We start from the raw sequence: 288358 nt of genomic DNA, 5'->3' as shown, positions 1-288358 counted from the left end.
AGAAAGAAAGAAAGAAAGAAAAAGAAATTGGAGTTCCACTACTATTCCCACATCTAACTGACTTTGCGAAATTGTTTATATTTTCTGAGCGTTAAGTGAATAACTCCATCACTAGGAGGAATTAGACATGTTGCTCTTTCATTATGATATGAAATGATATCTCTCTCTCTCCAATGATATAGTCCAACTGTGACTCAAGGTGAAGGTGACTGGGAAGATAGTGGTAGAGTCATAGGAAGAAGACAAAACAAGTTAAAAGTATTATTTTATATAATATCCTATGCTTATTAGATATCATTTTACATAATATTACATGCTAAGGTGACTTTAGGCTGGAGAAAGAAAACACAAACAGGCTTTTTTTAGAATTGATTCTGTTCCCGGGGCACCTGGGTGGCTCAGTCGTTAGGCGTCTGCCTTCGGCTCAGGTCGTGATCCCAGGGTCCTGGGATGGAGCCCCACATCGGGCTCCCTGCTCCGCAGGAAACCTGCTTCTCCCTCTGCCACTCCCCCTGCTTGTGTTCCCTCTCTGTGTATCTCTCTGTCAAATAAATAAGTAAAATCTTAAAAAAAAAAAAGAATTATTCTGTTCCAGTAGAACAGTGATAATGAAGTAGCCATAATGCCAATGTTTTCTCTTTCACCTTCAGTACTTTTGTATCTTACCCAGGCGTAGCATAGCATCTACATTAGATCATAAAAAGGGGCAGAGTCCTTCACCCCTCCTCGTGTGTATGCTCAGGCTATCCTGCTCCCGCCTTTGTCAGCCCAGCTGGTAGCCCTGGAGGCTACCTATCTCACAGCTGACCACAGACACACAAGTGAGCCCAGTCAAGACCAGGAGAGCCACCCAGATGGGCCCAGACTGCTGACTTACAGAATCATGGGCTACATAAATGGTGGTTGGTTGAAGCCACTAATTTCTGAGATGGTTTGTTATTCAGCAAAAGCCAACTGATACTTACCCCTGCGAATGTTTGAAACCAAATTTCCTTATGTGTCTTTTTTTCCTTCCTCAAATATGAAAAAAATAAGAAGAAAGAAGAAGCTTTTCAGTATATTTCTTCCCAGTAAACTGATATCTGGGCCAGCAAAACAAGAGCAAGGATGAAGGGCTCTTCTGTGTTCACCGTAAGGCCATCAGATTGACTGCATTTTTATTTTATTGTGCTGAAGCAAGTGCCTCAACATCACTGTATTTCTCCTTTCTTTGTAAGTGAGGTTTTATTATTTTTTAATACCCTGATAGGCTTTGCCGTGAGCACCCTCGTCCTAAGTGAACCTTCAGTGCTTTGGGCACCTCGGCTGTGAGGTCTCAGAGTAAATCATTATCCACCACGACCCCCCTGGGAATATGGATTTTCTTCAGCTGTCTCTATCCCCAGCAAGGGGCTTCTGATGTGGGCTCACCCTCAATGCAGGAAAATAGCAGACTTGCTTTTATTTTCAAGCTTTGGAGTTTCTTTTTGAAATATGCTTGTCTTTCCATGAAGTTCTTGAGGTTTTTGTGGGTGAGTGCAGGTATCGGCCAATTAAATAATTTGCTTTCTCATGCCCCACCTCATCACGCATAGAATTGACAGTGGCTGTGGCGGGCTGGTGTTACAAGTAGCCAGATTAGGGGCCCTCTCCAAGATGTAGACTTAATGATGCTGTGAAAACTCCTCTCTCTCAAGTTATCTGTCCCATGCCTGTCACCATGCCTGGATTCACTCCATTAGCTCGTTATTTCTTCTGATCTTCAAGATTTTTTGAAGTTTAAGAGTTCCTCATTAAGTTAAATCTCCCTGCTAGCATCACTTAACACATCAGCGGGAATTAGCTGAGGGCCAGTTAGGAGCAAGACCCCTTCAGAACAAGCTGTGAGCTAGGTCCTGAGAGAAATGGTTAGTGCCATCTCAGGATTCCACCACGTATTTGGGGTACTCCCATTTTAAGCCTTCGGACTTTTCTTTGGAAGGCTCTGCTAATTCCTAACTATTGCCTCCAAGCCTCTTTCATGTTCAGCAGATGACAATTTAATTTTGTTCTTTGAGATGTTAGTGTTCCCTCATTATTACTTTATTTCACTGTTGAATTTGTGTTCCAATCATAGAATTTCATAAGCATTCATAGAGGTTATGTTGTCTGATCCTCCTTCCATCTGAATTTATAATCAACCAGGAAGTGAGGACCAAAGAGCAGGAGTGCCTTCCCTGGGCTCGGAGACTCCCCACCAACTGCTTTGCTTTTCTTACATGCACACTTGCGTGCGCGCACACACACACACACACACACACACACACACACACACACCTCTTAAGAATACTGTGATTTGGAGGAGTCTAGGTTGGGATTTAGAGGGAAAGAAAAGAAAGAAGGGGAAAAGAAGAAGGGAGAGGGACAGAAGGAAAGAAGAAATGGAGAGAAGAAAGCAAAGAAAACCTACAATTCAATGGCGGAAAAGAAACTTTTACGAGTAAAGATGTTTGCCAAATCTTCAGATCCTCAAATCTGGTGGAAGCCCCTGCTCTGGGTAATCACAGCAGCCCACCAAGAGGTCAGGACAGAGTGGGATTTGTACCGCAGCTACAAACTCCTCAGATTATGACAAATGGAGTAACGTTCTCCATTTCCTTTATTTTAGGAATAGGAATCTCAAGGGTCAGGGCTGAAAATTATGGAAGGAATTCTCCACACCAATCCTTACAAGCCACCGACAGTTTTATCTTCCTCTGTCTAAAGAGGACATCATTTTCTTTTAAGTCACGAACACCTTAGACTCCCTTCATTGGCTACTGTGGCAGCTTGACAACCCGTGTGGCAGGTCATGATGAAAATGCTGGAAAGAGGAAACTTAACAGGATATAAAGAAATTGTCTTAGTTTGGGTCTCCTGAAAGCAGGATTTGGTGCAGGTAAGTGTATCTGGAGGTGGTCCTGGCAAAGAGGATTGAGGGAGCTGGAGAATGGGTCAGAGGAATAAGAACCAATGAACAACAGGCTCCTGCCATGACAGAGAGGAGTGGGGGGCTCAACTCTGTCAGGTCCCCAGGAGCATGCAGAAAGCACATCAGAATGTCCCCACCTGAAGGGCCTGAAGCTACCCTACCTACCTCTGGGTTCCCCCAACACACACAGCTAGGCTGCACCTCAGGTCAAGTGAGCCCCAGGGCTTGGGAGAAAGCCTTGAGTTTTGCAGGGAGTGGCTAAGGAGGAAACATCCATCTGCCACGGAGCAGGAGAGGTCAGGCAGGTGAGGCTGGAGAGCTTTTGCCACCCGGATGGGCCCAGGTCTCAGGCAACATTGCTGACCCCCTCTACCAATATGGAAGGTACAGAGAGGCTCTGGGTTGGCATGGTCTGCAAAAGAGAACAATTAGGACTTTGAAAACTTATATATATCAACTTAGAAAATGTCCCAAAAATGTCCTTTGGGTTTAACTATGTTAACAGATGCTGCTTGGAGCCTGGAGTTTAGCCCCAGCCTGGTGCCAGATCTCCGGGGCCACCCTGGCCTCTCCCCACCCCCACCCCCTTCTACCCTGTCCTGGCCCCGGAGGCTGAGCTGCACTCACTGCCCTCCCCAGGCCCGGGGCAGTGTCGGCCGGGGGCCCACGGAATTCTCGCTCCTCCCACCACCTCAACTCGGGGGTCTCTGCTTTCTCACCCTACAAGCCTCTTGTCAAACCAAGTTTTCCCTTCAGAGACAAAACAGTGAAGTTGTTAAATGTACAGGCTTGATGCCAGACTGCCAGCTTCAAATCCTACCTCTGCTGCCCACCAGCCCTAGGGCCTGGCAGCTCACACTGTTTCAGATTCAGCAGCCATAGATGGGATACAGGAGCCCCCACCTTGTGTGGTTGTGTGGCAAGGGTCAGTGAGTCTGTGTGTCTGTAACACAAGAGTTCTGGGCACTCATAGATTCCCTTGTGTTTTCCCGACTTGGTCTTGTCTCCCAGAGTTCCCAGTATTTCCACTTCTGTCTTAGCATTTATCTTGCTATGTTGGGATTATTTGCCGGCCTGTCTCCCTGTTAGATTATGCGCCCCTTGAGAGAAGTCTATCCTTCCTCTTTCTTTTACTCTTCAGAACCTAACATAGTACAGATTTCCCCTGCTATCTGAATGAGGCATGCTGCCTCATGCCATTTTGTTTTTACAAGACACCTACATTTATACCTGCTTTTGTTAATGAAAGACATCCAAAGAGGATTTTTGCTTTTAGAAAGTGGAATTTGTGGGGTGCCTGGGTGGCTCAGTCGGTTAAGCTCCGGTTATAATCCCAGGGTCCTGGGCTCGAGCCCTGCATCGGGCTCCCTGCTTCTCCCTCCCTCTCTGCTTGCCGCTCCCCCTGCTTGTGCTCTCTCTCTCTGTCAAACAAACAAACAAACAAACAAACAAACAAATAAATAAAATCTTTGAAAAAAAAAGGAAGCCGCAACTGCTTCCATGCTTGATGCCCTTTGGATGCCACCGGACTGCTATACTTTCTGATGGGAGGAAAAACCTCTATTTAACACACAGTAGGTCCTCTAAAATATTGTTTGAAGGAATGATCCAATGATTTCACCATAGTTCTAGAATAATTCCCAAATTTCTTAGCATGGGATTCAGGCTCCATCAGAATATGATTGCAATGCCAATCGGCTCTGCTACTTGCTACCGTCACCCCTCACATTCCGTCCCCACTGGTGCCACGTGCCATTTGCTGCCCCACTTTGTGCATGCTGTTCCCACTCTCATATAAAACGTCCTTCCCAGCTGACAGCGCTGGGTGAGGTTTTTTTACTTTTCTAGGGCCTTCCTTGGACATCACCACCTCTGTGAGTTCTCCCAGACTACTCCAACTCCCTAGTCGGAATATATTGCTTTCTTTTGAAGTGTTCTCCTAGTTCTTTGTTCTTTAGCACACTGCTTGTGAAAATAAATTGTGGTTGGTCACATGCACGTCTCTCTTTCTCCCTCCTTTAGTTTGTCAGATCCTCCTAGAATGAGAGCCTCTAGGCTGCCAGATATTCAATAAATATTTGTGGAAGGTTAATGCCTATGACTTCGCTGCTCTGGGTGATGTTTAGATTTCTGTCTGCCACATCTACTCAGGGTTCAGTAGGTTACTTCTTCTGGCCAAGCTAATCAAAGGCATTCAATGATGCTAACTAGGTGGTCTGTGCCTGGTGGAGTCACAGACCATTAAACTTCATCCTCAGTATTCACTGAGCTCTTGAATAAGCCAGGCATTTTCAGGGAGTTCCTTTTGTTGTTCTTCGTGTCTTCTTTGTACTGTCCCCACAAACTTGAGCCAATGGATATGAAATAAACGTACAGGCTTGATATGTGCTGGAAACGAACATGTTGAATATCCTATTTGAAGTTTTCCTTGACTTAGTTCATTTTAGTGATTTATTTATTTCTGGAAAAAATTATAACTCTATCTTCACTAACTTCAAACTGATATTTTTGATCTTATCCCCATTTGAATGCAGATGACAAACCACTCACTGTAACATTAGCAGTGAAGTTACCAAAATAAATCATAGGTATTTTATATCACATTACACATGTGGCAGATATCACTTATGCTGATCACTACCATAAAATTGCAGGAGGTGGTGGTTAGTTGGTCCAAGTTTTTTTTCTACATTGGAGTTTTTCCTCCTTCTTTTTATCCAAGAGGGGATTTTGACATTTAAGAAGCTGTAGGTTCCTGCAGGTAATTCTTTTTTGTTTTATGGATGGATCCTAACACTGTCTTATAAAAATAAGTAGTTCAATAGTCTCAGACTGATATTAATCTGAGAGTTTTTGTCTTTGTTTGGATAGAGGCACTGGTATTTAAAACCAGTTTGGGGGATAGGAAATGAAGAGGAACAACGAATAAATATTCCCTAATGAAGGAACACCCAATGTGACCACTGAACTCCGTTTTCTGCCTATTGTACTCAGTCGTCATGGGTCAGAGACCAGAGCACCCAACAGGTCCTAAAGACTCTGTTTCCGAGCCTGTCTCTCTTGACTTTATATGTCCCCCTCCTCTGTCAAAGCCAAAATTCTACATCAAAGTGTTTTCAAGAGGGATACAATCTTCTTGATTGAGCTTAGTCACATGAAACCAGAGGAGAAACAGGTAATCCTCTTTCACATTCCCTGAGGCCTATCTTCAGACATGTCTCAGATCTAATCACCAAAACTATGTACATCACACATGCACACACAGACACATGTAGAAGAAATTGCTTCAGTAAGATACTGAAGTATAAAAAGTAAGATATTTAATACAAAAATTAAAAATAAGATACTAAAATATAAGCATATGCTTTTGTGCATCATATTCTGAAACTATTTTTTCTAAGTGTTAGAGCTTTGTACTAAGAAGTGTAATATGGATTTAAACGTTTACTTTGCATATATATATATGTTAAATTGAGTTAACAAGTCTTAACTTCAAGTATAAAAATGAGGAACATACTATAATTTAAAATATTCACAACATGAAATAGGGCGATGCAATATTTGTTTTGATGACAACTTCAACTGTGCATAACAAGACCAGAATACTGTCATGCTCCATGTAGGTCCAGAGAGAGGTCCATACTTCCAGTAACCTTCCAGATAACCTTCCAGTGATATCATTAGCATGGAAAACGACAGTTTCTTTTAAATTGTCCCAAGGTAACAGTAGGTTACATTTCTAGAGTGTTGGCTGTCTAGAGAGATAGCTACTATGTGAATGCATTTAAATCCTACCTGAATACCACTGGGGAAATATTATTTTCATATTATAGATAAAGAAACAGAGGTTTAGAGAAATTTTTGGTAATTTGCCCAAGATTCCAAACTCGTAAACAAATTTGAACTCAGATGTGTCTGGTTCCAAAACTCATGCAGGCACAAATATGTTACCATACTATCTCCTCCTATGATTGTTCTTATTCAGCACCTACCTTCCCATTTCCAGACCCCCCGAAAAAAGCTCGACCAGTATATAAAGAGAGATAGCTCAAAGGATATTCAGTTGGGTGTGAACTTAATGAATTAAATGTACTTTATCTTTGATATTATTACTTCAAAAAATCTGAGCGATGACCTTAAATAGGTATATCCAAAATACATTTATTGCCATGACTTATGTTATTAAACCCTTCTATTCTCATATGTGGACTATTACCATAATCTTCTAAGTGATTTCTCTGTCTCAGTCATTTCACCTTTGATCTGTGCTCTTCTCTTCAAAAACCTATGGTTTAAAATTCAAAGTTCAGATCTCTTATCCCTCTGAATAATTAGAATATGTCGTTTATACTACTCATGTAATACTTAACTTATACCATCTTGTGATTCAGCTATACGTACACAATTTGTGTTTCTTTATGAAACACAAGCTTTAAGAGTTGAGCCCTTAATTCTGTAGCCAAAGTAAACACTTTACAAATAATTATCAAATTTGGAATTTTCCACCAAGCAGCAGAAAATGCATTATTTTTGTTCTGTGGCTGACTCTATAAAGGCTCAACTCAGCCATACTGTACATTCCTGAACACCTCAAGAACACATCACCATCCCATCTTGGTCATTTACCCAGATTTCCCTCCCTCCCTTGTTTCAAATCCTTACTCCTTGTGCTCTTCTTTCACGATCCCTTAGCCATTGAATTCTCTCAGGCCTTGCAAGTCCTGATGGCACACTTGATCTCCAAATATGATTTTCCAACTCTGATTCTTGGCATCCTGTCTTGGGACCAGTTATTATCCACGAGTTGTAACTTGTGCCAATAATTACAGGTATTCCCTCTGTTGCAATCTGGCCTGCAGAATTACCACCACCTCGGCCAGCCTACCCATCCCCTGCCAGGGAACATAAATCAAACACTTTGTCCAAAATACTTAGTTAGTATGTGTCATCCACTGAGTATGGGGGAGGGTTAATGGAAAGGAAATCTCTGGGCTTCTTAGACAACAAAGTATGGGTTGATTAGCATGCCTTAGGAAGGCATGCCTTCTTGAGCTCAAAGTGGATACGTGAGAAATGGGATTTACAGTGTAATAGAAAGATCCTCAGCTTTGGAGTCCTGATGCGAAGATTGCATCTCCAGCACCATGGGATGCAGGTGATAGCTGACGTGTGCACCTTGAGGGCTATGGAACGGGTCACATGAGACAGTAAGTGTGAAAGCTATCTGCCAACTGCACATATTATAAGATATAAATAAAGACCTAGACCTTTCTCTGTGACTAGTTCTCATGTGGGCAATGAGGATGTTAGACCAGCGTATCACAGGTCCTTCTAGGGCTAAAAAAGATAAACTTATGTCTCTTGGGGTCTGAGATCTACCAACCCTGTTTGTTCACACAGGGACAGTCTTAAGGTTACTCCTCCTTTTTGGAGTATTCACAGATAAAAATGACTGGGGCACAAAGAGGTTAGCTGACCTGCTCGAAGTCACAGAGCCAAAAGTGAGGGATTGGTAATACCTATTTCCTCCTGTGTCAGACCATGTTTTCACCCCTGCCCTGATCTGCTTGTTCCCAGACTTCCACTGAGGGCCTTGCATGGCTCCCACAGGAGCTCACATTGTTCCCACAGTCCTACAGTGTTGGGGCTGCCCCATCATTGCCCCATCATTACCTCTGACACCAGCGATCCTTCCAGGCACTCCTGGGACACCAGGGCCAGGGAGAGGCATGGTCCCCACTGCACCTGCCATTGTGGGAGCCACCACAGCTCCAGCACATGGGCCTTGCCTGGTGCCAAGGAAGAGCTGGTCTCTGGCAGCTGCTGGAGGGGCTGAGCTCTGTAACTTGGAAGTGCAAGGGAATAAGCCCACACTGGGGCAGTCTAGAGTTCAGGAAAAGCCGATCCATAAAATGTTTGCCTTTTTTTCTTTTTAAGATTTTATTTATTTATTCATGAGAGAGAGAGAAAGGGAGGGAGGCAGAGGCACAGGGAGAATCAGGCTCCCCGCAGAGCAGGGAACCCAACGTGGGGCTCGATCCCAAGGGCTCTGGGATCACTACCTGAGCTGAAGGCAGGTGCTTAACCGACTGAGCCACCCAGGCACCCAACTGTTTGCCTTTCTTATCCCCAGTGGACACAGAGGCTTCAAACCGCATCTTGTCCATGTCCCACGCAACAGAGTGAGCAGCTGTGTTTCTTTGAGAGGCTCTGGCCTGTTCGGTCATATACCACTTTATATTTGCTTTCACTCCCTCCCTTCCTCGAGTTCTTGCTTCCCTGAGATTGCACCCCAAACAGAACATTGGCACAAGAGCTCTGCCTTAGGTTCTGATTTTTAGAGACCTGGGCTGAAACAGATTCCTAGCATGGAAACTTTCATCATGCTGCATTGCCTTTCTGACAGTGGCATTGCAATGTTTCTGAGCATTTTCCTGTAAGAGGAAAAAAAAAACAACTTTATTATCAAAGTACATTTTCTCATTATTATACATGGATTTGCCTTCGAAAAAATACTTGGTGGTAAAACATGAAGTCAGTTAAGAATTTAACCAATAATCACTCAGTTAAAAATAAAAGCTAAGATAGTTTGCATTAAAATGATAGCACTCAAATCAAACTGTCAAATAGGCACATGTTTGGCATGCTTTTTGTAGAGGCAGTTTAATTGAATAAAGGACACAGAAGGAATGTGTTAGGTGGTGTCTAAAAGGTTCCTGCTCTGGTATTTTTCATTTTAGTTACATGCAGTTTAGAACATGCAAACTTTTAGTTATTCACATTTTGTTTCTTGCCACCTTTGAGGGAGTCACTCTGCTTTTGGAAATAAAAAGAGAGAAGATGAGGCAGTATCAGTGGCACCCAGGGTTTCAGGAGCATGGGAACCATGTGCACTCCTGCAGGGGCCACGGACAAATCTCAGCACGCACCAAGCTGCAGATTTCCTGGTTCATGCAGTGGACAGAATTCTAGGGAGGCATGAAAAGCCTGGGTGGGAAATGATTCAGTGGCAAAGTCTCAGGTTGCCAGGCCCAGGGACTATTTCTGGTAGTGGAACTCAGAAAGTATTAGGACCAAGAAGTTTTAAGGGGTTTGGGTTTTGGTGTTTTTTTTTTTTTTTTTAAGATTAACGAGTGTATTATTACTCACTTTTTTACAATAAGTATTTATTACCCTTAAAATATTTTTATTGGTCCTCAAGAGCATGTACATTATCATCATCTGTTCTTACAAAGCCTCTCTCTCTCTCTCTCTTTTGAAAATTAATTTTTTAAATTGAGATCTAATTGACATATAACATTGTATTAGCTTTGTTTTTGTTTTTTTTTTGACATCATAGTTGTTTCAGAGGTACAAAATAATAATTTGATATATGGATATATTGCAAAATGATCACAATACTTTTAGTTAACATCCATCACTACACGTAGCTATAAAATTGTTTTACTTGTGATGAAAACTTTTAAGACCTACTCTCTTGTAGGTCTTAAAATACGCAATTAAAATACTTTCAAATACACAATATAGTATTGCTAGCTACACCCACCATACTACACATGACATCCCCAGGACTTATTTATGTTAAAAACGGAAGTTTGTACCTTTTGACCCCCTTCACCCATTTCCATTACTCCAAAAGTGTCAGGACAATGGAGTTGTAAAGCAGAATCCAGCCTGAAAGTAGAGAATCTACTCTTGGGTAACATGCAGCTCCTGCGAACATTTTGCTGAGAGTAATTTGGTGGAAACATGCAATTAAGGGTGGAATTTGCAGGGGTTTGCCTAATTGCTTGTAGAGTCTTAGATAGCTAAAACTATATGAATAGTTGATGAGGTGGCTGTAGTTCACGTCTGGACCCAGAGGAATCACAACGTGAGAGAGGCAAAGGATCCCCAGCGCTGGTATGCAGGCCCCAGGCACGTGCTTATCAGCAGGGAGAGGGAACCAGGTGGGCCACAGTCATGAACACAGAGGAAAGTCTGGCTAAAAGTCAGAGGCCCAGTTTTCTTTGCCACATTTAATGGACTGTTTCATCAAGAGATAGACAATACCAGACCCATATCACACAACGTCTACAGTGTTTATATGGAAAGTTAAGTGTATATTTAGGTAGGCTATTGTATATTCGAACTGTATACACTTCATTGCTTAGAGTTACTTTAATCATTTTCATTTCTCAATTAGCCCTTTGGTCTAGTTCCCAGAAAAAGATCTCTTTCGTAGGATCTGAATGATGGTCATTTGAGATAGGAGGACACAGCTGGCAATTGTACTCATTCGGCTCTGAGCTGAGGTCCAGGGCAGGCCAAGAATAGAGCCCTTGGCCTAGATGGGCTTTGGGGGAGAGGGGCAAAGAGTATTGGAATAGGGGTGCTATTTTCCTATCCAATAACATCAAGCAGGAGAGCAGTCAGAATAAGGTTGTTTGTAGAAAGACTGCAGCTGCTGATGAAGACAGAAGTGTTCAGCACACACAGATGGGGCAGATGACCAAGGGTACACAGACATGGTGAGCACATTACCCAGATGAGAAATCCATCTCAGGGAGCCAGCCAGGATTAAGCCTTGAGTACTTTCTTGCAAACAGTATAAATCAAAAGAGGCCATGAGAAAGCTGAGATTTGTTTGATCAGGATGGTGGCATCCACAGGGGTGAGGGTGTCCTATTGTACATCATCTGGCAAGGTGATTTCACAACAGTTCCCATTTTTGCATCTTTGTTGATCTTTCTTCATTCTTTTTTTTTTTTTTTAAGATTTTTAAATCTTAAAAAAAAAAATCTGCTGCGCACATGCGTGCTCTGTGGGAATCGCAGAGGGAGAGAATCTTCAAGCAGACTCTGCTGAGTGCAGACACTGACTCAGGGCTCCATCCCATGACCCATGAGATAGTGACCTGAACCGAAACCAAGAGTTGGATGCTTGACCTACTGAGCCACCCAGGCGCCCCATCTTTCTTCATTCTTTAAAGAGCAACTAATGTGGAATCTGACACCCAGTTTTCAGTAACATTCCTTATAGAATGGTGCTCAAGGGGTGCCTGGGTGGCTTAGTCGGTTAGGCATGAGATTCTTGATTTTGGCTCAGGTCATGATCTCAGAGTCATGAGATCAAGCCCACATGGGACTCCATGCTCAGTGCCGAGTCTGTTAGAAATTCTCTCCCCCTCCCTCTGCTCCCCCCACCCACACACATGCGCACTTTCTAAATAAAATCTTTAAAAAAAAAAAAGAATGGTGCTCAAATCAGGCTGTTGAGATTTAAAGTGCCCCTAATTACATGTATCTAATCAGTTTCCTGATTTATCTGTTGCAAAACCACAAGTCTGGCTTTTGGAATTGATGTTATCTTTCAACCCTTACATCCTGAGCTTTGGGATGGGTGAGGTAAAGCTCTATTCTTTCACTTAGGTGGTGCCGTTGATGAGGAACATAGCTTTCCAGGATAGGGCCTCGCTGAAGAGAGCCCAAGCTCACCTCCAGAGCAGGAGTGGGAGGTGCTTACTCAGCTACAGCTCCTAAGCAGACTGCCTATGGGAGCCACCTGACAGGGTTTCATGCATGGTGGGAGGGGGGAAGGAGCTAAAATTCAGGAAGAAGGATTCAGGCACAGGATTCTAATCGGGGAAGGAGGCAGGGCCTGGTCACCACCCTGGAACTCAGGCTGCACTGGGGCATAAGTGAGGGTGACAAGCTTCTCTGGTGCCCTGCTAGTGGGAGGCGAGGTCTGGGTGAGCACACACGGCAGCAGGGACTTTGGCCAGAGTTTGAGCCCAGAGGTTACACTACATACAGGAGCACCCCGGCTCCACTCTGCCCAGCAAGGTATGTCCCAAAGCCATCAGTAGTCCATCTCTGCAGTTTGCTTCCTTACAGAAGTGGTAGTGAATCTCACAGAAAAAAAAAAAAAAAAAAAAAAAACACAAGTCTAGGAAAAGAGAGAGAGAAAAAACAAGCAAGCAGGAAGCAGTGTAAAATTGCCAAACAGAAATGCTTTATTGCCCATTTCACTGGCTTAGAGGTTATTCATTTTTAACCCAAAAGTCAGGAACATTTTGACATATAAATGAATCTTGAACTTTCCCATGAGTTGCTTCTTAGCGGTTGTTAATGAGATTCCTGCTCTGCTCTCCATTATGTAAAATGCAGTGCTTCTCCTTTGCAATGTTTGTTTCCATCTGAGACTGCAGGGATCTGGCAGGGCACAAATGCAGGAACTGCTTTCCTAATAGGTGATCTCAGGGCAGCATTTTTGTCTGCCCTCTTTAGCTGAGCTTGGCAAGAATTTGTATGGGTTTTTCCACATTTCCCTCTCCAAAATAAGATTCCATAGATCTGGTAATTCAAATTAATAAGCACCTCAGCTTTCTGGGAACGATCTCTCCCCAAACGAGCAATTTCTATGATAGGAAGGATTAAACATAGGAAAGTGAAGGGTCAGATTTCTTTTTTTTTTTTAAGATTTTTATTTATTTATTTGACAGAGACACAGCCAGGGAGGGAACACAAGTAGGGGGAGTGGGAGAGGGAGAAGCAGGCTTCCTGCCGAGCAGGGAGCCCAATGCGGGGCTCGATCCCAGGACCCTGGGATCATGACCCGAGCCGAAGGCAGACGCCCAACGACTGAGCCACCCAGGCACCCCAAGGGTCAGATTTCTTAATGTGAGTTTATTTTGCCCTGGTTTGGGCGAAATACCAAAAACACCTGGTGGCAACGATGTAGACTATTTGCCTTATCTGATATTTGGATTTTTTAAAATTTATTTGCAAGAGAGAGAGAACAGAGGGAGAGGGAGAAGCAGACTCCCTGATGAGCAGGGAGCCTGACTTGGGATTCCATTCTAGGACCCTGGGACCATGACCTGAGCTGAAGGCAGACGCTTAACTGACTGAGCCACCCAGGTACCCCACTTTATCTGATTTTTATAGGCTTATTTTTAGAAGGGGATATTTCTTCTGTAACAATGTACATAATTCTTTGAAAACAGATGAGAAATTCAAGAGTATGAAAGAAATATTTTAATCAATTCTTTTTCTATAGTTTGAGGAACCAAAAGGGAAACTGAAACCCAGCATCACAGACTCATAATCCTGGAATGGAATTTAAACATAGTGACCTGTCTAAACTGGAGATTCATTGATGTATGAACAGGTGACCTGCCGTCAAGATGGACTCTATGCTAGAAGAGCATTTTGTAGGAGGTGACCTGCCTGTAGGTCAGCGACTTCTACATCTGTGTCTCCTGAACACCAGATATGCATATTTACCTGCCCACTGGAAACCCTGCCTGAATGTAGCACAGGCTTCTCAAGTTCTGCAAGCAGAACTCACCATGACCCCACCTTTGCACTCTTGACTCTTTCTCCTCCACTCCGTGCATTGCTTTTGGTCACCAAGTTCCATCTACATGGAGCAGTTTATTTCTTTACAAGTACATTTCCAGCCTCAAAAAACCAGAACCATATGTAGGGAAGGCATTGAAGGGATTGGGTTGTATTCTCTGAATCTGGTCTTGACCTGCCCTTCAATTTGTCCATACCTGGTCTCATCTCTCATCTTCCCATTTCCAACCCTCCCCCATCACCTCTTCAAGTAAATGCCCCATTTGTCCTGTCTTTGGCTCTCCATCTTATTTCATTATGTTTGGACTGGGTCCTTCCCCACAGAAAATCTCCATGGATTGGCATACTGATAATCTGATTCACTTTGGTTTGCTCCATAGCATCAACCCCCATCTCGTGTTCTCATGACCCCGTCCATATTTGGGGTCATGACAAGGCACCTGGCCCTAGAGATCTGTTTCACAAATTGTCACTTTTCCTTTTCTCTCTCTCTCAGAACACTGCTCTGAGTTCACTGGGGCACACTGGGTGTTCTCAGTAAGTACTTGATGAATAAATAAATGAATGATCAAATATGCGAATGGAAGATAAGCCAAGAAGAAAAATTTCAATTTTAGATAACAATCCGTTCTTCAATTCATCCTTGCTTTCAGGTAATTGCTTTTGCCTAAAATAACCAGAAAGTCTCTTTTTGCAGACAATAAAAACCTACTTTAAAAAAATTTGAAGCAATGTGTGTGCAGGATACGGGAAAGTCGTAGGCTCTCAAACTCTCATTCACTTATCTACAGACTAACCAGGAAGGCTTCTAGATTGTTCCACATGTACAGTCCGCATGTGCTTGAAGGTTAATCGGTAACTAAGGAGCTGGGAGGATTCAGCTCATCCCAGTCTCTTGGTAAGACCAAAGAGAAGTATGATTCTTAGGATAGCAGAATCTTGGCCTCAAACTCCACCCCAACATCAGCCCACCTGCTGGTGGGAAGCTAGAAAATAAAGGAGGGAAACAATTGTTTGGCATTTTCCTACCTTGCTTTGCTTCTGATCCTTCCTGGTACTGCTTCCTTCCCCCTAAACCTTTTCATATTCAGAACTATGAATGCTGCTCTGAGCCACTGTGTTCATAAGCATCTATATTAAACAACATTTATTTTCTTATGGCTTAAGACTCTTTTGGCGGGGAAACAATATCAAATAGCATGGGCTCAGGGGTTACTGGGTTGAAATTGCAAGGCTGCTACTCTTTATCTGACTGACCTTGGGCTGGTTATTTAACATCTAGATACCTCGTCTGCTCCTTAGCTGTTGTAAATTTTGGTCCAGACACTAAGTCTCAGAATTGTCATTGATATAAAGATGCTAATAATATTGAAACCACAGGGTTGTTGAATGCATTCTATGAAATGCTGTGTGCAGAGTGCTTGGTGCCTGGCTCATAGTAAGCACTCAATGAATAGTAGCCATTTTTATTATTTTTTTATGCCAGGAATATGGGAAACAGATGCTCAGCCCCTAAGAAATCTAAATATGCTTGAAAACAGGTCTTTGAGCCTTTGAACTAAAAAGCTATCATGCCTCTTCCTTTACTATGTCTGGGGAACTGTGTGCTCCCTGACACGTGCCTTATACACACATAAGTCACAGATGACTCTAATGCCACCTGCCACAGAGTTGCCCAAATCCAGTGGGGTTTTGCCAAAGTAAAGTCAAATACTTTGAAATATATAATGTCAGCGAGTCTGTGTTCATTTCTCTAGAGACAGTGTATATTTCAGAAACACTTGGTGTCACATAAATGAGCATCCTTGGGTCATTTAAAATTGTATTTGTCATATTATATCCTAATAAGCAGTCCTTAAAATACCTAACTCTGCTTTAGATACCACACAAGAAAGCAGTGAATATAATCTCAACGTGTATTTCAACAAACTTCTTTCGGTAATCACCAGCATTTCCCCTGTCTGAAGTACCTTCCCTGAGTTGCAATTATGTTATATTGCTTGACAATGTTTTTTTTTTTTTTTTATTGTATTGTATTTAAGGAGATAGTCATGTTCCCCAATGACGCCCACATGAAGTTCCAGATCCAAAGTTTTCTTTTAGAATTTGAGGTCAGTGAAGACTCAGCCTCATTGACTAGGAGCATGACTTCACAATTGCCTCCTCTTTATTCATACCGCGGGAAGCCCAGAGCCAGATTTGGTTCAATTATGGCAGCCATTACAAAGCCATTATACTAACCTTATGGAAAATCTCTTTCTTTCTCCTTGATTATCTATTCCTCTTTTATTAATTTTCTTAGATATGTCTTTGTTTTGATCTTCCTCAGTGTATTCAAAGAGGCTGAGCATACACATTAACATAATTTAACCAAGAGACTTCCTTTGAAGAGCTTGGGGTCTACACTACTCCACGGCATCATGCCCTAGGATGGAATCGGACACTGGGGTTGTCACCCTGCAATGCATTCAGCCTTTATTAGGCTCAAAACTCACCCTGCTTCCAGGGCATAATTCCCCACCATGCATGTCAAGTCTCATTTCGTGAGCTGGAATCACTTAAAGACCAACTTCTCACTTTGGACAAATCCCTGGGAAATAAGATCATTAACGTTAAAAGGTTCTATATTAAATTGCTCTATTACAAACAACCCACAACAGGGACGCCTGGATGACTCAGTCTGTTGAGTGTCTGCCTTCAACTCAGGTCATGATCCCAGGGTTTTGGGATCAAGTCCCGTATGGGGCTCCCTGCTCAGTGGGGAGTCTGTTTCTCCCTCTGCCTGCCGCTGCCCCTGCTTGTGCACACCCCCTTTCTCTCTGACAAATAAATAAACAAATATAATCTTTTAAAAAAACCAAACAAACACAACCCGCAACAAGCAGAGCAAAAAAAATGTCCAATGTAATGAGTTAGTTATGATGCCATCTCTCCCTTATACCTAATTATTTCAACAAATTGCTAAATCCTTAGAAACCCTCACTATAGTTGCCGCCACATGACAGAAAAGGGAAAACTTGTGACTGGAAAATGTATCCCTAGTTGAAGGCTAATGTAAGTCAGAATTTTAAAACTCCTATCATTTCAACAGTACTAAACTAAAAAGTGTTCTAACTTGGAATTGTGTATCCCTCTAGGGGGCCACAGGTTTCAGACACTATTCTAATGCAAAATTAAGTCTCATCATAATATTGTCTCTGCTCCCCTCTTTAGGTATGTGTTACCTGGGAGCCTGGAGGCACATTAACAGTCCCCAAACAGATGGGCCTTGCCTTTATGTGTTCCTCTCCACTTGGGCAGGAAAAACACAGCTGCACGGAATAATTTTGTGTAAAAGATTTCCTAAATCCATCCGCAGCCTTTCATCTGCTCTTCAGCGGGGAGCTGGAACCTGGAAGCAGCAGGCTTCTAGCCCAATAAGGACTAAAGCACCTCTATTTGAATCCTTATCTAGTTGGTGGCATAGATATGCTTATTAGCAATCATTACCATCCAGAACACTTTACACCATCCATTTCCTAGTTGGCTTTCAGGAGCCTTCTGTATGAATCAGTGGCAGGCTAACTATTGTAACGCACATCCCCCAAACCTCAGCATCTCAGTGGAATACAAATGTTTATTTCTCACTCAAGTCACAGGTCAATGTAGAGTGGGATCTGGGGGTGTGATGGGCCGGGGTTGGGGAGGGGATTCCCAGATGCCTTCCAATCTTCTACCTGCTTCTAGGTCCTTGGTGTCCTCTACATTTGGTTGGAGATTGGGGACCAAAAGAAAGCAGGGAAGACTGTGCAGGAAGCTTTTTGGGGTCAAATTTGTAGGTGGCACCCTGTCTTCTGCCCACGTTCTTTGTCATGTGCACATCCATGTGCAGGTGGGGCTGAGATAGGCAGTCTGGCTCAGTGCCCAGAAGGGAGAGGAACTGGGGCTTCGGAAGCACATAGCAGTCTGCCATCTCATCCCTTGATCTGCATTGATCAAGCCCCACGTCGGGCCTCACATTTCTTTGCCCCCAATTTTCCATCTGTGTTATATTAGCATTTTTTTGTGAATAGGCTATTTGCATGGGATTTACCCCAGTAAGTAGCAAGCTGCTCAGATTGGAGCTTTGATTCTATTTTATCCATGTTTCCAAAGTCTCCCTCGATCATTACCATTAGTACCTACCACCGCTTGTGACTCACCTAAGGTTTTATTTGTTTCTCTAAATCAGTTCGCAACCAGACTCAAAGTGTCTCCATCAGAAGAACATCTCCCTTGCCCCTAGGAGCCAGGGAGGTAAGGCAACAGGATGTTGTGGGGTAGATTTAAGAGAAAGTGAATTGTTGAGGAACACTAGGAACAGAGAGCTTGCACCTTGTGTTTCCCAGGAGCTGCACTGCCAATTGCCACCCAGGACTACAGTCTGAGGATTCTAAGAGTTTCTACTTGCTTAAGATACACAGATATCCAGATTTTTAGGTAAAATGTCCTCATTTGTAAACGTTGGCCACTAACTAAACTATCTTTAAACCTCAGGGCAGGCTGTGCAAAATGTATCCGAGGGCCAGACTCAATTAGTAGGCTGCCATTGTGAACCTCTGTTTTAACTTTTCTGCCCTTGCTAGTAAGGATGGGGGTTCAGAAGAAAGCAGAGCAGTGAACCCCAACCCTTTCCCAGAGGAAGGCTTGTTCAAAGGCCTGGTATTAGGAGCTTAAGGGCATTCATCTCTGCTAGGGTCCTTAAGACTCAGAATGCTACATGTTGCTCATCCTTGTTATTACTTTGCAAGTGTTACTAATACCAGATGTATGTGAAAAAGTCAAATTCTTCATGGACAAAAGGAGATGGTGGATCAAAATTTGATCCTAGGGAACTGATATGTATGTATATGTGAGGTGCGTGTGTGTGTGTGTGTGTGTTTGTGTGGTATAGTGTGTGTGTGCAAGCATGTGTGTGTTGTGATGCGTGTGGTGTGGGTGGGTATGGTGTGTGTGGTATGGTAGATGCATGATGTGTGTGTGGTGTGTGTGTGTGGTGTGATGTATATGTAATGTATGTGTATGTGTGTGTTGTGTATGTGGTATACGTGTGGGTGTGTATGTGTGTGTGGTGTGGTGTATGTGTGTGTGGTGTGCGCATATGTGGCATGTGTTCTGTGTGCTCACGTATCAGTGGAAATTGGTCTATACTTAAAGTGGCATACACTTAGACAAATTAGCAAGAGTGCTTTGTAGGAATAATTTTAGTGTTTTGTTTTTAAAGTCTTTTTTAAGGGATGGTGAAAGATGGAAGGGTAGGAAGATGGGGAAGAAAGGAGCATGGTCAACAGTACAGTGAAAACTATGACTTAGGAAGTCACTTGGGAGGCCACAAAAAGGTGAATCAGAGAAGGAATGAAAATGGGGAGGGCAGACATAGAGTGTGAGGACCTCCCAGCAGTGATTTCGGCAGGCCTGCGGCGAATGCAGTTCCCACTCCTCTAGGAAACAAAGCCAAATCCCAACATCCTTCTTCAGGTAAAAATTAAGCCAGGAATCCCACACGAGCAGAGGTTGGAGCAGATGACTTTAATGATCCCTGCACACTGAGATCCTGGAACCACCAGGGTAGAATTTGCAAAGAGTTAACAGCATAAATCAAGTCCCAATTTAAAAGGACATAGGGGTGCCTGGCTGGCAGAGTCAGTGGAGCCTGCCACTCTTGATCTTGGGGTCGTGAGTTCAAGCCCCACGTTGGGGGTAGAGTGTACTTAAAATTAGAAAAATATTTTTAAAAGGACATAGAAAAATATTCGAATAGATACACAGACCCTTAAGAGGAAGGGTGTGAATTGAAAGAGGGATAGCATGTAGGAATTAATAGAAATTTGAGATTAAAGAACCCCAAATGCTGTAATGTCATAAAAGGAAAAGAAAAAAAGGTGTGTGTGTGTTGTGCACATATGTGTGTCAGGGAGGCAGGCTGCTTCTAGAAGCCCGTGCTATATATAGCAAGACTTTTCTGTAGGTCTGACCTTTGTGCACTTCGCAGCCATATCTCCTCTTGCTCAGGAGCCACATCTGTTATCCCTACATATTGTCCAGAGCTCAGGTTTCCAGCCTCAGACACTCTATATGCATTCAGTAACAGATGCAGTATTATTTGAATGACTTTGCTTCAAGTTATTTTGTTTTTATTCTCACTAGCACTTCCTTTAAACATCATTTATCATAAACAAACATTTTGCGCATATATACCGTGGAGAGGTTTTATCCTATAAATTTCTTCCCCACAATATATAGCTCCAATTTTAGGGATCTTTCTTTTTCTTCCTTCCTTATGTTATAATTAACATATAACATTGTATTAGTTTCAGGTGTAAAACAATGAAACTCCTTTTCTGAGGGACTTGTGGGCTCTTGACAATAATACAATAAAACTTTGTGTGTTGGGGGCGCCTGGGTGGCTCGTGGGCTAAGTGTCGGACTCTTGATTTCGGCTCAGGTCATGATCTCAGGGTTGTGAGATCAAGCCCCACGTTGGGCATGGAGTCTGCTTAAGGTTCTCTCTCTCCCTAACCCTCTGCTCCTCCCTAGCAGCTCATGCTTGCACACATGCTCTCCAGCTCTCGCTCTAAAAAAAAAACCCAAAAAACTTTGTATTTTGTAACTAAATCCTTTACAGAGTAAATTTTTGAGAAATTTTGAGAAAGGGTTTTCAATTTATTGAACCTTATTTTTTTTTCTCTATGCTTACTTTTTAAAATGTATTGTGAAACTTAACATATGCCTGGCCCATGGTGATGTGAACCAACAACAATTAAAATGTAAGTCATGGGTTGTGGTTTAATTAATCTGCGTTCAGCAGGGAATGTCAGCTAATCATGTTTAGCCCAATATAATCTGGCAGCTTCAAATGTTGACACTATTTTGGAGTTATGAACTCCAAATAAATAAAGATTTCATATACATTTAAGCAATTATTACAGTAACTATTTTCACTATTATTGCTTAAATTAATATTCAATACCACAATGCCATCGTAATGGCCTTGCAGGGTGCTTATTAGCTTAATTTAGCGAAATGTTGATAAATCCACAATGTCAATTTAATGTATATTTTTGAAATTGTTTGAAACTGAATATAGTTGAGCCTTGAACAACACAGGTTTGAACTGCGTGGGTTCACTTATACATGGGTTTTTTTTTCTTCAATAAATACAGTATAATACTATAAATGCATTTTTTTCCTCATTAGGATTTCCTTAAAAACTTTTTCTTTTTTCCAGCTTACTTTATTGTAAGAATACAGTAGATAATACATATAACATACAAAATAGGTGTTAATCAACTCTTTGTGTTCTCAGTAAGGTTTCCAGGGGACAGTAGGCTATTAGTAGTTAAGTTTGGGGGGAATCAGAAAGGACGTATGGATTTTCTACTGCATGAGGGGTCTGAGCCCCTAACCCCCATGTTATGCAAGGGTAACTGTATTTTAGAATTGGGGCTAAACAGTACTTCTCAGTGTTATGAGCATTTCCAAAGCTCTTACGAATGGACCTCAAACACCAACTCTGTGTTTCTAGGACAGTCTGGTCACTCACCCACATTTAACCAAGTCACACATGTTTAGCCTGGAAAGGTTCTTCTCTTGAGCAGGGTTTCTGCTGGGAAGGAGAAGAGGTACCAGCACCTGGCAGGCCAACCCCGTCCAGGGTTACGGGTGTCACAGGCAGCTCACTCTCATTCTGCTGAGGTGGAAAATGTATGGCTAAGGCACAAAGAAGATGCAAATAGGCATCAAAGAAATTTTGCCTGCAATTTCATTCATTCATTCACTCATCCATCCCTTTATTCCTTCATTCATGAGATGTTTTTTGATGTCTGCTATATGTCCATCATCTGCTCAGTGCTGAAGGCATAATTCTGAAAAGTGAGGTGGAGAAAGAGAAAAAGAAAGGAAGAGGAGGAGGAAGAAAAAGTGGAGAATAATAGGAATAAAGATAAAAGGACAGCAGAGCAATAATATTGAGCATTTACTATATGCTAAGTACTATGCTGAGTATACTACCTACTGACTTCTAGAGGCATTATCTCATTGAATCTTCTCAACTTCTTGAAGCAAATACTGTTATTTATTCTCACTTTTCAGATGAAAATACTGAGGTTCACTCAGGGTAAGAAATTAGTGCAGGTGAAATGACTAGTAAATGGCTGATTTCGTTCTAGAACACAAGACGCTCTGATTCAAGAGGCAACAGAGTCTTGTGGTAAAGAGCATGGTCTCTGGAAACAAAGGCCAGAGTTCAGATTCTGGATCTGCCATTCGCTGGCTGTGTGACGTAGGGAAAGTTAACCTGCCTCTGCCCCATTCTGCTCTAGAGTTGTTATGAAGACTAGATGCTTTAGCGTGTGTAACATGCTCAGACTATCACTTGGCACAAACATGCCCTACAAAGTGTTTTTATTATTCCAGAGCCCATGCTCATAACTATCCCTTTCCTTCCTCATGGAGTTTGGAGTCTAGCAGAGAATCAAGATAGATGAACAGATCATTCTTTTTACAGTGTGTTAAGAGCTCAGACAAGAGAAATGCGGGGTCCTGATGGAACATGCTGGTAGTCTTGAATCTGGACTTGGAGTTTCAGGGAATCCTTCTTAGATCAAGTGGCATCGAAGTGAAAAGACCTGAAGGAGGAGGAGGGCATGAACCAGCTGAGGGCTTCAGGGAGTTGGGACCTGTGCTCAGGGAAGGCTAATCGTAAGTAAAAAAAAAAATTAATTCGGGGAATTATTGCAAATCTTTACTAACATTTTCCTGACTATTTTTTTAAACACTTCTTTTTTCTTTTCTTTCTTTCTTTCTTTATTTTTATTTTTAAATGTTTTATTTATTCATGAGAGTCAGAGAGAGAGAGAGAGAGAGAGGCAGAGGCAGAGGGAGAAGCAGGCTTCCCGCGGAGCAGGGAGCCCGATGTGGGACTCGATCCCAGGACCCTGGGATCACGACCCGAGCCGAAGGCAGACGCTTAACCATCTGAGCCACCCAGGCGCCCCTTCCTGACTATTGAAGCAGGAAATAGCACACTTGACAAATACAGTGTAAATAATATTTACAAAAATATGCTAATTATTGAATCTGGAATCGGTCCTTCAAATATCAAGAATTTTAAAATTACTTTTGGTAACTGGTGATTGATATTAAACACCATTAATATCTGTGTATCGGAAGACACAGAAATGTCAACTTTCTCATTCTTTTCCCGTTGCCCACTCTGTCCTCTCTTCTCCACCACTCACCCCACCTTCCCCCAGTGACAGTAGTCAATGTTATGTTCAAGTGCTTGCAATAAACCGCTTTGCCATCTCCGTGTGTCTAGCAGCCTCAGTGATGCCCCCGTTCGGGAGAAAAGACAAGTTAAGCAGTGGAAAGCAAGAAGAAAGAAGGTACATTCAGGAGAACATATAACTGTTTAGTTTTTCCCTAGCATGTTCTGATGATTTAAGACTTAACACTGCTGTCTGCTCGCAGGAGCGAGGCTGCTCTTTGCATTCATCATTTTTTCTTGCCTTCTATAAAAATGTCTCAATATTCAAAATATAGTAGTCTCATCCAAAGCAAAATTAGTAATATGATTTCAGTCAAGACTATTATGAGCTCCAGGGTGATCCTAGAAGTAAACATGTAGGCATGTGAACCCCATGTTTCTTTACCTCTCAGCAAGAGAGGGCATTGTACTTAATCACTTAATCCAGGGTTATGAAATCCACACAAAAGCAGAGTGAGAAAGATACTGCTTTCGTTAGCACTGGCAATAAATTTCCAACCGCTATAAGGTGAAAAACATAGCATCCCCTTCCCCTGCAGTGGAGAAAGCAAAAGCTAAATATCTCCATTATAAAATTTCAACCCCACCAAAGGAATTAAGTTAAAATTTCACTTTTTTTCAGTTAAAAAAAAAAGACATGTGCTTTTAAAACATCTCTTAAGGAAAGAGTATTCCTTATGAATGCTGCCCTTTTGTAAAGTTTTATTTTACCCGGAGCGCCAGAGGTGCAGCGTCATATTCAAGGGGGTGTTCCTGCTGCCCGTGAGGTCTTCTAGGTGTGCTGGTGGTGGTCCTCATAGTCTTTGTTTCTTTCTGTAATTGCAAAGAAAGAAAGCTTTCTTTGCGAAGTCCAGACAGGGTCCCTGTATCTTTTTTCTTGGATTTTCTATGCTTCTGCTCATTAGAAAACAAATTCATCTGAATTCCCTTTCTTTCAGTGGAAATAGTACATTTGTAAAATCACAGTATACATTTGTATATTTACAAGCTGTGTATGTCCTCTTTGATTGATCTTTTTTCCATAAGAAAACCTAGAAATGTCTCATAATATAAATATGAAAATGCTCCAGGCCATAATGTATCATTGTTTAACCATATGTTCACTTGTAACTTGGTATTTTCTGTTCTTGGTATTTTCATTCTATGAATTCATATAAACGCAGGCAGTGAGGATAAAACCAGAATAACTGAGGAGGGCACAAAATTGGCTGATCCTTCTCTGCTCTGAACACCTTTGGAATTGCTGTCCATATACGGGCATATCACAGCCAATCCGCTGGAGCACTGAGAACCACAGACGGCCCAAATGCAAGAAGCACTGTTGCAGGATGTGTGTTTGGGGAGCAAATAATCAGGATCATTAAGATATCCATTAGTATAGGGGCACCTGGGTGGCTCAGTTGTTTGGGCATCTGCCTTCGGCTTGGGTCATGATCCTGGGGTCCTGGGATTGAGCCCTGCTTCCTGCTCCCTGCTCACCGAGGAGCCTGCTTCTCCCTCTGCCCCTCCCCCTGCTCGTGCTCTCTCTGTTTCTCTCTCTCAAATAAATAAATAAAATCCTAAAAAAAAGATATCCATTATTATGTTTTGCAATCCACACTGCTGCCCTTAGAGTGTATACGGATCCTCCACACAATGGCCCCAGACTTAATTTTCTGATCATGATGCCTATTCTACAGCTTTACAGCTTCCTCTTGGACCATTGTAATGTCAACATCACTACTTTGTACTATTTTCAGCTTGACTTTTAAGAGTCTTTTTGAATTGAGATTTCTAATCTGTTGTAGACTTCTCAGAGAAGGGCTGGTATGCTGAGGATTTGTGGTTTCTATTCTGATGTTCACAAGCTTTTTTTTTTTTTTTTAATTTTTTTCCTGATTGTTGAGGTTTTCAGATAAATGAGGGATTTGCTTTACGAGGTTACAGTGTTTGAAATGGAAACTTTGTGCCTGAGAATAAGCAATTCTGAATGTGAAAAATATGTTTCCTATTAAGATAATCCAGCTGTCCATATTTTAGGCATACCAAGGTTAAAATGAATTCTAATTCTTCTTTGACATGAATTTGACCAAAATCAAATGCTCTTACTATGAAAATACGTCCCATATATAGCTTTCTTTTCACTTGATGCCAAGTGATTATTATTTCTCAAATCTTTTACAGATCTCATGTTACAAGAATATAGCTATGGAAATATGTAGCTCTTTATTTTTCAACACATATGAACCTGATTTGAGCTAAAAGCAAAGCACATATTTCAAGCAAATGAACAAAACATTGAAGCATGTGAATGAAAGAACACTTAAATTATCACGGTTATTCAATCAGTTTGTGATTATGGCAAAACATTTCTAGTATAGAACATTTGTTGAGCACATGCTTGGCAGTCTTCCAAAACAGTTTCATAGAAAAATCAAGAGGGCAAGAACTCAAAGTGCTTTTCTCATTTTTAATACTAACTTTCTGCTAAGGCTACAACATAGAAATAATATAGTTATAAAAATATCAAGTAATAATTAGCTATTTGTCATTTGATCTTTTATATTTAATGCAAATTTTCAAACTTTTGGTAGAAATACCCAAAACAAAATCTGCTGTAAAATATTTCTGGGCAAACTGGAGTACAGGAATGTCTCTGAGACATGTACCTACTCTGCACTGAAAGTGATTCTTTCATTAAATCTCTGGATGTTACTTTCTGGCCAATTTGGTACTATTTAAGCAACATGAAGAACTAAATCAATTAGCCAGATAATGCTTTTCTGAAATAAAGGCAATCTTACTCTTCCCCCGACTCCCCAATTTCATTATAATATATTCTCCTGGAGAAGAATCAAACAATACAAGTTGTCTTCAATGGATTAAAATTTTGGTAAAATCCATATCATAAAACAATCAGCTAATTTTAGCCTTGAGGAAGTTCAAAACAGTATGAAGAAAGTAAACATTACTCCTAATGAGCAATTAATGAGTTTTTAGATTACTTCCAGGATTTATTATTCTAACGAAGAAATATGGTAGTGAACATTCTTATTGCAAATCTGACTATTATCTTATGGAAATGCTCAAAAAATTCCTTTTATGTGTTAAAAACCATTGGACATACCCAAGCAATGATTTTTCTTGTCATGGAAAGTGTAATTGATAGACATTGACCATTGCCTGTGATTTTAAGCAACTATTGCATGGATCTGGGTTACCTTTTCCAGAGTAGAAAACATATTTTTACTACAAGAAACAGAGCATCTAATGTTTCAGATTTCCTTCTGAAAAGCCCATTTTTGTCCATATGGATACGGTTTTCCTCTCATGTATGGTAGTATATTGATCTTGGAGAGAAGAAAAAAGATGCATTTCATCTGACATGGTTCAGCTGAATAATGATGGCTTTGACTGTGTTTTTCTTCTAAGAAAGGACAGTCTTATATTTTAAGGAATTATGTTTGAAGCAGTAATGTTATTGTCAGACCTTTACCGGTAAGCTCACAAAGAAAGGTTATTGGTGGGGAGAGGAGCAGGGGTCTTCTTGTTAATAAAAATAATCAAACATTTGGATTGTTTGCTTTTACTTGCTTTAAAAATAAAGAGTCAACAAAAATGTGGAGAAAACATTTCTAAGATCATTGAGTGGTTAAAGACTAGAATGAAGGCTTTATGCTAAAGGAGTAAGTAGACACAATTATGCTGATTTGTTTTAAGAAGCTCCAAAGGGGAAAGAAAGAGATTACTCTGAGACCGGGGTACAGAAGCCAAGAATCATTTAGAGCTTCCAGAAAACTGGGACAAAATCAATAGGAAAAGGGGTCTTTGTTTATAATGGAGTTTAAAATTCAGAAGTAAAAGTCAGTAAGTCTCTATAGCTCCCTGAAGAATTTCTCAGTGACTGAGTGAGAGAGAGAACTTTGGGGAGACAGGTGAGAAAAGACGGAGGAAAGAACATGTAATAAATATCTGCCAGTTTCAATGAAAGAGGAAGCCATGAGTAATTCTTTCAAATGAGTAGACTTTATTGTGAGAGACATTCATGAATATTATATCAGGATTTTTCAAGTTTTTTTCCCTTTCTTCAAGTCAGCTGAGTATTGACTAATGATTGATGGAAATCCTTGGCCTTCAGTTTTGTTATAGCTCTCTCTTATTACATCAGAGACTTACACAGGAATGTAATCATATTGACCATCACTTTTGAGCTCATTACTGAATGGTAAAATTAAGAGGGACTTCGAAAAGTAACCCAGAACTTCCAATCCTGGAAATGGCCAGCTAGATTATTTAGATCAACCCGCCTGCTAACAACAATGAAAATGAGGGTAGTTTTCATGACTGGGATGTTACACACGAGGCCTCTGGGATTCTGGCAATGTTCTCTCTCTTGATCTCAGGTTTCCTAAGTTATAATGTTATCTCTTGATTTGGGTGATGTTTACTTGTTTTTGCACTGTTCTGTATGTAAGTTATATGTCACAAAAAAAGAATTTTTTAAATTCCCTAATTCACCTTCAACCTTCAGGCAGGTAGATTTTGCACAATGAAGATACATTTTCTTTCTCCATGAATAGAAATGTTTACGATCCAAACAACACTTTCTCAAATCCCACTTCCTAGGAGTCATCTTATATGCCACATTGAAAGCTACAGGACCCAAGATGAAAATATTGAAAAGATTTCCAAGAAAATTTTTGGCGAGAGCATTAAAGTTTATGAGGTGGCCAATTAGAATCAATTAGAATAGAATAGTCTCCAGTGTTTCTACTACAACTATTTTGTTCTAGCAAAGAATTCCTATTCCTCTCATACAAATGCTCTAAACTTCATGTTAGGAAGTTCTACATTCTGAAATTTCCCACAAATCAAAAAGGAATGATGTGGTTTTTAATAATTGCAATTAAAAGTTTGAATCTCTGCATTTAGCCAAAAGACATGTAAAGTAGGAATTCTTTTTTTTAATATTTATTTTTCTAAAGGTTTTATTTCTTTATTTTAGAGAGAGAGAGAGACAGCACGAGTGGGAGGGGCAGAGGGAGAGGGAAAGAGAGAATCTCAAGCAGACTCCATGCTAAGCGTGGAGCCTGATGTGGGACTCCATCCCAGGACCCTGAGATCATGACCGGAGCTGAAACCAAGTGGACATTCAACCAACTGTGCCACTAGGCACCCCTAAAGTAGAAACTCTTAGCCTCATTATGGAAAATCATTGTTATCATCAGAATAATTTCATCAACCATAGCCAAACTTTACTGAACACTTACTATGTACGGATAATATGCTAAGTATTCACAAACATTATTTCATTCATTATCCATTCAAATCCTGTGAGATAAGTAGTGTAATTAGTCAGTTCCATTTTTTAGACTAGAAAACTGAGAGCCATAAATTTAAGTATCTTGCCCAATATAAGAGAGCTATTAAGTAGTAGAGCTGAGATTTAATATCAGGTTATAATCACTGTTCTACACCTCACAGAAGTTGTAAGCAAATTGATATAGAATCATTAGAGAATGTATTAGATCCCTAATAAAGATTTTTGAGGTTTACTTTTCCCCAAAAGATAAAATTGGAGAATAAATTGAAATCAGATGAGCCATTTTCTCTTTTCTGCATTTCTTATATCCTTGCATTCTCTGACTCCATATTTTTCTTGAAGAATTGGTTATTCCTATCATTTTCCTTTCCATAGTTTTGATATTATCTGATTGGACAGCCTTTCCTAGAATAAAAATTAATGTTTCATTTCCAAGTGAAATTGGAAATAACCACTTTAAAGAAATGAGAAGTAGATTATAGTAAAGTTGTCCGATAACTCTATCTTCCTAGCTGATATGAGGATATCATGTCAAATTTGATTCCAATGAGACTAAGTTGCTCAATCTGTCTACTCTTCAATTCGGTGGCACATCAACCTGAATTTAGTCAACAATAATTTATGTGGAGAATATATGGTAGTGATATTTGGCCTATAAAAATTAACCAGTAGTTAGAGGAGGTAAAGTCAACATGGATTAAAATGAAGTTTTGAGGTTATTTACAAAGTTTATTTTGTTTATTCCTGTGCTGACGGGATTCATTTAAACTGCTTGATGTGATGAATTAAATGGAGAAGGGGTTTACTACCTTTATATCTTTAAGGTCTGTAAGCATGGCCTGAATCTCTGCCTTTTCTACAAAAGGTGATACTGTTTTGGATAGGATACATGTGTGTGGTGGTGGTGCATGAAGACTGGGGATTGTTCCAGATGCTTCCATTTAGCCTTCACGACCATGATAGCTCTTACTCCACAAGCTAAGGAATCAACGTGAGGTTCTTATCATCTATCAAGTATGTGTTATCATTATCAAATAATAATATTTATCGAATGCCAAAATTTCAATTAAATAATTGGGGACTGGGGAAATTGCCACTGGTTACAGTGGCTATTGGACTAACCTAATGTGAACTGGACCTTAGCCAGGACTCCATTTGTTGCCTGGTTCTCTTTAAACTCACTTTAACAGAAACTATGGTGAGTCTTCATCTCAGTGTCAGCTCAGACTCTGTGTCCAAGAGTCTGAAATATTTGGCATTCCTCTTTCAAGATGTAAGTTACTTTAGTAAATGGCCATATGTCTTTTGGGGGAAGAGCTGGGAGATGTTGTTTTGTATACTTGTATTGCAAGGTCCTTTCTTCTGGAGCCCTAAGCTTTCTTTAGTCAATGAACTATGGGTATGAAACTGGCTCAGGTCTGGAAACTAGGCAAGCGATTATGACTTCCAATTTGGGTGTCAGCCTTCAGTCTCTTGATCAGACATCTTTGCTTTCTTTGAGTTGTACAGATCAAGACATAATCTTGTTTCATTTTATCTGTCACACCCTGAGAGGTGTCATGTTCTGTTAACCACCTCTACAACCCTGTATATGTCACAACCTTGTTGTTTATGATAATGGTGCCCACTCTCTTCTGACATTGAAGCACCACTACCCAGACTCTTTTATTTCAAGATTCTATCATCCCTGTCCCTATCTGGGGGTGCAGTTCTGAAACAGCACCTTCTGTCATCACCCTTGCCTAGGGAAGATGGCCGCCTCTGAGCTTCTTTGTTATGCTCATTCCTTATCACTTTGGTGTATGGAATGTCCTCTGGGCCCTCCCTTGGGGCATAGCCATATATGGTAGTTTTTCAGTCCTTACATAGCATGTTCTCTCTAGAATGCCCATTTCTCCATGCCTTTTGGTCCCTTCTTCCATAGTCCACTGTGACAGTTTTGGCATTTCTGGTTCACTTTATGTGGGGCATTGCTTTCAAGTGCCACCCTAGGAGTCTGTAAGCAACAATTCCAAATAAACTCCCTTATCTATCTTTGTGTTCTACTTCTCATCAAGCACCCGCAGGACACAGAAGCATTCAAATTCTCTTGGTTCCAATGGTCTTTGTTGGCAACATGCTGCAGTTTCTTTGGAGTACAATCATTTTCCTCTCTTAGCAGATGCAACATTTCCCCAGTGAGGTTATATCGTAATTAGCTCTGCTTAGGTCACTGGTGTTCAGGGAGGAAAATGGGGTTAGATATGGCAGCATGTTCTGTCTTGCAGGATACAGAGGCCTCTTCAGCTGAAAGGAAGGGCACTCGCCTTTAACAGAGAGGGAGAGGCCAAGGATTCAATCTGTTCTGAAGCTCTGATAGTCTTCTAATTAAGGCCTCAAACTAATCCTCAGTTTTTTCTGTCCTCTAGCTGCAGGAAATGAGAATTTCTTTATATGCTGCCAAAGAGTCCTGATGGCTTTCACACTTAACTTTAATTAATGACTAATCACTATGGTGGGCAGAATAATGTGCCTTCTAAGATGTCCATGTTCTAATCCCTGAAGGCTGTTGAAAAAAGACTTTAGAGCTGTTCCTTGGGAACCTGCTTCTCCTTCTGCTTCTCTCTCTCTGTCTCTTATGAATAAATAAATAAAATCTTTAAAAAAAGAAAAAAGACTTTAGAAATGTTGAGATATTGAGGATTTTGAAATGAGAGATAGCCTGGATTATCCAGGTTGGTCCCATGTAATCCCCTGAGTCCTATAAGAGGGAGGCAGGGAGACAGAGTCAGAGAAGGAAAATGGATGAGGAGAGCAGAGGTTGGAGTGGTACTATTTCTATACCAGTTAAAATGTGCAAGTCAAATCAGTGTGAGTCTACTGCATATATGGAAAAGAGATCAGAAAAAAACACTTAAAAAAGAAAAGCTGTTGACTCTGGATACTGAGACTATGGGTAACTTCATTTTCTTTTTTTACATCAATTTTTAGTAATTTCCCAAATTTTCTGTAATAAACATGCATTTTAAAAAAGCACTTTTTCTGACTATAAAAGCAATACATGACCATTGTAGAGAAATTGGAAAATGCAAGTAAGTGTATGGAAAAAAGTAAAGATCATATCACCACCCCATCACCTAGAGAACATAACTATTAACATTTGGGTATATTTCATTTCCATTTTTTTCTGTGCACTCAGATATGAATGTATATATGACTTGATACTTGACTTAATACTGTCTGTTCAGTCATGTATCCTGCTTGCTTGCTTGTTCTTTCTTTCCTTTTCTTCTTTTTGCTTAACATTATATGGTAAGCTTTTTTACTTATCCTCAATTTTTAAAACACCATTTTTTAAAATTTTTATTGTTATGTTAATCACCATATATTACATCATTAGTTTTGGATGTAGTGTTCCATGATTCATTGTTTGTGCATAACACCCAGTGCTCCATGCAGAACGTGCCCTCTTTAATACCCATCACCAGGCTAACCCATCCCCCCACCCCCTCCCCTCTAGAACCCTCAGTTTGTTTTTCAGAGTCCATCGTCTCTCATGGTTGGTCTTCCCCTCTGATTTCCCCCCCTTCATTCTTCCCCTCCTATCTTCTTTTTTTTTTTCTTAACATATATTGCATTATTTGTAAAACACCATTTTTAATGAAGGCGGGATGTTACCATGCATTTCCCTACTAGACTGTAAGATTATCTCCAGTTTTTCGATATTGCAAATAATGATGTGATGAATAAAGTTGTATGTAAAGATTTAGCTACATATCAGATTTTTTCCCAAGAAGTGGGACTGCGTTACTGTGATAATCAGAAAAAACATATGTTACACTAAAATGTATTAAATCATGATCAGGTGAAAAATACCTGGAAATTATTAGGTATTGACAAAAGGTTTTTGGAAGTAAGCCATCTTTCCCTATACCAGACATCTTAGGCCAGGCCCCAGCCTGTCCGTGTTTCATGAAGGAAGCCATCAGGTGACTCGTACAGGTGGCTGTATAAGCCATCTTCCTTTTCCTAAGAGCAGAAGGGTGGTGGGCTGAGAAAATCTTTCTTGGTGGCGTTGAATGGTAATATGTGCAGTGGTTATTTCTAACACGGGTAGATTCCCAGGGGAATACTGCGTTTTTCCTTCTGTTATAGGAGGTATTCTGCTTTCCCCAGAGGGATAGTATGGCACAATAGATAAAGCATCCTTGAAAAAAGAAGCCACTGTACAGATGTAACCTCAAAATGGAGGAGCAGCCGATAGGGTGTGTGAGGCTGAGCGGTTCCAGTCACCCGGCTGATCATAACTGCACACGCCACCCCTACCTCAGCACATTGGAGAAACCACCCATGAGAATAATTTCTTTCTGACTATGATTGATGCTGTGCTCTGCCTCATTCACACCATTTGCTAAATTATGCAGAGAAAATTATTGGCTGGGACTAAGAGAGACCATTACAGTGGGAAATGGTTAGCTAAGACATAGGAATGGTCTAAACCTCTCCCGGGAAGTACCTTGATATATATCTCAAATTTACTTCATTTTCTATATAAGGATACATTTCACATTTGGAAAACAGTTCAAACAGCAGGAAAATAAAAGTTGAGAAAGAAACAGTGATATCTCTTTATTTGGAATAAAAAAAAATCCAAACAATTCTAAGAAATGATTTAGAAAGAGTTCAGATTAGCTTTAAACTTTCTCTCTGCAATAAGAAAGAAAGCTACATGAAAGTATTTTCACTAGTGAAGGGGGAAATAGGACAATTTCTTAAAACCTTTGAAATGAAACAGGAGCAAACCTCTGTGGCAAAGTATTTTCTGTAAATGTATTTATGTTTGGATAATTTTTCTTTAATAAGCAGTTGCAAAAAAATTATACAGAGGCATACCTTGTTTTATTGCACTTCACTTTATAGCACTTTGCAGATAATTGCATTTTTTACAAATTGAGGGTTTATGGCAACCTTGAACAAGTCTATTGGCACCATTTTTCCAACGGCATTTGCTTACTCCACATCTCTGTGTGACATTTTGGTAATTCTCACAATACTTCAAAGTTTTTCATTATTATTATATTTGTTGTGGTGATCTGTGATCAGTGACCTTTGATGTTTCCATTGTAATTGTTTTTGGGGTGCCACAAACCACACCCATGCAAGATGGTGAACATAATCAATAGACAATGTGTGTTTTCTGACTGCTCCACCGACCAACCATTCCCCTTCTCTCTCCCTCTCCTCAGGCCTCCCTATTCCCTGAAACACAACAATATTGAAATTAGGTCAATGAATAACCCTACAATAGCCTCTAAGTGTTCAGATGAAAGGAAGAGTCACACCCTCTCACTTTAAATCGAAAGATAGCGATGATTAAGCTTAGTGAAGGCATGTCAAAAACCAAGAGAGGCTGAAAGCTAGGCCTCTTGCACCAAATAGCCAAGTTGTGAATGCAAAGGAAAAGTTCTTGAAGGAAATTAGAAGTGTGACTCCGGCGAACACACCAACGAATGATAAGAATGTGAAACAGCCTTATTGCTGATATGGTGAAAGTTTTAGTAGTCTAGATTAGAAGATCACACCAGTCACAACATTCCCTTAAGCCAAAGCCTAATCCAGATCAGGGCCCTAATGCTCTTTAATTCTGTGAAGGCTGAGAGAGGTGAGGAAGCTGTGGGAGAACAGTCTGAAGCCAGCAGAGAGTAGTTCGTGAGGTTGAAGGAAAGAAACGATTTATATAACTTAAAAGTACAAGGTGAAGCAGCAAGTACTGATGTAGAAGCTGCAGCAAGTTACTCAGAAGATCTAGCTAGGATCATCACTGAAGGTGGCTACACCAGACAACAGATTTTCATCGTAGATGAAATAGCCTTCTGTTGGAAGAAAATGCCATTTAGGACTTTCATAGCTGGAGAGGAAAAGCCAGTGCCTGGCTGCAAAGTTTCAAAAGATAGACTGACTCATTTGTTAGAAGCTAAGGCAGCTGGTGACTTTAAGTTGAAGCCAATACTCATTTACCATTCTGAAAATCCTAGGGCCCATAAGAATTATGTTAAATCTACACTGCCTGTTCTCTGTAAATGGAACAATAAGGTCTGGATGACAGCGCGTCTGTTTATGACATGGTTTACTAAATATTTTAAGGCCACTATTGAAACCTGCTGCTCACTGACAAGGCACCTGGTCACCCAAGAGCTCTAATGGAGATGTCCAACAAGATTAATGTTGTTTTCATGCCTCTTAACACAATATCCGTTCTGTAGTCCATGGATCAAGGAGTCATTTTGACTTTTGAGTCTTATTATTTAAGAAATATATTTCATAAGGCCATAGATATGGCCGCTATAGATGCTGATTGCTCTGATGGACCTGGGCAGAGTTCACTGAAAACCTTCTGGAAGGGATTCACCATTCTAGATGATTAAGAACATGCATGATTCATGGGAAGAGGTCAAAATATTAACATTAACAGGAGTTTGGAAAAAGTTGATTCCAACCTTCATGGATGACTTTGAGGGGTTCTAGACTTCAGGGGAGGAAGTCACTGCAGATGTGGCAGAAACAGCAAGAGAACCAGAATTAGAAGTGGAGCCTGAAGTTGGGACTGAATTGTGGATATCTCAGGATAACATTTTCATGGATGAGGAGTTGCTTCTTATGGATGAGTAAAGAAAGTGGTTTCTGGAGAGGGAATCTATTACTGATGAAGATGCTGTGAAGATGGTTGAAATGACAACAAAGAATTTAGAATATTCCATAAACTTAGTTGATGAAGCAGCAACAGGGTTTGAGAAGATTGACTCCAATTTTACTCTGAGTAAAATGCTATCAAACAGCATTCACACTACAGATAAATCATTCGTGAAAGGAAGAGTTGATTGATGTGGTAAACTTCATCATTGTCTTCTTTTAAGAAATTGCCACAGCCACCCAACCTTCATCAACCATCACCCTGACGAGTCAGTAGCCATCAACATCGAGGCAAGACCGTCCACCATCAAAAAGATTATGACTTACTGAAAGCTCAGATGATGGGTAGCATTATTTTTTTAGCAATAAAGTATTTTTAAATTAAGGTGTATACATTGTTTTTTTAGACATAATGTTATTGCACACTTAATAGACTCTAATATAGTGTAAATGTAACTTTTATATGCACTGGGAAACCAAAAATTCATTTGACTTGCTTTGCTGTAATACTTACTTTATTGCAGTGGTCTGGAACTGAACCTGCAATATCTCCAAGGTATGCCTATAAAATAAGTGCCTTCTTGTTTAGGCAAACTTCCTTCCCTATGGAACCAGCAACACTAAACTTTAGCATTAGACCACGTTATCAATTATAATAACAGTCATGATAGATCTTGTAAAAAATGGCTTTTCCTTGAGGATAGTGACACACATGCCAAATCTTTGCAGTTTCTCTCTGCACAGCTAAATTAAGAGGCTCTATCATCAATCATGTCGAATTTGTTGAAATGCTTTTTATGTCAAGTTGGTACAGCACTAGCCTATTATAGTTACTGTCAGGCTTCTCATTTTTTTTTTTTAAACCAGATGTTCCCAGAAGAAAGCAGAGGAACATTTGATGTGAAAGGAATGAATTTATCAGGTTGGTTATGATAAATACACCACATTTTAAAGATACAAAAATTGGTACAGGGAGAAGCTAAAAATATCTCCAGAAGGAGGAAAATGAGTTATAAACAGTGAACACCAAAAGAGAAGGAAAATTATTTACATTAATATTCTGTGGCGGAATATTATTTAGTCTTAAAAATGAAGGAAATCCTAAAACATGGATGAACTTTGAGGACATTATACTATTCAATTCAATCCAAAGAATATTTATTAATCTCATAATGAACTTTAGAATTATAGTTCTGTTTCTGTATCTCTTAAACTCATTTCCCCCCTCAAAATGTCTGTAAATTATTATCTCTATATTCTTAACAGAATGTATTAAGCTAGTAGTCAAAATTCTATCCCCTTCATTTATTGGTTGAGGAAGTAGAGTGGTTCAGTGACATGCCTAAAGTCAAATGAGCTAGAAGACAGCCAGGAACTAAGAGCAGTTTAGGTGTTCTGAACTTGCCCTGGGTTCTGTGCATTATGCCCTTGGAAATCCGGGTGGCTAAGGCTGCAAAAATCATGGAAAGCCAACACCTTTTCCCCTCACAGAGTCCAAATAACTCGTCCGTATCTTGGATTTGTATGAGAGTCAGTGTTAGAGTGAAGCCACCTGCAGTCTGTAACACCCATTTGTGACCCCTTCACTTCTGCTTTCTTTACAACAGTAGTCTGTGTTGTGACCGTGTGCCTTTCATGTCTGGCCCATCATGGGGCTGAGATGAGCATAGTTCAATACTTGTACATGGGCTGAGTCTAAAATTTCACTCCTGGGGGCCTTGTCCTGCCACTCCACACCCAAAACCTTCTTGAGCATGTATCGTGTGCCAAGCAGTGTAGTAAGTGCTTTATATGCATCTCCTCATTTAATTTTTTGTAATGTTATTATCACCATCCCCATTAAATAGGCTGAAATTCATTTGCCCAATTTGTGAAGTTGGAATGTGACAAAGCCAAGATCCAAACCCAGGCAGTTTGACTCCTGAGTCCTGTTACTTAACCATTATGCCACTTACCTTAAGTTTCTACCTGGAAGCGATGTGATCTTCACATTTTGTCAATCTCTACATAATAAGAATGCTGTTTTTCCTTCTGGGACACACCTTTCTTGCCAGCTTGAAGCCAGTTTTCTCCTTCTGCATCAATCATTCCTGGATAATGTTTAAGCTAAGAGGCAGAGCCCAGTGACAGTTCTCATTTTTTTTAAGAAACCTCATGGGCTTGGGATTGTATTTCCCTTGTGTAAACTGGTATTGGATCTCAGGCTCCTCAAGGCTCTCTGTCAGCCCCCAATGCCATGCTGACTCCGCAAAGCAGTGAGTAATAAATTGCTTGCTCTTTCGGCTTCTGTGCTTTAAGAACGCAGTCATCCATCTACATCCTACTATTTCTGTGTCATTGTCAATGATATCTGATAATGTTTGTAATCTGGTAAGGTGAAAGAGCCTCCCAGGTGTCAAGATACATATTGTGACACAGCTTTGTAAGTCCCTTATTGCATTCTCAAACACACCAGCATAGACAAAGTTGAACAGGACTGAATGTAACACAGTGTGATTTCACTCAATTTTTGTTGAGTGTTAGTAAACTTTTTTTTAAAGATTTTATTTATTTATTTGAGAGAGAGCACAAACGGGGGGGAGGAGTGAAGGGAGAGAGAGAGAGAAGAGGGGAGCCCGACTTGGGACTCGATCCCAGGACCCCTGGGATCATGCTCTGAACCGCAGGCAGATGCTTAACCAACTGGGGCACCCAGGCGCCCCAAGGATTAGTACACTTTTAAGAGTGGTCAAACTTCTGAAGTTGCCAGGATGCAATTCTAATGATTTCCAAATGCTTTTATGACATCCCAGAATGTACTTTAGAGATTTCTTATGCTATTTTCTTCACATTTCCTGTGCATTAAAATTATGTGTATTTGTAATGTATCTTGATCTTACATACATCAAGCTTTTCATTAGCTGGCCCAGGAGTTTCTAGCCAGGATTTGCATTTTCACTGTGAAGGTTTTCATTTGAAACAGGTAATATTTTGTTTAATGTAAGACACCCAGCATTGATTAGCACTACAAGTGACTGTGAAAGTTCAGTACATGAAAATTGGAATTTCTACCAGGACACTTGCTTCTAAATCTGTATCTCTGATACACACACACAAGCACACACACACACTCTGGAAAGCCAGTAATTGATTGCATTTTAATGCATATACATCAATCCAAAAGTCTTATTTACACAAAAACATTAGACTTATTAGAAGGATCAGAACTATAATTCGTTAATTTGTTAATAGATCTTCTGATTCTAGTGTGGTTTGCTGAGGCTACCCTACTTTGTCATCAAAAGTTCTGTAAAAAAGATAATGGTTATACAATCTACACTGGACATTAGAAAGCCAAGTTGCAAGAAGAAAGCCTTCTTTTCTAATGGGAGGTCCAGATATATATAGAAAATACCTACTGGTGAGTGTCAGGAGTAGGGACAGAGATGCTGATATAGCAGAGTTGTTTGGAGTTTGTGAGACACAGCCCCTTTTGCTTTGAGAGTTATTCAAGTTTTACACTGCCTTTGAAATTCAAATTCACAGAGCGTTCTGCTCTGCCCTGCTCTGACTAGCTCCTTTGAACTTAAGTGTCTTTTCTTGGCCTACTATCAAGTCCTCTCAGTCAAGACCTTCTGGATTCAAGCCCCTTTCCCTAAGAAGGAGGGGGGTTTCATCACTGTTCCAGCTTGGGGCTCGGAATGGAGAGGGGTATAAATCTTAAGCTGGGTCTTTTAACTCCCAGCTACATCGAGGCTGTAGCGACTTTCCGTTTCACACCACCAGTGCCACTGGCATATCCACTGTTCCACCCTTGGTGGTCCAGGGGCTGAGGGAAGTCTCTAGGCGCAGACAGGAATCTTTCCTACTGGATCACACGTTGCTTGCTGCCTCGTCAGGACAGAAGGTGGTGCTCATTCAGATGCTGACAGACAGTGGGCACCAGGTGGCCTCAAGCAATTCCCAGGACTTGCTTGACAGAAGCTGAACTAAGTATTAACACTGATTCTGCTCTTCTACACCAGTTCTCCCTGTACACAATCCTCCTTAGCCTGGGTAGTCTGGCCCTATTCTCTTTCAAACTATTGTTTATATTTATACATGCCATGCTCTGCTCCTTAGAGTATTTGTTTTTAATTCTTAAAATATATTCCCACCCTGTAAACACAGAAACAGAAGTATACTCTTGGTTTTTATCTATCAAAGCTTACCAGTGTTAGAACCCAGTTTGCTAACCCCGCCCCCTTTCAAGGCCGCCCCGCCCCCCCGAGGATGCCCCACCCCCCGCCCTGTAGTCACGTGGAGCGCAGGCATCATGGGAGATCCTATACCATCTCTACTGCGCAGACTCAGAGGTGGCTGAAGCTTTGCTGGTCTTGCATCTGGGGTGTCTGCTTCCTTGTCGTCGTCGTTTTTGCCTCAGCTCATTGACTTGCGACAAGGTTTTGAAGAACTCTGCCCCGTGTTTTCCCGGTCTGGGTGCTTGAAGAGAAGGAAAGGGCCAAGAGAACACGAAACTGCCGAACGCCGCTGGGCCGAATATTCCTTCAAGAGTCCAAGGAAACTGTCCCTGGGGACGGGCGAAGGGCGGGCCGTGGCGTGGTCCCTGCCGTCGCGCACCGGGGCGGATCGTGTGATTCTTGAGACTCAGGACCCAGTGAGTAGGAGGCCCAATCCGGGGTGGGGTTCCCCTCACCGCCAGCCGGGTGAGATGCCCGAGGAGTTTCCCGTCCGTGGGTACTATTCCCGCCACGGACCATTCAGGGCCTCCCAGTGCCCGGGCCTCGTGCGGAGATCCCCGCTGGGCCGCGGCTGGAGCTGTGAGGGCCAGGCCGGGCCCGGGAGAGCGGGGTCTTCGGGCGAGGCCGGGAGTCCGGGACTGAAACCAGGGCAGAGGTTGGGGCGTCTGCGGAGGACATCCCAAGGTTCCAGTACAGGTGGGTCTTTGCTAGCCAGAGGGAGGGAATGGGGAGCCTGCTGTTCTTTGTCCCAGGTTTTGGAACCCTTTTTGTTACCTTTTAGGACAGTGCTCAGATTTTAGTCCCAGGATTTCACAGTTTACTGAGGACCAAAAAGCCTCTGTTCGCATGGCTTTTGTCTGTTAGTATTTATTGTCAGAAATTAAAACAGGGAAAGTTTTAAATTTCAGTTTATTTAAAACTCAGTAATGAACCCCTTACATGTTAACATTTTTATGAAAAATAACTGTTTACAAAACAAAGAATGGCATTGTTTTACGTTTTTGCTAATCTCTTTAATATATTCCATCTCCAACATTCAGTCTGTTGTGATATCCATGTCATGTAGTCTCTGGAAAACTTAACTGCACTCCAGAGAGAATGAGACTGAAAAAGATAAATAACGTCTTGGTATTATGAATAACATATTGGGATTGGTTTGCAGCCTGCATGAAAGGTCTTGGGAACTCTAGGGTCCCCACTTTGAGAACCTCTTGAGGAAGTGCCATCTGACCTCCACAGTGAAACAGATCAGGATGTTTGAATTTGGCTGCTGCGAGCTGACAAATCATCTTTTTGATGATATTGTTATAGGAAGACCAGTTGTATCAAAATTATGTTTTCTTTGAGAGGCATGTCCCTAAATTTTTATCCAGTGCAAGCATTTAGCATGGGATGAGAGGCTTTGGTTTCATAATGCTCTGATAAGCGAGGAGTCATTTATCCCACACAAATTACTATTATTTTCTTATCTGTTCTTTTTATTTGGGGCATTATTAGAGATTCTATAAAGTGAAATTCTGGTTTCCCTCAAACTCCTTAACTGTTCTTTTTCAGTGTTTCCTTTGCGGGCCCCTCCTCTACCTAAATGCACAGAGGGGAGTGGAAAAGAGGGAATTCCATCCATGGTAATATAAATGGGCTGAGTGTTCTCAAAGTACAAACAGGCATCTTTCCTGGTGGATGATGGACAGCTTTCTGGTACAGTGAGGAACATTGGAAAGGCTTCTCAGTACATGAGAACTTGTAGTGTCCAGAGCCCTTTCTCTTTATGCTGTTTCCCTAGATGATTTCTTTTCTTTTTTTTTTTTTAAGATTTTATTTATTTGACAGAGAGAGACAACACAAGCAGGGGCAGTGGGAGAGGGAGAAGCAGGCTCTCCGCTGAGCAGGGAGCCCGATGCGGGGCTTGATCCCAGGACCCCGGGATCATGACCAGAGCCGAAGGCAGTCGCGTAACTGCCTGAGCCACCCAGGCGCCCCTCCCTAGATGATTCCACCTAATCTCATGGCTTTCTGTGTTTTTATTGTCAGAACACATTATCTGCCACTACTGCTTCTAATTTGAGTTCCTGGCTCAAAATTTAGTTGTCTGTATGATGTCTCCACTTTTATGTCTTTTTTTTTTAAAGATTTTATTTATCTATTTGAGAGAGCTAGTGAGAAATTGAGAGAGAGCATGAGCAGCAGGGAGGGGCAGAGGGAGAAATAGACTCCCCGCCAAGCAGGGAGCCCAGTGTGGGGCTCGATGTGAGGGCCCTGGGACCATGACCTGAGCCGAAGGCAGACGCTCAACTGACTGAGCCACCCAGGCGCCCTCCACTTTTATGTCTTGAGGACAACTTGAACTTAACAAAGTGAAACTGTTCTTCTAGTCTTTTCCCCTTGATGTATGCACTCAGCTTGCTCCTTCTTCAGTTTTCCGAAATTGACATTATATTCTTCTAACTTGCTTAAACTGTAAATCTGGAAGTCATTTGGACTTTTTTTTTTTAAGATTTTATCCATTTATTTGAGCGAGAGAGAGAGAGAGAGAGAGAGAGCGCGACATGAGCAGGGGGGAGGGGCAGAGGAAGAGGGAGAAGCAGATACCACCCCACCCCACCCCCGCTGAGCAGGGAGCCCAACATGGGGCTCCATCCCAGGACCCTGAGATGATGACCTGAGCTGAAGGCAGATGCTTAACCAACCAACTGAGCCACCCAGGCGCCCCATCTGTCACCTAGTCTTAATCATTTTAGTTCTAAGTTATAGCTCTAATTATATTAGCTTTTTTTAACTGCTACTACCCTAGTCCAAGTTTACCATCATTTTTTGCCTGGATTGCCCAATAGCATCCTTCTTATTTATTCTCCTTTTATCCACATATATTATTGTCCCTTCTCCAATCCATCTCCAAATCTTACAAAATCAGAAGTATGTATACATTGCTTCCCTGTCAGCAGTTTTTCCGTGGCTTCTCAATGTTTTTAGGATAAAGATCAAAGTTCTTTTTTTTTTGCCCTTTAAATAGTTATTTATTATTTTTTAACTTAATTTAATTAAATTATGTTATGTTAGTCACCATACAGTACATCATTAGTTTTTGATGTGGTGATCCACGATCCATTGTTTTCGTATAACACCCAGTGCTCCATGCAGTACGTGCCCTCCTTAATACCCATCTCCGGGCTAGCCCATCCCCTCACCCGCCTCCCCTCTAAAACCCTGTTAGTTTCTCAGAGTCCATAGTCTCTCATGGTTCATCTCTCCCTATAAAGATCAAAGTTCTTAACAAGGACTCTAAGATACCATGTGATCTGCCACGTCTCCCTCTCCAGCCTCTTCTCCTACCCCTCTTTCTGTCATTCTTTATAGTTCACTCATAGCAGGTTTTATTCATTCAGTGGCCCACATTTATGATTGAGCATATAATTTGTGCCAGATACTGTTGAGGCACTGAGGATACAATGGTGAACAAGGTCAGGGATCCTATTCTCATGGAAATTATATTCTGGAGTAGGGAATTAGGCTACAAGCAACCATACCAATAAATATCAAAGATCATTTCAGAGGGTGTAAGTTCTATAAAGAAACAAAACATAATGTGATAGAAAGAAAGTGATGACAAGCTACCTTGAACTGGGTGGTCAGGGAAGACCTCTCTGTGAAGCTGAGCTCATAATGACAAGAAGCCAGGTCAGCCATGTGAATATATGAGAACAGAACATTCCAAGTGGTGATGACAACAAAGATAAAAGCTCTGAGGGAGAAACAAGTTTGTTTATGAAATAGACCAGTGTGGCTGGTTCATGGTGAGCTAGCATGTTAGTTTTCTGTTACTGCTGCAACAAATTATCGTAGTGGCTTAAAAAACACAAATTTACTGGTTTACAGTTCTGGAAGTCGGAAAGTCTGAATGGATTTCACTGGGCTAAAATCAAGGTGTCAGCAGGACTGCATTCCTTTCTGGAAGTTCTAAGGGAACATATATTTCCTTGCCTTTTCCAGCTTCTAGAGGTTGCTCACACTGCTTGGCTCATGGCCATCACCCTCTACCGTCAAAGCAATGTGGGTTGAGTCTTATATTGTGTCATGTTGATGACCTTGTTTCTGTCATCACATCTCATTCTCTTGACTCTTAGGCCTCCCTGTTCTACTTTTAAGAACACTTCTGATTACATTGGACCACCTAGAGAATTCAGGATAACTTTCCATTTTAAGGTAAGTTGATTAGCAGCCTTAATTTCATCTGCAACCTCAATCCCCCTTAGCTGTATAAAGTAATGTATTCACAAATCCCAGGGATTAGGGTGTGGATATCTTGGGGAGGGAGATATTCCACCTACCACAGGAAGAAGAGTGTAGAAGATGAGACAGAGAGATGAGTTTGGACCGGGTTATAAAAGGCATGTAGGCTAGGTTAAGGAGTTTGGATTTTATTCCAAGAAAGGGAAACCCCTTGGAAAGTTCAAGCAGAGCAATGGAGTGATCAGAATTGCATTTTAAAAGGAACATCTGTTTGTCATGTGGAATTGGGTTTAAAGAGGGAAAAAATGGCAGTAGGGAGACTAGTTGAGGAATATATAAACTTGTCTGCATTTGTTTAGTTGGATTAAGGTGATAGTGATAAAGGTGGAGAGAAGCGAATGATTATAGGATATATTTTGGAGTTAAAAATTTGCAAATATATATGGAGGTAAAGGAAAAAGAAGAATGAGGGATGAGGCTCTCACTAAGTTGGGGAAGGCTAGAAGATCAGCAGATTTGAGGAGATGGGAATCAGGTTTTTTTTTCCATGTTAACTTAAAGAGCTACATTTGGTATTCAAGTGGAGATGTCAAGAAGGCAATTATATGTAAGAGTCTGAATCTCAGTGGAAAATCAGATCTAGAAGTACGGATTTGAGAGTTACCACCTAAGTGGGATTAAGGACATGTGACTGGGTGATACCTTTTAACTGTATAAATACAGAAAAGTAAAGGGCCTAGGATCAAACCCTAGGGCTCCAATATTAAGGGTCAAAAAAAAAGAAGAGCCAGCAAAGAAAACAGAAGGCAAGCCAAGAGATTGTTTTCAGTTTTTTCATGAGGCAAGGGGGATGATTAGCAGTTTGAATACTAGTGAGAGATGAATGAGGTGAAGAGAAGTGCCGGTTGGATTTAAAATATGGTGGTCATTGCTGACCTTAAGAACAGTTTGAGTGGAGTGGTAGAGATGGAAACCTGAATGAAAAGTGTTAAAGAGAGAAACAGGTGAGAAAATAGAGATGGCTCTTGTAGACAGTTCATTTATATTCTAAAATGTGTTATGTGCCATCCCAATTTGAGGCTTTTGCACACTGTTTCCTCTGCCTGGCATCTCTTTCCTCTTTACCATACCACTGGTCCTTGTTAAGTTAATCCACATACTCGAACCTCAGCACTTATATCCCTTCCTCAAAGAGGGCTTTCCTGATTATCCCAGTCTGTCTGCTTAGAAGAGGTCTTCCTGTGATAATCTTTCATAGTGCACCTCACATCTTAAAACTATATAGTTAATGGGCCCACCTCCCCCATACACAAATGCATACACACATATTATGTACATGTCAGCCAGTAAAGTCCGTAAAGATGGGATGATTTCATTTTTGCTCATTATTGTATTCCTAGTATATAACCCATTGTCTAGCACATAGTAGTTTCTCAATATTCAGCTCATTTATTTAACTCATTCATTGAGTCAGTAAATAAATTAATGTTATATTTTAAACCTTGGATGAATGATGCGGTCTTGTGTTTTTTTTCTGTAGTTCATTGTTTACATATGATAGATAACTTGGTAGCCATTCATGAAATCATACAAAGACCTATCAGGAGCACTTTGATTAACAACTAATAAACATTTTGGCCTGAAAAACAATTGAGCATCTTTTGCAACAGACTCTTGATGAAGAGCTTCGTAAGTCATTTTAGCTTTGACATTGAAGAGCTACATGCTATTCCCAAAGGCTAGTATTCCCAAGGGCTGACAAAAAGCTGTTCTGAAGGTATGGAATATTTTTGTGTGTGTGTTTCTTATTAGTTGGGTCACATTGGGAGACCACTTAAACTCTCTGGGCCTCAGTGTTTTTATCTGTAAATTGGAGGTCATTGTCCTTACTTTGCCCACCAAATAAAATATGTGAGAACACTTTGAAAATTCTAAAGCACTATGAAAATCTAAAGTATTATTACCATATGATTCCTTTTCTGTTACCGAAACAGGAAGATGAAAATAACCTCACTTGTTTTCCTCCCTTTTAAACTTGGTATCCTGTGAATGGGACTTACAATAAGAGTAGATGGCATTAAACCTTTTTTTACTGCTTCAGGAGCCAGGTTCTCTAGTATTTTTATTTGAATCCTATTTTGTACTGTAATGCATTATCTCTTCCCTTTGTTCATTTGATAAGGAAAATCTGCGTCCTAAGATGGCCGAATGAGCTGACGAGAGGGTCCCAGTCCTTGCCCCGGGGTTGTTCTCCCTGCCCCGCTTCACCCATGCGCCAAAAGTGCCACGTATGCGGAAGTTAGTGTATAAATTGCCCCCTTTGTTTGTGCTCAGGGCTCAGACCTTTGGAGACCACGCTCCTCTGATCCCACCAGCGTTAAATAAACCTCCCATCCTCCGAGATCACCGAGTGCTGCTTGGTTCTTCTGTCGGGCGATCCAGTCCAGGTTCCGTAACACATTTACTTCTCGGGAACAAAACAAATCATTTTTGGACTTGGAATCTGTAGGCATAAAATGTGCCCTTCTTGCTCTTCAGAAATAAAGACTCTAAAAACATGAAACTTGAAACTTGTTTCAAGGTGCTGTCGGATTTGAGGTGAACAATTTGAGAAAGACCAATATTTCACCTAACAAAAGTCTGAGAATATGAAAATGCCTTTGTGCTACGAGCAGTCTTTCTAATTTGTCTACATAATATGTAAATATAGAATAATTTTCACAAACCATACAGAAGAATCCATTTTATTACTTTACAACTGTCCATTTCTAAATGTGTGTGTATATTAATACCATATTTAGTGCAGTTGATTAGAGTTTCAAGGATAGAAATACATAGACCTTGGTGTAAGTTTCAGCTTCGCTGCCTGCAAACATGTGGTTGTGTGCAATTTATTAACTCCTCTGAATCTTTTTTTTTCATCTTTAGGAAGTTTTTCATAGACTGTTGTGAGAACTAAATGAAATAATATTGAGAAAATAATTTAGTTTATAGTTTTATGAGCTAAATCAGTAAAGATTTATGTTATATATTATCATAACATTTATAATATTAATATATTACACATAATTGTATTGATTAATATACATGTATTATTTTAGTGTTAATTAATAATATAATTAATATAATATTCACATATTGGTATGTATTTTTTGTATTTTCCTATTATGGGTTGAGTTGTATCCCCCTCCCCAATTCATATGTTAAACTCCTAACACTCAGTGCCTCAGAATGTGACCTTATTTGGAGATAACGGTCTTCACAGAGGTAATCAGGTTAAAATGAGGTCATTAGGGTGGGCCCTCATCCAGTATGACTGGTGTCTTTATAAAAAGGGGAAATTTGAAAAATGATATGCACACAGGGAACAAACCATGTGAAGATGAAGGCAGAGATCAGGGTGATGATTCTATAAGCCAAGGAATGACAAGATTGCTAGCAAACCTCCAGAAGCTAGGCATGAGGCATGAACAGGTTCTCCCTCACCACCCTCAGAAGGAACTAGCCCTGCCAGCAACCTTGATCTAAGACTTCTGGCCTCCAGAACCAAGAGAAAATAAATTTCTGTTGTTTAAGCCACTCAGTTTGTGGGTACTGTGTTACAGCAGGCCTAGCAAACTAATACACTTGCCCACTGGAAAGTGAGTGAGGGTAGTCACATAGATTTTAGGATGCAGAACATGGGCAGGGACACCAGGAGCATTCTCCTGTACTTTCTCTCATTGTCCATTACTGAAATCCTACTTATCCTTCCAGATCTAATCCCAGAGCCATTTCCTCCAGAGACTTTCCCAGTCTTCTGGTCAGAAGCAGTTGCTTCTCCTTTGGTGCTCATAACAGAGAAAGGCAAGCATTATTTCCCTAGTTCATCCTTTCCCTCTGTAATTCATTCCTCAAGTGAAGCTAGATCATGTCATGTGAGAATCACCCCTATATTCTAGTTGATTTTTCACCCCTGTCCCCAACCCATTCAACTCTTAAGAGTTTTGAGAGCAAGGGATATATGTCATTCACTTGGGGTGTGTCAGCCCCATCCCCTCTCATCTAGGGTGGAGGACAGTGCTTACATGGAACACAGAGCAGATGCTTAGTAAATATTTCAGGAATTGAACTTTTTTCTCCTCACTTTCCTCATCTTCACTACACTGCCAGAGAACCTTTTAGTGAGGGAGGAACTAAAGTTAGCTGGGTAGGTAAGTACCTAAAATACACTTTTTTGTTTTTGCAGTTTATGGAAAGGGAACTTGGGGCCAAAAAGCAGCTGGGGGATATTAGGAAGTTTAGGGCACAGAGCCAAGTAAACTAAGTTTTCTCAGTTGAGGAGGAGGATGGGATTGGATTGATAGCCTTGAGAGTGGTTCAGGGATGCAAGTCTGAGGTTGGTCAGGTTGGGAATCCTGGTTGTCACTGTGAGAAGGAAGGTACAGTTACAGTGCCAAAACACATTAGGGCGTGGGAGAGGATAAGAGGGAAATGGCAGGGATCACTTTTTGTTCAGCTACTAGTCAGGAAGGAGGACCTGGGACTGCACAAAAATCATAACGTGATAAATACAGATGAATGTATCTGAACAATAATACAGAATATTTGAAACTGGAATGATTCTGGGAAGTGTGTCATGCATGGTTGCTATTGTTAGAGAAATGGTAATGGAAAGATACCTGAAGTGATGGTCTTTCCTTTTTCTAGTTTCTGTTGTTTTTTTCCCCTGGCCTATCTTGAGTATTGAACTGACTTATATTTTCATTGTGTTTTTGTCTTAAGAGCAGGGGAATTGATGAAATTATTGGTTCTCTATAGTCCTTACTGATTTTCCCCCCACTATTTAAAATTTTCCCCCTTTTGCTCTAGGCTCTCCTAAGACAATTTAAATTCCTTTTTATTATTTCCCAAGATCAAGAGAATTTCTACTTTGCTTGGAGATATCCTATATCTGTCTTAATGGCTTAAGGAATTTTGCCTCCTTCCATTGTTCCTATAATGTCTAAATGAATGGGACTTACAAAGACATTTTCTCATTGGATACTGCCTTCGAGCATGAGAATACCTGTATCACTAATCCCTTGAGTTGAAGGGAATTTCAATATATTGTTATTGGTAGGCAGTGCTAGTTTTCAGGGGTAGAGAATGCAGTTGATAGGAGGAGTGTGGTCAGCCACAAAGAAGTGTAAGATACTGTCTTTGTAATTGGGCCATTTTTTTTTCAAAGTTATCTGTAAAACAGACTACCATAAGCATGAATTATATAGTAGTGTAACTTTGTCTCTAACATAATCTGTCTTCAAATGTATAGATTATAGTCATGTTACATTTTACAAAATTTCTGCTATGGCATATTCACTGTCTTTCACATTGTTCCATATGGGCATGTACGGGGAATGGGCCTATGTTTCCACCAAGTACTTCCAAAATTCTGTGTTTGAGTAGCACTCTTCAATCTCCCAGGAGCCAGCTTGTATGCTCTGTTGAGGAGAGGTGAGCTTTTGGCAAATAACATGATACACATGCTCATCATAATGAAAGAAATAAGCCGATAAACCTGCAACTCTTTTAAGTTAATGAGTTTTTGCCATTATAATTTGTAACAGATCCAGAAAATACCCCCCCCACCTTTTTTTAAAGTAAATGAACAGTTAGGGAACCATCTGTGAAACATTGGAAAGAATTGTATATTTAACTCAATGTAGTTAATATTCTTAACTTACCTTTGACCCTTGCTCTGAAGACTCTTTTTTTACGTGGATTATAAGAACATGTTCAAAGATATTTTAAAAACTGCCATATGCTTAAGTTGATTTATATGCTTAAAACATGGCGTTTGGCTATAGAAAAAAAGGGAGCCCATATTGTGAACTGTAGTGTGTATAACTCAAGTGCTAGAGGAGTTGAATAGAGAGGAGGCAGAGTATGGTAGTTAAATAGCCAAGCCTGGGTTCAAATCCCAGCTCTGCCACTTACTAGCTACGTGACTTTGGATAGATAATTTAATCCCTCTCTGCTTAAGTTTCTTCTTTAATGAAACTGTGGGAATGCCTTATAGGTTTTTGTAAGGTTAAATTAGTTAATATTTATGATGTAATGAAAATAGTGACTAGCTGATAGTAGGTGTAAAATAAGTGTTAAGTAAAATTCTTCCCATAATTAGCAATAAAAATATTTTTGATGGAATTTCAGCTGTACATTCCTTTGGGTAAGTATTTAATAACTACATTATCATACGGGGCTTTATTATGAAAAACTTGACCTTGTTTTTGGGCCTGGTCAACTGGAGATTATGAAAATAACTAACCCATTTGGTCTGAAAAGCTCTTTACATTCCCCAGGTCAGGTCAGGCAAGGGCAGAGTGCTGCAGACCCTTGTTGCCTGAGAAGATTCTGAGTATTACTAGGAAAATGAATGAGGGGCGGTAGGGGAACATTTCACCTTGGCTTTTGTGACTTAAAGTGAATCGAGGCATCAAGCAGTACTTCTCCTGAAGTTACATGCTGTTGTTGGTATGTGTGTATAGGGAGATAGATTAAGAAAAACAACTATTTCTGTAAAATAGACACATACCACATGTACTTTGCTGTTTCCAATTAACAATATATGGTGGGGATCTCTCCATAGTATTAATATAGAGATATTGCTCCTTCCTTTTTGTAGCTTCATAGTTTTCTGTGGTCTCACCCAGTCTGCTATCTATGAACACTTGGGTTATTCCCCTCTTTTGCTATTACAAATGATGTAAAGAATAACCTTCTGGGGGCGCCTGGGTGGCTAAGTCATTAAACGTCTGCCTTCGGCTCAGGTCATGGTCCCAGGGTTCTGGGATGGAGCCCCACATTGGGCTCCCTGCTTGGCAGGAAGCCTGCTTCTCCCTCTCCTGCTCCCCCTGCTTGTGTTCCCTTTCTCGCTCTGTCTCTGTCAAATAAATAAATAAAATCTTTAAAAAAAAAAAGAATAACCTTCTGCATATATCTTTTCATACCTTTGCCAGTGTATCTTTGATTAGATGTCAAATTGCTGATTTAGAAGATAAATGCATATGTTGTTCTGCTAGAAGTTGCCAAATTCTCCTCCATTAGTGTATCATTCTGAATTTCCATCAACAGTATACGAATGCCTGTTTCCCCAAGATCTCATCAACAGATTTCAGATGTTTTTATTGTTACCAACCTATTAGGTGAGAAATACCTGACTGTGGTTTAATTTTCATTTCTCTTACTCTGAGTAAGCTTGAGTATCTTCTTATGGAGTTAACTATTTGCATTTATTTATGTTAATACCTTTAGCTCATTTTTCAGTAAAGTGTTGGCTTATTTCTTGTCTATGTTTAAAAGCTATATTCAGAACATTATCCCTTTTTCTATAATAGAAATAGCAAATATTTTTTTCTCAGTTTGTCATTTGTCCTTTTACTTTACTCATGTTGCCTTTCCTATAAAAAATTTTTAAGGTTTTATGGAATCAAATTTATCAGTGTTTTATTCTTTCTGAATTTTGAGTTATAGTTAGGAAAGTTTTTACCATTATCAAATTATAGAGGAATTCATCATGGTTTTTTTCAAGCACAGTTGATCCTTGAATAATGGAGGAGTTAGAGGTAATAGCCAACCCTCCATATAGTGGAAAATCTGCATATGTTTGACTTCCCAAAAACTCAACCACTGATAGCCTACTGTTGACTGGAATCCTTACCAATAACACTGAATGTATTCTGTATTCTTATAATAAAGTAAGCCAGAGAAAAGAAAATGTTACATAGGAAATCAAAAGGAAGAGATAATATTTACATTTATAGTACTGTAGTATGTATATTGAAAAAAATCTGTGTATAACTGAACCCATGCAGTTCAAACCCATGTTATTCAAGGGTCAACTGTACTTGTGTAGTTTAATATTTTACATTTAGTTTCTGATCCTTTTGGAGTTTATCTCACACTATGAACTGGGCACTGTGCTTTGGGTTACCTGGGGAGTGACAGGCATGGATTGGATGGGGACTTAGGGAAAATGAAATACAAAGTTGTATATGATATTGTTTCAGCATCAAAGTGCTATTATTAGAAGAAGAATAGCTCAAAACAGCTCTTCAGAAGAATTGAATAAATGGATACCATGAGTCTGTTTGGTAAGATAATGTAGTAAAGACATCAGTTGTCTCCAGATGAACTTATTGATGTACTTGAGGGCACAAAAGATATTCTTAAAAGAGAATGAGATAAATTCTGATAAATGTGTTTATAGAATAAAATGATACAAAAGAGTTTTATTTCATGGGATAGTCAAGAAAAGAATCTCAAGTGAAATGACACTAGAGTTGAATTTTAAAGGTTGAGTTGGAACTCAGCAAAGTGAAGGTTAAGGAGAGTATTACTAGCAAAGAGCATTTTGTGGCTTGAATGTATTTGCTGTGTTCTTGAAAAAGTGGAAGAGTTCCCTTGACTTGGTCACCCACCACATAGGAGGAAGGGATGAAAGAATTCATTGATCCTGCTAGATCAAAGGTCAGGAAATATTAACCTAAAGGGCCAGATTGTAATTATTTTAGGCTTGCAGACCATATAATCTCTGTCACAGCTATTCAGTTCTCCTGTTGTAGCATGAAAGCTGCCGTAGTAAACAAATGAGCGTGGCTGTATTCTAATAGAATTTTATTTACCAAAAGCAGGTGGCAGTCCAGATTTGGCCCATGTGGCATGGTTTGCCTTCCTCTGGATTGAAAGATTGGGATTGGAGAGCAAGTGAGGATGGGGATGTTGGAAGCACAGCCAAGTCTGGAGAAAAAGTCACAGCAACATCACTGTGTCTTTGTTTTAGCATCCTCAGAGAGCTAAAACTTCTAGTGTTGCTGCTCTCACTATGTAATTTTACAGAAAAATAATGTAAAATTTAGATTGAAATCCTCTTAACCTTGTATATTGAAAAAACATGAGTTGTGGGAACCAGAAAAGAATGATGAGCTCATCTTGCCTTGCCCAAGTGGGGGCTGTAAAAGCTAAATCTTCCCAAAATTTGGGTAATCTTAATCCAGTTATAAGCAGGTATCACTCTGTGCCAGAACTCTCTCAAAGTGGGGAATTTTGACATAGGAAATCAGCCTCTTAGTGCAGTAATTAGCCAGAGGTGTCATTTTGATAGTTAAACTTACAGAAAGCTTAAAAGTTGGTTAAGCATTATATAAAAGTCTGATAAATTAGATCTGAAAGCAAAAGGGAAAACTTCTTGATGAATGGTATGCCTAAATCGGGTCTGAAGGTGGATTAGGTGGATTCTAATATTTCTCAGACTTGCAGATTCTACAAATATAGGCAGCTTAATAATAAAGCCTATGAGAATGTTTGTTTTTGACCAGCTGTCAAATAATGGAGAAGTTCAGTTGTATAAATGCGTCTTCATTTTGGTAACAGTGCAAATAATTATTAATTATGTGTTCCAAATAATCCATCAGTCTGAGTACAAATCATACTAAGTCAGAAGGGTAATGGCTGTTAAAAAGTTCTTATAATATTAAAAATTAAAAAATGGACTCTACATCTCTGAAGGAAAAATATCTAAGCATTATCACAGTGAAAATGGCAACTTTCATCAAGGTGCCAATGATGTTTCCGTAATTATTGATTTACATACATAAGTATGTAAGTCAGTTATTATAGAATTACGTTTTAATTTTTAGAATTTACTAGGGAGAGTGAAGTTAGTTACTGAGCAGGTTAGTGAGAATGTTAGCTAGAAGCACATTACCTTTCATCAAGATGAAGTTTCATGTTACTACTAAGTGAAATTCTCCAGTGTATCTCCGTATATTATGACATATACTTTTTGAAATAGAGATAACCTGGCCATTCACATGATTTCTTTCTTCTTATTTGTTTGTCAAGAAAGAAGCAGGAATGAAATGTGTTTTCTTTTCCAATTATTGCACACGCTGCCTCCTGTGCTCTTCTTTTTCTCTCTTCACTATTTTCAACAAATAAGGCTCTTCCATGCAATAACATATATTTAAGCTCCTCGGTAATCAGTGGTCTGTGACATTGATAAAGGCCTTCAAAGTGATCTCTTGCTTAAACTGTCCATTATTTTTGAAAGTTTGGATTTCATCTCCTGGGCTTCCACCTAGAGACTTATGATGATGGGGGTAGGGTTGGTGGAGGCAAGATGTGAGTAAAGGGTTAGAAAGTGACTGTGGATTAAATATACACCCATGTCCCAGGCACCAAACTCTTTTCATATATAATTTTATTTCAGGAGGTCACAGTTTTGAGGAAACCAGAGTAGTTATATTAACATGTGTCTGATAAAACCATACAGATCGGTTTTTTTCTCTTGTTTTTAACACATTGGCCAGGACATCCTGTAGGATATTGAATCTGTGTTTTATATTTCATTAAAAAATTTTACTAATGAGTTTATAAATATAATAAGTAATCATTTCATACCATTGCCCAGGCCTTCCTCTCCATTCTTCTCCACTCTTCACACTCCCACCACAACCGAATACTTAACAAAATATGCATATTTAAGAATTTCTTTGTATCACTTCAAAGGTAGCATGTGCAAGGAGTTCAGATGAGACTGGACAAGTAAGCAGTGTCAAAGTCATAGTGTTAGGGGAATGTGTCATGCCAGTGAACTTGTTAATAGAAATCAATGGAAGGGCCTTTCTCAGTAAAGTGCCATGATCTGACCTGTGTTTAGATACATATTCTGGCAACAATGTAGGAGATGGATTTTTGGGACCCAAGGCTGGTGGCCAAGTAGAGTGGTGTGAAGACTCTTGAAATGTCCACATAAGGAATGGTGAGGACTGCACTGGTAAAAGGGATGGAGACGGAGAGAGAGATTTGAGAATGATTCAACCACTATTGTGTGTGGGGTGGAGGAAGGAGGGGGAAGGGTCATCAATACCTCTTAGATTTCTACCTTGGATGACTAGGTGGATGATAGTTCCTTTGAGCCAAAGAATACTTCTTGATTTATTAAACAAGAACAATATTTTCAGCTTTCAAAGTTGGACATAGAGATTACTCTTGTATAGAGCAGGACTGTCCAATATAAATATAATGCAAGCCACAAATGTGGGCCAGATATGCAATTTTAACATTTCTAGAAGCAACGTTAAGTAAAAAAACAGGTGAAATTAATTTTAATAATATCTATTTAACCCAATATATTCAAAATATTATAATTTAAACTTAACCAACGTAAACATTAATAAGCATTTCACATTTTATTTTTATGGAAAGTTTTCAAAATCCTGTGTGTGTTTTACACTTACAGTATTTTGCAGTTCACCCTAGTCACACATCAAATGCTCAGTGGCCACATGTGGCAAGTGGCTACCATATTGGACAATATACCTGTACAGCATCCTAGTATGCTTAGATAAAAGCATTCTTTTTCATAAAAGAATCACATAGCTCCTGGAAATTGACTAACTAGTTAAGATAAATAAAAAGCTCAGAAAGAAGCCAGTAGCTTAGTAAGAGAATAGATTATCAGGAGATATGACATCTGTTTTGGTTCTAATACTACAAATTGTGTGATCTTTGGTAAGTCACTTTTTTTGCAGCAGCAGCATGAATCTAAGGTCAGGATTCTTTTTACAGTTTACTTTTAGTATCTGTAAGTGAGTTGACTTCTTTGTGCAGCAGCAATAATTGTGGTAATAGCAGGGGTGATGATAAGGGCAAGCCTTCTGTTGTGTGCCAGGCACTGTTTTAAATACTTTACACACACTAATCTAATTATCACAACAACTCTATGCAGTAGATTCCATTATCATGTTCATTTACAGATGGGGAAACTGAAGTACAGGGAAGTTACCTAAGCAGATAACAGAGTTGGTAGGTTGCAGATCTGGGTTCAAAATGTGGTTCTCAGGGGCGCCTGGGTGGCTCAGTTGCTAAGCATCTGCCTTTGGCTCAGGTCATGATCCAGCCCCGCATCTGGCTCCCTGCTCAGCGGGAAGCCTACTTCTCCCTCTCCCATCCCCTGCTTGTGTTCTCTCTCTCACTGTCTCTCTCTTTGTTAAATAAATAAAATGTTTAAAAAAATAAATAAATAAAATGTGCTTCTCAGAGTACATACTGGTTTCTTAAAAAGTAAAAAAAAAAGTCATTTTCTTACAAACATAAATCTTTTTCAAACTCATAAAAATAATTTCAAAGGCACAACTAATATGTTCTGGGTCAGATTAATTATTAGCACAGATAATGCAAGGTGTACATATAATTGACCCTTGAAAAATGCAGGGGTTAGGGGCGCCACCCCCCCACAGTTGAAAATCTGGTATAACTTTTGACTCCCCCAAAACTTAACTGGTTGACTGTCAATTACTGTTGACTGGAAATCTTACCAGTAACATAAACAGTCAATTATCACATATTTTCGTATGTTATTTGTGTTAAATACTGAATTCTTACAATAAAGTAAGCTAGAGAAAAAAATGTTATTAGGAAAAACAAACATAAGGAAGAAAAAATATGTTTACAGAACTGTGCTATAAAAAATCTGTGTATAAGTGGACCACACAGTTCAAATCTGTGTTGTTCAAGGGTTAACTATATTCACCTTTAAAAGCCACTTTTAATTGTAAAGAAAATAGGCAATTACTGCCACCTTTTCCTTGTAGTAGCACTTAAGCTACTTTGACACTGTAGAAAACAACAAAGGGCCAATAGGCAGAGATCTGAAATTGGGTATTTCTCAATAAAAAGAGATAACTGTCCTAAGAGTAAAAGCAAAACTAACAAAGAAAAATGGATCAGTTCCCCGTTTCCCTATATGAGAGTGGGGCACAGGTGGTAGTTTGCTGATAAATGTTTAACAACTGTCTCTCTGGGAAAAAAATGTATGTGTTCTATACGTATATAAGGTTATCTATTTAGGATGTATAAATGTATATTTAGGATGTATACCACACTATTTACAAATAATAATAAATACACTATACCCTTATTGGAAACTTCCTACAGCCAATTGATTCTCATAAAATACTTTTGATTTATTTTTGCTGAACCCTTCTATCTTTTAGTAACCTATAGTAGCATTAATTAATTAATCTGATTTTAATCAACTAAGTTTTCTTTTCTATAAAGAGCTATTTTAAATTCCTCTATATTTGTGGAGTCCTTGGAAATCCCTTAAGTTTCATTAGATAATGATACAGATTTCTGGTAAATAGATAAGAACCTGATAATGTCAGAGATATTTACCCTAAAACCCTCTGGAGGTGAAAGACAGGTATTTCCACTAATTTGATTTGTTTGAGGCTGAATCCTAGTGACTTTTTTTTTGCCCAGAAGTTCTGTTGCTTTATTCAAGGCACTGGATGAAGTCAAAAAAATCAAAGAGAAACTAAAAATTGAGGTAAATCTTTTAGTTATATGCCAAATTTGGTTAAGGCAAGTGGACTTTTCTGAAAGAAATAGAAAAATACAAAATGCCAAAGAATTGAGTTGAAACAGAGCATTCACTCCCGTGGGCCCATTAACTCAATCAACAAGAGCTGCTAGAAGCTTGGTTCTAGCGGGTTTCTGCCTCTGGCTCTGAATGTCCACGAAGACAATGAAAACAACCTGGGCCCAGACTCTCCTGAAATCTGCGTCCTCCCCTCACACATTTGGATTTCTTTTTAGTTGCCATTTAGGATTAAGACGCCAAAAGAGAAAGCCAGGAAGTACATCTTCCCCCAAATGAAACCACTCTCAACAACCACAAAAAAAAAAAAAAAGAACAGTAGAAGCCTATCAAAAAGAGTGCAACAAAGGGAACTAGCATACAAAGAACTGGCAAAACCCCAGCTGAAAACACACAAGCTGAGCAGACGCCCCCATGTTTTCTCCAGTGTAGACGCTGCTTATGCTCCCCTCTGCACTGGGTTGTACTTCCAACCCACATGGGGAAGCATGAGCACAGGTAAAAAGGCAAAGGAGTCATCCCCATGGATTATGGAATTGAGGCAAGTTTGGTGAATTGACTTGGGAGCAGTAGAAAACACATAGCCGTGACATTTCCCACTTCACAGGAAATTCCTCCTATATTAGAATTCTCCCTAAAATCTAACACTGGGAAAAAAATGTAGAAGTACTTGCCAAGAATGAGAAGACCTGAGATTTTATCATTTTTCTTCACTAAGGTATTTGATTCAGACATGCCTCAGAATAGAGGGTCAGATGATGCTGTTAGGAGGGTCCCAAGCATCTCTGCTTCTCCTTGGCTTCAAGATAGATCACACAAGTTTTGGGGTAGCACGATGGCTACTTGCAGCTTCAGGGGATGCACTATCCTTACAGAGAAAGAAAAAATTCTTGTTACGAAGATCTGGCAGAGGTCCCAGGAAAGTGGCCCAGCTTTGGTAAAATACCCATTCCTGCACCCAGGCCTGAGTTATGTGGCAAGCACTGAGGCAGGGGGCTCTGGGCGTGCTCAATCCAGACCACATGGCCTAAGGATGGCTCCCGTATAAAGACACTCGGGGTGATGCTCTAAAGAAAGGGATCAGGGAAAAATATAAATCGATATTAATATATAGTCTCATGGCTATCAGGTGACAGAGCACAGATCAGAATTGGCCTCTCCCTCAACACAAGTTTTATTACTACAACTATTTTTTCTTTTAGCCTTATACTCCTATTTTTCAGGCCATTCTGACATGGCTGCACTGCACAACTCCAGGGGCACAAGTTACACAGCATGCTGTTCTCTAGTTTTGAGGCCCATTGGCACTGCTGTCTTAGGACTTTCCAGTCCTCCTACTTTTTTTGAGAAAGGCACAGCCAGGTAGCATACCTGTATTTTCATTTTACATATGTAGGTGTAAAAACTGAGGATTAAGTGGAAGAAGGCTCCTTATTCATTACATAGTTGTTTAAGCCTACCTTGTCCCAGAATCATATACTAAGTGTGCTAGCTGCCTTCTGAGAAACCAACCAGAAGTGACTGATCTGGAGTACCAGTGCTATGAGTCAAGACTTCCTCTTGAGTGTCATGCCAGTATTCCGGCCTGTGATGCCAAGGCATTCAGGCTTTCTATGACTTTTTTGAGCTGGATAATAATGAATAATAACTAGGTACATCACTGACTAATGTTTCAAGTGACAAACAAACATGAGTATCCTGCAGTCTACCTGCTCAGTTTCAATTCATGGCTCTGTTAACATAGTCATGACCCTTTCCATAGAAATATTTATAGTCTTTGGAGTATATTGAATTATCTTCTTTGGTTGACTGATAATGGTAGCTGGAATTTATTGAATTTCCCTGAAATCTCAAATAGGTATTGCTAATAAAGTAGAAGGTAGAATAACAATTTCTTGAAAGCATAGAATAATAAAAGGAATATATGTGTATTGAACGTTATGTACACAGCGATTTTCTAAGTTTTCCTTTCTAAATCCTCACCAACAACTGTGTATGGTAGGTATTACCATCTCATTTTACAGATGAGAAAAATCAGATCTCAGAGATTAAGTAGAGGCTCATAGTCCTATAGCACTAAATGGAAGAAACAGTTTATTCATATTCTGTCCTGCTTCAAACATTGCTTTTCTTCCACCATTACCATTTCAACCACCATTTCACAAACTTACTTTAAAATTATACTTTCAATTATATATCTCCAGACCCAGGTGACTCAGGTCAGGTCATGTAAGTCTTATGAATGATGTAATCTGAGCCATATTTGAGAACTGATGAGCAATATGAATTTGAACCCTCCTATTCTCATCACAAAATCACAAGTCCATGGGATTTGTGAACTTTAGGAAATTTTGGGCCACATCTAGGCAAAACTGCAAGGTGGACAAGTGCGTTCTTTCTCTGGGCATTACTTCTTCACTTCACTCTCTATAAGACCCCTTCCCTTCCCAGCTGTTGGATATGTGTACCTGCATGACTTGACTGTGCCTCTTGGCTGGTGCTTTCAGGCCAGATATGCCTCCCTGAGTCTTGAGCAAACCTTGCTGTAGTAGACACTGATTATTTGTTGGTGTCTCAGAATCCACTCCTGCTACCTAAATGCACCCAAATGTCTATTTAGGGACTGTCCTCCGACATGGTTTGTGATCTTGGGGCCTGGCTTGCCATTACAGAAGGAAGGCAAGGGGGTTGCTAAAGGCCACTTCAGCCAGACTTTCATTTAACACCCAGGGACTGTCTAATAGAAGATAAGCATGCAACCTAAGCATAGCCAATCTGATGCAATGTTCTGATATTTTGTATCCTGAGAAGGATGAAGCAAGGATGGGAAGAAAAGTTAAAATTGGTTAATTTTATAGAAAACACCCTGGCAAGACTGTATTCTGGCAAGATTGTGTTCTCATTGCTATCCCAAACCTTGTTCTCCAGCTTTGACCTTCCATCATGTGATAGTCTCACGATCTTTCTAAAACATTGTTTCTTGTTTCAGAATCAGAAATGTTTTTGTGGTTTGCAGCCAGAGACCTCTCATAATAAACCTTCCTCCTTGGTAGCCCTACGTGCCATATTGCTTCCCAAGCATTTCACTGTCCTGTTCACTCCCTCCTCTACTCAGTGGAAACCTGATGTGCTTATTTTATCACTTTCCAAGTCAGGTGGTCTCTACTGCCTGGGGTGACAAATAAACCAGGTAACTGAGAGGAGATTGATAGAGTCCTTTTCTCAGCTTCCTTGCTGAGGCATTAAGCTAAACTTCTTAACAGCTATTTAAAATTCATCTTGGGCTTTTTCTTAGGGTTCTCTTTGGGGCTTAGCATCTGACCATTTACAGCGGGCTTTCTTCTTCCCCAGGCTCCCGTGTACATTCTTCTCTGAAGGAGGTTGTGAAGCACAGGAGATGTAGGTCAGAAGAGCTGAGTGCAGACCAGGTGGTACAGAGCCCAGAGGGACCATCTAAAAGCACAAGAAGATCCCAGTACTACCTCCTTTGAAACCTATAGTGGATTTCCCATCTGAACTTTGGTAAAGTTTAAACTCCTCACATGGCATTCAGATTCCCTGCTCCCTCCCCCAGTGCCTGGCCTCTCTCTCTAGCTTCATCTCTAGCATTTTTTCCTTTACACCTTATTGTCCCACAAAGCTAAACTAAAGGTGCTTCCCTGTATGTGCCACATTGTTTCAGTTTTTTGCCACAATTTTTTCATTTTCCTGTCTCTTTCTGGAATACCCTTCTCATCACACCCAACTGCCCACACCTGAGCTGGCCAATTGTTACTCATCTTTTAAGACTCATCTCTAGCATTACCTCTTCTGGGAGGTTCTTTGACGACTTCCTACTCCAACCGTTACTCCTACTTCTTGCAAAGACTGTGATTTCAAATTCGTGTTTCTTTTTACATTCCTGGTGTTTAGCATTGTAGGTAGGTACTAATGATGATTGTACCTTCTCAGGATGGATGGAGGGATGGATGAATAAATAAAAACCCTTGTATAATTGCAAAGTATAGCACTGCAGAAAGTATTCCATAATGCAAGTCTCTTTAGACAAAAGTTTCATGTCTGTGGCTGATTGGTTTTCTTTCCCTCACTCTGCCTGGGTGTGTTGCTAGTGATTTATTTCCAGTCAATAATGATTCAGTTTATTTGTAGAAATCAGTTAAGTGACTTAAGTGACTCAGTTATGTCTATCATATAAATAACACAAGTCTCAACCTGACTGACAGGTTCTCGTGGTAACATAGTCTGTTATCCCAATTACCAAATTGATCATAGAGCACAGAATAATTACTGAAGAAAAATAGGACCCGATATGTCTTTAAAAAGAGATGCTAAGAAAGCAATAGGAAAATCAGAGTAGTCTAAAATTTCTGTGTCATAATAATAGCTTTCAGATAATAAATTTGTATAATTTAGTTAGTGCTAATAAGTTTTGAGAAATATCTTAGGATAACAATTCAAGATTTATCAGCCGACCCAATGATGGAGGGTTTACACATTACCTTTTTGAATACTTTTAAAATACCTGTTCATTAAAGTATTTCCTCTTTATATAAATGAAATTTTGCATTTATTCCCCCTAATTTGTCCCACTCTTTTTAGAGAATGTTGGGGAAGTTGGGATGCATGTAAGGAGTTTTGACAGAATCAACATGTTCCCCTAGGTAGGAGAGAACTGTGCCTTCATTTCCTGCAAGATAGGACCAGTGACTATGTAACTTCAAGCCCTCTTGCTAAGGGAATGGCAGTCAGCAGCAGCAAAGACTTGGTGCAGCTGCAGCTCTTTTCCTGTTCTGGTCTTAAGTGATTATTCTAGTAGCAGTTTTGCCAGATAAGCAGCCAAGGCCACAAGAGGCACTTTCCTTTTGTCCATGTTGAGGTTTTGCATAAATGGTCTGTTTTCTTGCCTCTCCTGGTAGGATTGAATATGTTGGAATATCACCATACTTCATAATACTTCCTGTAGTGTCACTAACACCCAGGGGCCAGAGTTTTTGAGGCTTTTCCAGGTGAGTCATTATGTGAGTTGACTCTGACTCTTCTTTCAGTAAAGGTTATGAAATGCCTTTGGAATTCCTAAGAACAGGTTGTTTACTCTTGAGCGTTGAATTAAAATGTTGCTTCTAGAAGGGCTGAGGTAGAAGACAGGTGACAGGGAATAGTAAAAAAGAGAGAAGGAAACCAACATCTCTTGCTAAGATTACTTAGCACTATGATGTTTTAAAGGTGCTCTCTCATTTTATCTTCCCATCAACTGTCAGAGGAGATTCCCCACTCTTCAGTTAGGAAATAGAAATGGAGAGAAATTAAGGTAACACAAACAGTAAGTAGCAAATTTGTAATTCAGATTTAACTCTGTCTGACCCTCTTTGGTCTACCATTCTGCCTCCTCGGGTTTCATTGGCAAGTGCAGTCTTTGTGCACCCGGGGTTCACGTATGATAGTATTCTCTAATGCTTTATATTTGTATCAACTGACAAATTTACAAGGCAGAATGAAATACTGAGTTAACCTTCAACATATTCTGAGAGAAATTAATGAATTGTTCTTATGTATAAAGAAATTGTGAACTACCTTACTGTTGTACATGGAAAATATGTGTAATTCTCTCTTCATTTATTACTGTTTTCATCATTATTCTTATATGCTAGTGATATCTATCGTCCCAAATGCTACATAGGTTTATGGAATGCTGCCACAAAGAAAAATAAATCTGTTGACCCATTGTATTACAGTATAAAGGAGGAGTGTATTTTGAACCTCAGCAAACCTTTTATGAAAAAGAAATATAGGGACACCTGGGTGGCTCAGCTGGTTAAGGGCCCAACTCTTGATTTTGGCTCAGGTCATGATCTCAGGGTCATGGGATCGAGCCCCAAGTCGGGCTCCACACTCAGGGAGTCTTCTTGAAATTCTCTCACTCTCCCTCTGCTCCTCCCCCTGCTCCTGTACGCACATGTTCTTGCATGCTCTCTTTCTCTCAAATAAATAAGTCTTTAAAAAAGAAAAAAAGGAAGAAATATAATGCTTAAGTGTTTGGATGCAGGAAGCCAGACAGACTCCTTGGGTTTGAATCCCAGCTTTGCCATGTCCTAGCCAGGGTGACTTTGGACAAGTTAATGCAGTCAGTTTCTTCAACTGTAAAATGAAGATGCTAACAGTAATACTTATCTCAAAAAGCTGCTGTGAGCATTCCATGAATTGAGGTTCTGATGCCTAGAATAGAACCAGGCACATGGTAAGTACTCAGTGAATAAATGTTTTATTTCATCTATGTGTGAAGAAACAGGTCTGCAATTCAGCCATTTGCTCGGGTCCTGCATTCTGTTGGCAGAGTTGGTGCTGACACCCAGGTGTCCTGTTCTCGGTTCAGTGCTGGGTGCTGCAGTGACATCCAGGGCAGTATGCATAGGAAACGAATTTTCCCTCTACCATTGCTTTATTACTCCAAATGCCAGTGCTATTTCTGTGCTCTGAATGTACACTGTCCACTCTAGGAGCAGTTTATCAACCCAATTCCCAGATGGAGAATCTTTCCCAGGGTCCCTGGTTACTCTGCTGCTGAGCCAGCTGTCACAGTCTTGTACTGTGAACCCCTAGCCCAGAGGTTACCAGAATGCCAAAAATGTTAACAGACTCTACCAGGTCCATAATCCCATATCTATAATTCCCAAATCCCCAAAGCTCTCTAATCTGAAAGCTTTTTCATGAATCATATGACTGTAAAACTTGTTCAGACCTGAGCTTATCTAGTGATAAATCACCTGAACTGACAGGAGGCTATTTATCGTTTGTATTTATCCCTCCTGGTATGTGTATTTTTAAAGTTTACTGCAGACATACTAATGTTTTTGCTTATAGGATACTGCCCCAGATCTCAGTGAGGATGCCTATCAGTCAGGGTCTTGGCAGGAAGAGATGGGGGCACTCAGAACAAGTAGATGAGGAGACCTTAGTAAAGGGATTGTCTGTAAGGCTGTGGGTGGGTTGAGGGATGAACAGGTATGGTGCAGGAGGGACAAAGGAGGGATTACTTGGTACACCAGGACTTGTGAATACTCCTAGGTTTAAAGGGCTAGGTAGAGAAAGCATTACTGGAATCCAGAGAGAGCAGCGTGGGAGGGAGGGGGCTGCCATCAGGAGCTAAGGCCTTAGCAGGTGGAAGGAGCCAGCTGGTAGCAAATCGACAGGAGAAGTCTTGGGAAATATATACCCAAGCTGGCTTGTCCCCTTCCCTGTAGATGTCCTGCTGGCAGCTTTCTTTGGTAGCACCCCTCCTGACACCAGAGGCAAGGGAGCTCAGAGATGCAGACCAGAAGGTGAGTCATTGGGGCCCCACGCATTAATGGGGGTGGCAAGGGGATCTGGAGGGCAAAAGGGAAATGCCCTGCACAGCATATTCTGTAGTATCCAATATATGCACTCTACCATCTTTCTGAAACCCCAAAACTCACGAATGCTTAGAGTTGTATTTTATTAAGTCAACAGCATATGCCTACATTCAAAAAATATTAATATATACATGTGAAACGTTTTTTCTTTAGTTTGCAGTTATCGTTTACAGTGCCGTACAGACTTATGAATCATTTATAATAATTCCTAGGCTACCCTGAAAGATTGGAACTACTGAACGAAAGAGTGCTATCTCCTTCACTCATTGATTCATATGTTCATTGATTTTACAGATATTCCTTATTGATTGCCTACTCTGCAAAAACACTGTGGGCTCTGGAGTATAAAGACAAAAATATGACACTAGCCCTTCTAGTAGCTTGCAGTTTAGTAAAAGACACTAATTTGTTGGAAAATAATAATACAGTCCTGGGTTAGCTGATAGTTTCATCTCAAAGCTGCCTTGCTGTTGGAGGCTCTGTTTTGAGAAGGGTTTCTTGACAACATGTGAGCTCAGTGGAAAAAACCACTATGATCTATTAGCTGTGTGTATGATGGGCACAGTAGTGGAGCGTGTACATGGCGCACAGGTTTGGCTTACTGTGCTTTAACTGCGTGGCAGAGTGACATAATTCTTATAACAGAAGCAAGAGGGGGGGCTTTGAATTAGGAACACCTGAGAAGGCTCCATGGGGGAGGTAGAGGGTTTTTAAGGATTTCTAGACAGAAAAATGACAGGAGCAGAGGTAAAGGAAGAAGGCAGGACAGGCTGGTGTGAGAGGGCCACAGGGTCTCAGGAGTAAAAAAGCAGTAGGTGATCAAAGTAGATTAATGAGCACCTATCCTAAGGAGTTTGGACTTTATTTTGTAGCAAGTGGGTTACAACAGGGCTTTTGAGAAGAGGAGGAACTGTGTTTTAGGAGAATCATTCTACCAGCTCTTTGAAGAGGGGAGGATTTAAGAGGAAGGTGGTTGAAAGTCAACTATGTCAAAGAAGGATGGCCATCACCTAGGCAAGAGATGGTGATGTGAGAACAAAGACCGCAGCATGGGGAACAGAAGGAACAGTTGGTGGACATTTTGAGAAAGAGATGATGGATTGTGGTATAAGTGATCAGAGGGAGAAACCACAGTGACTCCAGGGCATCTAAAATGTGGCTGTACAAGAGAGGGGGCCTGGCTGCTGAAGCTGGCATGAGGGAGTACCACTGTAGTTTTGGACATCTTGATGCAGAGTTATGGCTAAAAATATTCACAAGAAGATGCCCTGCAAGTATTTAAAATTCTGAATCTATAGCTCAGGAAAAAAAAATGCTAACGAGATAAATTCCATGCCCAGAAAAAGTTTAACAACTGTAATTCCTTATGGTAATTCCAAAATACACAAAGCTGTAAAAATTACATGTTTAAAAAAGTTTAGTGTCAAAACTTATTTGGTGACAAACCTGATCTGAATAAATTATTTATCCTGTTTAGGGTCAATTGTTTCTGCATAGGAAATAATAAGTTTGAATAAAGGGTGCTGTCCCAAACTACTGGAAGGAGAGTATTCTATATTAAATGGTGCTTATAGCAAATTACCTTTTAAAAATAAAAAAAGATTATAAATTCTGAAACATATCTTGCCCCAAAGTTTTATTTATTTATTTTTAAAGATTTTATTTATTTTAGAGAGAGAGCATGAGCAGGAGAGGCAGAGAGAATCTCAAGCAGACTCCCCACTGAGCATGGAGCCCAACATGGGGCTCGATCCCATGACCCCCAAGTTCAGGACCTGAGCCTGAGCAGAAACCAAGAGTTGGATGCTCAACCAGCTACACCACCCAGGCGCCCCTGGACCTAAAGTTTTAGATAAGGTGTTGTGGATGTGTATCAATAATTACATTATGAATTTATTTCACATTTTAAGAAAATATTCTCTTTTGATGCATTTAGTATAAAACACAGTAGGTAAACAGATAAGTCTTTGTACCTGAAGTTTTTGAAGAATGAAGCATTCTTTGTATGTGCCTTTTTTCATATACTGATGTTTGATAAATTTTTAATTCACAAAATTGGGATACTAATAGGACCTACCTCATAGAGTTGTTTAGTAGAGCTAATGAACAGGATCCAACACATAAAGGGTATTTTAATAAATGTTAGTCATTCTTATTCCAACCCCTTTAATCAACAAAATATTTCCTAAGAAGCATTTTGGATATTTTTTTTCTTTCCCAACCTTTGAAAATGCAGTGAAAATAAATGTCTCTCTTCTTGAAAATGTGAAGGAAGTAGCAGAGAGGACCAACATTTCTTGAGAACCTAGCATGTGTGTGGTGCTTTTAACCCCATGAGAAGAATATTGTTTTCCCCATTTCACAGATGCAGAAACAGATTCTGAGATGTTAAGTAGCATGACCTGGGTCATCCCTCAGTAAGGGGTAAACTAATTTCTCTTTTCCCTTTCACCTAGCTTCCAGGGGAGTGTGAGAGACAACAGGTAAAACACCCTCTCTGGGTGTGAAAGATGAAGTCATTGTGGGCCTCTCTAATATACTTCTGGTTCCCTTTTTAAATGGTTAAAAGAATGTTGTCTTTCCATTTGTGTTGTTAGCTTGATACAGGTAAAGACATATTTCAGACCCCAAATCATTGAAAATCATTTCTGATTATGTCCCTTTTTACCTGCCTCCCTGCCACACATTTTCCCTCTAAATAAAGACCTCGAAAAAACATGCATTGGACCCAGAATAATCAAGTCTAATTTTCAGACAAGCTGAAAGCACTATCTTAATTTGATCAGGATTGGGAGGAGGAAAGGGATGTGGGGTGAGGTAAGAGTCTGGTTGCTGTGGTGGCCTTGAGGGTTAGGGAGGGAGGTTTTCTGCTTGCTGTAAGAGGGAGTTACCTGCCCAAAAGGAAATCAAGTTTATTGTAACTTGACCAGGTACACAGCAATGTAATCCGGTTCTTCAATTTTTGAAGTGGATGCTTTAAATGAGAGAGTGTCACATTTTCTTCCTTTCTTCCCCGGACCACACGTTGTAGACCTGGCCCCTCCCCTTCTCAGTCCAGGCTCCCAAGGCAAGGTTTCTTTCTCTCGTTTCTTGCTGCCAGGCAGGAAATGTTCCTAGCTATGGGATAAGCCTCCCCCATTTGGGGTGGGGGGGAGATGAGAAAAGGAAAAGGAAAAGAAAAAGAAACAAAGCAAGAAAAACTGCTAAAGCAGCTAGCCTGAGCCCTGAAGGATCACAGCGGGTTTCCAGTTTCCTAAAAACAGGGATTCCCCCCTCCCCCCTTCCGCGGTCCCCCCTTTCCCCGGTTTCCCCCCCTCCGCATTCTCCCCCCACCCCGTTCTCCCCGCCCCCACCCCCCACCCCCCACCCCCCACCCCCCACCCCCCACCCCCAGCAGGACTTGTGGGCGTGTCTTTAAGTCCCTGCTAATAGGGCTGCCCCGCGGGCGGGGCTGGCTTCCCGGGGCGCCCCTGACAGCCGTCAGAGCGAGCCCCTAGGAGCTGGACTGGCGGGCCACACCGCCCCGCTGGTGACCGAGTCCCGGTGCGCTGGTCCATGCTGGTCCCCGCCTTTGTTCTCGGGCCGGAGCGGGGACATGCGCGGCTGAGGATGGAAGTGGAAGACTCGGGCGGCGTGGTGCTGACCGCCTACCACTCGTACGCTCGCTCCCAGCCGCCCAGCTCCGAGCCACGCTGCGCGCCCAGGGCCACCGCCAGCCACCCGGGCAGCAGGTACCCAGAGCGGCTCCAAAGGGAGCAGAGGTTTCCCGGGGTTGCGCTTTCATCTCCCAGCTGTGTTTTCTTCCAGGGCATAAGAGCACCATCACTTGATTTTTGTTTCAAGTTTTGGTGGACAGGATGAGTGAGTCTACTGCTCTTTGTATTATCCTTGATTGTAAGTGGGAAGTGCACGAAGTCTCAGCCGGCCGTGGCTAAAGTCCTTGGCTAGCAGAGGTTAGCTGTCGAGCTGTGTTCTTGACACAACTTGATGATAAATAGGCATTTGCCTCATTTCTGCCAAATTCACCCATTGACATATTGGAGAATTAAAAAAAAAAAATCACTGGAAATGAGACAAGCAGAAAAGAAAAAAATCAAAATACATTATCCTAAATTCTCAAATACTATTGAAAGTTTCTTTAGTAACTGCATGCCATCTGAGCTAAAACATAGCTGGAGAGATACTCTAAAAAGTAAATCTGAGTAGACTTTTAAAAATTTTATTTCTAGATTTTAAAAACCATTCAACTGTATAAATACATTGGTATCATTATCTTATTATTGCTAATGTTGACTCAATGTTGTAAATGCTACTATAATTTATTTTTTTGGGTGAAAAGAGGTCTATAACCATCTCACTATGTGTATTTTAGATTTAATATAGCAGGGATCTATGTTAAATTACTCTGTATCAGTGTTCATCTGTTTGCTGCAAAGCCAATGTGACTTACATTAACTAAACAAAAATGTTAGACTCTTAGGAAATTTCCCTGGACAGACAATAATAAGTGAGATGGTTTGATATATGACTCATATTTAGGGGAAGTTTTGCTTGCTTAAAATGTAGCTGTTTATCTACTATGGATCCACAGATGAATGATGGTTGTTGTTGTTTTTTTTAACAAGTGGGAGGTTTGAGAGTTGATGTGCTTTTTTGCATCAAGTTTATTTTTGTTCACTTTTTCTCATACTTTTATCTTCAGTTATGTGATAATGATTACTTCTGTCTCCTAATCTAATTGATTTGTGAGGCTTTCAACAGATTGTGATTTTATTTCAAGGAATATCCTTTTGGCTAGTATCCATGAGAAGAACAAACTACATTGGCATGAGATCTATGTTAGGCTCGGCTAACAAAGACAATATTGTTTCTTCCAAAAAGAGCAGGTTGAGTGAAATCTTATTTTATATAAAGACAGTGAGAAAGTAACATTTTTCTTCCAGCTTTAGTAGCACATTGTTTTAAAGGCTGCTTGAAGATATAAACTTGCATTTGTCTTTAGGGTGCTTTCTTTTCTAAACGTAATCCCTGACTATAATTATTCAGATTATGAGTAACTAAATAGATATAAGTGAGTTCATGAGAAGCAGGGGCCTGGTTTGTGCATTTTTAGATGGTCCTGGTATAGCTGTCCTGTCTCTAACTCCCAGCAGCTGTCTAGGAGTAATAGCTAGATTGTGCCATTTGGGCCTTCGGAAACTACATCCGTTTCCAAAGCAAACTGGAGGAGAAGTTCCATTAACTCAGCATGTGGTCTTGTGGAATGATAATGCATGAGAGCAAGAGTTGTGTGTCATAGTTAGTGTTTTATCATATGGCTGCCAATCAGATTTATGCTGCTCCAAGTTTGCATTTTGGTGACCGTGTACACCCTCTCTATAGGAACCTTTGTCACTCAACTCTCTGATGCAGGAGATAGTTGACCCTGTCCTCTGTAACTAAATCATGAGAGAATAGCTTAATTCCTTGGTTCCCAGTAACAACAATCAAAAAGAGGTTCCTGTACTTAAGGAGCCAGAGGACACCATCAATCATGAGTCTGATAACAGAAATAATCAGGACCCAGTTATTAACCTTTGACTCACTAACTACTGATCAATACTTCCTTTCAAGCCAAGGAGCAAGATCGTATTGTTCTACTTATGAAGAAAGCACTCTCTCTTTCAAGAATACCCTTTCCTTAAAATTGCTTATGTATGTGTAACATATTTGTGGACGAGTGACCAGTATGGCACTAGGAAGCATGGACTTTTGTATCATTGTTCTTTAGGTCTGAGTAGCAAAGTTTCAGTTCAAAGCAAACCCATCTCTCCTTATTTTTCAAGCCTCCACGCCATCTGACTTTATGTGCTTTTGGTTTTTTGAGCCCAGTTTTCCCACTAAAATATAATCTCAGTCTCCTCTGTATCTTTCTCTTCATCATTCTCTTTTGTTCACTGTTGTAATCCCAAGTGCCTAGAGCAGTGTCTGGCACGTCGTGGTAGCTCAGTAAATGCTTGTTGAATAAACTAATGAATTCCTACCAAGGTCATAAAATGGCCAAGATGAAATGGCAGGATTTTTAACAGCAGAAGTCAATATGTTTGTACCTACTATGTGCCAGCCACACATTACATATTGGGGATACAAAGATAAATAAGACAAAGTCCCTGCCTTGAGAACGTGGCCCTTTACCTTTCAGACAAATAGGATTTTTAGAAAAAGCTTAGAATAAGTAGCAACATTTTGAAAGCAAGAAGCTTCAGATATCAATCTGGACTGCCAGCTTCTCAGTAAAAGAAATAATAATAAAAGAATAAAGGATCCAGCAACTCAGGCCTCTGCTGCTGCCTGCCAGCACTGGTTGAAGCTGAGTAATGGCTGCTCCATTACATGCCTCCCCCTCCAACTCTTCAACATTGAAGCTGGGTGGCCACCAGTTTCTTTAGGGACTGCCCGTTTTATTTTATTAAAATAAGTAGCCAGTATAAAGTGTACTTGCCAGTGACTCAAGCTTGGGATCAGGCTCCCAGACCCCACACATCACCTACACTATTTATTACCATGTGGTCTTGGGCAACTTGCTTCAGCTGCTTAGAATAGTGTCCAATATCAATGAAACATCCAATAATTGTTAGATGTATCATTACTGCTATCCTTTTAATTACAGGTGTTGTTGATATAAAGAGGAGAGTAAAACATTTTTGGTACCTATCCCCAAAAGGTATTAATGGAGGAAAAAAACTCAAGTACTAAGTATTTGTTGGGAGGAGAGAAGGTAATTCCTTATTTCACAAACATTCTGTCTTTACATTCTATTTTGTAAAGGATAAAAGAGAATGAAGACTGTAAATTTTCAGTTCTGTTAAGTGGTTGGGACTGTCTTTACAATCATGTAATTTTTAAAGAGGCTGAGCTTCTAGACCCTTAATCAGAATCCAGAGTGGAAAATATTGACATATATACAAAATAATTTCGCTTAAAGAATGAAAGATAGCTGAAGATAAAGCCTAGGTATCTTGTTTTTCAAAGATTTTCTAAGCTATATATAAGAAATATATATAATATTTTTTGGTGAGTGTATAGTGAAAAATGGCCATGAGTATTTCTGGTGTTTATTTCGTTAAACCATAAACTTCCCAAGACAGAACAAAAATAGAAGAGGAAGAGAACCAGCTCTTCCTCAAAAACAAATAAAGAAGCTTACCAAGGTTATCCTAGGAATTTTAATCCTATAGCAATGTTAAAACTTTTGTAAAGGGGATATTGTTTTCTAATATCATTAACTATTCTTAGTAATGGGAATGATTTGATTAAAATGGAATTAATGATGATTAGAAAATAAATATTTTATTTTATGGAAAAAACTAAATTTAGCAACTCTTAGTGCCATATTCTTCTTGGATGGAAATTAAAAAGACATTTATTTCAAGGTGCCAGCTCTCATTCAGTTAAGGACTTACATAGGTCTGTGTGAGCTTCTGAACATATACACAGGTACACTAAAATATGGGGCAGATCCTTTTTTTAAAATACTTTTTTAGAGGATTCAGAAAAAGTTATAGAAATAGAATTCTTATGAGAGGATAAGGTATTTATGGGTCATTTTTAATGTCATGGTTAAAACGAGAATTGGTGTCTCTGGATTCTTTTTACAGTGGGGCCCCTATTGAGCATAGATGCCTCCATATGTGGAGCTGTTGGAAAACATCTGGCACATTTCCTTTGATCATGTCATTTGGCTAAACATTTGGCCAGTTGCTCTGTCCATTTTTAACCTGCTCAGTTCTCCCTGATCATTAATCCTTAATGTATCCACAAAAATTCAGGGAATTAGGGTGATGTAGAATCATGTTCATGAGAATAAAAGTAATACTTTCTTAACTTTTTGAGATAATATTAGACTTCTGGAAAACTTGCAAAAGTACTTCAGAGTGTTTCAACTTTCAAACTTCACCCAGTTTCCCCTGATGTTAACATTGTGCATAACCCTAGTTCCATTAATCAAAACTGAAAACACTGGTGCAGTACAGTTAACTATATAGTCTTTATGACCTGATTTCATCAGCTTTTCTGCTAGCATTAGAATTTTTCTGTTGTAGAATTGAATTTGGGATCCCACATTGTATTTAGTTTTGCCTCCCAAACCTCCAGTCTCTCTGGCAGTTTGTCCTTATCTCTTATGGCACTTTTGGAGTACTGATTGCTTGTTTTGTAGGAAGTTCTTTAATTTGGATTAGTGCAATGTCTTTTCATGGTTAGACTGAAATTATGCATTGTGGGTAAGACTTGCACAGAATGATGTTGGGCCCTTTCAAGTGCATCATATTAGGGGGTACACGATGGTGACCTGTCTCATTAATGCTGATGCTGGCTCTGATCACCTGGTTAAAATGGTGCCTGCTGGGTTTTCAGTACTGGTAAACTATATTTTCCTCTAGGTAATTAATAAGTATCTTGGGGGAGATTTTTTATGATTATGAAATATCTTCTGTTTTCTTCTTGAACTTCCCTCTACTAATTTTTTTCTCAATTCTTCTACATTGATGTCTTTTCCATTCTATAAAGTCCACATTCAGTATTCTGACTTTATTGTTTTTATCTCCTTCATCTTTAAAATAATCAACCAAATATAAAAAATGTTTCAATTTTTTCTGGTCTGAGTTCATGAAATCTATTCCCTAATTTTCAAAGTTTCATGATTTTTTTGGAAGCAAAATTTTATGATAGTCTTCAGAGAAAAATAGAAGGCTACTAAATTAAATTCTGTGTTAAGAGAGGGTAGTTGTTAAATCCCACCTTGCCTGGAGAGTATTACTGTGGCTGTCTGTTTTCTTAGAACTATGTTTATACCTAATGGAAACATTTTTTCCCTTACCAGTGTTCCTGAGATGTTACTTGAACATATGCAGATGTGTCATAACTCAAGTAAATATTTGATTTACATGTAATTAAAATTTCTTCTCATTCTGTCCTTAAACCAAACTATTTCATTTCTGAAGTCATTCCTGTTGTCTGTTTTCTCAGTCTGTGGTCTCTAGATCTCAGTTCCAGAAAGAATAGAAGTAGAGTGTTATGGAGCAGAGCAAAGGAAGGGAATAAAATGTTCTCAGAAGAAAATTTTGGAAATAAAGTTCATCCATTTAATTGATAGATTTTGTTTTAAGCCTCTTTGGATGAAAATATAAGGTCAGGCATACCCTTAACTAGGGCAGAAATGCTCCTTTTCTTAATGACCGTCATCATAAAGGCATATGAGTTATAGTGCTGTAGTAAAAGGCACCTGTTGAGGTGTGTAAGTTTGCTTGCCTTCATAGTAAATAGCCTACATTGGTATATTGGCTTATTTCTTATATAATTTTTAAATATTTATTGTTGTTATTTTCCCCCTTATTTTCAGGCAGCCTTAAAAACCTTAAGCAGTACTTTTGTTCTTTCTAATGTTGTTGTTTTTATAATTTACTTTTTATTAGATAATCAAGGTTGTTAGAACCGTGTAAAGAAAATGCTTATCGAAGGACTAAACTGTATAATCTAACAAAAGATTTTGATAGCATTTATTTCAGTTTCTTTGAGCATTTATTGGTTTGCTTGTTTGCTTTCAGTTTCTTGCTGTGTTCTGGTTACTTGAGTTGGTGAGCTTTGTATAATGTGTCATTTTTCATCACATGCAATTTCATGTGTTCATTTCTTTGTGATTACTAGAGGATGCACTTCAGAACAAAACAGTAATGTATCTAAAAGCTTAAAGTTGCTCTTTTCTAAAATGGGAACTAAAATATTGTTTCAGTGTATATTCATCTTAAATATCTGGGGTTTATGACACAGTCTTTCAGTATCAACTGTGCTATATCACTCTTCAATAAATGAATATTATAAATAAAACTATCTGTTTGACAGGCATTAAGTGTCCAAGGGTGGGAGAACATACACTAAGTATCACTTAGAGAACCAGCTGCTTTGTCTCATGTTACTCTTCAAAAACTAATTAAACCTATGCATTCCTTTTCTGATCCCTTAGATTAGTGGAAGATGACTACATACAGGCACACAGTACAAAGGACAGGAAACCAAAGACAAAGTAATATGGAGCATTTTTAAAATTATCAAGCACTTGAGACTTATTTCTACTATTTTAATAATTCTAAGCAGTGGTGCTGATTATCATATATAAGAGATAAATCTTTAGATCTGTGTTAAATTTTGTGATTAGCAACAAAGTTTACTTTTGTACATCTGTAATATACAGAGAAAAGAATCCTTTTGAGGTTTCCTGCTTAGTATTCATTTATGGAAAATCTATTTAGAAAACACTGGCCAATGCATTTGTCTTTATACAAAGGCCTATCAGTGTATTTATATTTTTAGATCTGTAGAGATATCTGACAGGTAATTAGAAAAAATGTCAAACATAGAAAAATAACATTATAACTAATAATATGACATTTGATCTCTTGACACTTTTCCCTACCCTCATTATCATACCTAAACATTCATACAAGTAACCAAAATTAACAGGTCTGTGGTTGGAACCAAACCCATATTTAAGTAGCTGGAGATGAAGAGCCAAGCAAAGGGAAATAAATATAGTTAGAGACGTGAGGACTAAACTTCTTTCCTGAAAATTTCCTAGATAATAGTAACAGGGAGTTTTCACCTGTCATAAGGATCATTGTCCTATGATGTCATTTCTTTGTTTTTAAAGGACTATTTTTATTGACAACTTACTTAGCTTAACATCCATTATCATTTAATCCTTAAAACAGTCCTGTGACATAGGAAGAAACTAAGGCACAGAGAAGTAGCCCAAGGTCACACCATGAGGTAATAGAGCCAGGCTTCCCACCCAACCCTTCCAAAACTGTTGTTTTGTTTGTTTTAACCTGTTGTTTAAATCTTGAAACATTATTTAATATGGATTTAGTGTTTTTCAGTCTCAATTTGGTCATAGGTTCATTGAGAGCAGGGACAGTATTACTATTGTATCCCCCTTAGCAAACTAGCAACTTTCACATAGTAGATGTTACAGATACTCAGTTTTGATTTAGTCTTTCCTTTTGAAATCATTTTTATTCTGTTTCAATGGAATAAGTATGCAGTGAGTTAAATATGAATGGATATATAAATAGTTTGAGAAATTTTGTTATCAGTCGAAGCAAGTACAATGTTAGGAATTTTTTTCCGTTTAATTTAAAAGCTACATTTCTTGCCCTTCATACAGTCTTAGGTAACAGTATTTTAAAGTAGACAAAATGTGCTGAAGAAGCCATTCAATTTGACTAATAAAGTGTGATCTAAGCAATTAGTAACAGGAAATCTTCCTGTGGTTTTCTTTGGGGGGGGCAGAAGTGGGGAAGGGCAATTGTTATCCTTTAATTTGATGTTCTTAGTAACTAGCTCTTAGAATTTTTCATTTTAGTTTTATTAATTGCTTTCTTTAACTACTAAGATAGATTTCCATGGTTAAAAAGGTATTTTTCACTTCATTCCTTGCAGTATGACTCACAACATAAAAATTCTTTTTTCTTTCTTCTCCCTCAGGGAGAGTGTTAAATTAATTTTTTAATTAAAATATTCTTTTAAAAAAATAAAATATTCTTTTAATTTTAGTACAGTTAACAGACAGTGTTATAGTAGTTTAAGGTGTACAGTATAGTGATTCAGCACTTCCATATATCACCTGGTGCTCATCATGACAAGTGCACTCCTTAGTCCCTATCACCTATGTCACCCATCCCTTCACCCCACTCCCCTTTGATAACCATTTCTCTGGTTTGTTTCTCTATAGTTAGGGTCTGTTTCTTGGTTTGTCTCTCTCTCCCTTTTTTTTTCTTTGCTTTTTTTTGTTTGTTTCTTAAATTCTACATATGAGCGAAATTATATGATATTTTTTTCTCTGACTTATTTTGCTTAGCATTATACTCTTAGCTCCATCCATGTCATTGCAAATGCAAGATTTCATTCTTTCTTATGGCTGAATAGTATTCCATTATTATTATTCTTTGTTCATTCATCTGTCCATGAATACTTGGGCTGCTTTCATAATTTGGTTATTGTAAATAATGCTGCTATAAACATAGGGGTGCATGTATCCCTTAAAATCAGTGTTTTTGCATTTTTTGGGTAAATACCTAGTAGTGCAATTAATAGATGGTAGGGTAGTTGTATTTTGGGGGCATGGGGGAGAGGGAGAAGGAGGGAAAGAATCCCAAGCAGGCTCCACGCTCAGTGCCAAGTCCGACACGGAACTCGATCTCACAACCCTGAGATCATGGCCTGAGCTGAAATCAACAATTGGTGGACACTTAATCCACTGAGTCACCCAGGTGTTCTGGTAGTTGTATTTTTAACTTTTTGAGGAACCTCCATATGTTGTTTTCCATAGTGGCTGCAACAGTTTGCATTCCCAACAGAGGCTTCCTTTTTCTCCACATCTTTGCCAACAGTTGTTTCTTATATTTTTTATTTTAGCCATTCTGACAGGTGTGAGGTGATATTGTAGTTTTGATTTGCTTTCTCTAATGATGAGTGATGTTGAGCATCTTTTCATGTGTCTGTTGGCCATCTGGATGTCTGTTCACGTCTTCTGTCCATTTTTTAATTGGATTATTTGTATTTTGGGTGTTGAGTTGTGTAAGTTCTTTATGTATTCTGGATACTAACCGTTTATCACGTATGTCACTTGCAGATATTTTCTATTCAGTAGGTTGCCTTTTAGTTTTGTTGATTGTTTACTGTGCAGAGGCTTTTTATTTTGATGTAGTCCCAATAGTTTATTTTTGCTTTTATTTCTCTTGTCTCAAGAGACATATCTAGAAAAATGTTGCTATGGCCGATGTGAGAGAAATTACTGCCTGTGCTCTCTTCTAGGAACTGTATGGTTTCTTGTCTCACATTTAGGTCTTTAATCCATTTTGAGTTTATTTTTGTGCATGGTGTAAGAAAGTGGTCTAGTTTCATTCTTCTGCATGTAGCTAACCAGTTTTCTCAATACCATTTGGGAAAGAGACTCTCTCTCATTGTATATTCTTTCCTGCTTTGTCAAAGATTAATTGATCATGTAATTGTAGGTTTATTTCTGGTTTTTCTGTTCTGTTCAATTGATCTATGGGTCTGTTTTTGTGACAGTACCGTACTGTTTTGATTACTACAGGTTTGTAATATAAGGGATGCCTCCAGCTTTGCTTTTCTTTTTCAGGATTACTTTGGCTATTCAGGGTCTTTTGTGGTTCCACCTAAATTGTAGGATTTTTTTTGTTCTAGTTCTGTGAAAAGTGCTACAACAGAAGAATTCTTAATGCAAGTTGAGAAACAACAGTCCATGAGAATTAATGGAGCTTTTCTATTTTCTCTCCCAATAGTCAGCAGTTTTTTGCTTTGTCCTGATTTGAAGTCAAGCTAGGGACCAATCCAGGTCCTGGACCATACTTTTATGAAGATCAGTTTTGTTCTAAATCTTGCTCAAAAATTTAGATACTATGGATAGGTTGTGGCAGTCTAGACCCCTGAGCAATGCCTAGTCTTTTTTTTTTTTAAGATTTTATTTATTTATTTGACAGAGAGAGACACAGTGAGAGAGGGAACACAAGCAGGGGGAGTGGGAGAGGGAGAAGCAGGCTTCCCACTGAGCAGGGAGCCCGATGTGGGGCTCAATCTCAGGACCCCGGGATCATGACCCAAGTCGAAGGCAGATGCTTAACGACTGAGCCACCCAGGTCCCCTTACGCCTAGTCTTAATAGCCCTTATCCATCAATGACCTCGTAGCCATGGGTAATACCAGAATTGAGCTGCAAGGATTCCTATTTAGAAAATTAATCCAGGGCCCATTGTAGTCTGGACTTGAGTCATCTGGAGACATCAGAATCAGAATGGTCTCTAGGCTCTGTGCACTTGTGTTTCTTTTGCATGGTATTCATTTTGATAAACTCCAGTTCTTGGGACACTATGGAGATTGGACAGTCATTTTAGTTATATATAAACAGTGTGGTCCAGACTTCTCTGCCATCTGCTGAGTCTTTAGGAGTCTCTTCTAACTATTCTTAACAGCCAGGGAGTTCAGAGTGTGTTACAAATAGGAATGAAGCATCATGAAAGACTACTCATGAGTAAGGACTGCAAGGGACAATCTCTATGGTACAACAGGGAAGCAAAGTATGGAAGTATCTTGCTGAGAGGCTCATAAGGAATAACAAACTTTTTGAGCCAGACTCGGAATTCATTCTGCTGACCCCTGGTGACCCACTCAGGCCCACAACATGGGTCTGTTGTGTTCTGGGAGCAGTCAGGTTGACAGCAAGGAAATCATGGCAGAAGAGAAAACTGGTGCTCTCACTGGGAGACATTAAGGGTGTAGAAGTATAGAAAAGGTGGCAACAATTATGAGAATGGCATTTCCTTAGCTTCCTTTCAAACACGATTACAGCTACCCTTACATTATCTCACTGAAGTTAACGTGGAGAGTCTTGATGACACACTTGTTGCGGCTTTTCATTGGAATCTTAAAGAAAAACATTTGCTGACCTCATTGGAGTAAGCAATTAAATGGGAAAAGAGCTGACTCTAAGTTTCCGCAGATTTTTGTTTTGAAAAACAGAGGATGCCCGGCCCCTGTGATTTTTAACATACCACAACTTAACTTCTCTCCCCCCTCATTTATAAAGCTCAGTGATTACCAGGTCAACTTGGCAACGGTTTTTGTAAAATCTGAATTGTGCTTAGTCGCAGAAACCTCCACTCTAGAGGACCCCCACGTCTTCTGGTTGCTGGAAGCATGTAATTGGAAAAATTAGGCCATCCTCTGCCTATTTAAAGCTGTGTCATCCTTTGTGGGGCAGTGAGTCAACACCAGCTAAAACAACATGAGTCAGTCACTGCTTAGAAGAAGCCCGAATGATTTCTATTATGTCAATCTTAAACAAACATGAGACTTATCCAGACTTTAAAATAGTTCTTCTTGTGGGAGTTAAGATTAGAACCAATTTTCTTTAGAGTCCATGGAAGGACTTTTTTTATGTGTCTTAAGAGGGAACACTCTTCAGTTAACCAAATTTTAACCTGGTTTATTCTCTGTTCTATTTCTTCCACTCTCTGTCTCCAATGTACTCATTTCCAGTTCAGATCATTCTTACTGTTTTAATCTGGTTTCAGAGCTATTGAATTAAAATCCATAAAGTTCAGTTGTAATCTTGAAACTGTTTGCTTATTCTGTTCCAGGATCCTCCAATCTTATTTTTCTGGAGTGTAAAAGATTGTTTTAAGGAGGACTGTGACTGGGGGTAGAGAAATAATTTAGAAGGCAAATGCCATTGTTCAGGTAAAGATGATAAGGGGTTGTGAGAATACAGAGGAAAGGGAGTAATGGATTCTGGAGGAGAAACAAGCAATGGAGTTCGTATGGTTTGATGATTAAAATTTAATGGTTTCTGTTTTTGGAGTGTTATTAATTGAAATTGAGAATTCTGGTGGATGAGTAGATTGTGGATGGGGTGATGAGTCTAGCAGGTGAAACTTTGAGCTAAGTGTATATGTCCAGCTGGTAGTTAGCTCTACAAGCTGGCAGCTTGGGAGGGAGATCAAGACTGAAAATTCTAAGCTATTTATTCATGGGAGACTTCCGCATTCAGGAGAGAGTTAAAATCAGGACTGCATGCGATTTGGCAGGAATAGAGTATCTGTAGAAACAGCAGTGGAACAAAGACAGAAACCTGGAGAGCAATGCCAAATAGGGAAGGGCAGAGCATTGGGAGACTAAGAGGCTAGGAGCATTCTGGAAGACAGGGCATTAGGTTCAGAATGAGCAGACAATGTATCAGGAGTAGCTAGATGACCAATAATGTCAAGACTGAAAATCACCCCCTGGGTCTGGAGGATGGATAGCAGTGAAGGTCTTGGCTAGAGTGGGTTTAATGAGGTTATGGAGGTGGAGGCCAGTTTGCTGTAGGTTGAAGAATGAGTGTGAGGTGAGGAAGTAGAGGCAGCAAGCAGAACCTATTATAAAAACTTAGCTTATATGGAAAGGTGCCGAGAGAAAAAAGGCAGACTGAAGGCGGGGAGCTTATAAAAACTTAACCCAAGGGGCGCCTGGGTGGCTCAGTCGTTAAGTGTCTGCCTTAGGCTCAGGTCATGATCCCGGGCTCCCTGCTCAGCGGGAAGCCTGCTTCTCCCTCTCCCACTCCCCCTGCTTGTGTTCCCTCTCTCTCTGTGTCTCTCTCTGTCAAATACATAAATAAAATCTTTAAATAAAATAAAATAAAAACTTACCCCAAAAAAGCTGAAGATTCAAAGTCAAGAAAGAAACCTAGATTTTTTTTAGTTTTTTTTTAAGATTTATTTTTTTATTTTTATTTATTTATTTGAGAGAGAGAATGAGAGAGAGCGAGCAGGAGGGGGGAAAGGTCAGAAGGAGAAGCAGACCCCCCACTGAGCAGGGAGCCCGATGCGGGACTCGATCCCAGGACTCCAGGATCATGACCTGAGCTGAAGGCAGTCGCTTAACCAACTGAGCCACCCAGGTGCCCTTTTTTTAGTTTTTTTTTCCTAAATTTAAATTCAATTAATTAACATACAAGATATTATTGATGTCAGAAGTAGAGATCAGGGATTTATCAGTCTTATATAATACTCAGTCCTCATTGCATCACATGTCCTCCTTAATGTCCATCACCTAGTTACCCCATCCCCCTACTCCGTCCCCTCCAGCAATCCTCAGTTTGTTTCCTTTGATTAAGAGAGTCTCTTATGGTTTGCCTCCCTCTCTGATTTCGTCTTGTTTTATTTTTTTCCCCTCTTCTCTTATGAAGAAACCTAGATTTCTAATATATAAGACTTAAACACACTTAAAATCCTTTGATAATAACATTTTTGCATACAGGTTAAAACTTTATCCCTAGCCCCACAACAGTATATAAGCACTGTTAGTACAAGAACGTTCTCTGTTTTCTTCATTGCGGAATCCTTAACTACCTTCCTCCCCCGCCCCCCCCCCCCCACCTTCAGAGGCCTGGCTCTCAGTAGAGTTTTAACAAATGGTTGCTGAGTGAGGGTAATGGAGGCTGAAATGTGGACATGTGACCTGTCCTTGGGTTGCGGAGCTACCAGGGAAGTCTTCCAAAAGCTGAGCATCACTTCTTTTGTGAAGTCTTCTTCCCTGGCTGTCTCCCCCTCAAACCAAGTTGGTCATGTCCACTTTTGTGCCTTTTCTACCTCATTACATTCTTCTAGTATTGCACTTAACCCACTACTTGGTAGCAGTACTTCTATAAAGGCCAGGAGTGTTGATGCCAGGGCCATGTCTTGTTCATCTCAGTATTCCTGGCCTAATACAGTCTTAGGTACTGTATATATGCTTATTGAGTAAATGAACAATTCATTCCCTAAATAGTAATAATCTCAAATATATGGTGATATTTTCAGAATTTGCTATTTTTGAATTAGAAAAAGTATTAGAAATCTTGGATTGGTATTCTGTTAGGAAATAGACTATTCTGACCTTACATGCTACCTGCTTTCTCAGAATCCACTAAATTAGCCTTTATACATGGTTTAACATAAACTGTTGATAATATGCTATGAAGTGAAGAATATAAATAAAAATCAAAACTGGTGACAATTGTAAATGAGTAGTATGCATTGACACATAAAACTGAGAAAACGATAATGGGTTAATATACTCTCCGTTGTTTTAAAGATTGAATTTTGCTTAAGGGTTATTTCACTCATTAAAACATGAAGGATTTAAACTCCCAATTTTCATAATAAAAGTGAAGTCGAACAAACATCTGTTGAGCCTCTGTATGCCATATATTGGGTTTGGGGACTACACAAATGGTTAATAGTCAGTCCTTCAATGAGAATAGATAGACTGGTTAACAGGTTATTTCAGCTGCCTCTGAAGTGCAGCTCCTTTAGGGCAGAAACGCTGCCTCTCCCTCTGTATCCCTAGCATTAGCCCACTGGCCCAGTGTGGACACTCAGTATTTCAATGGTGAGAAGAACAATTGAGGAAAAATGTGTGGCGTGCTCTGGGAGAGCAAAGAAGGTATAACTGCCACTCGGGGTTAGGTTGGTGAGAGTTCAAGGGGTTAAGGAAAGCTTCTGGAGGAGTCGATAACTAAATTAAGTCTCCAAGACAGAGCACAAACTTCCAGTTATAAAATAAATAAGTCTCAGGGGTAAAAAGTCCAGCATAGGAAATATAGTCAATAATACTGTAATAATGTTGTCTCGTGTCAGATGGTGACTACACGTAGGGCGGTGAGCATTTCATAATGTATAAAATTGTTGAATCACTATGTTGTACACCTGGAACCTAATACAACACTGTATGTCAACTAAACTTCAACAACAACAACAACAACAAAGAGAATGTGCACAAGTCATTAGGAGGAATGAGAGCGGGAAGTGTCTTTGGCAGAAGAGCAGGTGGGAGGAGAAGGTGTAGCAGCATGCTGCCGGGTGCTGGAGTCCCCGAGGCTGGCTGAAGTGAGACTAGCCAGGGAAGGAGAGGCCACTGCATGTGCACTTTGGGTGAACCAATGAGGGTCAGGCCAAACTCAGTTCATACCTTTGCTTCATTTGGATAATGAAGGGGTTCTAATGATGAGTTGACCTCCAGGGAATCTTCAAACACTTAAATTCTTTTTTTTCCCTCTCTTATTAAGTTGGAAATGAAAGTAATTAGATAATCCTAGATTTTTAACCAAAACATTGGCTTTAGACCTATAAGAATTGTATAATAACACACATCTCTGTCTCATTTAATTTTGCTTGTTCAGTTGATCTCTCTTTTTGCAGTCTGTGCAGTAAGCATGGATTGTTGTCCAGTGTTAGTGACCTCAATTACTCTAAGTGGAGTTTGGTTTATTTCAACCAAGCTACCCAAGCCAGGGTATCAGTATATCAGTAAGATGTTTGTCTTTCAGCCTTTCTTTGAAAAATCGAGCCTGTCTAGTAAGGAGAACTGATTTTTCAGATGATCATAAGTTAATAGGAATGTTGGATATCATTTAAGAATGCCATAGCACTTTATTATATTTTTTATTAATTCATTAATAACTTTTTGGTAAGATAAATTTTATCAATATTATATATACTAGATTTAATATTTCTAATTGGTACAAAATTAGAACAAATTTAATAAAATTTGAATAAAGTAGAGACTTCCAAGAGGCATGTGATCATGTTGCATATTTTCTGTGGTTTTTAATAATCTAACAAACACACACTTTAAAGGAAAAAAATCTGTTTTACCTGTTTATTCATTTCCTGCTTTTGAGTCTTTTTCTGGAAGACTAAGTCCCCAGACTGAGATATCTGATGACTTATTGCAAGAATGTATTTCTGAAGGAAATGGTCTTAGAGACTGGACAAGAATTCTCTCTCTGTCAGCAACCCCTTTGTCCCCTTTCTCTTCTTTCTCTTGCTACCTCACCCATCTGTCCATTACTCTGGAGAGAAAACAATGTAATGACAGTGATCCTAAAAATCTCCAAGGTTTCTGAAGACATACCCCCAAATTTAAAAAAAATCTTTAATAGCCACTTAAAAAAATGAGGTATATTCAAATACAGAAAAATGCACAGTTAAGTATTCAGTTGGATGACTTTTGACCATAACTACCATCCAAAACAAGATATTGAACGTTTCCATCACCCCCAAAATTCTCCATGCCCCTTCTTCAGTTACCCCCTCTCTGCCAGTTTCTGACTTCTATCACTATAGATTAGTATTGCCTATTCTTGGAAGTTATATAAGCAGAATACTAGACTATATATTATTTTGTGTCTACCTTCCTTTGGTCAGGGTAATGGCTTCTGAGATTCAAACACATCATTCTATCAGAGTCCAAAAGTGGTAATAACATATATAGACACTTTGGTAGTTTTATTTTATTATTTTACATGATTGTCATCTCCCTGGCCTACAGGTGTTGTCTGTTGCATATAAGAGGAACTAGGAAAGAGAGCAGGTTTAGTTAAAACCCATCACAGTATCAGAATCTAAAGACTCATCTTTCTGTGGTAGATCCAGGCAAAATTAGGTTGTAAGCAGATTTATTTTTGGTGCCTGCTCACTTTGGTTTACTGGAGCCTTCCTTTTTCCTTCTAGTGCCCCCAGGTAGGAATCAGATGATTCAGTCAAGTGACAATTTGCTTAACACTTGTGGTGTTTTACCTTTTCAAAGCATATGTAGAGTTTTAAAGAAGGGTAAACTTCCAGGTCTCATTCAGGGAGCAGAGGAACGTTCTTTAGGCAGGAAGTCACACAGCACAGTGTACATCATTTAGACCAGAGATTGGCAAAGTTTTTCTGCAGAATGCCAGTATTTTGTTTTTTTCTGACCATTTGGTCTCTGTTGCAACTCTTTTTTTTTTTTTTTAATTTTATTTATTTATTTGAGAGAGAATGAGAGATAGAGAGCACGAGACGGAAGAGGGTCAGAGGGAGAAGCAGACTCCCTGCTGAGCAGGGAGCCCGATACGGGACTCGATCCCGGGACTCCAGGATCATGACCTGAGCCGAAAGCAGTCGCTTAACCAACTGAGCCACCCAGGCGCCCGCAACTCTTTTGTTGTTAGTATGCAAGCAGCAGTAAATAAATCAATAGATGTGACTGTGCTATAATAAAATTTTGTTTACAAAAACAGGCAGTGACCTGGATGTGGCAGTGGGCCATAGTACTCAGACCCCTGATATAAACAGCTTCTTGTTTTGTGTATTTGTGAAGCTTGCATATCAAGCCCATCATAGCAAAATATAGAGAATTAGTTCTCCTGAATATATAAAGTTGAATGGAACAAGAGGTTGCACCTGTTACAGGTTCTCATTTTTCAGTGAGGACACTGAATCTCAGAATAATAACTTTTCAAGGTCACAAAGAGTCTGTGGAAGAGCCTAGACAATTAAGAATTTTCAAGTCTTTAATATTCTTTGCCCTATTCAGTTTATGATGGATATGAGTCACATTACCTCAAATATACTATTGGATTGACAGTTGGGGAAACTGTCTTAGCTCACATAATTTAAAGGAATAAGAGAGAGAAACAAGAATTCAGGTGGTAGCATTCTGGAAATTGAATTAAGGGTTGGCTGAGAAAGAATGAGACTTATACAGATAGCAAACAGATTAATTAATGGAAAAAAAAGCTAGTATATTGAACACTATATCCAAAGAATTGTTTTAACAATGTAAGTGTGTGAGAAAAATAAATAAAAAATTTAACTGAGAAAATAGAGACCCCTAGATTTTCTTTCATTTAGTTCATTCATGGATTTATTCTTTCTCTTTCAATTCTTTTAAAGCTAGCATTCATTGAATGTCTTCTCTTGAAGGCACTGTGAAGGATCAAAGCTAAAATAAGACAGAGTTCCCATGGTTGAGGGGCTTAAAAGGGAGCTCAAGGCAATTGGGACCCATGTCTCATTTAGCTTTGTAGCCTCTGGAGAGAACACAGGATTTGCTTCATAGAAGAAATGGTGTTTGGATTAGGCATATGGATATATATTGTGTGATGTTGGTATAGTGGTGTATGGATGGGGATGTGGGGTAAAGAGATGGTGTAGGAAGGAGCCAGTAATTCTGCTTGAATGTACTGAGGGTTGGTGAGGGAAGTAGTAGTAGATTCTATACACATATTTGCAGGATTTTATTTGTGAGTTGGGGTTGGCTCAACGAATGAGTTGTTGAAGAGATGCCAATTGTTTATCCAAAGCAATGAAAAAAAATAAAAATACCTCACTTTGGGAGGCTGTCTTCAACTCTTTATAGATACCATATAATTTATTGAAGTAAAGCACTAATTTTGAAAGAATCAAACTCAAACATAAACTTTATTCTAAATTTATATATTTTTAAGATTTTATTTATCAGAGAGAGAGAGAGAGACAGAGGCAGGCAGAGGGAGAAGCAGGCTCCTTGCTGAGCAAGGAGCCCGATGTGGGACTCGATCCCAGGACCCCGGGATCATGACCTGAGCCGAAGGCAGACTCTTATCTGACTGAGCCACCCAGGAGTCCCAAACATAAACTTTATTCTTTTAAAATTCTCAAGGAATTTATGTCATGCCCCACCCCACCCCCCCGCCCTATCAAGTAACTGATAGAAACTAGCTTACACATTGTAAGTAGCTGACTTAATCATAAACATATGCCAGAATCATAGTGGTTCAGTCAAAGTCCCAGTCTTCAGACTTCATATTTAGTAGAACTGTAGACAGCTCTTACCCCCAGTTAACTTGCCTTGCCATTGGATGACATGGGTGGGTATTTTGGATGATAGAGTTTTAGCAGTGTGTGTACAGGAGGGATGCAGGGCAGGTGGAGGGAGAAGATTCAACTCAACAGTAATGAAAACCCAACCCCCGCAGGCATTTTGGTAATTCCATGGAGGCAAGAATGTTACTAAGAACAGATTCTGGAGGTCATCTTGAACTTGGTCAGCTGCAATTAAGCCCATGGCTACTGGTGTAATGGAATGCACCCCTCTTTGTTTTGGGGAAAGTTATAAAGAGATTCAGTTACAGGTTTTTTGCCTTCCTGGAATGATGCTAGCCCTAGAATAGAATTCTCCACATACCCAAGCATGATTGGACCTGAAATTCAACAAGTATTCAGTTAAATGATCCATCAGTACCTAATTTAGGGAACTATTTTCCGTCCAAGCTATCTTTTTTTTTCTTTTTTTCTGGTGTTAGGAGGAATTTACTTAGAGCCAAATTATGAATAGTTTTGTCAAAATTATTATTTGATGAACTATTGAAGCGAGGTAACTTTTCACAAACTGAACATGTACAGCATATACTGTCTTTTAATTTGGAATTACTTTCATTACTCACAGATATTTATTTATTAGAGAGAGAGAGAGAGTGCACGAGAGAGCGTGAGGGGGTGGTGCAGAGGGAGAGAGGTAAGCAGACAGGACAAGGGGTTCAATCCCAGGACCTCGGGATCATGACCTGATTCAAAGGCAGACACTGAACCAACTGAGCCAGCCAGGCACCCCTACTCATAGATACTTAAATGAAAGCAAAAAGTGATATGTTTTGTTTTCTTCTTACTTCTAGCTTGGGGACTTGAGTTGTATTTTTAAAAATAATATTTTTTTTATCATGTAGTTAGCTTTTTCAAGTCGTAGAACTCTTTGAGAATCTAATAAAACGTTTAGGCCCCTGTGAAAAGTACACATATGTATGTTGTACAGATTTGCATGCATTTTTATGTGATTCATGAAGCACAGGTTAAGAAGATGTTGGTCAAATTGTATTTAAAATTAACTTTTTTCCCCTACCTTTACATTTATAGCTCTCATGACCAATTTTATACCCCAAGAGAGCTGTGTTTCCTTAGTACCTAGAGATTAGCTTTGACCAAGTGGAAGACAGATTCACTATAAAAATAGCAATGGCCAACCTAGGGACTGACTAGAATGCCTGCTGTGTGAGAAGCTGCTGTTCATTTCTGTCTGCCTATAATCAGGATACTTCTGGGTGGCATTGGCATGATGGGTAGTGTCTATGGCTCAGGCATTTTGGGCTAATGTGAGAAAGCTGACTGGGTAGAGCCTTGAGTGCCTGGGTTTACGCTTTAATACCTGTATGAATAGGATATTTCTGTTCTCAGGAGTGAAAAATGTTGGCCTCAACATCAATGAGATCATGGCACAAGAAGGTGCTGAGTTTTAGCCACTTCTCAAGGAAGGTGTAGAGGAAGTGGAAGCCTCTCAGTATTTCACACATGAGGAAATTACAGGAATTGTTGTCTAACAGGAAAACAAAATAACCCTTTCGGCCCTCACGCCCACAGTCCAGGGCCTTTTTCCTTACTGGGAGTCTGCAAGGGCTTTTCTTGGATCCCTGTGCAGGTGTGTGCCAAGACACCAGTCTCTAGTCTTGAGTGCCAAGAGAGTCAGAAATGTTTATTTATGCAAATTAAGCATTTCTGAGATTAGGGATAAAGCTTTTAGTGCCTCTTTAGCCAATATAATTATAACAACATGAAGCAAAAATGTTTGCGCTATAAGTCAATCAAAGCAAACAACTGATCTGATCTATTTGCACATTATCTATTCAGTAGGCCGCATTACACTGCAAATAGAGATTGAAGAAAGGTTAGCTGAAGTCTGAGTAGTAAATTAGTAGTGAGTCTTTCTAGGAAAGTTAGAGATAGCCACCCTTTCCTACAAACATTCCTTGGTAGCATTATCTGACAGATTTCTGGACTGGACAGATATTCCTCCTTACTCAGAGTTTTATATGCAGCCTTGATTCTATACATCTTGTTCATCAAGTCATTTATAGGACATTTGAGGTGCCAAGGATCCTTAGGAAACATCTAACCTTACTTTTCCAGTGAGGAAACTTAAGATGTAAGTAACACAAGCCTCTAATATTCTAATATTTCTATACCGTTATTTTATGGGAAGGATTCATTACATTGTCTCATATTGTCCTCTTATCATTCCTTCCCACATACCATGTCTCATCATAACATAACCTTCCTCTATCCACAGACTATCAAATGTTGTGTGTGAAACCAAACGTGGGTTTTTGTGGGAATGCTTGGCATCCATAGATTTAGGAGTGCACTCCTTCTCAGATGTTGGGGTAGAAGGCATATTTAGAGTAGTGGGATCAGCCTGCCCTTTGAAAAGGAGTATTTTAATGCTGGAAGATGTAATTATTTTGTACTGACAGGTTATTCTTAAGTAGCAGTTGAAGTGTACATAGCTTCGAAGATATATCCTCTGTGTACGTTTAAAGGTCAACAGTGACCTCAGGGAGGAAAAAGTGGTATCTTCAAAATGTCATTTTTATTTTTTTAAATAATTCTTGTTTTCCAGCTTTATTGAGACATAATTGACATATAGCATTGTATATATGATTTGACTTACCTATATTGTGAAATAATTGTCACAAGTTTAGTTAACATCCATCATCTCATATAGATAAAAAAGAAAATGAAAAACAGTGTTTTTTCAAGAATGCCTTTTCTGATAAACTTCAGCCCAGTTCTCTTTTCTGGGTTCCTTCTTCTGTCTACTGGACTTTTCTGTTTGGAGAAGGCGACTTAAACTCATCATGCCCTTAAAAGTGCCCTGCCCTCTCTCATATCTGAGTCTGTATACACAATAATAAATGCTAACATTTATTTAGTACTTCCTTTAAAGCTGGCACAGGTCCAGGTGCTTTTATGTGTATTAAAGCCACAAGGATTTTACTCCTAGGATGTAGGTACTATTTTGCTTCTCATTTTACTGATTGGGAAATGAAACAGAGGGTAAGTAATTTGCCCAAGCCAAGTGTAGTGGCCTCACTCCAAAATCTCTGCTGCTGCTTCTTTTTTTGAAAACTGTGGTAAAATATACATAACAGAGCCTGTGCTTCTTAACCACAACATTCTGTCCCCTTTTTACACATCCTGCTTCCCTTGCCTGAAGAAACTCCTCCCCATTCTTCTTTACTCGGTTAAGACTTATCATCCTTGGTCATTGGGTCACAGGTTACATCCTCTAGAAAGCCTGCCCTACTACCTTTAACTTTTCTCTTCCATCTGAGGCCATTTTATCTCCTTTGTGCTCCCTAGAACCCAGGCCAACTGCAGCCCTTGATTTATTATTCCTGAAGTAATTACGATGTTGCTCTGTAGGTGTTCCCTGCCCCCACACTGGACTGCAATCTCCCTAAGAGCTGGAGTCATTATCCTTATGATCTCAGTACTCAGCAACATGTCTTATAAATGTTTATGGAATGGTGGGAAGGGGACGGTGTATGAATTTTCTTCTCCAAAATTGGAAAACGAAATAATTGACTCTGGTTAGAATTGATCACAGAAGACAGTTTCTTATAAAATAAGAACTAGAAAATGAAACCCTGAAGAATCACAGGGAAATGATAAGGTCAGGTTCCATATGGTTAGTTGCTTATGTTTTCACTTTGTCAGATTTTATCTCGTTAAAAAAAAAAGCACAAAAAGCAAAAACACAACAGTCCCAGGCTGTGAATTGTGAATGAGAAAGGAAATGCTTTTGTTTTTCACACTGTAAAACTAAAATTTCCATGACCTCATTGTGAGGCAGTGCCTCTTCTTGGAGATAATATGTCTCCTGTTAAAATACGGCATCTAATTTAGGGCTCAGTAGCTTGGGATGATTTCAGAGGATATCATAGATACACACATACTCTACGGGGGTGTCTGGAGCATCCACTGGTTCTATGTGGGGGTGGTCCACCCTACATGGCACTGCCAGATCTAAAAAGAGCAGCAGCATTATAGATTGATTACAGAATACTAGAGTGCTGTCTCTCTGTAATTGTGTAAATCATACTTTTTGCTGTTTAATTTTCTTTCCTGATTTTAGTTTGATTTTTCTGTCCTTAAAATTCTCTGGGGTTATGAAGTTAATTGTCAATGGCTAAGACAAGAAGCCAGTTTTCCTATTATAAGAAATAGCAAAGTCCCTTCCATTTTAAAAACGTGTCTCCAAAACTTAAAAAAAATTCCAGGCATCTGGCAAATCCAACTTCATAAAATAGTATTTAATTAAAAAGGAAGGAGGGCTACATTTTTAGAACAGACCAATTTGATTATATTTTAGTTATTAGATAGATTAATTTTCAGGATGGTCATTCTTTATTGTAAGCATTTAATTGACATTAAATCATATTAAAAATTTAATTTTAGCTCCCTTTACAAATTGGCTAATGCCCATTCACCCTTGGTAGACTAAGATTTCTACTCAGCCATGCTTTTTATTAATCCTCATTACTACTCTTGGAGGGAAAACATGAGCGGGGCCAAATGGAATTCTTTCCCCTACTGAGCTCAACAACCACTGTTTCTGGAACTGTTTCAAAAGATTATGAGTGTTATCCTAAATTATTGGGTCATCAGACCCAAATTCAAACCAAGGAACAGGACAGACCTTCCTAGCTATTCTGATTGTATCACTGGCATCACACGTCAGTAAAGGACTGGTGCTTAACTTTCAGATTTCCTTCTGAGCTTTGTCTTGATCCTCTTTCTCTAGCTTGCACTTTCACAGTCTTTTTTGTCTACATCCGAGACCATTTGTGTCTTCTGTTAACACAGATCTCATGCAGTGTAACAAAAGTTCTAGGCTCGGCAAAACCCATTGCTAAATCCACTTCAGCTGCTGCACAAAGAGGACCATGTCTAAGCAGAAAGGACTGCTGTGAAATGGGCTCTGGGAGCTTCTCATCGGGTGTGAGGTCAGTACTTATCCTGAGATTGCTGTGTGGTGACCTGCAGGCTTTGCCTCCTATCAGCTGAAGAGCACAGGCAGGTAACAGTGAGGTCGCTTGTTCCTCTCAACACTATTTTATCATCTCTGGTTGCAGTTCAGGGATCCAGAAGTTAGGCTCCTAAGAAATGTAGTCAATAATGTTGCACTAAGTTATAGGTTTATTTTTTTCCTCTTTATGTGCTCTTAATTGTTTTTCTCTTCAACCCACTGACTGATGACTTTTTTTTCTGTTGCTGCTATAAACACTATGCATGAGAGTAAAGATGAGGTAAAAATAGAACCTCAGACCTTTCCTAATAAATCAGTAGCTTTTGTGTCTTACAGAAGTGTCAAGTGATTCTGAGTCTAGGCTATAATTTGAGAAGGAACAGCGAAATAAGGAACTTGTACTGTCTGTGTGCCCAGTGGGTGATAATACCAGTGAGCTTATTTTGTACTTTTTTTTTTCTTTTTGAAGGAATGAGTCTTTGAAAGGGACTGTTAAATATTTCTGCTTATTTTCAGTACAATATTAAAATTGTAAAAGCTAAAGATAAAAAAATTAATTTGACATGAGAATGACTACTCTTGTCTAATTAAAAATAAATTCAAAGTAGCCTTTTAAAAATTTTTTAGGAATTCCTGTGCTATTTAATGCAAAGTGACAGTAAGAACAAGTATGTGTTTTCAGTGAGACAAAATTGAGATCAAACATATATATATTTTTCTCTGTCCCCTACCTGTATATGTGGTTCATGGGGATAACGTAATCTTATGATTTACTTATATAGTAAAATTTCAGCTTATTCTACAATTGCAGACCACAGTTGGAAGAACATAATATGTAAAACCTCACATAGTAAGAGGTTTGATTTGAAATTGACTTTTAAAAATGATTCTTAATAAAATAGGTATTTTAAAATTAAATGAAAAGGTAGTATTTGGAGGAATGGTATTGAACGAGTTGAGACATTTTATTTTTGTTGCTGTTTTTGTGTTCTGATGGTCTTCTCAGAGTGTGGCTACTGCATCTTTCTCACTCTGTGGTCGAGTTTCATCTTGAAACCTTTTACTCAAGCATACTGATTTTTGTCTTAATAGATACTGTTGTTCATAAAAGACAAAGAGGTTGCTGAAATTCTTATGGCAGTCTAATTGTGCAAGGATGACACAAAGAACCATGCTCACTTTTCATGATTAAGATTTGGTCAGATGTGGTCTAAATTTGCTAACTTGTGCTTCTCTTAAGTATCACATCAATGGCTCTAAAACATATGACACAATTGATCCTCTGTTTGCAATGATTTCATCTTTGTTCTTGGGGTCTACTTATCTCAAATGGGACCATTTTCATGAAGGAACAAGGTAACAGATAATTGGGAAGAAATGACTGTTTAAAACATTATTATAGAATGAAATATATAATTTATCTTTGGCCATGTGACTCTGAAACTGTAATTACTTTTCTTATATCTTTATGAACTCCACTTCTTTCTATTAAATGTGATCTTCAGACCTTATTGCCATTTCTTCCAAAAAGGTACCACAGATCCAAACAGCTTTTATAGAGGACTCTTTAATGATATGTCATTATCACAGGGAGAGGAAACCTATATTTGGATAACTGAGACCATTTAGTGAAGCTAAATCATGGTAGAAGTTACATTCTAGGGAAATTAAAGATGAATATAGTTCTGTGTTGGGTATCACAGTCAGGGTAAGCTTAAATACCAAGATCTCAAGAATCTATGCTGGCCAAGAGAGAACATTGTCAGAACTTTCAAATCACTAAGCTGGATACAGTGGTTAGTTGTTTCCCTCATACTAATTCACACTGGCATGGAGTAACTTTCCAGAACCAGTGATGGCTTGTACCCTCCACCCTCTGTAACTATGTGGACTGAGATAAAAGTAAAGTAATGGAATCCAGTGCTTCAGAGCAAGGGCCGGAATTTCCACTCTTCCTTCTGCAGGTCAGTTTCGTAAGGATCTTCATAAGCAATAGTGTAAATGAAACCTGGAGGCCAGGAAACTATTTGCCAGCTGAGTTTCCAAAGAAGACTATACCTCTGAGTGGATAGATGAACCTGATCCCAGGGGAAGGAGGTCAGGGAGTTTGTGTAAGGGGACAAAAAGTAGGTAATTTTTCAGAAAATTAGTAAAGCAATATGGAGAAAGTGTAGGCCTACTAAGGCAACTGCTGAGTCAGAGGCATTATAAGAAGCATAAGGTGAGAGTGAGATTGAATAATGGCTTGTTTCCAAAAAGTGACAGTGGAATCCTTAAAGTTAGAAATGTCATTAGGGGGTTATTATAGACTAGAAAGTATTAGAAGAGAGGCAGTGATTTGACAGAAAGATTAGAGGGAAATGAACTGTTTGAAGGAAGAGGCAGAGAAATGGAAAGAGATACCATTGGGCTCACAATGGTAAAAACAACGGATTTTAGGATAAGAAAATGAAAGAATCAGAGTTATTAAAGCCTAATGCAGCACTTAATCAGCTTTTGTGCAGATATTGAATCTAAGAAGAATAAAAGACCATTTATTTCATTAATGAATTAATTAATTATTTTTAAAAAGTAGGCTCCACACTCAGCGTGGAACTCAATGCAGGGCTTGAACTCAAAACCCTGAGATCAAGACCTGAGCTGAGATCAAGAGTCAGACGCCCAACTGACTGAGCCACCCAGGCACCCCTAAAAGATCATTAAAATTCATGGTCCAGAGTGTGCCTGGGTGGCTCAGTCGGTTAAGCATCTGCCTTTGGCTCGGGTCATGATCCCGAGGTCCTGAGATGAAGCTCTGCATCAGGCTCCCTGCTCAGTGGGGAGTCTTTGCTTCTTCCTCTCCTTTTGCCCCTCCCCCTACCTGTGCTCTCTTGCTCACTCTCTCACTCTCTCGCTCTCTCTCAAATAAATAAAACTTTGAAAATTCATACAGGGGATGTACCAGATCCTGTAAAATGTTATGAAAAGGTTAATAGAACTTTCCCTTTTATGAGCATATATGGTATAAACTAGCATTTACAGAGATAACTTCATGTAGCTTTAGGTTCATAGAAAGTTCTTTATTATTTATATGCTCAGATGGGGAAAGAAGGTGTTTGTTTTATATTAGTTTTGCCTTTTAGAAGTTAATCAGTAGTCCTAGTGAATTTTATAGGTAGGAATAAGTAAGATTCTTGCTGAAGAGAAAGCTTGGGGATGGGACCATGCAACAAGAAAAATATGTACATGAAAATAGAATAAATGTTGGACAGCCATTGGTTGTTGTTGGCATAGACTGTTGGCTTTTGAAGTTGCTGTAAAGAATGGCATGAAAAATAATACAATAAACACTTGTGCCATTTACATTGGTTGTGCATGAATAAGATTATTAATTTTACTGTCCAAATGGGACACTTTTGAAAGCAAAAGGAGATGCTATACAATCAAGCCTGGCCAACAGGTTTAAACTGGGATTTTTCTGAGCAAAGCAGTACATATGGTCACCCTAAGCCTGAGTCCAAACAGTATAAAATGTATCGGGTGCCTGGGTGGCTCAGTCGTTAAGTGTCTGCCTTCGGCTCAGGTCACGATCCCAGGGTTCTGGGATCGAGTCCCGCATCGGGCTCCCTGCTCGGCGGGGAGCCTGCTTCTCCCTCTCCCACTCCCCCTGCTTGTGTCCCCTCTCTCACTGTGTCTCTCTCTCAAATAAATAAAATCTTAAAAAAATGAAATGTATCCCATGTTTTCCCTGGACAGCATTTGAGCAATTTCTTTGTATTATCAATATACACCAAAAATATCAGTTAAATTTGTATGTCTCAACTGTTGTGGTTCATATATTGGTCACAAAAGAATTGGGGCATTTTGGCCATAAGTCACAGCTAATTTCATTTTCAGCCTCACCAATATTGAAATAATCAACTCTTTTAGGTTTGAAAGAAGCAAATCAGTGGTGAAGGGCAGGAGCCAGGCTGCCTGGATTAGAATCCTCGCTCTTCTACTGACTGTGGGACCTTGGGCAAGTTATCTCTCTAGCCTTGAAGTGGCTTAGTTTCCTCACTGAGGATAATTACAGCGTCTATTTCATGGACTTAGTGTGAGAATTAAAAGTACCAATATAAGTCAAGACCTGAGAACGTCAACTGCCACATAATATCTGTGAAAGAATTAACAACTTCTCCTCCTTCCCCCTTCATGAAGCACCATTCATGTTTTGCAGTCCTTTGGATCATTTCCTGCCGTCCTTCCCTTTCCCTTCTTCCTGCTCCACCTTAAAAAAAAAAAAGATTCAAAAAGCGTTCATTTGCAAGTGAAGAATTGAAATCAGTCTTATACAACCATACTTAAAATACATTAGTAACATTACAGTGTATTTTTTCCCTTCTAGGCTACCCTCTTAGAAAAATCAAATGTAATAAATCGAAAGAAAACACCATTTTTTACTATTTATTCAGGATTCATAGTGATCTGACCAAGCATACATTTGTGGCTAACACAGAAATATCCCACTGAACCAGACACCAGACTTCTAAGAAATTCAACTTTCTCAAATCAAAAGAAGAGGCATCTGAGCAACCATTACGATTGTCTAGATAATTGGATGAAAATGTTCTAAAATTGGATTGTAGTTATGGTTGTACAATTTTTAAAATTTACTAAAAACATTGAGTTGTACATTCAAAATGGGTGAATTTTATGATGTACAAATTATACTGTGATAAAGTTAACAATTATAAATGAATGTAAATATATGTATAAATATATATTTATGTATATATATATATATATATATTTGTAATACCTTCTGGGGACACAGGCCCAATGCTTGCATTCCATATAATGACATCACAGCCACAGGGTCATTATCTTATCCTCCTCTTATTTGAGACATTTTGGCCTTGACTGTGTGACACTGAAGTTTACTTGGGGCTGTTGAAATTATTCCTTTTGTTTAAAGAGATGTTACTGAAAAGAGCTTTTCACCCATTTTTTGTTCTCTTTGGTTTATTTTCTAGCACAGTGGAAACATCCCATTGTAACTTTAACTTTTATTTCTTCTTTTTCCTTTTTTTAACTGAAAAATAATTGACAAAAAATATGGATTACTTTCAGGTGTACAACCTAGTGATTCGATATTTATATACATAAGAAGTGTTCACCATGATAAGTCTAGTTACCATCTGTCACCATACAAAGTTGTTACAGTATTATTGACTATATTCCTGACGCTGTATATTATATTCCTGTGTCTTATTTATTTTATAACTAGAAGATTATACCTCTTAATCCCCTTCACCTCTTTCATCCATCCCCCCGTCCCCTCTGGCCAACCACTAGATTATTCTATTTGCGAGTCTGTTTCTGTTTTGGTTTTTTTGTTTGTTTGTTTCATTTTTTAGATTCCACATATAAGTGAAATCATATGGTCTTTGTTTTCCTCTGATTTATTTCATTTAGCATCGTATTCTCCAGGTCCATCATGTTGTCACAAATGTGTTAAAAACCTAAGATGAGTAGTGAAAATAACTCTTACAGAAATACCTAGCATCAAAATACCCTTTCTGACACTTTACAGAGAATATGGCCTGTTTAATAGTTATCAGAAATGGAAAATAGCAGTATTTTTTGGAAGCTTGAAACTGATTAGGGGAATGAGCTGTTCTGTAACATGGTAAAGTTTGGGAAACAGGAGGAAGCCCTGTTATGTATTCTGTGGAGACATATGGGGAAGATGGGGAGCAGAGCAGGATTGAAAGAGGAGGAAACACCTAAAGGAGTAATGGAGTAATGGAGTAATGGAGTAATGGAATAAATGGAGTAAAACCTAAAGAAGTAAAATGTCTCTAGAGAGATGGTTCAGATGCAGACATAATGAGAGCAGAAGCTTGGCCAGCATTGCATATTGGGAAGAGTGTATTTGAATTAGGAATTACAGGGACATATTGATGATTAATACAAAGCTTGGATTTACAGCTTTCAAAGAAAATTCATAAAGATTTAGTAAAGGAACATTTAAGTAGTGGTTGATGTTCTACCTATTTATCCCATTGAAATTAAAAATTAAGCAATGACAAGAGTAAATAATTTTCCCAATTTTGTGATCTCTCTCTTTTGCATTATGTTCTTCTTTCTATCATTACAAAGTTAACGGGACCTGTGACTTCAGAGACACAGGGACAGACTGAATTGCCAGTGCTTTTTAGCAATTTTAGTAAATTTTTAAAAAACTGGTGTTAAGGGTCTTTCCAGAGATCAGTAGAAAAAGGCATTGAACACAGTTGTTCATCCCACACAAACAGGACTAAGATATCAAGCTCTTAACACTGCACTGCTCCAGAAGAAAATTGATGAGCCCTGCCCCTTGGATTACTTTTCATATCAAGAGGCTTTGAGGGCGTTTTTCTCAGACTCAGCCTCAGTAGTTCAATGCCTGAGCTAGAAATTTTTGACTTTGAGGGCCCTTTTCCAAAGTGCTGTTGAGTCCTTTCTTTGTGCTGTGTTAAACAGCTGTTTCCCAAGTTTTGGAGAGGAGGAGTTGGGAAATAAGCTGAAACTTGAGGAACTCTTCTTTTTACATATGTCACTGCGTCGTAGGTTTGCTAGGAATATTGTTTAAAAGATTCAAAGTAAGAAATTCCTGGACAAACATACTGTAATTGTATCAGATGAGAAATGAGAATGAAGGGGCACTTAAAATCCATATATCTTAAGTATGATTGCTCTGTTCTCCTTTGGTATAGGGCATAGAGTTGGCTCTAGAGTCTGTTGCTTGCTTGCTTTTTAATATTATGCCAGAAAGCAGGAAGGGAAAGAAGGGGAAATATAAATTATCTAGTTTTTCTCCTAGTCGGTTGGTCTAGTTAAAGATTTATAGGAGAGGGGCGCCTGGGTGGCTCAGTGGGTGGGGCGTCTGCCTTTGGCTCGGGCCGTGATCCCATGGTCCTAGGATCGAGCCCCACATTGGGCTCCCTGCTCAGCAGGGAGCTTGCTTCTTCCCCTCCCTCTGCCTGCGGCTCCCCCTGCTTGTACTCTATCTCTGCCAAACCTCTCTCTCTCTGTCAAATAAATAAATAAAATATAAAAAAAAAAGATTTATAGGAGAACAGACCTGAAAATGAAATTTTATGGTATTTGTGATTTTTTTTCTTTTGGTATCTGTCCTGTTATTATCTTAGATAAATAAGAGTTGTGGTTTTTAATCAAAGAAGATCAAAGGCAAAATAGGAAATAAAGATTTATTTGTAAGAGTCAGGTAAGGGCATAAGACTGCTTTAGATTTGTTCTAAAATAATATGGAAATTGTTTCTTTATTAAATGGGTTTTTTTTTTAAGCATACTCATTTCACATGTGGCACCGTATAATGTAAGTTTGAGTAAAATGTTGGTTAAAAATCAATTAAAATGTAATACTTAGCAAGCATGGAGTGGGCTTTTTCTTTTCAGTACTTAATTCTCTTTTCGTCTAATCTTTATTTCACCAGTGATGCCTTATATATAGTTTTAAAAGAGGTATTCAGATATCTTGGCAGATGTGGATTTAGTTCTTACTTTAATCCTTTTAGATGCAATTACTTAAGTTTCAGAAATTTTTATAAAGACTTGGTTGGCAAGTTTGGAAAAAATTAGATTTTTCAAAAAGAAATGCTTAGAAATGAATAAGGAAATTCTAGTTCTCATTTAGAACATCCTGTTAGTGATCAATAAAAGCCCCACTTCGGGTAGTCTTTATCATTTTATACCTTTTCTGTACTATGTATAAAGTTGGAATGACTGTCTTCATTTCGGAAATGTAAATATATTTATATATAAGTATATAAATAAATGTAAATATATTTATATATAAAATATTAAAAAATATGAGTATGTGTATATTTAGAGCTTGAGCTCTGCAACAAATTTAAGAATTCTAAATAAGCTGAGATGTTTATGGAGCATCAGTCTTAAATGAGTGAGGGAACTGAAATCTGTAACTCATCTATGACAGGAAATAAATATTGAAATTACAAGAGCAAAAATGAAAAGTAAAAAATAGCTAACATTTGAACATGTTCACAGATTCTTAGTTATCTGACCTTAAAAAAATTAAAGATAATATAGAGAGACTAGGCTTTCACATTCAAGTGCAGAGTTCCTCTGCTAAATTATAATCTGACTTTAAATTTCATACAGAAGTTGCTGCTACCCACTGATTTTAAAGGCAAAATGTCCTGCAGTCAAAATTTTGGTCACAAGTGGTTGATTCTTTCTTCAAAGGAGATTAATTAAGATTGTAATCAGAGCCTTGTTTGGTTCAACAAGAAGGCTGTGCTAATTGTTGGCTCTTTTCTAGGAGGGAAACATCAAAATACAATCAGGAATGTTAGGGGTTTAATAGGAACTTGGGATCAGAAGATTTGCAGGAGGAGTTCACAAAAAATATTCACTATGCTAAAACATGATGTGAATATTCTCTGAAATGGAATCATATCGTAACTATGCATGCCCATGTAAGTTTGATCAAAGAAAATGCTTTGGAGAACTACAATGTATAGGTAAGTTTTTCCCCCTTTACAAATGTTGAACAACTTTAAATGTTGGATAGCAGTAAATTTGCAAATGTGATTGTTTTCATCTTCCAAGTAAAATTTTTAAGTTTTTTATACTGTGATTGAAAGCAAAAATAGTAAAATATGTAAGAGAACTATCAGAGGAAGATCTTATCCTAAAAATAGTGTAATCTCCACCCCACCAAGAAATTCTTAGGTCCAGGTCAGAAACAAACTCAGAATTCAGCAAGCACTGTATAATGAACATACAGTAAAATACTGAAAGTTAAATGTACAACTTCTATGGAATTGTTTTAGAAAAGAATTTTAAAAACGAGTAAAACAGTTTATATTTTACTGACATTTCTATTGTTTTAAAAAAACACTTCAAAACACTTCGTTACTGTGCGTTCCTTAGCAATGTGAAAGATTCCTAATTAGAAAAAGGAATTACTTTGATAAAATAATAATTACAGTTAATTTCAAATTTATTATTGTCCAAACCTTACCTCCATTTACTTTAAGGTACTGCAGTAGAACTTTCCCTTTAAAACTGCTCTCCCCATTGCTATTTGCTTTACGTTCTAATCTTTAATTTGTATGAAGGGATTTGTTACGGTGAGTCTGGGTCAGCGACTGAATGCCTTCAAAAGGATACAACACCGAAATGGGCCTTGTTCTTCCTTGGATTCATTTCACATTACTGATTTTACCTGGCAATCCAAATGCACAGCTACTATACATCCATTTCAGGGATCTAGAATATAGGAAAATGAGTTCATGAGATTATGTTTCTGTCTACAACAATCTTTATTTTTCTCAAGTTAGATTGCAGACTTTATTATTTTTTTTGCTTTAAATTTTTAAAAAATTAACATATAATGTATTATTCTTTTCAGTGGTAGAAGTCATCAGGTCTTATATGGTCTTATATGATACCCAGTGCTCATTACAGTTTGTGCCCTCCTTAATGTCCAGCACACAGTTACCCCATTCCTCCAGCAACCCTTAGTTTGTTTCCTTTGATTAAGAATCTCTTATGGTTTGTCTCCCTCTCCGATTTCATCTTCCTTTGTTTTTTTCCTCTCTTCCCCTATGATCTGCTGTTTTGTTTCTTAAATTCCACATACGACTGAGATCATATAATTGTCTTTCTCTGATTGACTTATTTCACTTAGCATAATACCCTTTGGTTCCATCCACATTGTTGCAGAAGGCAAGATTTCTTTTTTTTTTTGATGGCTGAGTAGTATTCCATTGTGTATATATACTACATCTTTATCTATTTATCTGTCGATGGACATCAAGGCTCTTTCCATAGTTTGGCTATTGTGGACATTGCTGCTATAAACACTGGGGTGCAGGTTCCCCTTTGGATCACTACATTTGTATCTTTGGGGTAAATACCCAGTAGGGCAATTGCTGGATGGTAGGGTACCTCTATTTTCAACTTTTTGAGAAACCTCCATATTGTTTTCCAGAGTGGTTGGTAAGGCACCTCTATATTCAGCTTTTTGAGAAACCTCCATACTGTTTTCCAGAGTGGCATTCCCACCAGCAGTGTAAGAGGGTTCCCCTGTCTCCGAATCCTCACCAATATTTGTTGTTTCCTGACTTGTTAATTTTAACCATTCTAACTGGTGTGAGATAGTATCTCATTGTGGTTTTGATTTATATTTCCCTGCTGCTGAGTGGTGTGGAGCATTTTTTCATGTGTCTGTTGGCCATTTGGATGCCTTTGGAGAAATATCTGTTCATATCTTCTGTCCACTTCTTGACTGGATTATTTGTTTTTTTGGGGTGTTGAGTTTGATAAGTTCTTTATACATTTTGGTTACTAGCCCATTATCTGCTAAGGCATTTGCAAATATCTTTTCCCATTCTGTGGGCTGTTTTGGTTTTGTTGACTGTTTCCTTTGCTGTGTAAAACCTTTTATCTTTTTTTTTAATTCTTTATTGTTATGTTAATCACCATACATTACATTATTAGTTTTGGATGTAGTGTTCCATGATTCATTGTTTGTGCATAACACCCAGTGCTCCACACAGAACGTGCCCTCTTTAATGCCCATCACCAGGCTAACCCATTCCCCCCACCCCCCTCCCCTCTAGAACCCTCAGTTTGTTTTTCAGAGTCCATCGTCTCTCATGGTTGATTTCCCCCTCTGATTCCCCCCCTTCATTCTTCCCCTCCTGCTATCGTGTTCTTCTTTTTTTTTTTTCTTAACATATATTGCATTATTTGTTTCAGAAGTACAGATCTATGATTCATCAGTCTTGTACAATTCACAGCGCTCACCATAGCACATACCCTCCCAATGTCTATCACCCAGCCACCCCATCCTTCCCACCCCCCAGCACTCCAGCAACCCTGTTTGTTTCCTGAGATTAAGAAATCCTCATATCAGTGAGGTCATATGATACACGTCTTTCTCAGATTGACTTATTTCACTCAGGATAACACCCTCCAGTTCCATCCACGTCATTGCAAATGGCAAGATCTCATTCCTTTTGATGGCTGCATAATATTCCATTGTGTGTATATATACACCACATCTTCTTTATCCATTCATCTGTTGATGGACATCTTGACTCTTTCCACAGTTTGGCTATTGTGGACATTGCTGCTATAAACATTGGGGTGCACGTACCCCTTCGAATCCCTATATTTGTCTCTTCGGGGTAAATACCCAGTAGTGCAATTGCTGGATCATATGGTAGCTCTATTTTCAACTGTTTGAGGAACCTCCATACTGTTTTCCAGAGGGGTTGCACCAACTTGCATTTCCACCAACAGTGTAGGAGGGTTCCCCTTTCTCCGCATCCCCGCCAACATCTGTCGTTTCCTGACTTGTTAATTTTAGCCATTCTGACGGGTGTGAGGTGGTATCTCATTGAGGTTTTGATTTGGATTTCCCTGATGCCGAGCGATGTTGAGTGCTTTTTCATGTGCCTGTTGGCCATTTGGATGTCTTCTTTGGAAAAATGTCTGTTCATGTATTCTGCCCATTTCTTGATTGGATTATTTGTTCTTTGTGTGTTGAGTTTGAGAAGTTCTGTATAGATTTTGGATACTAGCCCTTTATCTGATATGTCATTTGCAAATATTTTCTCCCATTCTGTCGGTTGTCTTTTGGTTTTGTGGACTGTTTCTTTTGCTGTGCAAAAGCTTTTTATCTTGATGAAATCCCAATAGTTCATTTTTGCCCTTGCTTCCCTTGCCTTTGGCGATGTTTCTTGGAAGAAGTTGCTGTGGCTGAGGTCAAAGAGGTTGCTGCCCGTGTTCTCCTTTAGGATTTTGATGGACTCCTGTCTCATGTTTAGGTCTTTCAACCATTTGGAGTCTGTTTTTGTGTGTGGTGTAAGGAAATGGTCCAGGTTCATTCTTCTGCATGTGGCTGTCCAATTTTCCCAACACCATTTGTTGAAGAGACTGTCTTTTTGCCATTGGACATTCTTTCCTGCTTTGTCAAAGATGAGTTGACCATAGAGTTGAGGGTCCATTTCTCGGCTCTCTGTTCTGTTCCATTGATCGATGTGTCTGTTTTTGTGCCAGTACCATACTGTCTTGATGATGACAGCTTTGTAATAGAGCTGGAAGTCCGGAATTGTGATGCCGCCATCTTGGCTTTTCTTTTCAACATTCCTCTGGCCATTCGGGGTCTCTTCTGGTTTCATACAAATTTTAGGATTCCTTCTTCCATTTCTTTGAAAAAAGTGGATGGTATTTTGATGGGGATTGCATTGAATGTGTAGATTACTCTAGGTAGCATTGACATCTTCACAATGTTTGTTCTTCCAATCCATGAGCATGGAACGTTTTTCCATTTCTTTGTGTCTTCCTCAATTTCTTTCATGAGTATTTTATAGTTTTCTGAGTACAGATCCTTTGCCTCTTTGGTTAGATTTATTCCTAGGTATCTTATGGTTTTGGGTGCAATTGTAAATGGGATCGACTCCTTAATTTCTCTCTTCTGTCTTGTTGTTGGTGTATAGGAATGCCACTGATTTCTGTGCATTGATTTTATATCCTGCCACTTGACTGAATTCCTGTATGAGTTCTAGCAGTTTTGGGGTGGAGTCTTTTGGGTTTTCCACATAAAGTATCGTATCATCTGCAAAGAGTGAGAGTTTCACCTATTCTTTGCCGATTTGGATGCCTTTGATTTCTTTTTGTTGTCTGATTGCTATGGCTAGGACTTCTAATACTATGTTGAATAGCAGTGGTGATAGTGGACATCCCTGCCTCGTTCCAGATTTTGGGGGAAAGCTCTCAGCTTTTACCCATTGAGAATGATATTCGCTGTAGGTTTTTCATACATGGCTTTTATGATATTGAGGTATGTACCCTCTATCCCTATACTCTTTTTGATCAAGAAAGGATACTGTACTTTGCCAAATGCTTTTTCTGCATCTATTGAGAGGATCATATGATTCTTGTTCTTTCTTTTGTTAATATATCGTATCATGTTGATTGATTTGTGGATGTTGAACCAGCCTTGCAGCCCAGGGATAAATCCCACTTGGTCGCGGTGAATAATCCTTTTAATGTATTGTTGGATCCTATTGGCTAGTATTTTGGTGAGAATTTTTGCATCCGTGTTCATCAAGGATATTGGTCTGTAATTCTCCCTTTTGATGGGGTCTTTGTCTGGTTTTGGGATCAAGGTAATGGTAGCCTCATAAAATGAGTTTGGAAGTTTTCCTTCCATTTCTATTTTTTTGGAACAGTTTCAGAAGAATAGGTATTAATTCTTCTTTAAATGTTTGGTAGAATTTCCCTGGGAAGTTATCTGGCCCTGGGTTTTTGTTTGTTGGGAGATTTTTGATGACTGCTTCAATTTTCTTAGTGGTTATAGGTCTGTTCAGGTTTTCTATTTCTTCCTGGTTCAATTTTGGTAGTTGATACATCTCTAGGAATGCATCCATTTCTTCCAGGTTATCTAATTTGCTGGCATATTGTTGCTCATAATATGTTCTTATAATTCTTTGTATGTCTTTGGTGTTGGTTGTGATTGCTCCTCTTTCATTCATGATTTTGTTGATTTGGGTCATTTCTCTTTTCTTTTTGTTAAGTCTGGCCAGGGGTTTATCCATCTTGTTAATTCTTTCAAAGAACCAGCTCCTAGTTTCGTTGATCTGTTCTACTGTTCTTTTGGTTTCTATTTCATTGATTTCTGCTCTGATCTTTATGATAATTTCTCTTCTCCTGCTGGGTTTAGGCTTTATTTGCTGTTTTTTTCTCTAGCTTCTTTAGGTGTAGGGTTGGGTTGTGTATTTGAGACCTTTCTTGTTTCTTGAGAAAGGCTTGTATTGCTATATACTTTCCTCTCAGGACTGCCTTTGCTGCATCCCAAAGATTTTGAACAGTTGTGTTTTCATTTTCATTGGTTTCCATGAATTTTTTTAATTCTTCTTTAATTTCCTGGTTGACCCATTCATTCTTTAGTAGGATGCTCTTTAGCCTCCATGTATTTGAGTTCTTTCTGACTTTCCTCTTGTGATTGAGTTCTAGTTTCAAAGCACTGTTGTCTGAAAATGTGCAGGGAATAATCCCAATCTTTTGGTACAGGTTGAGACCTGATTTTTGACCTAGGATATGATCTATTCTGGAGAACGTTCCATGGGCACTAGAGAAGAATGTGTATTCCATTGCTTTGGGATGGAATGTTCTGAATATGTCTGTGAAGTCCATTTGGTCCAATGTGTCGTTTAAAGTCTTTATTTCCTTGTTGATCTTTTGTTTAGAGGATCTGTCCATTTCAGTCAGGGGGTTGTTAAAGTTCCCCACTATTTTTGAATTGTTGTCAATGTGTTTCTTTGCTTTTGTTATTAATTGCCTTATATTGGCTGCTCCCATGTTAGGAGCATAGATATTTACAATTGTTAGATCTTCTTGTTGGAAAGACCCTTTAAGTAGGATACAGTTCCTTCCTCATCTCTTATTACAGTCTTTGTTTTAAAATCTTAATTTGTCTGATATAAGAATTGCCACCCCAGCTTTCTTTTGGTGTCCATTAGCATGGTAAATGGTCCCCCCCCACTTTCAATCTGGGGGTGTATTTCGGTCTAAAATCAGTCTCTTGCAGACAGCATATCGATGGGTCTTGTTTTTTAATCCAATCTGATAGCCTGTGTCTTTTGATTGGGGCATTGAGCCCATTTACATTCAGGGTAACTATTGAAAGATATGAATTTAGTGCCATTGTATTGCCTGTAAGGTGAAAGTTATTGTATATTGTCTGTGTTCCTTTCTGGTCTATGCTGCTTTTAGGCTTTCTCTTTGCTTAGAGGACCCCTTTCAATATTTCTTGTAGGGCTGGTTTTGTGTTTGCAAATTCCTTTAGGTTTGTTTGTCCTGGAAGATTTTTATCTCTCTTTCAAGTTTCAAAGACAGCCTAGCTGGATATAGTATTCTTGGCTGCATATTTTTCTCATTTAGTGCTCTGAAGATATTATGCCAGTCCTTTCTGGCCTGCCAGGTCTCTGTGGATAGGTCTGTTGCCAATCTAATGTTTCTACCATTATAGGTTACATATCTCTTCTCCTGAGCTGCTTTCAAGATTTTCTCTTTGTCTCTGAGAGTCGTAAGTTTTACTATTACATGTTGGGGTGTTGACCTGTTTTTATTGATTTTGAGAGGGGTTTTCTGTGCCTCCTGTATTTTGATGCCTGTTTCCTTCCCCACATTAGGGAAGTTCTCTGCTCTAATTTGGTCCAATATACCTTCTGCCCCTCTCTCTCTTCTTCTTCTGGGATCCCCATTATTCTAATGTTGTTTCGTCTTCTCGTATCGCTTATCTCTCCAATTCTGCCCTCGTGATCCTGTAGTTGTTTATCTCTCTTTTTTCAGCTTCTTTATTTTCCATCATTTGGTCTTCTATATCGCTGATTCTCTCTTCTGCCTCATTTATCCTAGCAGTTAGTGCCCCCATTTTTGATTGCACTTCATTAATAGCCTTTTTTATTTCGATTTGGTTAGAATTTAGTTCTTTTATTTCTCCAGGAAGGGTTTCTCTAGTAACTTCCATGGTTTTTTCAAGCCCAGCTAGTATCTTTAAAGTCATGATTCTGAACTCTAGGTCTGACATACTAATGTCCGTATTGAGTAGGTCCCTGGCCAACGGTACTACCTCTTGTTCTTTTTGCTGAGGTGATTTTTTTCGTCTTGTCATTTTGTCCAGAGGAGAATAGATGAATGAGCGAACAAAATGCTAGTAGGTTAACAACGTCTCCAGCAAATATACTCTAAACAAATCAGAAAAGACCTGAAACCAGGGTAAAAGAAAGGGAAAGTAAGAAAAAAGAAAGAGAAAAAAAAAAAGATAAAAACAAACAAAAACAGAACAAAACAAAAAGAAAACAATATGATCAAATATGATCAGGCTAGTGTATAGATCAGTGCCACACACTAGATTTTGGGTGTATTTTGGTCTGTTAGAAGAAAGTGCCTCCTAAAATTTTAAAGAAAGAAAGACTTATATATGTACAAAATAAGGAAGGTTTGATACAATGAAGGGATGGAAGATGAATGTAAAGATGGAAATTATAAAAGATTTTATAAAAGGACTTGATAAGGAGCTGTTTGAAAAAAGAAAGAAGATTAAAAAAAAAAAAGAGAATGTGATCAGGCAGGAGACTAGAACAAAGCCATACACTAGTGATTTAGGGTATATTTTGATCTGTTAGAAGAAACTACCTCAAAATTTTCAAGAGAGAACAACTTAATATATATATATATATTTATGCCAAAAATAAGGGTGTCTTCTATGAAGGGATAGAATATGACTCTAAAAATGAAAAATAAAAAAAATTTTTTTCAAAAAGGGATTGATAAGATGTTTGAAAAAGGGAAAAAGAAAAATTTAAAAAAAAGTTAAAAAAATTAACTTTGAAAAACTGATGAATCATGGTAAAAAAGCCATGAATTCTGTGTGCGGTATTCCCCTAGCGCTGGAGTTCTCCCGTTCTCCTTGATCGGTAAACTTGGTCTTGGCTTGCTGGCTGTTTGTGCTGATCTTCTGGGGGAGGGGCCTGTTGCCGTGGTTCCCAGATGTCTTTGCCTGAGGTGGAATTGCCCCACCCTTGTTGGTCTGGGCTAAGTAATCTGCTTGGGTTTGCTCTCCGGATCTTTTGTTCTCTGCAAGCTTTCCGTAGGGCTTTGGAAGACGAGAGTGAAAATGGCTGCCTCCCAATCTCTGCCTGGAGGAGCCGACAACTTGGGGCCCCACTCCTCAGTGCACCCCCAGAGAAAAGCAGTCAATCACTCCTGTCTCCCTGGTCTCTGTCCGCACTCTGTGCTCACCCGGCCTGTGACCGATCGTTTCTATCTCTGGCACCCGGCCCCGTGTGGAGTCTCCAAACCCAGCAGATCCCTGCGGTGCACTCCCGCGCCGCCTCTCCCAGGGGCGGAAGGGGAGTTTCCCCGGATCTGCCGCTTATTGGGTCCCTGCTGGAGGAGCAGTGGCCAGACTGTGCTGCGGATCACAGTTTATGGCAACCCCGAGCTGAGAGCCCACGCCTCAGCTCCGTCTCTGCAGCTGGCTTCCCCGCTCCGATATCTGGGAGCTCTGCCGCACTCAGGCACCCCAGTCTTTCTGTGACCCCCGAGGGTCCTGAGACCACACTGTCCCACGAGGGTTCCACCCTCCGCTTAGCCACTGGAGCGACGTCCCTCAGCCGAGTCGACTTCTAAAAGTTCCGATTTTGTGCTCCGCGGCTCTGTCACTTGCCAGAAGCGGCTGACGGAGGCCCCCCCTGCCCCCGCTGTCTATCCTCCCGAAAATCGCCTCGGATTCACTTCTCCGCATGTCCTACCTTCCAGTAAGTGGTCACTTTTCTGTTCATAGAGTTGTTCCTATTCTTCTCTTCAATCTCTTGTTGAGTTCGTAGGTGTTCAGAATGGTTTGATCCCTATTCAGCTGAATTCCTGAGACCAGATGAAATCCAGGTCTCCTACTCCTCCGCCATCTTGCTCCGCCCCCAAAGCTTTTTATCTTGATGAAAGTCCCAATAGTTCATTTTTGCCTTTGTTTCCCTTGCCTTTGGAGATGTCTAGCAAGAAGTTTCTGCGGCTGAGGTCACAGAGGTTGCTGCCTATGTTCTCCTCTAGGATTTTTTGGATTTTGATGGATTCCTCTGTCACATTTAGGTCTTTCATCCATTTTGAGTCTATTTTTTTGTATGATGTAAGAAAATGGTCCAATTTCATTCTTCTGCATGTGGCTGTCCAATTTTCCCAACACCATTTGTTGAGGAGATTGTCTTTCCATTGGATATTTTTTCCTGCTTTGTTGAAGATTAGTTGACCATGGTGTTGAGGGTCCATTTCTGGGTTCTTTATTCTGTTCCACTGATCTGTGTGTCTGTTTTTGTGCCAGTACCATACTTTCTTGATGATTACAGCTTTGTAAGAGAATTTGAAGTCCAGCATTGTGATGCCATCAGCTCTGATTTTCTTTTTCATCGTTCCTTTGGCTATTCAGGGTCTTTTCTGGTTCCATACAAATTTTAGGATTATTATTTGTTCCAGCTCTTTGAAAATAAGTTAATGGTATTTTGATAGAGACATTTTAACAATATTTGTTCTTTCAATCCATGAGCATGGAATGTTTTTCCTTCCTGTCTTCCTCAATTTCTTTCATGAGTGTTCTATAGTTTTCTGAGTACAGATCCTTTGCCTCTTTGGTTAGGTTTTTTCCTAGGTATTTTATGATTTCGCGTACAGTTGTAAGTGGGATTGACTCCTTAATTTCTCTTTCTTCTTTTTCATTGTTGGTGTATAGAAATGCAACTGATTTCTGTGCATTGATTTTATATTCTGCCACGTTGCTGAATTCCTGTCTGAGTCCTAGCAATTTTGGGGTGGAGTCTTTTGGGTTTTCCACATAGAGTATCATGTCATCTAGGTTACAGACTTGAAAATGTATGTAGACATACAAAAGAGTGCATACACAGCGATTTTATTTATACACTGTACAAAAATTAGGCAAAACAGGTATCAGAAGTCAAGATAGTGGTGTCCCTGGGGGTACTTGTGGAAGGAATATGGAGCCATGGTTATGTTATAGTATCTCATTAAGGCTCGGCTTCCTGGTCTGTAGAAAGGTGTTTGATAATGTTTATAGAGTTCTTGGTACATTATGTGTTGTACAGTAAGGGTTTAATAAGCATCTGATACTATCAATATCTAATGGTCTCTTGGCAGTCCCATAAAGTTTTGAAATTCAAAATGTCCATTTTGACTTTGTCATCTTCCTTTACCATTATCTACCCATTTGTTGGTAATAATGGAATCATCATCCTTTCTCCTCAGCCCCCCATCCATCACAAAATCCATTGATTAGCTTTCCAGATATTGTATCAGTTTCTTACATCCCCAAGGCATGTTCAAGCCATCAGTCTTTCTCACTTGTCTTACTTCAGATGCCTCCCAGGTGCTCACTCTGCCTCCAAAAAACTCTTTATAATGCAGACAGAATGATTTTTCTAAAATGGAGTTCAGTCAGGCCGCCTATGCACCCTACTTGAAATTCCACAATTGTTTCCCATTCCTCTGAGGATAAACTCCCACTGCTTAATATTTAAACTATCTTGTAACACCCTACATAGCCTGATTTGTTGCTCCTTCCCTCTCTAGCTTCAACTTTTGCTATTCCCCCTTTATAATCTATACTGCAAAAGGGTTTACACTCACTGGGTTTCTTTTCAACATGCTTACACCATTTTCTTTCAGTTCACACATGTTATTAGAAGTAGTAACATTTCTAATAGTAGTATTTATTTAAGAGTAATATTTCTGTTAGAAATAGCCCTCTTCTCTGTGCCTCTCCCTGCCTATCCCACTCTTACGGGCTGAACTGTGCTCCCCCAAAATTCATATGTTGAGGTCCTAACCCAGTACCTCAGAATGTGACTAAATTTGGAGATAGGGCTTATAAAGAGGTAATTCCATTAAAATGGAATTGTTACAGTGGACCCTTACCCAATCTAACTGATCTTGTAAGAAGAGAAAACTAGGATGCCTCCTGGCACAGAGGGAAGAGCACATGAAGACATAGTGAGCAGATGACCTTCTTCAAGCCAAGGAGAGAGGCCTCGGGAGAAACGAGCCTGCTCACACCTTGGTATTAGACTTCTAGCCTCTGCAACTGCGAGAAAATAAATTTCTATGTGTAAGCCACCCAGCCTGTGGAGCATTGTTATGGCAGCCCTAACAAAGTAATATATCTACAGTGAATTCACTCCCATTCTTCAAGACTGAGCTTAGAAGTCCCTTTATCTCAGACACTGCCTGGGTTAGACTGACTGCCCTTCCATAAGACACATCATATCAGAGATGCACTGGTCACCTACTGTGGGTCAGGCCCTGTTCACAGTGCTGTACCTTGTACCAGCCATTTAATTTTTTTTTTTAAAGACTTTATTTATTTATTTGAGAGAGAGAATGAGAGCAAGAGAGTGTGAGCAGGGGGGAAGAACAGAGGGAGAGGGAGAAGCAGGCTCCATGCTGAGATGGGAGCCTGACATGGCGCTTGATCCCAAGACCCTGGGATCATGACCTGAGCAGAAGGCAGATGCTTAACGACCAAGCCACCCAGGCGCCCCCATCCATTTAAATTCTTACAACTACTTTAAGAGGGAGGGAGGTTTATCATCCTACATTTACTGATCAGAAAACTGGGAAAAGAGGAGTTGCACTCATCTACAAATGACCCAATCTTTTTTCCTCAGTTCTTGTCAAGGTAGAATATATTCTTAACACAGGTATCAGAGTTTGACTCCTGTTTACCCTTATTCACCTTATCATAGCATTCATCTAATATTATTGCAAAGACCTGTTTCATTTTCTTCTCTGCTAGTCTTCAAGCTCCAGGAACACAAACTCTGGACTTTTCCGCACCAATCTGTTGGCCAGTGTCCAGCACAGTGTGTGGCCTGCTAATATTTGTGAGATGCTCCCAGCTTCAATGCTGAGGCAAGTTAGCTTCCAAAGAAATCGTGCCTGCCCTGCAGCTGGGGAAGGAAAACAGCAGCAGTTCTCTCAGGAGAGAGGGTGAAGGGGCAGAAGTGTGGTTGAGAGGGCTCAAGTGAGTATCGCATCTCATAGCTTCTCGCTCTTCTTTTCCCATGCTGCTTGCAGTTCTGGTTATTGGGGTCAGGGAAGGGAATTAGGAAAGTAGACATTTATCAAGAAATATTACATATCCAGTCTAGGGACGCCTGGGTGGCTCAGTTGGTTAAGCATCTGCCTTTGGCTTAGGTAATGATCCCAGGGTCCTGGGATAGAGTCAGGCATTGGGCTCCTTGCTCAGCAGGGAGCCTGCTTCTCCCTCTGTCTGCTGCTCCCCCTGCTGGTGCTCGTTCTCTCTCTCTCTCTCTCTCTCTCTCTCTCTCTCTCTCTCTCTCTCTGACAAAAAATAAAAGAAATATTACATATCCAGTCTATATTCCTATATCTGGTTGACCCTCCTTTGGCTCTTTTGTTCTATCAAAACTAAAAACTGAAGAAAGTTTTCCTTTTTCTTTTTTTATATTATGCTAGTCACCATACAGTACATCATTAGTTTTTGTTGTAGTGTTCCATGATTCATTGTTTGCTTATAACACCCAGTGCTCCATGCAATAAGTGCCCTCCTTTATAATCAGCACCGGGCTAACCCATCCCCCCACCTCTCTCCCCTCTAAAACCCTCAGTTTATTTCCCGGAGTCCATGGTCTCTCATGGTTTGTCCCCCATTCTGATCCCATCCCTGCCTTAATTTTTCCTTTCCTTCTCCTAATGTCCTCCATACTATTCCTTACGTTCCACAAATAAGGGAAACCATATGATAAATTTAGGATATGGGTGATAAAATATAATTCTACACAATTTAATTTGGAAATTCCATGGGAAGAGTCCACATAACCATAAAAGAATGACTGAATAATTTCAGTGAAATGAAGGGCAAATAGCTCTATTATTGAATTATTTGTTGTTAGAAAAAAATAATGCAAGTTAGCACTTCCTCTAATTCAGGGTCCATTAACATTGGCAAATGGGCCCATATCCAGATTCTGGGACCCCAGTTAGAGCTGAGTCAGGCTAGATCAAAATTAAAATTTTAAACTCAAAGAAGTTTTTTTTGTGTATTTTTGTTAAGCACTTAGTGTGTGCCAGATATCAGGTATATGAAGATAACATAGTCTTTGCCCTCAGAGGGTTTTCTGTCTAGTGAAAGAGTCAGACATGAGAGCAAATAAATTTAATGAAGGAGACGGGCTGGGATAGAATGTATTCAGGACCTGGGGGCACAAAGGAGGCAGCAGCCATTATTACCTGGGGAAGTAGAAGAGCTTTATAGGGGCAGTGGCCTTAAAAGCTGAGTTCCTTGAGAAGAACCTTTGAAACAACTATAGTTCCACTTAGAGATCAAACTAATCATTACACACAGTTTATTTTGGCACATATAAAACTTCTCTAAGAAAAGGATCATTATATGGGGTGCCTGGGTGGCTCAGTTAGGCATTTGCTTTTGTCTCAGGTCATGATTCCAGGGTCCTGGGATTGAGCCCTGCATCAGGCTCCCTGCTGAGCAGGGAGTCTGCTTCTCCTTCTCCCTCTGCCTCTCGCCCCGCTCATGCTCTCTCTCTTGCTCACACACTCCCAAATAAATGAAATCTTTTTTTTTAAAAAAGGATCATTATCAAAAGTGCCTTACAAAAAATTGATACAACCATAAACGAAGTACACCTACTTTCTAACGCTAGAGTTTATTTTTAATTTATACTGTGTGACTCTGTGACTTGGTTTGTTAACTTCATTTTATTTATTTACTTTGATTCAGTGATTCAATTCAACATTTATTGAACACTTATTTTATTCCATGTGGTGTCCAGGCTCTGGCATACACAGATAAATGTCCTGCCCTCCAGTTCACAGTCTCCTAGGGAGACAAATATGTCAGTAAGTCATGTAGAATACAGGCATTATGGCATCCAAAATTAAGTGTTTAGTGCTCGCTTCAGCAGCACATATACAAAATTAAGTGTTTAACCCAGAATAGTAAGGGAAACCTGGTAAGATATCTTGGAGGTAGTAAAATTTTGGTAGGGTTTTGAAAGATAAATAAGATTTGGAATTTTAAAAAGAAACTGAAAAAATAAAACCTTAGCATTAAGTTTTAAATTCAGTGTTTATGGAAGATTGTCTATATATCATATCAAATTTAATTAAAAAGTGTGTGTACTGACCTATATTTATAGGTACTGCAATGTATGTGACATAGGACATGCATTTTTAGTTCTACTGTATTTGTTAAGAATCTGCAAAAAAGCATAGTTTACTGGTATTATCTGTATTATCTTAGTCTTTTTTATATCCAGATTAATAAAATAATTTAGGAAACAGAAGTAAGATTTTTAAAAAAATTTCCTGAGTGGGTGGGTACCATTTCTGCTTAAAGCATTTTTTTAAAAGATTTATTTATTTATTTTAGTGGGGAGGGGCAGAAGGAGAGAGAAACTTAAGCAGACTCTGCGATGATCTGGGAGTTGGACGTGGGGCTCTATCTCACAACCCTGAGATCATGACCTGTACTGAAACCAAGAGTCGGTCACTTAATGGACTGCACCATCCAGGCACCCCTGCTCAAAGCATTTTTGTATGCTCCTTGCTACAGTGAATTTTGGTGGGACCTGGTGAGGGCACAGAAAATTTGGTGTTCTTCCCTTTAGAAATTTAGGATTAGAAAGCCATGACAGAGGGTCATACTTTTGCTGATTAAAAAATAGAGACTAATTTAACTTAGGTGAAATGCAGAGTCAGCCTGTTTCAGGCAAAGAGAAAGCTTAACAGTATCTACTTACCGTGTGTGCTTGTGAAAAAAAAAAAAAAGACTATCTTTTCATTACCCATAAAATAGATAACTTCCTCTATTATTCATGATTATAGATGCAATACGGGAATTGAAATACCAATTTAACTTACATACAAGTTAGTAGCTTTCTAGAAAAGGAGCATTTATATTTTACTAGTGTCTCATACCCATCTTTACCCAAAGATCAGTCCTTTTGTTATTTTCCTAGCATGCATCATTATGTATTTCTATATTCAGACTCACACAAAGTTGAAATAATGATCTTTAGTAAATTTATGGCTTATATTCATTCACTGCCACACAAGTATGTGTTGTCAGACCCTCTTCTCAGTACTGAGAAGTATACTACTGTATAGTAGTATATAAAACACAACAGACAATAATTTCTGCTCTTAATGAAGCTTACATTCTAGGGGTAGAAAAGAAGTGAAATAAGTAAGTTACTTTTTAGTATGTAGTGTATTGTGACAAATGAGTGCAATGGGGAGAAATAAAGGACGGACTAAGGTATAAGCCAGAGACCTGGATGAAGGGTTGTTGCAATTTAAAATGGGGTGGTGGGAGGGAGAGAGATTTACTAAGAAAAAAGAATTTGAATTTAGATCTGAAGAAGGCCTAATCTGCTGGAGGGAGCAGCAAGTGCAAAGGCCCTGGGGTGTCTTTTTTTTACCAAGAAACAGCAAGAAGGCCAGTGTTACTGGAGTGGAGAGAACAAGGCAGCATGGAGCAGGAGATGATATAGGAGAGAGGTGATGGCAGGTCAGATAACATTGGGCCTAATAAACCATTTTAAGAACTTTTATTTACAATTCTTTGGTCTAGATATTAATCTTTTTATCAGATTAATCAAACTGTATTGAACATCTATTTTATATCAGGGATTATATAAAGCAGTGGTGATACAACAGGTTTGTAATACTGGACTTCACACATAGTACTTGCTTTTCAGTGGTTCATGTTATAACAGTTTCCTTAATAACATAAATAAGAATGTGTATTGAGCATATATGTGCCAGGCATAACCCTAAAGGCTAATGTATATTAACTCCTTTAGCATTCAAAGCAGTACTACAATATAGGTACTATTACCTATGGCTGGGGAAACTGAGGCACACCAAGGTCAAGTGACTTGCCCAAGTTTACATGGCTGGTCAGTCATCAGCAGAACTAGGTTTCAAAGCCAGGGAGTCTCACCCCAGGGTTCAGCCCTTGACCATGATAAAATCTAGTCTTCCAAAAGAAGTAGACCGAGCCTCTTACAAAGATGCTTGTCTGAGGTGGGACAGCCATGCGGGGCAGTGTGGGGTGTGACACTTCAGAGTCTGACAGATCTGAGGTAGAACTCCGACCTCCCCTCAGATTTACTCAGGCAATTTACATAACTTCTTTTACCCTCAGTTCTTCTGATCCTTACAAACAGGGAGAATAACACAAAAACACTATAAATGTACCTTATAGGTACATTGTCAAGATTTAATTAGATGAAATGGGAACCACATAGCATGGTGTTTGGCCCAACCCTGGGAACTTAATAAATATTTGTTTTTTCCCTTCCCTTTCCATAAATCACAAAACATCACCTAGTGATTACATATTCCATGCAGGTCTTCTATTCAAAGACAATACTTGACCAAGTATGATTTTTCTTGTCTTACAGATGGGTTTACAGGACAGGTTCTTAAATAGATGTAGCATCTTTTTCTCTTTCCAAGATGTGGAGGTTAAATTAAGTTTTGTTTTTAGAGCTAAATTGATCTGTTTTTCCTCCGGGTCAGTAAAAGCCAGGCATCTGTGCCAGGCAGAGCTGTACCCTGTTTACCTATCAGTATACCACCTTCCCACATGCTGTTACTATGCTGTTTGCAAACGCCCTTGTAGCCTTGGGAGTGTTACTGTATTATTGAAAAGGCTTTTCATCTCAGCAAGTTGACCTGCTGGCTGAAGGGCTCACAGAACATATTATTGTTTCCTCATGCTATATTTTTCCTGATTCAGAATATTATACCCATAGAGACCAAAAAAAAAAAAATCATTCCCAGAAGTAGAAGGCTTGTAAAAATGTAAATTCCTGCAGTGTGAAAGCAGAGGTAGTAACTGGCACACTGAGGGATTACTCATCTGTTTGTACAGTATCAGAGGCTAGCTGTCTAATTCTGTACCTCGAACATTGTCAGACGCCTAGCTGTGTAATTCTGGGCAAATTATTTAACTGCTCTGTGTCTCATACAACATCAGAAGCCTAGCTGTGCAATCTTGGGCAAATTACTTAACCTCTCTGTGCCTCCCTTTCCTCTTCTATAAAATGATGTTAGTAATAGTGCAACCTCATAAGGTGGTACCAAGGATGAAATTAGTTAGTATATGTGAAGCACTTAACACTAATCAGCACCTAGTAGACATCTAAAATATTTTACCATTACTATCTTTAAGTCTGTCATGGCGTCGTGATTGTACATGTCTCCCTATGAAAGTTTAGACTACAGTTTGACTTTCTAATAGAAGAAACATAAACACTTGAGAAAAAAAATTTCATTTGTTAATGGACACAAATGATCAAAATTAAAGACATAATCTATTAGGTAAGGCAAATAATTCATTTGGTTTGTAAATGGAGAACGGTGCTTGAAGATGTTATTCTTCCCTTGTTGAATATGTATTGGTATTATAATATATTATATATAAATAACAAAGACTTTACCCATAGGCTGCATCATTTGTTTTCCATAGAATTACCAAAGGCTGTTTACAACTGAAGCCTACCTAAGAGCTATGGAAAATGGGCAGTAAAATCAAGCTTTCGTGGAAGTACAGCATAAAAGCAACAATCATCCTGTGACTTAATGCTCTCAGTATGTAGTTGAGTTAATAATCATTGGCACATAACTTCTAATAGTCAAAGCTGGCTGTTCACAGCTTACTGTAAACAAGAACTGTTTGCTCTCCTGGATTCAGAGCACGTTTCCTCTGACAATCATTTTGCTTCTTTTGTTCCCAGTAATCATTTTGGGACCATTTGTGTTGTCAAGGAAGCTATAGTTTCACTTCCAGACTTTTTTTATTCCAAAAAAAGAGATGAGTTGAGATCTTGACATGTATTAAAACTTATTTATTTATTTTTTTTAAGATTTTATTTATTTTTCAACAGAGAGAGAGACAGTGAGAGAGGGAACACAAGCAGGGGGAGTGGGAGAGGGAGAAACAGGCTTCCCGCAGAGCAGGGAGCCCGATGTGGGACTCGATCCCAGGACCCTGAGATCATGACCTGAGCTGAAGGCAGACGCCCAATGACTGAGCCACCTAGGCACCCTATTAAAACTTATTTTAAAGTTTGCTTGTAATTAAGGGTATTAGCTAATAATAATTTTGTACTGATTATGCAAGTACTATTACTTTAGTATTATACATTCACCTTTCACTTCCTTCTCCTACTGTATCTGTTACTGTGAAGTATCTTTTGGGCTTTTTACCTTACTGGCATAAGGACTGAATTGAAGATAAAAATCTGTCAGCATTTATCCCTGAGAGAAGCTAAAGTTATAATGCTGGTGATACTGGTTTTCTTTTGCTCATGAATAAATCACTGCCATATGGAAAGTGCAGTAAAATCATGAGCCAGTATTCAAAATGTTATATAGTATGGACAGATGAGTATGATTCAACTTGGTGCACAGGATGATGAGGCTGGTGTTCAGAACATTACAGACAGGACAAATGAGGCAGGAGGAGTGTGGGGCATCTGAGCAGCTTGAAGAAATGGGAGGTGCACCGGTAGCTAGAAAGGTGGATATGGCCAAGAGATGCTGACCTGGCCATGGAAAGGATTTCAGTTCAGTCCTTATCCTTAAACAAGGATAGAAGGACCATTAATAGAATAGAAGGACCATTACAAGACAGAAAGTACAGAAGCATTAAGTTTTGAGCAATAGCTAAAATTTCCTTTGATCTCTTTGTCTCAGACGTTAAACTTGAAGTGTGTCTAGAAATGGCACTAAAATTATTCTTTTATTTCAAAGTTTGATGAGCAACCAAAATTATACAAATTCATCTTCCAATTGAGGCCTTGTTTAATTAATTAAACCTTGTTTAATACCAAACTTTGCTACCTCTCTCTCCTGCTTCCTCATTCTATCCTCCTTAACCCTATTTCTCATTTCCATGGCACTATCTTCTTAACTACTACATATTTACTTATTTCCTGTCTGTATTATTTTTATCTGTATCACTAGAATTAAACTCTATGAGGGTAAAGGTCTTTATCTTGTTCTTTGGTGAATGTCAAGAATCAGAAGAACCTAAGAATCATGTCTGGCATATAGTAAAGTACTCAATAAATGTTTGTTTGATGAATGAAAATTGTGACTAAGCCTCCCCTTTGCATCGAGTGAAGTTATTTTTACTGTATGTTTAAAGGTCCGTGTTATACATACATACTACATTGGAAGACTCATGGAAATTATTTTTATTAAGATTTCCATGCTTCCTCTTAGTGTACTTGGTACAAAAAAAAATCTTGAGGAGGCAATAATAAAATTCTGCTTAAAATTATCTTTAATGGCTTCCCATTGTTTAAGGATAAGGACTGAACTGAAATCCTTTCCATGGCCAGGTCAGCATCTCTTGGCCATATCCACCTTTCTAGCCACCGGTGCGCCTCCCATTTCTTCAAGGTACTCAGATGCCCCACACTCCTCCTGCCCCGTTTGTCCTGTCTGTAATGTCCTGCCCCGTTTGTCCTGTCTGTAATGTTCTTCTGAACACCAGCCTCATCACCCTGTGCACCAAGTTGCATCATACTCATCTGTCCAGTTGCAGCTCAAGCAGCTCTTCCTCAGAGAAGCCTTCACTCGTGACATTTATCAGCATTTTGTAATTGCAGCCAAAGGATTGACCTCCCTTTCAGACCAGTCTTGACAAGGGCCAAGAATGTCTGTCTTTGCTTCACATTGTATCTATCTCCGACACAGAGCCTGGTACCAGGTACAATCTTAAGGACATTTGATGAATGAAGGAATCCTTTGTTCTATGTCGGCACTAGACCAATCAGAATGAAGCATGCCTTTGCTGGCAGAGATTCTATTCAGGCCTGGGATGAGTTTACTCTCCTTTGTTTCCTTCTCCTTAGCCTCTCTCTCTGCCTCCCTGCCATCCCTGCCCCTGCTGTGGAAAGCTGACTGAAAAATTGTCTTCGTTATCAGTTCTACTGCTATTAATACCACTTAATAGAAATAGAGCAAGAAAATACAGATATCAAATAATTCGGTATTTCTGAAGAAAGGCACTTTATAAAGGCTTATGTTGTTCTGTGTTTATGGGTCATACATAGTCTGATTGGATAAGACAACTACCCTGATAATAAGATAAAAAGCTCTGTGATATGGCAGTTACCTACAAAGATGAAATTCATTGTTGAACTACTACAATCTGGATTGTTGCCACTAAAGGAAGCTTTCTCATTTGCATAAAGACAAATGCTGATGTATAAAAAATAGTGGAATGGTGACTGGTTTTACCTTGATGTTCAGCAGGATCAATAACATTAGTCTCTCAATAGTTTTCTTCTTAAAATACCCATCATGTGAATGGGCATTTATGGACTTAATCCATTTTGTTCTATGAAATGAAGTATTTTTTTTATTTTGCAGGGACCCCATCATTCACACTGCATGCAATGTGTATTGAGGAGTGGTTAATGGGGAGTCACTTAGTTAAGTGTGACTCTATTGACAGGATCTGAATCTCAACATGGCTTTATGTTTTCCTCTGCTTTTTGAGTATGCAGAAACTTTCCTGACTGAGTGTGGAGGATAAAGGTAAAGAGAAAATAAAGATATTCTTAGTCAGAAAGTGAAATTCTTTTTGGTTTATATACACATGATGTAAATAATTCCTCGTTTTATTTATTTATTTTGATTCAGTGATTCAGTTCAACATTTATTGAACACTTATTTTATTCCATGTGGTGTCCAGGCTCTGGCATACACAGATAAATGTCCTGCCCTCCAGTTCACAGTCTCCTAGGGAGACAAATATGTCAGTAAGTCATGTAGAATACAGGCATTATGGCATCCAAAATTAAGTGTTTAGTGCTCGCTTCAGCAGCACATATACAAAATTAAGTGTTTAACCCAGAATAGTAAGGGAAACCTGGTAAGATATCTTGGAGGTAGTAAAATTTTGGTAGGGTTTTGAAAGATAAATAAGATTTGGAATTTTAAAAAGAAACTGAAAAAATAAAACCTTAGCATTAAGTTTTAAATTCAGTGTTTATGGAAGATTGTCTATATATCATATCAAATTTAATTAAAAAGTGTGTGTACTGACCTATATTTATAGGTACTGCAATGTATGTGACATAGGACATGCATTTTTAGTTCTACTGTATTTGTTAAGAATCTGCAAAAAAGCATAGTTTACTGGTATTATCTGTATTATCTTAGTCTTTTTTATATCCAGATTAATAAAATAATTTAGGAAACAGAAGTAAGATTTTTAAAAAAATTTCCTGAGTGGGTGGGTACCATTTCTGCTTAAAGCATTTTTTTAAAAGATTTATTTATTTATTTTAGTGGGGAGGGGCAGAAGGAGAGAGAAACTTCTTTTGGATTACTTAAGTATATTTTTTATTATGACATTTATCTCCAGTCTTGTCTTATAGCTGTTTATCCATTATTTTTAGTGGTCACTGCAGAGTTTATGATGTGCCACTTTAGCTTATCACTTTTCACCTTCAAATAATATATCACTTCATGTGTAATGTAATAACCTTATGACTTTATGCTTTCATTTTCTCTTTCCCATCCTTTGTTATTTTTGTCATGAATGTTAGTACATACATCAAAAACTTTATAATAATACACTGTTAATTATTTTTGTTTTTAAACAATTTTATTTTATTTTATTTTTTTTTTAAAGATTTATTTATTTATTTATTTGACAGAGAGAGAGAGACACAGCGAGAGAGGTAACACAAGCAGAGGGGGTGGAAGAGGGAGAAGCAGGCTTCCCGCCGAGCAGGGAGCCCGATGTGGGACTCGATCCCAGGACCCTGGGATCATGACCTGAGCTGAAGGCAGATGCTTAATGACTGAGCCACCCAGATGCCCCTTAAACAGTCAATTTTATTTTAAAGAAATAAAAAAACAAGGACATACTTTAATTTTACAAGTGCTCACAAATTTACAAATGTCCGCACTTTTAATTCTTTTGTGCAGATCCAGTTTTCCATCTGGTATTATTTTCTTTCATGAAAAACTTGCTCTAACATTTCTTGTAGTGCAGATCTACTGGCCATGAATTCTTTGTACTTGTGTTTGTCTAAGATAGTATTTATTTCGTCTTCGTTTTGAAGCATTTTTCACTGGATATAGGATTTTAGGATGACCTTTCATTTTTCTTTCAGTATTTTATTTATTTTTTTAAAGATTTATTTATTTGGCAGAGAGATAGACAGCGAGAGAGGGAACTCAAGCAGAGGGGGGAGTGGGAGGGAGAAGAAGGCTTTCCGAGGAGCAGGGAGCCCGATGTAGGCCTTGATCCCAGATGCCTAACTACCTGAGCCACCCAGGCGCCCCTCTTTCAAGTACTTTTAAGGTGTCATTCAACGACTCTTTGCTTGTGTTGTTTTAATGAGAAGGTTGCAGTCATTCTTACTGTTCTCCTGTACATTATGTCTGGTTTTTCCATTCTGCCGCTTTTGATGTTTTCCTTTATCTCTGGATTTTAGCAATTGTGTCATGATATTTGCCTGGCTGTGGTTTTATTTGTATTATCTTTCTTGGGGCTCATTGAGTTTTTTGGATTTCTAGTTTGTAGTTTTCATCGAATTTGGAAAAATTTCGGCCATTATTTCTCTGTATCATTTTTATCCTCTGACCCCTATCCTAGGACTCCAGTAACATGTATGTTAGACCACTTGATGTCATCCCACAAGTCACTGAGGCTATTCATTTTTTGCAGCCTCCCCCCCGCCCCCCCGCCCTTTGTGTTTGGCTATTGTCTATATTGTCTTCAAAGATACTGGTCTTTCTGCAGTTAATGTCCTGATAATCCCATCTAGTATATTTTCATTTCAGATAATTTTTCATTTCTATAAAGTCATTTTTAAGTTTTCTATTTGTTTCCTCATATATTTCCTTTAAATCCTTAGGTATGTTGAGCATATTTATAATTGTCCTTGTGTGCTGATTCCTCAACTATGTCATTTTGAATCTGTTTCTCTGTCTTCATTTTCCTGCTTCTTTGCATTTGTAGTATTTTTTTTTTAATTGAATGCTAGATTTGTGATTTGTTTGCTTTTATTCAGTGTAAAGTTTGTTGTCTTTCTCTTAAAAGGTTTGTTTGGGCAGGTCTACAGTAACCTTTAGACATATTATTAAACTGATACTTTAAAGTTATCTTACTACTAAAGACTCTTCTGGGGGTTGGGACCTGAACCCCCCCAGGTGCTCAAGACAGACCTTCTGATCTGGCTATTAAAAACTCAGGTGTCTCCTAGCTCCTTGCGATATTTGTGAATCATTTAAAGATCCTCATTCGTTTTTTGTCTAGCATTATGAAGTTAACCCTGTTTGTGTGTCACTTACCATTTAGCAACAAACTCAAGGAGACCCTTATTTGGATTTCTTGAGCCCTGCATAGCTTCTTCTGGTACTTGTCCTAGAAAATTTCATCTCCCTTAGCCTCTGTGAACTCTGTTCTGTGTCCCCTTAGCTCAGTGAGACCACAATATTCTTGAGTTTCCTCTCACTGTACTTCTCGTCTGGAATGTGCATCCAGAATGAAAGCTGGGATAACTGTAGGATTCACTTCAGTTTTTCCCTTTCTCTCAGGGATCACATCTTTACTTTCTTCTAATATTTATAAGCAGTTTTTCACATATTTTATCCAGTTTTCCAGTTGTATGGCGGGAAGGCTACTCCATTCCCAGTTAGTCCGTCATGACCAGAAACAGAAATTTTAGATTTTATGAATATTCTGGAGGTTTTCTTTTACATATTAAGGTAGCCTTTGAGAACATCTCTGTTGTTGAACAAGAAGCAATTTTTTGAGAGGGGGAGAAGAGACTCCAAGGTCATTTACTATGCCCTGGATTGACACAGGCTGAGATTGGATGTAGGACCATGGTTGGGCATTTCAGAAAGAAGGCGGTATGGGAACTTGGAGATAAGGGGTGGCAGTGGCCCCTCTTCTTTCCAGGTACTCTCTCCCCAATTATAAGTCAAGGACAACGTGTATATTCAGACTATCCCAAGAGAGGAGTTTCCTGGCTAGAAAATTCTGTATCTCTTTTTTATGGATGGAATTGTCTTTTTCCTTTGGATGTCCATGGCAATTAAAGTATTTCTTTTAATCTTTTTCTTTTGTATCAGTGTTATTTATTGAGGACTTCAAAAGCCAGGTGTTCTGTTAAGGATTTGTACTCAAAATTCATTTATTTTTCACCGCTGTCCTAGGAGGTAGGCACTATCATGATCTCTGTTTTATCCATGAGTAAAGCAAAGCGTAGAAGGATTAACTTTGCCCAAGCTCACACAGCGTGCAAGTGGCAAAGCCAGTTAGACCTATGCCCTTCTTTCTTCATGCCCTGCACTCTTTTTTTTTTTTTAAGATTTTATTTATTTATTTGGCAGAGAGAGACACAGCGAGAGAGGGAGCACAAGCAGCGGGAGCTGGAGAGGGAGAAGCAGGCTTCCCGCGGAGCAAGGAGCCCGATATGGGGCTCGATCCCAGGACCCTGGGACCATGACCTGAGCCGAAGGCAGATGCTTAACGACTGAGCCACCCAGGCACCCTATGCCCTGCACTCTTGATATTAAGCTATATTTTCCCTTCTATAGTTACTTCTGTACCTGTCTTACTAGTTCATGAATTGATTGAGAATGGGAACCCTGTGCTTACACATGTTATATCTTCAGAGCCCCTGACCACAGCAAGTTGAGAGGCAGAAAAGAGGGACAAATGTCATCTTCTTTATCTGTCATTTTGGAAAAGAAATAGTCCTAACCTCTTAGAATTAACTTGCTATCAAAATACATCTTTATCAATAAGATTGGTCTTTCAATGTAACTCTGTTTTACTTCTTTTATTCCTCATTAATCATAATTGCTAGAATCAGCTCACAGGAAATCAGCTGTCTTATAAAACAGCAGATGGCAAAAAGGAAATATTCATTATTATTCTGTTGTGCAGCGTACATACCTAGGAATGGCAGACTTTGAGATAATGTGTTCTATGGTATTTGCTCCTTTTAGTCATGTCTATAAATTATCTTCCCTTAAAGATTGATTTTTTATGTTTTTTGTAGCATTAGATAAATGTTTATTAAAAATGAGATATATAGGGGCGCCTGAGTGGCTCAGTTGGTTAAGCATCTGCCTTTGGCTCAGGTCATGATCCCAGGGTCCTGGGATCGAGCCCCACATCGGGCTTCCTGCTCAGTGGGGAGCCTGCTTCTCACTCTCCCTCTGTCTGCCACTCTCTCTCTCTGTCAAATAAATAAATAAAATCTAAAAAAAAAAGATATATACTTGAGACTGTATAATAATAGAAATAGCATAGCAGAACCCTCTAATCAGTATCTTGAAGTTAATCTTCTTTTTGTTTGCTAAACAAACGCACAGTGGTATCTTGATTAAGTCTGTCAGTCACCAGAGCAATAAAGCTGTTCTACAGGAAATAGCTAGTGGTCCATCAGCATCCCTAGGGGAGGATGGCAGAGCTTCCAGGTGGGTACTTCCAAGGGTTCTTCTTACATCAGATGACTGTTGGATGGCAGTTTCGACAATTCGTTCCCCTCCCCCAGGGTCAAATGTACATGTTCCAGGAGGCATTTAAGCCACATCTGATAACCCTTGTAGTTCAACTTACAAGCTCCCTGTAGACTGGTGTTTGTCAGGGCAGAGGCTACATGTAAGGTGAGAAAGCCTTGCTGCTGGAAGCTGTCAAAAAAACTATTTCAAAAGTTCTTAGGGTCTGTAATTAATCAATTAAAAATGCTTTTAGCACTGGGGAAGCTGCATCAGAAAGAAGGAATGGGTTTGTGGCAAACGACATGTCACAATGTCTGAAACTTTGAGCTCAGAAGAAGAGTATAGATACTTGTTAAAGGCAGGAAATTCTGTTTTTATATGACCACCACTCTGTTCTTCAGAGATTCTTTCTTGTTGGCCAAAAGCAATACAACTTTCAGGCTCAGTGGTTATGGAATGCTTCCTCATATTGTGGAATCAAAATGACTTCATTCAGAGTGAGAAACTTTAAATCTTTATTTTCTATTTTTAACACTTCCAAAAAGATCTGTAGTTAGCTCTTATTCTATCTATAAAGTGGGAGCCAAGAGAGAAGGCAGAGAGGAAAGGAAGAGAGACATGGAAGGTCCTATTTCTCAAGCAAAGCAAGAGAAATCCTTAAAGTAAGAGGGAATTATGTTTTACATGATCTTTTAAGATGCAAGATCTTTCCTCTCTAGGTAATTTAATAAAATGGAGAAGTATCCACTAAAGTCACTTTCTTCTTTACTCATGATAAATTAATGAGCAGCCATCAAAGAATTGATTTTTCGTCTCTCGTGGCCTGAACTAGATTGAGGCAGTGATGTGAAGGCTCAAAACTAAATCTGTTGTTACAGATCCCTGAGACTATCCTGTCTTCTGGCATGTTGTTATGTCATATTAAACATTAGTAGTTGGATCATAAGAACCATAAGGGACCACAGGTTTATATCCTCCTTGTCTGGGTAATGCTCTTCAAAAAGAATCAATGAGTCCTTATCAAATCCCACTGCCACACACTAGAACTTGAAGGGCACCAGAGGAAAGGAGTTTCCATTTTTTAACAGAAAGAGGCCTGATGAAGGATTTTAGGTAGATTCTAAACTAAGGTAAACTCTTTCACTGAATTAATTGATACCGAATATTGTAACTCATAACCATGTTGTAAGAAACCTGTACCTTAACCATCTTAATAATGTATTTGAACAGAGTGATCTAACAAAACAAATAGTCATATTTATGTCAAATGTTTTTAAGAGCTCCAACTTGTCTTAAAATTCTATTATATTGCATTTTTTCCTGGGATTTTTTTCTGTAGAAAAAAAGTTGTGGTTCATTCATTAATTCAATGTTACAAGTTTGCTGTGTGTAGAGCGTTTTGCTTGATTTTTCTGAAATTATGTATTTATCTCTTCATTTATTTAACAAGTACTTATTGTATATTAATAAATGCTAAGTACTATTCTTGGTTCTGGGAATATTATTAAGTATTTATTACCAATGGGGAAGTCAGATAACAGACAAGTGAACAAATGCATAGATGAGAGGGGAGGTATTAGCTCTTTGTATCCAGCTACTAATGACTGATACTATGTAACAGCAGCTGGGAAATTGGATGCCAGGATGCAGTGGCAGCATGATCTGACTTTTATATAAAGCAAAATACAGGGTCTTTTACAGTTGTCTTATGCAGTTCTCACAATAGACATGTAAAGTACATGTTATTATTCCCATTTATTCAGACAAAGAAATGAGGCTCAGAAAGATGGAGTGAATTTCTTATGTGAGGCCCAGAGAGATTGGGGGAATTTCTTTACTTAAAGCTAGCAAATCCCAAAGGTTTTTTGAATCAAGCCCTTGCCTTCTGACCATAAGGTACACATTTTTGCTCTGTTGGATTATTTATCTACAAAATCTTTTGTTCCTGCATTTCAGGTTATAATTCTTTCTGGAGTAGAAATACTTATCAAATCATGATAGATACAATGTTTGCTTTTGACTTTGAAAATACTTTTAATAAAGCCTCATATTTGTTTAGTGAGGAAAAGAAGGAAAGGGGAAGACTCTCTAAAACTTGCCCTCTCACACTGCACAGGTTTTCATAAATCTCAGCCTTCTCGAGGCTGATTCCACTTTGCAGTCTTCCTTAGGAAATGGGTGAAAATTAGAGCTGGGACACAAACAGGAAGGCTGGGAGGCAGATCTGTCCCACAGACACTACCTCTTTAAATAGCTACCGTGCAGTGGGAATTCGCTCTCCTCCGGCAAGAAACTCCAGTGCCCTTTGTTTCTTTGCTGCTGGGCTGGAGGCAACCAGCACTGTCCTGTCTCAGAGAGGGAAGCAGTGCTCAGAGGGCGTGCCTTGTGGTGGATGTGCTTCAGAGGATGGCCTCCCCACCTCTGGGCCATGAGGACACATGCTCGCACAGATGTTTTGTACTTCTCCCTTAAGAATATCATCCGTGAAACTTTTAACCTCGTAAAAGGTAAGGTTGAGAGCACTTCCTTGATCAATCACTTGGGCTACAGGCTTCTTTCTTCAGCTGATTCTTTCATTTAAGAGGGGAAAGAAGAGAGTAGATGGTTGCTATAGCTTGTTTTTAATCTGTTTTTAATTGAATGCGTAAGTGGAGCTTATGGTTTTATTTTATTATTAGGTTATAGGTACATAATGTTAAGTAAACTGATTTTTTTTAACCTTTGAGAGAAGATTTTTGTCATAGGGTAGCTGTACGTTTCTAAAGCTCAGATATAGAAGGAGAAGAGTCAATAAGCCCTGTTACTAATTTGGGAAGACTAGTTAAGATGGAATATTAATAGATGCATAAAAATGAATGGCTTAGAGGTCTTTTGATTCCAGTTCCTGCTTTGGAGCAGGAGCCTTTAAAACTCCAATCCAGGGGCGCCTGGGTGGCTCAGTCAGTGAAGTGTCTCATTCTTGGTTTCAGCTCAGGTCAGGATCTCGGGGTCCTGAGATCGAGCCCTGCATGGGGCTCCGTGCTTAGTGCAGAGTCTCGGGATTCTCGCTCCCTCTCCCCCTGCTCCCCTGCGCTCTCTCTCGCAAATAAATCTTTTAAAAAAATAAAACTCTAATCCAGTCTTTCCAGATTAATTTTGGAAACATCTACTGAGGTAGACTCCATTATCCAAGCAAGCACTTTCACTCTTAAGTGGAATTGATGTATTCCTTTGGTCAGGCTACCAAGCCTTTTCTCTGGTTTTCCATGTTGGGACAAAGGGCGCCAAGCAGAAGCAGCTGTGTTTTTGCCCTGGTTCTAGAGAAGACAGGTGGGTGGGGAGGGAGTGCCCATTGCATACCTGCCCTGCAGAAAGTACTGTGCCTGGGATTTTTGTGTGCTGCCTTTGTCCATTTCTTCTCATCTTTTCTTGGCCTCTGCCTACTCCTCCCTTATCCTTCTTCAAGAAATCAGTGCCTGCGTTAAGGGCATACTCTCAAAGCCAGCCTTAGTCTGATTAATAGCAAGCAGAAGGCCTATTTCAAGAAACACAAATGCAGCCCTTCCCAGAAAGGTTTCCACAGTATCTGTTAACCTCCTTTCATTCATGTTTAATTTTTAGAGCACTGTTATCCATACAGCCCTTTTGTCAGTGACTCCTTATATGTCTTGTCTTTCTGTCTTTCTTTCTTTCTTTCTTTCTCTCTCTCTCCCCCCTTCCTTCCTTCCTTCCTTCCTCTCTCTCTCCCTCTTTCTGTTTTTTTTTAAAGATTTTATTCATTTGAGAGAGAGAATGAGATAGAGAGAGAGAGCATGAGAGGGGGGAGGGTCAGAGGGAGAAGCAGACTCCCCACCGAGCAGGGAGCCTGATGTGGCACTCGATCCCGGGACTCCAGGATCATGACCTGAGCCGAAGGCAGCCGCTTAACCAACTGAGCCACCCAGGCGCCCCTCTTTCTTTTTCTTTTTTCTTTCTTTCTTTTTTTCCTTTTCTTTCTTTTCTTTTCTTTTCTTTTCTCTTTTCTCCTTTTTTCTTGTTTTTGTCCTTTGCTTTGTCTTTCACAGGAAGGGGAAGTATTAGGACGGGTGCTTTTGTTGTTTATTTGAATTTCATTTTCTTCAAATTAGAATCATTTGCTTCAGAGTGTTCTGGGTTCTTTTTAAAGGTTACATAGCATCATCTTGATATTTTTGCCAATGCGTTTTTAGATTGTTTTACTGATGTATTTTGTAATCAAAGGTAGAGTCTACTTTAGTCCTATTGAGCCTTTTTTTTTTAGATTAGAGTGTGTTAAGAAAGACCATTTAGATGAAATAGTGCTTTTCTTGTATGGTATGAGTTGGGAGGGGTAAGGATTTTTTTTTTTTTCTTTTTAGTTTTACCTTTAGATTTCAGAGTTTGGTAAGCAAAATCAAGGTCTATGATAGGTGATACATTTCCAGCATAATGTCTAGGATATGCTTGATGTGCTTATTTGTTTGTGAAAATAATTTTATACTGGTGTGCTTTGATTAAATTGGGAGTCTTTATTTTACTTTAAATCTTGTAAGTAAAAGGGATTTACATTATTTTTAGAAATCTTTTTTTTTTTAAGATTTTGTTTATTTGACAGAGAGAGAGTACAAGCAGGGGGAGCAACAGGGAGAGGGAGAAGCAGGCTCCCCACTGAACAGAGAGCCCGACATGGGGCTCGATCCCAGGACCCCTGGGATCATGACCTGAGAGGAAGGCAGACTCCTACTCCTAACCAACTGAGCCATCCAGGCACTCCTAGAAATCATTCTTAAATTTGACATTCTACAGTTTTGTTTTGATAGCCCCCGTAGTTCTGCATATAATAACTGCTCCCTGCCCAACCCCCTTTGTACACATTCTATCTTTTAGGAATTTTGGAAGGCACTTGTTAAACTATAAACTAAGGGATTAATTGAATAGTAACTGTGCTAACCAAAAGCAAGTTTAACAAGGTAAGGCTTGTGTTTAGGTTGGAAAATATAAAAAAGGACTTAATTTTTATGATCCTAAAGCTGAAGGAAAAAAAAATCAGATGGAAAACAGAACAATGCTTAGCTTACTTAAGCAAGCAGAATCTTTACAGAGAAGGAGTTCTGAAGACAATGGGCATAATAATGCAAGGTTCTTTTAGCCAAGGTTCCAGCAGAAATTTTAGAAAAATAAAATCACTTATGAAATGAGCTACAAGGAAATCAGTGCTCCTCTGCAATAAGTAGAATGATAAAGTAACAGATTTACTGGGAGGCCTCCTACTGACCTGAGTTGAGCAGAGTGCAGGAATGTGTTTCAAAGCCTGTTAAAACCCCAGAGGTGGTGTTTTGAATCAGTCTTCCTGACGTAAACACAGACCCTGCCTGGAAATTTTCCAGAAGTGGAGAGTGTGAAGGCAGTTCAGTCAAGATGTACAGTGCTACTATAGTAAAGACATAGGGAAGCAATTCACCACCATCTTGGGAGACAGAGTATAACAGCCTTTCGGCTATCTCTGAAGGTGTAGTGTGACCTGGTGATAAGACCTGAGAGAAGATTGCACTGAGAACAATCACCCCCAAGTGCTTATCTAAACAGAAGGAAGGGGGAGATTGAGCAAAAGGGAATTGTTTCTTAGTGATATAGAAGCCTGTGGACTATTTAAGGGGACAAAAACCATTGAGAGGAGTGTTTGGACAATGTCAGTGCTGATGAGATGGACATTCATTGCTAGGGCACTTTAGTGATGAATAAATGATAGGTTTACAAAGCTCAGGTACCAAGCAAACTCTGTTTGTAAGTGAGCAGGGAAACAGGTCTTCTCTCTGTTAGCTATGAAGATTACATAATACTCCATATGTTAGATGTACTTAATTAAATGAACATGAAGATTTAAACTTTCTAGATTGCTCATATGGATATACATAGTATTAAAATTGGGGTCTGAAATGAAAGGATATTTCCTGCCCAGCTGCACATCACCCTAAAGGAGACTTCCCAAGAATCCAACCTGGTACTTCACAGAAATCACTATTTGGGACATGAAGCATCCATTATTTTGTTTAAAAAGACAGAAAGGCACACTATTTCAGTTATTTGTCTACTAAAGTGGTACATAACTATCTGAAACTTATGGAATAAGTAGGTGCTAAAGGAGATGTTTCTTCCTGTTCCATAACTTACAGAGCTCATTCCAAATAATGTCTCCATAAATTTCAAAAGGAATGCTAGAGACATGGAGGCAATAACCCCACACAGTGCTGCCTGTGATGGCAAGAGTATAGTATAGGAGAGTCTTTGCGCTAGTGTAGGGCATCCAAAGAACTATGTGACTATTCCAGACAGGATGCTTTGAAGCAGTATAGTTAAAATGCAGGCTAACAGACAGTTCACCTACTTGAAAAGATTTCTTTTTAAATAATAGCATATAGTAATTGTCTTTCATTCTTTGCCAACCTCAAATTATTCAATAGGTACAAATCTTCTAGTGTGTTTTAGTTGAAGTATGACAGGAGTTACCACTTGATCCATCCCCAGTCTCTGCAGCTTCTCCTCCTCCCCTCCTTTTTCTAACAAAACAAAACACCCCAAAGTGTAGTCTCTTTTTGAATTAAGGAAGTCTGCAGATATCCCTTACCACTAAGAAGTTGCAGTTCCTTCAAAACTGCTTTCTAATCTATGAAATAGAAGAAATCAGAAGCCCCAATATTAGACAAGCTCATTTTGAGCTTTTTCAAGAAGTCTAATTTCCAGAGTCCCAGAAATGCCTGAGCTATCAGAACAATGCCACTAGCAATCTTTAGGTTTTGGTGGTCATGATGAGTAGAACTACATAATGGGTGCAGACATTTTATGAATACTGTTTCCTTTATCTTCACAAAAACTTCATGCAGGAGTCGTTATCCACAGTTTACAGATAAGGGGACTGGGGCACTATGAGGCCAAGTGTCTTGCCCACATTTTGTATAGCTGATGAGTGTCAGGGCAAGAGTGTGGACCAAAATTTGTTTGACTCTGAGGCCTGGGCATTTTCTCCCACACAATGCTGAGTGAATGACAAAATTTGTTATCTGTGTTTTCCAGTCTGGAGGTAATAGGAAAACTCTTGAGATTTTGGTGGAAGTTGCTGTAGAACCTTGAACAATCAAGGAAGGCTGTTTCTCCTTATTAACAGGGCCCCCATATTCTCTATTCTCTGACCTTTTATGACCTACTCTCTTGAAGGAGAAAGTAGTATCTATTCTTCTACGGTAATATATAAAACTTGGTGCACGTGCGTGTGTTTGTGTGGGGGATACTTTTGAGAGAAGAGAAGGGAAAGGATCACATTACCCCCTATAAACTGCAAAAAATTGAGAAGGAATGTATTAGAGAAAATTATTGTATGTCCTTAAGCCCTAAGTGGACTCAATAAGCATTTTCAGTAATCTGTTTACAATTCTATCTGTTTACTGAAGATTTGACTTTTTGGCAGTTACTTGACCACTTCAGATTGTAAACTGATTCATCTGTCAAAGTCCAGCTCAAATTCCACACCTTCCTTCTCTCTTCTCCCCGTCTCAACACTCCCCTCATGCCGACATTTCCAGATTCCTGAAGACTAGGTTCTCAATATCTTTCCTTTAGTATTTATATACTCCCATACTCAGCAAGGTGAGTTTTCTTTTTAAAAGCATTGTCTTGTCATACCATGGAATATTATGCAGCCATCAAAAGGAATGAAATCTTGCCATTTGCAACGATGTGGATGGAACTGGAGGGTATTATACTGAGTGAAATAAGTCAATCAGAGAAAGACAAGTATCATATGATCTCACTGACATGAGGAATTCTTAACCTCAGGAAACAAACTGACGGTTGCTGGAGTGGTGGGGGTGGGAGGGATGGGGTGGCTGGGTGATAGACATTGGAGAGGGTATGTGCTATGGTGAGCGCTGTGAATTGCATAAGACTGTTGAATCATAGACCTGTACCTCTGAAACAAATAATATATCATATGTTAAAAAAAAAAAGAATAAGATAGCAGGAAGGGAAAAATGAAGGGGGGGATATTGGAGGGGAAGACAAACCATGAGAGACTATGGACTCTGAGAAACAAACTGAGGGTTCTAGAGGGGAGGGGGGTGGGGGGATGGGTTAGCCTGGTGATGGGTATTAAAGAGGGTGCATACTGAATGGAGCACTGGGTATTATACGCAAACAATGAATCATGGAACACTACATCAAAAACTAATGATGTAATGTATGGTGATTAACATAACATAATAAAATAAAAAACTACAAGCATTAAAACAAAAACAAAAACAAAAAACAAAAGAAAGAGAAAAGAAACAAAAAACAAAAGAAACAAAAAAAACTATTTCCATGCAGTACGTACCCCCCTTAATACCCATCACTGGGCTGGAGCACTGGGTGTTATACGAAAACAATGAATTGTAGGTCACTACATCAAAAACTAATGATGAATTGTATGGTGACTAACATCATAAAATAAAATTTAAAAAAAATTTTAAAAAAGTATTACCTTGTCTTTGGCTAGCTTGTGGGCGCCCATTGGACACTGATCGCTTCCTTTACTTTGGTAACATCCTTCCTCCTGTGTAACTCATGGAAACCTGGTCTTTAGTATTAGTTGATTCATTGGTTATATTATCCTCTCGTTGGTTCTGTTTTTGTATTGTGAGTCTAAACAATTGTTCTTCCCAAGACAGTTCTTGAAATGTTTGATGATAGTGATCATGCTTCCTTGGAGGCTTCTAAACTTCTCCAGTGCTTTCAATATTTTCACATGTGGTGCAGCCTCTTGACCGTCTGTCTTCATCCAGCCTGCTCTGAATTCAGTCCTGGCTGTCAACATCCACCCTTAGTGGTGCCCAGAGCTGAATTCCAGTTCTGCTGTATTTAAGATAATCATCTCCTCTTTCTGTGTGATATACTTCTATGCTGCTTAATCTTCCACTTAGTTTTCTTGGCATCCATTTAGTGCTTTTAGCTTGTACTGACCTTGAATTTGGCCAGAATCTCTTCATCTTTTTCAGATGAACTTTACTCTTGCCAGGAAGCAGTCATCCTCAACATGGACAGCTGAAGTTTCTGAACTTCATCCCCTTTCCTATTAAGCTTCATCCTGTTAGTTTCAGTCCCTTAGGCCTCCCAGTGGAGAATTTTTTGAGTTGGATTATTATCCAAAATAGTCTGTTAGACTAAGTAAGGAAAATGATCTTCTGAGAAAAAAGTTCCTGAGCTTTAAAAAAAAAATCTAATCTTCCCAAAGGATGTCTTAACTCATGTTACCTTGTTGAGAAATTTTGCGTAGCCTCTCAGTTAAAGCCCCAGAGTGTCGTCCTGTGGCATCTGAAGGGTTGTCATAGCTATGCTTTCTACTGCATCACTAGCCAAGCTAGACTCCTTGTTTGTCCCACCCTGTTCCCTGCACCTACCTGGCTATGTGACTTTGTTCACCAGGGACTAGAATGCACATTATTCTTGTTCCATCTCTGCCAGTCAGAGTCTTGCACATCCTTCTCCTTGAGGTCTTTCTTGAACTTTAATAGGGAGTAATTTCTCCTTCTTCCCAGTTACCAAAGCATGTGCTGAACTCTACTTTATGAGTGAAGTATGGTATGGTGATTGAGAGCAGAGACTCTGGGAATGGATAAGCTGTGTGCAAATCTGGGCTGTACTCCTTAGTAATGCTATAATCATAGGATAGTGAATTTTTCTCTTAAACCTCACTTTGTCCCGTCTGTAAAATGGAGGTAGCAGTGCCTACCTTATCGGGTTATTATGAAGATCGAACTAGTTAGTATGTGTAAAGTACTTAGAATGGTACCTGGTACATGGTAACTGCTAGTAATTTTGTTGGTGAGGCTCAGAATAATTTATGGACACGATTTTTTGAATCCTCAAAACATGGCTATCAGAGGAAACATTCACAGATTTATGGAGACAGAATATTAGAGAGGAATATTTTCCTAAGGAGGCATTGTGAGGTGGTACCCAACTAGAGGCCAGACTCACAGCCTTTTTCATTTGCAGTCAAATATTAGTCAACATTTTTATAAGCATTGTGCATATTTACTTGTATCAAGTAGTGCAGGTACCATGGAGATATATGGCCTTTGTGTTATAAACTGTGTTCATCAACATTGCAATTAAAAGAATTAATTGCTCAAAGCTTAATTTTAATGTGTGTGCCCATGGGCTTATGCTAATTTGCATTTTGCTTTGTACGGTGTGACAAAAGGAATTGTAAAGCATTTTTTTTTCCTTTTATGAAGTATAATCTTTATTCCTTAGAAGAAAACCATCATGGTTGAGTAACACCAGAAGCTCATGCATTTAACTTTGGGCATTTATCATGAGGATTAGCAATCTGTAGCCTGATAACTCACCCTGACCTCAGTATTTATTGAAGGTCTACCAAGAATCTTGTGTTGGGCCAGGTAATGTTGAGATGTTTCTGTACTGAGGTATATTTGGAGATATAACACAGTAAAAATAATATGAGGCAAATTTTAGTTCTGTACTCAGTGGATTACTAAGTTAGTGGTGTAGAAAACTGGGAGTATAAGAGATTCAGCAGGATAGTTCTTAATTGCTACCAACCTATTTCAGTCCTCTTTTCAAACCATCCCTTCAAGAACCTCTAAAAACTAAAGAATACAAACCTTGAGGACATCATCAATTAACTAACAATAATATATTTGTATAAAGTGTTTCTTCTTTGAAAATTTGCTCTAGATATACCTGATGATGAGGTATTACTGTAATAGCTAACAGATTGCCTTAATTAGTTCTGATAATAACCTTATGTTATTATCCCATGTTTTGAGACAAGGGGAAGTCAGGTCTTAGAGTAGACACATAAGTTACTACATCAGTAAGAGGTAAATCTGTGATTCATTTCACATCAACTCAACTGAAAACCCTTTCTTAACCACTATACTCTCATCCCCGTTGACTCCTATTGACCAGCCTATTTAAGGGATCCATGATTAGATTATTATGGATGAACTTCAGCAAATATGATTGGAGTGGGGGATAGAGATGAGTTAGAAAAGGTAAGCTAAGGCAGGTTGTAAAGAAACATTTATACCAGCTAATGGATTTGGATCATTCTACCAAATAGTTGGGTTAGCCTCATGCACTGATTATTAACAAGAGAATGGCATATAATTTTTGTTTTAGCAACCTTTGCAAGTGTATGTAAAGGATATTAAAATGGCAGGGAGCCAAATATTGAGAGACAAGTTAGGTGTGCAGTAGCCTAGATATATCATAAATTTGTACATTAGATATACAACTGATTCAAAAAAGATGGATTTGAGAGATGTGTCTGAGGTAGATTTGGCCAGATTTGTGGGCCTGTCCAATATGGTGGGCAAAGAAGGGAGAGAAGTGAAAAATGGCAGGGTTGTAGTGAAGCTGTTCCTGAGGCTGGGGGAGAGGAGTGTTTACAGTTGGGAGGGGCTGAGTTTTGGACATGATGAGTCAAACATAGGAAGGTGATTTGACATCCTGAAGAGTCCAAGCTCAAGAGTGATCTGGCCAAAGATTAGAAAATCCTCAGCTAGTAAGTGAGGCCACAACAATGGATAAGGTTATGGGGAGGAGCTCGGGTGCCACAAGTAGACATTGGAAGAGGATGAGGGACAAAACCCAGGAAAGCCACCAATATTGAAAGTATGACCCTCCTCAGTGGTGTTTTAATCTGATAGCTACCCTGTGGACCTCTGTCAGCATGATTCTAAGCTGTTCTTTATGTTGGCTTCCTTCGACAAGGGCTAAACCATTAGGTGTTGTTTGTTACTAGTATCACTACCAGAGGATTGATCAACTCCAAACTTGGGAAATAGTTTGCTCTTTGTAAATTAACTAAGATTGGTATAGTCTAGAGATAATGTATAACTCACTCATAAGTCAGTTGTTAGATGTCCCAGCTTTTTTTAGGATTTTTTTTCCACAAAGTTTGCATATTACATTTCTAGTTTTAAAATAAATTAATGCAGTGATTGAATGCACATCACATGACTGATAAGTCCTTAAATAGCTCCAGGTTTCTTGTGAAATGTCTTGAAAACTTGACTGGTGGCTTCCTAGGTACTAAAAATGTGTGAGTGCTTTGATTCTATTGTGGCGTGCTCTTAGTAGTCAGCAGGAACTTCTCTAAAGACTGGACACATTGCCAATATTCTTAGACAGCTATTTAGCAGTGACCACTGCATGAAAAGTAACAACACTGGGAGTAGCCTAGGGGAAAATACCCAAGGCTCAGGACAGAGAGTTTTGGAAGGCAGCTATGCTCACCACTATACCACCAACGCAGGCAAGACAGAGAGTTTTGAATCTTGAGGTCCTGCTACCTAAGTTTGAATCCTACATCTTACATTCTTACTCTTACCAGCTGTGGGTCCTCAGATGAGTGACAGACTCTCTTTAAGCCTTTGTTTTTTTATCTGTAAAAAGAAATTATAATAGTCCTGATAATTTTTTTCATAGAATTGTTGAGGATATTCAACAGGTATTTTACCCAATGTTGGGCACTAGTAGTGTTTTATATAATTACTGAGTATAAATGCACATTGACTAGGGTTACTTTCTCTCTTTTATTCTGTTTTAAATACCTTTGTAAGTGCTGCACTCTCTGGAAATGTTTTTATCAGACTTTCCTGAGTGTAATATAGTTCCTAGCTAGATGGTACTGTGAATAATAGATTCTCTGATATTAGGGGATATGGGACTATCACAGCAGTTCATTCTAATGCATTAGAGGACTATACTTTTTTAGGGTTCCCTCCCTTTCTCTTACAGAATCACTACTTCACATCTGTCAGCAAAGCACTGGCCTAACTTTGCAGCTTAAGCAGGGGTCAGAACATCTGGATCCATCTGCTGATATGGTATGTTCATTTCCTTTCTCTCCAGCACAAGTCTCAAGGAACGTTTGCCTGACTTTCACAGTAGAAGTTTTTCTTTTACTGTTCCTAATATATAGTCATGCCAACACAGGAGCCCAGGCCTTTTTGTAGGCCATATAAAAATCAAACTTAGTTTGGGCCCAGGTATTATTGAAGGGTGCACTGCATACTGCATATAAAAACAACCCTACATCATGTTATCCAGGAAATTCCCCCAAATTGCATATTAAGATAGATACTGAAGCTCTGCAAGTAAGCAGAGGTATCTTGCATTCAGTTGCTCACCAGTCCTTGTGGAGAGCAGAAATATTTGCCTCACCTTGTGTAGCATTTAAACACCCTCACAACTGGGAAAATGGGTTAGTTAATGGTGAAAATGCATTTGTCAAGACTTGATGCAGACCCCTGACAATTCTTTATTGCTTCAAAATTACTCTGGCCAATGTGCATCTTCCTAACAAATCTCTGGCAGAAATTCAGTCATCTTGCTACAGTAGTAAATCAAAGAGAACCCAAAATGTCACTGACATGGAACCCAGGAGTCCCTAGTTTATATGAGAGATCCTTATGAACTGGAATTGTTTGGGAAACTGTAGAAGAAGTAAGAGGCTGCAGCAAGCTGTGGGATAGGAGAGGTAAGCAGAAGGGGCAGGGCCTCCTGTGAGTGGCAGAGCTGGTGGTATGGTCTCACGTGTGAGTAAGGGTTGATGGTGCCTTCCACCTCTCAGGCAGGACCAATGACCTGCATGGGCCCAGGTGTTTCCAGGCAGGGTGCTGCTTTTTGAGCCTGGGGTGGACCTAGGAAGCCATCCCACCTGTAAATCAGAGCTCAGGTAAGATCCCAGGTCAAGGCCAGATGGCCAGCCAGGATCTGCTTCTTCAGCATTTGCAGAAGTCAGACCTTGGGGCTGCTGCTTCTGGATGGAATTTGACCTTAACTGAATATTCACATATAACATTTGAGCAATGGAAGCTGAGGAAAATCAATCAGTCTTAGTAATGCACATGAATTTCACAGTCACAGAACATAATTTTCTTCATTCCTGGCAACAAAATTTATATTCTAACTCTTAATTCCTCATTTCTGACAGATAGCAGAAAAAGTTAATCTGGTCACAGCCACAGCCAGTCTGCTCCATTCAATTTAGCGCTTTCTAAGTTACTTCCAGTTAAGATTCAGGAATATTCAGGATCTTTTGTCTCCATTCCCCTCCTTCCCCTCCTTATGGGATGTTGCTTTCAGGAGTACTGCTCTAGAGGCAGTCAGGGGACCTGTGTTCTGGATCAGCACCCTCTCCTTCCCCTGACTTCTCAGAGCCCCAAACTGATGCCCTGACCCCGATGGGATTGGATGAGGAGCCTCTGGGATGCTCACATGGTTCTGTGGGCATGGGTGTGCTTCCTGCCTGGCTCCCTGGTATGAGCTACCCACTTTGCAACCCCTGCTATCAGGACCTTTATCTCCAGCCAGATGGAGACTCAATCCATCTCCTCTTTCTGTCAACTAACCTCCGCACCCCTAGGCAAGGCAGGCAACTCCTGACCTCCTCTTCCTTAGCCCACCAAGCTCATCCCTACTCATTCTTCCCTGCCCTTGCCACATGGGATGTCTCTGCATCTGTCTCCCTTAATAATGAAAGAAGGGAGGCAGAAGCAAGCAATCATCTTGCCAGATCCTCCCAAACTTCTGGGAGGAAAACCTGTGATGACCCCAAATCCTACCCTAATAGATTGGGGTTTTATTCTGGGGGGGGGCACAGAATGCATGTTCTCTAATTGCCTATAATGCTCTTTTTCCTCTCCAAATTTTCCCTTCTTCCCAGGGTAGTAAACACACACACACACACACACACACACACACACACACACACACACACACACACACACACACACACACACACACACACACACACACACACACACACACACAATCTGTTCTGCCAGTCCATATCTCTTTTCAAAACAACTTTTGTCTTTTCATTTGAACTAGAACCAAGAATTTAGAATCTTTGCTTTTTTTTCCATTTCTCCTAACAGTTCCCCCTGGGGCTAGTGGTGAACTGACTACCCCATATCTCTTGGAATATGGGCTTCGGGAAGGGGGTAGAAGTGGGGAAGAGGGGCAGAGCCAGTCAACATTATATCATATTTCGGCAAAGGGTACCTTGATCTGACTCATCAGTCAGGGTCCACACTGGGCTGTCACTTCCTTGAGATACCAGGCATTTTTGGCTGACCTCCACACCTGGGAAGGACTGCTGTACAGTCCCCACTGTTTCTGATGAGGAGCATGGCGCATCCCTCAGGGTGGTGAGAAGGCACTGTTTTTTAGGGTAAAAGATAGGAGTTTTTAACATGTTGAAAATCCAAATATGAGGATGTTGCTTTTTCCATTTCTTAATGTTTTCCTAAGAGCCTTGATTGGAGCTCTAATGAAGAATCTAATATGTGTATGTACATGTATATATTCATATACACACACACACGTAATTATAATTGGACTTCTCTACCAGACTTCTGGTTGAGTTTTCCTAGGAACTGACTATCTAGTCATAGTGCTTACTGTGTCTAGTTTTCCTTGGGTCTGCTTTCTTCCCCAAATCTTGGAAATCTACCAGTGGTATTGCATCTAAATTCTAAAAAGGATTTGGAGGATTTTAGGCAGAGTGCTTCTGAAATCAGAGTGAAGGCTGGTCTTCTTGTCTGCCCCTGACCCCAACCTGCCAGTCCTGTTTCTCCAAGATCTGAAGGGGCCACTATATTCTTAACTTCCTGAGCTGGTCTTTTAATGGTTTCCCAGCACTTCCTTTATGCCTCTGCCTCAGGCATTTAGCTTGTTTTTCTTTTATCTTTAAAGCTGCCCCTACTTACCAAACCGTTTGAGGTTATTTCTTTCTAAAGATTGCCTACAGAAGCAACACAGACTTATTGCAGTCTTTTATCCTGTAGGCCCCTTAGATGAAGCCAGACTCAGTTTTAAGGGTATTTACTTTTTTTTTTTACTTTTAACCGTAGGGAATAGTGAATAGCTAAATTGGTCAGAAGTTCCTCTGTGGGATAGCTCCCTGTGCCCTCCAGTCTACTTTCCCTTCCTTCTGTGCTCTGGGGGTCATTTACAACCCCCACCCCCACCCCCACCTTGCCCTCTAGGTCCCAATTGGGTCTGGCCAGTGAGAGGCACAGAAGGGCATCAGAAGGTAGGACAGGAGTGAGACTTTCTCACTCCTTGGGAAGTGTCTGTGTTCTTCTACCCAAGATACCCAAGAACACAGCTCTTTTCATGTCTTAGTATTTATTCTGTTCCAGCTCCAGAGTTCTTTAGTTCTGGTAACCTCTCCCTCCTTTTCCCCCTTTTGGCCTGGGGCTGTGATGGCTCCTCCTCCCAGTTGCTAGCCTTAAGGGCCTTAATGTTTTTCTTGCTGGCATCCCCTAATGCTGCTCAGATCTTAGTAAAATCTCAGTTACTCTGTTTGAATTTGTTATCTGTTTCCTCCCAGGGCCTTGATCAAATCTATGCAGTGACAGATGTTAGAGCACAGGTTCTAGGTGCCTTGATACTTGAGGTGTGACTAAATTGTGGACCAGCTGTATTTGTAACCCCTGGGAAGTTTGTTAGAAATGCAGACTCTTAGGTTCTGCCCCAGACTTCCAGTGTCAGAAGCATTTTAACAAGATTCCCAGGTGATTTCTCTGCACCTTAAAGATTGAGAAGCCCTGCTCTAGCGGTAAGTTTCCTCCTAAAGGAGTAAGTGGCCAGGAGCCCTGTTGGGTTTAAGCTTGCTCCTTAAAGTGTCATCTCTTTCATTTCTGGGGAAAGCCCATAACTCCTCTTGCTTCTCTTGCCCTGCTTTCAACCTTCACCCTATCCTTCCTCCCATAGCAAAGCTCACATCCCGTGTACCCCTCTTACTTGTTCACCCATGCTAAACTCCCAAGGGTGTACTGTCATAGGTGTTAAGGATACAAAGAATAAGGCAACACACGCCTGCCCTCAACTGGATTATTAAAGGAACGAAAACATGTTCATAGTCAATGTCAAGACAGCAGGAGGTACTACATGCTGTAACAGAGAGAGGGACAAAATCAGGTGGAAACAAAGGCCAGAGTTATCAAAATGAAATATGAATATGCTTGGTGAATGTGAGGAAGTCCCTCTGTAAAATCCTATGAAAGCATTGTGTTTTCTGATTCTGGTCACATTTGACAATCTTGAGTAAAGATCTCTGGTTGTAATCCCCTGTCCTCAAACTTCATCCTCATGTCACATTTGTCAAATAGTGTCTCTCCCAGGAACAGCCAGCGCCATTTGTGCTGAGGCAGCTGTGGAGCGGCAAATGCTTACAGGCAGCCAGAGCCCTAAAGGCATGAAGGAGCTGATTTTTTTCCAAAAGGAAATTCATGGAGAAAAAAACCAACTGATTACCTTATAAGCTATCCTTGGAATTAATTTCAGTGATTGTTAAAGAATCTAAATCCCTTTTCGTAAGGGTTCTCATAGGAGTTCCTAATTAGGCCCCCGTCTTTTGTCACCTGTAAGCAACACTCCCATTCAAGTCTCTGCATAATTCATGTAAATGAATTAATACACAATCCAAATTACCCAAGCAAAGTGGGGGACAATTTTTATACCATTATGAATTTTTTTTTAAACAAGATATTGGCTTTATTCAAAACATACTCTTCACCCACAGTTTTGCTACCTGTTCCTGGCACTAGAACTGACTGATAGAGAAAAGATGTCTTCATTGTTCTGGATTCTTGAACTTCAGCACTCTCTTCTTTGGCCCAAATGATGCCTTAGACTAGCATATGTTGCTCCCTGCTCCCTGCTTCCTCTGCTGGTAAGCAGCTGGAATTTGGTTGACTTCTGTCACTACTTACAGTTGATTGTGACTCCATTATTCTTATATCCCTGGTTTGTCATTGTCCTTACCATATGGGAAATAACTGAACCAACCAGTAGCTTCTGAGAATTCCAGAGAAGTGGACAGAGTTGAAAAACTAAGAAAGGGGCATTATTCTGCTCTTAATCTATAAATGAACTTCTGTGTTAATGTGAGCATAGATAAGATGGAGATCTTCAGGTTTTGCTTGGTTTTCCTGTTGCTAGTACTACCCAGTACTACGTTATGGTATCAATTTAATATCAAATATTTAATTTAATATGTTAATGCTGATAACAATTTAATTGTTATGAAAAAATAGAATAGAAAAGGAAATATATCAGAGTACATCACACATAATGAGACTTTGATGAAGTTTATATTTGTTGCATGTATGATGTATGTGTGTGTTGGATAGAGAGATACATATTTTATTTCTGATACAGGTCAAGGTTAAAAATTTTTTGAAAAATACTCCCCTAGGAGATAACACAATGTTTAAAATAAGGAGAAGTCTTATTAGAGGTTGGTGGTGGGGAGAAATCAGGAGTAAGGTGATTGTCTTAAAGTGGAGGGGGAAAAGTCAGTTAAACAGAATAGCATTTTGAGATCAAGTGACCAGGATAATTAATGATTTCTAGAGTTCCTAATTTATACTAGCCTAACTTCACTGTTAGCCACTATTGGTCACATACTTATACTATTATATGCTTATTTTATATATATATATATATATATATGTTTATTATAAATTTTCTGGTTTTTTACCATTTCATTTTCTTTTCCCCCTTTCTCTAGTTTTTAGTTAAGATGTTTTTTCTGAAAAACTATCCTGACCAGATACTCTTAAAGAAAAATTTAAGAAAATTTTCCTAACTATGCCAGCATCTGAAAAGGGGTAAGTGTATGCCCAAGTCAGGGCAGTTGGCTACACTGAGGGTAAAATGTGAGAACTCAGAGGATAACACCCCTCAGGGAGGGAAAGTTGGAACTCTGTTTACCGTCCCAGCCTCACTTCCCAGCCCAGTGTCCCCAACTGTTGTCCCTCTTCTACCCTCCTATCACTGGCCCACCAGAATGCTTTCTTAGGGTGACAGTCGATCAGTGTTCTCTTAATTCTTCAAGACAATTATTCCATTGTTTCTGCTGTTTCAGGTGAATCCCTGAAAAATAATGTAAGATTGCACCATTTAAAATATGATCAAAAGGATTGGAACACATTCTCCCCACAGCAAGAACTGCCATTGAAAACTGTTAAAATTTAGCCAGCCATGGGGGAAAAAAATTCCTGTAATAGCAGATTTTCTTAGAGCTCAGTTTGTTATCAAAAAATTTTTTATTCTCCAAGTTTTTTCTCTGGCCTTAAAATATCGAAAATGATGTTGGAATATGGTATTCCACTGTGATCATTTATGCAGGTTTGAATTTTGTATTGAAACTGCATTTTGAGAATACAGGAAAAAATCAACTAAAATAAAAATGAACTTGACTGAAGAAGTTCTTTAAGCTACGTTGTTGTTATTTACCTTTCTTTGATACCAAGTGTATGTTATTTGCTCTCACCTTTTAGGAATGAGATTAACAATGACAGTAATCATGAAGATAACTCATTTCCTTTTAGGGATGCAGTCTACAGTTGGGAAAATTGTTTTCATGGAGATTAGCGATTCCCAACAGTGGGAGTTTTTAAAAAAATAGTGATATCTGGGCCCCAGTTGATCTGGAATATAGCCCAGGCATTAAATTTTAAAAAGTTGTAATGTCCAAAGAGAAGGTACCTTGAATATTACTCTGGTGTCTCAGCTTCCTGTAGGTGTTCCCATGGCTGTTTTGTTTTACTACTCAAAAACACAGTTAATAAGAGTTTGATTCTTTATGAAAGGTATTAGGCATAGCTCTCAGAGACTTCTGTATTTCAAATACAAAGGCACAAGAGATTTTTTAATGTAACAGTTAACCTGTCTTTTCTAACAATCTCCAATAGTTAATCAGTCACTGCATAACCCATCTGTCATTTCCCCTTCATAACTAACTTGACTAGTTCTGCTTCTTTCAACACACTCTGGTTCCTTCTGCCTTTTGTCTAGTCAGAAACTACAGCCTGGGTATAGTCTCTCCAGGCCAGCTGCTTATCCAAGGTGCTTGCTGATTTTCTTCCTACAGCTTTTGGCTACATTCATTAATTTGGTCATTCATCAAATACTTTCTTAGTGCCAGACTTTGTGTCAGGGCTTGGGATACAATGATGACTAAGATACAGTATTTTCCCACAAAGAGGAATTTCTTCTCTTTGGGCGTTTCTTTCTTATTCGGAGGGATAAGTGCTAAAATAGAGTATCCACAACTGTATTTGGGAGGGGAGTGTAGATGGCTCCTGTCAGCAAAAGCTTCAGAGAGGTAATGGCATTTGAATTGAGTCTTAAAGGATAAATATGTTATTTGACCTGGCAGCAAAGGGGAAAAAGGGACATTCTTGTCAAAGAAAACAGCCTTGCAAAAAATGCCACAGTCCATGGCTTGTTCAAGTAAAGGTGGGAAGGTCTGTGTTGGTGAGGAATTGCAGGGGATGAAGCTGAAAAAACAGACTTGGAGAGAGGTTGTCCGACCTTTGTATGACATGCTTACTCATTTGCCCCTGGACCTTTGAACGGTAGGAAGCCAGCAGAAAGGGAACTCCATGAACAAGTCCACACTTCGAAAAGATTCATTTCATAGTAGCCTGGAGGATGGACTGAAGAGTAAGGAAACAGGAAGCAAGGAAAGTGCATTAGGAGGCTGAACTATGGTATAGGCACAATTGACAAGACTTGAAAAGGACTTAAAGTAATTATAGGAAAAGCATGAGCCTTGTGGGAAATCTGGAATATCACAGAAAAATATTAAGAGGAAAATACAAATAATCTATAATTCTTGCATGAGAGATAGCTGCCATTAGTGATTTGTTCCACTTTTCCCTGCACGTTTTATATGGTTAAGATAATTTTAGATCCCCATTTTTCATTTAAAACTATGAAAAGCATTTCTTGTTATAATAAAGACACTCTTAGCATAATTTTAATGGCTACAGATTCACTTCTGTATGGATGCACAATAAAAAACCAAATCATTTCCTTTTAGTTGTTTCCAAATTTTCATAACTTTATATTTAACATTTTTGTGCATTAAGTTGCCTAAAACTATTACTTCCTTTTTTTTTTTTAAGATTTATTTATTTGAGAGAGAATGTGGGGGAGGGGGAGCAAAGGGAGAGGGAGAGAGAAACTCAATCTGACTCCACCCTGAGGAAGCACGGAGCCTGAAGTGGGCGGGGCTCAATCTCACCATGCTGAGATCAGACCAAGCTGAAACCAAGAGTTGGACACTTTAACCAACACCACCACCCTAAAACTATTATTTCTGTAGGTTTATAACTTAAGTAGAATTGATGTCTTAAATCACACTGATCATTAAGACTTTAATGCTGCTCTATTACATTGTAGAAAAAATATAAAAACTTGTGCTTTAGATTTTAGAAATATTCAAGATACAGGATAATTTTATTGGATTTGGTGAACAGTTGCTTTGGGAGAGTAAAAAATGATGAACCGGTCTAAAATGATCCCAGTTTTCTAATTTGGCAGACTTGGTAAACTGTATCACCACCAGCCAAGAAAAACGAGAATATAGGAGGAACAGACTTTGCAGGGAAGATAATGAGCTCTCTTTGGGGCTAGCTGCATTTGAGAGACTGCACTGGTAGAAAATCCAAGTAGTACACAGTGGGCAACTGAAAATATGGTGTGAAATTCAGCAAAAGGGGTGGAAAACTCACAGTCTCGATTTGTGAGCAGTTTGGCAAATAAGTGTTGGTCAAAGTCTTAGAAGAGGAAGAGAGAAATCAGTAAGAATGGGGGTGGGGGGGCGGTGAAACTCAGAGTAACATTGCCGCTTTTAAGAGCCAGCCACAAGAGGAGCCAGGGAAATAGATGAAGAATGTTCGGGGAAACCAGGATTAGCATTGTTACAGAAGCCAGGAGTGAGAGATTTTCTAGAAAAGAAAAAATGGTCTACAGCCCTGGCTGTCAATCCTATCAGACACATTGTCTCCTTTACCATCCCCAGATGATATTTATAGATAATATACCAATGCACATAATTTAAAAATCAATATAATAGCCCAACTGTAATATAAAGAAAAAAATGGAACTGCATTTTATATAGTATTTTGATATGTCAGTATTGGCATGTGACTAAAGGAGATGACACAAGGAAGGAGTCAAATGGTTGCTCTGATACATAGAAGTACCATGGGTGGGGATACTGCAAGTGGAGACCAGTTCACCTGAGCTGGATTGCTGCACATGATAATAAATTTCTAGAATGGTGGATACTCAAACAAAGTAGTTTTTCATCAACTGACACTATAATTGTGTTGCTGGAAAATTCAGTATATAAAAAAGACTTTCACTGAATGAGGCTCTAGGTTCCAATGATTTATAAACAGGTCTTTCAGCTGTGGTGAATATTTAGCAGGGTATTTGAAAGTCATGTGTGACACGGGACAATTCTTTCTTGGTAAAGGACTATCCACTGCGTTGTAGGACTCCTAGCATTCTTGGTGCTGCTGATTAAATACCAGCAAGAGCCCCAGTCATTGCAATTATCAAAAAGCTCTCCCACAACATTCCAGAACACTCCCTGTGGAGTGACACAGTTCAAGAGAGAAGCATGGGTTCACAGTGGGAAAATGGGGAGGGTGTTTTTCTAACAGCCATGGCTCTTCAGGAAATGGTCTGTTCTCATGATCTGGGGAAGACAGAGGATTTCTCTTATTGAGTCCTGGGCGGGCACACAGCAGCAACCTGTGCCCCACACACATTCATTTGTTCTGGCTCAGGGTCAGCAAACTTCCCGTAAAAGGCCACATGTAAATATTTTCGGCGTTGTGATCCCTAAGATCTCTTTTGTAACTATTCAGTTCTGCCTCTGCAGCACAAGTGACCATAGACTGTACTCAAGCATGTGGGAGTGGCTATATGTCAGTAAAGCTGTCTTTTTAAAAAGGCAAAAGGCAGTCCACATGTGGTTCACTGACCCCTGCTCCTGGTCATGTCCCACCTTTTAATTGGGCTAGCTGGGTGTAGCCCGACCCTTAAGGTGAGAGGAGGCATTTGGGGTGACCAGATATTTATAGGTTGGGCCTCCCTAAGCACTTGTAGGATCCAGACCACTGCCTGGGACATACTAAGGAAAGTTTTAAAACATATAGCCAAGTGACAGTTATACCCTTATATTTCACGTGTAACATTGGAATCTAAATTCAAATTATAGCAGGTGGCAAAGCCAAGCTATCAAATCTAAGGACTATAGGCATTTTCTGTGTTTAGGGACAGTCTGGTAAATGGATGGATAGAAGTGCTTAACAAAATGTTTAGCAGCATGCAAGGACAGTATTCCAGGTATTTAATAACTCTTAGAGAGGTCCAGGTACCAGAGCAACGGACCCTAGGAGTAGACAGCCAGCAAGGCTTTGCTGGCAAGCACTCCCCAGAAAGAAGCTCTTGATAAATGGTAGCACAGTATGCACATGCGCACACCCCGATAGCTGTGTGTAGGTAAAAATATCCTCACACGTATATTCATTTTTTCAGAGAATAGAGAGACCACATGGGGTTACCTTTTCCATTTCAAATCTTCATCTTCCCTCTCTGTATACCTGAGAAAAATAAGACTTCTGCTAAGCTTGAACCTATGCCTTCCTGCCCCTTGGCAGCCTTGCTCAGTCCCCACTGGCCCCTTCCTTACAGATAATTCTTTTTTCTCCTAAAAGCTTCTTGCCCCCCTGTCTTCAAAGATGCTTCCTCTTCTAAATCAATAACTACTTATTTGAATACAACATTTTCTATTTGACCTGTTGATCGTTTTCAGAAAAGATGGGCTAAGAAATTCAGTGGTAACCATTTCAGTACACTTTTTTTTTTTAAAGATTTTACTTATTTATTTGAGAGTGAGAGAGAGTGCACGAGCAGGGGGAGGAGCAGAGGGAGAGGGAGAAGCAGACTCCCCGCTGAGGAGGGGGACTTCTCGCTGAGATCATAACCTGAGCTAAAGGCAGATGCTTAACCTACTGAGCTATCCAGGCACCCCTTCACTGCACTTTTTTAAAAGTTAATCTGTTTTTCTCTTTTTTCCTTTCTAAATTCTATTAAGTTCAGCTTTGTTGTTGCTTTTCAAAAATACCTCATTACAATATCCTATAGGTCTCATAAAGAATGAGATTGACAAGTTAACCTGTTTAATATAGTCCCATCAGACCTTCAGTGAATGAAAGGAGAAATTTCCCACGTCATTCTGAATCTTCCTATTTGTGTTTCTTTCTCCTTTTCATGTATATATACACACGAAATCTTCTGTGATTTTACATTTCATTCAAACTTAATTTAAAAGTTTAAATTTAACAAATAACAAATGGAAAATGAGAAACAGACATTAGCCAAGGTGGCTGCTGGCGGAGAGCTCTGGAAATCGATAATGGCAATAAAATAAGGTTTATCCAGGCAGACTTAAGAGCTCAGCAGAGAGCCCAAATTTATATGCCTATGTCCAGTAAATATTTATTGAAAGTAAATAGACTCTGGGGGCCTAATGAGTACTTGCCTGTTTGTCTGTTAGGGTTCAGGTGTTATGTAAGGTTAACTTTCTGTGTAAGGTGTATCCATTTCAAAATCTGTCCTGTTTTGTGGAAGACAGATGCTTTTTTTTTTTTTTTATCCCTTTTGGCATCAATATGCCCCACCTGAAGCAAGACTTTGGAAATGGAAAAAACCTAGATCACTCTGATGCTTTGTGGAGTTTGTTCTCTGTCACTTTGAGACTGGAAAAGAAAAGATGGCTGTCAAGTCCTAGATCCCTGTCCTCCCGGTGCTCTCAGAGCCAAGGCTTCTGAATGTCGTCTGAGGCCAGAATCATCCTGGCAGTTGTCTCTGGAACATACAACTTAAGAACTCTGGATTTCCATGAAAGTTTATGTGGTATTTCTTCCCCCTCTCCACTTCCCCAGTCTTCTGTTTCCTTTTCTCTTCCATAATAGCATAGCTTTGTTATCTTTTGAGGGCTGGCACTGCCTGGAACTGATTTCTACAATTTGGAGGTCTATGAGAGAGAGGAAATTAGAGAACAGTGATTAACTTCAGATAATGGTTTCTAAAAACAAGTTGTTTTTTTTTTAATGAAACCTTGAGTTTAAAGGAAAAACATTAAACTTGGAAGGAAGAAGAAGTATTTATTTTGTTTAATAAAATTCAGAATTTTCTAGAACACAAAAAATTATAAAATGATTAAACCTATAAAATAATTTTCTGAAACATGTTTCTTTAATACAACTTCCAGTTAAAAAGGAATTCCCCTATATACCTACTATTCATCCATCTTTATACATTTAATATTTACTTGGATGAAGCAGGCATTATGTGAGGACCTATGATATGCTGGAGGATGTCAAGATAAATCTAATGTAATTTCTAATTTCAGGTAGTTTTAAAAACTAGTTTAGGTGAGTCATATCTTCCAAGTCAGTGTAATACACTATGGTAAGTGGCATACGTTGGCAGAAAATTTTCATCTAGTAAGATCAGGGACGGTATCTTAGAGAAAGTGGTACTTACTCCTTGGTTTATACAACATCTCATTTTCTCTCAACAATGTGTTCTTCTTTGGTAAAGTGTTCAAATCATTAGCCCATTATAAAAATTCAGTTGTTTGTTTTATTATTAAATTATAAAAGTTCTTGAATATGCTGAATATAAATATCTAATCAGATATGTGATTTGCAAATATTTTCTTACAGAATATAGCTTATCTTTTTATTCTTTTAATGGTGCCTTTGAAGAGCAGATTTTAAGTCCAGGTTATATAGGTTTTATTTTATAGACCATGCTTTTTATATCTTATTTTTGGAATCTTTACATAACTCAAGGTCACAAAAGTTTTCTCATAGGTTTTCTTTTCTTTTTTTTTTTAAGATTTTATTTATTTATTTGACAGAGAGAGATACAGAGCACAAGCAGGGGGAGCGGCAGGCAGAGGGAGAGGGAGAAGCAGGCTCCCCACTGAGCAGGGAGCCTGATGCGGGGCTTGATCCCAGGACCCTGGGATCATGACCTGAGCCGAAGGCAGACACTTAATGGACTGAGCCACCCACGCACCCCTTGTATGTTTTCTTGGTTTTGGGTTTTATATTTAGGTCTATGACCCATTTTGAGTTAATTTTTGTATATAGTATGAGGTATGGTTGGAAGTACTTTTTATTTCTTCTTTTTTTTAAAATAGATCTTCGGTTGTTTCAGCACTGCTTATTGAAAAGACTCTCCTTGCCCTCACTGAATTGGCCTTGCACCTTTGTTGAAAACCAGTTGACATTTGTGTGAATATGGATTGGGGCTCTGTTCTCTTCCTTTGGATCTTAGTGTGTTTGATCGCAGTACTATATGGCTTTCTCTTGTAGCTTTGTAATAAGTCCTGAATTTAGGTAATATATGTGTTCTGATTTCTTTTTTTTTCATAGTTGTTTGGTTAGTCTATGTTCTTTGTATTTCCATATGAACTTTAGAAATCATGTCGGTACCTACAAAGAAAGCCTGCTGGGATTTTGATAGGGACTGTATTAAATCAACTAATTAAATCAATTTGGGGAGAATTAATATCTTAAAGTAGTGAATCTTCCATGTGCAACTTATATTTCTCCAGTTATTTAAGTCTTCTTCAGTTTCTCTCAGCAGTGTTTATAGTTTTCAGCATACAGGTCTTCCCCATCTTTTGTCAGATTTATTGTCCTAAGTAGTCTACATTTTTAATGCTTCGGAAATTGTATTGTTTTTAAATGTTGATTCTAATTACTCACTGTTGGTATGTAGAAATACAGATGATTTTTGTATTGTATGGTATATATTGTATACAATATTGTATATTGACCTTTATCTTGTTACCTTGCTGAGATAATTAATTTTAGTACCTTTTTTCTGTATTCTGTAGGATTTCCTACCTAGACTGTCATGATATCAGCATTAAAAATAGTTTTAGTTTTTCCTTCCAATCTGGATGTCTTTTCTCTTTTTTTCTTGTTTGATTGTACTGGTTAGAATCTCCAGCACAATCTTGATTAAAAGTGGTAAGAGCAGTCATCCAGGTTTGTTCTTGATCTTAGGGGGGAAGCATTTAGTCTTTTACCATTAAATATGATACTAGTTTTTCCTAGATACCCTTTACAAGCTGAGGTAATTCTGTTCCTAACTTGCAGAGTTTTTGTTTGTTTGTGGGTTCTTTCTTCCTCTTTCTTTCTTTCTTTCTTTCTTTCTTTCTTTCTTTCTTTCTTTCTTAACAGGAATGGATGCTGGATTTTGTCAAATGCTTTTTCTGTATCTCTTGCAATAATCATGTGGTATTCATTGTTTACTCTGTTAATAATTAAATGATAATTAAGTGTGATGAATTAAACAAACTAACAATTTTCAAATGTTAAATCATCCTTTCTCTCCCTGGATGAATCCCAGTTAGTCATGATGTATTATCCTTTTTATATATTCTTGGATTTGATTTGCTAAAATTTTGTTAAAAAGAATGTTTGCATCTATGTACATGGAGGGCTTTAGTTTGTGGTTTTCTTTTCTTGTAGTATCTGTCTTGTTTTGGTATTTGGGTAATGCTGGCCTCATGGAATGAGTTAGTAAATGTTTCCTCCTATTTAGTTTCCTGAAAGAATTTGTGTAGAATTGGTATTATTTCTTTCAGTGTTTCGAATTCTGTGGTAAAGCCATCTGAACCTGGAATTTTCGTTGTGGGAACATGTTTAACTACAAATTCAATTTGCTTAACAGATATAGGGCTACTCAGATTATCTCTGTCTTGAGTGAGCTTTGGTAGGTTGTGTCTTATAAGAAATTTTTTTTTTTTTAATATCTGAGTTGTTGAACTTACTGGCATAAAGTTGTTTATAATGTTTCCATATTATCCTTTTAACATTTGTGAAGTTTGTGGTGATGTCACCTTTTTTCATCTTGTACGTGTTGCTAGTTTGTGTCTTCTTTCTTTTTTCCCTAATATATCTGGATGGAGGTTTATTAATTTTATTGATCTTTAAAGCAACAGGCATTTGGTTTCATTGATTTGCACTATTATTTTTCCTATTTTGTTATTTCTTGTTTTCTGCTTACTTTGGGTTTAATTTACTGTTTTTCTGATTTTCTTCAGGGTAAAGCTGAAATCATTGGTTGGATAGCTTCCTTCTTTTCTAATATAGGTGTTCAGTGCTATAAATTTTCTTCCAGCAAATACTTTAGCTGTATCCCACAACTTTTATAATGCTGTATTTTTAATACTTTCATAGTTTATAATTTCATCTTGTTTTCTTTTTTGACCCATTGGTTATTTAGAAATTTTTGAAAGATATATTCACTGAGTATACAATTGTAGGATGATAGTTTTTCCTTCAAGTATTTAAAAGATGTTGCTCTGCTCTCTTTAGATTGCATTGTTTTTGACATGAAATCTGATACTCTTTTACTTGTTCCTCCTTACATGCTGTTTTTGTATTTTACTCTGATTTTAAGAATTTTTTTCTTTATCATTGATGTAAACAGTTTGATTATGGTGTGCCACCATTGTTTTCTGTGTGTTTCTTATGCTTTGAGTTTATTGAGCTTCTGGAATTGGTGACTTTAGAAAGTTTTCATCAAATTTGGACATTCTTTTTGGGTCTTTTAAAAAATCTTCCCTGTGTTCACTCAACCTATCAGTTTTTCCCCTAGCTTCTTGAACATACAGGATAAAGTTGTAGAAACTGTTTTAGTGTTCTTATCTATTAATTCTATCATCTGTGTCATTTTTAAGTCTGTTTGTATTGATTGAGTTTTCTCCTTTTGGCGGTAGTCTCCTGCTTCTTTACTAGCCTGATAATTTTTTAATTGTAATTAATGTGAATTTTATTTTGTTGGGGCTGGATATTTTTATATTTTTATAAATATTTTTGAATTTTTTCCTGGCACTTGAAAACTGTTTGATCCTATTGTGTCTTGCTTTTAAAATTTGTTGGGTGTGACCAGATTTAAGCATTTAGTCTATGGAAGAGTTCTCCCTACTGTAGAGGTAAAATGCTTCTGAGTACTCTATCCAAGGTCCTGTAAACCATGAGCTTTTTCACTCTATCTGCTGGGAACACAAACTATTCCTGACCTTCTGTGATTACTGGTCCTTTTCTCTGGTGACTTCTAGCCTGGGGTAGTTTCCATATATGAAAACTGAAGACATGAGTGGAATCCTCTTGAGAATCTTGAGAATACCAGGTATTCTCCAGTACCCTTCTCTGTGAGCTTCATAGCTTCCTTGACTTCCAGCTCCATTTCCTAAATTCAAGAGAGACCAGCAGGCTCAGCTGCTTTCCCTGTTATTGAACCATGGCCTGTAAGCTCTCTCTAGGCTATAACCTGGGGTCCTATTGTAGGACTCAGTTTGTTTTCTATTTTTTGTGATCACTGTTTTTTAGTCTCCTGTCACTTAATAATCTTCAGAACGTTTTAATATAGTGTGTGTGTATGTGTTTTATTTCAGGCAAGAGGTAAATCTGGTTCCTGCTACTTCATCTTGGTTGGAAGTCAACACAATTATTAGACCACCTGACATCTTCCTGTTGATCACAGAGGCTGTATTTATTATTTCTCACTCCTTTTTAGCTGTGCACCTCTTTTTATGCTATTTCTATTGATGTGTCTTCAAGTTCACTAATTTTTTTCCAGTATCAAATTTGTTAACTCCACCCAGTGAATGTTTTATTTCACATATTGTATTTTTTATGTATAGAAATTTCATTGTTTGTATCTTCTGTTTCTTTCTGCATTATATTCACAATTTAAGTCCTTAAGTATTTTCATTATAGCTCTTTCGACTTTTTTTCATGCCAATTTCATCATCTCTGTGTCTTTCCAGTGGCTGATTTTATTCTGGTTATGAGTCATTTTTTTCTTCTTTTTTCATATATATATTAATTTTGCTTGGCTAGTTGAACTTGTGAATTTTAGGTTGTGGCTTGATAGATTTTGTTGTATTTCTTTAAAGATTGCACAGATTTATCTTGGCAGACCACTGTTTGTGGATTTGGGGGGAAGTGAGTTCATTCTAGTGTCTAGTCTACTTCTCACTAGGATAGTTTTAATCCTACTAGTAAGACATGAGACTTCTAAGGTTCTTCTGTATGTCCTGTGTTATTCTACCATATCTCTTTACTCTGGCTAATATGAAGTATGATACTTTGTCATGGGTGAAAGCAGAAGTCCACCTGATACATTTCTAATATACACACCAATGTACATGCAGACATTGCTGGCCTTGTTTGAACTCTGGAAAATTTTTGCACTAAAACTTGCTGGTTCTTTTCCCAGGAGTTAATTTTTACCTACTCTTGTGAAGGTTCAACTTCTGTAGCCCTGCTTGGTGTTTAACCAAAGAGTCAAGGGAACCCCCATGCCAATTCCTGGAGCAGTTTCACTTCATAGATCCTGCCATTCTGGTACTCTGACAAGCAAATTCTAGCCGACTCAGCTTTTCTGAGCTTTGATCTGCTCTTTTAACCTCTGTGAGACTGCTGCTTGGTTATCTTCAGGATCTCCTTCTCTGTGAAACTGCCTCCAAGTAGATAGGCATATCCATTGGGAGGTCTCATTGCATCTGTTTGCTTTCTCCTGGCATCACAGTCCTGCATAGCTTGTTGTTAAAGTTGAAAAACAATTGCTTCCTTTCTTTGCCCAGTTTCCTAGTTGTTTACAGTAGGAGGGTAATTCTGAACTGTCTTGGTCTCTCATGATTGGAAATGGAAGCTCACTTTATGAAATTTTTTTTAAAGATTTTATTTAATTATTCTTCAGAGAGAGAGGGAGCACATGCAAGGGGAACAGCAGACAGAGGGAGAAGCCGGCTACCCACTTAGCAAGGAGCCTGACGTGGGACTCGATCCCAGGACCCTAGGATCATGATCAGAGCCAAAGGGAGACACTTAGACTGAGCCACCCAGGCATCCCTCACTTTATGAATTTTTAAATACACATCTGCACACATGACTATATACAGTATTTGTTTGGATTTTATTTGTCCTTATTAGAAATCTCAACGAGTGCTAGGTTTTTTGGTTTATTGTTCTAGTTACAGTATTTGGCACCTTTTTTTTTTTTAAAGATTTTATTAGAGAGAGAGCAAGAGAGAGAATGAGCAGAGGGAGGGGCAGAGAGAGAGGGAGAAGCAGACTCCCCACTGAGCAGGGAGCCCCACCTGGGGATCAATCCCAAGACCCTGGGATCATGACCTGAGCCAAAGGCAGATGCTTAACCGACTGAGCCACCCAGGCTTGCCCTACGGTATTTGGCACCTTGAGCCTCATACCTAGTACTAGTAGGTACTCAATAAATATTTGTTAAATTATTCATCATCATCATCATCATACTGTAGTCATTGTAGTCAGCAATACATTTTTATTCTTTTTACACATGCTTCTTATTTCATTTTCACCTCTAAATCACTCTGAGATTAAATTCTTGGATACTTTGCAGAAATCTTGTATTCTCTTTTCAGCTGCCAAGCCAAAATTTTGGCTGGTTGTTAAGAAAGTTGGAGCTGAGTAGAGGAGGTGTTTGAGTTTAATGGTCTGCATCTTCATATGAATTCTAAGGCATTCACATACAAATTTTATGCCCTTCATGGAATTACCAATAAGTGCATAGATAAAAATATGCTCAGAATTCCATCAGCCCGGATTAAGAGGAACACAGAATGGGTTTGAGAAGTTCTTTCCTTTGGGAGTGGCCACCTAAAGTGGTTCTTAAGTCAGGAGGGGAGGGAAGACTCCAAGCTTAGGGAAAGCATGAGCAGAACCACTTACTCCTTAATCTGTAGGGTGTGTGGTTGAGGATACCATTGTCTTGAAGTCTCATTGCAACATCCAGGTAGAGATGTCCATCAGGCACTTGGATGAATCTGAGAGTAGTCAGGAATGGAGTTAAGGACTGGGAAGATACTAGTATATAGGTTAAAGCTAAACTCTGACATTGGAAAAGGTTTTTTGAAGGGGAAGGGTTCTATATAGATAATAGAGTATGAAGAACCTTGAGAGAGATACTAATATATAAGGATTGGTGGTTAAGAGGATTCAGAAAGTAGGCAAAGAAGTATTGGTTGGAAAGGTTTAATGAGAATCAGGACAGAATGGTCTTGCTAGAAGACAGATTTGTGTTTCTCACAAATAGGTGACTCACAAATAAGTGGCACCAGAATTAGGATAGGCATGGGGGGTGGTATTTGTAAAAATACATATACTCAGGTCTCTCCCCAAATCTGAATTGAAATTTTGTGAGTAGGGCCCAATTATATGCATTTTATAAAGTTCTCTAAAAGATTTTTCACAAAGTAAAATTATAAGCCACTGGACTAAAGTTTCAAGAAGGAAGAATCATCAACTCAATCAAATATAAAAGAAAGTACTAGTCTAATTAGACTGTAAAAGTATCCATGGTGGGCGCCTGGGTGGCTCAGTTGGTTAAGCGACTGCCTTCGGCTGAGGTCATGATCCTGGAGTCCCAGGATCGAGTCCCGCATCAGGCTCCCTGCTCAGCAGGGAGTCTGCTTCTCCTTCTGACCCTCTTCCCTCTCATGCTCTCTATCTCTCATTCTCTCTCTCTCAAATAAATAAATAAAATCTTAAAAAAAAAAGTATCCATGGTGTTTGGCCACTTGAAGAATATTCCTGGATCCTGAACCTTCTTGCTGCTGTAACTACTAGAGTCATATTTTGCCAGATTTCTTCAAAACTTTATTAATATGTTAATAAATATTCATTGAATGTGTGAGTAAATCATTTTAAAATGAAGGATTTTGAATGTTTTTAATAACCATTTTGGTAGATAGAAGGAAAAATTCTAGGGAAGGAGGGAGAGGGGCAGATACCATCTTTGAACCAGCTGTGATTATATGCTTTTTGAATTTGTTGATTATCATGTGGCACTCCTCAAAAGTGGAAATGGTCCTAGCCTCCATTTCTTTGCAAAGTCTATCCCATTCATTCAGTAAATGTTTTCTAAGGGTTTGCTCTGCAGCAGTCCTTTAATAAGTGTCTGTTAAGTACATCTATACTTCCAAGTATACATATATACTTCCAAGTACAACAGAACTTATGTATCCCTGTTTATTATGTTTAGAAGTGCAGAGGTGTAGGAGAGGCTCAGGAGGCTTTCACTTACCGTTGTCCCGGAAGTTTAACACTACAGATCTCTATTTTTTTTTCTATTAAATATATTTTTTTATGCCTTCTTTTGAGAAATACATAGTGCTTCTTTTTTTTCTGTCTAGGATAATAAAACCAATAAAATCTTTTGTGAAAGAGCATATTTCTCAAAAGGTTACTCAGTAGCCATTACTAGTATTCACAACCTTTCCCATAATTATTAATTTTTCCCTAATGAATTAATCTATATCCACATTTACCAAAAATTTAAGAAAGCTGTTCTTTTGTTGTTGTTAAAGATGTGATTTTAAAATTTTGGCTGGAGAGTGGCATTTTCCTAGAATAATTGTATAACAGACATAAATGGGAAACTGTGAGTCATTCAGTAAAATTCAAGGTCAATGAATATAGTTGCACATGTTGTTTATTGAATAAGAATGCCAACGGGTCAGGTGGGGCAGAGATTCAGCTTTTCTCCATTAGGCAAACCATATTTTTTCAGAGAGGATAGACTTTCTTGAACTCATACAACGGTTCTATATAGGCTGGCATGAACCCTAGTAGAATTTTATAATCTACTGAAATACAGATACTCTGTTAAGCAGAATCTGGTACTTTTTGCTTTAAAGAAGGAGCTTTAGCATGGAAAATGAAAGCAAAAATGAAAACTCTTGCCCATTTACCAAAAACCAAAAAGTGTCAGCTTCTTTCTTTAATAAATGAAAGTAAATACAATGAAATGCAAGACCTAAATCCTTTGTGTCATTTGTATTTCTACTTTACACAAGCTCACCAGTTTTGTGCACAACAGAGTCTGAAGGGAATTACTGATTATCGTAATTAATCTCAGCCATCGGTAAAGAAAGAAGATAACATTACTGGAAAGGAGTGGATGAGAAGCCTTAGAAGAGGGAGAACTTCCTGGTTGGGTTATTCTTAGAAAGAAAAAGCCTCCTCTAAATGATAGAAAAGAAATCATTCTGTTTCCCATGGCATAAACTATTGATCAGGGATCAGTTGAACTATTGATCAGTTGTCTGTTTGCTGTCAGAGGTTAGGTACTGAAGTACTAAAGCCATTCATCTTGAGTGTGGTAGAGCTTCAGAGGCATTGGCAACAAGAGCCCCCACCACATGAGGTGTCAGCCATTATGAAATTAGTTATTTGATTCTCTTTTGTGGAACTTACAGCTCTTGTTTTTCCAAAGTTCACATTTAACATGGACATTCAGGTTACTGGTCAGTGCCTTTCCCTGTCATTCTGTGAGTGGGACTTTGAGGACCTTAATTCTGACGTTGTTTTTATGGCATTTTTAGAGTATGTAAAGTGCTCTGACTGCTGGCTCTTAATGGTCTGCTAAAGGAATTTATCTGATGATGAACAATGTTATGACTAAATTGGAGAGGGTGAGGTAGAGAACCGATTGAAATTACCTTTAACTGGATGTTGACAATGATGATTACTAATAGCAACAATAATAAAAATGTGAATATAGCATTTATTATTTTATTTTAACCTGGCTGTGATACTTGGGAAATGTCTCTACATGCCACAAGGAAAATTGAGTAAAATGGAATTCAGCTTCTACTTCTTTGAATGGTTTTAACTAAAAGACGTGAATTACTGATACTATTTTAAGAAATTCTAGTACATTCTAATCTACCAACCAATGGATAAATTAAAAATGTGACTTATTTTTAATAGTGCTAATATATTCCTTGTAGATCAATGTAAACAGCAATGTAATTGTTTTTTTAATGTGTGGTATATGTATTTTATAGCCAGTGTATATGGTCTGTTGCAATTGCCAGTTTTATTAACTGGCAAAATTTCAGATTTTTAGAGAATTTTATGTTAATTTTTTTTTTTTTAATCTTGTGGGGCACTTTTGCATCTAGCTCTCTTTGTTCTTTAGTGAAAATTTTGACTAGTTCAACATATGATAAAAATAGGATCCACTTGATTACCATGTGCATTTTAAGAAATACATTAAGGGAAAAAAGAGAATAGTCTCTAATGTAAAAGTATGAAACTTTGCAGGGGGGTGGTTAGTGAGAGAGTAAAGAATATAAAATATAAATGGATTAGGAGACTGGTGACCAGAAGGAAAGAAACGTGGAAGTAGATATCAGGAGATTAAATTTGTAGTTATAATTCTCAGTAATTAGCATTGTGTGCTCTGTGTGCTCTTGGATGAGTTACTTAATTTCTCTGAGCTTCATTTTTCTCATCTGTAAAATATGATTTATTTGGGCATTTCTCAAATTTCCTCTCAGCTCCCCAATTCTAGGATCCTCTATTTCATTGGAAACACTAGTTATGGCTTTCCAATTTAAAGCTGTTTGTATAGACATTAGGAGCAACCATCTTAAAGTTAACCAATGAAAACAAATGGAACTTAAAATCGTTATTGCCCAAGGAGACCCCATAGAACTAAAACCATCATGGAATAAGTCTGAGTGTGGAAAATGTATTGTGAAAGAAGAGAATCAAGGGATAATTTTTCATCCAAATGGCCAACTCATTCCTGCCAGAATTTAATAAGTTTGGTTTATATTCACCTTAGATTTTTACTGAATAGGTTAAAATTGAGCTGATACTATTGCCCCATGAGGAAAAAGTCCAGAGGAAAACCTTAACAGGATGGACCACAGAACTGTTTAAAACCCATGCACACGAGAATGACCATCCACATGAGAATGACTGTGTGGGGCTCCAAGCACAGCTACTGCCTGATAATCCCTTTGATCTTGTTTGTGATTCTGTCCTGCTGTTGTTGAATTTTTTGAACTGAGGAAGGACAATAGACAAAAGAATTGAAAAATAGTACAAGGATGCAGTAGAACAGTGTGTTCATGTTTTGTGGCTGACCATTTAATGATTAGGTAATAACAGGAATAAATAGAGACCAGAGATGTGGAGGAAAGGAGGTTACATGGTTGCATTCCAGCAAATCGTCACAGCACCGGAGAGGCAGACTTTCAGATGACACGAGATTGGGGGCTCATCTGGTCAGTTGCTTTGAAAGTCATGCATAGTAATACTGGCCACAGCAGGCCCTTCAAAACCACAGAATAAAAATATACACTGAAATTTGGTACTAACCGATTACTGATCAATAGAGAGAATGTGTAACTTAATTTTGAGCTAAAAAGACAATCTTCAAGAAATTTATCTAGATTTCTTGGAGAAGACTGATTTTAGAAGCCCAAAATATATAAATCACCGAGACTTCTAATGACATATATCACTGAATAAAGTGTAGAATTCTATTAAAGAGCAAGGGAAATCTGCTTTTTGCTTACATTCTGTTTTATAGATTTTTTTTTCCTGGATATCTCCTAATTGAATAAAAAATATGAGCCTCTAAGCAATGACTAGGTGTCACCAAACTAGTTTTCCACTAATAATTTTAACATATCTTTGAGGATAACGTGATGAGTCACTTGTGGGATTGACTGAGCTTCACCAAAATCAATATCTGCATCAAACTCATAAACTGTATATTGGTTTTAAAATAGAAAATAAAACATTCATACTTGGTGATTTCCTTTGCCTTAAAAACAGACATTTAACCTGTCACCTGTTTAGAGGATTATTAGTCAAACGAGTAAGACTATTTCCCATCTGTGACTATTATACTTTGCTTAAAACAGCCAGTAGCCTTTCATAGGAGTATCTTTCTATCCATGGCCCTTTTTGAAAATTTGATCTTTTTTTGATTTCTTAAAACTTATTTGAAATCCCAAAGTGTTTCTTTTTTAAAGATTTTTTTTTTTTTAAGAGCAGTTTTAGGTTCAAAGCAAAATTGAGAGGAAGATCCAGAGACTTCCCATATACCTCCTGCACCACACATGCACAGCCTCCCCTAGTATTAACATCCCCTACCAGAGTGGTACATTTGTTACATTGATGACTGTACACTGACCCATTGTAATCAACTGAAAGTCCATAGTTTACAGTAGAGTTCATTATTAGTATTGTGCATTCAATGGGTTTGGACAAATGTGTACATCATTAAAGTATCATACAGAATATTTTCACTGCCCAAATATCCTCTATGCTCCATGTGTTTCATCCCTCCCAACACCCCCTCAACCCTTGACAGCCACTTTCTTTTTACTATCAACATAATTGAGCCTTTTCCAGAATGTCATATTGTTGGAATCATATGGTATGTAGCTTTTTCAGATTGTTTTCTTTCACTTAGGAATATACATTGAAGGTTCCTCTGTGTCTTTTCATGATTTGATAGCTCATTTCTTTTTAGCACTGAGTAATATTCCATTATTTGGATGTACCATGTTTATCCATTCACCTACTAAGAGATATCTTCATTGCTTCCAGATTTTTGCAATTATGAATAAAGTTGCTATAAATATCCGTGTGCAAGTTTTTGTGTAGACATGTTTTCAACTTCTTTGGGTAAACACTGAGGAGAGTGATTGCTATATTGTAGGGTTAAGAGTATGTGTAGTTTTATAAGAAATTGCCAAAATGTCTTCCAAAGCAACTATACTTTTCAGCATTCTCACCAGCAATGAATGAAAATTCTTCTTGCTCCATATCCTCACCAGTGCTTGGTGTTGTCAGCGTCAAATCACTTTTAATTATCAAAATTTTAAAAAGTAATTTTTTCTTGTATTATTTTGTAATTGATGAACAATATAAAATTTACTCTTTTAAAATGTACAGTTAAGAATATAAAGTATACAGTTCTGTGGTTCTAGTACAGCCCACAAAATTGTGATACCATCACTACTAATTCCAGAGCATTTTCATCTTGCCAAAAAGAAACTTTGTACCCATTAGCAATCACTCTCTATTTCCCCCTTCCCTCAACCAACATAGGGGAAATTTAAGAAACATTATATGTTGATTTTGTCATGAGTATGTTTATATATACCCAAATAAGTGATGTATTCTAATTATGTGGATTAGTGCTTTTCTTGGTAAAGCGGTAGACAGAACATGGCATAAATTACTTTCAAAATCAAATATGTGACGTTCACTTTCTTTTATAGCTACAAATACAGAAAAACATGCTGTCCTTCTGCTACCCTCAAAAAAAGATTCTGTCATTCTTTCTTGCAGAAGAGCTTATTGTCTCATTTGAGTCTCCTCCTTTGTAAATTCCTGGGGTTCAGTGTTTAATGGTTGGATGTTGTTCTTTCCAGGTTGCAACTTTTCCCCTTCTTAGTCCAGTGCTTGTACTCACAGGTATACATGCATAAGAATTCAATTGCTGATAGGAATCTCAGTTAGTTAAAAAAAATTCCAGCTTTCAAAACCATTTCAAATATTCCCCAATGAGTGACTGAGATTTGTTTGCTGTTTTAAGCCTCCACCTAATCTACAAACATTTTTCTCTATTTTTTTCTGCCGACAGAGAGGTTCAGGCAGACCTGTTTACCTTTTGATGGAATAGTCATTAGCTTTCTCCTTGTTCCCCAAAGAGGGGTGAGGCAGGCCAAGAGAGGAACAGAAAACCAGGATGGTAGGAGGAGAATGAAGGATGCCAGATGGTATTGAAAGACAGAGTCACTGAGCCTGAGAAAGAGAGCGGGAACCTGCTCTGTGTTCTTGCTTCTATTACTCTGAAACTATAGCTTCCCTTTATCACCCCTGCCTTTCAAGTGCTTTTTGCAAGACATCCAAGTTGAGCTTGTTTATAAGCATGTTAGAATCCAAAGATTTCTGAGAAGCCAGAGCATAAAAACAAGGGATTTGTCTTCTTTCTTACTTTATCTAAATGGCCTCCTGAGGGAGCTAAGAGGGCAAACAGCTGCATTACTGGGACTATGCCTAGGGTCTGTCCCCCAGAGTGAACAGTTTCACTTGCAAGAGCCTTGCTGCAAAGGCTCACTTGAGGTCAGGATCCAAGATAATTTCTCTAGATGACCATGCTGTGCTGCCATTGGCATCATTCAAAGACAGTGACAATGGAAAATTCAATCCTTCTTTCAGAAAGAGGAGGGAGAAATCTTTGATCTTGGTATATTCTTCCTAATACTCTTGGAATATATTTGATTTGAGAACAATGTGACTATATTCCCTGTATATTTAGACAGGGATATCGTCAGCAGGAATGAAGTTTAACTCTATAGTATACTGATCAAGGCCAGACCGAGACATGGGATTAGGGCACATAGTTTGTAGCTCTTTAAATTGAAGATCATTACATTAGACACAACTTCTTTTAGGAGGCAGACAGTGTATTCTTACCTGAATAATTATGTTAGTGGAATGGAGAAGGTGTCTAATCTCACCCTACTCCAAATGAGTTATTGAAATATTGCTTCCAGTTATATCATTTGGGAGTCATTTGGGCTGCAAGTAACAATAACAATAACAAAGATTAGAGTTGTTTTTAAAAGTAGGAGCTTGTCCTCACATTTCTAGAAGTCTAGAGATAGGCAGCATCTGATGTTATTTCTGAGACTCAATAATGGCAAGGCTGATCTCTGCAGTTTTCTTGGCTTTTCTCTCATCATTGCAAGATGGCTATTGAAGCATCAGTCATCTTGTCTACATTCCAAAAAGGGAGGAGAAAGAGAAAATGATAGCACTTATTTCAGGAAAGCAAAAGATCTCTCTGAAACAAGGGAAAGAATTTTTCTGATGTGACTGGCCAGAACTGTGTCAGATGGCCCTTTGTGGCCTAAGGGAGTTGAGGAAACAAGGCTTGGGAATGGAGTTGGGTCAGAGAGGAGTTCTGATAAATGCAATTTCATTTATCTCATTATATTTCTAGTGATATTTTAGTGCCCTGATGATATTTTAGCACCCACTATAGCCTTACTGTAAGTCTAGTTACAGGTGTGCTAAAAAATTAAATTATAGCAGTCAGCACATTGGCTTACTGTGTACCGTGCATTTCACATATATTAACTCAATCCTCATAATAACCCCCAGACATGTATATGACTAATATTCCCATTTTACAGATTAGGCGGTGGAGGAACAGAGGTTCAGTAGCTTGCTCTGAAGGTCATAGATCCAGAAAGCGTCAGAGCCCACATTGAAACCTGCGCCAGCTGCCTTCATAGTTTTTCTTAAACTCACCTCATTATATTTCTTCTATGGTATAAACATATGTATAGCTATACACAGAAACACTAATACCCGAGGGGGCTTTTGAAATTAAGAAAGATTATTGTAGGGAAAGCATTTGGACAGGATTGAAAAGGTTTGAGTTTATATTCTGGCTCTGCTGTCACTAGTCATTCATTTGGCAAATATTTCTGAGTTCTGTTACTGTCCAGATACTGTGTAAATGAGACAGACATGGTTCCTCTATATTCTACTGGGGAAAATCATTCCCAAAAAATGAAATAAGTGAGTAGATGAAGTGTAAGTTGTTGATGGATGGGAAGAAGAAAATGCAGAAAGCTGAGATGATGGATAACTGGAGGAATGCTAATTTAGGATGGCTAGGAAAAGATACCCTGAGGAGGTGACATTTACCTTGGGAGCTGAATGATGAGAAGCATCTTGGCATGGAAATAGTAGGAGAATGTTCCAGGCAGAAAAACCAGTAAGAGAAAATTTCCTGAGGGAAGAAACAGCTTGGCTTTTTAGAGAAACTGAGAAAAGATTAGCATGCCTAGTGCTAATGCTGGGGAGAGTGATATAAGGTGTGACTGCAGAAGCAGTTTGAGGACAGAACGTGCTGGGCCATGAAGTCCTAGAAGAGCATTTGCATTTTATTGTAATTGCAGTGGGAAATTATGTGTCTCCATTTTGCTGTCAGTAACTGTTTTCCTCATTATATAATGAGACATGAATTCTTTCTTTGGCTGCTTTATGGAGTTAATGTAAGGATCAAATGATGTAATGTGTATGGTAGTTAATTGATATATATGAAATTCTTTACAAGAGACAGTAAGGGCCCATAGAATATTTCTTAGCAAGATCTATGTCCTTTTTTTAAAAAAAAAAAAGATTTATTTATTTATTTGAAAGAGAGAGAGAGAGAGAGAGAGCACATGAGAGGGGGGAGGGTCAGAGGGAGAAGCAGACTCCCTGCTGAGCAGGGAGCCCGATGCGGGACTCAATCCTGGGACTCCAGGGTCATGACCTGAGCTGAAGGCAGTCGCTTAACCAACTGAGCCACCCAGGTAAAATATTCTGTGGAATATACTCAGAAAAACTGAACTTGGGTTAGACAGAGCTAGCAGTTCATTAGCAAATACAATGTTAAAAGAAATCTGATACGTTTACAATGTTCTGTGGGAGTTCTACTTTCAGTTAGGGTATAGACTACATGGTGGCTGACTCTTTACCACTGTAACAACTAGAGAACAAAGGATAAATGTAAATGTGATATGTTTTTAAAAACTAGTGGAGAGCTATGGACGCACCATCTAAAGGAGATAAATCTCAGGGAGGGCAGAGCTCTTCCTAGGTGAAAGAGCCCAGTTGTCGTTTCCCTCCCTGGGCATATTTCTTGCCCTGAGTCTTTGCACTTCTGGGCAGATGATCATACCTGCTTGGGTGGAGGGCCTCTGCTGGGGCAAGGAGACACCAGTACAGCTGTTAATGGCTGCCTACACTGGCACAGCAGATTGGAATCTGTTGAAGCCCCAAATGCAGGGACCTCCACACCTGATAATCCTCTCCCTTGAGATGTTTGCTGAGAGCCCAACAACACAGGAGGCTGGGGGTTAGGCTCTAAATCAGAGAGAGGGTTCTTAGTCCCATGGTGTTTAACCTAAAGCCCTCCTTGGTGGTGGGAGGGGGGGCTGTAAACGCACAGGCCATTTTTTAAAATTTTTTATTGTTATGTTAATCACCATACATTACATCATTAGTTTTGGATGTAGTGTTCCATGATTCATTGTTTGTGCATAACACCCAGTGCTCCACGCAGAATGTGCCCTCTTTAATACCCATCACCAGGCTAACCCATCCCCCCACCCCCTCCCCTCTAGAAACCTCAGTTTGTTTTTCAGAGTCCATCGTCTCTCATGGTTCGTCTCCCCCTCCGATTTCCCCCCTTCATTCTTCCCCTCCTGCTACCTTCTTCTTTTTTTTTTTCTTAACATATATTGCATTATTTGTTTCAGAAGTACAGATCTGTGATTCAACAGTCTTGCACAATTCACAGCACTCGCCATAGCACATACCCTCCCCAATGTCTATCCCCCAGCCACCCCATCCCTCCCACCACCCCACCACTCCAGCAACCCTCAGTTTGTTTCCTGAGATTAAGAATTCCTCATATCAGTGAGGTCATATGATACATGTCTTTCTCTGATTGACTTATTTCACTCAGCATAACACCCTCCAGTTCCATCCACGTCATTGCAAATGGCAAGATCTCATTCCTTTTGATGGCTGCATAATATTCCATTGTGTATATATACCACATCTTCTTTATCCATTCATCTGTCGATGGACATCTTGGCTCTTTCCACAGTTTGTCTATTGAACACCCAGGACATTTAAAGCATTCAGATGCAGAGGTAACATAAAACTGATTAAAGTTGCAGTACAGCCCAGACCCAGCTCAACTCCTAATTGGAGTGAAGTGATCTGTGTCTTACTCTAATTTTTAGACAGAAGAAAAGGGAAATTACTCTTAACTCCAGTTTCCTAGAGTTCTTTTAAAAACAATGTCTGCCACACAACAAAAAGTTATGAGTTAGTAAAAGAAAGGGAAAATGTGACCCATACACAGTTGACTGGTATTTGATCACTATAGCAGGCATACTGATGGCACAGACTTTGGCATTAAGAGACAAGAACTTTTAAATAACAATGATAATTGTTAAAGGAATCAAAGGAAAAGTTGCATAAAATGGATAAAAGATGAATAATGTCAACAGAGAAGTAGAATCTCTAAAAAACTAAATTGACATATGTCTTATGAAAAAAACATAGTATCAGAATTGAAGCATTCATTGGATGGACTTAACAGCAGACTAGTTGTGTAGAAGAAAAGAAAAGTGAACTTGAAGACAGGGTAGTAGAAATTCAACTGAAGAACAGAGAAAGAGTGGGGGAAAAAGCAAAGAAGACCATGAGGGACATTTGGGACAATATCAAATGGCTGACATTCATGTTATTGGAGTTCAAAAAGAAGAAGAGAGAGAGAATGGGACAAAAAAAAAAGTTGTTGAAGAAAAAATGGGTAATAGTTCAAAATTGATGAAAGACATTGACCCACAGATTTAATAAATTCCATAAACCTCAAGCAGAATAAAAACAAAACCACAATGTAGGCATTTCATAATTAAACTGCTAAAAACAAAAGAGAAAGAGAAAATTTATGAAAACCATCTAGAAAAGAAAGACATATTTAGAAGAATCTCAGTAAGAATTATAATGGACTTCTCATCAGATTCAAGAGTCCAGAAGACAATGGAATGACATCTATAAAAGGTCTTAAAAAACAATAAAAACTGCTAGCCTAGAATTCTTTGCCCAGTAAACAAATTCAGCAAACTGAAAAGAAAGATGCATTCAGGAAGAAATCTAAAGGAGTTTGTTGGCAGCAGATACACAGTACAACAAATGCTAAGGAAAAAAAGAGGAAATGCCAAATGAAGTTCTCAAAGCTGATTGCAAATGATCTGTTATGGGTACAGGGACATATGGGAAGAAATAAAAGAGCACCATAAAAGATAAATATTAAAGACTACTTTTTTAATTTTTAAAAGATTATTGACTTTTTTAAAAGTCCGTTGACAGGTGGAGAGAGAGTTATACTACTGTAAGATATTTATGTTGTTCTCAAGTTATAAAACACTAATTAAGGGTAGACAATAATAAGTTCTAGAGCTCCAGTAATCATTACTACATAATACAAATTATTTCTAGAAAGATAATGGAAGGGTAAATGGAATAATAAAATCTTTTTTTAATGCTACTTTGAATTTATGGAAATTACCATGCACTTAAAATCTAATTTGAAACCTAATGGTGTTTTCCCAATAAAAGTTGCTGTGTAATACAATTGCATTCTGTTTTTCATGTAATGTTTTCCTGGTATTGTGTTGGAATTAAAAAATACAAACAATTTAAGAAGATTAAGCTCTGTTTATCCTAATATGGTGAGGTATGAAGCTACAGAGTAAGTCTCATCAAAGGGTTGGATGAGCCTGAGGATCACAGTTATGTAATATTTTAAGACTGGAAAGTCATGGCCTCTACTCCGGGTTGAAGGGGAAAATATTTGGATCCCTAACTAAAGAAGTGAGAACTCTTACAAGTGCTTGTCCCAAAAATACTGTCTCACTTCTTTGCCAAAAAAAATAGTTGATTACTGCATTTATAGAATTCTTTGGGTGGATTATCTCAGAATGAACCAGTGTGTCACTCAGATGCTCATGACCTATATTGTGCATCTGTTTTCCTTGCCCCAACAGAAGGTTATGATGATCTCTTCTTTGAGATTCCACCAATGTAACCTTTACATGAATAAGGAACTATGTGCTGTTAACTAAAATTATCATTATTAGCTCTGAATGTTTATGCTCCTCCTGTTCTTTTTTAAGATTTTATTTAATTATTTGACAGAGAAAGAGACAGCGGGAGAGGAAATACGAGCAGGGGGAGTGGGAGAGGGAGAAGGAGGCTTCCTGCTGAGCAGGGAGCCCGATGCGGGGCTCGATCCCAGGACCCTGGGATCATGACCTGAGCCAAAGGCAGACGCTTAACGACTGAGCTACCCAGGCACCCCTGTTCCTCCTGTTCTAAGATTCACTTATTATTTCTCAAATTTCCCATTTCTTCAAACTTTTTCAGTGCTTTTTCAGTGCTTCAGTATAGTATCTGCATGTTTGCTTAATTTCTAAGATAAGTTATGCTATTCCATGCAGTAGTTGAGGTATTTCTCTAGTGGCATGGAAAAAATATCTATGACATGTTTTTGCATGGGGAAAACAAAACAGCTTATAGAAAAGTACTGATGTGATACAGATGGAGGAGAAGACCTTTGATTTCCACTTTATAAATTGTGTATTATTTAAATTTTATGCTTACAATACTGCATTGTAGTTTTTAAAAACTTGATCCATGTATGCTATTAATACTGTAAATTTTTCAAAGTCAAGAATATTCATTTTTGAAAGAAATAAACCTAATAAACATCCAGGACTAGAGAAAGTTTTGGGCATCTATATATTTTTTTCTGAATATGGTATATGAAGGCTGTGTAAGCAGTGGCAGCTGATTGCAGCTTATAAGTAGATGTTTCTATACTACAGTTCTACAGATTCGTTAGTGGCTTTCAGTATTGGTCTTGTTGCAAAAGGGAGGGAGTCTTAAAAGCCTAAAAGTAATAAAGGAAGCAATAACCATCATGATACCTGGGTCTCTTTCATGTGTACTAAAACCACTAGAATCTGTGTTGTCAAACTGAAGAATTCAGTGGAAAACTCTTACCACCCAATTATCAAACAAAGTTGTGTAAAATTATTTTTATCACATGGCACAGCATAAGAAAATAAAAGTGGATAGTTCATATTTTTCCTGAAATGCTTTGAGTTTTAAAAATAAATTAGCTAACTCACTGCCAGTTGATGGTCAAAACTGGTATTACTTATCAACATGGTAGTGTTAGGATCAGTGATAAAATTCCAGAAATTTCTGCTAAAAGTGATTTAGAAATATAGGATTCCTAGAGGTATAGACAATATGAACACACGGAGTTGTTTTCTCATCCCCCTCTCTCTTTGTTTGCTCATGCATATCAGTGTTCTTTTCATATGCTGTAGGGCATGGCTACATTCCATAGCAGTCCACCGCTGCTCTGTATATTAAAATTAAACTGTCCTAAGTGAGTCATAATGCCACAGTTGGACATTGCTATGCCATTGCTTTGGTTGCCTCTTTCCATCTGGGAGTTCTTGTTTGGTGTGTAACAGCTCAGACTGCACATTAGTTAAGAGGTAGTCTCAGCCTTTTGGTTCAACTCTACCTGAACCCAAGGATAAGAAGGTATACTTGAAGTTCTCTGAAAGAAGTTTCACACCCACTCCAAATTGGAAAATTAAAAAGAAAATAACGTAAGAGCAAGAACTGAAGATCATACTGCATAAAGTAGCTCAGTTATTCATGGTTGGGGACCGAAGTGTTCTTGTTAATCAAACATTGTTCCTAGGAAATATGATATTTGTCAATCATGTGTCTTGGAAATCAAACATATTTTGAATTTATTCCAGTTTTATTGAGATATTTGACATATAACATTGGGTTAAATTTAAGATGCATGACATGCTGATTTGATACATGTATATATTGCAAAATGATTACCACAACAATAAGATCCCTTAACACATCACCACCTCACATAAAAATATTTTATTTTTATGCAAATCTTCAAAATTTCTCAGAATTCCAGCATTTTGGCATGTATGTCCCCCATTGTGTCTCTTGTTTTTTAAACTAACATTTGTTGGATATTTTTATGTTCTAAGTGCACACACATGCTAATTTATTTAGTCCTTGCATAAACTCCATGAGAAAGTGCCCCATGAAGCTGCTCCATGCTCTGCTCAGTTTTGTGTCTTCAAGATTGGCAGTGGTCCTTTTGTGGCCCTCCTAGATAACAGGAGCCCGCACTGCCCTCCTTTTTGGTTGTACCCTACCCTTAGTGGTGATCCAAGTCTCCCTGAACTGACTATGGGTCTCTGTGTTCTGGGTCAGTGCCCCCTTCCTCATCCTAATGTAGGGTCTTTCTATTTAATGTCACAGATTACTTCTTCACACTATCTCGTTATTTCAGCAGCCAACTTTTTAAAAATGTATTTTTCAATTTTTTTTTTTTTTTAAGTAGGCTCCATGCCTGGTATGGAGCCCAGTGCAGGACTCAAACTTGAGATCCTGAGATCAAGACCTGAGCTGAGATCAAGAGTCAGCTACTCAACTGATTTGAGCCACCTAGCCCCCCAATTTTCTGTCAATTTTAAAAAATTCAGATAAAATAAATAAAAATCTTAAAAAAATTCTGATAAAATACATGTAAGATAAAATTTACCATCTTAACCACTTTTTAAGCATACAGCTCAGTGGTATTAAGGACATTCAGATTGTTGTAACCATCTCTACTACCTCTCTCCAGAACTCTTTTTCTCTCGTAAAACTAAAACTCTACTTTTTAAACAAAAACTTCCCATTCCCTCATCCCCACGGAAACATGAGTGTAAGGTATCCATCATAGTGATTTGACATTTATATATTTATAACATATACAAAAATGCTCACCATGAAAAGTGTAGTCACTGTATATCTCCGTACGACATTATTACAATATTATTGACTGTATTCCCCATGCTGTACTTTTCATTCCCATGACTTATAACTGGAATTTTGTACCTTTTAATCCCCTTTACCTATTTCACCCATGGCCCTATTCCCCTCCCCTCTGGCAACCACCAGTTCATTCTTTGTATTTAAGAGTCTGGATTTTGTTAGTTGTTCATTTGTTTTGGATTTTAGATTCCACATATAAGTGAAATCATATGGTATTTGTCTTTCTCTGACTTATTTCACTTAGCATAATACACTCTAGGTCCATTCATGTTGTTGAAAAGGCAAGACTATTCTTTTTAAGTCTGAGTAATATTCCATATCACGTGTGTGTGTGTGTGTGTGTGTCTGTGTGTGTGTGTGTCACATTCTTTATCCATTCATCTATCAATGGACAGGTTGCTTCCACATCTTGGCTGTTATAAATAATGCTGCAATAAATATAGGGGTGCACATATCTTTTTAAATTAGTGTTTTAATTTTCTTCAGGTAAATACCCAGAAGTGAAATTATTGGATTGTATGGTATTCTTATTTGTAAATTTTTGAAGAGCCTTCATACTCTTTTTCTGTAGTGGCTTCTCCAATGTATATTCTCACCAACAGTACACAGGGGTTCCTTTTTCTCCACATTCTTGCCAACACTTGTTATTTCTTGTCTTTTTGATACTAACTATTCTGACTGGTGTGAGGTGGTATCTCATTGTGATTTTGTTGCATTTCCCTGATAATTAATGATGTTGAGCATCTTTTTATGTGTCTTTTGGCCACTTTGTATGTCTTTCTTGGAAAAGTATCTGTTTAGGTCCTCTGCCCATTCTTATTTGGACTTTTTTTTTTTTGGCGTTGAGTTTTATGAATTTTTTGTGTATTTTGGATATTAACCTCATGTGTAGCCACACCCCAGCAGACTCTAAGCCAAGGGTGGATGATGGTCTGGCAAGACTGAAGAAATGACCCAGAAACAGGGATCAAGACATAGGTTTATGGGGGGGAACTTACATAGAGGATGTCCAGCAGCAGCCAACTGGACAAAGCATCCACTCCTGGAATCTACTTGCGGTAAGCTTTTATAGTATAGAACAAGCCTGGCAACTATCTGTAGCCCTTCCTTTCCTTACACAGCCAGCGTTGGAAGGAGATCAAGTCCTGCCATCCAGACAGTCTTTGTTACAAGGGAGACACTCTGGGTTGGCCACCCCTGGAGTCCCTAACCTTGAGCACTGAACAACATGTTCTACCCATTCTGTTTGATGGGAATATAGAAGGAGGACAAGATCTCAAGATAGTGATTAACAGGGACATTCAGGTCATGCTTGCATAAACCAGCCTTCCAGTATGTACCATACAGTCCTTATGAGAAATATCATTTGTAAATATCTTTACCCATTTAGTAGGTTGCCTTATTGTTTTGCTGTTTCCTTCACTGTCCAGAGCTTTTTAGTTTGATGGAGTGCCAGTTGTTTATTTTTGTTTTTGTTGCCCTTGCCTGAGGAGCCACATCTGAAAAAATACTACTCAGACTGATGTCTAAGAGGTTACTGCCTATGTTTTCTTTTATGAGTTTTATGGTATCAGGTCTTACATTTAAGTCTTTAATCCATTTTGAGTTTATTTTTGTGTCTTGGTATAGGAAGGTGGTTCACTTTTATTCTTTTACATGCACCTGTCCAGTTTTCCCAACACCATTTAATGAAGAGACTGTCTTTTCTCCATTGTATATTATTGCCTCCTTTGTCATAGATTAATTGACCATATAAGTGTGGGCTTAATTTCTGGGCTTTCTATTCTGTTCCATTAATCTATGCGTCTTGTGGCAGTACCATACTGTTTTGATTACTATAGCTTTGTAATATAGTTTGAAATCTGTGCTTGTGATACCTCCAACTTATCTTTCTCAAGATTGCTTTGTCTTCAGGTTCTTTTGTGGTTCCATAAAACTTTTAGTATTATTTGTTTTAGTTTTGTGAAAAATACTAGTATTTTGATAGGGATTGCATTGAGTTTGTAGATTGCTTGCGTAGTATGGACATTTTAACAATATTAATTCTTCCAATCCATGAGCATGGTGTATGTTTCCATTTATTTGTGTCATCTTTAACTTCTCTCATCAGTGTCTTAAGTTTCAAAGTACAGGTCTTTCACCTCCTTGGTTAAATTTATTTCTAGGTCTTTTATTCCTTTTGATGCAATTGTAAATAGGATTATTTTCTTAATTTCTCTTTCTGCTAGTTCATTATTAGTGTATAGAAACACTACAGGGTGCTCTTTGGCTCAGTCGGTTAAGTGTCTGCCTTCGGCTCAGGTCATGATCTCAGGGTCTTGGGATCAAGCCCCACGCCAGACTACCTGCTCAGGGGGGAGTCTGCTTCTCCCTCTCCCTTGGCCTGTCTGCCCCTACTTGTGCGCTCTCTCTCTCTCTCTCTGAAATAAATAAAATCTTTTAAAAAGAAAAGAAACACTACAGATTTCAGTGTATTTATTTTGTATCTTGCAGTTTTATTGAATTCATGGATTGATTCTAATAGTTTTTGGTGGCATTTTTAAGGGTTTTCTATATGTAGTGTCGTGTCATCTGCAAATATGGACAGTATTACTTCTTCCTTACATGTATGGAAGCCTCATATCTTTTTCTTACCCGATTGCTGTCACTAGGACTTCTAGTACTGTATTGAATAAAAGTGAGAGAATGGACATCCTTATTTTTTCCTGATCTTAGAGGAAAAATTTTCAGCCTTTCACCACTGAGTATGATGTTAGCTGTGGCTTTGTCATATATGGCCTTTATTATGTTGAGATATGTTCCCTCTATACCCATTTTGTTAAGAGGTTTTATCATGAATGGATATTGAATTTTTAAAAATTTTTTTTTCTGCATCTTTTGAGATGATCATATGGTTTGCATCCTTTCTTTTGTTAATGTGATATATCACGTTGATTGATTTGCAGATATGAACCATCCTTGCATCCCTGGAACAAGTCCCACATGGTGGTGGTGGTGAATGATTCTTTTAACATATTGTTGAATTCAGTTTGCTAATAGTTGAGGATTTTTGCATCTGTGTTCATTAGAGATATGGCTTGAACTATATGTTTTGGCTAATACAGGTAACTTCATACTTTATGAGTATGTGAAAATTATAAAAAGTATTTTCATGGTGATTTCTACATAGCCACAAAGTCATTATGAATTTTAGAGAATAAAAAAGAAGGGCCACCACTAAATGGAAATTATTCCCCTAAGCCCTTCTCTGTCACACTTAACTCCATTCTGCATTGATTTTAAACCTAAATTTTATTTTGTGATTTAAAACATAAAAGACTGATTTTTATTAACAGATATTATTCTTTCTGCAGAAAATCTATTTCTCGCTGCCGAAGAATTAACAGGATGCTCTCCAATGAATCTCTACATTCTCCTGCATTTAGCCGCTCCAACTCACAAGCCTCCATAGACAGCACCTCCATGGAGGATTTCTTGCGGGAAATAGAAAGCATTAAAGAGAACAGCATAGGCAGCGTGGGAGGACAGGAAGAGCAGATACCAGCTGAGGTCAAACCTGTGGATGGTAAGGTGCTGGACCTTTTGTCCCATGTGTTTACTGTTTTTCTTTGTATGCTCTCTCTTATTCTGTTTGCAGGTAGACATCATGCCAGTAGTAGTTTAACAAATGAAATCAGTAGAATTTGGCATAGCAGCTACCGTCTCTCACTGATTTATATCTACTCGACTGGCTTCTGTACACAGTGATATGACCTAAGAAGGAGGGTTGTCAAAACCCAAATTGATTCCTTACATATCACTACTCAGGGATGCTGTGCAGATCATTGATTTGATTCATCATTTAGCAGACTGAGTATTCTAATTTTGATGGCTTTTGTATTTGTATACTTGACTATTAATTCCAAAAAAAAAAAAAGAGAGAGAGAAAGAGAGAGGGAAAAAAAAAATGCCAGTACAATTTTGGAGAAAAGAAAATTTGATTTTGAGGCATTTACTAATGTTAATGTACTTAGGGAATAGATTACCTTGTATTTCTCAAAATAAAAACCCTGTCAAATATACTAATTTTCTGTGAAACTGAACAGAAAATTGAGAGCTAAAAGAAAAAAAAAGCTAATTTACTTACTCTTTTTAAAAAGATATACATTACTTTACCTTGGATTAAAATAGGTCATCTCCATTTGCTACTTATCAACAGGTAAATATGTAAGACATCTGAGAAAGACTGAAGGTAGTTTAGTAATAAGTATCTACCTAAGAATGTTTTCATTAGCCAGTGATTAACCTGGCTAGGCTAGACAACTACCAAGATAGACTGAAACTTTAAAAAAGTTTTCATTCTTCATTCCTTATCCAATAAGTCTATCCTTCTTAGGTGTGAAAAAAATAATAATTTGGATACACCACAGTTAGTATATTTCACAAACCATTATAAATAAAAAGTCTCACCACACATTGAATGAGAATCCATTCAAGGGAACCATCTCCATTAGTGAAGTGTATTCTTTTTTTTTTTTTTACTTCCAGAATTTTTATTGAAATTAATTGCATACAGATAATATATTTTAAAACTAAACAGACTTCACATACTCATATTTAACATATGAATTTACTATGCAATATCAGTCATCTTTAGAAATTAAAATAACAATCTGCTTGGAATTAACATTAGAGATATAATCCCCATTTCTGGACAGTTTTTTTTTTTTATTTAAATTCTAAGAGCCAACATATAGTATATCATCAGTATCAGATGTAGAGTTCAGTAATTCATCAGTTGCATATTACACACAGTGCTGAACACATCACCAGCCCTCCTTAATGCCATTTACACAATTACCCCGTCTCTGGGAGACAAATAATCAGAGACTCTTCACTATAGGAAACAAATTGAGGGTTGGTGGAGGGGCAGTGGGTAGTGAAGTGTATTCTCATTCCTTTAACTTACACCCTTACTTTTTGCCTTTTCAGATCCAGAAAGATAGAAAGGTACATGAAGGAAAATGCCTGTTATTCTTCATCCCCTTTTCTTACTTGGTAGCTATCTATCTGTATTAAAAAACAGGAATTCATACCGATAACCTTCCATTCCAATTCACCACAACAAGGTTTGCTGTTGCTGTCTTTCTTTTTTTTTTTTATTTTTGTATTTATAACTCTCTTTAATAATGAGAGACCTGGCTTTTACTATCCTTTGCTTAAGCCTAGAGTACACAGAAAATAGTTTCAGATTTGTAACCTAAACTTCTACAGAAAGCATAGCTACTAACTAGAGTTTAATATTTAATTACAGATTTTTTCCTTTGAACTATACGCACAGAACTTTAAGTGTACAACTCAGTGAGGTTTGACAAATGCTAACTTTGTAACCTCGCAGTAATCAAGAGAGAGAACATTTTAGTCAACTCAGAAAACATAACTCAGAAAACGTTTTCAAGCTTTTTCCCAGTCTTGTTACTCCCATGACTTGCTGTCTGTGGCTGAAAGCAACCATAGTTCTGATGTTCTTGTGTCATAGATTAGTTCTGGGCTTAGCTTCTTTCACTGAACATAGTATTTTTGGGATTCATCTGGTATATCAGTAGTTTCTCTCCTTTTATTATTGTGTAGTTTGTATTAGTTTACTAAGGCTGCTGTAACGAATACCTCAGAATCCAGTGGCTTAAAATAGCAGAAATTTATCACAGTTGAGACTAGAAATCAAGGTGTCAGCAACCTCTCCGAAGATGTAGGGCACAATCTCTTCTGTGCCCTCCTCTTTAGCTTTCTGCTTAGCTTCTGGTTTTCCCCACAATTTTTGCTGTTCCTTGACTTTTAGACAACACACGCCATTCTGTCTCTGTAGTCCCAGAGCCTACTCCCTATATTTTTGTCTTTCTCCTCCTCTTTTTATAAAGACACCCCTTATTGTTGGATTAAGGGCCCACTCTACTCCACTATGACCTCATCTCAGTTTATATCTTAATTACCTCTGCTAAAACCTTGTTTTGAGATAAGGTTACATTCATAGGTATTGGTGGTTAAGACTTCACTCTATATTCTTGGGGGGCCCAATCAACCTGTAATAGCAGAATTCCATCGTGTGAATATGCCACAATTTGTTTATCCATTTAACTGTTAATGGACTTGAAGGTTGTTTGCAGTTTGGGCTATTATGAATAAGGCTTCTGTGAACAATCTTGTGAAAGTCTGGAGATACTTTTTTATTTCTTTCCGATATATATATTTTTTTCATAGAATATGTTAAACTACAGAAGAAACTGCCAGCGTTTTTCCAAAGTAATTGTACCATTTTACACTCCCTCCACCAGTATCTGACAGACAAATCTGTTGTTTCACATACTTGCAATATTTGATGATATTAGACTTGTTGATGTGAATGATTCTAGTGGATGTTTGGAGGTATTTCATAGTGGCTGTCGTTACATTTCACCGATGACTAATGATGAACATTTTTTCCTGCGCTTAACTGTCCATTCATATAACTTGCTTTGTGAAATCTTTTAACTGTTTTTATTTTTTATTATTATTTTAAAAATTTATTTATTTATTTTAGAGAGAGAGAGTGTGAGTTGGAGGAGGGGCAAAGGGAGAGGGAAAGAGAGAAAGAGAATCTCAAGCAGACTTCCTGCTGACCACACAGCCCAACTAACGGCTGGATCTCAGGATCCTGAGATCATGACCTAAGCCAAAATCAGGAGTTGGACACTTAACCACCTGAGCCACGCAGGTGTCCTTGACTATTTTTAAAAATTGTCTTTTAGGGGCGCCTAGGTGGCTTAGTTGGTTAAGTGGCTGTCTTCGTCTTAGGTCATGCTCCTGGAGTCCCGGGATCGAGTCCCACATCGGGCTCCCTGCTCAGCAGGGAGTCTGCTTCTCCCTCTGACCCTCCTCCCTCTCATGCTCTCTGTCTCTCATTCTCTCTCTCTCAAATAAATAAAATCTTAAAAAAAATTTTTTTTAAAAATTGTCTTTTTATTATATACTTATATGAATTCTTAATTGTATACAACTCTTGTCAGATTAATGTACTGATTAATATTTTCTCACTATCTGTGGCTTGTGTATTCATATCCTTAATGGGGTCTTTTAATTGGGTATTTCTCTTGTTCTCATTTTTCAGTTGTTTGCAGCTGTATATGGAAATATGGTTGATTTTTGTCTCATATTTCATTACGTTTCTAAATTCATTTTCTAATATTTGCTAGATTTCTTAGGATTTTCTGCATAAACAAAGAAATTACTTGTGAACAGAGGCAGTTGTACTTTTTTTATTCTGATTTTTATGCTTTTCTTTCTTTATCTTGCCTTATTCTGGTAGGGCCTCAAGTACAAGCTGAATAGACACAGTGACAGCTCATAGCCTTGCTGTATTTGCTTCTGTCCGTGATTTTTGTGTTTAAGTTGCTTGCCTAAGATGGAAACCTAGACCATTGACTTTACATCTTTTATCTTTTTGAATATGAACTGCATGGCTTCACTCCATCCCACAAATTCTGATATGTTGTATTTTCATTATCATTCAGTTTTAAATGTTTTAATGTTTTAAGATTTACAGATGTTTTTGCAGATACATGATTTGTTATTGATTTCTAAAGTAATGGTGTTATGATTAGGTAATAGTTTGTAAGTTTAACTTTTGACATTTATTTAGACTTATTTTGTGGCTCAGCATATGGTCTGACTTGGCCAAAGTTCCATGTACACTTAAAAAGAACATGTTCTATCATTGTTGGGTAGTGTGGTGTTCTGTAAATGCCCACTAGATTTAGGTGGTTGGTACATTTGATCAAATCTATTGTACCCTTATTAATTTTTGCCTAATTATTCTATCAATTACTGAGAGAAGGTTGTTAAAATCTCCAACTTGGATTGTGTATTTGTCTGTTTTCCCCTCTGATTCGGTCATTTTTTTGCCTCATATTTTAAAACTCTGTTATTAGGTGGCATATACATTTATGATTACTGTTCCTCTTTGTTGAATTGGCCCATTTGAACTGACCCTCCTTAATAGATTTCTAATAATACTTCTTGTTTTAAAGTCCTCTTTGTCTAATTATATAGTTACTCTGGGTTTTTTGTTTTTTTTTAAGATTTTATTTACTTGACACAGAGAGAAAGAGAGCACAAGCAGGGGGAGCGGTAGAGGGAGAAGCAGGCTCTCAGTGGAGCAAGGAGCCTGGTGCGGGGCTCAGTCCCAGGACCCTGGGATCGTGACCTGAGCTGAAGGCAGACACTTAACAACTGAGCACCCAGGCACCCCTCTTTTTTTAAAGATTTTATTTATTTATTTGAGAGAGAGAGAGAGAGCACCAGCAGGGGAGGGGGGTGGAGAGGGAGAGGGAGAAGTAGACTTCCTGCTGAGCAGGGAACCCAACTCAGGGTAGATTCCAGGACCCCGGGATTATGACCTGAGTTGAAGGCATATGCTTAACTGACTGAACCACCCAGGTGACCCTCCCTCTGGCTTTCTTAAGGTTACTGTGTGTGTAGTATATCATTTTCCATCCTTTTACTCTGTCTTTATCTCTTTCATGTTTCTTTGTAGTTTCTCTGTATGTACTTTAGCTATATTGCTTTGATTTTTTTTTTTTTTAGTGACTGCTCAGGTATTATAATATTTACCTCTAATTTATCACAGTCTACTTAGAATAAATACTGCACTTCTTCATATAAAATGTAAGGATTTTGCAGCAGTATTATTCCATTTCCCTTCCTGTACAGCACTTTGTAATATTGTCAAATATATAACATCTACACATGTTACACCACTATCAATACAACATTATTTATATGGACTCATATAATTTTTATTGTGAAATAATTTAAAACTTACAGGAAAATTGCAAATACAATTTAAATAACTTTTCAAAATTTGGAACAATTTGATCATTTGAGAGTAATCATTTGCCAACCCCTATTATTCCCAGGATTTCTCCATGTAAAGTTACTCCTTTCATCTTTGTGATCAATACATATTTTTGTGGAAGGTTCTTTGAAACTGTAAATATCCCATTCTATATCAAGCTGTCAAATTATTTCTTTATATCAGAATGGGCTCCTGGTTTATTTAGTGTGTTTTTAGTGGGTTATCTTTCATCATCATTTATTTTGATGTTGAAAGTGTTCCATATTTGATATGGAAAACAGCTAGGGAATATATATGTATATGTGTGCCTATATATAGGTGTACATATGCATATATGTGTGCATGCTCACACATGTACATGTACAACTGTGTATACTTGTATATACAATGTAATGTATATGTACATACATAAACATTTACATCTATATTTCTATAAATAAAGACATTGAAATATATGAGTTCATATTTATATCTTCAATTCCAGTCTAATACCACTAGGTTAATTCCGCTCTTCCCTTTCCATATTTGTGACTCCCTTCTTAGAAGAAAACTGACTTCCATTATCGTAAACATATATATTTATTTGATCAGTCCCTCCATATATTATCAGTTTCCTCTCTTTTTCATGCTTGCCCTGCTCATCCCACTTGGGTTCCAACATCCCAGTCCACCCTGCTCCTCTGCATAAACACCTGCCTTGCTGTGCTCTATGGATTTAGGCTTTAAGACTTAATTTTGGGGGAAGAGGAAGGAGTCATATGTCTTTTAAAGAAGTCAGTATCTGCATTTTTATTTACACTACTTCTTTTTTATATATCCAGTCTCCATTTGATGTCTTTTCCCTTTAGCCTAAAGCGCTTCCTTTAGCATATATTACAGAGCAAGTTTGCTGGCAGTAAACTTGTTAGCTTTAATTCATGTGATAATGACTATTTTACCTTCGTTCTTGAAGGGGATTTTTGCTAGACGTATAATTATTGGTTGACAGGTTTTTATTTTCATTCAGGATGTTCTGAATGTCATCTTACTGTGTTCTGACCTCTGCTGTTTCTAATAAGGAGTCAGTGCTTTCACATTGTTGTTCCCCTGATGTAATCTGTTGTCTTTGACTGCTTTCAAATTTTCTCTCTCTTTGGTTTTCAGCAGGTTGTCTTTAAGGTGCTTAAGTGCAGTTTCTTTTGTATGTGACCTACTTGGTATTAGTTAAGCTAGCTGGTTTTTCAACAAAGTTTGAAAACTTTTGGACATTATTTCTTCAAATACTTTTTTTCTATACCACCGTCTGCCTTCTCTGAAAGTCAAACTATGTATATATTACAATACCTAACATTTCCAATAGGTCACTTGTGGTCTGTTTTAAATATTTTAAAATACTTTTCTCTCTTTCAGATTGGATTTCTATTGATGTAATCTTCAATTTTACCAGCCCTTTCTTTTAAAGTCTCTAATACACTGTTAAGCCCTTCCAGCAAGTTTTTTACTTAATACATTTTAATTTTAGTTCTATAATTTAAGTTTTAGTTCTTTTAGTTTCTTTTTTATATTTTTCATTTCTTTGCTGAAATTCTCTATTCATTCATGAGAATCTTTTCCTAAAAGTCCTTGTCCAACATCAGAGTCATCTGAGTCACTTTCTATTGATGACCTTTTCTCTTGCTAAATTAGTCCATTTTTTTTTGTTTTGCTTACATCCTAGCTATTGAAACATCTTTGATAATGTAATATTATAACACTAATACGTTTCAGAGACTGTATCCCATTATCTTCCTGTAAAGGGAGTTAATTTCAGTTCTAGCAGTTAACTTGGTTATACGCCATCTTTTCTGCTCTATGCAGCTTGGCTATTTATTTTAGCCTTTTGGAGGCTATTTTTCAATAGGATGCCTGGAGTTTCACATACACCTTTTTGATTTAATGTTTTGTCAAGGATTTGATGAGAGTTTATGCACAGATTTTGGAGCTCTCTGTGGTGTGGCTCCCTTCTAACAGGAATATGTTCCTCATTTTTCAGATATCCTAGTAATCCCATTACTCCATCCTCTGACTCTTGAAATAAGTAAGACTATGGTTTTCTGTTTGTGTTCTACACACTCTGTATAGTGTAGGGATTGGAAGATGACCTCAGCTGAAAAGTTGTGTAGATGTAAATCTCACATAGTACATTTTCTTGAATCAAAATTTAATTATTTTTCACTTCCTGCCTACACTTGGTTCTTCTCCATTACCCTCAAATAGTTATTTTATGTACTTAGTTCAGAGTTCATAATTGTTGTACATAGAATTTTTATTTCTATACAAGCTACTCTACCTTTACTGGAAGACTTTATTCCCTTTTTTGTTATCTTTATCTAACAGCTATAAACCTGGTGGATTTTCAGTACAGAATAGTATGTATGATAGCTACAGTCATTTTTGAAAGTTGATGTTTTTCATTCATCATTTTCTGACTTAGAATAATTATATATTTCAACTGAGAATTAATTAATTCACAAATACTTGTACCTACTCTATGTAGGCATTGTAAGATGTTGGTGTTAGAGTTATAAACAAAGGCAGAAATGTTTCCTGCTCTAATGGAGTTTATAATCTAGGAGGAAAGAAAATAATTAATGAAATGATATAACTAGATGTATATTGGGAAAAAAATTATTTGAAGGGAAAACACACACCGCAGGATTAGGATGGGTAATAGTAGGACCTGACCTTGACTGAAGGGTTCAGGAAAAAAAAAGAAGACTTCATTGAGGGAGAAATGAATAAACTAAGATCTGAAAGATTGAATGGCCAATAATTAGGGGACCAAATAGAAGGATTGGCATGTCCAAAGGCCTTATAACAAAATATAGCATGGAGCTTTTGAGGAACAAATGTAAGCCAGTACTGCTAGAGAGAAGAGAGTGAAAAGAGCATGGTGACGAGCTGTGGACGGGAAAGTCAGCAGCTTCATGTCTTGTGGACTGTGTTAAGGGTTTTATTCCTTTTTTTTTAAAGATTTTATTTATTCATTTGAGACACAGAGATAGAGAGAGAGAGAGCATGAGCAGGGAGAGAGGCAGAGGGAGAAGCAGGCTCCCCGCTGAGCCAGGAGCCCGATGTGGGGCTCGATCCCAGGACCCTGGGATCATGACCTGAGCCGAAGGCAGACGCTTAACCATCTGAGCCACCCAGGCACCCCAAGGGTTTTATTCCTAATCCCAAGAGCAAGGAAGAACTGTGGTATTATTTTAGAAAAGAGCTTATACTTGCATTTGGAAAGGTCTAATTTAGTTACAATATGGAGAATGGATTGGAAGGGGAATCCAGTGGGAGGAACAGCTGGGAGGCTCCTGCAGTAGTTCAGGTGAATCATGATGGTACCTTGGACCAGGGTCAGAGCAGAAGAGATAAATAAAGTGGGAAATTTTTGAGAAATAACAAATTAATATCAAAAGGACTTGGTGATACTGGTTTTGATGTGTAAAAGAGGGAGATGTCAATAATGTTTCCTAAGTTTCATTGCTAATTAGATAGATGGATGGTGGGTTTCATTTACTGAAATGTGGAATACTGGAAGAGGTCTAGAGTTGGGAATGAAGAATATGTGTTCAGGTTTGAACATGTTGAGTTTGATATGTGATCAATAAAGTCAAGTAGATGTTGAGTAGGTAGTTGGATATATGGAGCTGAAATCCAAAAGAGTGTTCTATGTGGAAGGTATATATTTGGCAACTGGAGTGATGAACACGGGGTTGCAATTTCCATAATTTAGCAATGCTACAGGAGTAACACTGATTTCTAAGACATTTCTTTCCTATGGAGAATAGATATTCTACAGATTTCTGTAGTCGGAGTGCAAGGATTTAGACCATCCTCACCCCTAGCATATGTTAACTCCAATTACTCCTTCCTTCTTCTCTTTACTGTTTACAGAGGTGGAGGGAGGAAAAATTCCAATTTTTAAGACTTTAATATTAAACTATATTTGTAAATTTTGTCTTAAAAATGAAAATCTTATCTAAGGCTTAAGTAAAGGAAGATTTCAAAGTCACAGCTCACTAATTTAAAAGGTTTATTATTTTCGATTAAGGCTAGTAAGCTTATGTTTACCTTTGCATTTTCTATTAAAGGGGTAGCTTATAAAGGAAATGAATAATAGAAACAAGATGGTAGGGTAAAGATTGCCTAGCTAAGAAATTGAACCTGTAAAGTACATTTAGAAGTCTTTGTTCATATACCAGTGATGCAATAATGTAAGCAGAGTCCAAGAGTCTTAGACTAATGACTTGACAGGCTATTTATAAATCAGTCTAATCTGCTTTTTAAATAAATCACATTCAGGTAATGCCTGTTTAGCATAGTTCCCAGAAATGTATGTGTAGTGAATTTTCTGTTACATGATGTTGTTATTCTGAATTTTTAAAGTTATTTCTGCACATCTAATTTATAATAGCAATTAACCTTTATTATGATGAATTTCAAGTTTTTTAGTTGCCTTCTGAAAAAAAGGGAAGATTACCTAATGTTTAAAATTATAGAGAAAAGTAAGAGAATGAATATCTATTGAATTCATCCTCTGTTCCAGATTCTTTGCCATCTCTCATGAATAAATTGATAAAACAATCCTCATAGTCACCTGATACATCTTATTATTACCTCCATTTTGCTAACAGGACAGAAGCCTAGAGATATCTAAAAACTTTCCAAAGCCATTCACCTAGTAAATGGTTGCATTGGAATTTAAACCAGCATTTGAGTGATTAAAAAACCCTTTCCTGTACCACTAAGCCACTCTTTTTCTATTACAGTTTTAGTTTAAATATTCATATTTTATCATTGTTTGAGATTGGAAGTCCAGATATGGCTTATATTTAACTCTCTGGTGAAGAAAATTACCTTACTAAATTTTCCAATTAACCTTACTCTCCTAGAAAACACTTTAAAATTTGACTTATTTAAAAAATATCATACAGGGCACCTGGGTAGCTCAGTCAGTTAAGCGTGTGACTCTTGATTTTGGCTCAGGTTATGAACTTAGGGTCATGGGATCAAGCCCTGTGTCAGGCTCCGAGTGTGAGTGGAGCCTTCTTCTCTCTCTCTCTCTCTCTCTCTCTCCTTCTCCATCTGCCTCTCCTCCCACTCGCATGTACACGTGTGCTCTCTCTCTCTCAAATAAATAAATAAATCCTTAAAAACATATCATACGAATTTTTCATTCATTCCCATAGGCCTTTCCTACAATTACTCTGGGAAAAAGGATGGTCTCTTTATTTTAAATTCAGGTATAACTGACATATGACATATTAGTTTCAGGTGTACAATGTAATGATTTGATATTTGTATACGTTGCAAAGTGATCATCACAATTAAGTCTAGTTTATATCTATCACCATAATTACAGATTTTTTTCCTTGTGATGACAGTGTTTAAGATTTACTCCTTAGCAACTTTCTAATATTGCAATACAGTATTATTAACTATTATTATCATCATGCTATACAGTATATTCCCATGACTTACTTATTTTATAACTGGAAGCTTGGACTTTTGCTCCCTTCACCTATTTCACCTACCTCCTACCTCTGGCAACCACCTGTCTGTTCTCTGTATCTATGAACTTGTGGTTTTTGTTTTGTTTTAAGACTTCACATAGAAGTGAGATCATATGGTATTTGTCTTTGTCTGTCTGATTTATTTCACTTAACATGCCGTCAGGGTCCAAGATCGCCTTAATATAGTGTTTATTGACACTTCCTATTCACTGATATGCACAGGCCTGTAGATATACACGTCATCTAATCAAATGCAGAATGTTCTAACCTTTTCTTGGTAATGTTATTTTCAGAAGGAGAACTTGAAGCAGAGTGGTTGCAAGACGTGGGTTTATCAACCCTGATCTCGGGTGATGAAGAGGAGGATGGCAAAGCCTTGCTCTCTACGCTGACTCGAACCCAAGCAGCTGCAGTGAAAAAGAGATATAACACTTACACTCAAACCATGAGAAAAAAGAACAAGCAATCTGTTCGGGATGTCAGAGACATCTTTGGAGTCAGCGAATCTCCTGTAAGTAATAATCATGGCTCAAAATTTTGACTTGATTAGGGGCCGGGGGGGAACATGAAGAAAATAATAGAAAAAGCTGGTCATCCTGTCTCTTCTAGAGAAAACTAAAGCAGACAACAGAGTGCAAAATTTTACAAATTTGAAACTTAAGTGGTTATTTCTTATCCCCCCTGTAGCAGTTTCCCTCAACGCTAAATTTATTCCCTTCTTTGTTGAGTTGAGAATAACTTATTTGGTAATGGAGCACATCTCTATGGCTGGGATACACAGAGACTTTACTTAAATCTAGCACTGGGTGGAAATTCTGTGGACAGGCAAAGGACTCCCAGAGAAGTGGGTCCAAAGTATTCTAAGCAAGGGGTAAAAAGTGAAAGGTACCAGCATTAATTAAGTGGGCAAGAGAATGATTCAGAAAACCATAAGGAAGGCATCACATGTTTTCTGAGAAATTGCTGGTTGAAATTCCAGCTCACCCTTAGCAATTCAGTGACCACAATTTTACTTCTGAGGCTCTTAGTCATGTTCTCCTATTGCTCTGTTTTACTACTAGCTCTACTCATTTATTCCTTCACTCATTGCGTCATTGAAATAATTGAAATCAGTAATTGCATCAGTGATGCAACCAATATTACTGGATACATTCTCTGTGCAAGATCCTATATTAGGTTCTATGCAGATAGGATTCTTGGAACTTTAGGGATATATAGAAAAAAAAGAAACTTGATATTCTGTAGTTACAGATACAACTATCTGGGGCAAGTTAGTTAATCACTCTGATTTATATTTCTTATCTGTTTAATGTGATATCAATAATGACATAAATTAAAACTTCAAGGATATTGGGTAGCAGGCTTGGTTGAAGGCACCCTCATATTTGAGTTACTTTAGGTTATCTGTAAGTCATATCTTTTAGATATATTAATCACACAGTTGCCAGAGTAGCTCATATTTCCAAGTTAACCTTTGCGTTTGTGCTAATAATGCCCTAAAATAGCACTGTCCTTTAGAGCTTTCTAGTGATGGAAATGATTTTGTGCTGTCCAAAGGGACAGCTAGTGTGTGTCCAGTATGTAGCTAGTGTGAATAAGGAACTGAATTTTTAATTTTATTTAATCTTAATTGATTTAAATCTAAATTGCCACATATGGCTTGTAGCTAATGTATTGAGCAGTACAGTTCTAGAACCTTCCATTGTACAAAATTATGTACCTGAGGCAGTGCATTTTTAGTTCTGTGCTGTTTCAACTTTCATCCTAGTTGAAACCTGTATCTTTGTGGAGGGCAGGATTTTCTATAGCTGTAATTGAGTAAAAGTGACACCCACAGCTTGAGGCAAGGGCTTCAGCCATGTGAGTCCTGGCCAAGATGCCTGTCAAAGAACAGGTTTACCATGCTGGTTTAAATTCCCTTGGTCGTTTCACATTTATCTCCCAGATCGTTTCAAGAGATTCCTAAGAACTTGGTCTATATGCTTCCTTTCCCATTTCTGTTTCCAGCTACTTTGGACTAAGATTTTTGCTCTTCCCTAGCAAACTGCAAAACAGTAGAGCATCTATAGCTTCCCTGAATCCTGCAGGTACTCAAGAAGATGCGTACAATGCATCTTTAGGTTTCCTAATACTTTGGACTTCTAGTCACATAGAAACAGCATTCCTCCCTCTTTTACTTAGACCCTCAAGTGTCTCAAGGGAAATATAAAGTGGGCACTTTTCATTGGGCCTTTAAGTGTAAAAATAAATGAAGAGTGTCTTACTTTTCCATAACATGCAGGTGTAGGAAACTGGGTTTAACTCCAGCAAAGGCAGAGAGAGGACCACATTTGTGGTAGGCAAGGGGAATGGCCCTGGGCACTCTTTCTCCTGCCCATCTTCCTCTTCTCCCTTCCACTCTTGCTGCTGAAGCCATGTTCCAGAGTGAATAGAGAATGGGTGTGCAGCAGGGAGAGTGGTTGTGGGTGAAGGGAAGTCCATATATTCCAGGGAGTAGAGATCTTGAGCTATACTGAGAAGTGCAGCATCTGGAAGTCAGTGAAAGCCTGGCATTGTATATGCGTGTTCAGAATTCAGATTGTTCTTCATCAAAATATAAAAAGCCACATAAAGCTAGCCTTTAAAAAAAATATGGTAGGGCTTTCTAGGGAAGATGGTGGAAAAGTAGGGGACCCTCGTTTCATCTGGTCCCAGGAATTCAGCTAGATATCTGTCAAATCATTCTGAACCCCTATGAATTCAACCTGATATCTAAGTAAAGAATTCCTGAAATTCTACAAATAGAAAAGCAACCACTTTTTGTAAGGTAGAAAGTGCAAAGACGTGAATCTGAGGGGATATATCAGAAGATAAACCACGGCGGGGAGTTATCCTCTGTAAGCCAGCTACTAGAAAGTGATATAGCTGCAGAGTTCAAAATCAGAACTTTTAGAAGTCTGCTCCAGTGCCTGAAAAGTGCTCAGGTGGTGAAGCAGGGCAGAATCTTAGGTGGGACAGTGTGGTCTCAGGATCCCCAGGATCACAGAAAGAATGGGGGTGCCTGAGTGTGGCAGAGTTCCCCAAGCATTGGAGCCAGGAAGCTGGCTACAATCAGCCAACCTGGGAGTGGGATCTCAAGCTAGGCATTGCCATAAACCAGGAACCACAGCACAGTCCCATGACTGCTCTCTAAACAGGAGTCCAGTAAGTGACAGCCACTCCAACACTCTGCTCCGTCCCCTGGGAGGAGCGGCAGGGGTTCTTGCAGGATCAGGCAACTGCTCCCCAAGCGGGGGCCCAGCGAGCAGGGGGGCCATGATGAGACCACCCCCGCCCCAGGAGGATTTGTTTGGGTATGCACCACAGGAGTCTGCACAGTTTATTGCACACAAAAGGGATTGACTGCTTGTCCCTGAGGGTGCACTGAAAAGTGGGGGCCGTGATCATTCAGCAGATCAGCACACTGCCATTTTTACTTTTTTTTATCCTCTAAAGCAGTGCAAAAAGCCTTCAGGGAACAAAAGTCACATAGAGCAACCCGAAGCAGCTTACACTGAGCTGGCTGCCTGGCAAGGGGTGGTACCACTCCGCCCAGGCAAAGACACCTGAGAATCAGTGCAACAGGCCCTTACCCCAGAAGTCCAGCAGGAATGTCAGGCAAATGCCAAGTTTATGGATCACACAGAACTGAAAAACTCCTGTGATAGGGGAAAATAGTATATAGAATTTGAGGTTTTTTTTCTCATGAGTCTTTTCTATTTCATTGTAAATTTTTCTTTCTTTTTTTCCTTTTCAGCTAGTTTCTTATTTCATCAACTCTGTTTTTAAGGCTTTTTTTAATTTTAATTTTTACATTTATATTATTATATTCTTCATTTTTGGCTTCATTTCACTGTATTCAGTTTTATTTGTGTGTGTGTGTGTTTGTGTGTGTGTGTGTGTATGTGTGTGTATTTATATGTTTTTCTTTACAATTTTGGGATTTAGTGTCTTCTAACCAACAGACCAGAATACACCCAGGATCAAGTGGATTACCCTGTTTTGTCCACCTGTGAGATAATATTCTCTCTTTTTTCCCTTTTTTTTTCTTTTCTTCTTTGGTTTCTGACCTCTGCAGATTTATCTAGTGTGTATTTCACTGGGTCGTGGTTGATATTTTTTATTTTGTTCTCTTGTTCATCTGTTCTTCTCTGGACAAAATGACTCGAAGGAGAAGTTCACAACAAAAGGAGGAACCAGAGGTAATACTCTGCCATAAATCGAATCGATATGGATATAAGAAAATATCAGTCCCAGAATTTAGAATAATAATTATAAAGTTACTAGCTAGGCTTGAAAAAAGCATAAAAGACACTAGAGAATCTCTTAGTGCAGAAATAAAATCTAATCAGGTCAATATTAAAAATGCTTTAACTGAGATGCACTCTGAAATGGATGTTTTAACAGCTAGGGTAACTGAGGCAGCTGAGAGAGTCAGTGACAAAGAAAACAAAATGATGGAAAGGAAGGAAACTGAGGAAAAGAGAGAAAAACAAGTAATGGACCATGAGGGGAGGCTTCAAGAAATTAGTGATGCCATAAAGCGAAACAGTATTAGAATTATTGGGGTCACAGAGGAAGAAGAAAGGGGGGGAACAGAAGGTATATTTGAGCAAATCATAGCTGAGAACTTCCCTAATCTTGGGAAGATTATTCAAGGTATTCAAGTCCAAGAGGCACAGAGAATCCCCCCTCAAAATCAATAAGTATAGGTCAACACCCCGACATATATAATAGTGAAGCTTGCAAATTTCAGAGATAAAGAGAAAATCCTGAAAGCAGCTCAAGACAAGAGGTCCTTAATGTACAAGGGTAGAACATTAGACTGGCAGCAGACCTATCCACAGAGACCAGGCAGGCCAGAAAGGGCTGGCATGATATATTCAGGGTACTAAATTTTAAAAAAACATGCAGGCAAGAATACTTTATCCAGCAAGGATGTCATTAAGAATGGAAGGAAAGATAAAGAGCTTCCAGGACAAACAAACTAAAAAAAGGGCCTCTGGGTGGCTTAGTCAGTGAAGCATCTGCCTTTGGCTAAAGGTCATGATCCCAGGGTCCTGGGATCGAGCCCCGCATCAGGCTCCTTGCTCAGTGGGGAGTCTGCTTCTCCCTCCCCCTCTGCTTGCCACTCCCCCTGCTTGTGCGTGCTCTCTCTCTGTCAAATAAATAAAATCTTAAAAAATACAAAAACCAGCAACTAAAAGAATTGTGAGCACTTAAACCAGCCCTGCAAGAAATATTAAAGGGGATCCTGCAAGCAAAGAGTGAGCCCAAAAGTAACAGACCAAAAGAACCAGAGAGTCTACAGAAACAGGGACTTTACAGGTAATAAAATGGCACTGAACCCATATCTTTCAGTAGTTACTCTGAATGTAAATGGGCTAAATGCACCAATGAAAACCTCTGAAAGGGTATCAGATTGGATAAAAAAGGAAGACCCATCAATATGCTGTCTATAAGAGACTCATTTTAGACCCAAAAGCACCTCCAGATTGAAAGTGAGGGAGTGGAGAACCATTTATCATGCTAATGGACACAAAAGAAAGTTTGGGGGCATCTGGGTGGCTCAGTCAGTTAAGCAGCTGCCTTCAGCTCAGATCATGATCTTAGGGTCCTGAGACTGAGCCCCACATCTGGCTCTCTGCTCAGTGGGGAGCCTGCTTTTCCCTCTTCCTCTGCCTGGTTGTTCCCTCTTTCTCTCTCTCTTTCTGGAAGAAATGGATGCATTCCTAGAAACATTTAAACTACCAAAACTGAAATAGGAAGAAATAGAAAACCTGTGGCAAGTGCCAGACTTCAAGCTCTATTACAAAGCTGTCATCATCAAGACAGTATGGTACTGGCACAAAAACAGACACATCGATCAATGGAACAGAATAGAGAGCCCAGAAATGGACCCTCAACTCTATGGTCAACTAATCTTCAACAAAGCAGGAAAGAATATCCAATGGAAAAAAGTCTCTTCAACAACTGGTCTTGGATAAATTGGACAGCCACATGCAGAAGAATGAAACTGGACCATTTTCTTACACTATACATAAAAATAGACTCAAAATGGATGAAAGACTTAAATGTGAGACAGGAATCCATCAGAATCCTAGAGGAGAACACAGGCAGCTACCTCCTTGACCTTGGCCACAGCAACTTCTTGCAAGACTCATTTCCAAAGGCAAGGGAAACAAAAGCAAAAATGAACTACTGGGACTTCATCAAGATAAAAAGCTTCTGCACAGCAAAGGAAGCAGTTGACAAAACTAAAAGGCAACCTATGGAATGGGAGAAGATGTTTGCAAATGACATATCAGATAAAGGGCTAGTATCCCAAGATCTATAAGGAACTTATCAAAGTCAACACCCAAAGAACAAATAATCCAATCAAGAATTGGGCAGAAGACATGAAAAGACATTTCTCCAAAGAAGACATTCAAATGGCCCACAGACACATGAAAAAATGCTCCACATCACTTGGCATCAGGGAAATACAAATCAAAACCACAATGAATACCACCTGACACCAGTCAGAATGGCTAAAATTAGTAAGTCAGGAAATAACAAATGTTGGCGAGGATGTGGAGAAAGAGGAACCCTCTTACACTATTGGTGGTAATGCAAGCTGGTGCAGCCACTCTGGAAAACAGTATGGAGGTTCCTCAAACAGTTGAAAATAGAGCTACCATATGATCCAGCAATTGCACTCCTGGGTATTTACCCCAAAGATACAAATGTAGGGATCCGAAGGGGTACATGCACCCCAATATTTATAGCAGCAATGTCCACAATAGCCAAACTGTGGAAAGAGCCAAGATGTCCATCGACAGATGAATGGATAAAGAAGATGGGGGATATATACACAATGGAATATTATGCAGCCATCAAAAGGAATGAGATCTTGCCATTTGCAATGACGTGGATGGAACCGGAGGGTGTTATGCTGAGTGAAATAAGTCAGTCAGAGAAAGACATGTATTATATGACCTCGCTGATATGAGGAATTTTTAACCTCAGGAAACAAACTGAGGTTTGCTGGAGTGGTGGGGGATGGGAGGGTTGGGAGGGATGGGGTGGCTGGGTGATAGACATTGGGGAGGGTATGTGCTATGGTGAGCGCTGTGAATTGTGCAAGACTGTTGAATCACAGATCTGTACCTCTGAAACAAATAATGCAATATATGTTAAGAAAAAAAAAAAGAAGAAGAAGATAGCAGGAGGGGAAGAATGAAGGGGAGTAAGTCGGAGGGGGAGACGAACCATGAGAGACGATGGACTCTGAAAAACAAACTGAGGTTTCTAGAGGGGAGGGGGCTGGGGGGATGGGTTAGCCTGGTGATGGGTATTAAAGAGGACACGTTCTGCATGGAGCACTGGGTGTTATGCACAAACAATGAATCATGGAACACTACATCAGAAACTAATGATGTAATGTATGGTGATTAACATAACAATAAAAAAATTTAAAAAAAAAATAAAGCTACCGTATGACTCAGCAATTGCACTACTAGGTATTTACCCCAAATAAATAAGTTTAGTGACCTGAAGGGGCACCTGCACCCCAATGTTTATAACAGCATTGTCCACAATAGCCAAACTGGAAAGAGCCAAGATGTCCATTGACAGATGAATGGATAAAGAAGAAGTGGTATATATATACAATGGACTATTTATTACTCAGCCATCAGACAGGATGAATACTTAACCATTTACATCGACGTGGATGGTGTGCTGAGTGAAAGAAGTCAATCAGAAAGATAATTATATGGTTTCACTCACATGTGGAATATAAGAAACAGCGTAGAGGATCATAGGGGAAGGGTGGGAAAACTGAATGGGAAGTCATCAGAGGGGAAAAAAACACGAGAGCCTCTTAACTATAGGGAACAGACTGAGGGTGGGTGGAGGGGAGGTGGACGGGGAGATGGGGCAACTGGGTGATTGACTTTAAGGAGGGTCATGATGTGATGAGCACTGGGTGTTATATGCAACTGATGTAATATTTAACTCTATATCTGAGACTAATGATATACTATGTTAGTTAATTGAATTTAAATTTAGTAAAATAAATGGTATATATACCATATATCAGGCCTGGTAAACATCTTCACAGATTTTCTTCCTAAAAAATTCAGCATCTGTTTCTGCAAGTGGACTTGGAAGTTTCTTAAAAACATACCTAAACTTTTTAAGTTTCCTGTCTGAATTTGACAGCATAAATACCAATTCCTCTATCCCTCCTTCTCTTGCCCAAGTATCTGTCCTGGTCTGTCTCTTTGTTTGCTTCTGTCCTTCTTCACTTCCTCCTTCCTTCTGTGTGTGTGTGTGTATTTGTGTGTGTTTCACTGTCTTCCCCCATCCTCCATCGTCTCCTACTGTTTCTTTCTTTCTTTGTCATTTACATACAATAATAGAACCATCACGCTAAAGTTTCCCTTTCCCTTTCTTAATGAAGATTTAACATCATGAGTTTCATGAGGTAAGTTTGCATTAATCTTAGACATATGAATCTGATCCAGTATACTTACCTAGTGAAGATATAAATTCAGTAATTTAGAAGACAGAGAGGTAGATTATGCTAGTCTTTTCTTAATTTTTTTGCACATTGAATCCCATGCTTGGAATAATTTTCCTCCAGAATTTTGGAAATACTTGTCCATTGTCTTCTCTTGTGCACTGTTGGCTGTGGGGAAGCACAGTATCTCTACTGACCTCATTCCTTTATATGCCAATGTGGAAGCCTTTTGAACCTTATGTTTATTGTTGGAACCTTGCATTTTTACCAGTTTTACCTTTTTACAACCTCCATCCTAGTCCCTGCTATGTGAGTTCTTTCAGTATGAGCACTCAGTCATTCTTTAGTTCTATATATTGTCTTCTAATATTTAAAAGCAGTACTTACTCCCTTCTTTTTCTTCTTTATCTCCTTCTGGAACTCCTGTTAGATGACTGTTGCATTGTTTGGATTGAACCTCAGTGTCTCTTAAATGTTCTCTTGTTTTCCAAACTTTATTTGTGTGCGTGTTTGTTCTGCATTCTTGCCTATCCCTTTAACTTCTTTTTTTTTTTATAACAATAATTTGGTCATGGTGGTATCGATATTTCAGCCTTTCGTTAATTTTAAGAAAAAATTTTAAAGATTTTATTTATTTATTTGAGAGAGAGAGAGAGAGAGTGAGAGCAGGGAGGAGAGGGAGAAGCAGGCTCCCCGCTGAGCAGGGAGCCCGATGCGGGACTTGATCCTAGGACCCTGGGATCATGATCTGAGCCGAAGGCAGACGCTTAACCAACTGAGCCACCCAGGCGCCCTAATTTTAAGAAATTTAACAGTCACTTTGTTAATTTCCTGAAGCCTCTCCTTCCCCTGACTTCCTCTGTATCTTAGCCATCTGCTCTTTTTTCACACTCTTGAAGGTACTGAATTAAACCTTAAATTCCAAGGTGGTCTTCTTTTCCTTGAATTACTATTTTCTTCAGGGTCCTCTGTTTATTTTTGGCATCACTACATTACTGTTCAGTTCATTTTGATCTTTGGGTGTTGATTCCTATTTATTAATGGAGGACTAGGTTGATTGATTGATTGATTGATGAATATAGGTAAAGACTGCATATTTCCTTTGCAGTTATGTCGACTTAGTTTCTTGCCAAAACTCTCTTAGTGGATGCGGTCTGGGCCTGTGTGAGAGGTAGAGTGTGTCAGTCAGCTGTCACACTTCACTTTAAGACAAACAAATATGGTATCAACTCCAAAGTAATGATAATCCTAAAGAATTGTAATTTATTTGCTTTTCAGGCAAACCTAACTTCCCTTTTTATACTTCTGTCTATATTCTTTTAGAAGGCTCCAACGAAGGACAATTTTCTTTTTTCTTTTCTTTTTTAAAGATTTTATTTATTTAGTTGACACAGAGAGACACAGCGAGAGAGGGAACACAAGTGGGTCGGGGGGGGCTGCTGGTGGGAGAGGGAGAAGCAGGCTTCCTGCTCCGCAGGCCTCGATCTCAGGACCCTGGGACCATGACCTGAGCCAAAGGCAGACGCTTAATGACTAAGCCACCCAGGTGCCCCATGATTTTATTTTCTGTCCAAGGACCACTACACCAGGATAAACCCTTCCTGACCTCAAGGCAGGTGCTCATTTTGTCACCAAGAGGACACTTGATGGGTTTTATTCTGGAATCTCACTGAGCTGCTGCCTGCTGTTCAGTGTTAGAAGGAGGGATGGTTTCCTGGCCTCTTTGTTCAGAAAAACATTCTTAGGTTACTTTGGCCATTGTCTTCTGAATTGGGGATGCCTTACTATTGCTTTTATTCTTGTGCTGGATATGTGCTTTTTCTATTTCAGCATTTATCTTCTACACATTTTTCTTTGTATCTTTTTTCAGAATGAGGTTTTCCTCTGCCCTTATCAAACCATTCTTGCTTGCTTTTTATCCTCCAGGAATATCCAGCAATTTCTGTTCTGTTAATGGAAATGTTTAGTGATTTATAGATCTACTCTTTGTAAAACGTATCTCTTTTGACACTTTGAGTGATTTGCAGAGGGAGGAGAAAGTGGTATGTGCATTTCGCTATCTTGATCCAATTTTCCTATGCTGATTCTTCAGTAGTATTTATTTGTTTCTTCCAAAAACTATGTATTTCCTTATTATTATAAAAATAGTACATAATCTTTAGTAGAAACTTAGAAAATATAGACAAGCAAGGTAAAAAATGACTGCTTCTATAGGCCCAAATAAAATTTTATGATTTAATTAAATATCCAATAAATATAATTTTCAGTGGAATCCTAGCCATAAAGGAATAGATTAGTTAACCCTTGTGTTAGTAGAGCTATTACACTAAATCACAAATACTAAATCAATCTCTGGATACATAATACAAAGTCTACAGTATTATTTATCATGAGCAGAATTTCAGTGACCAAATATATTTGTTTCTAATATTTAGAAGATGTGAATCAAATGTTTCTTTCAGTAACACATTTAATTGAGCAAAATAGGCAATCTAATTTATTTCCAATTTCATAATTGATAAATAACTAGTCAAAGATGGGACCAGCATAACTAACTGCATAAACGTAGTCATGCATCCTGAATTAATTAATTAATTAATTAGAGAATGCACGTGCTTGCACTAGCAGGGGAGGGAGGGGCAGAGAGAGAGGGAGAGAATTTTTTTTTATTAGTTTCATAGGTAAAATTTGGTGATACATCAGTTGCATATAATACCCAATGCTCATTACATCAAGTGCCCTCCTCAATGCCCCTCACCCAATTATCTCTTCTCCCTCCCATCCCCCCACCCCCCACCTCTCTTCCAGCAAGCCGAGAGAGAGAGACAATCTTAAGCAGACTCCAAGCCCAGTGCAGAATCCAACGTGGGGCTTGATCTCATGCCCCTGAGATCATGACCTGAGCCAAAATCAAGAGTTGGTTGCTCAACTGACTGAGCCACCCAGGAGCCCCTCATGTACTTTCTTTTAAAAAACATGATTATAGAGGTGCCTGGGTGGCTCAGTCGTTAAGCGTCTGCCTTCCACTAAGGTCATGATCCTGGGGTCCTGGGATCAAGTCCCACATCGGGTTCCCTGCTCAGCGGGAAGCCTGTTTCTCCCTCTGCTGCTCCCCCTGCTTGCATTCCCTCTCTCGCTGTCTCTCTCTCTGTTAAATTAAAAAAAAAATCTTTAAAAAACATGATTATACACAAACAATCATGGAACACTACATCAAAAACTAATGATGTACTGTATGGTGACTCACATAACATAATAAAAAAATATTAAAAAAAACAGCATGATTATATTACCTATATACACATTTCACTGCATGTAACAGAAAATCCATGAAATCATGAGTTATACAAATAGGGATTTTTTTTCCTCACTCTTTAGGAAGAAGGTGAGGATAGGTGTTCCTTTGCTTCAGCATGGATTCATCTTCCTTTTATCTTTCTATTTTGTCATTCAAATGCAGCCTTCATCCTTTTGCTTATAAGTTGGTTGAGCCATCCCAGCACTATATTCATGTTTGTGGCCATTCCAGGCCATTCCTGAAACTTGTACCAACTTACTCTATTTTTCTCACCTTAGTTTCTTAGAAATCTTACTCTGTAGAGTTCCAGTTACCTTTCATTGTGCAGAAATGTATGTGATCATCCTTAGCTGAAAGAGAGCCTAGGAAATCAGCGTTTTTTTTTTTTTAGTTGGACACAAAAGTCCCTAAGGAAAAAAAAGTTAGGATTCTTTTAAGGAAGACTGGTGATTGGGTTTGGGGTAAACAGTTAACAGTATTCTCCACAGACACCAGTGTCTGTCACCATGCCCTGAATGTAGTGGGCTCTCAGTATTGGCAGATGAATGGCTACATGGCAGTGATTGGTGCACAGCAGTCAGATCTATGGATCTCTCCACAAATCTGTGTCAATGTACACGTATGTGCAGAACAGATAATTGAATGCACAATTACTGTGCAGAGAATATGCCTTGAATAAACATGCACTTTCATTTTTCTCAATAGCCAGATGATTTTTATTGTATCCCAGCTCCTCTTTTGGATGTGACCCTGGATGAAGAAGGGATATCAGCCATTCCTTGCAGAAATGGTCAACTGGTAAGATAAAGCAAGGGGACTTAAGAGTAAGGAGGCTAGGAAAAGTAATTTTAAGGCAGTCAGGAAAAACTTGAGCAAAATGCCTACTTGCCTTGTAAGAAAGAAGGAAACAGACTCTTAAACTCAGGAATGAATAATTAAATAGTTAAGTCCACAAGTAATTACATGGCTTGTCTGCACTTACAGCAACAAAACCACAGCTGCAGTTACAGCCCAGCCAGAAGTCAAGATGTTGGGGACGTCATCAGCTAAACTTTTGTTCTTTCTGCTGAATGTGTAATGGAAAGTCTTATGCTACTCTCCATGTATCTTTCAATATTGATTTAATTCTCAATATAAGAAATACTTTGACATTTCAGTTTTTTTCTCTATGTAAATATTTTATGGGAGGCAGCACTGTAGCATCTTAAATGTGTAACAGTAAGTGGGGAAAAGTGCACTATCTAGCGCAGGAGGTAAACACATTTCATTAGAGCCCACCTTGTCTATTTTAGTTCAAAGATTCAAAGAGTGCTAATCTGAATTCATAACTGCCAATGACATGATCTCAGTGGAAGGTTTTTTTTGTGTGTGAGATGAATCTCATGCTATGATCTATACCATTTGGCATAAGGCCTGGGTCCTCTTACTGAAGTGATGTACCTGGAGTAGAGACATGGAAGGACATGGGTTTACTGACATCTGCCTCCACTTGGACTCATGGCAGCAGAAAATTTACCGTGAGAGACTTTCCTCTGTTAAGACTCATATGTTACCTTCTCTTGAGCTTTACTTTTTTTCTGCCTAGCAGAGGAAAAGGGATTCTTTAGGTGTGTTAAGAATAACCCTTGTACCATCCTTGATCTGATCAATACTGATGATGATCTTTAGTTTCTATACAGCTTATTTTCATCTTACACATATTTTATGTGGGACATTCTATCTGGATCTTAAAAAATTGTCCCAATACAGGCTAGCCATTGGTTCCTTCCAAAGTCTGCTTAAGGATTTGGATGTGTCCAGTTTGTGTTCTGTTGCCTGAGGGTATGTCAAGTTTTGGAGGTGGAGTGTGGTCAGCTGGGGCTGTGAGCAATCCTATTTTGCAGATTTTGTCACTAGTTTTTGTTTTTTTTTTTCCTAATTTCATTATTTTCTCATAAGAGTATTAATTCCATTTAGTTAGAAGTCTTTACTTTTTCTGTTGAGTTGCCAGGAAGGGTCCTCAAGTTTTAGATTGTTCCTGCATCGTAGGGAGTCTTACACACCTTACTTCCAACCAGTACTCGATCCAGGTTGTGATTCCTCTCTGTCTGCACTTTATTCCTTCAGACCAGCCAGAGGAGGCACATGCAGAGTAGATACCAGTGTTTTCAAATAGTGGATTTCTTTCAGCTTTTATCCTAGCTGACTCTGTCTACAATTTTGATCGCTTCCTCTTCATCCTGTGGGTGAGGGAGGGATTCCCACCCTAGGGTTACAGGGGTGACTTGACACTCAGCAACAGGCAGACAAGAGCAACAGCAATTTATTATCACATGGTCTCACAGCCTGGGGGAGGAGGACACCACACAGAGCCACATGTAGGGTGCACTTGGGAACAGAGTGAATAACCAGGGGTGGTAGGAGGCGGGCTTTGTGTAGTATCAAGAGAGTGAGGTGCCCCTTGGTTCCCATGGGAGGATGTGATTGGCTTGTTTGAATAAGTCCATCGGCTGACAAGGAACTGAAACCCATTTACTCAAGGATAAGCGGGAAATGTGTCTGGTCCCCTGGATAAGGAGCATTGTCTGTCTAGGGGACCTTATAGGAGGGACCAGAGTACGCGGGGAGCTTGTAGTTAGAGCGCTTATGGTCCTTCTGCTTTTACCAGATGTCAAGGCAGCACGGAAGAATGAACTTTTTTGAAGTCTTATATACCACACCCAACACACCCACCCTGGCCATGGACTCTCATGATTAGCCTAGGTATCTTTTGTTTCTTTTCCCTTTTATCACTTTCATGTATTTCAATTCCTTGAAGGTCTTATCACCTTTTAAAGGTGAATTAAAGGGGCAAGTGTGGGCCAAACATGTGAAGAAATCTTACAGTGAGATGGAAGAGGACATAAAGTTTTGTTCCAGTCCTACCCCAGAACTACTGACTAGTTTCTAGAATGAGAAAGCGAGTACCTTTTTTCTCCCAGGAAGATGGTGAAGGCTAACATAGCAGAGTAACTACAGAGAATAGTACAAAAATTAATTTGCATAATCATATGTATTACAAAATGTTACATCTTCTTAGCAGATTGCACCTTTTATCCTTTGAGCAAATCTGGCAAGAAGTATCTGTGGATACTAAATTTTCATATCCAAAAAGCATAAATCCTAAATTGGTGAGTATCAAAGTGATAGGCCCTATATTAATTTTTTACAGAAATTTGTAAATATTAATCTGTTTGCTTTTTCATATAGTGATAATGTTGAGAAGTCTGATGTCTCTCTAAATCTTATTCCTTTGTTTCCTTCTCTCATTTTTGTATTTCTGGAAGCCTTTTACATTTATCTTTAGTGTAGGAGACCTGAACTGTCATCAGGATATGACATCTTTTTTTTTTAATTTATTTTTTTATTTTTTATTTTTTTTTTAAAGATTTTATTTATTTATTTGAGAGAGAGAGATAGAGAGCACGAGAGGGAAGAGGGCCAGAGGGAGAAGCAGACCCCCCTGCTGAGCAGGGAGCCCGATGTGGGACTCGATCCCGGGACTCCGGGATCATGACCTGAGCCGAAGGCAGTCGCTTAACCAACTGAGCCACCCAGGCGCCCTTTAATTTATTTTTTTAAAAGATTTCTTTGTTTGAGAGAGAGAGAGCTCATGTCCATGTGTTTGGCGGGCGGGTTGTGGGGGGTTGTCAAAGCGAGAGAGAAACCTAAGCAGACTCTGGGCTGAGCCCGGAGCCTCATGCAGGGCTCAATCTCATGACCCTGAGATCATGACCCGAGCAGAAATCAAGAGTTGGATGCTCAACTGACGGCACCACCCAGGTGCCCCTCACATCTTTTTTAAAAATCATGATCAACACTTAGCTTTTTGTTGCTGAAAAATGTTCCTTTTCTTTCAGTTCTGGCCATTCTCTTTCCATTATTTCTTTAATTATTTTATTTTTCCATTTTCCTGTTCTTCATTTCATTGCCTGCGTGTTAAACTCACATAGTTCTTAAATTGTATATTTCCTTATCTTTTTTTCCTGTTTGTTCTGTATGCTAGTAGAGTTTGTCTGTATCATTTTGGAGATTCCTAATTCTCATTTTTGCCATGAGTGGTTATAATTTAGCCTCTACTGATTTTTTAATTCAGTAGTCATACTGTTAATTGACAGGAACTCCTTCTTTTTCACTGACTTCCACTTTATTGTGATAGTCCTGATTTATGGTTATAAAATCTTCTCAAATCTCTCTGAAATCAAGTTATTTTAAGCCTTTTTCCTTCCCTCAATTCTTTTTCCCAGAATGTTTATCACTGTACTTTTTTAGAATGTTGATTTTTTGCCATGAATGACTTATTCATTACATTAATTTTCTCCAGTGTCTCATGGTCCTTGGTGATTGATTTATATTTATTAATGGATCAGATTGACCAATTAGTGACTTAGGGTGTGTTATTGCTGATAATTTCCCAAAGGATTCTTTATGGAATGAGGGGGCTGATTTTGGATACTGTGTAAGTCAGTAAGGTATGTGAATGGAAGTTAGTTTAACTGTGCATATGGGTGAGTATCCACACTCATGTGCACACGTGTGTGCACACACATGCACACAGCAAAGGGAGAGTGGTGAATGGCTTCGTTTCTTGCTATCCAAGACAAAAACTGATGTTTTCCTTTTATTCTCCCTTCCATGACTTTCATGAAGGTCCAGAGTTACCTGATACTGAGATGTGTTTTGTTCCCAACCCTGGGCAACGTCCCAAGGCAGGTGGTTCACTTCAGCCAGAGTGCTTTTCTTGGGTCCATATGTAGCTTCTGCCTGCTGTTCGGTGTAAAGGGAGCCTCTGGTAGGTCTGTCTGGCCCTTTAATTGAGGATACACTTCATGATAAATTATTGTGGCCATTGAGCTAAGGCCCCTTCCTGCCCTTTGTAATTTTCACACTGTGCTTACTTGATTGTTTGTATGTTTGCTTTTTGTAGATTTATCCTTTCCTTGCCAGCAAAGTTGTTTTATGCTGTTCTTAACCTAAGTTCTGTACAATTATGAAATACATTGTTTACATTTTATTTCCCAGAAATTTCTAACAATTTCTCATCTGTTATTAGGACACCTTGTTGGTTTCCAGTGCCATTTGGAGCTCTTCTTATAACAATACATACCTTTCTCAAATTCTGAGTGATTGTGAGTGGTGTGCTCTCAGTCCTCTGTCCTGACCTGGTTTCTTGTACTGCCTCTTTAGCATTGTTTCCACTTCAAAACAGATGTCTGTTTTTCTTAATATAATGCATACACATTGGGGGAAAGTTAGAAAATATGGAAAAGCAAGATGAAATACAACAGTTTCTGAAGTCTCACGTAGCAGTTTATGGTTTCATTAATATCCAGTATGTTTAATTTGGCAAAATGTTGCTTCAGTCATGGAATAGAATAATTGCATCTTATTTTGGGGAATGCCATTTTATCATTAATGCTGCTAAAAATCTTAGAGCATATGCACAAGACCTACAGTGCCATCTATCACAATCAGAATAGTCTCCAAACACACTTGCTGCATAATGAAAATCAGAGCTTTTACAATATTCAGTGAATGGGAATGAAATTTTGGGTTCAGTCTTATGTGTTTGTGAGTTAGTCAATCTAATGTATTTCTAGTTTCTTGATTGAAAATAACTGACCACTCTTGCTGATTTATAAATCATTACAAAAAGTTATGAAGTCTGATTTTAAAGTGGCATAGTTTGTTTAATCAGTAAGCTTCATGACTTAGATGATTAGAGATATTGTCCTTATAAAATAAGAAGTCTGAGGCTGGTGTGGCTGATATCCCTAGGATGGATCTACCAACTTTTTCATCTTTCCAGTCTGCTCCACTTAGCCTGTGGGCTAATATTTAATGCTTATCAAGTATCTGGGCATCACAGACACTCTGTCCATGTGAAGAAGCAGCAGCATCAGCCAGCGGATTTTATCCACTTTAACAAGAAAACATTAGCCTTCCTGGATGCTCTAGCAAGTAGGAGTCTACTTGTATCTCATTGGTCATAGCCATCACATGATCACACTTTAGTCTTTTTTAGTTTAGACATAGCATCTTTGGAGCAGATCATGATATTCATAAGTTGAAGAAGAAAAGAAAAGTGGATTCTGGCAGGCAATTAACAGTGGATTTTGAGAACAACTTATGCTGTAATGCACGGCATGTATGAGGATCAGTATTAATTGTGGATGAATTGGTGAATGCCATTACCATTGCACAGGTAGTCGTTAACTCCGTTTATCACCACGTGGCTATACATTTGAAGAGTCTTATATAATGTATAATGGAATAAACAGTCATGTTGGGACGGATATGCCTGGATAAAAATGACTTTATTTCTCTCATTAGCCAGGTGATACCTGTGACAACCATCCTGCTCAGTTGGATGGAACCCAGGAGGAAAAAGAGCTGCCAGGAGTTATCAAAACAAGTGGTTCCTTGGTAAGTTACAGCAGGATAACCTGGGGTAGGGATGAACGAAGAAGTCATTTTTTTCGGGGCGCCTGGGTGGCTCAGATGGTTAAGCATCTGCCTTCGGCTCAGGTCATGATCCCGTGGTCCTGGGATCGAGCCCCGCATCCGGCTTCCTGCAGAGCAGGAAGGCTTCTCCCTCTTCTGCTCCCCCTGCTTGTGTTCTCTCTCTGGCTGTCTCTCTCTCTGTCAAATAAATAAAATCTTAAAAAAAAAAAAAAGAAGTCATTTTTTCACGATAATCAGGCAGAACTTCAGACCAGTGCACCCTAATTAAGACGGCTGGATAGCTACAGCTCTCAACATACCGATCCACCTTTACTCAATTTGCAGGAAAACATTCAGCAGTAAATAAAGCCAAGTTTAATAGTTAAACCCACAAATAACTGCATGCTCTTAAAAACAGATAAATACCCAGAGAACCTATGACTGTAGGCCTTTTCTGGGGCAGATTTATTTCCTTTACATTTTTTCTTTTGTTTTAAAAAATTCTCATAAGAGTGTTCATTCTATCGATCCATAGGTCCATCTCTTGGAGGAGAAGCAGGTGTCCTCAGGTTTCTATTGTTTGTCCAGTGCAAGGTGACGATCAGGCGCCTTTCTTTTGACCACACGTGTAACCCCAGGTATCCAGTGCTCCCTCCCTCCCTCCCCCGTCTCCCTGCTTGCCCCATCCCCACTTCTCCTCCCGGGTGACCCAGAGGAGGGCACAGTCAGGCAAGCCTGAGGAGGAGGATGGAGCTGATTATCTATTTCCAACTAGGAAAGGTGACTTCATTTATGGTTTAGCTCAGAGCATTTTCTCACAGGTTTCTATGTGCACTCCTACTTTAAGTTATCTTTTCTCTCGTTTGGTGGAAGTTATGTAGTCTCTTTTCTTTTTTTATTTTTCTGTCCTCATAATCCCTCTCCTAACTTCCTCCCGGATAAAAAAAAAGGCAGAATGGTGAATCCCATAGGTTCCCTCCTCCCTGTTGAGATGGTGTTGGGGAGAGTCTTTGTTTGAATGTGCATATGGTGAACCCAGGTGTGGTTACTCACACTTTTTGTTGTCTTTCCTCATAATTTGGACATGATGGTTGTCTTTTTAAAAATTTTCTCCATTTGCTTTCTTCATTAGTGCTGTTTTGATGGGGAGGGGGGTTGGATTATAGAAAAGAATTTATGTTATTCCTGGAATATCTCTCTCTCCAGTCACCACTCATGTGAATGTTGCTGGGAATCTTTTTTCCTATTTTTAAGTTATGTTTTGTTCACCGTATTAGGTTTTAGGAAAGAGAGGTTTGATCATCTGACTTAACTTTCCCATTTAATCCCAGAATATAACCCCAATTGTTTATAGAAATAATATAAAGGTTTTTTTGATATTAAAAATTATCCCCAATCTGCTCCCTGCTGGTATTTAACCTTTAGTTCCCTTAACTTAAGTGCACAAATCCTTTACTTCTGAAAACAAATCAACTTTCTCTTTCAAGAATATACCTTGAGCTTTCCAGTGGTAGAAGATTGTTTCTTTTTCTCATCTTTTAAAATGGGAAAAAGATTTGAATAGACACATCACCCAAAAAGATGTGGATGGCAAATAAACTCATGAAGGGTGCTCAGTATCACTAGTGATTATGGAAATACAAATAAAGCCACAGTGAGATATTTCCACATAACCTGTGGAATGACTAAAATTAAAAAGACTGCTAAGGGTGCAGAACAGCTGATGCTCTCCTGCATTGCTGGTGGGAATGTAAAATGGTCCATCCACTTTGGAAAATAATGTGGCAGTTTCTTAAAATGTTATGCATATACCTACCACAGACCCAGCTGTTCTACTCATACATAATACAAATTCATACAAAGACTGAGTCACAAATGTTTCTAGCACAATAGCCCAAAACTGGGAACAGTTTTTACTTACAGATAAATGGATGAACAAATTCTGGCATATCCATACAACAAAATATTACTCAGCGATAAAAAGCAATGAACCATTGATATGTACAACAGGGATGGATCCCAAAGTGGTTATGCCATGTGAAAGAAGCCAGACCAAAAAGATTCAATTTATGTAAAATTATGGAAAATGTAACTAACCTATAGTGAGGGAAAGAAGATTGTGATTGCCCGGGGACCTGGGGATGGATGAGGAGAGGAGGGAAGGAGAGGTTAACAAAGGGATATAAGAACATTTTTGTGGTGCTGGTTTTGTTCATTATCTTGACTATGGTGATGGTTTCACAGGCCTACATATTTGTTAGAACAACAACAAACTGTAGACTTTACTCTTTAAATATCTGCAGTTAATTGTATGTCATAGCTCAATAAACCCTTAAAAGAGTCCACATGACATCTTATGATTTAATTAATATCCAAAGTGTTTATTTTGCAATAAGCTACTTAAAATAAATAGTCTATTTATTTAGGTATTATATGCAGTTGACTCTTGACTCTAAATCACAAATGCCACTGAATTTGGCATTTACAAAAGTCTTACAATGCAGTCTAACATCGTAACAAACCTCTACAAATCACTTCTTGTATAGGTAAGATGTGCAGTCCACCAAAATGAATTAGTCATTCGAGGTGTTAGTCTATTAAAAAAGCAAAGTAGTTGATCTAGTTTATTTCCAGTGTCTTAGGTGAAAATCAAGTGGCTGCACTTGCTATTGATTCCTAATTCACTGCAGAATACAATCATAGCATCTGTTAAAAACAATGTCAGTTACATCTCTGTTTTGTGGAAAAGAAAATCTAAAGAACTTTGATTTAAAGAAGTAGGAGTTTGTTTTAATCACAAAACAAGTAACTGCTGGTGGGTAGACCATTGCTGGTACAACTGCAATACAACGCAATGCCAGTCTTAGCATGAACTTCTACCTTTTTACTTTTATGCTGCCACCATGGCATGCGGATTTAATCCTTATGCTTACAAGATGGTTAGCAAACTCTGGATACTATGTTGATGTTCCCGATAGGAACATGTGTCACCTGACTAACCGTTACTAATAGAAAACCTTAGCTGTCCTGGAAAACCTTTATGGTAGAATTTCTCTTATTGCTAATTGACTGACTTTTGCACTCTTAACATCGTTTGTTTTTCTTTTCTTATTTTAGTTGCCTGAATCTCATTCCTTCATAAATGAGGTTTTTTTTGTTGTTGTTTACCCTACCAATTTTTGAATTTTTATTTTATTTCGAATCTATTCCTGGAGTTCTGAACTCTCATGAGGATCTGCCGTTTGTTTTATTCATTTTGGTCTCTGCTCGGCAAGTTCTTTCCACCTGAGAACTGTTTTCTTCCCCTCTAGTTTCTGGACAGTGTCTTCTGTTATGTCTTAAGTCATTTTTTTCTCCCTATTTTCTGTGTCCCCCGCCCACCCCCCCCCCCCCCCCCCCCCCCCCCCCCCCCCGCCCTCTAGAGCACATATTAGATGGTTGTTGCCATGCTTGAATTGAATTTCGGTATCTTCTTCTTTCTTATTTTTTTTAGAGATGGGGGAGGAGGGAGAGGAAAGGGCAGAGGGAAGGAGAGAGAGAGAATCTTATCCACTCCCAGTGTGGACCCTCATGCAGGGCTCCATCTCACGACCCTGAGAGCATGACCTGAGCCAAAATCAAGAGTCAGACGCTTAACCAACTGAGCCACCCAGGCGCCCCTGAATTTCAGTATCTTCTAAATTTCCTCTCGTGTTAGTCTGTTTGCTCTGTTTCTTCATCTTTATTTTCCAGATTAGTGGGTTTTTGTCTTGGTCATGAATGTAGTTTTTTACCTTGTCTCACTCTTTTTCTAAATTTCAGTAAACAAATTCTTATTTCTCAAGAACATCTTTTTCCCCATTATTGCAGCTGTGGGTTCTTGGTTCATAGCAGCAATAGCCCCTTAAATCACACTGAAGAGAAGAATTAAATTTTTTAAAGGAATCACATTATTTTTATGTTTTTTACTGAGGTATAATTTACAAACTGTAAGTGCATGTTTTTAGGTGTGTAATTCAATTAGTTCCAACATATGTTTTTACCCATATAACCAAGTCCATCAAAACAGAACATTTCCATCGCAACAGAAATCTCTCTGAGGCCCTTTCCAGCCAATTGTCCTCCTGCTGCTACCCAGGCAAGCCCTGTGGTGATTTCTAACACCTTAGGTTGGTTTTAACTCTCACATAAATAGAACTATAAATACAAAATGCACTCTTGTATCTGCCTTTTTTTCACTTACAGTAACCTTTAGATTCATACATTTGCTGCATGTGATAGAAGTTTGGTTCTTTTATTCCTACTAGTAATCCATTACATAAATATACTACTATTGGTGTATCTGTTCACCTGATGATGGACATTTGGATTGTTTCCAGTTTTGAGCAGTTATGCCTAATGCCACCATGAACATTGATTTCACGTAAAGGATGTGTATTGTCATTTCTCTTGAGTAAGGATGCAATGTAATTCAGATTTTTGGCAAACAAGCCACCCACAGGTCATCACCCATAGCTCATAAACTCAGCAAGGAATAATTTAGTAGGTAAATAAAAAATAACTAAATTCTAAAAGCATCTATAGGGAGAAACAACAACAAAAACTAATTTTTTTTTTAAAGATTTTATTTATTTATTTGGCAGAGAGATACAGAGAGAGGACAAGTAGGCAGAGAGGCAGGCAGAGGGAGAGGGAGAAGCAGGCTCCCCGCCGAGCAGGGAGCCCGATGCGGGGCTCGATCCCAGGACCCCGGGATGATGACCTGAGCCGAAGGCAGCCGCTTAACCGACTGAGCCACGCAGGCGCCCAACAAAAACTAATTTTTGTGTATGTATTCCAAGTAGAGGATGTTGTCAACTAAAGCTTGGTCCTCAGGGGTGAGCTCATACATAAAAATAATAGACTACCATATAAATTTTTTTCAATATTTTCAGTATCAACTTAGATATAAATATTTAGGTTTTTTCCCAGTTATTTTTCAAATATAAACATCTTGTGTGGAGAAGTGTCAGCTTTTGGAATGTGTAATAATAAGTGACGCAAACAGTGAAGTGTCTCCCCGAGTGTGAGAACCATCTGTCTGGTCAGGAAAGTGCCCATCTCCCGTTGAGTGACAGTAAGTGTTTCAGGTTTTAGGTTTTGCCTCCAGTGCAGAGAGAGCTTCTGACCAGGACTATGGATCCAGGGCATTTTTCCCTTTCCAGCTCCTTAGTCCCTCCCTTGTACTCATGTCCCTTGAGAATACTGTCAACAGCAAGAGGGTGAGATGATCCACCAGACGCTCCATCCAAGGAAGCATAGGGTAGAAAGTGTTCTACAAGGCGGAAGGTACCAGCACACTCTCAGGTGGAATTATACAGCTCTGTGGGCTCCTAAAGTTCTCTGCAGAATCATGGCACAGACTTTATTAATTTTTAATTGATGAGAAAATTGCTGTATATTTCCTCTGCACTTGAGTAGATCAGTTTCCCCAAAGGCTAAAATTATTGATTGTGTGTTCTTGGAAGTGGGGTGTACTTAACTTTGAAGTGTGTAGAGGAGGCGGGTAGGTTAGTAAACATTATCCACAGATGCCAAACCAATGACAGGGAACTTTCCAGGCAAAACTGATTTCCAGGCAAAACTGATTTCCTTTCAGTCTCCCCTCCATGTCTTTTGTTAGGCCTCCTGATTTCCTTTTCTCTTAGACCCGTATACTCATGCTAGGATCCCGGCCCCCAAGGCAGTTAGTTCATTTTATTTAGACTACATATTGGGGGATTTTCCTGCATTATATTTAGGGGTTGTCTATATATTTAAGAGGTTGGTTTTCTTGGCTTCTATTTTGCAAACACTTTTAACTATTTACCCGGGACCCTTTCGTAGTCCTTGTACAATTCTGTTATTTGTTTGTTTTTTCCTCCCTCTCTAGAAATTTTCTTTTATGCTACTCTTACGTAGAGGTTTTTATTTTACCAAACCAATTCTATCTGCTTTTCATCTAGAAATTTCGGAGTTGGTCCGCTGTGGTTTCCAGTGCTATCAAAATGACCTCCTTTAAAAAAAAATTATATATATATATGTTATATAAAACATATATAAATATATAAATATAAACATATGTTATATGTATATAAACATATATATATGTTTTATATATGTTTTCTGCCATTTTTAGTGATGAGGGTGGGAGGGAAGGTAGGTAATTGTCAGTCCACCATCTTATACTAGTTCTCATGTTTTATTTGTCCCTTTAAATAAAGGTTCTTGGGCGCCTGGGTGGCTCAGGCAGTTAAGTGGCCGACTCTTGATTTCAGGTCAGGTCATGTCTCAGGATCATGAAATCAAGCCCAGCTTCGGACTCCATGCTGTGTGTGCAGCCTGCTTAAGACCCTTTCTCTCCCTCTCCCACTGCCCCTCCCCGCACCCGAGTGCACATGTTCTCTCTCTTTCTCTCTCTCAAAAACTTCTTTGTTCATTTTATAAAGTAATGCCTGCTATCTATAAGAAATGTGGACGATGTGGTCAAGCAAGGTGAGTGACAGGTTTTTTGTTTTGTTTTGTTTTTAGAGAAGGAGAGAGAGAGAGGTGACAAGGAGGAACAGAGGGAGAGGGAAAGAGAATCTCAGGCTCCATGCCCAGTGCAGAGCCCAACACGGGGCTCAGTCTCACAACCCCGAGATCATGACCTGAGCCGAAATCAAGAGTCAGACACTTAACCAACTGAGCCACTCAGGTGCCCTGACAGTTTTTAAAAAATGAAACACTGTATATTTTCATAAGTATCAAATACATTCTGTTTTGCAATAAGCTTCCTTCAGTAAAGAAAAGAATATTTATGTCTTAAATTTTAGTGAAGCCATTGTCCACTACATCAAAAATCTCTTATTTCTAGCTCTATGAATGAAAAACATAACCTGGTACTGTTGCTACTGAATTCTAGTTACTGCAAGAGATAATCATAGGGTGTGTTTCAACACTAAGATTCGACATGTTTAGCCATATGTCATGGAAGGGTTGGAGTTATTTCGCTTCACATGGAAATTTGGTGGTCCAAGTCTGATGGGGCATTACATGATGTCTTAGCACAAACCCAGGTGGGCTTGATCTTCCACCTCTGCTGTCCATTGCCATGGCCATCGTCCTTATTCGAACAAGATACCTGGCAACTCTAGGCTGTCATCTACGGTGCTGTCATGAGTGTACATGAGCTGACCCTCTTCCTTTTGCTGAGGAAGGCCTTAGCTGTTCTAGAAGCAGTCTTACTAAAATTACACTTACCTCTCATTGACCACACTTGTCACATGATCACTCAGCTGCAAAGAAGCCTGGAAATGAAGTTCTTTGGTTTAACTCCCTGGAATCGAACCAAGACATTGTTAAGGGAAAAGGAGTCTGTGGCAGGCAATAACAGTGTCAGCTACAAGGGCCAGTGTCTGTCAAAGGGCCTGGCATTTAGGTACTCATAGTGATGTTCCCTGAAGGACTGGATGCAGCTGTCCCTGCCCAGGCAGTCACAACTTCGTAGAGTGTCACACACGTCTAAACAGATACACATGGTGTAATACACACGTTAGAAGTGTTTGCCTGAATAAAAATGGTACTTTTATTTCTCCATTTAGCCAGATGATGCTTCCCTCAACAGTACCACCCTGTCAGATGGTTCCCAAGATGAAGAAGGGAGTTTTGCAGTTCCTAGGAGTGGCCCTGTGGTAAGTCATCACATGCCAAAACAATTGCGCATCAGGGCAAAGTTACAAGTTCAAGGCAAGAAGAAGCAGTTTCTTTAAAACAGATAAGGAAAACTTGAACTGAGATTGTGAAGAAACCACAGCTGCCAGGAGACCCACCAACATTTTAACAGTTAGGAAGTAGGAGACTCAAGACTGAGGCATGACTAAATCTCAGTTTGAAAGAGGACTCCATAAATTAATACCACTGTGGTCTGAAACCAAAGGATGTTCTTTTTGTGTATCAAGCCCAGAGGAATCTGTTACCTTTGATCCTCTTGGCTGAGTTCACATCAGTAATCTGGCCTAATTCTGCCATTTAACCCGGAAGTCCTTTTTCCCTGTGGGATAAATTAAAAAGCCCTCATCCTGATATTGAAGGCACTATTGCCTTAGATCTCAGGACTTACCCATATACATCCTCCACTTCTGACACATTCACTCCTTGGCCTTGAGTAACAGAACTTGTACTTTTTTTGATCAGAAAGTCTTATCATTTCCTCCCCCCTCCCCAGAACCACTGGACATCCCCACTTGGTGTCTCTGTGCAGGTGCTCTGGCAGGGGGTGATACAGTGGACCAGAAGTAGTGAGAGACCCTGTTCAATGAGGTTGTGGTTGTTCAATAGCGAGTTGATGGCAGGCAAGAGCACATCAGTCAGGCAGATAGATGGAGTGGGCATATTCACATGGACCTCTGAGCAGTAGTTTCTCATCTGTCATCCAGTTGGAGACAAAGGACGGTTGATGTTCACGTTGTTCACATGCATAGCACACTCTCAGTAGATCCCTGTTAGCCCTAGGTGAGGGAGCTTTTCTGTTGTGTTCTTAGATTTTTGGTTTTGAGGTTGCTTTGTTACACAGTGATCATATAAGAAGCACAGAAGAATGTGAGTGACATTTGTCAATGAGTAACTTATCAGTAGCCCTATAGGTTATGGCAGAGGTGGACTAGGTCTTACCCACAATGGCTGACCTACTGGCTCTACATTCGGCTGCTACTTTCCTATTTAAGATTGTGCATTGGAATGCAAATGAGTGAGGATGTCTGTTTTAGAGATACTTTCCAGTGCACCCTACTTACTGATGGGTGAAAAAGTAAGTCACTCACAAACTCTGATAACTACTGAAGTGTGGAGTTACCTATGAGAGACCTTTCACAGTTGTGCTGTGCCTCTCTGCCTGAAGACTCCTGCTCTAAGGCTTTTGCACAGGATCTTGTATATTGTGTCTCAGCTGGTGGTACTGTGTGCCCAGGGCACCATCCCTAGCATTCGCCTCAACTCTACCTACGTGCTCCCCTCCCCTCTATGTGCCCATCTCTGAGAACTATGGATTTTGTCTTGTAAATAGTTATAGAATATTTCTACTCCCCTCTTTTCCTGTAACTACTTCCTTAGTACAGAAACAAATCATCTTCCTGTGTTACTGAAGTAGCCCCAAAAGTGATCTCCCTGACTTTAGCGTATACCCCTTAAACTCATCCTTCCCACAGCTGCAAGTCATTGATCTAAACATACAAGCCTTGTTTTAACGCCTGCTGCAGTCCCCCCACATCTTCTAGTTGACATAAAAGCTCCTGACACAGTCTGACCCCTTCTGTCTCTAGCTGACTTTTCTGCCCCAGGCATTTTATATGAGCCAGCAAAGGACTGCATGTGGTTCCATGCACGCACCAAGTAACACCTGAAGCAGAATAGTTGCAGAATTAAGTTGCTGAGGAGGATTTGGGGTTGGCCTTATTTTCTAGGCTTCATTGATCCATTCATTTATTCACCAAGTCCTTACTAGATACAGATTGTCTGCAAATAAGATTCTTGAAAGTTTGAGAGTGTAAGAGAAAGACGGTGATCTTATGTAGCAGTTATAGATAGCGTCTCCTGGAGTATGTTAATCATTCAGATTTTGTTTTTCTGAAAACTGATTGAATGCTGATTATGATATAAATAAAAGTTTCAGCGGTATTGAGACTCAAAAAAATCTTACTGGTACCAGTCTCCATTTTGACTTACTTTGGATTGCTTGTTACTCAGAATATCTTTACTTAGAAATGTTAAACAAATTAGTTAGTTGCTAGAGTAGCCAGCCGACAGATGAGAACTCAACCCTTACTGCATCTGTACTAAAAATCATTCTAGAACTTCTTACCATGAGGGAAATACATTTTGACTTCCCTGCTTCTTGGTTATAAGGAGCCATTGGCACCCCAGTTTGGTTCCTAAGTTTCTTCTAGATGATAGCATTTCTAGTAATTCAATGAAGTGTTAGCAAGGGCTTCAAGGCTCTGGCCATGACTCTTGTAAAGTAAATCTCACCTGGCAGTATAAATTCCCAGGGACATTTTATTGTCATCTTCAAGACTTCAGAGGGTCCTAGCCACTTTCCCTTTGGAGTTGGGTGTTGTGGAATGTTTTAAAGTTGGCAACCTAACTTTATTAAAAGGGTAACTGTGGCTTGACAAATACTGTTTCTTTTTTTGTTCAATCTTTCGTCTTTTCTATACATTTGAAATGTCAATTTTATGATAAATTAACCTGTATATGGGGTCTATCATAATTACTATGACTCTGCGGTTTGTTTTTGAAATCTGTTGGGATGTGTTCACCCTCATTGTTCTGGATCAAAATTTTCTTTCCTCTTCTCAGGAATTTTTACTTCCAGATGAACTTAGGATAATGCTATAACCACCCATTAAGTAAATCTTGGTAGGACTTCACTAAGAATTTCACTGAATTTAAAGATTAATGTTGGGGAGAGAATTCACATCTTAAAATATTGACTCATGCCACTGAGAAATAATAATTGTGTTTTTCCATTTATTTATGTCTTCTGTCCTTCCCGTAAAAGTTCATAATCTTTCTTACATTTTTTTCCATATATGTTTTTCATTGATTAATTACTTAGGAACTTAATAGTTTTCATTGACATTTTAAAATGGTAGGTTTTTTCATCTTCTGGTTTGTTTTTGCAGAGATGTAAGGAAAGTAAATTATTTGGTTTCTCACAAAAACTATTATAGCTTTCTTTCTGAAAATTATTACTGCTTCTTTAAGAACTTTTCATTTGACTTTATAATTTGTACAGATAATCACCTGAAATAGTGAAAGTTTTCATTACTCATTCTTTAAAATTGTCATTTTATTTCTTCTCCCTGTCTTATTGGACTGGCCATAATCACTTGTTACATTGAATAATAATTATGGGGATCTTTTGATAAGTTCTTGATTTGCTCATGAAGTCTTCCAAGTTTCATTATTAAGTAGAATACTAGTTCTAGGTTTCTGAGCCTTGTAATTATTTTTATCAGGAATGGAGGTTGAATTATATAAAGTAATTGTTCATCATCTATTAAAATGAATATATTTATCTTTGTTAAGCAATTACCTTAGGAAATTCTGTTGATAGGTCTTTCTAATATTGAACTATAATTTTGTTGCTAAATAAAACCTACTTGTATTATATTATTCTTTATTACATTATGGAATATCAGTTTGTACTATTTTAGCATTTTTAACAACTGTTCTATTAGTAGGATTCTAATAGTGGGGTTAGCATATATATAATTTCTTTTTGTTGTTACAGAGTTATACTAATCTTGGTACAAATATGTTAAGAACTTTGAACCTTTTTTCCATGTTTTAGAACCATATACTAAAATTTGGTGTAAATATATAATCTATAAAATCCATTATATTTAAGTTTGTATTGTAATTTGTTTATGAAACCACTAAGACCTGGCATCAGTGTAGACATAGTGTTTTGATTACTTTTTCAATGGATATGGTTTTAGAGTTATATTCCTTTATATCCCAAATGGTATGAGTTTTAGTAATGTATATTTGTTGTTGCAAAACATTCAGTTTATTTTTTTAAGATTTTTTTTTTTTTTAATTCATTTGAGACAGAGAGAGAGAGAGCATGAGCAGGGTAGAGGCAGAGGGAGAGGGAGAAGCAGGCCAGACGTGGGGCTGGATCCCAGGGATCATGACCCGAGCCAAAGGCAGACGCCCAACCATCTGAGCCACCCAGTTGCCCCAAAACATTCAGTTTATTTAACATTTTCAATATATGTTGTTTGTGTATACACTCATATATTCAAATATACACACACTTATTTAGGTGTATAATTTTAAAGTTTTCTGTTAGGTAGCTATTTCTCCTTTTATTTTCCTAATATTTATGTCTTTTATCCCATTTAGAACTGTAAATAGTTGCCTGTATCAGCAATATTTTTTAGGAAGTCACTTCCTCTAATTAATGAAGCCTACTTTTTCTATTGTATTAATTTATTTAATCCTTATTAATTTTTCATTCCTTCTTGGTTCTACTTGTATAATGTTTTTAAGTCTCTTGGATTATAAACATATTTATTTTTAATCTTTCTTATTTGCATTTAAGGCTAAGAGTTAATCTCTGAATAATAGTTTAGCTTTTATCATGGATTTTTGGAATTTAATGCTCTTATTGTCTAACATTTAGCTTATAATTTCACATGTGATTTAATTTTTAATCCAGGATATTATTGGAATGACTTTAAATTCAATTTGGATAGATTTTGTAATTGTTACTATGTTTTATTTCAAAGTTGATTGCATATTTGCCAGTGAATGTTACTTATTTAAGTTTATCTCTGGAGTATTGGGTATCTACCCAAAGGAAAAAAAATACTAATTCAGAAAGTTATATGCACCCCTGTGTTTGCAGAATTATTTGCAATAGCAAAGATATGGAGGCAACCCAAGTGTCCATTAATAGATGAATGGATAAAGATTGTGGTGTACATGTATACAATGGAATGTTACTCAGCCATAAAAAAGAATAACATCTTGCCATTTGCAACAGCATGGGTGGGCCTACAGGGTGTAATGCTAAGTGAAGTAAGTCAGACAGACAAAGACAAATACCATATGATTTCACTCATATGTGGAATTTTAGAAACCAAACAAATGAACAAAATAAAAAGAGACAAAAAACAGACTTTTAAGTACAGAGAACAAAGTGGCATTGCAGAGGGGAGGTGGGTGGAAGGATGAGTGAAATAGATAAAGGGGATGAGGAGTACACTTATCTCGATAAAGACTGAAAAATGGATAGATATGTTGAATCATTATATCGGACACCTGAAACTAATATGACACTGTATGTTAATTATACTTCAATTTAAAAATAAACATTTATCTCTGGGGAATTTGGCAAGATGTAGATTTATCAGTTCTGATCTCAGGTATAGAAAAGGAACCTTATTATCTGTATTAACTCAAGGCAGCTTTTATACACAGAGTTATAACACACTGACTCAAACCTTGAGAAAAAAAGAAGTAGCTAGCCAGGAAGGTCAGAAACATCTTTTGAGTTAGTGAACTTTTCCTATAAGTAATGAACATGAAAAATGTTAGGCATGGTGTTTCTTTCATGTGAAGAAAATATCATACAAAGTCTACTTTTGAGAGAACTCAGGCAGGTAGTGCCAACCTTCTATAGATTGGAATTCAAAATAATCATCCCCCATATATTCTACTCTCCAATCCCAGTGCTGTGTGATTTGGGTGGCAGAGCAAGCATCACTGGCTGGAAAACCTTGACTTTCCCACCAATTGAAGCCCCAGCCTGTTGTGGATGGGCACATAGGGAAATGGTAGGATCTGTTATGGACAAGCAAAGGAAGTGTGTTTTAAATGGGAGTGGCATTAATATTTCAAATATATTAAAATAACTAGTAAAAATTTTAAAATGATGCTAGTGTTAATATGTTGAACGGGTAAGTGGATGTTTTAAAACTATAAATACCAAGCACCTAGCCTTTTCACTCAACCTACTTAAGAACTCAAAGTCCATTTAATGGCAGTATTCTCCTTTTTCATTTTTTCATTTTTACCACATCGTTCCCCTACTTTAACACATGAATGTTCCTTTGTTTGTTTTGTTCTCTTTTGTTTTAACCCTTATGAGTGTCTCTTCTTCTCTACCTGGCTTTCCGAGCCTTCCGTGATTTGAGCTGACCATCCTGACCAATTTATTTTTCATATTTTTCTAATACCTTGCCTCAACTCTTGGCATGCCGGTGTCTCCACAATTCCTTGTAGCAGAAATGTTTCAGATATTTCCATACCTGAAATTTATACCTCCATTTTGGGCTCGAATGTTTTTGTCAGCTGCCTCTGTGTTTGTAAGTCCTCTCCATCATGCTTTGAGCTCCAGCTCAAGTTCACCCACCTCTGGGTGAAACCCTTCCAGGTTGCACCTCTTTCTTCTCCATTATCGTCCAATAAACACATAGTTGTGTTGTAGAAATTAGCTCTTAACAGTGGGTTGATTGCTTTTTAATAATGTTCCATAAATGTTACTCTGTAACTCCTCATTATAAATAATAGCTCAAGAGCAGGAATCACAATTTAAATTTCTGCCTCCCCCAAGATAGCCGCAGAATAATTTACATTACAAAGGGCAGGCACTCCATCAGTCCAGTAGGGCTGGCTAGAGGCCAGTAAATCAACTCAGCAAATTGGACACTTCTCCACTTCACAGATCAAGAAACTGACATTCGTAGGCTTAAGCATCCCAAACCATCAGTTGCAGCCTTTAAATAAATGTCTCTCAGTTTTCAAGAGTGTTGTCTCCCATAGGTGAGTTATTTCAAAGTTTGAGAAAGCATTTCTTTTTGGAAAACTTCAGAAGACCACTGAAAAGTGGTCCATATCATTTTAAGGATTTTAGTGTACCAGTAATCTTTATTCTGTAGTTTCATTTTTAGAGCTACCAAAAATCTGATGGACAATGACTTGTATGGCTCTAGACCTTTTTATGTCTTTTCATTCTTCTACCAATTATAGTAATTGGGAATCTATGTTTTAATAACTGCCCATGTATTTACATGATTTTTACACAATTACAAGTGTGTCTTCTCCTTTGAAATAAAATAGGAAAAAGAGAACACAAGGCTCAGAATTCGAGACTCCCTTTTGTAATTTGTAAAGAGTCTTTCATGAAACATGTGTTCAGTTATTGCTAAATAAATATGAGAATAAAAGAAACAACATCAGGCTCTGGGGAAAAAAATGAACAGACTTTATATTGAATAGTACATAAAAGATTGCTGATTGAATACCAGATTTTCATCATCACACACATTCATAGATAATAACTACCACATTAAAATTTATATTGGCAGAAATGGTAGGATTGGTGTATAAATTTTTTTTTTTTTTTTTACTAATACCCATCCAGACTTGAGCAGTTGACTTGCTTCATGGGGCTTTACAAAGATACTCAACTTCTGGGGCACCTGGGTGGCTCAGTCGGTCAAGCATCTGCCTTTGGCCCTGCATCAGGCTTCCTGCTCAGCAGGGAGTCTGCTTCTCCTTCTCCTGCTAACCACCGCCCCCCATGCTCTCTGCCTCTCTCAAATAAATAAAATCTTTTTTAAAAAAGAAAAGATACTCAACTTCTGATAATATTGCAGGGGAAGACAATGCTTTGGCGGGATCTTGGTAAAGAAAGTAGCAAATTAGAAACTGAACTAGAAAACATACTTAAGTTTTTGGTAGTTATTATCACTCTGTATTTTGTCATGGAGGAATTAATATGTTAATTACTAACAGTAGCCAACCCTCATATTGTGCTCAGTGTGTATCCAATATTGTTTGATGTGATTACAGAACAAGTCATTTAAAATTCATAGTACCTCTTTGAATATGTTTTATTATCATCATTTTACAGATTAGGAGATTAAGTGATAGAGAACTCAGGTGACTTGCTCAAAGTCACACAGTAAGTGGGAGAGCCTATATTAGAATCCCAGCAGTCTGGCCTCAGGGTCCTTTCCATTAGCCATCTGGCTATGTCATCACCTGAAATTTAAGACCAATACGTGTGACTACCACATCAAGAATAACAAATACTGTATTTATCAAACTATGTGACATCACGCATTGTCATTTTTACATCTTAGGAAGAGTATGAGCAACAAGTTCTCAAGAGCTAAGAAGACACAGTTATTTTGACCTAGACACAGTTATTTTGACCTTGACACAGTTCTCTGTTGAGAAACCCTTGTGAGCTGTACAGGTCTGGACTGAACATAGAAACAGGAAATCAGGTGCAAGCCCTGTATGAAATCAAGAATTGCTTTGTGTGGAAAGAACTTCTGTAAACTGCAGAACATAAATCAGATGTGGGGTAGCCTGTATTTTTATGGTAAAATGTCTTGTATTCATCTTTCCTTGTTTCACAGTCTATACTTGAGACTATTCCAGCTCTACCAGTTCATTCCAACGGATCTCCAGACCCTGGACAGTCAGTTCAGAGTGCAATGAGTGGTGAGTGACACATCCTTCTACACTGAACTTAAGCTGTGTCTTCTCGCTTTTGTTCTGGCACTCAGTACAGTTAGCAGTGACTTTGTCAAGGCAAAATGTGTGGGTTTTTGTTTTTGTTTTCCCCATTTTGATTCTATCACTCCAGCACTCACTCCCTGCCAGCTCCAAACACCCCATTCTGTCACACCAGATAAAATTAATTGAGCCAAATTGGAAGCAGAATCTTTTTCTCCTTCACTACCATCACATCATTTAGAAACTACTCACTTGGGTAGTATCTTTGATTTGAGGTCTCTTTCACAAGTAATCTGGATCTGCTTAATAGTGGCGAATGGGCTGGGAAGTAGGACGCTTCCAAAAATCTCTCCTTATGCTCCAGTGTATACAGCACCAGAGCAGCTCTAACATACAAGGCTACAGGGTTGGCTTTTAACTGGGCCTCTTCCACTTGAGTATTGTATTTTTGTTTAGTATTTCTGTTTAAAATTTTAAAATCTGTTGATTTGCAAATTTCTCCCATTTTAACTTTTAATGTAAGATTAATTAGGTCTTCTGTTTCTCGTTGTTGTTGTTGTCGTTGTTCTTTTTGTCCTATTTGGTTGTCCTGTAGTCACTGTCTATAGAGGAGGGTAAAAGAGATGAGTTCTCTTTTTTATAATCAAATTGTTTTTTCACTGCATATGAACAGTTTTTCCAGCAAGCCAAATCTTAGTCAGAAATCAGAGTTTAGGATTACTCAAATGATTTCTGGATTCACTTGTTTTTGGTCAAGGAATCTGTTGTCTTAATTTCAACCTACCTCGCGGAGAATGTGGGACATTTCTTGTCACCCATTTGGCTGTTTCTTAGTAAACAGCATATGAGGTCAGGTAACCAAATCAAATCACAAGAATTTGGATCAATTTACATGAGCTAACCTAGCAGTGTAGTCCAAATTGAATTTGAACACATCCAAAGTGACAAACATCCCATAATTTGGGAGAAACAACAAGAGAAGTGAATTTAGGCAGGAATTCTTGTGGGGTCTTCGCCTGTTCTCCTTCTGCCTTAAGCTTCTGCTTCTCCAGGAGCAGCAACGTTGGGTTTAGATGGACTTAACTGTTATATCATATAGAAGAAAGACCTCATTTGTGGGCTTTCCTGTAGTAATCCTCCAGTGCCTTTTATGAGATATAAAAATCTAAGATTAAAAACATCAGATGAAATAGAAAGTTTGTTTGGATAATAATTATAGAAATTCAGGGCGCCTGGGTGGCTCAGTTGGTTAAGCGACTGCCTTCAGCTCAGGTCATGGTCCTGGAGTCCCGGGATTGAGTCCCACATCGGGCTCCCTGCTCAGCAGGGAGTGTGCTTCTCCCTCTGACCCTCTTCCCTCTCGTGCTCTCTATCTCTCATTCTCTCTCTCTCAAATAAATAAATAAAATCTTAAAAAAATAATTATAGAAATTCATTCATATGGAAGTCCGATGACCCCACATTATTGTTTAACTGAAATCCTCTAGGTGAGTCTGATTCTGTTCCTTGGATGTAAGCATTCTGATGTGCTTATAGGTTAACTTAGAAATACTTTGTGCTTATTTTACAGTACATGATATTGATTGATTAAATGGCATATAAAAATTATACATCCTTTTTTTTAGATGATGATTATGTGAAAAAAAATATTCCACCAGAAACTGAAGAGCTGTCCTTTGAAGTATCTTATTCAGAAATGGTTACAGAGGCTCCAAAAAGAAGTAAATTTAAGAAGTCAAATTTTAAGAAAGAGGACTATGCTTTAACTGTATGTAAAACCTTTCATGATTATTCCAATAACTTCCTGTGATTTTTCCATGGGACAAACTAGGATTTTTTTTCTTTTTTAAATGTGTGTGTGTGGAGGGAGAGGGCAGGCATCAGTGTTGCGTAATACCAGGGCACCATCTGTTGTGCAGTGCACAGCCTGCTTGGCTGTACCTGGCAGCACTGGTACAGCCACAACTGAGGAAGAGTTGTGAGGGTGTATGCTTGAATACTGTTTTACAGAGGAAATAGGATTTCCTGATGTGTGTGATTTCATGCAGTTTATATCCTTAATTATAGGTTAATGCAGATTCTAACTATATACCTAGTTGTGCCTCTAGAAGCCACATATCAGAGGGGGTTACTACAAAAAGTCACAGTCATTACAACAAGAAGTGAGGACTTGCAGAAAAGGCACTAAAAATTCATCAAAAATAGACTCAAGAATTTATAACATTATTACAGAATAGGCAAGTAGAGCTATCTACTTCATAATCCTGAAAGCCTCAGAGTATATATATATATACTTATATCTATATATCTAAATCTATATCTGTATCCAGGATATTATATCCTGAAAGCCTACTACAAGAACTATGTTACATTGATCTATTGGCTACTCAGTAAATGCATTTGTGAAGAGTTCATGATGTAGAGCGATAAATATTCTGTGCTGATCAGAGCTGGAGGCACGATGAGCAGCAGGGCTCAGGCAGTTTCAGGGCTAAAGGAATGATCATATAAAAACTGGCAGAGTCTTTGCCTAGGCAGACTGGACCATTCCCAGACAACAACCCCAGGATGGGGGGAGCAAGAGGGCAGGGCAAGACCTGTAAGACTCACTGAGTGTCTTCCACCACCCTGGTGCTGCACTAGGTATCCGCGTTGGAATCACCCCATACCACTCCCATTTTACAGCTAAAACACTGAAGCCCAAAGAAGCGAAGTTATATATCCAAAGCCCCACAGTGAGTAGGAGGCTGAAACAGGATTTAAACCTACATATGTCAAACTCTAAAACTTCTCCTGGTCCCTAAGCAGCCTCTATGTTGGAGGGCACAGGGGTGTTCTAGGGCAAAATAGGGAATCCAGTGGGACTCTGGTTTCAGAGACATCCCTCCCAATCTTTAGAGAGAGTCATCCAAGAGAGGATGCTGGCCCCCAGTTCCTTCATCCAGGCTGTGCCCTCCTGAGATTTGGGTCACCTGGGGTGCAGGTCAGTCTCCCATGAAGAACTTTGCATGGGATTTAGCAAGTGGTAATTACCTAATGAATGATTGCAGTTCTTGTCATGCGGGGCCTTGGTCTCAGAAAGAAGGTAAAACAACTAAGTTTTTAATAGGACAAGGTGTGCCCCAAACCACATTCTACATTTTGTTGTTTTACTTTTTAGAATACTTGAGGTTCTAAGGAGCAATTGTTGACTAAATGAACAAATGAATGAATAAATGGATGGTTTAAAAACCTCAAGAAAGCTCTAACTGAGGGAGCCCCTATAGAGAATATATTTGTAATTGAAATAACTGGGATTTTTCTACTTTAGCAAATTTTTTTCCATACCAGGTTTTTTGAGAGCAAAGCAAACTTGTGGGTATTATATAAGATCTTTCTTAAAAGGTCTTACTATAGTCATCACAGTATTTCTAAATTGTTGAAGAATTTTTTTGGTTGTCATTTTACTGTATTTTGTTTCCTATTGTGGAAATGGGGAATATAGCAAATTCATTGTCTCAAAATGATAATGGGATTATTTGGTACTTTCTGTGTATTTTTCTTTTTAAGAAATATTTGGACTTGTAATATCTGAATTTGAGGTGTAAGGTAGAATAACTACTGTCTCAGCAGGCTTGTGCATCACATTCAATGGGGAGATTAGTTAGTCTCATCCTGATTAAAAGACTGATGGTCCCCCAACCCAAAAAGATACGTCAGAAGCTCTTCTGGGAGCACTTAGGTATTGGGCTTTGTGTGCACATGTCACATGTACCCCTGGTAGGTATATTCCATGTGGTGCCTGGGACATCAGTGGACAACACAGGATGTTTCTTAGGAGAAAGATGTTTTCATGGTTGTGATGACAATGTTATAGTACACTTTAGCACAAGAGTGTTCTGTAAATGTTCTAAAAATTATTCATAATCTTTCTATGACACAGCTTGCTTCTCAGAGATTTTTTTACAAGCGGCATGTTTTGCTATACAGATTGAGAATGTCCAGGTGGCATTTGAATGAGGGGTAATAATTTTCCTTTGCCATAGGAAATAAATATCTTCAATATGTATTTTAGAAATTTATTGTCCAGAAAACCAGATTTGGCCTAACCGAAGCAGGAGATCTGTCTGCTGAAGACATGAAGAAAATCCGCCATCTCTCTCTCATTGAACTGACTGCCTTTTTTGATGCCTTTGGAATCCAGTTGAAAAGAAACAAAACTGAGAAAGTAAAAGGACGAGGTAGTTAAGACCGGTTTCTTCTGATTTTAACACTTTGACGCACTGGAATAAGATAATGCTTTCCTGATTCTTCTTTCTTTCTTTCTTGCCCATTTTACAATGAAGACAATGGTATTTTTGGCGTTCCACTTACAGTCCTATTGGACAGTGACCGAAAGAAAGACCCTGGAGTGAAGGTCCCCCTGGTGTTACAAAAAGTGAGTGGAATGTAAATGACTGGGGAAATAATAGAGCCTCCTGCTTGCAGTTTGGCGTTGCAAACCTGCTAATGAATTTTCTTGTCTATTTAAAGACACTAAAGCCCTCCTAGGACTCAGGCCTTTGGTGATTTTCACATTTCTTCATGCATCCCACAGCACTTGTAACCAGTTTGCCTTGCTGCAGACTTTTGGAGCTTGTTGCACTGTCTGACCATAAAGCATCAGGTGATGGACACAGATGCTCTGTCACATGGCTTCCTTCTGTTATATTTTTTTCCATTATTTTCTAAAGGTTACTTGTGTGTGTTATATGTTTGTGTGTGTATTTGAATATTCTCTGCAGAATACAAGATGACCATTAATTATCACCTGTACATTTACTGATTATTTAAGTATTTGCTGAGCTATATCACAGGTTGGGTGTTTTTAAAATATGTATGTGTGATGATTTAAATGAATTTGCCAAACAAAGCTTAAGAAAGCCTAAAATGTACTTTTCTGGTGGTTTTTCAGGTATGACTATGAAGATAGGATATATTTAGATAAAGGGGAAGGGCGTTTTGAAAAATATTACCATAACTATCATCTGCCAGTATCTCAGTGACCATCATTGCTCAATAGCTGATTTGATTTTAAGTCATGTTTTTTATAGCCAACAATTTACACTGGTTTACTTAAGTATGCATTTATTCAACAGTGACATCCAGTGGCACATTTAAAATCCCAAGCCCTAAGCAAAATCTTACTGCATTTTAAATTGAGTTTTTAAGTAATGTAGAAAAATATTGACTGAGAAAACATAAACTTACCATATTCACAGTAACAATGCCATGGCTCTTTGCTGTGTGCTCTTAAACTTTGCTGCCAGTGCCTCAGACTAAGCGACTTCTCAAGTCAGGTGACTGCTGCTCATAGAGGCAGAGGCCGGCGATGAGAGAGCCGGAGGGTGCTCGAGATGTGCCAGCATGCACAGGGGCATCTGAGGGTGTGTTCCCTGAGCAGGTGCCATCCATATGCAAGCATGGGTAGTCAGCACTCAGCAGCCCGAGGAGGTTGTGTTATCATCTCCCTTCTTACTAATGAGGCCACTGAGGCAGAGGAGGGTGAGATACCTTACCCTTGAACGTAGAGCGAGCCAGGAGGAAGGGTGAAAGGGAGCGCAGCGTATGTCCACGGCCAAAATCCATGGTGACACGAAGATTTTCTTTCCTTCTTTGAATTAGAACTAGAATGATGACCTCTGTCCTCTGTGTAAAGGACAGAGTTTGAAGACAGTGCATAAAAATCTAATTCCAAGGAGATTGAACACATGAATTTATATTATTATGTAGCTACAAAAATGTAGCATGGAACTTAGCAAATGGAAGGTGCACAGTAAATGCTAGTTCAGCTAAATCTGGATGTATATCAGCAACTCAATACATGTTAGCTATTATTATTCCTGATATCAAGTATTCCTCTTTGAAGACAGCTTAAGGTATTATTCTTCCACTCCTATGGGAGAGTCTTTTTTAATGGATATATTTCCTTGGCCTAAATATCCATTTCTCTCCCTACCTGTAAGAACTCCCTAATTTCAGGCACCACCATTTCTTGAAAGGAAAATAGCAGAGACTCTGGATCCTCCTCTTCCGGTGTAAACACGGGCAAGTCACTTACCCTCTCTGTGCCTCAGTCTTCTCGGCAGTTGGATGGGGATGCGATTAGCACCTGCTTGGTAGGATTAGTGTGAGGATTAAATGAGTTAATAGATGGCAAAGTGCTGAGAAAGGGGCATTTGACACAGTAAGTGCACAGTAAATGTTAGGTTATGTTATTACTACGTTAACAACGTCATCATCATCATCACCATGGGAACTCAGGAGAGGTATAAGCCTTTACGGTTTCTGCCTTCTTGGTCATACTTCTAGAATTCCTATTGTCTCTCAGCTAAAGTGGTTGCACCCAATAATAGTAAATTTGAAATCTTTTCCTATTGGTCCATCTGCAGAAAGAGATATACAGTAATCAGATCTTAAATTGGCCAAGTGGCGGTGTATTCTAGTGGTCAAGAGCAGGAGCTTGAGAGACAGTGCCATTTTTGAGGGCGATCCTGGGAAAGTGATAGGCCAATTCTCAGTCTCCATTGCATTTGCAAATTGGTAACTACTGTTGACCTTAGAGGCAGTTGTGAACATTTCACAAAGCATTCAAATACCAGGCACAGGACTTATATATGCATGGTAATTTATTTATTGTTGTCACCATCATTGTTATTTCAGATGTTTATAATTGCATGGAGGTATTCATTTTTATGATGTATCATTGCTTTTTAGTTTTTTGAGAAAGTTGAGGAATCGGGCCTGGAATCTGAAGGAATTTTTCGACTTTCAGGATGCACTGCCAAAGTCAAGGTACTGAACATTTTCTCTCTTTTTAGTGGGAGACCTAAGCTAGCGAGACCCAGTTCACAAGGCCCCAGGTATCAAGTCCTTTGTTGTTGTTGCTGTTGATAGGACCACTTGACCCTATCTAGTGTTCCTGGATACCTATGATTAAATGTTGTTCCATGATCCTGAGTTGTGTATCCTTTTATTTTTTAGAACAACAACAGTAAAAAACCAGCAACAGCAAAACAACATACCAATTTGCCATGAAAAACGGTTGCTTACCTTTAGTTTGGAAAAGTTGAAATGTCCCATCACTGTTTTCTGGGTTAAACATTTTAGTTTGCTTTGTTCTTCTCGGTCATGGAATTCACCAAGCCAATATTACATGAGCCCTTATTTCCATTATCAGTTACTTTGTTTATTTTTTTATGTACTTTTTTTTTAGGGGGGGAGAAGGACAGAAGGAGAGGGAGGGAGAGAATCTTAAGCAGGCTCCATGCCCAGCACAGAGCTGGATGTGGGGCTTGATCTTACGACCCTGAGATCATGACCTGAGCTTAAATCAAGAGTCAGACACTTAACTGACTGAACCACCCAGGTGCCCCCCATTATCAGTTGCTTTAAGCTTAGAAATATTCTTTGGCTGTCTTTTTAATGAAAGTTCTTATAAGAATATGTAGGAATGGAGCACTGGGTGTTATACACAAACAGTGAATCATGGAACACTACATCAAAAACTAATGATGTAATGTTATGGTGATTAACATAACATAATTTAAAAAAAAAGAGTATGTAGGAATGGCTGTCACCACTGGAATAATCACTCAGCAGTTCTAAAGCCTAGTTTTATTGAAGGTAATTTTAATTTCTATATATAAAACCACCTGAGTAATGTGATTCCTTTTGCTTTGCTTTCTTACTTCTAGTAAGAAAGTGGCAAACTCCACTCCTTTCATAAAGGAAAGAACCACTAAAAAGAAAAACTTTTCTCATAAATTTCCAGTAAGATATCCCACTTTGTCTGCTGGGGGCCTCACAGTGAGGAGTTCTACTCTGCCCTGGAATCACTCCCTGTCTGGTAGACATGAGAACCTGAGCAGTTTTAAATAATCGGTCCTTGAGAAAAAAGTCTCAAGATGAGGGAAAAATTAACTCGGTAGCAATGTGTAGAGGTGGAAGAGCATCTCTTCATTAATTCATTTTGGTACATGTTTTGGGAAATTCTATTTGTATCAGAAATCTCAGTTTTTATTTAGAAGTGTGATGCAATATTTTTGTTAAGTAGAAACTGAGAATAAATAGGCTGTGTCTGTTGGAAGCTCCAGAAGGCAGATTCTGAAATGGAGTCAGGAGTAGAAGAGGCATAGTGCTTCTGAAGGGTGCAGGGGAGGAAGTCTGTGCCTCAGACCAGAAGCAGGGCTCATGCTTCCCTGCCTTTCGGAGTAGCCCCTCACCAGGCAGAGGGGCCCGGCACCAGCTTCCACACCCCAGTCACTGCTCTGGCTTCTGGCTTCCTGTGAGGAAGGGGATGAGGCAGATGAGCAGGTGCTAACTGCTGGCGGAGTCAGCTGTCAGGAGTCACCTGCATTATTTTATGCAGATAATTCATTTTGTAAGGGAGGTCTGAGCAGTGCACCACTTTACCAGTGGCAAAAGGGGTTGGGGCATTTGGAGAGTTGTCATTTCCCTGGGAATGGAGATTGCTAGATGCTGGCAGAAGGTCATTTGAAAGGCAAGAAAATTCCTAATGGCTCCTAAAGGTTTATTCTTTCTAAGTTGAGTCTGCTTTTTGCCTTAGATTCTCATACGTATGGTTGTTATATGTACCCTGAATCAGAGGATGAAAGTTGTCATATTTATTGAGTCAGAGAACCAAAATGAAGTCAGAGAAACAAATTTCCTAGACACAATTAGACTTCATTCCTCTAAATCTCCCTCTATGATTGGGAAATAGTATTTACACAGATTCTTCCTGGCTCCTGTGTGTGTGTGTGTGTGTGTGTGTGTGTCTGTGTGTCTGTGTATGTATGTATGTATGTATGTAAAACATAATAGAGATGATTTAAGACTCTATTTTTCAAAATAATCAAAAGGAGACATTACACAACCTTTGTTGTGTGCACGAAGTTTAACACCATAGCAGAAGTTACTTTTCTTTAGCTAATCTTTGAAAAATGCTTACCAAAGGCTAATAATTCCTTCAGAGTGTTCTTATAGGCACATGCATTCCTGAACCATATTTAGGGAAAAGTCCCTTTTCTCCCCTAATCGGTTTTATGTAGTTTCAGCCTATTTGTTCCATCTCTTATTAGTCTGAAAATGTAATCCAGATGTTTTCATGGTTTGAGCTCCAGGAAAACCAAGTGAGAGAAATCTGGGCCAGCAAACAGAAATGGGGGAATATCATAGTTAGAAAGACATTGTAACTTGATCTATTAAAGGGGTCTTTATTTCTCTTCTTTGTTCAAACTTTAAACTACTTGTATAAATTCTTCTGTTAGACTAGTTTTTCTAGGAATGTGCTTAGGGAAAGATTGTTAAAAAAAAAACTCCATTGTAATTATCCTCTAATTGTGCCAAGTGGATGATGCTAACACTAATGTGTCATTATGAACAATCTTGTGCTTTCAAGGCCTGGTGAAACTAACAGGGGCACAGCCCTGGGGGGAAGCTGCTAGCTTTGGCCGCACAGGGAACACAGCAGTGGAGCCCATTCCTGTATTCGAGGCCTCAGATCATTTGGAACCAATTTAATGCTTTGGTGTTTTCAATGATTTTCTTTTCCAAAAATGATAGAAATTTGAGCCAAACACTGGGGAATACATTTTATGGAAGAAGGCAAGCTGTTTGACATGCGAGGTTTTCTTTTTTTCTTGACTCATTTCAATTATTCTGAGGCTGCTCTAAATGTATCGTAATTATGTTACCTGGTCTGCTGGTTTCCCTTCCTGAACTGGTTTTTGAAGCTGAAGGTGGGTCATTTGCATTTTTATACACCTGCCTCTGACATGGAAGCAGGTTGTATATTTGCTCAGAGCAGATTAAAGGACGTGGTATCTGACCCCGGCCTAGTGTTCTCATTAACAGTGGACAGAAAACATGACTTCTTTAACCTCCAGATGCTTCCTTTCCTGTCTTTGGCAAGCTGAATTCAACACCTGGTTTATGGTTTTTTTTTTTTTTTTTTTATTTCTCATGTCTCTTTAATCTCCTTTAATCTGAAAATTGTCCTCAGCCTTGTATTTTATTACATTAAAACAAACAAAAAGCATATTTCTCATTTTGGTTTTGTCTGATGTTTCTTCGTGATTAGATTCGGGTTTTGCGTTTTTAACTAGGATACTACCTAAATGGTGTATGGACACTCAGTTTTTTTTTTTTTTTTTTTTTTTTTTAATTTTTTATTGTTATGTTAATCACCATATATTACATCATTAGTTTATGGTGCAGTGTTCCATGATTCATTGTTTGTTCATAACACCCAGTGCTCCATGCAGAACGTGCCCTCCTCAATACCCATCACCAGGCTAACCCATCCCCCCACCCCCCTCCCCTCTAGAACCCTCAGTTTGTTTTTCAGAGTCCATCATCTCTCATGGTTCGTCTCCCCCTCTGACATACTCCCCTTTTCTTCCTCTCCTGTTATCTTCTTCTTTTTCTTTTTTCTTAAAATATGTTGCATTATTTGTTTCAGAAGTACAGATCTGTGGTTTATGGTTTCATGTTTAGGACTACCGTGGAAATGTCAGCTCTGCTCCTATGTCCCTCAGTTTTTTCTGTTCAAAAGGAAGAGAGGACATTCTTTCTCTCAGTTTTGTTTTATTCTGTCCATCCAGACAGAGGAAGAGATACTGTTACCAAATAACTACATATGCATGGGTTTCCCATAGTAATAATACTAAAGGTTATTACAGACCAAGAGGAGGGGGATGTTAGGAGCAGCCAGCATTTATTGAAAGCTTGCTGTGTGGCGGGCCCTCCCCACTGAGCTTTACATATTATTATCTGATTGAATCTCTGCGAAGTCATTTTATTTATTTATTTATTTATTTAGATTGTATTTATTTATTTGACAGAGACACAGCGAGAGAGGGAACACAAGCAGGGGGAGTGGGAGAGGGGGAAGCAGGCTTCCCACTGAGCCGGGAGCCCGATGTGGGGCTCGATCCCAGGACCATGAGATCATGACCTGAGCCGAAGGCAGACGCTTAACCAACTGAGCCACCCATGCGCCCCTGAAGTCATTTTAATATTCCTGTTACACAGTGAGGAACTTGAGGCCTAGGCCTTAGAACTAGTCAGTTGTGGAGCTGGGATCAGAACCTAAAGAATCTGGTCGTAGAGCCCGCTTGTGGTGCCGGAGCTGTGCTGCCTGTTAAGCAACAGGGAACCGCTGGCAGGTTAGAACGGTGGTCACATTGTGTTTCAGTCAGCTTCGTACAGCAGAGGGATGTGGGAGATGAATTTGAATTATTCTGCCCTCGCTGGTGCTTCTTGCCTCCTTGAAAACAGTTTCCCCTTTGCTTTGTAGCACTGGGCAATGGATGGAAGACATTTGCTGCTTTCCCTGTACTTGCCGTTAACACCTCCATCTACCTATGACCCCAGCTAGCAGTCAGAGTCATTTTGGATGGTTATGTCACCTTCTAAATAATCCATCACTGATTTGTGAGAATTTTCTCAGGCAGTCCGTCAGTGCCTCCTCTCCTTTCTGTCTTACAGCTGCTTATCCAGATTAGTCCTCCATTTTCCAGAAATGGTGCCATGACCCAGTAGCTAGTCTCCTTGCCTCTAGTCTGTTCCCCAATCAGCACCCAAGCTCTATTCTCCTCCAAATCGCTTTCCCATCTGGCTGCCAGAAAAGATAAATCTCACCTTGTTCTCCTGCTTGGACGTGTTCCATGTTACCTCGTGACCCATGGAATAAGTTCAGCCCCCTGAGGGCTGGCTCTGGTCTGCACCCCAGCAACACTGAACTAATTGGGAGTTCCCCAGATCCAGTGGGTCTCCTTGCATGTGTACCACTGCTGGAGCACTTTCTGCTGTCTGGAGTACCCTTCTATTTCCTCTTCCTCTGACAAGCGCCTCACAGATTCAAGACTTGGCCTGAGAAGAGTTGGATTCTCCTCTTTCCTGGCTGCATAGCATCCAATATGTGACCTGAGTTAGCATCATGAATTCATAAGATAGTACCATTCACAGAACTGCCTAAAGGCAAAGAATGGATCCCGTGCATCCTTCTCTTACCAGAGCCCAGTCTGTACTCTCCTTCTTTTATTCTAGGAAGCACTTTTTATGTATGCTTCAGTGCTTTACCAAGTGTATTTATCAGCAAAGGATTTGCTTGATTTGCTCTTTTATTCCTATTAGACTGAGAGCTTCTCAAGGACAAGAAGAATATTTCCTTTTGCTGTCATTAGTAAGGGCTAGAGGGTGGCTTGGAATCCTGTCTGTCTCTGTAAGGCACATGTACTACCAGGGTGTCCCCCGTGTCGTAGGCTCAGGGAGCATTAAAGTCTGGGCTGGGTAGTGAGCTGCAATGTGGTAGGGAAAGGTCAGATGTGCAGACCGACTGGCTGTGCATGACTCAAGGCTGGAAGGCCTCAAAAATGCTGAGGGTTTTCAGAGTTCTCTTTTTGGAGTAGTTAGTGTCAGTTGGGGAACTACTACAACTACCTGCTATTAATAGGTGAACTCTGTATGCAATTCAAGGGGACAGTAGAAAATGAGTTTGAAAAAGAAACATGGAGAATGGTGGCACCGAAAATCAGATTAATCGATAATGTGAACTGTATAACCCAACTAAAACTTATGGAGGCTTAGTGATTTTCTTAAAGTATTTACACAGTGTTCCAAACCTTATGAAGGATTGGGCAAGCATGCAAACATGTGGAAGACATGTGTACCTCTTGGCATGACACTTTGCTGTAACTGCTCCAGGAAGATGTCATTGGTCTGCATGTTGCTGTGAGGTCAGAGTTCCTTTATTGGGATATTTTTCATTCTGTATGAGAACTAGCTGAGAGGCATACATTCTTGGTCTAATTTAGAAGTAGATGACAGGATGGCAGAAGGAAGGGATCATGAAAAAAAAAAAAAGGGAAGTGGAGGCTTTTGTCAAATCAGTACATTTGTCCTGTGGGGATACGTGGTATTCCGCCAAAACCACAGAAACGAAATTATGATCTGAGTAAAGCATTTTATAGTTCTGTAGAATTGGCAGATAATTTCAAGATTAACATTATTCTTAAAAGATTTTAGAAAAATTCATTCAGAAATAGCTATTTCAGTTCTTTAATTATGTTGAAAAAGTTAGGGTTGGTAGTTACTGGCTTTTCAATCTATTTACAAAAATAGTTTATGTAATGACAGTTTTTAAAAGGGAAAGGGGGATCAGGTGGTAAAAACACTTTGAATATTGACTCTTTTTCTTGATTTTCAGCAATACCGTGAAGAACTGGATGCCAAGTTTAATGCTGATAAATTTAAATGGGACAGAATGTGCCATAGAGAAGCTGCAGTAATGTTGAAGGCATTTTTCAGAGAACTACCCACCTCTCTTTTCCCTGTGGAATATATACCTGCCTTCATCACTCTCATGGAAAGTAGGTGGAAGAAGTTAAGTGTGAATGGACTAAGATGTAAGGTCAATAAAGTCACACAGCAAAAGAAAGATGCATAATCAAATGTGATCATAAATGTACAGATTTCCTGTTTCCTGGGAGTGCTTGGTGAAATATTGAATTTGATGGTAAACAGTCCTCTCTTCTCATTATTGGTAGATACAATTTAGCGGGTTTTATGATCGTTAAAAGAGAGGGTTGCAGAAAGACCAGGCTCTTGAGATTTGAATTCCTGCTCAACCATCTGTTAGCCATGTAATCAACCTTTTTGAGCTTCATTGCTGCACCTATAAATTACAGAAAATAATTGCTTGTCAGGGTTGATGTGGTTATTGAATGAAGACATCTAGAATAGTACCTGGTGTGTAATAGTCCTTTCAAAAATAGAAGGTCTCTCCCTTCTTTAAATCCAAGGTCCTGGGTTTAATGATGTTTAACACACAGTAAATGTTACACAGAAGGTGTTTTGTCTCTGAAAACTACAAAGTTACATAGATTAGGCCTTAAGTGAGGAACTTGGATAAAAGCATGGAAACTGGAAAGTGTGTGTTGTATTTGGCAATGAGGGAATAATTTGGCATGGTTTTAGTTTTTAGCTTCAGGGTTGAATATTGTGGAGATGTGACAAGAAAGAAATTTAGAAAAGTAGAATGGGTTTACATGATGGGGGCTTTGACTACTAACCAGAGGAATTCAAGGGTCACAGGGCTAACTCTGTACAAAGCTGTTAAATAAATGGTAATTCTACATGGACAGAAAAGGCCCATGGACAAACTAAAAGGACACATCCCTTATAAAAAGGTTGACCACTGCTCAGCTCTAGATAATGGTTACCATGTGGGAATGAGAGCCAAAATCCACACTTCAATAGGAAAACTGTAAATTTGAAAATATCAGCCACAAATTCAAATTTGAAAACACTCTGTGAGCCTAACAAATGATATCTCTAGCTGCCAGTTTACAACTTCCCGCAGGTTGACCAGAACTATAAAATCCTTAAAACCACAATGAAGGAAAAGAATAGGTCCTGAGTTTTATGACAAAATTTGTCCTAAAAAATAGTAGGTTCTAAATCTTTAAAAATTTTAACTAAATCAGATTCATAAAATAATCCTTTGTGTCTTCAGAGAAGAGAATGTGATAAGCAAGGCAGTTTTTTTCCTAAGCTTTAATTCACATGCTATCTATGACTAGTATCTCTTTTCTTTGTAAGATGTAGTGTTTTGTTTTATGAGAGAAGCTTGCAAAGAAAGAGAGAAGAGCTAGTTCTCTTTATTCCTTTTTATTTCAGATATTGTGTTTTGTCAGTTCTAGAATTTCCAGTTGGTGCTTTTTTTTAATAAAATATAATTAACACACGTGTTGTATTAGTTTTAGGTGTACGATATGATGATTCAATAATTTGATACATTTTTCAGTGCTCATCATGGTGAGTGTACTCTTAATCCCCTTTATTGTTTTCCCCCACCCCCTCCCCACCTCCCCTCTGGCAACCACCAGTTTGTTCTCTATATATTTAAGAGTCTGGTTTTTTGTCTCTTTTTTTTGTTTGTTTGTTCCTTTGTTTCTTAAATTGCACATGAGTAAAAAATCATATGGCATTTTTCTTTCTCTGACTTCTTTCACTTAGCATTATACCCTCTAGATCCATCCATGTTGTTGCAAATGGCAAGATTTTGGTTTTTTATGGCTGAGTGATATTCCATTATATGTATATGTGTGTGTGTGTGTGTGTGTGTGTGTACATTGTATGTATATATACACACACATACACACCCCACATCTTCTTTATTTTTTTTCACACCATATTTTCTTTATCCATTCATCTGTTTGATACTGGGGTTGCTTCCATATCTTTGGCTATTGTAAATAATGTTGCAGTAAACATAGGCTTGCATATATCTTTTTGAATTAGTGTTTTTGTTTTCTTTTGATAAATGCCCAGCAGTGGAATTACTGGATCACATGGTAATGATATTTTTAATTTTTTGAAGAACTTCCATAGGATTTTCCGCAGTGGCTGCACCAATTTGCATTCCCACCAACTATGCATAAGTGTTCCTTTTTCTCCACATCCTCACCAACACTTGTTACTTCTTGTGTTTTTTATTTTGGTCATTCTGACAGGTGTAAGGTAACATCTCATTGTGGTTTTGATTTGCATTTTTTCATGTCTGTTGTTCGTCTCTATCTTCTTAGGGAAAATGTCTACATTAGGGAAAATGTCCTACACCCGTTTTTTAATCAGATTATTTGGGGTTTTTTTGTGTTAAGTTTATACATTTTGAATATTAACCCCTTATCAGGTATATCATTTGTAAATATCTTCTCCCATTCAATAGGTTGCCTTTTTGTTTTGTTGATGATTTCCTTCACTGTGCAGAAGCATTTTATTTTGGGGTAGTCCCAGTAGTTTAATTTTGCTTGTTTCCCTTGCCTGAGGAGCTGGATCTAGAAAATCTAACTATGGCTGATGTCAAAGAGGTTACTGCTTATGTTTTCTTCTAGAAGTTTTATGGTTTTAGGTCTCACATTTAGGTCTTTAATCCATTTTGAGTTCATTTTTTTATATTTTGGGTTTATTTTTGCATGTAGTATAAGACAACAGTCTAGTTCCATTCTTTTGCATGTGGCTATCCAGTTTTCCCAATACCATTTGTTGAAGAGACTGTCTTTTCCCCATTGTATATTCTTGTTTCCCTTGTCATATTCTTGCCTCCTTTTAAGGATTTTCTATTATTTGCTGAGATAGCCTATCTTCTCATTCATTATAAGCATATTTTTCTTAACATCATTAATCCTTGTCTGCTAGTGCCAACATCTGGGTCACCTCTGGGTTGGTCTCTGTTGATTGTCTTTTCCCTTGAGAATGCATCACTCTTGTATGTCAAGTAAATTTAATACTATATCCTGAACGTTGTAAATGCTGTGTTTTGGAGACACTGCATTCTATAATATTTCTCCAAAGAGTGAGGTTGGAGTCTTGTTTTGCTTTTTGTTGTTTGTATTTGGGCCAACAATTTACTTGAACTCAAATTGTCAGCGGTCTTTTGGACTGTCAGTTCAGTTATGTATCTTTCCTTGTGCTACTCCACACATGCTTCGTTCATGAGTCAGCCAAGATTTTTTACCAGAATCAGGGCCTCCTCCGTTATTTCCCAGTGGCTGTGGTCATCGTGAATCCTGTCTTTTAGCTGTTTGGGCCAGAAGAACTGGAGTTTTGGCTGCCTCCTGCAAGACCAGCTATGGCCTCACCATAGACTAAAAACCAGGATAGTGGGAAACTCTCCCTGTACCATTCCCTATTTCCAAGTGTCCAGGCTTCTCAATCTGCCTGCTCTTATGAATTCTCCACTGCCTTAGATGGTTGGTTTTGTATTTGTCCAGAGTTTATAGTTATCTTCAGGAGGGTTGGTCAGGACAGAGCTTATTCAGCCATACCAGAAGCAGGACTTCCTCCCTTCAATTTGTAAGTAGGATTTTCTGTATAGTTTGCTCTCCTGGAAAATGGAGAAGTATTCCCTTTGCCTTGATCTGTGGTATAATGCTAAATAATGCATCAAAACAATTGGTGCCACAGAAGATTTTTTCTGTTTGTGGTTTTTTGGTATTACGAGATTATGCAAGGAGTCCAATGCCAGTCCTGTTGAGAGAATCCTATTTTAAAATGTCATACACATTTAAAACAGGTTTCCTTAACATCATTGTTCCTGTCTGACTACAGCTAGTACACTTCATTGAAGGGAGAGAATCTGGAAAATATCCTGAAAAGGTTCACAGAGGAGTCCACATTTCCTTGTATGACTTTGAAAGTGAAAAAAGCATGTTGCAGTGATTGAGTTGATACCAGCCAACCCCACAGGAAGCCCAGAGTTCTGGGCTGCTACCAGCAGGGAAAATGTCCTTTTTGCTACCTAGAGTAAGCCCTAGTTATAATGAGATTTTCTGAAGGAAAGAATTGTGGATACGTGTGTTTAAACTGCTAATCTTTATGCTCTGAAATGGGCTTTGGAGCATGTAGTCTTTTACTGTAATCACATTCGCTTTCCAAACTTGGCCCAAAAATTGCCCATAAAATTAAAAGACTAAGTCAAGCTTTAGATACTTTTGTGAAAAGTTGAATAATTTTCTGGGAAAATAATGATCTCAAGGGAAAAAAATCTGAACCAGGATGCAGTAATGAATTAACTACAAAACTGTTAGCTACAAAGTGGTATAGGGGTAGGTTTCCTAAATAAAATGAAAATGGATTATTTGCCAGTTTAGAGTTTCAGTCTTAAAAGTAACTTCATAATTTCTCTGAAATTGATGGAAATATAGAGCCTGCATCTGCATCTATTGTTCCCTCTGCCAAAATGTTGGTTGCACTGGAAGATTATAGACAGCCTGCGATTTATGTATTAAATAATGCCTTATCCGTCCCTCAGTGCTTTGTACTGAGATATGCTCCTGATAGTTCCTATTAATTATGTAAATTCATGTCAGTGTACATTAGCCATTTTCCAAAAAAATCCTGAACCTGTGTCATTTTTGTTTACAAATTTGACATAAATTTCTAAAAATCCACATGGGGATTGTGCCAAGACAATGTGACACAATCCTATAAATAATCCTCCCAACTGTTTCTTTGTTAAATGGTTATGCACATTAGTCATCTCCTCCTAACAAGGATGCCCACAATCTCCTATAACCTAGTAGCTTGTCTCAAGAATGTTTCCACTGCTGTAAAGCTAAGTAACTTTACAGGCAGGTGACTGCCTTTCATCCATTGAATATAAATAGATTTACCTTCAAGTTGAGAACTCCCCAGGGGTGCTAGAACATAATGCTTCCCTCCAGGAACTCCCCACCAAGAGACCATTGTGAGGAGAATACAGAGAGACAAAGCAAAGCCTGGAATGCTCTGATATACTCTACATTTTCAGTACAGCTCGTTGTGGATTATCCAGCTGTGGATGGAATCCCTAAAATTCCCTGAAACAGGAAAAGAATCAGCGTTTAATACACAAGTATAAATGCCAGCCCTCTGGCGCCATCTTCTGTCATTATCAAGGAATAAAATACTCAAGAATCTCTGAAGATCCAACTGTAGTCACTTACCTTAAATGTCCATAATAATAAGAGCAAACACATATAGAGGTAATTATATACAGGCACTGATGTAAACACACTATACATACTAACTCATTTAGTCTTTGTAATAACCCAGGGAGATAGGTAGATACGACTACTCCCATTTTACAGATGGCAAAATAGTAGGAATGAGGGGTTAAGTAGCCTGTACAAGGTCACTCAGACTAAAGTAGATGCAGGATTTGAACCTGGTTCTAGAATCTATGCTCCTAATAATTATACTCTGCTGCCTCGTTATGTGGAAAAAAAGATTTATTTTCTATTGACTTGAGCTTTTAAGCCTTCTGTTTATAGCATACAAGTAAAGCAGGGCCTGTGGAAGTACTTTGAAAAGAGAAATGTTATACAAATCTAGATTATTTTGAGGATCTCATTGGCCACCTGCCTCTACAATGGCGTTATGGGATGTGAAAGAGGAGTTGATCGACTGAGGCTCTTGTCCAAGTTAACAAATTTACATTGTTGGGCACAAAACCTGAGTCTTTACCACTGAAAGCTGTCAGGAGCCCTCCTGTGCCACCAGATGTTAGCAAGAAATGCTGTCAGAATGCAACAATGTTGTTCAAAATGTGTGGTTATTTCTGTTTTCTTGTTAGGAGGGCCTCACATCAAAGTACAGTTTCAAGCTTTACATCTCATGGTCATGGCACTGCCCGATGCCAACAGGGACACAGCCCAGGTATGTTGTATCAACCTCATGGTCTGTCACTGGCCCTTCTTAGTCAAAGACAATGGCTCAGATGGAAAAATAAAAACCAAGATGACAACTTACTAAGCCAGCTGAGCATGCTGTCAGCCTATTATTGCCTTTCCACATTCTTACTGCTGTTCTCCCGAGGAAGATAGGAAAGAATATAAATCCTAGAATCTTCTCTGAGCATTTCAGTTTAATTCATTCAATCTGTTAAGAGATATTGAGTATCTGTCTAGTGCCAGGCACAGGCCTCGGGTTAGCAAAGGAAGAAGCAAAGATGGAAGACAAATGGGATAATGTCAGGGGCCATTATGTAAGCTGCAGGACGTAAAGCTCTATAATTTTAGGTCCTCAGCTACTTATTTCAGTCTGGTGACAGAAGATCTGAAGAGTATCCTTAGGGAGGAAATTTGAAGTCACTGATATAAATGAAATTTCTAAAATGTTGGTGTCTTACAGTTTATAAAGATAATTCAGGGGCGCCTGGGGGGCTCAGTCGTTAAGCATCTGCCTTCGGCTCAGGTCATGATCCCAGGGTCCTGGGATCGAGCCCCGCATCGGGCTCCCTGCTCCGCGGGAAGCCTGCTTCTCCCTCTCCCACTCCCCCTGCTTGTGTTCTCTCTCTTGCTGTGTCTCTCTCTGTCAAATAAATAAAATCTTTAAAAATAATAATAATAATCAATTAAAGAATCCTAGAATCTTGGAATTTTAGAAATCACCGGGTAGGATCTTCTCATTCTACAGGTTAGGAAAATTAAGACTCAGAAAAATGATTTTTCCGTTAACATATAATAGAACATTTGATAGAACCATGTTCCATGGTTCTCCCAAATATTCTGCCCCTTATTTCAGATTTATTTCCTTGCTGTATGTTGGCAAAAATCAAAAGGTTCTCTCACTATTCTGATAATGATTCTGTATGCAATAGGAAATTTGTTGTAAGTACAACAGGTGTTTGGAATCTTTGAAATGAAATTAAGATGAGTTGGAAAGAGCCCATAATTTTGAGGCCAGTAAACATAACGCTGAAAACAAAGATGATTCCTTGTGCTGCCTTTCATCAGACATTTCAACTTGATGAGGACCTTTCCTCCTACATAATAAAAACATCTATGTCAATTATAATATATGTCAGTTATATCATATCCTGAGCCCAAGGATGGGGATTGGATGTGACAGAAGAATGTCTGTTTCTAGTATAATGCAGTAATTTTTCAAAAGCTGGAAATTTATTAGCTTGTTTTGGGGGTTTTTGTAAACAATGTTCTTTTATATATAAAGAGAAAAAAAAGGATGCATCTGGTATCAGATATTTGGTTCAGAATGTCATCTCTCCTCTCAAGAATGCAATAAAAACAAGTAATCCAATACTTTTCTAACAGAAGATCCTCAAAAACATCATGGGACTGGTGGAGATGTTACCACACATACACACACACTTTCCCCATTCTACACTGTGACTGGATCTAGGATTGAAACTGATGTGCTCTATATAGAGATCAAGAGCTCTGGCTCGAGAATCAGGTTTACTCAGTTCAAATCCTGGCTTTGCCACTTAATTAATTGACTGGGCAAAGCTACCTGAATCTTTTACATTAGTTTCCTCACCTGTCAGACAGTATTAATAATAGTACCTACCTCACAGGGTTTGTAATAATGATAAAGTCAGTGATACATATGAAGTATTAAGAATGCTTGGCTTACAATAAGCCCTCAAATAAGTGTTGACTATTATTATATGTTAACCATTTTCTCATTAAAAATACTATAGCAGGATTTAAACTTAAAAAACTATTTTTTTTTTTAAAGATTTCAGCCCTCTTGGTGAATTTCAGAAGGTTCTGATAAGCATCTGTACTTTGGTGGCTTAGCCAAACTTTAAGGTTTCTCAAATCTCTCTCTCTGTCTTTTTTAAATGCCAAGAACAGCTGCATGTAAGCATTTCCCTTTGGTCTGCTAAATATTCCAAAACTGAAAAGCAATAGAAAAATGACACCGAGAAAGTAAAAGTTTTAAATTTTTCAATTGAGTTTACATTTGGACTGAGGAATGAGATACTCATGTTTTTTTTTTTTTAAATGGGTTTTCCTTTCCCAAGGAAATATTAGTTTTCAATGGTAATACTTTAAATAAGGGTGTTTTTTAGGATTCCTTTTCTTCCTTCACAACAAAACTGCACTTCATGTTTATTTGAAATGCAGTGTTTTCTCTTCCTAGTTTATTACATAATTTTAATATTTGTCAACCTTGTTTTGATAAAAGAAAATAAAAAATGCAAACTAATATTTATAGAATCTCCAATATAATAAAAAATGGAAGTACTTTTATGAAGCAGAGAATTAAGTAAACTATTCACATTTCTCATTAATACTTTTAAGGAATAAAAGGGGCAACATTATACATTTAACCATTCTATAGTTCTGACAGTTTTCCAGAGGCACCATGAATGGGTATAGAAATGAATGATAACAATCAGTGGTGCCTTTTGATAATTTACAGTAGTGTGACACAGTGCTGTTTCTTGTTAGGCCCTCATGACATTCTTCAATAAAGTGATTGCCAACGAATCAAAAAACCGAATGAGTATATGGAACATTTCTACTATAATGGCACCAAACCTTTTCTTCAGTCGAAGCAAACATTCTGATTATGAAGAATTACAGTTAGCAAATACTGCAGCCCACATCATCCGCCTAATGCTTAAATACCAGAAAATTCTGTGGAAGGTGAGTAACAGTGTGATGACTGTGATGTTTTCCCTCAAAATCCACCAGCACCCAGGAAACATAAAGGCTCCATGCCATTAGTCACAGGGAAGAAATGTGAGAAGATAATCCCAGGTTGCTTGTGGCATCTTTGTCATTCTTTAATGGCTGCTCCCAAGCATCTTTTATCTTTTAAACAGGAATCCTTATCATTTTCTCTAATCTCTACAAGGACAAGTGCCACAGTCCCTAGTTCCAGGATACTGAGCATCCTAAAGGAGTTACCATAACTGGAGACAGAGTCTAACTGGGAGGTTTAATTCAACGCTTTTCTTTTGATTCAAGCAGTGTTTCTTCTCCAGGTTCCATCTTTCTTAATCACGCAAGTCAGAAGAATGAACGAGGCTACCATGTTGTTAAAGAAGCAGCTCCCAAGTGTCAAAAAGCTGCTGAGGAGGAAGACCATAGAACGAGAGGTAATGACAATAAACTAAGGATGCAAATGTTGTTACTACCCAGGTTTTTATTTCTCAAAGTGTAACACAAAGTAGCTTGTAATTTAGAACCAAAAATTTTATATTCTCACAGAGTATCACTCTTATAACCATAAATATTTTGGAAATGGTGTTCATAACAGAGGACCAAAGAAAGTCTTTCCATTTTGTTGAAATAATGTGCTTCTGGTTGAAGTTTTTGAAATCATGAAGATTATTTAATATTCTGTTAAGTACTTAAGTCTAAGATGGTTCTCAACAAAAGATAGAAATCAACATTTTAGTCCCTATGAACTAGTTTTAGGGCAATCCAGTATATCTAATAAAGAATTCTCTAGTGATTGGATAATAAAATAATTTTTACTCTTAAGTTGTTTAGTGTAAATTCATTGCATTCCAAAGAATTTTTGCTTTAGTATAGTTTGTATGGAGGTGAAAAAGAACAGATTTTAGAAGAATTATCTTTATTGCTTTAATTTAATTTGAGGAAGATCATGAGTGTCAGAACATTCAACTTTGCGGAGGATGTAGAGATACATGAAATTTGCTTTGCTCTTAAAGGAATTTCCACCAAATGTGGGAGAGAAATGTGTACAAGAACCATGAATATGCATTAAGTGTTAGACCAGTTGTATGGGCCATGTGGCAGGACCATGCAGAAGAGAAAGAAATGTGCTCCATTGTGGGGAACTGTGGACACCTTCCAAAAGGAAGTGGTGTTTGAGCTACATCGTGAAGGATGGATAGTATTTTGAAGGGAGAAAGGAGGAGAAAGTTAATCCAGGGAAAGGAATAGTAAATGACAGAGCAGTGAAGTGGGAATATTACTAATTGATCTATCATAATCATGATGAACGGCTATATTCCTTTATTGATTACAGGCAAAGTGACTTCAGAATAGGTAGAATCAACATTTAAATTTGGAAAAAAGTTTGCTTTAAGTGAGAAAAAAATTCATTTTTTAAAAAACTTTATTGATATAATCCTCATATCATACAGTTCATTTATTTAAAGTGTAAAATTCAGTGGTTTTTAGTATATTCCCAGATATTTGCCATCATCAGTGCAATCAAATTGAGAACATTCTCATCACCTGAAAAAAACACTGTCCCCTTTGGCTATCGTCCCCCAAAATACACCTCTACCATTTCCTTCTACCAGTCCTAAGCAATAATTTATCAACTTTCTGTCTCTGTAGAGTTCCCTGTTTTGGACTTCTAATGAATTAAATCATATAATATGTGGCCTTCTGTGACTGGTTTATTTCATTCAGCATTATATTTTCATTGTTCCTCCAAGTTGTAGTATGTATCAGTACTTCTTTTTTATGGCCAAATAACATTCCCTTATATGGATTTCCACATATTTTTTATCCATTTATTGATAGACATTTGGGTTGATTAGATCTTTCACTCATGAGTAATGCTGCCGTGAACATTTATACTTACGTGTAGAGATGTTTCCACTTCTCTTGGGTATATCGTGGGTAATAAAGCAACTCTATGTTGAATCTGAAGAACTGCCAGACTATTTTCCAAAGCAGCTGCCCGATTTTTACATTTTCACCAGTAGTGTGTGAGGATTCAGATTTTTCCATATCCTCACCAAAACTTGTTATAATCAGAAATTTTTATTCTATCCATCCTCTTAGTATAAAGTGGTATCTTATTGTGGTTTTGATTTGCATTTCCCTGAAAACTAATGATGGTGAGCATCTTTTCATGTGCCTGTTGGCCATTTGTATATCTTCATTGGAGAAATGTCTATTCAGATTCTTTGCCAGTTTTTGATTGGGTTGTCTTTTTACTGTTAAGTTGTAGGAGTTCTTCGTATATTCTAGATTCAAGTCCCTTATCAGATGTATGATTAGAAAATATTTTTCCCCTTCTGTGGGTTGTCGTCTCAATTTCTTGATTGTGTCCTTTGATACACAAAGGTTTTTAATTATGAAGTATAGTTTATGTATTTCTTTTGTTGTCATATATAAGAATCCTTTGTCACATTTAAGATCATGAGAATTTGAACCCTTTGTGTTCTAAGAATTTTAGTTTGTTCTTATATTTATGTCTTTGTTCCATTTTGAGTTATTTTTAGTATATGATATGAGGTAGGAGTATACAAGTTCCTTCTTTTGCATGTGCTATCTAGTATCTCAGCATCATTTGGTGAAAAAGACTACTCTTTCTCCAGTGAGTGGTCTTAGCACTATTGTTGAAAATTGACCATAGATGTATATTATTTTTCTAGACTCTTATTTCTGTTCTATTAATCTATAGGTCTGTCCTTATGCCAGTAACACAGTGTTTTGATTACTGTAGCTTTGTTTTGAGATCTGAAATTGAAAAGTGAGAGTCTTTCAACTTTTTTTTCCAAATAACTTTGATTATTTGGGGTTTCCTAATTTCCATATGAATTTTAAGGCCAGTTTTCCCATATCTGGAAAGAAAAAAAAAACAGTAGTTGGAATTTTGATAGGGATTGCATTAAATATGTGAATCAATTTGGGAAGGATTGCCATCTTAATAATATTACACTTTGTAGTCCATGAAAATGGATTATCGTTCCATTTATGTAGGTTTTCTATAATTTATCATTTCTTTTAACACTGTTTTATAGTTTTTAGTGTACAAGTCTTATACTTCCTGGATTAATCATTTATTCCTAAATATTATTCTTGTTGATATTATGGCAAATGGAATTGTTTTAATTTCATTTTTGGATCACTAATTGTATATGGAACTACAACCTGATATTTCTTTTTTTTTTTTTTAAGATTTTATTTATTTGACAGAGAGGGAACACAAGCAGGGGGAGTGGGAGAGGGAGAAGCAGGCTTCCCGCTGAGCAGGGAACCCGATGCGGGGCTCAATCCCAGGATCCTGGGATCATGACCTGAGCCAAAGGCAGATGCTTAACAACTGAGCCACCCAGGCACCACCACAACTGATATTTCTATATTGATCTTGTATTCTGCAGTTTTGCCAAACTCATTTACTGACACTAATAGTTTGATTTTATTTGTGTTAATTCTTTAGGATTTCTACATACAAGGTCATGCTGTCAGTGAATGGAGATAATTTTCCTTCTTCCCAATCTCGTTGCCTTTTACCTCTTTTCTTGCTTAATTATCCTGGCTAGAACTCCAGTAAAATATTAAATAAGAAGACAAGAGTGGAGATCCTTGTTTTGTTTCTGATCTTAAGGGGAAATCTCAGTCTTTCACCATTAAGTATGATGTTAAATCTGTGTTTTTCACAGATTACCTTTATTGATTTGAGAAAATTTCATTTTTTTTTTCTTTTTAAAATTCAATTTGTATAAACTGGAAAAAAATAGTTTACCCATTTCTCCCCACTGTACCCCATTTCCCCACCTTGGAAACCACCAATCTGTTCTCTGTGTCTACAAGCTGGGATGTGTGTGTATGTGTGTGTGTGTGTGTGTGTGTGTGTGTGTGTGTGTGTATACACACACATATATATTCCATATATATATTCCAAATATAAGAGAGATCATACAGTATTTGTCTTTCTCTGACTATTTCACTTGGCATTATGCCCTCAAAATCTTGCCATTTTCGATAACATGGATGGGCCTCAAGAAATCTCTATTCTCTTCTTAATTTGTTGGGTGCTTTTATGATAGAAAGGTGTTCAACGGTGTCAAAAGCTTTTTCTTCATCTATTGAGATGATCACTGTTTTTTTTTTCTTTTAATTCTATTAATATGATGTATTACACTGATTGGTTTTCATATATTGAACTAACCCTGCATTCTTGGGATAAGTCCTACTTTGACAAGGTATACAGGCCTTTTAATATGCTGCTAGACAGGTTGCTTTTATTTTGTTGAGGATTTTTACATCAACATTCATAAAGGATATTGGTCTGTAGTTTTTATTTCTTGTCTGGCTTTGGTATTGAAAATACTGGCCTTATAGAATGAGCTTAGGAAATGTTCCTCCCTCTTTTATTTTTAGAAAAGTTTAAGAATAATTGGTGTTAATTCTTTAAATTTGCAGAATTCACCAGCAAAAACGTCTGGATGAGGACTTTTCTTTGTAGGATTTTTTTTGAATACTAGACTCAATCTTCTTACTTATTATAACTCTATTCAGATTTGCTGTTTCTTCTTCAACCAGTGTTGATAGTTTGTGTGTTTCTAGGATTTTGTCTATTTCATCTTGGTTATCTAATTTGTTGGTGTACAAATTGTTCATGGTGTTCTCTTATAATTATTTTTATTTCTGTAAGATTGGTAGTAATGTCCCCACTTATGTTCTGGATTTATAGTTTGAATCTTCATTCTTTTTTCACAGTCAATATTCAGTCTAGAGTAAAGGGTTGTCAGTTTTGTTGATTTTTTGATAGGCCAACTTTTGTTTCATCGATTTTCTTGTTTTCCTATTCTTAGTCCTTATTAAAATTCTAATCTTTATTATTTATTTTGTTAAGCTTGTTTTGAGTTTAGTTGGCCTTTTCTTTAGTTTCTTAATGTAGAAGTTTAGATTATTGACTTGAGTTCGTTCTTTTTTAATATAAATGTTTACATCTGTAAATTTTCCTCTGAGAACTACTTTTGCTCTGTCCCATAAGTTTTGGTATGTTTTGTTTCATTTTTGCCCGTCTCAAAGTACTTTTTAATTTTCCTTTGACCCATTTGTTATTTAGGAGTATGGTTTAATTTCCACACATTGTGAATTTCCCAGATTCACTTCTGTTGCTGATTTCTCATTTAATTCCATTGTGAAGGGCCAGTATACTTTATATTATTTTGATTTCTTAAATTTTTCTTAAAGATTTATTTTTACAGAGAAGGGGGGAGGGGCATCGGGAAAGAATCTCAAGCAGACTCCCCACTGAGCAGGGAGCCCGATGTCAGGCTTGATCTCACAACTGAGATCATGACCTCAGCTGAAATCAAGAGTCGGGTGCCCCAATATTATTTTGATACTTTTAAATTAATTGAGACTCATTTTGTGGCCTAACATATTGTCTATCCTGAAAAATGTTCTGTGTGTACTTAATGCGAAAGGACTCTGCTGTTGCTAGTGTTCTGTAGATGTCTGTTATGTCTAGATGAAGATTTCTGTTTTCTCTCTGATCTTCTGCCTAGTTCTTCTGTTATTGAAAGTGAGGTATTGAAATGCTGAAATGTCCAGCTGTTGCAGAATTATCTGTTTCTTCCTTCAATTCTTTTTTTTTTTTTGCTATATGTCTTATATCTTTTGCTATATGATTTTTGTTCCACAATTCCTCCATTACTGCCTTCATTTGTGTATTTTCTAGTATACCACTTTTAATTACTTCACTATGTATTTTTATTGAAAGAAACAGTTGTTTCTTTTACTACACATTTTTTAATTATCTCCTTAGTGGTTGCCCTGAGGATTACAAGTAACATCTTAATATATCGCAATCTAGTTCATATTAGCTTCACCTTCAATTCAATAGTATATAAAAACTCTATTTATAGACCCCCATATCTCCTACTTTATGCTGTTATTGCCACAAATTGCATCTTTAAAAATTATGTGCCCATCAACATAGATTTATAGTTATTGCTTTATGCACTTATCTTTTAAGTTAGATAGGAAAAATGGTGGAGTTGCCAAAAATACATAATGCTGTTTTTTGTATTTACCTATGTAGTTATCTTTACTAATGTTATTTCATGTGGATTCAAGTTAGTCTAGTGTCCCTTCATTTCAGCCTAAAGGACTATCTTTAACATTTCTTATAGGGAAGTTCTGCTAGAAGTGCTTTTATTTATCTTAGAATGTCTTAATTTCTTCATTTTTTTGGTTGTTTAGTTTTTATTTAATAATCATAAACTTAATTCTAATTCAGCTGCACTTAGAGGGGAATAAGGAAACTATGGAACCCAAAGAACTGCAGCAAGAAGAGCACAGAGATGATAAGCTGTTTTAAGCAGATGAGGATAAGGGGGTGGTCTTCTGAGCTACAGAAGGAATATTCTGGTGGTTAAGAGAAAATGTAAGTCAAATTTATTAGATTTGCCTATAGTCAGCAGTGGTGATCTCTTTGCTGGTCTTGCCATTCTTGGACCCAGATTGCTCTGTGACTTCCACAGTATTCATGCCCTCTTTCACCTTGCCAAAGGCCAAATGCTTGCCATCCAACCACTCAGGCTTGGCACTGCAGTTGAAAAACTGGGAACCATTTGTTTTGGGTCCAGCATTTGCCATGGACAAAATACCAGGCCCTATATGCTTTAGGATGAAATTTTCATCATCAAATTTCTCCCTATAGACTTGCCAACAGTGTAATTATGGCATGGGAAATCACTGCCCTGGCACATAAATCCCAAAATAATCTGTGAAAGCAGGAACCTTTATAACCTAATCTTTTCTCCCCAGTGCTCAGAGCATGAATGTTTTCTTCTGTCTTTGGAACTGTGTGCACAAGCAGCTCAAAGGAAATATAGCTGAAGGGCTCACTTCTCAACAGCAATATTGAAGAGCATGGAGGGGTTAACCATGACTGGGTGGCACAGGTAGCCCTGGCATGGTGGCATCTAGAAGGCCTTTTCTTTATTTTTTAAAGATTGTTTTGCCAGATAGAATTTGCTTGACAGCTTTTTTTCTTTCAGCACTTTGAATATGTCATCCCATTGTCTTCTGGCTTTCATGGTTTCTGCTGGGGAATCAGTTGTTATTATTGAAAATCTCTTGTGGATGCTGAGTTGCTTTTCTCTTGCTGCTTTCAAATAATACTTTGTCTTTTGACAATTTGATTATGATGTATCTTGATGTGGATCTCTTTCAGTTTATCCTATTTGGAGTTTGTTGAGCTTTTTAAATAGGTAGATCAACACTTTCAGCAAATTTAGAGAGTTTTCAGCCATTATTACTTCAAATATTCTCTGTCCCTTTCTCTTCTCTTCTTCTGTGACTCTTAATTATGTATATGTTGGTACATTTCATGTTGGTTATTGTCCTACAATTCCCCTTAGGTTTTGTTCATTTTTCTTCATTTTTTTTTCTTCCTATTCTTCAGACGGATAATCTCAATCAATTTATTTTCAAATTTACTGATTTTTTTTTTTCTGCCTCAAATCTGCTATTGAGCCCTTCTAGTGGATTTTTCATCTGTTGGACTTTTCAGTCCAGAATTTCCATTTGATTCCTTTTTATAATTTGTCTCTTTTTTGATATTCCTAATTTGGTAAGATCTAATTCTCATGGTTTTCTTTAGTTCTTTAAACATGGTTTCCATTAGTTCTTTGAACATTTTTAAAATATCTTATTTGAAGGCTTTTTCTAGTAACTTTAATGTCTAGGTTTCCTTCAGGAGTTTCTTTTGAAACTATTGAAACTACTTTTTCCCTGTGTATGGGCCATATTTTCTTGACCTTTTTTTGCCTGTGTCATATTTTTTGTTGTTGAAGAATGGACGTTTTATTTATTTATTTATTTTGTAAGATTTTATGTATTTGACAGAGAGAGAGTGAGAGAGTACAAGCAGGGGGAGCAGCAGAGGGAGAGGGAGAAGCAGGCTCCCCATTGAGCAGCGATCCCAATGCGGGGCTGGATCCCAGGACCCTGGGATCATGACCTGAGCTGAAGTCAGATGCTTACTGAGCCACCCAGGTGCCCTGAAGAATGGACATTTTAAATATTACAATGTGGCAACTTTGGAAATAAGATTCTTCCCCCTCTTCTAGGGTTTGTTGCTGCTTGTTATAGCTGTTGTTTGTTTGTTTAATTACTTTTCTGCTGAGCTAATTTTGTAAAGTTTGAATCGTTTTATGTGGCTACTGAAATCTCTGCTCCATGAGCTTAGTGGTTAGCTAATGTTTGCACAGAGATTTTCTTAAATTTTGTACCAAAAAACTCCAAGTCTCTGTATGTTTTTTGGGTGCATCTTCAGCATTCAACCAGACAGTTTATGACTCTGCCTGAGCCTTCACTTCCTGCCTGGATAGAGCACAAAGGGCAGCCAGCTTAAGTTGACAGCCTAAGTTATTTTCAGGTCTTTTTTGAACACATGCACAACCCTTGGCATGCATGTGGCTTTCTAGATTCTCAGGAATATTTGGAGCTTTTCGAAGCCCTTATTCCCCGAAGAATCTCAGTTTCCAGCTTTGCCTCTCAAGCTTTTTAGTTAGTCTGTTGTTTTCTCCAAGTCATACCCACTGCATCAGGCAGCAATAACTAAAATATTTGCCTGTAAATGTTTTCACCATCATACCACTTTAGCACTGGTCAGGTTCCAAGTTAGTCAAGATAGAAGCAAGCCTTCTGAACCAGTATTTTGGGGAGCCACCAACTGGGTCAGAACAAAGAATTACAATTCTTTGTGAATGAGTCATTCTGCTCCTTCCTGTACCTGTACCAAGAATGCAGGCTGTTATTTTTAAGCCTGGCACTGAGCTGGGGAGCAGAGATGGGAAAAGTATAAGTTTGAAGATTGATTCATTTGTTTTAGAGAGGGAGAGAGAGAGAGAGAGAGAGAGTATGAGTGAGGGGAGGGGCAGAGGGAGAGAGAATCCTCATGCAGACTCCCTGCTGAGCATGGAGCCTGACACAGGGCTCAATGCCAGGACCCTGAGATCATGACCTGTGCCAAAATCAAGAGTTGGCTGCTTAACCGACTGAGTCACCCAGGTGCCCCATTTCTCTTACTTAAACACTCCCCTGGTTGCATCCTTTGGGCTAGTAGCCTCAGCGAATTAAAATCTTTCTCTGTGCCTCAATTTTCTTATATTATAAATTGGGGAGAAAAGTAATGATACCTAATTCACAGAGTTGTCATTAGTATCAACTCACCATGTGTAAAAGCACTTTTTATAAGTTGTATAATGCTATATGAATGTCAGCTATTTTAATTTTTTGGTTGTAACATTAGAGATATGAAAAAAAATAGAATTTAAAGTTTATAAGTACCAGAGTCTGGGGGGCGGAGCAAGATGGCGGAGGAGTAGGAGACCTGGATTTCCTCTGGTCTCAAGAATTCAGCTGAATAGGGATCAAACCATTCTGAACACCTACGAGCTCAACAGGAGATTGAAGAGGAGAGTAGCAACAACTCTCTGTCTGAATAGAAAAGCGACCACTTTCTGGAAGGTAGGACGTGTGGAGAAGTGAATCTGAGGCGATATTTGGGAGGATAGACGGTGGGGGAGGGGGCCTCCGTCGGCCGCTTCTGGCAAGTGATAGAGCCGTGGAGCACAAAATTGGAACTTTTAGAAGTTGGCTCCGCGGAGGGACGTCGCTGCAGTGGCTAAGCGAGGGGTGGAATCCTCCCGGGACAGTGTGGTCTCAGGACCCTTGGGGTCAAAGAAAGACCAGGGGTGCCTGAGTGCAGCAGAGCTCCCAGGGATCAGAGCAGGGAAGCCGGCTGCAGAGACAGAGCCGAGGCGCGGGCTCTCAGCTCGGGGTTGCCATAAACTGTGATCCGCGGCCCAGTCGGGCCACTGCTCCTCCAGCAGGGACCCAACAAGTGGCAGAGCCGGGGAGACTCCCCTTCCTTCCCCGGGAGGAGCAGAGCAGGAGTGCACCGCAGGGATCTGCTGGGTTTGGAGACTCCACACGGGGTTGGGTGCCAGAGATGGAAATGCTCCGTCACAGGACAGGTGAGCACGGAGTGCGGCCGGTGACCGGGAACACAGGAGTGACTGGCTGCTTTTCTCTGGGGGTGCACGGAGGAGCGGAGCCCCGAGTTCCTGCCTCCTCTGGGGCGGAGATTGGGAGGCCGCCATTTTCACTGTCGTCCTCCAAAGCCGTAGGGAAAGCTTGCAGGGAACAAAAGCTCCTGAGAGCAAACCGAGCAGCTTGCTTAGCTGGGACCGACAAGGGGCGGGGCACTTCTGCCTCCAGCAAAGACATTTGGGAACCACGGCAACAGGCCCCTCCCCCAGAAGATCAGCACAAACAGCCGGCAAGCCAAGACCAAGTTTACCGATCAAGGAGAACGGGAGAACTCCAGTGCTAGGGGAATACTGCACATAGAATTCATGGCTGTTTTTACCATGATTCATTAGTTTTTCAAAGTTAATTTTTTTAACTGTTTTTTTAATTTCTCTTTTTCCCTTTTTCAACCAACATCTTATCAATCCCTTTTTTTAAAAAAAAATTTTTTTATTTTTCATTTTTAGAGTCATATTTTATCCCTTCATAGTAGTTACCCTTATTTTTGGCATATATATATATATATATATAAGTTGTTCTCTCTTAAAATTTTGAGATACAGTTTCTTCTAACAGATCAAAATATACCCTAAATCACTAGTGTATGGCTTTGTTCTAGTCTGCTGCCTGATCACATTCTCTCCCTTTTTTTAAAAAATCTTCTTTTTTCAAAAAACTTCTTATCGTATCAATTCCTTTTAAAAAATCTTTTATAATTTTCATCTTTACACTCATCTTCCATCCCTTCATTGTATCAACCCTTATTTTGTACATATATAAGTCTTTCTTCCTTATATAAAATTTTAGGAGGCACTTTTTTCTAACAAACCAAAATACGCCCAATATCTAGTGTGTGGCACTGATCTATGCACTAGCCTGATCATATTTGATCATATTCGGTTTTTTTTTGTATTGTTCTGTTTTTGTTTTTAATCTTTTTCTTTTTGTTTTTTTTTTCTTTCTTTTCTCTTTCTTTTTTCTTGCTTTCCCTTTCTTTTCCCCTGGTTTCCGGTCTTTTCTGATTTGTATAGAGTATATTTGCTGGGGACGTTGTTAACCTGTTAGCATTTTGTTCTCTCATTCATCTATTCTCCTCTGGACAAAATGACAAGATGAAAAAAATGACCTCAGCAAAAAGAACAAGAGATATTACTGTCAGCCAGGGACCTACTCAATACGGACATTAGTACGATGTTGGACCTAGGGTTCAGAATCATGACTTTAAAGATACTAGCTGGGCTTGAAAAAAGCGTGGAAGTTATTAGAGAAACCCTTTCTGGAGAAATAAAAGAACTAAAATCTAACCAAGTCGAAATCAAAAAGGCTATTAATGAGGTACAATAAAAAATGGGGGCACTAACTGCTAGGATAAATGAGGCAGAAGAGAGAATCAGCGATATAGAAGACCAAATGATGGAAAATAAAGAGGCTGAGAAAAAGAGAAACAACTACAGGATCACGAGGGCAGAATTCGAGAGATAAGCGATACGATAAGACGAAACAACATTAGAATAATTGGGATCCCAGAAGAAGAAGAGAGAGGGGGGCAGAAGGTATACTGGAGCAAATTATAGCAGAGAACTTCCCTAATGTGAGGAAGGAAACAGGCATCAAAATCCAGGAGGCACAGAGAACCCCTCTCAAAATCAATAAAAATAGGTCAACACACCGTCATCTAATAGTAAAACTTATGAATCTCAGAGACAAAGAGAAAATCCTGAAAGCAGCTCGGGAGAAGAGATATGTAACCTACAATGGTAGAAATATTAGATTGGCAACAGACCTATCCACAGAGACCTGGCAGGCCAGAAAGGACTGGCATGATATCTTCAGAGCACTAAACGAGAAAAATATGCAGCCAAGAATACTATAGCCAGCTAGGCTGTCATTGAAAATTGAAGGAGAGATAAAAAGCTTCCAGGACAAACAAAAACTAAAGGAATTTGCAAACGCGAAACCAGCCCTCCAAGAAATATTGAAAGGGGTCCTCTAAGCAAGGAGAGAGACTAAAAGCAGCACAGATCAGAAAGGAACAGAGACAATATACAGTAACAGTCACCTTACAGGCAATACAATGGCACTAAATTCATACCTTTCAATAGTTACCCTGAATGTAAATGGGCTCAATGCCCCAATCAAAAGACACAGGCTATCAGGTTGGATTAAAAAACAAGACCCATCAATATGCTGGCTGCAAGAGACCCATTTTAGACCCAAAGACACCCCCAGATTGAAAGTGAGGGGGTGGAAAACCATTTACCATGCTAATGGACACCAAAAGAAAGCTGGGGTGGCAATCCTTCTATCAGAAAAATTAGATTTTAAACCAAAGACTGTAATAAGAGATGAGGAAGGACACTATATCCTACTTAAAGAGTCTATCCAACAAGAAGATCTAACAATTGTAAATATCTATTCCCTGAACATGGGAGCAGCCAATTATATGAAGCAATTAATAACAAAAGCAAAGAAACACATTGACAGCAATACAATAATAGTGGGGGACTTTAACACCCCCCTGACTGAAATGGACAGATCATCTAAGCAAAAGATCAACAAGGAAATAAAGACTTTAAATGACACACTCGACCAAATGGACTTCACCGTTATATTCAGAACATTCCATCCCAAAGCAACGGAATACACATTCTTCTCTAGTGCCCATGGAACATTCTCTAGAATTGATCACATCCTAGGTCACAAATCAGGTCTCAACCAGTACCAAAAGATAGGGATTATTCCCTGCATATTTTCAGACCACAATGCTTTGAAACTAGAACTCAATCACAAGAGGAAAGTCAGAAAGAACTCAAATACATGGAGGCTAAAGAGGATACTACTAAAGAATGAATGGGTCAACCAGGAAATTAAAGAATTAAAAAAATTCATGGAAACCAATGAAAATGAAAACAATGGTTCAAAATCTTTGGGATACAGCAAAGGCAGTCCTAAGAGGAAAGTATATAGCATTACAAGCCTTTCTCAAGAAACAAGAAAGGTCTCAAATACACAACCTAAACCTACACCTAAAGGAGCTAGAGAAAGAACAGCAAATAAAGCCTAAACCCAGCAGGAGAAGAGAAATAATAAAGATCAGAGCAGAAATCAATGAAATAGAAACCAAAAGAACAGTAGAACAGATCAACGAAACTAGGAGCTGGTTCTTTGAAAGAATGAACAAGATTGATAAACCCCTGGCCAGACTTATCAAAAAGAAAAGAGAAATGACCCAAATCAACAAAATCATGAATGAAAGAGGAGAGATCACAACCAACACCAAAGACATACAAACAATTGTAAGAACATATTATGAGCAACTCTATTCCAGCAAATTAGATAACCTGGAAGAAATGGGTGCATTCCTAGAGATGTATCAACTACCAAAATTGAACCAGGAAGAAATAGAAAACCTGAACAGACCTATAACCACTAAGGAAATTGAAGCAGTCATCAAAAATCTCCCAACAAACAAAAGCCCAGGGCCAGATGGCTTCCCAGGGGAATTCTATCAGACATTTCAAGAAGAATTAATACCTATTCTCCTGAAACTGTTCCAAAAATTAGAAATGGAAGGAAAACTTCCAAACTCATTTTATGAGGCCACCATTACCTTGATCCCAAAACCAAAGACCCCATCCAAAAGAAGAACTACAGAGCAATATCCTTGATGAACATGGATGCAAAAATTCTCACCAAAATACTAGCCAATAGGGTCCAACAGTACATCAAAAGGATTATTCGCCATGACCAAGTGGGATTTATCCCTGGGCTGCAAGGCTGGTTCAACATCCGCAAATCAATCAACGTGATACAATACATTAACAAAAGAAAGAACAAGAATCATATGATCCTCTCAATAGATGCAGAAAAAGCATTTGACAAAGTACGGCATCCTTTCTTGATCAAAACTCTTCGGAGTATAGGGATAGAGGGTACATACCTCAATATCATAAAAGCCATCTATGAAAAACCTACAGCGAATATCATTCTCAATGGGGAAAAGCTGAGAGCTTTTCCCCTAAGGTCAGGAACGCGGCAGGGATGTCCACTCTCACCACTGCTATTCAACATAATATTAGAAGTCCTAGCCACAGCAATCAGACAATAAAAAGAAATAAAAGGCATCCAAATCGGCAAAGAGGAAGTCAAACTCTCACTCTTTGCAGATGATACAATACTTTATGTGGAAAACCCAAAAGACTCCACCCCAAAACTGCTAGAACTCATACAGGAATTCAGTCAAGTGGCAGGACATAAAATCAATGCACAGAAATCAGTTGCATTCCTATACACCAACAACAAGACAGAAGAGAGAGAAATCAAGGAGTCGATCCCATTTACAATTGCACCCAAAACCATAAGATACCTAGGAATAAATTTAACCAAAGAGGCAAAGGATTTGTACTCAGAAAACTCTAAAAATACTCATGAAAGAAATTGAAGAAGACACAAAGAAATGGAAAAACGTTCCATGCTCATGGATTGGAAGAACCAACATTGTGAAGATGTCAATGCTACCTAGAGCAATCTACACATTCAATGCAATCCCCATCACAATACCATCCACTTTTTTCAAAGAAATGGAACAAATAATCCTAAAATTTGTATGGAACCAGAAGAGACCCCGAATAGCCAGCGGAATCTTGAAAAAGAAAAGCAAAGCTGGCGGCATCACAATTCCAGACTTCCAGCTCTATTACAAAGCTGTCATCATCAAGACAGTATGGTACTGGCACAAAAACAGACACATAGATCAATGGAACAGAATCGAGAGCCCAGAAATGGACCCTCAACTCTATGGTCAACTCATCTTTGACAAAGCAGGAAAGAATGTCCAATGGAAAAAAGACAGTCTCTTCAACAAATGGTGTTGGGAAAATTGGACAGCCACATGCAGAAGAATGAACCTGGACCATTTCCTTACAGCACACACAAAAACAGACTCCAAATGGTTGAAAGACCTCAATGTGAGACAGGAGTCCATCAAAATCCTAAAGGAGAACACAGGCAGCAACCTCTTCGACCTCAGCCACAGCAACTTCTTCCTAGAAACATCGCCAAAAGCAAAGGAAGCAAGGGCTAAAATGAACTATTGGGATTTCATCAAGATAAAAAGCTTTTGCACAGCAAAAGAACCAGTCCACAAAACCAAAAGACAACAGACAGAATGGGAGAAAATATTTGCAAATGACATATCAGATAAAGGGCTAGTATCCCAAGATCTATAAGGAACTTATCAAACTCAACACCCAAAGAACAAAGAATCCAATCAAGAAATGGGCAGAAGACACGAACAGACATTTTTCCAAAGAAGACATCCAAATGGCCAACAGACACATGAAAAAGCACTCAACATTGCTCGGCATCAGGGAAATCCAAATCAAAACCTCCATGAGATACCACCTCACACCCGTCAGAATGGCTAAAATTAACAAGTCAGGAAACAACAGATATTGGCGGGGATGTGGAGAAAGGGGAACCCTCCTACACTGTTGGTGGGAATGGAAGCTGGCGCAGCCACTCTGGAAAACAGTATGGAGGTTCCTCAAATAGTTGAAAATAGAGCTACCATATGATCCAGCAATTGCACTACTGGGTATTTACCACAATGATACAAATGTAGGGATCCGAAGGGGTACGTGCACCCCAATGTTTATAGCAGCAATGTCCACAATAGCCAAACTGTGGAAAGAGCCAAGATATCCATCGACAGATGAATGGATAAAGAAGAAGTGGTATATATACACAATGGAATATTATGCAGCCATCAAAAGGAATGAGATCTTGCCATTTGCAACGACATGGATGGAACTGGAGGTTGTTATGCTGAGTGAAATAAGTCAGAGAAAGACATGTATCATATGATCTCACTGATATGAGGAATTCTTAATCTCAGGAAACAAACTGAGTGTTGCTGAGTGGTGGGAGGTGGGAGGGATGGGGTGGCTGGGTGATAGACATCGGGGAGGGTATGTGCTATGGTGAGCGCTGTGAATTGTGCAAGACTGTTGAATCACAGATCTGTACTTCTGAAACAAATAATGCAAGATATGTTAAGAAAAAAGAAAAAGAAGTAGATAGCAGGAGGGGAAGAATGAAGGGGAGTAAGTCGGAGGGGGAGACGAACCATGAGAGACGATGTACTCTGGAAAACAAACTGAGGGTTCTAGAGGGGAGGGGCATGGGGTGATGGGTTAGCCTGGTGATGGGTATTAAGTAGGGCACGTTCTGCATGGAGCACTGGGTGTTATGCACAAACAATGAATCATGGAACACTACATCAAGAACTAATGATGTAATGTATGGTGATTAATACATAACAATAAAAACATTTAAAAAAAAATAAAGTTTATAAGTACCATGGAAGCAAATACTTAAAGTTAAAGAAACAGTTTTTTTCAATTCTGTTGTACTATACCATGTATTTACCTCTTAACTTTGATTAGAATAGTTCATTAACAGGTTACAAAGTTCAAAAGGTACAAAACACTAGAATAAAAATTGGCCACCTCTGACTTCCTCTCCTGGAGATAAATAATATCACCAATGATAGGGTGGGTGTGCCCTAAAACATCCATATGTATATACTTCCAAAGAGGCATGCTGCACATGTAAACAAATATGTTTGTTTGTTATGACTTTGTTACATTAACATGTTATGTGGAGCACAGGGTGCTGGATGGTCAATCACACACAGCTCAACACCAAGCCATAAGAGAAATTGAAAAAGGAAAGTTTAGTATTCACAGGTTCTGGAGGAAGTACAAGGCATGCCTCAAGGAGTCATATGGGCGGGTCAAGGCAGGATGCAGACAGAGCCATAGAACCTGGGGCACATTTCTTTGTTAAGGTCCATTAGTGCAGTGATTTGGGGTTCCCAGGCTAAGGCCACATTGGTCAATCCAAACCAAAAGAGTGTTTTTTCGGTGATCTCCACAGGGGTCTTATCTAAGGGGCACACAAGGGGTTGACCCTGGGAGGTGGGGAGACTGTTGATCATGCAGGTTACAAGGAAGTCATATCAGGACTCCACGAATTGCTTGAGACTGTATGGGCTTATGTCTAGGGCATGGGCTTGCATGAGGGACTACTGTCAGTTTAAGGTCCCTGCAGGATGCTTGGCCAAACAAAATGGATGCTGAGGCAGCAACACCATGGAGTGTAGCTGACCTGAACTCTTGACAGTGTTCTTCCCTTTTGCATGAATGGTAACATACATGAGATACTGTCCTGTGCCTTGCTTTATTGCCTTAAAAAATCATGGTCATTATTCCATATCATTATTCCATTATCAATCTACAAAGCCTTCTTTGCTTCTTTTGCACAGTATTCCATAGATACATCGTAATTTATGTAAGCAATCCCATATTGTTGAACAGTTAGATTGTGTCAGTCTTTTGCTAATAAGATTTATGCACTAATGAACAAACTTGTATATACATTATTTCTCACAAGTGAAGTATATTTGTAGGATAAACTTACAGATGTAGCATTGTTTGGTCATTTTATACTTAGATAAATATTTCCAGAATGTTTTCCATAAAGATTGTTAACAGTTTACACTTCCAAGAGCAGCATGTACTTATTTTCCCAACATTAATCCTGAGGACTAAATGTGTTTTGTTTTAGGTTATAAGCCCCAAGACTTCAAAGGTACTGCAAAAATCACCCTCTTCGAGAAGAATGGTAAGAAAACAAATAATTTCCTTTCCTCTCTTATTAACTCCCTACATGGTATTCTCTGGCTGTATCTATCATGCCTATGTACAATTTTGGTCATGATCTATCCTTCATACTGGACACATTTCATGTGGCATATGAAGGAATAGTATAGGGAGAGAGTCAACTAACTGATGACTCAAAATGTATGGTTAGGCAGCCTGTACACAAGTGTGAATACTGTAGGAATTTATAGGGAAAATGTGATTGTTACGATCACAGGTTCAGTAATAGTATCAGGAAGGTAGAATTTATCTTACACAGGTTTCTGGGGTGGGGGTGGGGGGAGGTGGCACTGGAAGAGGAAGGGCATGAAATACCCAGAACAGTGTTTTAGGAGTTTAGTCTTGGCTCCAATGACCCGACACCCTGTAGCCTCCCCCCAAGGTCCATCACCCTCAACATCCTGGCATGCTCTCCTGGTTCTTACTGGTAATAGTATAAAAGTACCATAATAACTGACCCTATTTTAAAATATTTTCTCTTAGTTTCCTACCACAAACTAGGTAGGTTAAAATATTAGAAATTTATTCTCTCACAGTTCTGCAGGCTAAAAGTCTGAAATCAAGGAATCTGCTTAGTTCGTTCCTTCTGAAGGCTGTGAGACAAGGATCTGTTCTTGACATCATTCCTAGCTTTTGGTGGTGCCACCAATTCTTGATATTCCTTAGCTTGTAGACACATCACTTCAATCTCTGCCTCCATCTTTACACACTGAGTGTGTGTGTCTGTGTCTCTTTTATAAGAACAGTAGTAGCCATGTTGGATATACATCCACCGTATTCCATTACAACCTCATCTGAGCTAATTAATTACAACTGCAACGACCCTATTTCCAAATAAGGTTATATTCTCAGCTACTGGGGGTTATGCTTCAAATATCTTTTGGGGGGGGACACAGTTCAACCCATAATATATTCCTTTTAGGGTATATATTGAGTCACTTTAACTTAAACCTTCTGTATCAACCATGCCATCCTTTGAGAATGTTCCAATTTAAAATGATTACCTGAGGAGTTAGCCAGATCCTCAGAGAGAAATTTATTTCTATTCATATCTAGATAATGAATTTTAAAAATATTCCAAATTTGGAAACAAAAGGAATTTTCCAGTCAATCCTGACAAAACAGAAATTTCTGTTAGACCATGCCATTCATTATGATTATTTCACTTAACAGGAGCTCCATGGTAGGTCTGCAGGCCAGTCTTGTCATATGAAAGCAGAGATACTGAACAGTCCATACACTGCTCATCAGAGTATTATCACATACTTTGAGGGATCAAGTTTTAAGTGCTCACTTGGAATTCAACTTGGGCCCCCAATCATTGTTATTAACTAAAGAAAAACGATATTTAAAAAGCCGTATTTTCTAATTGATTCTCAAATTTTCCAGAAGGTTGATCTTAAAATATACTGAAATACAGAATTCTGCTTAAAGTAAGCTTATTTAGGGCACAGTTCAAGGAAATGAACTGATAGAAACATGAGATTTTGTCATAACCTAGTGTTACTTCTCTCATTTTAAGGCATTATAGCAAGGCCTTAAGTGTGTAACAAGAGTAAAATCCCAGGTTAAGTTTAGTGAATCTCCTGTTAAAAAGAAAGCAGTGTTTCATTCTGGTTAAATACTGATCACATTCACATGTTTTCCTAATTCACGCTGCCACTGATTTTCATCTCTCTTAAATGCAATCATTAAAATGGTATTCATCCTAGTTTGACAGAATGTACTAAATTTTTCCTCATTGGCAGTCTGACGTGCCGGAAGGAGTCATAAGGGTCCATGCTCCACTTCTCTCTAAGGTGTCCATGGCCATTCAGCTCACTAGTCACACCAAGGCCAAAGACATACTGGCAAAATTTCAATATGAGAACAGGTGAGTAAAAGTGAATATAGGTTTCTGTACAAGAAAGGTGACGTTTTATCAGATGAGTGACTTTCCAGGCATTTACAAACTTGACCTTTTTGGAAAATTAGAACCTGTTACTTTGGGTACTTTACCAATAGAGTAAGTCAAAAGTAGAGAAAAAGATTAAGTAGACCATAGAATTATTGATAACAGAAGTTTTTTTTTTTTTTTTAAGGAATTTCTACAAATGGGATTCTTAATAGATATCTTCTATCTTGGTGGTTTCATTTACTACATGAGTTTTACCTTTTATTAGAATAAAAAATATAGCAAGTTAGTTTTAGAGCTACCTGGAATACCATTCCAGGCTTCATTGAGTTTCAACATGCCTAATCAGATAAAGTTTATATAGTAAATGGACATCATAGCTGTTGTTTTCCTTAAAACATACTACTAATAAATCTTGGGATCAGAATTTTATTTACAAAAAAATCCTTTTGCTCATCTCCCATAAGTCACCTTGAAGCAGCATTAATCAGGGTAATTTTTCTCTAGGCATGCTTATTCAAGGATAAACATTTGCCCTAAGGTTTTTAAAAGATGAGAAGCATGAGAGGCACTAGTTTAAATCCATCCATTAGAGAGGAGGTACAGCTTGATGGTCTCTAGTAAAACTTATGGATATTCTTTTTGTTGTTGTTGTTAGAAAAGAGAGTGAGAGCAAGCGGGGGGGTTGGGAAGGGCAGAGGGAGAGGCAGAGAATCTTAAGCAGACTCTGTGCTGAGCACAGAGCCCAACGTGGGGCTTGATCTCACAACCCTGAGATCATAACCTGAGCTAAAATCAAGAGTTGGACACTTAACTGAGCCACCCAGGTGCCCCAAAACTGATGGAAATTTCTAAAGAGAAGCTTTCCAAACATGTTAAGAAGGAGTACTCATGTTGCGGGGGGGGAGCCAATTACGGAAGATTACATACCATAAGACTCCATTTATACAACATGTTGAAGTGACAAAATTTTAGAAATGCGGGGTAGGTTAGTAGTTGCTGGGAGTTGGGGAGAGGAGATCATGGGAGGGAAATGGGTATGGTCATAAAAGGGCAACACAAGGATCTGACAGTGTTGGAGTTACTCAGTATCTTGACTCTGGTGGTAACTGTATTGAACTTAACACACATACACACAAATGAGTACAAGTAAAGTGGGAAATTTGAATAGGATAGGTGGATCATAGCAATGTCAGTATGCTGGGACTTTATACTGTATTTGTATAAAATGTTACCATTTGGGGAGTAGTGGGCAAAGAGTATGAGGAATTTTTCTGTATTATTTCTTAAAACTACGTATGAATCTACCACTATCTCAATGAAAATATTTCAATTTAAAAAAACAAGAGTAGCCAATAAAAGTAATCTATGGTGTTAGAAGCCAGAACAGTGGCTTTCTGTGAGGGTGGAAGGGTTGGTGACTAAGAAGCCTTGACAGTGGCTTTGGAGACGTTCCTGTTTTAGATTATGCGGGCTGGTTACGTGGTATGTTCGCTTTGTGAAAATTCTTCAAGTATTCTTATGATGTGTGCATGTTTTGTATGTTCTCTCTCTCTCCATATACATATGCATATATATGTATGTGTATATATAAGCATACATAAAAAAGAAAAGAAGAGTAAACAGTCCAGCAGGAGCCCGGAAAACGTACTTCTCTCTGTTGCTAGAACACTGTAAGTAGTAATTGCTAGGCAGTAATAGAAAGACTTGAAATTCCACTCGGGGGATGTGAACATCCAATAGATGGCTAGTTACATGCGTGACAAAACTGCCCCTGGATTCTCATGTAGACCTTTTGTAGAATGAAAATGTTCTAATAAAAATAAATTAGAATCAGTGACTATAGATAGATGCAAATCCTTTGTATGAACTTCAAAAGATGTTGTTCAGTCCATTTTCTTCACTCGTTAGAACTGTGGCCAATTTCAGTTTAGTTGTAAACTGGCTCATTTTTGCCTGTTTCACTACAGGCTTATTTTCTGACTACTAACCACCTCTTCTGTTTAAGTAAAAAAAAAAGGGGGAGAGAGAAGTCCCATTCCTCCCAGGTCCTCCCTCTTCTGACTAAAAACCCTTGGACATAACACAATGACAAGCATAGGAAGACTCTGAAAGGTAAAGAGCCAAGTGCGGACTGCCTAGGAACATCGGGCCTGTGAAACGACATGGTGGTGAATGCCTGGAATTCCTTATTGCCTCCCATATGTCCAGGCAGGGTGCTGTAGGAACCTTCAGCCTGGCACAGGCACACACAATAATGAGCTCCAAGAAGAAGATCCTGTTCCCACAGCCAAAGGACTGGAGAGAAGGTGGCCTAACCACAAAAAACCATTTTGGCAATACCTGCCCTGCTCCAACCAAACACCAACAGAAAAAACACACCACTACACCTGTATTTTCAGTGGGACCAAGCAGGCAACTGATGTATATGCCCCACCCGACAGAATCAGGTGGCAATCCAGTTCCCAACCACAACAGTGTTAGCAGGGTCCTGCCTCTAGCTGAGTCTCCTCCACCCAGCAGCAATGAGACCTGACAAATCAGTGCAAAGCAGACGGTTATTGACCAGCTTCACCGCCCCCCCCCCCGCCCCCGCCCCAGAGTCAGGAAGGTCCATTGAAGAGCTGAGCTTTACCCTCACCCAACAGCAACAAAGCAGCAAGAGTCTACCTTCTGTTGCCTCTCCCTGGGGCCAGCAGAGCCCAGCAGGGGCTGATCTTACACCCTCAATCAGAGGCAGCAAAGCAGGGCCAGTTGGTGTCCCACTTTCACTGGGCAGGTGTCAGTGGGGCTCAGCAAAAAGCTGAATATACACACCCACCCAGCCCTTGTGCTAAACTTCAACAGGAGCAATGGCTGCCAAAAAATGATGATTAAATAAGATCCAGAGTCTCATAATATCCAGTGTCTGCAGTATGATACAAAATCATTCATTATACCTAAAACCAGGAAAATCACAACAGGAATGAGAAAAGACAATTGAGAAATGCCAGCGCTAAATTGAATCAGATGTTAGAATTATCTGACAAGGATTTTACAGCAGCCATCACACCCATGCTTCAACAAGCAGTTATGAATTCTCTTGAAACGAAAAAATAGAAAATCTCAGCAAACAAATAGAAGTTATAAAAAAGAATGAAATGAAAATTATGGAACTGAAAGAATAACTGAAATAAACTCACTAAATGGGCTCGATAGCAGAATGGAGATGACAGAGGATATAATCAGTAAATTTGAGGAATATCAGGAGCATTATTCTGAGCAACAGAAGACAGACCCAAAAAAAGTGAATATAGCCTCAGGGATCCATGGACTGTAACAAGAGAGCTAACATTTGCATCATTGCAGTACCAAAAATATAGAAAACAGAGAGGAACTGAAAAAATATTTGAATAAATAATGACTGAAAACTTTCCAAATTAGCAAAAGGTATAAACCTACATATTTAAGAAACTAAGTGAACCCAACCAGGACAAACCAAAGAAATCCCTTCCAAAACAACGTAATTAAACTTGTAAAAATTAAAGACAAAAAAACAAAAAAACAAACCTTGAAAGCATCCAGAGCAAAGTAATGCCTTTCTTACAGGGAACACCAATTCTGATTATAGCAGATTTCTCATTTCTCATTTGAAACCCTGGAGGCGGGGCGCCTGGGTGGCTCAGTCGTTAAGCGTCTGCCTTCGGCTCAGGTCATGATCCCAGGGTCCTGGGCTCCCTGCTCAGCTGGAGGCCTGCCTCTCCCTCTCCCACTCCCCCTGCTTGTGTTTCCTCTCTTGCTGTCTCTCTCTCTGTCAAATAAATAAAAACTTAAAAATCTTTAAAAAAAGAAAAAAAGAAAAAGAAACCCTGGAAGCCAGATGGAAGTGGCATAACATCTTTCCAAGTACTGAAAGAAAGGAACTGTCAACCTTGAATTCTATGTCCTGCAAAAAATATATCTTTCCAGAATGAAGGGGAAACAAAGACATTCTTCGGTGAGACAAAACTAAGGAATTTTGTTGCTAGCAAATTTACCCATAAAGAATGAATAAAGGAAGTTCTCTAAATAGAAAGAAAATGATAAAGGCTTGAAAGATCAGAAAGGAAAGGAGAACATCAGAATGGGGAAAAAATAGTAGTAACTGTAATAGATTATCCTCCTCCTTATGCTTTTTTTTTAAAGATTTTATTTATTTGACAGAGACACAGCGAGAGAGGGAACACAAACAGGGGGAGGGGGAGAGGGAGAAGCAGGCTTCCCGTGAACACAAGCAGGGAGCCTGATGCGGGGCTTAACAACTGAGCCACCCAGGCTCCCCCCTTATGCATTTCTTAAATCATATTTGATTGTTGAAGCAAAAATTGCACCACTGGATATGGTGCTCAGTGTATGTTGAGGACACATTTAAGACAACTTACTTTCTTCCTTCCTTTCTTTTAAAAGATTTATTTATTTTAGAGAGAGAGAGTGGGGGAGGGGGTTAGGAACAGGAGAGGGAGAATGAGAATCTCAGAGTCCCTGCTGAGAGAGGAGCCGAAAGCAGGGCTCCATCCCACGACCCCAAGAAAATGATGTGAGCTGAAATCAAGAGTTGGATGCTCAACCTCCTGAGCCACCCAAGTGCCCCAAGACAATTATATTTTGAAAGGGTTGAGGCTCAGCCCTCCTTATTGTCTGCATAGTGACTTCTCTCCAAAGAGTGGAGTATGTAAAGGGGGAAAAAGAATAACTTCATAGTCATGAAATCTGACCTCAGCGGGTGACTAACATCAACAGTGATAAAGTCACACTGATAATGTGTAGCCCTGATAAAAAATGACGAAAATGGCACTTCTGTCGCTTTCCTCCCAAGAACACATAACTCTTGCCAAACGTGAGAAAAAATCAGACAAATCCCAGTTTGGAAATATTCTACAAAATACTTGATGAGTCCTCCTCAAAACTGTCAAAGACATCAGGAACAAGGCAAGTGTAAGCAGCGGTCACAGTCAAGAGGAAGGGACGTGATGAGACATGACTATATATTAGTTTCCCAGTATTTCCATAACAAATTACCTCAAACTAGGTGGCTTAAAACAATAGAAATGTATTCTCTCAGTTCAGAAGACCAGGAATCTGAAAGAAATGTGTCAGCAGGGTTAGTTCCTTCTGGAGGCTGTGAGAGAGAGGCTCTCGCATGCCCCTCTCCTAGCTTCTAGTGGTTGCCAACATCCTTGGCATTCCATGGATGGAATGTTTATATAGATGTTATCACTCCAGTCTCTCCATCTTCACATTCTCTTTGTGTTTCTCTGTATTTTCTCTCCTTTCAAGGATTCACTGGATTTTAGGGGATCCCCTGAATCCAGGATGATTTCGTCTCTAGATTCTTAACTGATTACATCCTCAAATAACCCTATATTCAAAGAAAGTCAGATTCTGAACATCTAGGCAGACGTGACTTTTGGAAGGGACCCTATTCAACCAATTATAATTACTGAATATACTGCAATATTCTGGGTGGGTCCCTGGAACAGAACACAGATGGCTAGATAAAAACCAAGAACATCTGAACAAAGTATGAACTTTGGTTAATAATAATGTATTAGTATTCATTAGTTGTGACAAATGTACCATATTCATGTTAGAAGTTAATAATAGGGGAACAGGGTGTTGGGAATATGGAAACTGTCTACTATTTTCACAGTTGTTCTCTGAATCATAAAAGAGTTCTAAAATTAAATTCATTTGTAAAATTTGTCAGAGTTTTACCAGTTGGGAGAACTACTACTTATTAATGGTAAAATAACAATTTTAAAGGAAAATCGATAAGGTTTAGTTATGCTAGAAGATTAGGATTATCTTTGTTTTAAAAATGAAATCCATATATGCATCAGCGGTCCTCTTCATTTAACTTATGTTATTTTTAATTTAAAGAACTAAGAATAAATAATTAAATATTTATTTTTAAAAGTATGAGAGTAAAGAGAACTAATGGGAGTAGGTTTCTACACATCATTCAAAATAGTAAAACGTCAATCCCAATAGACCATGATAAGTTACATATGTTACTGCAATGCCAAAGAAACCACAAAGAAAACCATACAAAGCAGTATACGAAAAAACACTGTAAATAAGTCAAGATATAATCATAAGAGATAAACCTTATCCTGGGCCATAAAACAAATTTTAATGAATTCAAAATAATTGAAATCATACAGAATATCTTTTCTGACCATAAAGTAATCAAACTAGATGTTAATAACAGCAAGACAACATGATAATTTCTAAATATTTGAAAATTAAACCACACACTTCTGAATAATCCATGGGTCAAAGAGAAAGTATTAAAGGAAATTGTTAAAAGTACATAGAATGAAAATAAAACTGCAACTTAATCAAATTTTGTATAGTGCAGCTAAAGCCATACTGAGAGAAAAATTTATAGCAATAAATGCTTACATCTAAAAAGAGGGCAAGATCTCAGAGCAAGTAAATTTTTACCTCTAGAAACTGGAAAAGTAAGCAAAATAAGCAAGCAGAATGAAGGAAATGATAGAAGAACAGAAATCAGTGAAATTGAAAACAAAAATGATAGAGATCAGTGAAACAAAAAGCTGGTTCTTTTTAAAAACAATAAAATTGATAAACTTCTAGAAAGACTAACAAAAACGAAATCACCAATATTAAGAATAAAATAGGAAATATCACTGTATATAATGCTTCCCTTAAAAGGATAATGAAATACTATGAACAAACTATATACTCAAAATCAAAATCTTAGAAGAAATGGACCAGTCCCTCAAAAACCACAAATTACCAAAAGACAAGCAAGATGAAATAGTTTTGTAGCCCTTGAGGAAATTGAATCTTTAAAAGTTTCCCAAAAGAGAAATCTTCAAGCCCAGATGGTTTCACTGGAGAATTCTAGCAAATGTTTAAAGAATGAACACCAATTTAGCACATTCTTTTACCAGAAAGTAGAAGAGGAAGGGCCACTATCTAACTCACATTATGAAGTTAGTATTGACCGGACACCAAACAAACACTGAAGACTAATATCTCTCATGAACTTAGAGACAGAAGTCCTCAAAAAAAATCAGCAGATCCAATCCAACGTATATTAAAGGAATTACAGTGACCAAATGGGATCCATTTCAGATATGCAAGTTTGGCTCAATATTTAGAAATTAATGCAATCCACCATTGGATTGGAGAAAAATCATATGATTATGTTAATTGATACAGAGGAAGCATTTGACAAAATTCAATACCCATTCATGATTAAAACCCTCAGTGAACTAGGAAAAGGGAAGAACTTCCTCAACTTGATAAAGACCACTTACAACTAACATTCTACTTAACGATGAAAGATTGAATACTTTCCTTCCAAGATCAAGAACACTACTTTTATTCAAAATACTATTAGAAGATTAAGCCTTGCAACAAGACAAAAAGAGAGAAAGAGAGAAGAAAGAAAGGAAGAAAGAAAGAAAGATTGATTGTAGAGGAAGAAAAAATTGCCCATAACAAAGTTTATCATTTTAAATTTAGAGTTCAGTGGTATTAAATACATTCACATTATTGTATAATCATTACCACCACCACCACCCATCTCCAGAGAGATTGTATCATTCCATACTCAGACTCTGTCCCCAGTAAACAATAACTCCTCATTTCTTCCTCCCCCAGCCACTCGTATAACCACTCTTCTACTTTCTGTCTCTATGAATTTGACTATTGTAATAACTGAAATTTTTAAAGATTTATTTATTTATTTTAGAGAGAAGGGGGGAGGGGCAGAGGGAGAGGGAGGGAATCCCAAGCGGAATCCCAAGCAGACTCCCTGCTGAGCATGAAGCCAGATGCGGGGCTCAGTCTCACAACCCTGAGATCATGACCTGACCCGAAATCAAGAGTTAGACAGCTGAGCCACCCAGGCGCCCCTCAAATAACTGATTTTTGACAAAAGTACAAAAGCAATTCAATGGATGAAAGACAGCCTTTTTAACAAATGATAAATGGTGCTCTAGCAGTTGGACATCTATAGACAAAAAAAACAAAAACAAAAACTACAATGGATCACAGATTTAAATGTAAAATGTAAAACTATAAAACTTTTAGAAAATAGCAAAGAAGAAAACCTCTGTGATGTAGGGCTAGTAAAGAGTTCTTAAAGTTGACATCAAAAGCATGATCCAGGGGTGGCTGGGTAGTTCAGTCAGTTGAGTGACCAACTCTTGATTTCAGCTCAGGTCATGATCTCGGGGTCCTGAGTTCAAGCCCTGTGTTGGGCTCCATACTCAGTGGGGAGTCTGTTTAAGATTCTTTCCCTCTGCCCCTTCCCCCATGCTTTCTCTCTTCCTCTAAAATAAATAAATAAATCTTTTTTTAAAAAAGCATGATCCATAAGAGGTAAAAATTGATAAATTGGCTATCATCAAGATTGAAAATTTATATACTGACTCGATGAAAAGGATGAAAAGACAAATACACTTACAAACCTCATATCCAGCAAATGACTAGTATCTAGAATATATGAAGAAAACTCAGTATTCAACAATAAGAAAAAAAAATCCAATTTAAAAATGAGCAAGGGGTGCCTGGGTGGCTCAGTCAGTTAATCATCTACCTTCGGCTCAGGTCATGATCCCAGAGTCCTGGGATGGAGCCCTGCATCAGGCTCCTTGTTCAGCAGGGAGCCTGCTTCTCCCTCTCCCTCTGCCCATCACTCCCACTGCTTGTGCTCTCTCTCTCTCTCTCTCTCTCTCTGTCAAATAAATAAACAAAATCTTATAAAAATAAAATTAAATAAAAAATAAAGATGAGCAAAAGACATGAACATACATTTCACTAAAGGGGATATACAGATACACATATGCACATGAAAAGATGTTCAGTATCTTTAACCATTAGGGAAATGCAAAACCACAGTGGCATCATTAAACATCTTTGAGAATGGCTAATACGAATAATAGTGTTGACACCAAATACTGGCAAAGCTACAGAGATCTTGGGATCACTCATACATTGGTGGTGGGTATAGTCATTATGTAAAATAGTTTGGCAGTTTCTCATAAAACTAAATATGCAACTGCCATGTGACCCAGTTTTCACACTCTTGGGCATTTTTTTCTTTTAAGTAATGCCTGCCCCCAATGTGGGGCTTGAACTCACAACTCTTGAGATCAAGAGTCGTACGCTCCATGGACTGAGTGTACCCCATGGGCATATATCCCAAAGAAATGAAGATTATATTCACACAAAAACCTGTATACAGATGCTTATAGCAACTTCATTTATAATAGTAAAATCTGGAAAAAAAACCCAACAGATGGTCTTCAACAGGTAAATAACAAACTGGCACATCCATACCATGGTGTGCTACTCAGCAATAAAATGCAACACCTTAGATGAATCTCCAGCGATTTATGGTGATTGAAAAAAAAGCCAATACAAAAAGTTCTATACTCTGTGTTTCCATTTATGTAGCATTTTTGAAACAACAAACTTCTAGAAAATGTGGAATAGAGTAGAGGTTACCAGGGATAAGGGATGGAGGTAGGAAGGAGGACAGAGAGGGAGGTGAGTGGGCTATAAAAGGGAAACAAGGGGGAAATTTGTTGGTGAGGGAAATGTTCTGTATCTTGACTGAATCAATGTTGACATTCTGGTTGTGACAGCACACTAGAGCTTTGCAAGATCTATCTGTGCAATTTCTTAAAACTATGAGCAAATCTACAATGATCTCAAAATGTTTAATTAAACAAGCAAAATAGGTCACACATCTTTCTTCCTCACAAAGAGCTGAGGTCAATCTTTTTGAAGTAACGAAGCTGAAAGTTATTCTTCAGGTGAGATGAAGATCAGCCACTCCTCTACTGCAACATTCTAGACTGGGGTGGAAAAATGCAATTGGGCAATTATTTTCTCTGACTTGCTCTCACTGTAGAGCAGAAACATGCAATGAAGTCAACATTAAGCAGTTTGAAAAGCTTTAGGCAAGTTTAGAAATGTGGCATGGACAGTGGAGAGAATCCCATTCAATTTTTGGCAAAAAGAGAAATGAAACCTGACTTCTTTTGAACTGAGAGTAATGTGACCAATGACAGGGCAATATTAAAGATCCAGCCTGCTCCTTCACCAGCCCTCGTGTGTCTGTAAGAGTCAGCTCTTAAATGAACCTGACAGTTGTGGCTAGAATGGGCTCCAGGTTGCTGTAGGGCACAGCAGCGTCCATCTTGGTTTGGAATAGTCCCATCGTCACTGTGCCTTGGATGCTTGGCTGTGTCAAACAGATAAAATTGTTTTTTATCATAACTTTAATCATAATGATTTATGGGTATATTTCATTCAAGGCAGAAGGAATTGTTTGTTGCCATGGTTATTTAATCCACATATTTACCTCAGATCATGGAAGAAGGTTAAATTACATTGTTTTCTTTTTTTTCAGTCATGGTTCATCAGAATGCATTAAGATTCAGAATCAACGGTTATATGAAATTGGAGGAAATATAGGTAAGTATTCTCTAATGGTTTTTACTCCTAAATTCTGATCACTCTAAAAAAAATATGCTGTTGTTGTAAAAACATATTTTATAAGCTTCTTAAATATAAATTCAACATCAGTAAGTTTCTGAATTTTTAATCTCATGTGAGAACAGTTGTATGAATTTCCCAAAATATTTTCAAAATTTAATTGTGAATATTTTAGTTGATTGGAGTAGACTTTTGGGTCTTTCAGGTGTGCCTCAGGGTTGGAAAGTCTCTTCCTGGAGATCCCTGCAAAACAGAGAACATCATGGAACGTTGACATTGTGACACCTTTTTTGTTTAACTTCCCTGGTTTCACCCTCAGCCCAGGTTCATTATTCCTGTTTCCCGAGGGGGAACAAAAAGGAATCAAATGGAAATTGCCTCTGCTTGCGTCTGTATCCTGCCTTCCCCTTCAGGTCTTCTGCTTGCCCTCTACACAGTCTGGATGAACCACCCCAACTCCCACTTAATGGCCAGCACCTCCACATGTGCCTTACTTCATGTTCCCGCCTGCCACTCGGGGCCTTGCTCTAGCCCCCCATTCTCTCCTGCGCCATCAGCTTTTCACTCCCAAATGCATCATTTCCCACTACATAAACATTTTTGGTAATTTCTCTCATCTTCACAAAACTCTCTCTTGACCCCCTTCAAGCCTACTTCGTTCCTGTGTTCTGCTTTACAGCAAAAACTCCTTGAAACTGTTTTCTGTCCTCCAATTTTTTCCTCTTGTTCTCTCTTGAAACCACTCCAGTCAAGCATTACCCTGCAACACTTCACCAAAATTGCTCTTGTTGAGGCCACCAGAGAACTCTTATGTTGTGAAATCCAGTCATTCGTTCTGTCTTGATAACTGCCTGAGTTGATCTTTCCTTTCTTTGAAAACATACTTTCTTCACCTGGTTTCAAGGACAACCTAAGCTTCTGGGTTTTGTTCCACTTCACTGGCAGCTCCTGAGTCTCTTTTGCCTGCTACTTCTCATCCTCCCAACCTTCAACGTGGAAAACTGTGGGGTCAAGCCTCAGAACTCTTTCTTCAAGTAACTTCCTTGGTGAGCTCAGTCCATCTCATTGCTTTAAATATACCTGTATGCAGATGCCTCTCAAATTATATCCAGACTTCCACTTGCAGCACCAACCTTGCAGATCCAGTCCACCAGGCACATTTTGCCTTGGAGCCTTTGCATTTACTCTTTTTCCCAGAATGCTCTCCTTTAGAGTGTTCACTTCTCACTCCCTCACCTCTTGCAGGTGTTTGCCACTGTGTCACCTTCTCAAAGAGACCTTCCAGGATCTCACCTTCTGTAGGTGTGCCTTCCCAACTTTGTTGTTCTCTCATGTTCTTGTCACCACCAGACTTAATTTATATTATACTTGCTTATTTGCTGGTTGTCTTTTACCACTTTGAGAATATAAGTGCCCTGAGGGCAACTATTTTTGACTATCTTATGGATTTCTGTAGCCCTAGCCCCTGGAATAGTGCCTGGCATATAATAATGCTCAAGAAATATTTGATAAATGAATGAATCAAGCAAGCAAGCAATCAAATATTGATAGTTTTGAGACTTTGGTATACATTTCAAACACACTGTACATAAAGATTTTCAAATGTATTTGCCTCATGGAATGATCTTTTTGTTTTCATTTCTAGATTTCCTGCCTATGGGCATTGCATCCGTAGTAAAGAAACAAAATGACCATTCCTAAAATGAACTTGATTTTAATCTTTTCTAGCCCTGGTCAAGTTACTGTCTGCAAAACCATTAGAGGATATGTATTATTATATAAATGATCAGTTTATACCTTAGACAGGTTCTTGCCATATATTCCTAATTGATGTGGTGAGTCTAGGGAACAATTTTTCTATAGTTGGTATGTCTGTTTTTTCCACAATTTTACATGTGATTTATTTGAAGTATTTCACAGTCAGAAAGAAACAAAGAAGGGAAGGAACAAGGCAGGCAGGCAGACTGGCTTTGCTAAAGAACCTTTAAGATGTTATCTACTTACTTTTGGCTGAGAGAACTATCTTGGCTTTATTTGAACCTTACCAACATGCACATGCACACATAGAAGTGTGCACTCTCAGAAACATTCTCTGATTTTCTCTTTCCTTTAGGGCAGCATTGCTTGGATCCAGACGCTTATGTATTGGATGTATATCATGTAAATCCTCAAGCAGAGTGGGTGATTAAACCCCAACCAAGTTTTTGAAATAATCCCCAAGATGGCAGCTATCATGTATTATATGCCAAGAAGATTCTACATTTGGTAGGGAAAATAACAAGACTGTTTTTGACATGTTTGTTCCAATAACCCTCTTGGTGTTTCTCAGCCCAAGTGGTGTCTCCCAGCATTGTCAACATGAACTGTGGAGGAGGAGCTGGTTTACTGAGCTGAGGCATTCTCCTATGGTTCCTTGATAATGGTGAAGGAAAGACGCTGTGATTGTTCCAGAAGAAAGGCCAATCTAGCATATGGAACTCTAATCATTTCTAGTACTTTGACTTCACAGCAGAAATGAACTTCGTCTTATACCTAACGATAAAAAACACTCCTTTTTGTAGCAGATGCTACCAAACACAAGAGATGGAAGAGAGTCTTTTTTATACTTATCTTATATACATATGTTGACCTTTCTGAACAATGCCAGAAATATCAATAATATCTGCTCTGCAAAATAATTCAGATCTGCTTTTCAAAGGGAATCAGTTTCTAAAGTTATGCATACAATATTGTTGCTCTGACTTGCTCCCAAATTGGAGGAGGATGAACTTCTGTTGAAAGAACACTGTATTGTTAAGTATGTTGTACTGTATTATGACTGTCCGCATCTGGTGCAAGTGAACATTTCTCTCTTGTAGATTATTGAAAATTGATATTTATAAAGCTTATTCTCTTAGGAGCACAGGTTCCATAGCAAATGACAGAGGGTGTTCTTATGCTTTCATAACCTTCTGTGTAGTTAATAGTCACAGAACCTCTATCTTTTCAACATGATTATGGTGCTCAATGAAAAACTTTCTCTGTGCCAGGCACAGATTTCTTTTCCTGATCAAACATATCATTTTTTAATATTTTACAACTATAGATAGTCACTTCTATAGCCCCAATTTAAAAATATAGAATTGTCTTTATCCAGCTACTCTTCATCCAAAAGTACTGAAAAATACTGTTATATCCAGATTTTATATGCTGTAAAAGCAAATTATTTCTGTTCATCAATCATAGACATGGCCAAGCACTATGGATTAGCCTCAGGCTTTAAAATCAGATGCATATTTGGTAAGCTGGAAACTATTCTTGCTATGAAGATCCTGCAGAGCCATTTTCCAGACCTGCAGTTGATGAGAACACACTGTTCTCCACAATCTAATGGAGAGCAAATCTGCCATGTGCTGAGCGGTCAGACAGCTCTGCCTTTCATCTTGAGATTGCAGATACAGTTCTAGGGTTAGCTAGAAATGGGGACAGAGGTCTCATTTATCCTACATGTGTGCTTTGGATTAGAATCCACAGATTGATATTTCATTGAATTTATAATAATTTTAATGAGATTTAATGTCCAGATGACTCTTTTGCAGTTCGAACAATAAAGTTACAGATACAGAAAACATTTTACCAATGCTTTGGAAACCAAATGTTTTTACCGATGTTTCTACTTAACAGTTCTCAAAACATGATGTGATAATAATTTAAGCCCACATATAGAAGAAATCTTTTTTTTTTCTTTTTTTTTTTAAAGTAGGCTCCACACCCAGCATGGAGCCCAACGCGGGACTTGAACTCATGACCCTGAGATCAAGACCTGAGCCAAAATCAAGAGTCGGATACTTAACCGACTGAGCAACCTAGGTACCCCTAAAAGAAATCTTTTATATGCAGCATTATTATGCCTAGATATCTCTAAAAACATTATTTATATTCAACATGTAGATAATTATGTTTCTGGCCACTAGGGTTTTGTTATATTTTTTATAAAAAAGTCAAATATCTATTCATTTTATTTGTTTGAGAATTTTTATTTCCTGTGCCTGAAAATCCATTAGAAGATAAACATGTATCCTGTAGGTTTTTATTTATTCCTACATTTCATCATTTTTCAATGTTTGGTTAATTGATGGCATGTGAGTTTACATAATGCATTTCAAGAGTCTGAAAAAATGCTTTTATTGTTTTTGAAATTCAGACAACAGGAGGAAACATTTTACTTTGTGCAGTTGCTAACTTCCAGGGCATAAGATGGAAGTAATTTATACCCACACACGGAAGAAATTCTTCGAATTAGCTATCTTATATTTCTCTGTATTACATGAAAACGGGGACTGATTTTTCTCATTGTGTTTCCTATAGTTTCAAATAGTTAAATTCTATTGTAGAAGATTTTTTTTTATAGAAGATTTACAGATCTAATTTTTTATTTGAGAGTTTTCCCATCTTTGGACTGAAAACACATTAGAACCTATATATAAGTTCTAAAGGTTTTAAGATCTACTCCACTTGTCATTAGTTTTAAATAAGTGGCTGACAGATGACAGGTGAACAACTGTTTCTGAATTTCTTACTTTTGTGTGGTGTCAGATGTCGAAGACTTAGCTGACTCAATAGCTTTAAATTAATCACTTGAATGTATTTAAGTGTGTGTGACAACTTTCAAATAACTGTAATATGGAAGGCCATGTCAATACCAAGATCTTTGGATATAACTTTTATTCTTTGTCACAGGATTAACTAAGTGATTAGAGGAGAATTTCAGTAGACACAGAGACTAATTTTTGTATGAGTAGAGGTTCTTTTTACTAATTTTATTCTTAAAGAACAAACCCCTACAATTACAATTCAAAAATGTCTGTCAAATAATTATTGAAACTATCTTTGCTTTATCAAAAGTTATTTTAAAATAGTTACAGTAGTCTGTAAAAATGAGTAGTATATTTGCAAACAAAAGAAGAGTCAGATCCTGGGCTTTCTAGATTCAGTTCTTACTTGTTTCCCACCCACCTCCTCCCAAGTGCTCTTGGTGTACAGTCAGGAAAATAATATCCAGGAAGGTATTAGAGAAAGTTAACATTTTAGTGACACTTATTCAGAAAAAACCCTAGAGCTGGCTCATTGTTTTCTCCATTTTGTGAAAGAGGATCCCTTTGTTAAGCAGCTAATTGGGGGATATGATTCTTAGAGCCAGTGATCTTCAAATAAACTGGAATATTAATTTCGTTACAATGTGTACACAGTATAAACTACCTCACTTGCCTTTCTTAGGAAAAAAATTAATGGACTTTAACAGTTTTTGTTACAAACTGTCCCTGAGTCATCTTATTTAAGTCACTTCAGTTAGCTTTCAGTGTACATTTAATAATATACATTTAATGATGTAAAATATTTTTAGTGCAAGCTTTAAAGCCAAAAATACTCTGTAACTGTGACCTGTGGTATACTCTGAGAGAATTCATGTCCCTTAGTCACTGTCTTGTGTGTTTCACCATTGTTGCAATGCAGGTTTTCAAGTGTGGGAATTAATAGTCATCTCTTCTTTCAGGCATTTTTCAACTGCTTTCCCCATATTGCACTTGACTGAAAAGTTAACATGAGATTAAAACATCCCTTCTTTCTTTCAATCATATTTCAGCTGTTTTTCACAAATGTTTTATATGCCTGAAAAGAATATGTATTATGGGATTAAATAGTTCCTAGTTTCTGACAGACATTTTCAACTGTTTTCCATAAATATGTCATTTAAAAAAAATAATATGACATAGATTAAAATGTTTCTTTCAAACATTTTGAATAGTTTTACACATACACATACCTTAATTTAAAAACAACATCTTTTCTTTCAGTCATTTTCCAACTATTTTCTGAAACAATGTGATCTGATTAGAAATTTAATGACACAAGAAATGCCAATGTTTTATGTTGTCTCCCATCTCAAAAGTTAATATTCTTTCGTCCCACCTTTCATTGTTAAGTATAATATGTATGTTGCATTTTATCCATAAAAATAAAGAGAAAACAAACTAAAAGCCTTGTCACAAGAATTCTTATAATAATCCAGCTTGTCTAAGGGTAGCATGATGCTAGTGAGAGAATGAGAGCTTTAAAGTTGGAAGGTATGTGTCTGAGCTGACTCTTTGTCTCTGACCCGCCAGGTGGTGGTCTTGTACAAAAGCCACATGGCACAATAGTAATGGACGGTTGTAGGTAGGGGATAGATTGAATTAACAACAACAATTTCCTAAATTGGTTTGAGTTGATGTTTGGGACAGGTTTTTAATAAGTGTCTTTTAAAAAAAAAAACAAACTTTCTTAATAGATACAGAAAAAACATTTGACAAAATTCAATACCAGTTCATAATCTTTTTTAAAAATTCAACATTTTACTGTATATCTTGTACAAAAGGCAAGAAAGAAAAGGCATAAATATTAGAAAAGAAATAAAATGGTCTCTATCTGTAAATGATATGAGTATGTGGGAAAGACTAGAGTATCTTCAGCTATTAGAACTAGTAAGATAATTTACCAAGATCATGGCATACAAAATGATTACATAAAAATTAATTGTATTTTTTATATTAGCAAACAGTTGGAAAATAAATGTTTTAACTTCAATTTCCTATAGCATCAAAAAACATACAATACTTATGAAAACATTTATCAAAATATATGCAAAACATGTATACTAAAAACTAAAAATTTTTGGTAGAAATTAGAAATTAGCAAAAGAAATGTATAGATAGGGCACCTGGGTGGCTCAGTCGGTTAAGCAGCTGCCTTCAGCTCAGGTCATGATCCCAGGGTCCTGGGATCGAGTCCCGCTTCGGGCTCCCTGCTCAGCGGGGAGCCTGCTTCTCCCTCTCCCTCTGCCTGCCTCTCTGCCTACTTGTGCTCTCTCTCTCTATCTCTGTCAAATAAATAAACAAAATCTTTAGAAAAAAAGAAAAGAAATGTATAGACATACCATGTTTCTGCATGGGAAGAGATGGATGGATGAGCGTTGGCAAGATGTTAGTTCTCCACAAACAGATCTGTAGATATAATGCAATCCCAATCATAACACTACTAGGCTTTTTAGGTACAAATTGGCAAACTAATTATCAAATTACATGGAAATGCAAAGAATCTAGAACATCTGAAGTAATATTACCCCAAAAAGAGAACAAAGTTGGATTTAGAATGAGGGATTTCAAGCCTTACTATAAAGCTACAGCTTTTAAGACAAGATGATACAGAGTGAAGTTCAGCACCTACATCAATAGCACAGAAAGAGGTGCTCACTTACACGGTCGTTTGATTTTCAACATGTGTCAAAGGAACCCTATGGAAAAGGAAGCTTTCTATAGAAGGTACTAGAACAACTAGATATACATATCACAAGGTTTTAAAAAATTCATCCAAGAGGGATCATATTGTTAATTATAATGCCTGAAACAATGACATCTTCAGAAGAAAACAGAATAGCTTTGTGACTTGGGGATAGGCAGAGCTTTCTTAGGACCAGAAAACAACACTTTTAAAAAAAAATTAATAAATTAAACCTCAACAAAATTTAAAACTGCTGCTTATCCAAAGAGACCATTAGGAAGTCAAATAAGCAAACCACAGATTAGAAAATATATGTAAAGCATATATATATTTGACAAAAGACTGATATTTGGGATATAAAGAATTCACTAGTGAAAAGACAAGCACATTTTTGAGATGGGCATAAGACTTGGATACTTTGAAAGAAGAGAACACAAATGGCCAATAAGCACATGTTCAACATCATGTGCTATATTAGGGAAATGCAAAATAAACCACAAGGTGATATCACTACATACCATCCGGAACAATTAACATTGAAAAGACTGACCATTCTGAGTGTGGAAGAATCAGAACTCATAATTTTTTTCATTTATTTTTTTATTATTATGTTATGTTAATCACCATACATTACATCATTAGTTTTTGATGTAGTGTTCCATGATTCATTGTTTGCATATAACACCCAGTGCTCCATGCAGAACGTGCCCTCCTTAATACCCATCACTGGGCTAACCCATCCCCCCAGCCCCCTCCCCTCTAGAACCCTCAGTTTGTTTCTCAGAGTCCATCGTCTCTCATGGTTTGTCTCAGAACTCATAATTGCTGATATAAAATGGTATAGCCATTTTGGAAAAGGGTCTAGCAATTTCTTACCAGACTAATCATACAACTACCAGCTGCTGAGTACAGATAATAGCATAAATGAATCTCAGAAACGTTACGCTGAGTGAAAGAAGCTAGACACGAAAGACTACGTACTGTACAATTCCTTTTACATGAAATGCTAGGACAGGCAGAGCTAAACAATGATGGGGGACAAAACCCAGAATGATGGTTGCCTCTGTGGGGGTGGGTGTGGAGACTGGGTGGAGGGGGCATGGGGCCTTCCTGGGAAGTTGAAACATTCTATATGTGCCATCCCATGCCAGGACCCCTGGCTACATGGGCCTGTTGAGCACTTGATACGTGACTAGTCTGAACTGAGATGTGTTCCAAGTGTAAAATACACACCAGATTTTGAAGACTTGGTAGGAAAGAATGTAAAACATCTCATTAGTAATATTTTACTATTACGTGTTTGATTCTAATATTTTGGATAAATTTAACTTAAAGTAATAAATAATAAATTTCAGCAGTTTCTTTTTACTTAGTGTAGCTACTAGAAAATTCTAAGTTATATATGTGGCTTACGTTATATTTCTGTGGAACAGTATCTTATATTTTGATAGATGTTTGGGTTATAAAGATGTATTTGTGAAAACAGTGAATGTTTACTTAAGATTTCTGCATTTCATTGTATAGTAAATGTTACCTCAAAAGAAAATAATTTGCAAATTACAAATATTGAACTTTAGGTAATGATATGCATATTGGAGTATTTCAGGGTAAGTGTATTGGTGTCTGTAACTTATTTTGAAATGTATAAAAATAAGACAGATTGATGAATGAATAGAAGGATAGAGGGATAGATATACACCAGTCCAAGTATAGCAAAATATTTATGATATAAATGGTGGCCATAGCAGTATTCAATGTGATATTCTCTATGCTTGAAATTTTCCATAGAATTTTGAAAAAAGAATTCTTTTTTTAAATGTTTTTCTTTTTAAAAACATTTTTAAGATTTATTTTAGAGAGAGTGTGTGCGCATGAGTGGGGGAAGGGGCAGAGAGAGAAGGAAAGAGAATCCTTAAGCAGGCTCCCTGCTGAGCAGGGAGCCCAATGTGGGGCTCAATCCCAGGGTCCTGGGATCATGACCTGAGCTGAAATCAAGAGCCGGCCACTTAACTGACTGAGCCACCCTGGTGCCTCTGAAAAAAGAATTCTTAACATAAAAACATAAAAGCAGATTAAAGAGAATCAGGAGTTTGGGCAATGCTGGGGTTCCCCTTAGATGTTTCTTTTTATCTTCCCCACAGTAAATTACACTTTCTCCAAATCTCTTCAGACAGAAGTTAAGTGGGGGTGAGAAGCAAAGAGAATGGAGAGGTATGCTTTTGAAATTTTGCCTGAGCTAAGTCAACTAGCAAGCATGTGTGTATTCTTACAGTTTGTTTATGAGTTCTCACTAACAGTAATTCATTCTGAGTGTTTGCTTTGCAACCTCTCCACATTCTTCCTCACTGCGGGCCATTGTTGGAGTGTAGCTTGTGTCCTTAGATGACAGGGGCCTCTCTCCCATCAGTGACCCTCCCTCACTACATCTCACTCCCTCCAACCCAATGACATAACAACAATCTGGACATGTCAGTACCAAAATCAGTAAGAACATACCCATCACTAATGATCAGTGAATTCACCAATCTGATAATCTATTGCCCAACAGGGTTGTGGAAGCTATTTTCTAGTTTCATAAATCTTCCAATGCTGCAACAACTTATTTTAAAGGAGTGACTTATCAATTCAAACAACAGATGTTTTGGGAAGAATTGCAAAGTGATCCAGTTCTAATAAGCAATCCAGAGTTATTCTGTTCTCAATTATATTATCAGTTGTATAATCTCTAAGCCTACAACTTTTTAATTTTTTTAAAGCAGCTTTTTTTTTTTTGAAGATTTATTTATTTATTTGACAGAGAGAGACACAGTGAGAGAGGGAACACAAGCAGGGGGAGTGGGAGAGGGAGAAGCAGGCTTCCCGCGGAGCAGGGAGCCCGATGCGGGGCTCGATCCCAGGACCCTGGGATCATGACCTGAGCCGAAGGCAGACAACAATGCCATAGTTCAAGAAGTATTATATAGCGATGCAGTTAACACAAAATATACCGAACATAAAAATTTAACATCCTCCATGTCAGTTAAGCAAGTTAACATCACTGCATGCCATTTTGCGCATAGTTATAAGCAAAAGGTTCACAAAAAATATCTCAGGATGCCTATGTGCCATTAGCAAACTCTATTTAAAGGAGTTTAAGAATTTACAAATTTCAGAAGTTCACTTGATAACAGCAACAAATAACAGTAACTTGTTCATCTTTTGGACACCATGTAAAATTATTATGCAAAGATGTTAAAGAGGTCGCCACAGAGCAAGACAGTCCCAGGTGTTTCTCTGAGGTTGAGGTCTTCCTCCACAATTCATACAGAGGGATGAGTCTGAGGAATTGTCTTCTTTGGTCTTTCTGTACCCACTCGAGCCAGAACCACATATCAATACACCACACCACCCATTACGTGGAGGAAAGGGTTACAAAACTCACAGTTTAAAAGCATAGGTATGCATCATAAAATTTACCTTTTACTAAAAGCAGTACTCCCCAGCAGCACAGCTAACATGTTTTCTTACCAGGTTCCTAGAAGAAGAGAGCAAGAAAGTTAATTTAAAGTCAGGTTTCCAGGGTCACCTCGGTGGCTCAGTCTGTTAAGAGTCTGCCTTCGGCTCAGGTCATGGTCATGGGGTCCTGACATCAAACCCCGTGTTGGGATCCCTGCCCAGTGAGGCCTGCTTCTCGCTCTCCCTTTGCCTCTCCCTCTTCAGCTCATGCTCTCTCCCCCGCCCAAATAAATAAATAAATAAATAAATATCTTTAAAGATCAGATTTCCATAAAGAAACAGAAAAGGTCATGTCAACCCTTTTTTTACAGTCCTTCCATCCATAGCATATGTTTAACACACTTAACATACAAATATACAAAGTAATACATATGTGATCATTAGGATTTGACTTCTTCCATGAGACAGTAATCTTCCTTTCATCTCTTGACCAATCCATTTAGTGTATGTGCAATTAATCTTAATGGGGCTCCAATTACCTTTATTCTGGAGATTATGGTCATGTTTACATCAAATAATAGTACATGATAGTTTAACATATCAAATCATGGTGCTGCATAATTTTTATCCAGTTTAGCAAAAATATCCCCATGTATACATTCCATACTTGGCATGTCTCAACGTGAATTTTTATTTTTATTTTTATTTATTTTATTTTATTTTTTTAAGATTTTATTTATTTGACAGAGAGAGACACAGCGAGAGAGGGAACACAAGCAGGGGGAGTGGGAGAGGGAGAAGCAGGCTTCCCGCAGAGCAGGGAGGCCGATGCGGGGCTCAATTCCAGGACCCTGGGATCATGACCTGAGCCGAAGGCAGACACTCAATGACTGAGCCACCCAGGCTCCCCTCAAAGTGAATTTTTAAATCTTTATACCAAAATCAATTCTAACTATATGTTGGTTTTTTTAAATCTTAATTTAGAGCAACTTTTTTTTTAGTTCCTCAAGTCAAAACTCTTGTTGGAGTCCCTTGGATCCTTTCTTGTCACAGCCACATCAGCCCATTGGTAAACCATGGGGGTGACCAAGTTTAAAAGCACAGCCATACCCTAGTCATAAAAGAACATAGGTAGGCCCAGGTCCTTCTGGTTTGAACTTGTAAACATTTATGTTCTGTAACTTTTACCTCTAAAAAGAGCGTGTCATTATCTTAGAGAACTTTCAGCTTTCTGGGTATCTGTCACTAGACAGCAGCCTGCAGAGTGGTTGATGTTGTGTTGCTGTTGTCCTCTGGTGTTGGAACTCCAGCAGACAGAAGTTTCTTCAGATCATCCCCTTACACAGGGATTGGGGGATGAAGGGCCTTTGTTCACAGCTGTGGTAGAAGTCAGGCACCCGGTGGCCCCACACCCAGGAGCACATTGCGGGGCCATGGGGTGACTGGGAAGACAGGTGGGCAGGGAGCACTTCCTGGTGCTCCTTCCCCTGCAGCTCGAGTGCCTGTGCCCTAGGCAGGCATATGGTACTCCATCTTCTTTTTTGGCCTCCCCGGGGGTGGTCAGAGGGCTCTGGGCCCTCCAGTGTGGATGGGAGCCCGAATGGGGCACGCACCATCTCTGCTGCTCACTGCTAGATTCAAGTCCCAAATGTGGGGACTGCACACTTCTAGAAGTGCTGCATCTGTCCCTTGTAGCTCAAGGGGCCTCCTTGTCTGTATCTGCCTCTTTCAAGGTGAGCACACTAGCCTGTCTCTTTTTGAGTCTCTTTCCCACACCCTACACAAATACAGCTTCATTCCAAATAGTTCATTTATTTCCTTGGTTGTAGTTCCTGGCCTTTGGCTCAGAGAATGGATACTGAAAACCAAAGAAATGGACTTTCTCTACCCTTTCTCTTTTTTTGGTGCATCAGGTTAATCCGTTTGGAAGAGTAATGGCTTTGTCCTCCTATGGTACAGTTTCTTGCCCTGTTTCGGTGAGGCATTTTTTTCTGTTCCATGGCTAATGAAGCCGCCATTCCTAGGCACCCAGTTAATTGCTTCAAGGGCACATTTAGATTATGGATTCCCATGGTTCTTAACTAGGAGTGCATGCTGTCCTCTTCTGGCCATCCCAGAATGTTCTTATCCTGAGCCCAGCTGCAATCTCTACTAGATCAATTTGGAATCCTGTCAGCTGTGCCAGGTGACACAGGGCATTATCTCAATTCCAAAGATCTCTGCAAAATGCAGTTCAACAGCAAAAAGCATACACACAGATTGAAAAGAATCAGGAATTCCAGGGATGCTAGGGCCTCTCAAAAGACGTTTCTCTTAGCTTCCTAGTGGTAAATTACATGTTTTCTGGCAGTCCAGACAGAAGTTGGAAAGAGGTAGAAAGGGCACTCTTTTAAAGGTTCATCAGAGTTTTATCAGCCAACAATCACATGCACACCATTCAGACTGTCATCTTATTTATGAGCTTTTATGTTGTAACAGGTCATTCACAGTAGTTACTCTGCATTTTTATAACCTTTTTATCACTACACAGCAGTGGACTTTGCTGTAGTCCTGAGTTCTATGTCCTTAGAAGACAGATTGGGATCAGGTTTCTCACTTACATTGTTTTACTACAGGACAACAGACACTTAACTATAGGAAATAATTGATCAGCTGGATTCCTAAAATTTAAGATTTCTGCTCAGCGATATACCATTAAGAAAATGAAAAGGCAAATCACGGATTGAGAGTAAATGTGTGTGTGTGCATGTGTATTATACCCAGAAAATGTAAAGAACTCTAACAACTCAATAATACAAAAGACACCTTTTTTTTTTTTAATGGGCAAGAGATTTGAACCAATATCCCACTAAAGCACAGAAATGGTCACTATACATGGAAAGGTACTCATCATCAGACATCGGGGAAATGCTAATTTAACCACAATGTGATAGTACTACATAACCACAAGAATACCCAAAATAGATCAAATTAAAAAGAGTAACAATACCAAATGTTAGCAAGGACATGGAGTAACACATTCTCATTCATTGCTGGTGGGAATGTAAAATGGGAGAACCATTTGGGAAAACTAGTAGAATGGAATGAAGTTAATCAGACAACTACCCTATAACTTAGAAATTCAACTCCTATTTACCCAAGAGAAATTAAAGCATATATCCACACAAATACATGTACAAGAATGTTCATAGCAGTTTTATTCATAATAGACAAAACCTGGAGAAGAGAGAAATGTGGTTAATTCATTCAGTGGAATAGGACTCAACAATAAAAAGGATTTTTTTTTTTTTTTAAGTAGGCTCCACACCCAGTATGGAGCCCAATACCAGGCTTGAACTTAGGACCCTGAGATCAAG

The 288358-nt window shown here is 38.6% G+C and overlaps 1 protein-coding gene and 1 long non-coding RNA gene across 8 annotated transcripts; both read left to right on the top strand.

The window, feature by feature from the left end:
* The first annotated feature begins 39845 nt into the window (after nucleotides 1-39845).
* On the top strand, nucleotides 39846-46787 carry LOC113913221. Its single transcript, XR_003517126.2, has 3 exons — nucleotides 39846-40164; nucleotides 43870-43948; nucleotides 46310-46787. It is a non-coding gene; the product is annotated as an uncharacterized LOC113913221 (long non-coding RNA).
* A 21459-nt stretch (nucleotides 46788-68246) lies between these two features.
* ARHGAP28 (Rho GTPase activating protein 28) lies at nucleotides 68247-280277 on the top strand. 7 transcript variants are annotated; one of them, XM_027577189.2, is made up of 20 exons: nucleotides 68404-68499; nucleotides 138883-138971; nucleotides 144671-144770; nucleotides 176720-176931; nucleotides 188057-188274; nucleotides 205937-206029; nucleotides 213628-213717; nucleotides 221965-222049; nucleotides 223690-223832; nucleotides 226119-226284; nucleotides 226390-226481; nucleotides 228800-228877; nucleotides 235296-235458; nucleotides 241206-241288; nucleotides 243832-244029; nucleotides 244371-244484; nucleotides 261783-261839; nucleotides 263626-263750; nucleotides 274186-274250; nucleotides 276385-280277. In XM_027577189.2, the coding sequence occupies exons 3-20, from the start codon at nucleotides 144751-144753 to the stop codon at nucleotides 276477-276479; spliced, it is 2097 nt and encodes a 698-aa protein (XP_027432990.1). In that variant the 5' UTR covers nucleotides 68404-68499; nucleotides 138883-138971; nucleotides 144671-144750; the 3' UTR covers nucleotides 276480-280277. The 7 variants fall into 7 exon arrangements, with proteins under 7 accessions (XP_027432987.1, XP_027432988.1, XP_027432993.1 ...); XM_027577188.2 differs by lacking the exons at nucleotides 68404-68499; nucleotides 138883-138971 and adding an exon at nucleotides 100460-100505; XM_027577186.2 differs by lacking the exons at nucleotides 138883-138971; nucleotides 144671-144770 and having other exon boundaries at nucleotides 68247-68499.
* The last annotated feature ends 8081 nt before the right edge of the window (nucleotides 280278-288358 follow it).

Source organism: Zalophus californianus, chromosome 14, assembly GCF_009762305.2.
Source record: "Zalophus californianus isolate mZalCal1 chromosome 14, mZalCal1.pri.v2, whole genome shotgun sequence".
Classification (NCBI taxonomy): Eukaryota; Metazoa; Chordata; class Mammalia; order Carnivora; family Otariidae; genus Zalophus; species Zalophus californianus.
Note: the sequence above shows the minus strand (reverse complement) of the source record. Positions and strands in the feature narration are given on the sequence as shown.

Excerpts from the sequence above, each read along its gene's own strand:
- ARHGAP28 (XM_027577186.2), top strand. The coding sequence starts at position 68,324 with ATGCTGGTCCCCGCCTTTGTTCTCGGGCCGGAGCGGGGACATGCGCGG. Across the intron at positions 176,932-188,056 it reads TGAGGTCAAACCTGTGGATG|AAGGAGAACTTGAAGCAGAG; the intron begins GTAAGGTGCTGG and ends TGTTATTTTCAG. Across the intron at positions 223,833-226,118 it reads AAGAGGACTATGCTTTAACT|AAATTTATTGTCCAGAAAAC; the intron begins GTATGTAAAACC and ends TATGTATTTTAG.